This window comes from Lagenorhynchus albirostris, chromosome 7 (genome assembly GCF_949774975.1).
Source record: "Lagenorhynchus albirostris chromosome 7, mLagAlb1.1, whole genome shotgun sequence".
In the NCBI taxonomy this organism is placed as follows: Eukaryota; Metazoa; Chordata; class Mammalia; order Artiodactyla; family Delphinidae; genus Lagenorhynchus; species Lagenorhynchus albirostris.
This window is the reverse complement of record NC_083101.1, coordinates 41911342-42155134: the sequence shown is the minus strand read 5'-3', so window position 1 is coordinate 42155134 and position 243793 is coordinate 41911342. Positions and strand designations below refer to the sequence as shown.

The window sequence follows — 243793 nt, the reverse complement described above, 5'->3', positions numbered from 1 at the left end:
CTCCACAATAAAAATGAAAATACAGATACATGCAACAATAGGAACAAATCTCAAAGCTATTGTGCTAAGTCAACAAAGCCAGACCAGATACAAAACAGTACCCATTGTATGATTCCACTCATAGGAAGTTCTAGACTAGGCAAACTTAACATGTGGCAGAAAAAAAAAATCAGAACAGGGCTTCCCTGGTGGTGCAGTGGTTGAGAGTCCGCCTGCCGATGCAGGGGACACGGGTTCGTGCCCGGGTCCGGGAAGACCCCACATGCCGCGGAGCGGCTGGGCCCATGAGCCACGGCCGCTGAGCCTGCGCGTCTGGAGCCTGTGCTCCGCAACAGGAGAAGCCACAACAGTGAGAGGCCCGCGCACCGCAAAAAAAAAAAAAAAAAAATCAGAACAGTGGTGACTTCAGGGAAGGGAGTTGACAGGGAAGGGGCACAAAGGAAGTTTCTAGATTGTTGGAAACGTTCTATGTTTTGATTGCGGTATAGGTTACATGACTATATTTGTTGAAACTTATCAAACTATACACTTCAGAATTGTGCATTTCACTTTATGAAAATTTTATCTTAAATAGACTTGTGGGGAAAATATTCAACTGAAAAACTAGATATGAGAAAAATTATAAGCAAATATTTTTAAAACTTTATAAGCTCAGAGTAGAAAACAATTTCTTAAACAAGATATAATAAGTTCTACATAGAAAACATTGACAAATACCCTTATCAAAATTAAAAACCTATGTGAAAAGCATACAGAAGAGGCCAATTCAGAAGTGACCAATAAACATTTAAAAGAATGCTTGATCTCAGGAGTAATCGAGTGAGTGCAAATTGTTAAAAAAGAAACCATTGCACACCTATCAGACTGCAATAATTTCAGAGTCTTATGACCTGGTAAGCTGTGGGACTGTCCATCAGCTCAGCCATTTTAGTAAAAAATCACATTCTCGTACCTAGTTGTTGAATTTCTGTCATATATCCTAAAGAAAGTCATACATGGGAATGAGGAGCATATGCAAGGATGGTGATTGTAACAGTGTTTGTACTAGTGAAAAAACGGATTCCAACTTACTGTCCACTAATAAAGAGATGGATAAGTAAAAGGTGGTTTACTAATATGATGTAATATTACATGGCAGTCAAAAAGAATAAACTAGATCAACATGTATCAAGATGGACAGATTTCAAAACACGTTAAAATAAATATATTACTTAGTTTTATAGAGATATATTTGCAACAAATGTGTAAAAACTGGACCTTGATATTGACTACATTTGGGGAGTAAAGAGAGGAAAAGTGAAGTAATGGTCAAAAAGGACTTTATCTTAAAGGTATTATTTAAAAATGCCTGGAAGAAGCATCATTATGGAAATAAATGAATCTTGATTAATTTCTCACACCTTATACAAAGGTTAACCCCAGATGACTCGCAGCCATTTGGGTGTTGATTCTAGTTTGTGACTTAGGGTTAGGCAAATTCGTTCTCAGGTATGACACCTGAAGCACAAGAGATAAAAGAAAAAAAAATGATAAATTGGATTTCATCAGCATGCAAAACTTTTGCTATGTGAAAGACACTACTAAAAGCATGAAAAAACAAGCCACAGACTGGAAGCAAATACTTGCAAATCACATATCTGACCAAAAACTTGTATATGGAATATATGAAGAGCTATCAAAATTCAACAAGAAGAAAATGGACTTTTTTTTTTTAAGGAGCAAATTTTTGAACAGAGACTTCACTAAAAAAGATACTTAGGTAGCTAATAAGCACATGAAATGCCCAACATTGTCAGTCATTAGGGAAATGCAAATTAAAACCATGAAGGGAACACTACAATTAACAGAATAACTTAAAAAAAAAAGAAACCCGGCCATTCCATGCTGATGGGGATGAGGGGCACCTGGCTGGACTCTCAGCTTATGCTGCTCGAAAAGCAGCCACTTTGGAAAGCTTCAGGCAAAGAAATACAGGCGCTGCAGCTGAAATCTGCCAACGGATGAGGAAGTGGTAAGAGCAAAAGAATATGGGTGGGGTACCCGCAGCGTCTGGTTCTCTCCCCATGTAACTGTACTTCAGTTCCCACTCTACCGAGGGCTCTGTCGGGTTTTAAGTAGGCCAATCCAACCATAAAAATTCACTGTCTTGCATATCCTACAATGCTTTTCCCATAACCTTGACTAAGGAACACAAGAGAGGAAAGAAAACAGGGTGTCTGACAGCAACTTGAGACACAATCAAACCAATAGCCTACACACCAGTGTCCTGTGTATTTTGAGGTGAGCCTGCTCTGTCCCTGGAGAATGGCCAGGTTTGCCAGGAGAATGACCGGATTCCACTCTCTCTACATGGAATGTCACTCAACAGATACGAAAAATGCTTTTGTAGGTTGAGGTTCCTGAGTGAGTCTAGTGAAGAAGAAGGGATAGGAAGAGGGGAGGGGAGAAAGAGGGAAGGAAATGGAAAGAACAAAAGCCCCTACATTTGCCTCGTCCAGCTCACTAGGTCCTCTCCCAGGGCAGGGCCGGTTCTCTTCACGTGGAAGGAGGCTCAGACTGAGCTCTTCACACAGTTTAAAGTCCCCCGGGAACTTGTGCCTGCATCTGCATCTTCTCTACCAGCTCGTCTAGATCTGCTGCCCTGTGCCAAATGTTATTTGTATGTCTAGAAGATTTAAATACTGGTCATGATCCTTCTGAATCTTAAAGCCCCGAATCCTGTCCTGCCATCTACTACAGTAGACAGTGATGGGAAAAAAAAAAAAAACCTAGTCAAGGACCCACTTGATTTTCTCTCTTTTCTCTGGCAACTTTATTATGTAACTTTTAAAAATCAACCTCAGTAGATAAAATTTGCATGCAATAAAATGCATGCATTTAAAATTTACAACTTGATGAGTTTTAACAAATGAATATTGCCATATATAAGCACCAGTCTAATTGAGATAACAAATCATTTCTATCATGCCAAAACATGCCTTTTGCAGCCAATCTCTGTTCCAGGAAACCACAGCTCTGCTTTATGTGACTATAGTCTTGCCTTTTCTAGAATTTCATATAAATGGGATTATACATTATCATGCTTTTATATCTGATTTCTTTTGCTTGGTCTAATTTTTGAAATTCGTTCATTTTATTGTGTGTGTTAGTAGTTCACTCCTTTTATACTGAATAATATTCCAGATCATTTTTAATAGAAGAACAACTTTTTCACCTCTGGATTAAGAGCTAGATAGGAGATAGCAAGCTTAAATGCCTAGAGAAGCCAGGCAAGTAATATAAATGAGAGAAAGGGGCCAGTGTGAGAAAATTTATTCTCAAAACACTAGGCTTCCTTGTTATATCTTTGTTTTCCAAAGAAACATTTTTCCTTCATCTTTGAGGAAAATATAAGAATAAGTATGATGATGAATGGCAATTGACACTTGGCCTTGATTTGGGGGGAGGGAACAGAAAGGAATGAAGGGGATGGTGGCAATTTACAGAGCCCAGAGCCTAAGCGAAGCCAGTTCGTCAGGTGGGAATGGGGAACCAGGTTTCAAATCTTCTTATTGTCCTGGAGAAACAGGAAAACTAGGTTTGAATGTGAAATCTCCTGAGTTTTAAATGTTGGAAATAAATTTAAATTTTATTAAAACACTGGACAGTTCCCCCCCAAAATCTGGGGGGCCAGATAAGGACCAGGAGGGACTACATTGTGTCCTCTGATGTGGACACACTAAAAGCTAGCCCAAGCCACCCACCCCAGCGTGCTTTCTGTAGAACCACCCTGGTCCCTTGAGGTCCTCCCAGGCTAGAGGAGGGTTGGCTTTCCTCATTGGCTGTACGGGAGAGACAGGAAAAAAGAGAAGCAAAAGTCATTCCAAGGTCCCAAGAAGAGAGGATGTGAATATTCGCTACAAGTCAGTTATTCTACTCTTTCATTTCTCCCACGCTGCAGCAGTGTGGGGGGAAATACATTGGAATCAGCTGGGGTGGGGAAGATGCAGGTTCCCAGATCCCCTCCCAATTTACCTAATTAGACTCTCTAGTGGCTGGGTTGGCTGTGGATTTCTATCTTCATAAGCCCCTCAGGTAATTCTTATCCACATTGAACTCTGACACCCACTGCATTGGATTTTTCCACCTTAACTACAAACGGCTCAGTTGCCATTAGAAGTCCATTTTGCTCTACACCTAAGTTTGAGGTCTCCTTTGTGGAAACAACACTAATGGGGACAAAGGGAAGGCCTTGCGCGCCCCCTAGGGGATAGCTTGAACAATGTACAGCTTTATAATGATAAGTGCTTTTTCAGAGGTGCCAGGAATAAAAATAATAGGTAGTATTTTTGAGCCTTTACTGGTATCAGGCATACAGATTGGCCATTCACATAAATTATCTCATTTAAGCCTGTGAGGCAGGTGCTCTTATTACCTGCATTTTACAGAGGAACTTCACCTGTAAATCCAGTGGCGTGGTTGATCATGGCCTCATCCTCAGTATAATTTCTTCACTTGGCTTCCAGGATGCCATAGGTTTTCTCATTTGCTTCCCATGTCACTGGTTCTTCCCCTTCAGTCTTCATTTTATTCCCCCATATTCCCCAAGACCTATTCATTTTGGTGCATCCCAGTGACAACTCCCAAATTTCCATCTTGTGACCAACCTCTCTCCTGAACTGTAGACTCATATATGCAACGTCCTACTTGGCATGTCCACTTGATGCCTCACCGACATCTCAAATTTAACATGCCTAAAAGTGATGTTCTCATCTTCTCCCACAAACCTATCCATCAGAGGTTTTCCCCCTTTCAGTTGATGAAACTCCATCCTCCCAACTGCTCACACCCAAAACCTTGGTCTCACTCCCGACTCCACACACTCACACCACTTCCCTGCACTCCCATGGCCACCACCCTGGTTTGAGACATCATCATCTCTCACCTGGATTATCACTAGAGCCTCCTCCTTGGTCCTCTTGTTCCAAAATGTGCCATTTGAGACTATTCCCAACACAGAAACCAGAGTGATCTTTCTAAAATGTAACACAGATGGTATAGTTTCTCTGCCTAAACTCCTCCAAGAGTTTCCCATTTCACCCAGACTAAATGCCGCAATCCTTAAAGTGGCCAATGAGGCCCTCTACCAGCAGGGTTGCCTCTGGGTCTACCTCTGACCTCATTTCCTGTTTGACTCTCTCTTCATGACTCCACACCAGCCATGCTGGTCTCCATGTTATTCCTTGCACGTCCCTGGCTTGCTTCTGCCCTAAGACTTTTGCCCTGGCTCATCCATCTGCCTGAAACATTCTTCCACCAGAAATCCACTTACCTAACCAGTTCACCTGCAAATCTTTCCTCAAGTGTCACACTCTTAATGAGACTGACCTTGTCTCCTCTATTAAAACCTGCAATCTGTCCCTCCTCCTGTAAGCCCAAACCTCTTACCATGTTCTACTTTTCCCTAGCATTTGATGACTTTCCAACATATTATATAATTTAACTATTTATTATGTTTTGTTATTTTTTTCTCCCCTCACTAGAATGTAAGCTCCAAGAAGGCAGAAGGTTTTGCCTGTTTTGTTTACTAACACATCCCAAACACATAGATTAGCCCCTGAAATATAATATAAATATTTGTTGAATGAATAAGACATGGACGGGTTACATACTTAGTCCTAAGTATTTCAATAACCCATTTGAGAAGTAAACCTAAATAATAAACAATTGCTTTCTCCCTGTAGAGAAGCAGAATATAGCTCCATGCAATGTTTGGGCAACTTCTACAGGGATGAATGCTGAGTACCGGCACCTACAGCCTCCATCCTTTAAAGAAGTAACAAACAGCAACATGCTATGTGTATCATTCACCTCTTCCGGAGTAAAGTTTATTTCCTACCATTATGTCACCCACAGAGCTGGGCATTGTCTTCTTTACCCAGTTTTCTTGGGGAATACCATGCTGTTACATGTAGTATTTTTCCTTACATTGAAAAGCAATATACAGTCTGCGGTGTACGTTTTCATATACTATTTGGGGTTTAAAGATGAGTTCCTGGAAGTTGTAACTCACAAAAGGAAGCAATGTAAATTTCTGTGAAATGGATATTCTATAACTAGGTCACTGAGTAAGGGTGACTTGCCATCTGATATACCTTGATAAGAGATGTAGCAAATGGCTCTGCTCGGTGTTTTCTTTATCTTTTTAAATGTACTGTTATATTTTTTTGGCTGTGTTGGGTCTTCTTTGCTACACACAGGCTTTCTCTAGATTCGACAAGCAGGGGCTACTCTTCGTTGTGGTAAGTGTGCTTCTCATTGCAGTGGCTTCTCTTGTTGCGCAGCACGGGCTCTAGACATGCAGGCTTCAGTAGTTGTAGCACGGGGGCTCAGGAGTTGGTGCTCGCGGGCTCTAGAGACCAGGCTCAGTAGTTGTGGTACACAGGCTTTGTTGCCCAGCGGCATGTGGGATCTTCCCGGACCAGGTATGAACCCGTGTCCCCTGCACCGGCAGGTGGCTTCTTAACCACTGCACCACCAGGGAAGTCCCTTGGTGTTTTATGAATTGCCTGCAATCGTAATTCTCACAGAGAGGCAGGTGACAGTTTCCTGTAGTAAGAATTTCAGGGCGCTGACTTGCCCACAGTTGTATCTCACCGGGATGAGTAGCACAGGGCTCTGGCCATGTGTTCCTCATGTCCTCTACTTAGCTAGTCAGACCCAAGCTGACCAATTGCAGCATCCATCCCTCATCCCCGATCGCAGACTGTCCTCCAAAGATTCCGGCTTCTGAAAGAAATCCAGATCCTCTTCTCCCTGCTCTTTGTCAACAACCCCCAATTCTGCCCTGGTCTCACATCTAGTCTTCCCCAGCCCTCCCAGCATTACAACCATATGGCTTCGCCCAACCCGATGCTCTTAGAAAAAGTGAAAGATTAAAGACCAGATTGTGCGAAGCTTGATGAATGAATAATTTGAAGTGTTTGTTTCCACGATTCGTTTTTTTTTTTTTTTCCAATGAAAAGCCAGAAACTTCCAAGACTCAGTGTCAGAAAATAAGGGAGGGGGCAAGAAAAACAGTCTGTACCTCCTGAAACATCTATGAAATTTACTCATACAAATTCCCGGCAGTCTGTCCACACATACAACTACTTAGATTTATAGTTCTACCTCTCAAAATTGGACAATTTGCTGCAAGGACAAGAGTCAGCTAGACAGAACATTTGAAGATGAAAGAAAAGATCCTAGTGTTATGCCAATGATTAAATTGTGTCAATGCAGTATTTTTTGGTTGCAAAAGTAAAATCAGCTCAAATGTATATATAAACAAAATAATACATTTCAATCACAGTAACCATCTTTTCCTGTGGCCATCATTTATCCATGAGGAACCACCCCCAAACTTGGTATATTCTATAGGAGCCAGTATCTTCTCCTTCACATGGGATACCTGGTGGTAACTTATGACAAGGTGGCTTTGTAGCAAATGCACCTGAACTTGTTGAAATACTTGTTTCCCTTGACAGCCAGTCCACCGCACTCTCCAAGTTTTCCTCTCACCTTCCCGGCCAATTCTCAGTCTCATTTCTGGTCCTTCTTATCACCCTGACTTCTAGCCATTGGACTGACTGCCATGAACTCAGTCCTTTAACTTCTTCTCTAGATTCTCTCCAGCAATGATCTCAGCCAGTCTTTATGAAACCATTCTATGAGGCAGGGATCTGCATCTGTTTTGTTTATTGCTGTATTGCCAGAGCCTGGAACAACGTTGGCATATGGTAGAGGCTCCATAAATGTTTGTTGAATAAGTGAATATCTAAATAACGATGGTCAAAGTATTCTTCTGGGGAGATGATACATTTATTCCAATGATATCGCCATTGCTCCGAATATTTTTAGGGCAATAGTGGAAGTAGGAAAACCAGTTAGAAGGAGGCTATTTGCAATAATCCTAGAGAAGGATGATGATGGCTTTAACCCAAACAGGTGGTAGCAGAGGCGATATTGAGACATAATTGGCTTCTGGCTACAATTTGAATATAGATCTAATGGGTTGAGGTTAATTTTCACAGTGCGTATGGAACGAGTCTCAATATTTATGAGACCACCCCATTAAAAAAAGTAAAAAATTGTAGTTGCTCAGCTTAATAGTACATATTATTTACTAGTCCCAGAATCATACGACATTTGGCTATCGCAGAAATCAAATTTCCCCTTGAAAAGTGAAACACAGAACCACTGGAGACATTTATGGGCTTTGAATGCGATTCCCTGTATGATGAAAGAATAATTCTGATTTTTATGAGCACGCTTTTGTATTCGTGTGATTTAATTCTCATAGCAATCTTTTGAGGTTCTTGTTATTAACCCTATTTTTCAGACGAAAGAAAGGAGGCTCAGAGAGGTGAGCTAATTTTCTCAAGAGCTCCCAACTGCAGAGAGGGAGGATTTAAATGCAGGCCGCTTCAAACATGTGCTAGACGAATAAGAGCACCATGTTGGGAACAAACGTACATGCTGCCTAGAAAGAATATTCATTTGGGGCATTTCAGTATGACTTACTTAATGTCTCTCTTTCGACTTCATACTCACATCTCATAAGGACAACTCTGGAGGGTGGAAGCCCTGCAGCAAATACGAGACATCGTAGCTAGGACACTAGGACCAGTTGTGTTTTCCTGTTAGACTGGGAACGAGGGTCCTTTCAATGGCCACAGCCCTGGGTCGGGTGGTTCTTCCAGACGGTGTTTCCAGCGTCCCTGGGAGAAAACGCTGCCATCACCATGGGGATTCGATGCTTTCCAGGGCTATGTAGCCAGCATCGTCTCGAGACAAGGAACTATTGTTCGGATAGAAAGAGAGCACATATTTCTCACTAGGGATTTGGGCTTGAATAAGGATTCAAATTTCAACAATGCCTCCTTTTGTAAAAATGGCTGACTTTTTTTTTTTTTAGGAGTATGTGATTTTTTTTCAGATTCAGATCATGGCTACTAACAACTGTTTCTCCTACAATGTTTCTTAAAAACATAATGTATGTGTTCCTGGGTATTAGGCTCTCACAGAATAAATACCCCATTGCACATTAACATGAAGGCTTCATGCTGTTCTGAGCAGACTCTGGCTTTGCCATGGCAGGAAAGTCGTTTTGGGGGTGGGGTGGAGCCGGAAGCGATGGGTTCCTGGAGGGGAATTGGCACTTATGGAGAATGGCATCTAATGTGCCAGACACTTTAGATAAGTTATTCTAATTAATCCTCACAATCACCTGAACAGATATTATGCAAGTTTTACAAGCAAGGAACGTAACTAGGTGACTGGAGCAAAAATCACAGCTGGTGAGAATGGAATCTGGGATCGGTTCCCAGATTTCACTTCAAACCTGTTCTCTTTCTGCTTCCTGTTACATGCTCCCTTGCTGACCTTTTCAAATTTCATTTTCTCCGACGAGCCACCTGGCAAGGAAGAGTGCACAAAATGGTGCTTGTGAACACCTCTGCCACAGGGCTTGTCACATAATAAGTACTCAATAAAAATCACATTTTCTCCCATCTTCCTCCTGTATCATCTCATCTTACCTTTTGTTTCTCTTTCTCTTTTTCTTCTCTCTCCTTTTCTTTCACCTCCTGCTTTCTTTTTGCTCTCATATGCTTTTCTCTGTAGAAACCCCAAATCTAAAGATCCTGTTCCCAGTGACAACATAAGCTTTAAAAAAATCTCCCAGAAATAAATCAACAAGAACAATGTGAGATCCACACGAGGAAAACTATGAAATTTTAGTAAAGATACAAAAGAAGACCTGAATAGATGGAAAGATATACATATTTCAGGAGGAAAGATTCAATATTTTAAGGATGTCAACTTTGCTAATTAATCCATAAATTCAATGCAATCCCAATACAAATCCTAACGGGAGATTTATTGAAATTGATAAGTTGATTTTAGAGTTCATGTGGAAGAGAAAATGCACGAGAACAACCAAAAAATGTAAAGAAAAAGAAACAAAGAACAATGGGGAAGGACCTGAATTTTTAGTTATCAAAATATGCCAAGTGTATGTTAATTAAAGAATGTTGTACTGGTTCAGAATAAAAACAAGGACAAATTGAATCAAAAAGAACAATTCAGGGACAAAGGGACATTTAGAATATAAAAAGGGAGCATTTCAAATCAGAGCAAAAAGGACAGATTGTTCAAAAATGATATTGAGAGGGTTGGAAATCCTGAAAAAAATAACTTAGATTCCAGTATCACATCATACACACAAAATCCAAGTGGATTAAACTCTATAAACACTAAACTTAAAAATATAACAAATCAGAAAGGAACTTGAGTAAAATACAGCATATCAGTTTTTAGAATTTTCGGGGTGATGAAGGCCTTCCTAGGGAAGATGCAAATTCCAGGAGCCATTAATAAAAATACCTTATTTCAAAAAATTTAAAGTTCTGTGTGAAATAAGACTCTAAGACTAAAGGTCCTAGTGAAAGTCTTTGTAAAATATGTAAAGCAAAGTATAATATACAAAATATATTAAGAGCTCCTAAAATTATTAAAAGACATAAAATGTAAAACTGGGAAAAAGAAATGAAGAGATAACCATAAAAAATTAAAACATTGATAAAATGTAAAAAGATGCTTAATCTCAAAATAAAGGAAATGCAAAATAAACCACAAGATGTACTTTATAAATAATCAGGTTGTTAAAAATTCAATAGATTGATACCAGTATTATCAGGTGGAAATGGACAACTTCACACACAGTTTTTAAGAGTGTAAATTGGTACAATCTCTTTTGATGACAACTTAGAAATAGCTATCAAAATTTAAAATAAGCATTTTCTTGGATTTCTTAATTCCATTTCTAAGACTCGTTCCTCTGAAACATTCACAGATATTCATAAAATAAACATGGCTAGTCATTGAAGGTTTATTTATAATAAAGAAAAATTGGAAAAAGACAGAAATTTTCCTCGGTTAGAGAAGGGTTAGATGAAATATGGTACATTTATATTGTGGAATACTACATGATGACTGAAAAAAATGAGATAGATTTATATTTACTTCATAAAAGAGCTTTAAGACATATGGTCAAGTAAGAAAAAAAAAGTAAGGTACCACATACTGTGGGTAAAGAGGATTTGGTTTTTCATATTATTTGAATTATTTGCAGTTAGCACATTTTGCTTATGTAAATAAGAATAAAAGGAATCTTACTTCATCTTATAATATTTAATTTGAGCCAAGTAACCATAGCAGTACTAGTACTGTTCTCATGTATTCAGTAAATTTCCTGGGCTACACCCTCCCAGGTCAGGGATGAGTTGGTGACACTACGGGCTGGAGACCCAAGAGAACAAAGCTGAGGTGATGCTGAACTAGCACAAGAGAAGAACGCTTCTCCTCAACTCCCAGCTCAGTATTGTAGCTATAAGCGAGAATCACCTACTGAATTCCCTCTTTTGCTTGGACTTCAGTGAAGTCCTTCTGGCCGTGGAACCGTGGTACTTACCACCCAACAGTGTGGTATCCATCTTCTGTTTCTTGGTAAACTCCCTTCTGTCACATGGGAAAAATAGCACCAGGTCTCTCTCCCCTTCCTCCCTTCTCCAAAACCTTCACTCTTGTTTAGCTGAAACATTTAGGAAGAAAAAGAAAAACTTTTTAAAAGTTTTAGTAATATAAACATACATGTATGAAGAGTATATATTAAACTTCACATCAAACATCATTTTTCCTGGAAAAAGTCCTTTAGAATATTAAAAAGAAAACTATCATCATTTATAACAAAGTCATTATTCTCCTACAATATTTCTTTGTGTATATATTTCTTCTAATTATTTTGTATTCTTTTTGTACCATTTTCAAAATATTTCTCTTCCAATTAGATTTTTCACCTTCTAATTATTTTTAGGTGCAAAAAAATACTGTTTTTGGATTTTTTCAGATAAGTATATTGGTTAGCCTAAGTCGCACATGATAGCAAGCTAGAACTAAAACTGTAACTGATCATAAAAATATGAAAACAGGACGAATAATTCTGCACATACTCAAGAGTAACCAAAGTACTTGAGCATTTCGAGCAGAATTGAACTCTGGCCTGAAAATCAAGAGACTTCAGCTCTGTCATTCAGTACAAACTTGGACAAGTGTGTGTCCTCTTAGATATTTTATAGATAGATGAGTTTCTTTACCTGTAAATTAAGTGGGTTGAGTAACAAAATTTTAAAACTCCCGTCCACTGATAAGATTCAAAGATTTCCACCGATGGTTGGGTGTGTAGAACGACTGGCAGACAGAACTTAGAAATAGAAATAGAAATAGAGATTATCATACTAAGTGAAGTAAGTCAAACAGAGAAAGACAAATAGCATACGATATCACTTATATGTGGAATCTAAAATATAATACAAATGAACTTATCTACGAAACAGAAACAGACCCACAGACCTAGAAAACAAACTTACGGTTACCAAAGGGAAAAAGGGATGGGGGAGATAAATTAGGAGTTTGGGATTAGCAGATACAAACTACTATATATACTGATAAAATAGGTAAACAACAAGGACCTACTGTATAGCACAGGGAACTATACTCAATATCGTGTAATAAACTCGAATGGAAAAGAATCTGAAAAAGAATATACATATATGTATAACTGACTCACTTTGCTGTATACCAGAAACTAACACAACATTGTAAATCAACTATACTTCAATCTCAAAAAAAAAAAAATAGAAACAGCAATGGCAATAACGTTAATAGCTACCATTTCATGCGCGCTTATCACGTGCCGAGAACTAGGGTATGTGCTTTATATATATCATCTTGTTTGATTCTTATGCCATTTGAGGTTGAGATTATTTCCTCCATTCTTTAGATGAAGAAATGGAGACTCAGAGAGAGTAAATAACTTTCCCTAGGGCATACAACTAAAAGTGGGAAGTCCTGAAGTCAGGTCTAATTCCAAAGTTTGTGTTCTTAAGCTAAGGGCTAACCACAACCTGCGGTACAGGTCATTTTAAGGCTCCCTCTGCATCATACTGTTAGTGCTGCAGGGGCGGGGGGTGGCGAGGCAGGCGGGGAGAGGGAGAAGGGGAGGCTGGCAAGATAAGACTGTTGCAGGAGAGGGAAATGTCACGTCATGGGACCTGCAGGAGTCTTAGGACCGATTGCCAAGGGAGGGTTTTTGGCAGGAAAGAATTCAAGAGCCAGCCAGAGTAAAGGGAAAACAAATTTATTTAGACATGCACATTCTATAGGCAGAATGTGGACGTCTCAGGAAGTGAGAGTGGCCCCAGGAATGGGGCCATAGGTTTTTATGGGCTAATTTCATAGGCTAATGAGTGGGAGGAATATTCTTGCTATTTTGGGGATTTCCCAGGAATTGGGCCACTGGGAACTTTCTGGCCTTTTTGGTCTTCCTGGGAACTGTCAGGTGTAAGGGGGAGTGATTTTTAGTGTTACAAGGAAGGTATAATGAGCTAAAGGTCAATGCCTGGGCTATTCTCACAGCCACATTGTTTGCAGCTGGTTCCAGCTGGTCTTCATCACATCCCAACCGCTGCGCCCCTTCTTCATTATGTAGCATTTGTGTCCTGCCTCTTTCCTTCCCATCTCAAGACCTTCAAGAGTCCCTTGTTTCAGAGAGTGAATATAACTCAAAGCTTCTTCCATTGCCTAGAATGTTCAGTTGTGGATGGGGCAATGAATTTCCAGATGAGCCTGGAAATTTATAGCTGTGAGGCCATCCTGAAATTTTCCACTAAGATGAGAAATGATTTGCATGGCTGAAGACAGATGAATCTCCCAGTTGAGTCTTAGAAAGGAACTTCCAGGTCAGGTTCCTTGGCTGGCCTGGATGCCTGTAATTCACTTATTGTGTGATTAAGTGACAGGGTTATTTTTCCAGAGCTAATGATTCAAAAGCTTTCTGTGATATTAAACTCAGACATGTGAAAAAACAACAAGCAATTAGAAGCAATCAAAGCATTCTGAAATTAAGATTCAATTTCTGCATTTGCTAAACTCTTCATCAAAGAAATCAGTAATTTTTTTAAAAGCTATGAATATGATACACAGAGAATTAGAACAGCAATCAGTTTTAAAATGTACCCATGCTTCCCAGAATGCTTAGAATATTTAGGACCTAGCATTTTTCACTTGTCTTATTATGTTGCATTTTTTTAGACATGTGCCTTTGAACACTTTCTTGAGAAAGATTTCTCTTTCAGTTTTGACAGATGAATGGGCATGTAACTCCGTGAATGCCAGAAAAACCCTTATAAGCATCAAAGAATAAAAGCCATACTGAGCCATTTATACAAGTACTTCCAGCAAATTGCAGTGGGCAGGCTTCTCTTCTTTGGGTTTTGGTGTATAAGATGTTTGAAGATCCCGGCAGTCATATTCAACCAGGTGGATCTTGAGGTTTGTGAGTGTACCACCATCCTCAGCCTCTAAGAACCTACCAAGGGACAGAAAACAGGATTAGAAATAAATATCCTTCCATCCAAGCAATTCCTTGCCTTCTTTAATTGGCATTTTCGTTTTGCTCAAGGCTGAATTCAATACCTTTTGAATATGAAGTAGAGCATTTTACCTTTCAGTCGTGCATCTCTTTCCCCACAATCCATTAGTCATTCATGTCTTTCTCTTCTCTTAGGTGGCTCAAACACACCTTTTTCAGTTTCTCTAATTTATCAAAGTTTTTCCTGAGTGGAGCCTCTGCACCTGTTGTCACCTCTGTCTGAAACCTCCCTCACCCCCTCTCCCTTTTCCAGCTGCCTCATTCTTTAGGTTTCAGCTCGAATGTCACTCCTTCGGAGAGGTCTTCCTTACTACCCTCTTAAGTGTGCCCCCCTACCCGTCTCCACTTGGTTCTGGTACTTAAAAATAAATCGTATAATATTATTACTTTCTTTTAGAGCAATCACAATTATAATTGTATATGTAAAAAAAATTATGGGGCTTCGCTGGTGGCGCAGTGGTTGAGAGTCCGCCTGCTGATGCAGGGGACACGGGTTCGTGTCCCGGTCCGGGAGGATCCCACATGCCGCGGAGCGGCTGGGCCCGTGAGCCATGGCCGCTGAGCCTGCGCGTCCGGAGCCTGTGCTCCGCAACGGGAGAGGCCACAACAGTGAGAGGCCCGCGTACCGAAAAAAAAAAAAAAAAATGTTCTTTTATTATTTCTGACTTTCCAACAGGACTGTAAACTCCATGAGAGAGTATATCTTAAGGTGCATACATACAATATTGTTTTCAAGTCAAAAAGCAATACAAAAAAAAAAAAGCAATACATATACAAACACATAAAAAGAAAACTACAGGCCAACATTCCTTATGAATATAGATGAAAGAATCCTTAACAAAATATTAGTAAATTGGTCTCAGCACCATATAAAAACAATTATATATCATGACCAAGTGGAGTTTATCCTAGAAATATAAGGTTAGTTAAATGTCTGAAAATCAATTAATGTAATGCACTATATTAATAGAGAGCGATGGACAGAAACCGTATTATCATCTCTATTATCATCTCAATAAATACATAAAAAGTATCTGGCCAAATTCAATAATTATTTATGATAAAAACTCTCAACAAACTTTCTCAACCTGATAAAGGACATCTCTGAAAAACTAACAACACTATACTTAGTGGTGAAAGACTGAATTCTTTACCCCTAATATCAGGAATAAGAAAGGGATACCCATTTTCATCACTTTTATTCAAGACTGTAGTGGAGATTCTAGCCAGTGCAGTAAGGAATAAAGATACTAGAGGTATATAGATTAGAAAAAAATAAATAAAACTGTCTTATTTGTGATGATATGATCTTGTATATAGAAGATCCTAAGGCATGTACCAAAGAAGAACCCTATTAGAACTAATAATCTAGGTTACCAAGGTCCAGAGTATGCAAGATCAATGTACAAAAATCAATTTTATTTCTAGAAGCTAACAATGAACAATCCAAAACTGAAATTAAGGAAACAATTTCATTTGTGATACTATCAAAAAGATTACTTAGGAATATATTTAACAAAAAAGTGCAGGACTTGTATCATGAAAACTATAAATAATTGTTGAGAAAAATTAATAAAGACAAATAAAGACATTTCATATTCATGGACTGGAAAGACTTAATATTGTTAAGTTGGTAATTCCCTCCAAGTTAATCTATCAATTCAATGCAATCCTTTCAAAATCCCAGTAGGCTTTTTTTGTGTGTGTGGAAATTGACAAGAAGATCCTAAAAGTCATAGAGAAATGCAAAGGGCAGCAGCTGAAACCACTTTGAAAAAGAACAAATTCAGAGGACATACATATTTGAGTTAAGACTTGCTATAAAGCTTCGGCATTCAAGACAGCACGGTATTAGCATAAGGATAAGCATAATCAGTGAAACAGAATAGAGTCTGGAAATAAACTTTATACATATGGTACATATATATATATATATATTTTTTTTTAATTTAATTTTTTTGCCATACCTCACTGCTTGTTGGATCTTAGTTCTCCGACCACGGATTGAACCCAGTCCCGGGGCAGTGAAAGCACAGAGTCCTAACCACTGGACTGCTAGGGAATTCCTTTTTTAAATTAATTAATTAATTAATTTTTGCCTGCACCGCGCGGCTTGCGGGATCTTAGTTCCCCAACAAGGGATCGAACCCGTGCTCGCGGCAGTGAAAGCATCGAGTCCTAACCACTGCACTGCCAGGGAATTTATATGGCCAATATATTTTTGATAAAACTTCCAAGGTAATCCAATAGGATAAGGATCATCTTTTTAACAAATGGCACTGAGAAAACTGCATTATCTAAATGCAAAAAAAAAAATAAACCTAGCCCTTTTCCTCATACCATACAAAAAATTTACTCAAGACAAATTATAGACCTAAATATAAAAACTAAAACTATAAATCTAGAAGTAAACAAATATGATAATCTTTGGGTGCTCTTGGGTTAGGCAAAATTTTCTTAGATATGACACCAAAAGCATTCTCCATAAAAGAAAAAATTGACAAACTGGAGTTTATCTTGTGCTCTTGGGTTAGGCAAAATTTTCTTAGATATGACACCAAAAGCATTCTCCATAAAAGAAAAAATTGACAAACTGGAGTTTATCAAAACTGAAAAATTTGTTTTTCAAAGGATATTTTAAAAAATGAACTGACAGGGCTTCCCTGGTGGTGCAGTGGTTGAGAGTCCACCTGCCGATGCAGGGGACGCGGGTTCGTGCCCCGGTCCGGGAAGATCCCACATGCCGCGGAGCAGCTGGGCCCGTGAGCCATGGCTGCTGAGCCTGCGCGTCCGGAGCCTGTGCTCCACAACGGGAGAGGCCACAACAGTGAGAGGTCTGCGTACCGAAAAAAAAAAAAAAAAAAGAATATAGTCTTCTTGGTCACAATAGAATCAAATGATCTACCCTATACAAATGAATCCTTCCCCATTACTGACCATTCAGTAACAGGAGTGGTTAATTATTAATTTCTTTTGGCATCTTTGTTTCTCCTCTGAACTAATTTTACATTTTTTTTCAAATGAAAATAAAATTTCATGCAGTGACCATAAGTAAACAGTGAATCAATACACACAAAAGTTTGAATTTGACATGCCTCAGTATGACGTGAGATACTTCATGAATTATTTAGAGTGTTCTTGGTATCTCGAAAATTTTACTTACCTAGCCACGGTGCATATTCCTATGAGATATCACTAGCTTAACTTTACAGGGAAAATTCAGAGGAAATCAGTATGAAAAATAGATTTCATCAGACAAATGTTTTAATAATTTGGTTTTAGTAATACAACTTGATAATAATTCAGAAAATGTGCTGTCTGATTTAAATTTTGGCAGAACTAGCATCTTCCCATTTTCTCTTTTGATTAGGCTGTTTGATACAGTAGAGCGAACATTCTATTTAAAAGGTTCTTTTATGCCATAAAACTTTATATAATATTGAATTAGTCAAAAGGTAAATGGTTCCACCATCCTACTTGACTAATGTAATGTTAACATTTGATCATCCAGTCACTATCTGTAAAGATCCTATCCAATGAGAGGGAAATTGCTGCTTCACCAGATAAGTATTTTCATTGTTAGATAATACTTTCATTTGCAGGTATACAAATGCTCAATTTATGATTTTTAAATTAAGAAAATCAGGTGTTAATATTGTTTTTCTATTTATGAACACTCTCTGATTTAAAAACAAAATCCAATCCATCGGCAGGTGGACTCTCAACCACTGCGCCACCAGGGAAGCCCAAGAAGACTATATTCTTAAGCAGGATGGTTCAGTGGTTTACTTAGGTTTGTTTTAATTCCCATTTAATTCCTATTTATGATAGTATGATATTTAAACCAGAGAAAAATTCATTATGTGAAGTCATGAACACTAAAAGGAGAAAAAATGCTCACCTGAAGCATAAAATAAGACATAGTAGGACAAATTGAAGAAGTCCAAAGAAAGTAACATATCCGTCTTGCATCTATATGTTTCAACAGGGCCAGTGATCATAAGGAAAAGATCATAAAGGTTACTGAGTCTGATGTAGATGCCACCATATTATGTGATGTCTCTCAAACATTGCTTGAGGCATTAGACGCACCGGACAGGAAGCCACAATCAAGGAAGTTCCTGAGCCTTCTCATTTCTTAGAATATTTGCTAGTAAGTCTTCAAAGACTTAGAAATCATCAAAGAGAAAGCAACAGAAGAGCTGAAGACCAGAGTTCAAAGAACTGCAATTCAAGGGAAGTTGCAGAAGTTTCAAGACAGTGAATAAAGAATCATGAAGACAGACTACTTTCATGATCTTATCCAATGGGAAGAGATGTCATCTGTTCATATCAACACTGGAGACCTTCAGAAGTTTGTTGTCAAAGAAGGCAGCCATAAAGGCTTGTTTGGAAGTGAATGGCCTCTAGCACTTCAATTACACAGGAGAAAAAGAAAACCTCTTTCAATATTTACTTAAACTACAAACATTGAAATATTCCCTGCACATTTTTTTTTTTTGCCAAATCAGTATAGTCCTCGGTATGATGTTTTTTTAGTTGATTCTATTTTTCAAACTTTAGTACATTTATTTAAAACAGAAAAAAATATCTAACTACCACAAATGGAAGTCCAGGAAAGTCACTTTTAAAAGAAGGCAACCATTAAAATAAATATAAATTAAATAAAAATCATTTTTTTCAGTCTTTAGCTAAGTATTATTGCTTACTGAAGGTTCTGGGGAAGAGTTGAAGATATAAAACCCCAAGACTGAGCCTTTCACCTTGACTATTGAGAAGAGTTGAAAGAAAATCAAAAGGGGCAACATCTATACCTCAGGCAGAATCATCTCTTACACTACTGGTTGTGTTATCTAGTACATGTATAGGTTGCTTTCAGTATTTTGAACAAGTTCTATTCAATAATTTTTTAAATTCTTTACTGCTTTCTAAACTTTTATTCCTTAGAGGTAGTCTTCCCTTGTTCTTGGGTTAAAATTTGAGCAGCTCCCATGATTTTGCTGGTCATTCTCTGACAGTTAAAATCCAAAGATCATATCAAGTGACAAACACATTCTCACTTAAAATTGTCTTCTCTCTGCTATTAGAGCTAGCTGTAGCCAAGGTGTGAGAGTCTTATTACATGGTTTCCTTTATTTCAAGCCAAAATCTACTTTCTGGTGTCTCCCATGCCTAGATCCTACCTCTGTTCTCTGGAGACATTCTGAATAAGTCCCATCCTTTTCCTCTGAGTCAGTTCCTCATATAATTGAACACAGAAAATTTGGCTTCTTTCATTCTTCATTTTTTTAAGCCCAAATTGCCTCTTATCTCCATGGTTTCTCAACATAAAATTTCCTCTTTAAAATTTTCAAACCTACAGAAAAATTGAAAGACTAATACAATAGGCACCTATATCCTTCACTTCAATTTTATATATATGTGTAATTCTTATTTTTTCTGGGCCATTTGAAAGAAAGTTGGAAACATCATCCTATTTCACATTTAAGTGTTTTAGCATGACAGCGTGTATCTTCTAAGAGTAACGACATTATCTTCAAAACCATAATATCATTATCTCACTTAACAAAATTAAAGCAATTTAATAAATTTAGTAATGTCATATATAGACCATATAAAATTTCCCTATTATTCAAATAATGCCTTTTCAGCTGTTTTCTTTTTCTTTCAATCTAGGATCAAATAAAGGATCTCACATTGCATTTGGTTTTCATGACTCTTTAGTTTTCCTTTAATCTATAATAGTCCCTCCAACTTTCTGTGAATTTCATGACATTGCTCAAGTTAAAATTGTAATCCAGCTATCTTGGATCAACCTCACCCTGACAAGCCAGAGCCCACAGCCTCCTCCAGATATAGACAGGCAAAAAGAATTTAGAGGGACAGGTACATGTAAAAGTATGAGATTAGAACACTCCCTAACACCAAACACAAAAATAAGCTCAAATGGATTAAAGACCTAAATGTAAGGCCAGAAACTATCAAACTCTTAGAGGAAAACATAGGCAGAACACTCTATGACATAAATCACAACAAGATCTTTTTTGACCCACCTCCTAGAGAAATGGAAATAAAAACAAAAATAAACAAATGGGACCTAATGAAACTTCAAAGCTTTTGCACAGCAAAGGAAACCATAAATAAGACCAAAAGACAACCCTCAGAATGGGAGAAAATACGTGCAAATGAAGCAACTGACAAAGGATTAATCTCCAAAATTTACAAGCAGCTCATGCAGCTCAATAACAAAAAAACAAACAACCCAATCCAAAAATGGGCAGAAGACCTAAATAGACATTTCTCCAAAGAAGATATACAGACTGCCAACAAACACATGAAAGAATGCTCAACATCATTAATCATTAGAGAAATGCAAATCAAAACTACAATGAGATATCATCTCATACCAGTCAGAATGGCCATCATCAAAAAAATCTAGAAACAATAAATGCTGGAGAGGGTGTGGAGAAAAGGGAACACTCTTGCACTGCTGGTGGGAATGTGAATTGGTACAACTACTATGGAGAACAGTATGGAGGTTCCTTAAAAAACTACAAATAGAACTACCATATGACCCAGCAATCCCACTACTGGGCATATACCCTGAGTAAACCATAATTCAAAAAGAGTCATGTACCAAAATGTTAATTGCAGCTCTATTTACAACAGCCAGGAGATGGAAACAACCTAAGTGTCCATCATCGGATGAATGGATAAAGAAGATGTGGCACATATATACAATGGAATATTACTCAGACGTAAAAAGAAACAAAATTGAGTTATTTGTAGTGAGGTGGATGGACCTAGAGTCTGTCATACAGAATGAAGTAAGTCAGAAAGAGAAAGACAAATACCGTATGCTAACACATATATATGGAATCTAAGAAAAAAAAAATGTCATGAAGAACCTAGGGGTAAGACAGGAATAAAAACACAGACCTACTAGAGAATGGACCTGAGGATATGGGGAGGGGGAAGGGTAAGGTGTGACAAAGTGAGAGAGTGGCATGGCCATATATACACTACCAAATGTAAAATAGATAGCTAGTGGGAAGCAGCCGCATAGCTCAGGGAGATCAGCTCGGTGCTTTGTGACCACCTAGACGGGTGGGATAGGGAGGGTGGGAGGGAGGGAGATGCAAGAGGGAAGAGATATGGGAACATATGTATATGTATAACTGATTCACTTTGTTATAAGGCAGAAACTAACACACCATTGTAAAGCAATTATACTACAATAAAGATATAGAAAAAAATTTAGAGGAAGATTAATACCGCCTTTTCTTTGAAAGCTTTTTTAGCAACTGCAATAGACAGTTGGTTCCCGTGGTCAAACAGACCCCACCTCAGGCCCATTTCCTATGAACACCTGTCAGGCTGGATCTTCCCAGTCTTGGAGTCATGTAATTCTTTTTTGAGCTTGCTTACAAAACCTACCTGGTGGAGTCCTTCTTGTTGGTTTGGCTCATTTATGAAAAATAGCTGAGTCAGTTTGAAGGTCTGGTGTCCCTTCATGCATGCCAGCTGCCCCTGCAGTTTGTGATGTGCTCACATGTGGTGAACACAGCTTAGCAGCAGGAGAGGAGAGCTGGGCACAGGACTGCTCACTTGGCGGGACCAGCACAGGGCAGACTGAGTGAATGTAGAAACGATGCAGAGTCTTGGGCTTGCAAGTGAAGAACGGTGATCTAAGTCCCAACAGTCTCTGTTTCACTCCAGACAAAGGGCCAGCAAGGTGGGAGGGAGAAGATTCCAAGTGGTACTGCTATCTTCACAAGTGAGCAGTGACCCTAGAAGCAAATCTGATGTGGAACACTCAGAATCCAGGAGGCAGGCGGACAGCAGAAGGAAAATGTGTGCCTGGGGAAATAGGGCCCTTGCCTCCAAGCAAAATTTCAGGGGCAGATTGCCTGTCCCCAGAAAGGGACTTGCATATAAAGCAAAGTAAGGCTGCAATAGAGAATTTATTTAAATAGGGGCCTAGAACTGGATTTTATAATGGAGACAGAAATAGTATGTGGGTCTGTGGTAGATCTATATTCCAAAGACTAATACAAAACCAACGGTGGTTTCAGGGGGGTATGTGTGCATTTGTCACCCTTTGATCTTTTTCCTCAATTAAGTCAGTTTCATCCTCACTTCACCTTTTGGCTCAGAACCTAACTCAAAAACAATAAGAAAAAAAATAAATAAAATCTCAAAATCCCCTCAAACCCTTTTCATTAAAGTAACCTCTATTTTAACAGATGTCATTGGTCCTTTGTATTTTCAGTTGGAGTAGAAATTAATAATATACTTGCTATTCCAGGGGATTTCTTCTGTTCTGCTCTCTCCAGCTAATTCTTTTTTTTTTTAATATTTATTTATTTATTTGGCTGCACTGGGTCTTTGTTGCGGCACACAGGATCTTTAGTTGTGTCATGTGGGATCTTTAGTTGCGGCATGCAGGATCTAGTTCCCTGACCAGGGATCGAACCTGGGCCCCCTGCATTGGGAGTGTGGGGCCTTAGCCACTGGACCACCAGGGAAGTCCTATCTCCAGCCAATTCTTATGTATATCTTGGATCCTGAGCTTCCGGGGTTTGCCCTGGTTTTTCCCAAAATACTCTTTCACTGCCAATCCCTGAAGCCTGTAGATTCTTCCTGGTGACCAGAAATGCTCTATTCTCATCACCAAAGCTATTGATCTTGCAGGTTGTAAGTCAGGAGAGGCTAGATGCTGCAGTAACAAGTGCTCCTCCCCCCCATCACAATGGCTGGTAACACAAGGATTTCTCATTATACTTCACATTCATTACAAGTCATTACAGCTTTGTTCATATGGCTTTTACCCTGGGAACAGCCTCTATCTGGAACGTTGCCAGTCTCATGGTTGAGCAACAGGAGAAATGACAAGCCACACACTGGGTCCAAAAGTGACTGTCTAGAAATGACACTTTTGCTTACACTTCATTGGCTGGAAGGAATCTCATGGACTGGCCTGACATCAGTGGCACAGGGAAGTATAATCCTCCCCTAGGATGCAAGTATTCAAGAATAATTTACGTAAGTGTTTCAATTTATATAAGTTTTTTTTTTTTGTTTGTTTGTTTGTTTGTTTTTTGCGGTATGCGGGCCTCTCACTGTTGTGGCCTCTCCCGTGGCGGAGCACAGGCTCCAGACGCGCAGGCTCAGCGGCCATGGCTCACGGGCCCAGCCGCTCCGCGGCATGTGGGATCTTCCCGGACCGGGGCACGAACCCGTGTCCCCTGAATCGGCAGGCGGACCCTCAACCACTGTGCCACCAGGGAAGCCCTACATAAGTGTTTTTGCTATCAGGATATATGCTGCTTTCCATCAGGGTTCATGTGCCTATCAGGATATGTCTGCTTCTCTATCAGGATACATGTGCCATTGTTTAGGGACAATAAGCTTCTGGGTCTTAGGCTAGGACTGAGCTGTGGTTTGTGTACTGGCCCCCTAGTTCCTCCCCAGGCCGGGTTTTCAGCATTGCTCTTTCTCCTCATCCTATCCGAGAACCCTTCCATTGCGTGTTTGGGACCTGCCGTAGGACCAGGCTTTGGTCAGGAGTGACAAGCTAAGAATGAGTGTGGGCTGCCCCCTTTTCCCTTCCTACTAGCAGCTGGGTCATAGCTGAGCTTTCTTTCTGACACATGCAGCTTCTTCCCGAAACACTGTTTTTGTTTTATTTTTATTCTTATTTTTTCATTCTGGCCAACCACTTCATAACACACTGCCAGCAGATTCAATTTGTCTTGTGTTTCTTTCTGGAGTGACATTTTTCCTTAGCACTTAAAAAAAAATCCAGTTCATTCTAGGTTTTGGCCTGCCTGGCACTATTGTCAAAGGTTTCTGTCATTCTTTTCAATGTATTTTTCTGGAACTAAAATTTCCTCAGGCCTCTCAAGGCTATGGGTACAAATGAGATCACGTTTCCGGTAATAACTCAAATCTCCTTGACTCATCTTGCCCACTTGCTCATGTAGAGACTTCCTGACCTCACCAAAGGTCTCTCCAGCTTTTTTCTGGGTGTGCCAGGAGTGAGGGCTGGGGTCAGGAGTCCTCTCACATTCTTCTGTCTAGGCCCCCACCCCATGAATGTCCACTGCCGGTGGACTCAACTTGACACGTGGGTTATTCAGGACTCTTTGGTTGCACATCATGGAAACAAACTTGAGCCAACTTAATCAAGTTAGAGGGTTCACAATAGGTACATGAGGCCATTTCTCAGAATATATGGCATACAGCTGGCCCTCAAGAAAATTCTATTAGACTAGAAAAATGAAATGTTTAAGAATCTCCCCTCTTTTACCTGCTCATTTCTGGGCATCTGCTTTATTGGCTTGCCTTTGCAGACTGGATCTTTCTGCATGCACACTGGGGAGATTCCCTAGTTCTCCCTGAATCCCAAATTCAGTTTCTGAGAGGATGCCATTCAGGCCTGGATTTTAAGTAAAAGTTAAGAATGAGGATGAAGGTTACTTAGCAAAATAGGAGTTTGAAGTTTCACCTGGCAGAATCAGGTAGGAATGAGGGCGAGAAAGATTTTTCTTGAGTTTTCCAGAGCTTCCATAACAAAGTATCACAGACTGAGTGGCTTAAACAACAAAAATTTATTTTCTCATAGTTCTGGTGGCTAGCAGTGCAAGAACAGGGTGTTGGCAGTGTTGGTTTCTCCTGAGGCCTCCTTGGCTTGCAGATGGCCACCTTCTCACTGTGTCGTTACATGGTCTTTACTCTGTATCTGAGTGTCTCTGGGGTCTCTCTGTATGCCCTAATCTCCTCTTCTTATGAGGACGCTAGTCAGATTGGATTAGGGCCTACCTAATGGCCTCATTTAAACATAATCATATCTTTAAAGGCCCATCTCCATGGGCTTCCCTGGTGGCGCAGTGGTTGGGAGTCCGCCTGCCGATGCAGGGGACACAGGTTCGTGCCCCGGTCCGGGAGGATCCCACGTGCCACGGAGCGGCTGGGCCCGTGAGCCATGGCCGTTGGGCCTGCGCATCCGGAGCCTGTGCTCCACAACGGGAGAGGCCACAGCGGTGAGAGGCCCGCGTACCACAAAAAAAAAAAAAAAAAAAGGCCCATCTCCAAATATAATAACATTCTGAGGTACTGAGGGTAAATTTATAGGGAACATAATTCAGTCCATAACATCTGTTGCCTATCAAATCACTTGAAAACCTAATGGTGTAAAACAAAATTTTTTACTATGTTCATAGATTTGGTAGGTCAGAAATTCAGAAGAGGTATGGTGGGGATGGCTCTTCCCTGCTCCATGATATCTGGGCTCTCAGCTGGGATGACTTAAATGGCTGGATGCTGACAAATAGCTGGGCTAGGGGACTCACTTCTGAGATGGCTTCTTTACTCACATGTTTCATGCTTGGGTTGAAATGGCTGAAACCTGTGCTCAGATGGTACTGTTGACCACAACAAGTCCATGTGGCTTGGGCTTCCTCATAGCATGGCAGCCTCAGGGAAGATGGACTTTTTACATGGCAGCTCAGGGCTCAAAGAGCGTTCCAGTGACCAAGGGACATAGTTTCACTTCTACTATACTTATTGAAGCAGTCACAGCACAGATAAATGCCAAAGAATTTGTGACCATATTACAGAACTGCCACAACAGTCATATTCAAAATGTCTAAAAAAAAAAATTGGACAAAATGTCTACTACATCCCTGTCCCATATGCCCTCTGTGAGAAGACCAATTCTCTCCCATGACTGTTGGTTCTTGTTGTTCTCCAAAATTTGGTAAGCTTTTTATCCATTTAATAGAAATCAGCCCCAATGTGTCAGTAGCCACACTTGAGTTCTTTTCTAGCCAAGCATCTTAAATTTGCAATATTTCAAAGATTTCTCAGTCTCATACCTCTCGTTCCATTTGTTTATGGGTACTTAAGTCCACCTCTGGTGAGAGAGTCACACTTTTGGTACCTTTTTCCTGTGCCATTAGAGGCATGTTAAAAATTGAGATATAATTGACATAAGACATTATATTAGTTTCATATATACAACATAATGATTCAATATTTCTATATATTGTGAAATGATCACCACAATAATTCTAGTTAACATCTGTCACCATAAATAGTTAAATTTTTTTCTTGTGATGAGAACTTTCAAGATCCACTCTCTTAGCAACTTTCAAATATACAAGTCTACATTATTAACTACAGTCATCATGTTGTATGTTACTTCCCTGTGACTTAATTATTTTATAACTGGAAGTTAGTACCTTTTGACCACCTTCACCTATTTCATCCACCCGCAACACCCTACCTCTGGCAATCTACCAATGTATTCTCTATATCTATGAGCTTGGTTGTTGGTTTGTTGTTGTTGTTGTTAGATTCCACATATAAGTGAGATCATATGGTATTTGTTTTTCTCTGTCTGACTTACTTCACTTAGCATAATGCCCTCAAGGTCCATCCATGTTGTCACAAATGGCAGGATTTCATTCTTTTTTGTGGCTGAACAATATTCCATTATACACACACACACACACACACATACATGCACGCACGCATGCACACACATAGCACATTTTTTTTATCCATTCATCCATTGATGGACCCTTAGCTTGCTTCCATGTCTTGGCTATTGAAAATAATGCTGCAGTGAACATGTGGGTGCAGATATCTTTGTGAGATAGTGTTTTCATTCTCTTTGGATAAATACCTAGAGGTGGAATTGCTGGATCATATGGTAGTTCTATTTTTAATTTTTTGAGGAGGCTTTGTACTGCTTTCCATGGTGCCTGTTACATTCCCACCAACAGTGAACAAGAGCTTCCTTTTCTTCACATCCTCACCAAAACTTGTTATTTCTTTCTTTCTTTTTTTTTAAAAATACATTTATTGGAGTATAATTGCTTTACAATGTTGTGTTAGTTTCTGGTGTACAACAAAGTGACTCAGCTATAAGTATACATATATCGCCGTACCCTCTCCCTCTTGAGCCTCCCTGCCATCCTCACTATCCCACCTCTCTAGGTTGTCACAAAGCATCGAGCTAATCTCCCTGTGCTATGCAGCAGCTTCCCACTAGCCATCCATTTTACATTTGGTAGTGTATATATATCAGTGCTTCTCTCTCTCTTCATCCCAGCTTCCCCTTGCCCCGCTGTGTCCTCAAGTCCGTTCTCTACGTCTGCATCTTTATTCCTGCCCTGCCACTAGGTTCATCAGTACCATTTTTTTAGATTAACGCTATGTGTTGTAGCATATGGTATTTGTTTTTCAATTTTCTGAGTTACTTCACTCTGTATGATAGATTATAGGTCCATCCATCTCATTACAAATAACTCAATTTCATTCCTTTTCTCCAGAAAGTAGGCATAGAGGAAAGTTACCTCAACATACTAAAGGCCATATAGGACAAACCCACAGCCAACATCATTCTCAATGGTGAAAAACTGAAACCATTTCCTCTAAGATCAGGAACAAGACAAGTTTATCCACTCTCACCACTGTTATTCAACATAGTTTTAGAAGTTTTAGCCACAGCAATCAGAGAAGAAAAAGAAATAAAAGGAATCCAAATCAGAAAAGAAGAAGTAAAGCTGTCACTGTTTGCAGATGACATGATACTACACATAGAGAATCCTAAAGATGCTACCAGAAACCTACTAGAGCTAATCAATGAATTTGGTAAAGTAGCAGGATGCGAAATTAATGCACAGAAATCTTGCATTCCTACACACTGATGATGAAAAATCTGAAAGAGAAATCAAGGAAAAACTCCCATTTACCACTGAAACAAAAAGAATAAAATACCTAGCAATAAACCCACCTAAGGAGGCAAAAAACCTGTATGCAGAAAATTATAAGACACTGATGAAAGAAATCAAAGATGATACAAACAGATGGAAAGATATACCATGTTCTTGGATTGGAAGAATCAACATTGTGAAAATGACTAAACTACCCAAAGCAATCTACAGATTCAATGCAATCCTTATCAAACTACCAATGGCATTTTTCACAGAACTACAACAAAAAATATCACAATTTGTATGGAAACACAAAAGACCCCGAATGGCCAAAGCAATCTTCAGAAAGAAAAAACGGAGCTGGAGTAATTAGGCTCCCTGACTTCAGACTATACTATAAAGCTACAGTAATCAATGCAGTATGGTACTGGCACAAAGACAGAAATTTAGACCAATGGAAGAGGATAGAAAGCCCAGAGATAAACCCACGCACATATGGTCACCTTATCTTTGATAAGGGAGGCAAGAATATACAATGGAGAAAAGACAGCCTCTTCAATAAGTGGAGCTGGGAAAACTGGACAGCTACATGTAAAAGAATGAAATTAGAACACTTCCTAACATCATACACAAAAATAAACTCAAAATGAATTAAAGACCTAAATGTAAGACCTGTCACTATAAAACTGTTAGAGGAAAACATAGGCAGGACACTCTATGACATAAATCACAGCAAGATCCTTCTTGACCCACCTCCTAAGAAAATGGAAATAAAAACAAAATTAAACAAATGGGACCTAATGAAATTTAAAAGCTTTTGCAAAGCAAAGGAAAACATGAACAAGACGAAAAGACAACCTTGAGAATGGGAGAAAATATTTGCAAATGAAGCAACTGACAAAGGATTAATCTCAAAAATTTACAAGCAGCTCATGCAGCTCAATAACAAAAAAACAAACAACCCAATCCAAAAATGGGCAGAAGACCTAAATAGACATTTCTCCAAAGAAGATATACAGATTGCCAACAAACACGTGAAAGGATGCTCAACATCACTAATCTTTAGAGAAATGCAAATCAAAACTACAATGAGGTATCACCTCACACCAGTCAAAATGGAAGTTCCTTAAAAAACTAAAAATAGAACTACCATATGACCCAGCAATCCCACTACTGGGCATATAACCTGAGAAAACCATAATTCAAATAGAATCACGTACCACAATGTTCATTGCAGCTCTATTTACAATCGCCAGGACATGGAAGCAACCTAAGTGTCCATTGACATATGAATGGATAAAGAAGATGTGGCACATATATACAATGGAATATTACTCAGCCATAAAAAAAACGAAGTTGAGCTATTTTTAGTGAGGTGGATGGACCTAGAGTCTGTCATATAGAGTGAAGTAAGTCAGAAAGAGAAAAACAAATACTGTATGCTAACACATATATATGGAATCCTAAAAAAAAAAAAAAAATGGTTCTGAAGAACCTATGGGCAGGACAGAAATAAAGATGCTGATGTACAGAAATGACTTGAGGACACGGGGAGGGGGAAGTATAAGCTGGGATGAAGTGAGAGAGTGGCATGGACATATATATGCTGCTTTATAACAAAGTGAATCTGCTTTATAACAAAGTGAATCAGCTATACATATACATATATCCGCATATCTCCTTCCTCTGGCATCTCCCTCCCACTGTCCCTATCCCACTCCTCTATGTGGTCACAAAGCACCGAGCTGATCTCCCTGTGCTGTGTGGCTGCTTCCCACTAGCTATCTATTTTACATTTGGTAGTGTACTTATGTCTGTCCCACTCTCTTCATCACCGCTTCCCCTTCCCACTCCCTGTTTCCTCAAGTCTATTCTCTATGTTGGCATCTTTATTCTTGTCTTGCCCCTAGGTTCTTCAGAACTTTTTTTTTTTAGATTCCACATATATGTGTTAGCATATGGTATTTGTCTTTCTCTTTCTGACTTACTTCACTCTGTATGACAGACTCTAGGTCCATCCACCACACTGCAAATAACTCAATTTCGTTTCCTTTTATGGCTGAGTAATATTCCATTGTATATATGTGCCACATCTTTATCCATTCATCTTTCAGTGGACACATAGGTTGCTTCCATGTCCTGGCGATTGTAAACAGAGCTGCAATGAACATTGTGGTACATGACTCTTCTTGAATTATGGTTTTCTCAGGTTATATGCCCAGTAGTGGGATTGCTGGGTCATAAGGTAGTTCTATTTTTAGTTTTTTAAGGAACCTCCATACTGTTCTCCATAGTGGCTGTATCAATTTACATTCCACCAACAGTGCAAGAGGGTTCCCTTTTCTCCACACCATCTCCAGCATTTGTTTGTAGATTTTTAGATGATGGCCATTCTGACCGGTATGGTTTTGATTTGCATTTCCCTAATGATTAGTGATGCTGAGCATATTTTCATATGTTTGTTGGCAATCTGTCTGTCTTCTTTGGAGAAATGTCTGTTTAGGTCTTCTGCCCATTTTTGGATTGGGTTGTTTGTTTTTTTGTTATTGAGCTGCATGAGCTGCTTGTAAATTTTTGAGATTAATTCTTTGTCAGTTCCTTCATTTGCAAATATTTTTTCCCATTCTGAGGGTTGCTCTTTTCGTCTTGTTTATGATTTCCTTTGCTGTGCAAAAGCTTTTAAGTTTCATTAAGTCCCATTTGTTTAATTTTTATTTTATTTCCGTTACTCTAGCAGGAGAGTCAAAAAGATCTTTCTGTGATTTATGTCAAAGATCGTTCTGCCTATGTTTTCCTCTAAGAGTTTTATAGTGTCAGGCCTTACATTTAGGTCTTTAATCCATTTTGAGTTTATTTTTGTGTACGATGTTAGAAAGTGTTCTAATTTCATTCTTTTACATGTAGCTGTCCAGTTTTCCCAGCTCCACTTATTGAAGAGGCTATCTTTTCTCCATTGTATATTCTTGCCTCTTTTGCCAAAGACAAGGTGTCCATATGTGCATGGGTTTATCTCTGGACTTTCTATCCTCTTCCATTGGTCTAAATTTCTGTCTTTGTGCCAGTACCATACTGCATTGATTACTGTAGCTTTGCAGTATAGTCTGAAGTCAGGGAGCCTAATTACTCCAGCTCCGTTTTTCTTTCTGAAGATTGCTTTGGCCATTCAGGGTCTTTTGTGTTTCCATACAAATTGTGATATTTTTTGTTGTAGTTCTGTGAAAAATGCCATTGGTAGTTTGATAAGGATTGCATTGAATCTGTAGATTGCTTTGGGTAGTTTAGTCATTTTCACAATGTTGATTCTTCCAATCCAAGAACATGGTATATCTTTCCATCTGTTTGTATCATCTTTGATTTCTTTCATCAGTGTCTTATAATTTTCTGCATACAGGTTTTTTGCCTCCTTAGGTGGGTTTATTGCTAGGTATTTTATTCTTTTTGTTTCAGTGGTAAATGGGAGTTTTTCCTTGATTTCTCTTTCAGATTTTTCATCATCAGTGTGTAGGAATGCAAGATTTCTGTGCATTAATTTCGCATCCTGCTACTTTACCAAATTCATTGATTAGCTCTAGCAGGTTTCTGGTGGCATCTTTAGGATTTTCTATGTATAGTATCACAAAATCTGCAAACAGTGATAGTTTTATTTTTCTTTTCCAATTTGGATTCCTTTTATTTCTTTTTCTTCTCTGATTGCCGTGGCTAAAACTTCTGAAACTATGTTGAATAACAGTGGTGAGAGTAGGCAACTTTGTGTGTTCCTGATCTTAGAGGAAATGGTTTCAGTTTTTCACCATTGAGAATGATGTTGGCTGTGGGTTTGTCATATATGGCCTTTATTATGTTGAGATAGGTTCCCTCTATGCCCACTTTCTGGAGAGTTTTCATTATAAATAGGTGTTGATTTTTGTCAAAAGCTTTTTCTGCATCTATTGAGATTATCATACGGTTTTTATCCTTCAGTTTGCTAATATGGTGTATCACATTGATTGATTTGCATATATTGAAGAATCCTTGCATTCCTGGGATAAACCCCACTTGATCATTGTGTATGATCCTTTTAATGTGCTGTTGGCTTCTGTTTGCTAGTATTTTGATAAGGATTTTGCATCTATTTTCATCAGTGGTATTGGCCCGTAATTTTCTTTTTTTGTGATATCTTGTCTGCTTTTGGTGTCAGTGTGATGATGGCCTCATAGAATGAGTTTGGGAGTGTTCCTCCCTCTGCTATATTTTGGAAGAGTTTGAGAAGGATAGGTGTCATCTCTTCTCTAAATGTTTGATAGAATTCACCTGTGAAGCCATCTGGTCCTGGGCTTCTGTTTGTTGGAAGATTTTTAATCACAGTTTCAATTTCAGTGCTTGTGATTGGTGTGTTCATGTTTTCTATTTCTTCCTGGTTCAGTCTTGAAAGGTTGTACTTTTGTAAGAATCTGTCCATTTCTTCCAGGTTGTCCATTTTATTGGCATATATTGCCTGTAGTAGCCTCTCATGATCCTTTGTATTTCTGCGGTGTCAGTTGTTAATTCGCCTTTTCCATTTCTAATTGTATTGATTTGAGTCTTCTCCCTTTTTTTCTTGATGAGTCTGGCTAAAAGTTTATCAATTTTATCTTCTCAAAGAACCAGCTTTTAGTTTTATTGATCTTTGCTATTGTTTCCTTCATTTCTTTATCATTTATTTCTGATCTGATCTTTACGATTTCTTTCCTTCTGCTAACTTTGCGGGTTTTCTTGTTCTTCTTTCTCTAATTGCTTTAGGTGTAATGTTAGGTTGTTTATTTGAGATGTTTCTTGTTTCTTGAGGTAGAATTGTGTTGCTATAAACTTCCCTATTAGAACTGCTTTTGCTGCATCCCATAGGTTTTGGGTTGTCGTGTTTTCATTGTCATTTGTTTCTAGGTATTTTTTGATTTCTTCTTTGATTTCTTCAGTGATCTCTTGGTTGTTTAGTAGCGTATTGTTTAGCCTCCATGTGTTTGTACTTTTTACAGTTTTTTTTCCCTGTAATTGATACCTAGTCTCATAGCATTGTGGTCAGAAAAGATGCTTGATACAATTTCAATTTTCTTAAATTTACCAACGCTTGAATTGTGACCCAAGATGTGATGTATCTGGAAAATATTCCATGTGCACTTGAGAAGAAAGTGTATTCTGTTGTTTTGGGATGGAATGTCCTCTAAATATCAATTAAGTCCATCTGGTCTAATGTTTCCTTATTTATTTTCTGTTTGGAGATCTGTCCATTGGTGTAAGTGCGGTGTTAAAGTCACCTACTATTATCGTGTTACTGTCGACTTCCCCTTTTATGGCTGTTAGTATTTGCCTTATGTATTGAAGTGCTCCTATGTTGGGTACATACATATTTACAATTGTTATACCTTCTTCTTGGATTGATCCCTTGATCATTATATAGTGTCCTTCCTTGTCTCTTGTAATAGTCTTTATTTTAAAGTCTTTTTGTCTGATATGAGTATTGCTATCCCAGCTTTCTTTTGATTTCCATTTGCATGGAATATCTTTTTTCATCCCCTCACTTTCAGTCTGTATGTGTCCCTAGGTCTGAAGTGGGTCTCTTGTAGACAGCATATATATACGGGTCTTGTTTTTGTATCCATTCAGCCAGTGTATGTCTTTTGGTTGGAGCATTTAATCCATTTACATTTAAGGTAATTATCGATATGTATGTTTCTATTACCATTTTCTTAATTATTTTGGGTTTTTTTTTGTAGGTCTTTTCCTTCTCTGTGTTTCCTGCATAGAGAAGTTCCTTTAGCATTTTTTGTAAAGCTGGTTTGGTGGTGCTGAATTCTCTTAGCTTTTGCTTGTCTGTAAAGGTTTTAATTTCTCTGTCGAATCTGAATGAGATCCTTGCTGGGTAGAGTAATATTGGTTGTAGGTTTTTCCCTTTCATCATTTTAAATATGTCCTGTGATTCCCTTCTGGCTTGCAGAGTTTCTGTTGAATGATCAGCTGTTAACCTTATGGGGTGTCCCTTGTATGTTATTTATTGCTCTTCCTTTGCTGCTTTTACTATTTTTTCTTTGTGTTTAATTTTTGAAAGTTTGATTAGTATGTGTCTCAGCATGTTTCCCCTTGGGTTTATCCTGTATGGGACTCTCTGTGCTTCCTGCGCTCGATTAACTATTTCCTTTCCCATGTTGGGGAAGTTTTCAACTATAATCTCTTCAAATATTTTCTCAGACTCTTTCATTTTTTCTTCTTCTGGGATGCCTACAATTCGAATGTTGGTGTGCTTAATGTTGTCCCAGAGGTCTCTGAGACTGTCCTCCATTCTTTTCATTCTTTTTTCTGTATTCTCCTCTGCAGCAGTTATTTCCACCATTCTATATTCCAGCTCACTTCTCTTTTCTTCTGCCTCAGTTATTCTGCTATTGATTCCTTCTAGAATATTTTTAGTTTCAATTATTGGGTTGTTCATTAGTGTTTGTTTGCTCTTTAGTTCTTCTAGGTCCTTGTTAAACGTTCCTTGTATTTTCTCTATTCTATTTCCAGGAGTTTGGATCATCTTTACTATCATTACTCTGAATTCTTTTTCAGGTAGTTTGCCTATTTCCTCTTCATTTATTTGGTCTTGTGAGTTTTTATCTTGCTCCTTTGCCTGTAAGATATTTCTCTGTCTTTTCATTTTGTCTAATTTACTGTATGTGAGGTCTCCTTACCCTAGGCTGGATGGTCATAGTTCCTCTTGCTTCTGTTCTCTGCGCCCATTGGTGGGGTTTTGGTCCAGTGTCTTGTGTAGGCTTCCTGATGGGAGGGACTGGTGCCTGTGTTCTGGTGTGTTGAGCTGAACCTTTTTCCTCTGATGAGCAGGGCCATGTCAGGTGGTGTGTTTTGGGTGTCTGTGAGCTTAGTATAACTTTAGGTAATCTGTGTGCTAACGGGTGGGTTTGTGTTCCTGTCTTCTTTGTTGTTTGGTGTGAGGTGTTCCAGTGCTGGGAACTGCTGGCACTTGGGTGGAGCCGGGTCTTAGATTCAGATAGAGGCCTCCATGAGAGCTCTTGGCGATTAATCTTCCCTGGGGCCAGGAATTCTCTAGTGGTCCAGCATCCTGGACTCGGTGCTCCACTCCAGAGCCTCAGGACTGACTTTTGGTCAAGGGACCAAGATCTCGCAAGTTGTTCATCACAGCAATAAAGGGTATTAAAAAAAAAGACTAACAAAACCCCAGACAAATGGTAAAAAGTAAAATCTAACAAACAGAAAGAGAAACAAGGGAACACCCACACACACAAAAGAAACAAAAACAGAACCAAATAAATCAAATAGCAAGAGAACAACCAGACAAACAGAAGAACCCAAGAACGAAATCAAACAATTAAGAAGAAAGCTGAAAAAAACCCAAAACCAAAACCAAAGCAGAGGGCCATCTGAAGAATAAAGCAAACAAATATATTAAAGAAAACAAAAGACAAACAAAACCCTGGAGAAATGGTAAAAACAAAATCAAAGAAACAAAAATAGAAACAAGGAAACACACACACGTAAAAGAAACAAAAACAGAGGCAGATAAAAAGCAAGAGAACAACCAGAGAAATAGGAGAACTCAAAAATGAAATCAAACATTTAGGATTAAAACTAACAAAAACACATAACCTAAAAACAAAACCAAAGCAGTGTGCCAACTGAAGAATAAAGCAAGGAAACAGAACAAACTGATAAAAATGAATAAAATAATAATAAAATAAAATAAGATAAAAGGGAGAAAACACAGGACAACAGAAAAGCAAAGTAGAAATGGAAATATTAAAAAAAGAGAAAAATATATTAAAGAAAAAGAGGATGAAAAAAATGAGGGAAAAGAATACAGAATGACAGAAAAGCAAAGAAAAAGTAGAAATATGTGAAAAAAAAGTTATAAAACATGGAGATCCCAAAAGACTTAAAAAAAAAAAAAAAAAAGAAACCAGAAAAAAGAAGCTAGAACTAACAACAGAATGAATCAAAACATAATAAAATTAACAGTAATAATTATGTTTCCCTGGGGTCTCTGCTGTAAGTGTCCTCGAACATGCCATGAGCCACAGCCCACCTCCGCCTCCCCAAGAGGCTCTCCTCTGCCTCTGGGCTGGTCTCTGGACCTGCCGTGGGCACTGTGGGGATCACTTAGACTCTGATCTGGCCCAATCCTTGCATGTGCTGCCCCCAGAGTCCACAGCTGCCAGAGCTAGACCGTTTTCATTTGTGGGAACACTCATTGTCTACTCAGATAGTCCATAGACACAGGGTCTACCTAGCTGATTGTGGGGATTTAATCTGCTGCTTCTACAGCTGGTGGAAAGATTTTCGATCTTCTTCCTTAGTCACCCTGTCCTGGGGGTTCAGCTTTGGTTTTATCCCCACCTCTGTGTGTGGTCCACCTAGAGGAGTCTGGTCCTGAGGCTGCCTTGGAGCTCTTGGGTCTGCCCCTGTGAGGACCGGGTGCAGAGGTGGTCTGACTGCTTGGATCGCAGGAGCCCCAGCAGTGGCAAATGCACAGGGAAGCAGGCGGCCATGGGTGCCAGAGATATGGCCCTAGTGAGGCCTTTTCTGACGCCCAGTGTAAGGCATGTGAGGGCCAGCCCTGGCCGGGGTTTTTCTGGCACTCGGCAGCAGGCGTGCGAGGGCCAACCCTGAGATGGCTTTTTTTTTTAATTGCCCTGCAGCCAGCGTGTGAGGGTCAGCTCTGAGGGGGATTTTCTTATTGTTTGGCAGCCAGCACACAAGAGCCAGCCCACAGCAGGCTTCTTTTATTGTCGTTGGCAGGCACCAGTGTATGGGGAGAGAGAGGCTACAATAGTGGCTCCTCCCCCTGCGTGTGACTCAGCAGTAGCGCCTTGCTTCCACGGCAGCCTCATCTTCCTCCATAGGCATTCCCTGCTGCAGATTTCCTCCCTCCCGTCCCCTAAGTCCATCTCCCCAAAGCCAACAGCAGTTCTTGCTCTGGGCCTGTTCTCCAATCCCCATGCACCAGCTCCCAGCCCCCTTGCACACCTGTGAACACATGTCCCAGTCCAAGGCATGTAGGGTCTCGGTATGGACCATCTGTGTATTTCTCACTCTGTCCGTCTGCCATAGATCAGCTGCTTCACCCTCTTTCAACAGCCTCAGATGTTTCTCTTCTGTCCCAGTCAATTTCCCCATCAGAGAGGGGGTTTCCCCATTGGAGAGGGGATTTCCCTGAATTTGGGAATCTCTCCTCTGCTTCAGCTCCCCTGCCCCTGGGTGCAGGTCCCATCCTGCTTCCTCTCCTCCTCCTTCTCCCTTCTTTTTTTCCATCCTACCCAGTTAAGCAGGGATCTTTATAGTCCTTTCTGGTGTCCAAGGTCTTCTGTTAATTTTCAGCCAGTGTTCTGTGAGAACTGTTGCATCTGTAGATGCATTCCTGATGCATCCATGGAGAGAGATGAACTCCATGTCCACCTACTCCTCTGCCATCTTGAATCTCATTTCTTTCTTTTTGATAATAGTCATTCTAACAGGTGTGAGGTGTTAGCCATTGTGGTTTTGACTTGTATTTATTTCCCTGATGATTAGTGATGCTGAGCACTTTTTGTGTACCTGTTGGCCATCTGTATGTCTTCTTTGGAAAAATGTCTACTTAGATCCTCTGCCCATTTTTAAATCATATTGTTTGGGGCTTTCTGCTATTGAGTGTATGAGTTATTTATATATTTTGGATATTAAACTCTTATGAGATATATGACTTGCAAATATTTTCTCCCATTCAGTAGGTTGCCTTTTTATTTTGTTGATGGTTTCCTTTGTTGTAAAGAAGCTTTTAAGTTTGATGTAGTCTCAGTTGTTTACTTTTACTTCTGTTGCCTTTGCTTTTGATGTCAAATCCAAAAAATCTTTGCCAAGATCTATATCAAGAAGCTTATCACCTATGTTTCATTTTAGGAGTTTTATGGTTTCAGGTCTTATGTTCAAGTCTTTAATCCATCTTGGCTTAATTCTTATGTATGGTATAAGATAGTGGTTGAATTTCATTTTTCTGCATGTGGCTATTCAGTTTTTCCAAAACCATTTATTGAAAAAAACTCTCATTTCCCCATTGTATATTCCTGGCTTCTTTGTTGTAAACTAATTGACCACATATGTGTGGGTTTATTTCTGGGCCCTCTGTTCTGTTCCTTTGATCTATGCCTGCTTTTAATGCCAATACCACACTGTTTTGATTATTACAGCTTTGTAATATAATTTGAAGTCAGGGAGCATGATGCCTCCAGCTTTGTTCTTTCTCAAGATTGCTTTGGCTATTTAGGGCCTTTTGTAGTTCCATTCATATTTCAGAATTGTTTTATTTCTGTAAAAAATTCCATTGGAATTTTGATTGGGATTTCATTCAATCTGTAAATTGCTTTGGGTAGTATGGACATTTTAACAATATTAATTATTTCCATTTATGAGCATGGAATATCTTTCAATTTATTTGTGTCTTCTTTAACTTATTTTGTCACTTGTTATAGTTTTCAGTGTACAGGTCTTTCACCTCCTTGGTTAAATTTATTTCTAGGTATTTTATTCTTTTTGATGCAATTGTAAATGAGATGTTTTCTTAATTTCTCTTTTCGATAGTTTGTTATTAGTGTATAAAAATGCAACAGGTTTTTGTATGTCAATTTTGTATTCTGTAACTTTATTGAATTTGTTTATTAGTTATAACAGTTTTTGGTAGAGCCTTTAGGAATTTTTTATATATAATATCATGTCATGCTAATAGTGACAGTTTTACTTCTTCCTTCCCAATTTGGATGAATTTTATTTCTTTTTCTGCCTAGTTGCCCTGTTAAATACTATGTTAAATATAAGCATCCTTGTCTTATTCCTTAGTAATTTTTGAGTGGGTACTGAACATTGTGAATTTTACATTGTTTTGGGCCAAATGTTGTATTCCTTTTTTAAAAATGTTGAACATTTTCTGCTAATAAGTAAGTTACTGGAAGGGTTGATCCTTTTTTAGGTTTTTTTAAAAGCCTTTATAGGGCTTCCCTGGTGGCGCAGTGGTTGAGAGTCCGCCTGTTGATGCAGGGTACACGGGTTCGTGCCCCGGTCCGGGAGGATCCCACATGCCGCGGAGCAGCTGGGCCCGTGAGCCATGCTGCTGAGCCTGCATGTCCGGAGCCTGTGCTCCGCAATGGGAGAGGCCACAACAGTGAGAGGCCGTGTAATGCAAAAAAAAAAAAAAAAAAAAAGTCTTTATAGGGTTGGTCGAGAAGAGCCTTTTTTTTTCTTTTTTTTTGGTAGCTAATTTAGTCCCATTTCTAAGGTGTATCCATCTTGGGCTCTCTACTGAATGCCCTTTGTACTAATTGAAGTCTTGCCAGTTTGGCTGGGAGAAACTCTAATAATTAATGTGTGAGCCTGGGGACTATTCATCTTACAACTCCTCAGTAACTGTTCCTTCCTCAGAAATTGTTCTTTTCTGGCTTCATGGATTCTTGTCATATGCATTTGTAGATTGGTATTTTGTCAAAACATGAAGGAACCCCTATACAAGTTTCTGGAGTTCTTTCTCTGTGTAGCTCTGTTCTCTCTAGTACTTGGTGCTGCAGATTTCTAGTTGCCAGAAATCTAATCTCTGTCTCCTTAATTCAAGAAGATTGCCAAACTCTTCCATGTCACAATCCAAGAATTATCCCGGAAGAGAAACCCTAGGCAATGGGAGGGCTCACATCTTCTATTTCTCTTTTCTCAGGGAGAAAGTCCTCTGTTGCCTTTTGTCTAATGTTGAAGAATAATTATTTCCTATATTTCATCCATTTTTCTAGTTGTTTATGATGGAAAAGTAATTCCAAAATCTTATTCTCTCATAGACGGAAGAAAAAATGGGCAGGATTTTTTTTTTTTTTTTTTTGCGGTACGCGGGCCTCTCACTGTTGTGACCTCTCCCGTTGCGGAACACAGGCTCCAGATGCTCAGGCTCAGCAGCCATGGCTCACGGGCCCAGCCACTCCACGGCATGTGGGATCTTCCTGGACCGGGGCACGAACCCGTGTCCCCTGCATCAGCAGGCGGACTCTCAACCACTATGCCACAAGGGAAGCCCGGGCAGGATATTTTAACAACAAATCAAAACACTTAAGCTAAGGAGTTTAGCTACTTCAATTGTGTACTAATCTATGTCTAAGCTTCCTAGAATTCAAAGACTGATTATAAGGGCAATAACTTCTGTATATAATCTATACAAATCTTACAAACACAATTGGCTTCTTATATCATCAAATACATTTTAAAACTTTTTTTGCATCAGAAACATTCCCGGTTGAAGAGAAAGAATTATATTTATAGAAACCTTTTTTCCCTGGCCATTTGGCTTTTTTTACAGTGTTTTTTTAAAACTGCCTTTCCATAGTCTAAAGTATATGTATAATTATTTCTCAGCTTTCCCTCCTTCTTTCTGATGCTCTCCATGTTGATAATACTCAGATTTCTATCATTTCCACATCATTATAATTTCTTCCTTATTCTTTAGAATTGGTCCAAGTTAGTAGTTCCCTTCATTCCTTCCACCACCCACTTTTAGGCAAAGTGATTATCAGGGCAGAACTTACCAGCGCTCTGTTTTTGGAAGAAGGAGACTTTGAGCAGACATCTATCTGTTCAGGAGAAGTTCCTCATCCTTATTATATCTTGTCTCTAGGTCAATCTTGTAATCTGCATGAGGAAAGCATCTTTGAGGCAGTTTGTAAAACATATTCTCTTATAACATTCACCTGATCTATTCCAATCTTTAATTTTATACAAATGGTCTCTGAATTCATTTTAGTGATGAGGTGGATGTTTGTAATTAGTTTTAGTATAGAATATAGAATTTTCTAGATAACAGTGTCTCATAGTTGAATGATGATTATTTGTTACTTTCCCCAGAACCCTTGCCCTGTGTTATGTTGCATAGCAAGAGTAGGGCAGCAAGATACAGGCAACGATGTCAACAGCCATCAAAACCCCAGATTAGGAAGAAAGAGTCTCAGGCTCGAGGAAAGATGGTTTGATGATATAAATGGAGAAGTGCAGGAGTGGAAGCAGCTGTATCTATTATTTTGAGTGGTCTAATAAGTATAAATACAGCTTGTACCTTTATTATTGATTAGAATTTTGTGAAGTTAGTTGATTTTCAAAAACTACAATATCTTTTTCCATGACCATAATTTAGCAGCATACACATTGGCTCCTTCTAGGAGTGTGCATAAAATTTATGGAAAAGGAATGCACACACTCGAATGAAAAAATAGCTGGCTCTGTGTGCCTGAATATCAAATGTGAAAGGACCAAGTACTGACAAGCTGATTGGAGTGTTGATGTATGCAAAAAGCAGTCAGAGCAGAAAACAGAAGTGGCTTCAAAAATATAGATTTTTTCAAAAGTACCTAAGCCCAACAGTATTTACACCCCTTACCAGACATAATAGATATTAGTATGTAGGCATCCTAGGTGACTAATGTAGTTATTGAAGAGCCCAACAGGGCCTTAAGTTTGTCTTTAGGGGCTTTTTTTTTGCTCAAACCCAGAAACTGAAGCTCAGTATAATGGAAGACTCTCCATTGTGATCAAAATAGTGGAATTAGAAGGTTTTACCACTCCCATATCATTAAAAGCAAGTTCATGGTTCCTTTGAACTACTGAGTGTAGTTTTTTTTTTTAGATAAAAGATCAGTTTTTTCCTAATGTTTAATGATGTTCATTGTCTCCCTCTTCAAGGAACATGAACATTATTTCTATGAAACCATAATATAGATGTAAGATGATTGGTTATGTTGATGATCTGACTACCTTCAAATTGTTTGGTAGCATTTCCCTAAACTCTTTTAATCAAATTTTGTTTAAAAACATAGACACTAGTGGCTGTGGCAGTGGGTAGTGACAGTGGGGGCATGAAGGACAGAGGAGAGAAGCAAAGTGGAATTGGATAAAAGCCCCTCACCTGCTTTTGGACAGGTGGCAGGGACCGGCTGTGGACCAAGGGGAACAGAGGAGCCTAGTGGGGCGGGCCCCCTAGGGGGAGAAGGCGAAGAATGAGGAGGTATTTGCCACATGAAACAGAACTTCCTGGGATCATAGTGGAAAGGTGTGGGAAGATGGAACTCAGCGGGAATCAGGTTGCACAAGAGAAATCACAAAGGAGTATAGAGAAGTATGTATCCCGTCTAAAACTCACATTGTGCATAAATATATGAAAGGCTCTGATGAGTCCTGCAGCAAAGATTTTATGAAACGTATTTATCCACATAGTAGCCCTCCCCCGTTTTTTCCATTAACACCAGAGTCCCAAAGAATACACTCTGGGAAACAATCTTGTTGACAAAGTGAAAGCTGTGAGTTAAAGAAAGTCAACTGTAACATGTTCTATCCATATTTGTAACCACAAAAGTTTGAGAATTGCTTGGGAACAAGGAAATAATCTTGTGGAGAAGTTTTCAAACTTTGTTATTTCAAACCAAATATTACGTAGAACTCTAGTATCTAAAACCCAGAGAAGCAGAGCTGTTCTGGTTTCATCAGGCCTAGGAAGACCAGAGCCCTACCTTTGTAGCCCTCTGTGCCACCCCTCCCACCTGTGCCCCCAAGAAAGCCTCATGGAACTTTAAGGATTGGAGGAACATTGGCTGAAAATCCATAATCAAAACAGTTCCTCATTCTAAGACGGGGACACACCTTAGAGTGTTACTCAACTGGGTCTGGAGTACAGGTCTCCAGCCCCACAAAGCCCAGTGAATTTTTTACTGCATTATGTCGCTTTAAGTCTTTGTTCTAATACCACTTGCGTATATCCTTGTCATTACTCTGTTTCACTGCTGGTTCCTAATATCACAGCATCAGTGAACATAATGAACCCTGTTCTTCTTAAGAATCTCCCTGGGAATAGGCATTACATGGAGAAGCATCTAGCCCATTACTGAGCTAAATAATAGCATCCTAATGGCATGAACAAATTAATGTTTCTACCCAAGTGTCAAACGTACTAATAGAAAGTGACTTGGCCATGGGCTAGATTCTGCCACAAAGATTAATAGCCTTTTAAAAAACTTCCTGAAAAATGGTTTATCCCAACCTCAGAATAAGATAAAATGATTTTGAGGGCAAAATTCTCTGCAGATTCAAATTCTGAAGATCTAGATATGAATTGCTTGAAAGATTTCAGAAACAGTCATATAGGTATTGAAGAAGCACTAATGACATTCAAGCTTGTCCATGTCTCCCTGCTAAGGCTTCGTCTGCTTATCAATGTGCCCTTGGGGAATGGTATTACTATAAAAGCCAGAACTTGTATATTAAATTTTGTAAATAATAGAAAACAAGTAAATGGGATAGCAGTGTCAATACCAGGAAGTGTATTGCTCACAGCCTCCTGAAAGCTCCCATGTCATAATGTAGGAATTTCCTTAATAAATGGACCCAATTAATATCAATCAATGTTTCTCTTTTACACACATTTATAAGGGTTTGCTTGCTGAAAAGGGGCAGGATTATTTAGTTTTTACAAAAATGAGATCATACTATGCTTATTATTCTAAAACAGGCTTTTTTTATCTAAAAATATTATAGACTTATTTCCAAATATAAAGTTATCTCATCCTTTTAATTACTGTATAGTATTTTATAGCATGAATCTATCCCAGTTTATTCAACAATTTCTCTTTGTATATATAGTGAGGTTGTGTTCTTGTTCTGTGACAGCATCAGATGTTTCCAATCTTTGACATTATGAGGAAAAATACCTTGTTTTATTAATAGCATTTCCATGTTCAACAGCAACGCCTGAACTAATTTTGTCTGTTCCTTAGCCATTTAGAATTTTCTGTTCTCTAAATTGATTGTGCAAGTGTTTTTCCATATTTCTATTTCATTGGTTAGTTTTTCTTATCAATGGGTAGGAATAATTTGTATATTAGAGGTTAGTCACAGTCTATCTTAGCTTTTTAATTTGTTTGTATTTTCCTTTATCATTAAAAGTTTAATGTCAAATTTTGAAATCTTTCTCTTTATGATTTTTTTTCTGTGTCTTATTTAGAAATTCTTCTGATCTGGAGACCCTAAGATTTTTTTCCTAAAAGTTTTTGAAATTTTGTTTTATCACATTTATGTTTTTGATCCATCTCACATTTAGATTTATGGATGGTATGAGGTAGGGTGCTGGTGTTATTTTTTCCATGTGGAAAACAATTTTCCTTCATTCTTGATGCTGTTCCATCTCTAAGGGATTTTCCTCAAATGCCTGTCAAAGATGAGTTGCAGGCATGTCCATATTACAACACACTGTAAGAGGAAAAGGGAATAACCAGAGCAAGTGATTCTCTTTTAACTAAGTGACGCCACTGTTGCACACACGACTTTTACTCCCATTCCAGTTGTCCGAACTTAGCCACCAGGTCATATGTAGCAATAAGGGACGCTAGGAAAGCCGCCTTTAGCTAAGCAGCCATGTGCCAAAGAAGAAAGTGAGACTGAACTTGTGTCCACAGCCAGAAGCCTCCACCAATATCCATTTCTCCCATATTCCGTAGTAAAAGAAGGAAATTTTATTTAATAGAGCAACAAGTTCACTAAAAACCAAAAACAAACAAAAAAACAAAAAGCAACTCACTTGCTGCTTGCTATGGTTAGGTGACCATATATAGAGGTTGATGGGTAAGACGTCTGGGACAGGTCATTCAAGTAAGGACAGCTATCTTGGTATACCTTTTAGTCTCTCCTGCCCAGGTGGATACTATTGCTGGAGTTCCAGAAAGCTTCTTGGAAGAAGAAAATCAAGCACTCAAGATGGAAAACATGAAGTCAGAGGGTATCTCAGTGGTTGATGACTTCTCAGAACTGCCCTACCACCCTGGATGGCCCATCTCCCACCGCTGTACCATCCCTGGGAGGTGTTCATCTCACAGCACTCTGGTAGTTATTCTTTCTCTGGTACTAATTCCTTCTGGCCTTATAAAGTCTAACTCTGTTAATGAATAGCTTAGTATTTGTTCAATATTCGAGGGGTCTGCTATGCAGATTTCTGGATCTTCTTCTCTACAGAGTTTTCTTCTCTACATTAGCCTTCCAGGCAGATTCCAGCCACCTCAGGATCCCTGAATTCTGATCCTGTCTCTTCACCTCATTGAGACTGCTCTGCTCTGCTTGGGCTACCCATCCCTGCACCATCATGTAGAAAGTGTGTCCATGCAGAAATCTAAGGTGGTTATGGGTCTCATTTCATTTGTTTCCATTCTCTCAGGGACCACATTCTCAGAGTTGATCACTTCCTCATGTGGCTTGAAATTTTCTTATAATGAGCAAATCTTCTTTAGGGATTTCATTTCCCTGTTGGGAATTTTATAAATACAGAGTTGTAAAAGTGGTCTATGGTTTTATTATTTGTTTGTTTAAATGTTTGCTTCAGCTGTGATTCCCAAGAGTTTTCACTAATATGACATGTATTTTTGTATTAATATTTCAGTGTGGGAAATGCTATATGAAATGTATAATATAAATTTTAATTCCATGCTATGCACGGACCAGGGGAATTCCCTGGTGGTCCAGTGGTTAGAACTCTGTGCTTTCACTGCAGGGGACATGGGTTCCATCCCTGGTGGGGGAGCTAAGATCCCGCATGCCCCACGGCACGGCCAGAAAACAAACAAAAAAACAAAAAAAAGTGCTAATGCAGGGTCCAGATGTGAGACTTTGATGTACAACAGAAGGCATGTTTAAGTTCTACTTTGAAGCTCATAGACTCAAACTTTCTTTTGGCTTCCCAGGGCCAGTGGGCATTATTTTTTCAGTTCTCCCTTTCCAGAAGTGGTAGCCCTTCCGGAGAGCTGGTTTTATCCAGGATTTATTCTTCTCTACCAGTTTGTTTCTGTCTGTATCTTTGACCACATTCTATTGAAAGTGTATGGACCTCTCATAATTACTTATTTCTAATTAATTTGCAATTTCAGCTTTTTAAAATCTCTAACCCAAGACTCACTTTTAAAGCTTTCTTAATTCTTGCTGTAAGTGACTTAAACACATACACATACCTATACCTACCTTTTAATATCAATCTAAAATTTTTATTTAATTATGATCAAAGAATATAACCTAGGATATTTCTCCAGAATTCACTGAGATTTTATTTGTGGGCTAATATTTGCTCCAGAGCTACATAATATTCACAGCTATTAGGAAAAATGTGATTTTCTGTACATTGGGAACACAGTAAACAATATATCTATTAAGTCATTCTTACTGATTGTATACTAAAATTTGCCAAGTTTTGTATTCTTATTTAAATTCTGAGTATTTGAGGGCTTCCCTGGTGGCGCAGTGGTTGACAGTCCGCCTACCGATGAAGGGGACACGGGTTCGTGCCCCGGGAGCCATGGCCGCTGAGCCTGCGCGTCCGGAGCCTGTGCTCCACAGCAGGAGAGGCCACAACGGTGAGAGGCCCGCGTGCCGCAAAAAAAAAAAAAGAATTGAGTCACATAGGGCATTAGATATGAAAGAATATGGTATACTCAACTCATAAAGGATTGGCCTATTATTTCTTTCTGCATTTTTAATTTTATACAGCTGCCCTTCTAAGCTGAAGAAACTGATGGCTCCAGTGTGATTTCATTACTAGGTAGTTCTTTGTCACTCTCACTTACATGGTTATTAAAATTTAAAAAGTTTTCAGCTTTCACTGCTGTGGCCTGGCTTCAATCCCTGGTCAAGGAACGAGATCTCGCAGGCCGCACGGTGTGGCAAAAGAAAAAAAAATTCAGACCTTTTTTCAGAAGACTTTTCAGACTTTTTCAGAGAAAAGACAAAGTTCTCACCACTAGGTGCTAGAACCCCAGACCAAAAGAACCCATTTGAACTTCTAACCAAAAGTAAGACAGACATATAACTTATGGCAGCTCATGTGACTTCTGGCTATGGACAATGGCTGCTTGGTCTCTAGCCAAACCCCTCAAACAGGCTGGGATTGCAGTAGTTAATCTCTGAGACAGTTACGTGGAGAATGATACACCCCTTGTTGTGCCAGGTATAGATCTATTCAAGTAAATTGATACGACAATCCCTCTTTGAGTAATCTATTCCACAGAAGTAAAAGCACTGAGATTTAAGTCCAAAAATGCTTATTGTAGCAATATTTAGAGTGGAAACAAGGCTGGAAACAAACAATGGCCATCATTAGGAATGGTCAAATGAATGTTGGTACCTCAATTCTATGGAATATTATACAGCTATTTAAAAAGGAGTTAGAACCCTATCTATTGATGGCAGGTATAGTATAGCAGCTGGCATTTTTAGAATGCTTACTATGTATGTGTCAGCTCTGTGCTGTACATTTTACAATCTTATAAGATGAGAAATATTATTTCCTCTACTTTATTTTATAGATAAGAAAACTGAACACAAAGATGGTTAAATAATTTTCCAAAGATATCAGAGCTAGTCAGCAAGGAGCCAGGATTCAAGCCTAATCAGTCTGACTCCAGAACCTGTGCTTTTTATCCCTACACTAGCTTACAAGCTGCAGAGAAATGGAAAGTAAGACAACATTTGAATAATAGCAAACAACCCCAAAACCACATAATGTGTTTATGTATTTGTATCAATTTGTATGAACATGAAGAAAAGTGTGGAGAGATACAACCAGATATTAACATGGATTATCTTGCGGAGCCAGGTGTGGGTGGGGATAGATGGAGTGGGAGAGCTTATTAATGCTTTATTTATACATCTTTGCCTTGCGTTCCAGGTTATAGACAGCACATCTAATAGTTGTATCTCTAGTCTAACTGATAAAGTTCTTTGTACACCCACAATACATTCCAGAATTCATTCATTCATCCAAAGAACACTTATTGAATATCTGCTATAAGGCAAACACTAAGCCAGGCATAGGGATACATATATTAAAGGTATCTAGAGACACTTCAAGGAGACAGACAAGTGGAATACATCATAAGTGTTACGACAGCAGTAAAAAAAAAAAAATAGGGACAGTTAGTAGAGGCAGGACCCAGGCATTAGCGTGGTGGTGGAGAGAATGGTAATCCTGAAATGTTTTCCCCAAAAGCGGCACTAGACAGCCTCAGCTTAGCAATCTCCTATGATCTCAACTTCACTATTATTGCCTCCTTTTATTTTATTTTACTTTATTTTATTTTATTTTATTTCAGTTCAGTTTCTGGCTTAGAGATACAACAAGGTAGATTATTTGTTTTTGTTTTTGTTTTTTTGCGGTATGCAGGCCTCTCACTGTTGTGGCCTCTCCCGTTGCGGAGCACAGGCTGCGGACGTGCAGGCTCAGCGGCCATGGCTCACGGGCCCAGCCGCTCCACGGCATGTGGGATCTTCCTGGACCAGGGCACGAACCCGTGTCCCCTGCATCGGCAGGTAGACTCTCAACCACTGCGCCACCAGGGAAGCCCAACAAGGTAGATTAAATAGAGCCTGGGCTTTGGAATCTGGCAGGCCTGGGTTTCAAGTCCTAATCTCTAAGTTACTAGTTGTGAAACCTTGGGTAAGGCATGCTTTTTTTCTCTAAACCTCAGATCCTTCATCTGTTAAAGTCCGATAATAAGAACTACTTTAAGTCCACGGTGAGTGTCCTGCATACCTATTATAGCATTAAAAACCTCCCCAAATTTAGAGGCTTAATACAACTACGTCATATATTTTGCCCATGAATCTGCAATATGGGCTGGGCTTGGTGGGGATAGTTTATTTCTGCTCCACACAGTATGTTAGTTGGGTTGGCTTGACTACAACTGAAGGATCCATTTCCTGGTTCATTCTCATGACTATCAAATTGGTACTGGGTCCTTTCCACACTGGTCTCTCCATGAGGCTCTCTGGGCTTTCTAGTAGCACGGCGTCTAGATTCTAAGAGCAAATGTTCCAAAAGATAGGAAGCGCAAGCTACCAATCCCTTCAGACCTGGGCCCAGATATTATATAGACTCACATCTGCTATATGCTATTGGTCAAAGCAGTCACAGAGCCCACCCAGATTCAAGGAAGGAGTGTATTAAGAAACTGTGGGGAATACAGATCTATACAATTCATGGCCAGAGAAATTCCTGAGGCAAAGAAATGCAGGTTCTGGCAGCAGGATGTTGGACCTTTGTGAACTGAAGGGACGAGATTGAGGGGATATGGCCAATGTGCCTACTGGGCAATACTCCTACCTGATCCAGTCCACGCTGTAAGCTGCTTCAGTTACAGGAATCTTTGTGGAAACAAATAAGTGTTCAATAAGTGATCATAGAATGAATGAATACAAGAAAATTGGCGCTAAATGTAAACAGGGGCGAAGAACCCCGAGAACCTGGCATAACATAAAGCAGGGATCAGCAAACTATAACCAGTGAACCAAATCCAGCCTATGACCTGTTGTTGTAAATAATGTTTTATTGGAAAACAGCCCCACCTGTTCGCTTATGTGTTGTCTGTGGCTGCTTTCATGCAACAATGGCAGAGTAGAGTCATTGTGACAAAGAGCTATAGCCCACTGTGTAAAAAATATTTACTGTCTCTTGACAGAAAAAGTTTGCAGATCTCTGTCATAGAGTATTGAAATCTGAACAGTCTACACCCACACTTCTTATCAGTTCTCCCTTATTTCCTGTTTTCTTTCCTTTATTTTCAAAGGCATTCCCCACTTTTCGAAAGTTCGCTTTACGCCATTTAGTTTTTACGAAAGACCTGTTTTCTCTAACAGAAAGAAATCCAAAGAGGACTCAACAGTGTCAGTGTTTGTCTTGCAGGGAGTCCTTACAGAGGCAGCATGAACCCTGAGCAGTGAGAATGGAACTGCCAACCAAGCTCCTTCCCAGGGAACTACACTGAGCATCCCAGCATCAAGCCACCATAGCCTTGAACTATGTCTGTGAGCATCTGTGCTTTATCTGGATTTGTTTTGTGAATCTATTAGCAAAATGGGTCCTAAGGTAATTGCTTCTTTGTCTTACGTCATTTCAGCCTAGAAAAGATTTCACAGGAACGCTCTGCTTTTGGATCATGGGGAAAACCTGTATTTATCTATTGCTGTGTACCCAGGGCTTAGGTATAACTTACAGGGAGCGAAAGGATTTGATCCTAGAGAAAAACTAAATTGTACCATTCCTACTTTAACAGATGTAGCTACCACAAATAGAGGAAGGCGAGAAGAGGAATGGTTAGAGCAGAGAATCTAATAAAGTATGGTGCGGCTATTAAACAATTCATTTAACTGTCCTTTTGCTTGTGACAGGGACTGACTGTGTCATATTTATATCACATTTGGCTGCCATTTTGCCAAGGAGTCTCAGTTAGATACCAAGCAACAAAAACAAGTTCTGAGTAACTTAATCAGAAAAGAATGAATTAAGAGATACTCGGTAGCTCACTCCATATCCAAGAAGGCTGAAGAACCAGATGTAGAGGCAACATAGCGAGGAACAATATCCAAAATCTATAAAACCGGTCCCATGAAGGCCATACTGCCTCTCCTGATGGACAAGAAAAGTCTCTGTACCACTTTCTTTACACCTTCTGGACCTTGTACCAGCTGTAGGAAATATCACTACTGTCTCTGGAAACTGGAGAGGGCTATCCAGGATGGCCACTTCATAATTGACTACGCAGTCTTTGATTCTTTGTGTCACTAGTAACTGAGCCAAAGTTTGACACAGGGGCAACTGGTTGGGGAGCTATTTGTCACATGCTTGTGTTTTAGTTCAAGTGAGTCAGAGAAAATGAAAATCTGGCTTCCGTGGTTAGAAGTGATTTGTCCCCAACCCAGAGTATCCTGAATTTTCTAAATTTCTTTACTTTCTTCATTGTTCTTGTGTCCAAATTTCAGCAGGAGCTTCGAGAGGTGATTCAACTGTTTAATCTTTTTTTTTCCCATTTACCTGCAACAGTATTTACTAAGGGTAGGCGGCATGAAAGCAATAACTTTGATTGCGCTTGGATTATGGGCACATACCTGGTCTGGGTCTGAGCGTGGGCTTACCTCACTTATCAATGGAACACTCATTGGCTGTGTTAAATTTGCCATTTCTCAGCTCTTTCAAAAAAGCTTCACTATTAAATATAGAACAGGGATGTGGGAGAAAGGAAAAGGGATTTTAAAAATTATTTTGTACTTATTTATCAAACTGTAGGAGGAAATATGAGCATGTTTTCCCACTAACAGGAAGGAGTTTATATAGAGGGAAAGGTTGAAGATACACTGATAGGAGACAACAGATGGAAGAAGGCAAAGTTTTCATGATATTATGATGAAAATGACTACTCAGACAATCCAGAAAGAAGGAATATCTAAATTCCCTACAAAATTCTCAATGGAGGGAACCAAATATAGGAATAATAGGCAAAAGGGAAATACATTATCACTTTTTAAAATAATTAGCAAGATGGACAATGCAAGGCTCTCTCATTAAGTCTATGTTCAAAAACATGGCTAAGATGACCTAAATAATGTGTCCTACTCTCCCACATGTGAGCAACACATTCAATTGTACTTGTAGAGAAAAGGATGGCCTGTACCCTGGTCCACTTACATACATAGCCTCATGGAATAGAAGAAAATGAAGAGCAGTGTTTTACAACCTTGGCACCAGGGTTGAAATTTTGGACCAGATAATTCTTTGTTGGGAAGGGGAGTGTTGACCTGTGCATTGTAGGATGTTTAGCAGCATCCCTGACCTCTACCCATTAAACAACAATAGCACTCCCGGGTGTCACAACCAAAAATGTCTGAAGACATTGATAAATGTTGCTGGGGGGCAAAATCCACCTGGTTGGTAACCACTGGAGAAGAGAATAGCTAGCCTGTCTCTGATTTGTTCTGAGATAGGAAGGCAAGAGAGTAGCCCTACAGGGATGCAGACTTTAAAAATGCAGTAACCCCACCCATAAGTAAACAAGAAAACAAACAAACAAACAAAAACACCCAGTGCACGCCTGGGGCTCTTACTATGCTGATTAACAACTCTGTCCTTCTCAAGGAACCACTAACAGGTGGGCAGAGAAAACTGACATGTCCCCTCCACTTTAATTTTCATTTTTGATTGCCTCTCATTACCTCAGGATGGCACACAGAGATTAAGGTCTACTGATGGCAGACTATCCTCTACTCACACAGGGTGTGATGGTTAATTCTGTGTGTCAACTTGACTGGACTAAGGAATGTCCAGATAGCTGGTAAAACTTTATTTCTGGGTATATCTGTGAAGGCGTCTCTGGAAGAGATAAGCATTTGAAGAGACCAAGTAAAGAAGACTGCCTTCACCAATGCAGGTGGGCATCTACCAATCCATTGAGGGCCTGAATAGAACAAAAAAGTGGAGGAAGGGAAAATTTGCTGTCTTGCTTGAGCTGGGACATCTGTCCTCTCCTGCCCTTGAACATGATGCTCCTAATTCTCAGACCATTAGACTCAGATGGAGATTTACACCATTGGCTCCCCTGGTTCCCAAACCTACTTGTCTCACCGCTCTAGCTTTCAGAAGTTCATAGGGTCAGCAGAACATACAAGAACGTCAATGAATCAGTCTACACCCACAAAGTACGTGTGAATACCAAGTGATGACAGCTGTTTATTTCCAAGGCAAGTTATTTCTCTAGATCCCAGCATATGGTATAATCCAGACCACATTGCTGTTGGCAGTCAAAGAACATAGCAGAGACTTAAGGTTTTCTTAGGGCAAGGTGGGTAGACAAAGAAACAGGAAAGAGAAAATAGAAGACATGTTTCATATTCTTCCTGTTCTGACTATAAGACCAACACCCAGTTCTGTGAGATAATCACACTCCTTTTGGAGTTTTGAAGCAAACCAGAATCCTGGTTTGTGTTTGGGCACGAGCTTTTTTTTTTTTAATACAATATAAACGTACTTTTATTTATTTATTTTTAGTAAACTTATTTATTTATTTATTTTTGGCTGTGTTGGGTCTTCATTGCTGGGCGCAGTCTTTCTCTAGTTGCGGTGAGCAGGGGCTACTCTTTGTTGCAGTGTGCAGGCTTCTCATTGTGGTGGCTTCTCTTGTTGCGGAGCATGGGCTCTAGGCACGTGGTCTTCAGTAGTTGTGGCTCGCAGGCTCAGTAGTTGTGGCTTGTGGGCCCTAGAGCGCAGGCTCAGTAGTTGTGGCACACGGGCTTAGCTGCTCTGTGGCATGTGGGATCTTCCCGGACCGGGACTCGAACCCGTGTCCCCTGCATTGGCAGGCAGATTCTTAACCACTGTGCCACCAGGGAAGTCCTGGGCACAAGCTTTTAAATTTCCTTTTCAGCTCTTAGATTATTAATAATCTCATTGAATTATTTTCTCTATGTCAACCTAATAGGGTTTTCATTTCTCTTTAAATGTCTGTTTGAAACAAAATCACCTTCCATACCAACCCCCAATCCCACCCCACCACAGTTGAACCCACAAGCTTAGCTCACATCTATGACTTGAGCTTATGAAATGAACAAGTTAGAAGCAGTGTGAGGCCATGTGCTGGTGGAGACCATGATGGTGAGGGGCCAGAGTCATGAATGCCAGGACCTAAGGACAGGCCACATAAATCCAAAGCAGAAATCCACGGTGATTTTCTTTTCTTTGCATCCTCTTCAAAATACCATAAAGAGGAGCTAGATTTGGAACTACCATTTTAGTGCCACCTACCCATGCCAAGCACTAAGAATTTAAATTCCAAATGTTTCACACATTAGTGTTCTCTAGTCCTCAGGAATCAAATGGCTTTTACAGTTTAAAATACTGGCCCACAGTCACGACTGAGTAATACAATGAAGAGAAGTACAAGCTCAACAACAACAACAAATTACTCCACTACCAGTACCTAAAACAGCTGTAATATTGAAGCTCTGTTTGTCTTGAGATGAGTATTTTCTGACTCAAAAGTACCTCTTTTCCTAAAAATCTAATATTAAGTCAAGTTACAATGTCAGCTGTTACAGGTGCACCAAGAACCTCAGTCTCCCTACACGGTACTTTGGCCTAAATACCAGTTCTTATGGAGATATCCACATGAGCCCATATTGTATATCAATAAGTACTGGTTTGGGGAAAGTGGGGGTTTGGGATGTTTTTATTATTGCCAATTATCCAACAACCCTGCCCCTATGCTCATCTCTCCTCCTTGTGGGATTTCAGGCCATAAATATGCAAGAAGCAATAACCAAATGGGAAACAACATAGCCCTTTATTAATAGCAAGAACCATATACAACCAAAGACCTACACCTGTGTATTTCAGGCCTGAAGGTGTGCCACCATAATTCAAAAGCCCCTAGGGATTTCTGGAAGATACAAAACAGAGGGAATGGACTGGTGGCAAAACCCAACAGAACTGAACGATTCTCAACCTCATATGAGAAAAAGGGAACTATTATAAGAAGAGCCCTGAAATATGCCCAAGCTCAAAAACATAGTTAAAAAAAGAGTTGCTCACGAAAAATTAATTAATTAATTAACTCAACAAACAGAACTAATCCTCATAGAAGCAGAGTCTATACAGGGAACAGAAGAAGAATATAGTCAGTAACTTGAGAGAGATTCAAAAGGATATTTTATCAAGGGAAAAAATTCGCTGTGAATAACAAGACTTAGGAATTTTGGAATTAAAAATGTAATTCCTGAAATACAAATTTAACTCAGTGGAGGGCTGAATAGTAGAATGCGCCACACTGAAGACAGAGTCAGTGAGCTGGAATATCAGTCACCTTATTCTTGCAGAACATGCAAAAGAAGACACAGAGGTCTTTTACTGGGTCTCTAAGGTCTCAGCTTCAGGAGAAGAATTGGATGAAGATAAAACTGAAGAACAGAATAATTTTCCTGTGTCGGAAAAAGGCTTGAGCATTCAGATTAGAAGGCTCTGTCAACCAGATGATGAGCAAGAAAAATAATTTTTAAAATACCTACCAAAGTCCTAGTAAAACTTCAAGTATAAAATGAATATACTAAATTACCCAGAGAGAATAAAAAAGTATAACAGAGAAAGAATCAGATTGACTTCCAACTTTTCATTTGAAATATAGGACACAAGAGGTTGAAGGAATAATGTCTTTAAGTTTCTGTGGGAAATTTTGACCTAGAGTTCTCCATTATTCTAAACCAGTATTTAAGGGTAATGGCAGAAGAAATGTTTTTCATAAAACTTATATCCATAAGCCTTTTATAAAGATTTAAGAAGAATGTGTTCCAGGAAGAGTAAAATATAACCCAAGAACGGGAATATATGGAATAAAAGAAGCAATAGTGAGTAAAAATACATCATTATATCTAAAAAATTGCTGATACTAAGGTGTATAAGTGAATGTTAAGCTTTGCTTTCAATGAAAATAGAAGCATAATTTAAATAAATTTTAGATTAAAATTTAGACCTAAATTTTAGATTATTTCAGAAAAACATGAAAGATCTCAGAAGCAGTGCTGGAAGATTTGGAGTGCTGTGGGTAGGGTCATATTGGGAAAATCAGAGAGATTATAAAGCCTGAAGAGTTTTGATGTTGATGGAAGAATATAAATTAAAATTTTTATTAGAGATGGATTGTTTAGTACATTTCTAAGAAAAATTCTGAAATCTGAAACACGTCTAACCAAAAATGTTTCAGATAAAGGATTGTGGACCTAGTAGTAATTTAAAAGAAGGTGTGGCAAAGAGCTTTTTCTTTCATAGGATGTAAGTTCTGTGTTCTAGATAATATTAAATTTGCTTATGAGATAGAATTCTTAAACTCAGTAATAAAAAGCTACTCAAAAGGAAAGCAAAGCTCTATTGACCATTAGATCAGTATTTCTCAAAGAGCAGTCTGGGGACCACCTGTATCAGATGCGCTGAAACGCCTCTTATAGATTCCAGGGCCATACTGCAAACTTTCGAAATAAGTTTCTGTGGGTGAGGTCTGGAATCTGAGGTTCATCTTCCTCTGAACTCTCAGAGTTCTTTGCTTATATCTCTCTATGTCATTTACCTCCCTCTGCTTTGTGCTTTGTTTATATACTTATCTCCTCTCCATTATAAGAGTTGAAGGTCATGAAGGCAGAGACTGTCCCTGAAGACCCTGCAGGACACAGCATACTGCCTTTCACAGAGATATGCACTGTCATATGCAGTTGTGTTTATGTTTCTTCACAACATTATTATCTGTCAAAGTGCAAGAGGAGTTAATCTACTCAAACAGAATCCTGTGTAAATAGTTACTTTAATAAATTTTTTAGAATGAAACTCTTTTGTGCTTTTTATTAAAAAAAGAAGATAGATTATGGGAAACACCCCCTCACCATCATCCTTCTCTATTAAACTTCGTGCTGTTTACATTTAAGCATCTATAAACTTAATGCATCATTACAATGAAAATAAATAGTATATAATATCTATAAAGGAGGGTGAAAAAAATATATATAGGAGACCTATAATTTTTAAAAAAAGGACTTCCCTGGTGGTCCAGCAGTTAAGGCTCTGTGCTCCCAGGGCGGGGGGCCCGGGTTCGATCCCTGGTCAGGAGGGAAAGCATTCTCTACAAGAAATGCCACACTTTAGCCATGCTATTATCCTCTATTTTCTTCTAGCAGGTAATGTCAACAGCAGAGAGGGTATCTTTGTAGCTTCCTCTCAGGTTCTAGACCCAAGAAAAGATGAAGGGAATAGTGAGGTAAAGAACATATTTAACTACATGGCATTATATACTAATTTGCCCCAGCATCCTTCCTTTTGTCTCTAGGTATTTCATCAAAGATATTAAATATGATAAGGACTGACCTCATGTCATACCAGGACAAATGGGAGGAAGTTACATAGGACTCACAAAAACATAGGATGAAAATACAATTTTCTTCATTATATAGGGAAGTATTAACAAGCACATAAAAAACACATTTCATTATTTGTTTTGAACGTTAACTTTCACTAGTACCAATGTACGTTTCCTTTGCTGTTATGTCTGATACAATAAGCTTCTGAGATGCCATTCTGGCTTGTGTCTTTCTGAGAAAAGAGCTCAGAAGCAGTGCTGCAGCACATTCCCCAATAAAAATAGCCTTGAAAATGTTTGTGACTAGGCCTCCTTGAATAGATAATTTCCATTTCTATTCTTGACATTTATTCCTAAGATATCAATGGGGGGGGTAGTATATAAACCACTTCTAAGCTTATCCTATTATTGATTTTGGAACTTAGAATATGAGATGTTTCTAAAAGCCACATCTCCACCTGTGATCTGGAGACACAGAGAATAAGCATATTGTACCTGAATTACAATTCCCAATGCTGTGAAAAGGAGAGGCCACATCAACAGGATAGAGCACGGAAAGGAAAACAGTCTCCTAGGAGTGATTCTGAGACTCATTAATGTACCTTATCATTGATTCTGCAATAGAACCAGCAGGAGTCATCCTAGCCTCCCATTGGGAAGCAAATAATTATTTGCTGGGAAAGGTAATTCAGAGGGGTTCTTATAGAAAGCAAATAAGCATATGTAAGTCAGACTATCAGATAAAAAAAAAATCCTTGGAACAAAAGAAACAATGTGTAGAATAAAAGAACGTAGGCTATAACAACATAAAATTTCCCTGTTTTGGGCTTCCCTGGTGGCACAGTGGTTGAGAATCCACCTGCCAATGCAGGGCACATGGGTTTGAGCCCTGGTCCGGGAAGATCCCACATGCCACGGAGCAACTAGGCCTGTGTGCCACAACTACTGAGCCTGCGCTCTAGAGCCCACGAGCCACAACTACTGAGCCCGCGTGCCGCAACTACTGAAGCCAGTGCGCCTAGAGCCCATGCTCCGCAACAAGAGAAGCCACCACAATGAGAAGCCCGCACACCACAATGAAGAGTAGCCGCCACTCACTGCATCTAGAGGAAGCCTGTGCACAGCAACAAAGACCCAACGCAGCTGAAAATAAATAAATTAAATAAATTAATTTTTTAAAAAATCTTTATTAAAAAAAAAAATTTCCGTTTCCCCCTGCTAGTTTTCTCCTCCCAGTTCCTAAAACACCTCTAAACTAAAAAACGGAAGTGACAACATCATGAATCAAATGGATATAAAATTAAGCCCTGTTCATGTTTGCAAGTACATAAAACACAAAGGATAACAAAGAATATCAATAATATTGAAATACAGTTGTCAAAGCACTAAAATAATGTTTATGGTAATATACTGCTGCTTTATTAATAAAAACAATATCTAACAGCTGCTCTAATAACTACCATAATTTTATAGTAAATTATATTACAAGGTATCTGCAACAACTGTAATGTGATGTGCACGTGAGAATCTCCACCCTAAGTCCCCTGACACATTTCTTCCACCGTCAGTATGATGGCTAACATGTCTGTTTCTGATGCGTGACCCCTTGAGAGGAAGTACTGAGAAGGCCCCAGACCATTTCAGTCCCTCCCTCCAGGGTCTCTGAATCTAAGGATGGAGGCAAGTTGTTGTGAATCTGGAGTTCTGTTGGTACAACCAACCATGATATTCCTTGAGACAGCTCATAAGATAAGCCTCAAGACTCTTTCAACCCATTTCTTAATGTTCAGTACCAGCCTAAAGTTGCCACCGAATTTTAAAACTCATGCAACTTGGACTAGTGAATGCTAGAGGGTTGGGTGGCTGGACTTCCGTGGTGACTTCACTTATGAGAAATATCACTACATGCAAAGCAAACTGGAGTCTTCAATGCCAGCCTTGGGAAAGTTTGGGATTGGGGAAGCAGTGAGGATTCCCTTGTGAGGACACCCCCGTCCATGACATATTTGCTTGTTGCAAATAGGATGTCGAGTCACTGGGCATGCCTGTATCACTTCCAGAGACTTGGGTTTGCCTTGGTGCTCAAATCTTAACTCTATTATTAGGTCTTCCTCTTGGAGTGTTGCCATCAATGACTCCTTTTCTTCCTCAGCTCTGATTAGCTCTCACTAATCACAGAATTCAGGCAACTCCAGGTTTGTGGTGAAATTTAATCATTTCCGGCTATAATTTTCTCCCATTCTGACCTAATCTTATTTCTTCAAGCAGGGCTCCCCTATTCTTCATCAGGAATGGCCAATTGTACACATACCTCCAGCATGAACGAGTCATTAGAAGATTTTTCCTTTTGTGTTGATGTACAGGTATGATTCCAATTGATTCCCAACAGGTTCTACAACCCATTCTGCAAGGCCCATATAGAAAGAGCACAGAGAACAAGTCAATGGCAAGTGCATGGAGCAGTGGCTCTCAAACTAAGCTGCATGTTACTATCACCTGTGGAGCCTTTGAAAAATGCTGAGTCCTTCAAAAACTGTATAGAGGTTCCTCAAAAAACTAAAAATAGAACTACCATATGATCCAGCAATTCCACTCCTGGGTATGTATATAAAGAAGATGAAAACACTAATTTGAAAAGAGACATGTACCCCAATGTTCACAGCAGCATTATTTACAATTGTCAAGATATGGAAGCAACCTAAGTATCCATCAACAGACGGATGGATAAAGAAGATGAGTGTATATATATAATGGAATATTGTTTAGTCATTAAAAAAAAGGATGAACTTCTAATATTTGCAGCAACACAGATGGACCTACAGGGTATTATGCTTAGTGAAATAAGTCCGACAGAGAAAGACAAATACTGTATGTTATCATTTATATGTGGAATCTAAAAATTAAAATAAATGAATGAGTATAACAAAACAGAAACAGACTCACAGACACAGAGAACAAACTAGTGGTTACCAGTGGAAAGAGGGAGAGGGAAGGGACAAGGTAGGTGTAGGGGATTAAGAGATACAAACTACTATGTATAAAATAAATAAGCAACAAGGACATATTGTACAGCACAGGGAAATACAGCCATTTTTTGTAATAACTTTAAATAGAGAATAATGTGTAATAATATTGAATCACTATGCTGTATACCTGAAAGTAATATAATATTGTAAATTCACTATACTTCAATTAAAAAAAAAGAAAGTAAGAAAAATGTTGAGTCCAGAACACACCCCTACCAAGTAAATCTGAATATGTGGAGTAGGACCCAGGCATCATGACTTCATTATCCCAGCTATGAAATAAATAAATACATAAATAAAATGATTATCCCTCTCCCTCTTTGGGTGGTACGATTACCCATCCCTCTTTTTCATTTTTAAGTTTCTTTGCAGTTTTAGCTTTCTGTGATACCTATGTATGGCTTTTATGATATGTAAATGATTAATCCACTTTTGAGTTAATAAATAAACATTTAAATAGGAATAGAGAGTTGCAAGGCTTCATATTTTATAGAAAGACAAAAAAAAATCCCCTTGCTGTGAAAAGTGAGGGGAAATATGATGAGCAGAGGGAGTGGGAGAATCTGAAATAACTTGTTTTCCTCACTTTTGTGGAAGACTTGAGCTTTTCAGTCAAACACATGACAACACTACGGTTCTTAACCTGGGGTTTATGGAGTTTATGAACTTTGGTCAATCCTACAACCTCCTGAAATTGTGTGAAAGTACTGAGTTTCTATCATTGTTTTTCTGGTAAAAGACTCGATGAGTTAAGCAGATTCTCAAGGAGACTTACAGCCCTACTGCTTCAGACCCTTGGTGTTTGAAGATGTGATCTTAGAATCACCTGCATGGGAGACACCATGGGTTTTTGTTAAAATGCGGGTTCCAAGTTCTACTCCAGGCCCACTGATTTAGAAACTTTCAGATAAACAACAGATACTTTTTTATTGTAAGTAAGTCTCAATTATTCCATGGGTTATACTTATACTTAAAAAAAATCAACTGCTGTTATCTACAACCACATAGATGAATCTGAAAAGTATTATGTTAAATGAAAGAAGCCAGACACAAAAGGCTATATATTGATATTATATAATTCTACTTATATGACATTGTAGAAGAGGTAAGCGTTTAATGACAAATCTGACCAGTGCTTGTCAGGGGTAGAGGGTGAGTGAGGGACTGACTGAAAAGGGGCATGGAGTAATTCTGGGCTGGTGAAAACATTCTATATCTTGAGTGTGGTAGTAGTTACATGTGTAAACATTTATAGATCTGTTTACCTACAAGGGTGAATTTTATTGTGTGTAAATTATATCTCAATAAACCTAACTTAAAAAAATTAATTGTTCATCTGAAATTCAAATTTAACTGTTCGTCCCATATTTGTATTTACTGTATTTACTGAATCTGGCAACCCTGTCTGATAATGAAGTGAAATAAACTCCCTTTTTAAAAAGAACCTTCAGTAGTTCGTAGGCACACCACATACAGATGTTCTGTGACCTCAATGCTAGAGCTCTTTTGTGAACTTAATACTATACCACCAATCGCTGGACAAACAAGATTATATCACTGGTTTACTAGGGCCTGGGATAACTCTTGTCCCTGCCTAGAGTGGATTTTTATAGTTACTGGAAGCAACCAGGCACTTTATACCACAGACTGCCCAGTTTTGCAATGTACAGTGGCTAGCAGGAAGAAACTTTTGTTTTGATCATTCCAGCCTGGCAGTTTCAGACAGTGCTGATGCCTCTTTGTGGGCTGAAACCAGGAAGTCTGGTTGAAAAGTTGCTAATGAAGAGACAGTAAGGCAGTATTTTCCTTTCTGTTTCAGAAAGGGACCTGTAGGCTCTAATAACCATCATTTTGGTGAGGGAACATTGCCACCTAGCAACAGAATCAAGGCTCCAGACAAAGAATTGACTCCAGCTACACATTTTCAAGTGCACTGAGTTGCAAGTTTGGGTTTTGGTTGCTTTCCACTTAGCATTTAGGGTCTGTATGCTTTCCACAGAATGCAGGGAGAAAAAGGCATTTACCAGTAGAGCCTAGCTTTGTAAAAAGTAAGTGGAAAGGATCTTTAAAAAAAAAGATAGTAATATAAATAAGAATGGATTCCCTTTAGTAAGCACTGGTATGTATGAGAATAAAACAAGCAAAACTTTCTTTTGTTGAAAGAAACTTCTTTCTGCCGAAAGCTATATGGATGAAATTCACATTTTATTTTATAACTCATAAAATGTCCAAGTTTCTGATGTATGCAAAAGGCTGAATAAAAATTACCAGCAATTAATACATAGACTCTCATGTATAAAAAGAGCATGACTTGGAAGCATTAAGCTTGGCTCCCACTTGAGATTCCGGGATCAACTAAGGGCTTCCCCCAAATCTAGCTAATCCTGGAGTCTTCAAACTCACCCCCACAAAATTCACAACGTCTCATGCCCTGTGTGTTTCTAGTATAGGGAACAAATCTTGCCGTCAGGGAAGAGGAGCTAGTTAGAATTTCCCAAGCATTTGATATGGACTTTCCTTTTTCTTGCAACTTAGTCAGTCTTGGCTTAGTACCACCAATGTTAATAAACATGTCCTTGTGAGCTGTAGCAACAAAGATTATGTTGCTGTAATAAATATTTACTGTCCCTTATTTGTTGCTGAAGAATCGTGATTCCAACTGTAGTATAGTCTTACAGTTGGTTACTAAGTATGGATATGTTTTACAAATTTGTATAACCTCCATCAACGAGATTATTTTATACAGAAAAAAATTTTTTAATTGTCAATGAAAACAGTCACCTATTTCTTTTTTTTAAGATTTATTTTATTACTTATTTATTTATTTTTTATTTTTGGCTGCATCGGGTCTTAGTTGTGGCACACGGGGGATCTTCATTGAAGCATGCGGGCTCTTCATTGTGGTGTGTGGGGTTCTCTCTAGTGGCATGTGGGTTTTCTCTTTATAGTTGTGGCCCATCGGTTCCAGAGCGCATGGGCTCTGTAGTTTGCAGCACGTGGGCTCTAGTTGAGGTGTACGAGCTCAGTAGTTGTGGCATGCGGGCTTAGTTGCTCCGCGGCATGTGGTATCTTAGTTCCCTGACCAGGGATTGAACCCGTGTCCCCTGCATTGTAAGGCGGATTCTTTACCACTGGACCACCAGGGAAGTCCCCGGTCACCTATTTCTTATGGAACACTTAAAATGGGACAGATATTGAACTGCAAACTTACATAAAGGAGATGAGTATCATTATGCCGGTTTTAACTAAAGCTTGGAGAGTTGAAGTAATTTGGCTCAGATCCCACAGCTAGTGTCAGAGCTATACTTCAATGCCACCGGTTAGAAGCGCAGAGGGTGGGAGTTCCTCACTAGCAAAGGCAGTAATGAAACACTTTAAATTCTTGGCTACATCTCTATTTAAGCCAGGCTGAAGCAGGTAATGCCTACCTATCTAGTCAAGCTGCTTCCACTGTGTCCTAAGAGAAGGATGGTTGAATCCCAAAGAAACCCACAGCCAGATCCCAAGGCCGCATTTTCATTACAGAGGGTTGTCCTACCACAGAAGACTCCTGATGTCTCAGGTAGGGCAGTGGATACTGGGTAGTGTTCCAGTAATCAAATGCTGTGTAACAAACTATCCTAAAACCCGGTGGATTAAAAGAGCATCCACATTTATTTTGCTCATGAATCTTCAATTTGTACAGGGATCAATGAAAATAGTTCGTCTCAGCACCAGCTAGTACAGCTCAAAGGCTGAGACTGGAGTCACCTGAAGGCCTCTTCATTTACATGACTGGTTATTAATACTAGCCATGGGCTGGAACCTTAGCTGGGGCTGTCAGCCAGAAAATCAGCCTGTGGTCTCTTCATGTGTCCTGGGCTTCCTCACAAAATGGTGGCTGGGTTCCAAAGGTGAGCATCCTTAAAGAAAAAGATTCAGACAGAAGTTGGATTGCCTCTTATGATTTAACCTTAGAAATCACTTAACCTCACTGTTGTGGGTTGAACTGTGTCCTCTCAAAAGATATGTTCAAGTTCTAACCCCCAGGACCTGTGAATGTGATCTTATTTGGAAATTGGGTCTTTGCAGATATAACAAAGTTAAAATGAGCTCATACTAGATTAGGTTAGGCCCTAATCCAATGACTTTTGTCCTTAGAAGAAGAGGGAAATTTGGACACAGGAAACGTAAGGAAGAATGCCAAATGACAACAGAAGCAGAGATTGAAACGATGCATTTACAAACTAAGGAATGCCAAGGATTTCTGGCAACCACCAGAAGCTAAGAAAGAGGCATGGGACAGATTTTCCCTCAGAGCTCTCCAAAAAACTCAACCTTGCTGACATCTTTATTTCAGACTTCCCACCTTAAGAAACTGTAAGAGAATAAATTTCTGTTGTTTAAGACACCCAGACACTTTGTTATGGCAGCCTTAAGAAAGTAATACACTCATATCTGCTGCATTCTATTCACTGAGACAGACATAAAGTCTCACCCAAATTTAAGGGAAAGGTAAATAGACTCCAAATTTTAATAGAGAATAGCAAAGCTCTGGAAGAGATTGTGGGACTTGAAATACTGCTATGTTCATTTTGGGGAAATACAATCTGCCACAAGAAGAAAATCCCAATCCATAGAACTTGAATATCTTTGGACAGCTGCTTTGCTGAACTCTCTATCCTGGGATATCTAAGGTTTTCAGTATTCTTAACTGGACGTTGCAAAGACACTGAAGTTAGAATTCACTTCTTACCAGATTACGTGCTGGTGTTAGTTTCATAAGTGAAGGTTTATCCTGGGAACACATGTATGTATGTATGTATGTATGTAATTTTCCCCAAAGGCAGCAAGAGCTGCAAACATTTTCCATTTTTTTTTATTCCTACAAAGAGAGTCTTGAATGGACTTCAGTATATGATTCGACATAAAACTAGTGACAATCTAGAACATTCATCCACTTGTCCCTGCTAATTTAAAGAACTTTGTGGCCCAAGAAGCTGGGCTCTGAGGATGTTCTGTGTTCTTTACTTCAAGGTGCATCCAATTTATGCATTTTGGCTGCCCTGACATGAAATGTGGGGTGTGAGACTTGGTGGTGTATAAGTCCAGGGAGTCCCATTCCCCTTGTGTTTAATGTCAGTGACACCTGCTAAGGAAGAACTCTTTGTGCTCTCTGTACAACTCTGGGCAAATGGATGATGGCCCCTGGGTTGAACCACCTGTGAGCCCTGGAAGTGGAAACAAAGCACTTGAAAATATTCCCTAGTACCAGTGCCCTCATCTTCCTGCCATTATTCAGCCACTGAGCTTTACTACTTTTATGTGTTGCCATATGGACAGAAGTTGGGGAAGAGGAGGAAAATGTGCTAAAACAAAGCAAAACTGGGGCATCTCTCCTAGACAAATCCCCCCTCTCCATTTGGGACTGTCTCATACTAGCCCTCTTAGTACAGAAATCCTGTCTGACTGTTCCATCACCTGGGTGTGTATAGAGATACCCAAAGATACAGGATCCAGAAATGACTTGCCATGTAAATAAAGGTCAGTCTCTGAGCTCTTTCAAGCCACAAACTCTCCTTTGGTGAGAAGTCCTTGATCCCTAAGTATGTGAAAGAGATCACTGGTATGGGAGGCTCATCCCCCAAGTCTCTAGTCCTGCCTTTTCTACCTAGTGGGTCACTGAGAATCTCTGCACTTTGGAGAGTTGGAAAACTCACACATGGTGATAGACCTGCAGGACTGTTCAACAGATAATCAAAATCAGAAATTCATCTTCTCAGACTCAAGGCTTTGCTTGCTCTCTAAGCTTGCCCTACTCAACAGGAACCAAAGTTGCTTTGCTAGGACCACAATCCAGAAGCTAGGGCAGGGGAGTGGCCTGGGGGAGCTGGGGGAGTCACACTGCCCCTAACTTCTCCACCCCCTGGGAGTAAAGGACAGCATTGGAATGAAAGGTGATGCTAGTGGCTTCTTTTATCACACATTCACAGGCAACCCCCATGCCTCCCTAACCTTGTCCTTTGTGGCCTCACCCTCTTTGAAGTCTTTGAGAGGTGTTGCTCCACTCAGCCCTTCCAGGCTACGTCCAGATAACACAGATGGGGATGAGGGCGAGGAAGCACTGGGTGCCTCTGGACTCTCTGACTTTAGGCTGAGTGGGGATCCAAGGTGAGACCAGGACCCCTGAACCCTCAGCACGAAGGGGAGGGCCCACATCAGCTAAGAGGGTACTGCAGGACACCTATTTCAGCTCCTCCAGGCTCATGAAGACCACAAGGTGGCAACCTAACTGTGATGAGCAAACAGTTTGCATCAAGAACAGTATCTAACAAGTTGTCATCCTACATGGCTGGAAAAAGGCACCAGTATCAGCTTCCCAAGACAGGGAAATGCCTTGCCTGACAACATGCATACATGCCAATACTGCGTTGTGCTCACATACAAAGTCATTCACACCCCTGCCAGGATGGCACCCAAGGGCTGCACAATGACCCGGTCAGCTCTGAATCAGGCACAATGCCTTGAGGCCTGAATCAGGCTTTGGGGCTGGGGGTTGAGGGCAGGAGAAGGCAGGATGAGACCCAGGAATAAGCAGGAAGGGAACATTCCCATTCCGTCCACCTGCTTCTTCCTTCTTCCATCTTTTCATCCTTTCTGACTCAAACACCCATCAAGCTTTCCCTCACTCTCTGTCTCATTTTCCCCCAGGTTCTGTGTGGCTGTACCATGAACACTCCCATCACTACTAGATAGGTGCTCCCTTTGTCCTACATGACGTCACCAACGCAGGTACCATGGAGGGCCTCCAGTCTGAGAAAACACCCAGCCAGCAGAAAACCTCAAGGTTGAGTTCAGATGGGTCCCCAGACAGGTCAACTCTCCAGGCACAACAGTTCCTCCTCTAGGTTTTGCCCTGGCCCTCCCAGCATAGCTGGAGCACATCCCTGCCACAGCACATACCTTCATCTAAGACCCACCAGATCTGTGTCCCCTGGACACTGGCTATGCTTGCTGGAAGACAAAAACAGTGGTAGTTTTCAACAAAATGTTCTTGTCCCTGAGCTGCTTCAGTGCAGCTATTGCATGGTTATACAGGGTGGGCAGTCAAGTGAGCTGGACCAGACCAGAAAGCAAAATTCATGTCTATGGCTTTGAATCCAGCTCTCATCTGGAGCTGGAGAGTGACCAAGTGCCACTTGGCAATATGTAAAGATTTCTTGCCCAACCCTGGAATGTCCTCCTTCCCCTCCCAGCTCTGCCAAGACTTTCTTCTGCCCTCTTCACTCTCTGGCATCCTCCCGCTGGAGGAAGCAAGAGGAGAGAAAGGACACTAAACCCTCACCTCACCTGGGCTACAGTGCCCAGCAGGAGAGAGCTGAGGTTCCTGCACACATTTCACCCACTTGTGTCACTCACTCAGCTGCTCAAGCCTCACTGGGAGTGAGACGGAGGGGAAGCAGGTCACCGATGAGCACCTCTTTGTGGGGGCAGTGCATGAACAAGGCTCAGAGTTGCCTCCCCGATATCTCTGTATCAACTGGCTTCCCCTCATCGCCCTGGAGCTGGGGCTGGGGCTGGGGAGGGGCTGTGATGTTTACAGCGTCATTAAGGTCTTACACTGCTGCAATCAAGCACCATATCATTTCCTCACTTTGATTTCCTCAATTCTCCTCCTAAGTTTAACAAATCAGCCATGCTTAGGACACTCACACCTTTCCCCTCCACATGAAGAAGACTTAAAAGAGTTGAAAGCGCTTTTCTTTGCTGTTTTCTCCCACAAAATCAGCTTCTTTACAGTTTCCATCTTCCAAAGAACTTATGCTTCAAGACTTGCCTTCTCTATTCTCCCTTCACCGTAAGATGACTCTTAGCAAAGTCCCTTACACATGATAGCATCTCTGGTGTTGGCATTTAGAGACTGACTCTGGCCCTAACAAACCCAAAAGGTCCCAGGACTTAATTCCTCAAATGTCCTGCGGAGATTAAACGTAGATAAGCTCAAAAAATAAAATTTCCATATGAGAAGAAAGGGCTATGCAAATGGTCCATCAGCTGTATTCCTTAAATATGTCAATATCCTGAAAGACAAAGAAAGGCTGGGGATATTAAATCTTGAGAGACCACAGAGACATGATATTTATATACCTGTGTGACATTTACTGGATCCAGGACTTGAGAAAAGACAATGCTATAAAGGATATTACTGAGTAAATTGACAGACGTGAAATACAGGCAGTAGACTGAGTAAAATCTATTAATGTTAGATTTCCTGAAGTTGATACATTTAATGTGGGTATGTAAAGAAGTCTCTTGGAAATACGCTCTGAAGGACTCAGGGAAAGGGACAATGATATATGCTCATTGTAGAATATTCAGGAAGGAGATTAATACAGAGCGAGACAGACTAAATGAGATAACATGTTAAAAATACATGAATTCTTGTAACTTTTTTGTAAGTCTGCAATTATTTCCAAATAAAATGTTTTTAAGTATTTCCCACAAAGCACCAGGAGATGGGCCTTGGAGACACCAAATAAGAAATAAGGGAGAGGGTTCCCTGGTGGCGCAGTGGTTGAGAGTCCGCCTGCCAATGCAGGGGACACGGGTTTGTGCCCAGGTCCAGGAAGATCCCACATGCTGCGGAGTGGCTGGGTCCGTAAGCCATGGCTGCTGGGCCTGCGTGTCTGGAGCCTGTGCTCCGCAACGGGACAGGCCACAATAGTGAGAGGCCCGCGTACGGCAAAAAAGAAATAAGGGAGAGTGAGGGAAGCATGGGGCTGAAAACAAGGGATTGGTTATAGATCTGGGTAATTAGATCCCCATCCTTGGTTTCCACCCATCACTGAAGAGCCAAAGAGCTTCCTCCTTCTATGGCATCCCCACCTTGCTCCCTGCCTGAAGGGTTGGTAATTAATCTCTGGAGAAGTGGAACTCAGTAGGCTTTGAGCTCAGGGATCCAAGCAAAGCAGAGGGTGGGGTGAGGTACAGGGATTGCCTGAAAGTGCCTAGTGTTCTGAGAAACATGAATGACCAAGGAAACTACCATACCCTTTCTCACTCTTTTACTTCTCTGTATTAGCCGATTGGTTACACTGAAAATGATGAAACAGAAGGGAAGGGAAAGACAGGTCAACCCACTGTTCCTTTAGCTTTCACTCTTTCTTTACACAACACTAAGCTGAAGGTAGAAATCATGGTAGAAATCACATGTGTTGAGAAATGAAGGTGAAACAGTTGAGTTAGTTTTGTGCGGCATTTCCACAGTATGTGTAAAAAAAAAATACATATGCATGTACAATCTACCAAGTATAAGTTGTGTAATTTTGGTAATTTTGCATACAAGCAAAAAGCTCTTATAGTTGCACTTAAAACTCACATTGTACAATATAAAGATAAATGGTAAAATTCATACTATTAGTGCAAATTTAAAATTTTTCTTTACTTAGAACAATAGTCTATAGCAAATAAAAAACAACCTGACAAGCTGAGGGAGAGAGACTTTCGAAAAGAAGAGGTTTTCTATTTTAACCTGCTAACACCACTTTTTTCCTGCTTTTCAAACAAGGGACCCCACATGTTCATTTTTTCCTAGGCCCCATAAGTTATGGGGCTGTGCCTGGACATTTCTTCTGATCAATTTACAGCCATGGAGGGTGAAAAGTTTGAGGTGAGAAGTTATCCACCTCATCCTCCAATAGGCATCGATTGTTTTTATTGTTTTGAATTACACAAGTGACTTAGATTGGGTCCCCAGAAGCAGACGCTGAGAGGGGGAACTGTTCTAGGACAATCCAGTGGGACCTGAACTGGAAGGAGGCCAGGAAGAAAGTACAATTTCAAGTAAAGACCCTTAAGGTCAACAAAGTCATTTAGGCTGAATTTCAGGGGAGCCACACAGAATCAAAAAATACACCTTTGAGTTGCCCAATCAAGGGCTAGGCTGCAGGAATCTTTATACTCCTCTTGTCAGTTATTTGTTAAAAGCTGGGGCACAGGGAGAGGGACACAAATAACCAGCACTTCTGCTCTCCAGGTCGTCAGCAAAGCTGCTTCTGGTAGCCTGAAGGCACCCTAGCAACAAAGAGACACAGGTGCCAGCTCTTGGGGGGTGCCAAGCCCCTTAGGTGCTAGAAAGCACAAAACATAAACACACTGTAATAAGACTACTTGAAACATCAGAAATGGTAGTGAACGAAAATGCACTCCAATGCTGCTCCTTCAGAGAGGGTAATTCTGATAACAATGTGATGTTTATCCTTCCAGGTTATTTTCTGTGCTCTTACATTCAGTCCACAAATATGTATGAATGTCCACTATGAGTCCACTAGACGCTGATGCTGCAGATAAATCAGATAGACCTTGTCTCTGTTTTCATTATCTTACATTCCAGTCAGCATAGTGCTTGTCTAACTATCCTGTATCTTGCCTGTTTCACTTTACAATATACCATGGATACCTTGTTACATCAACATATGCAAATTCGCTGCATGTTTTATTGGCCACATACCATTCCATAAAAGGAATGTAGCATAATTCATTTAACCAATTTCCTATTGATTACGCACTGATTCCTAAAAGAAAATAGCTGAGGAGAAAATAAAGCAAGTACCTTCTTTACATGGGTGACACATCTTTGCATGGGTGTATTCTCTGAGGCCAACTGAGAGACGGTTACATTTTAGGATGAAGATATGTACGGATAAGTAGAGCAATCTGCCTGAACTTAAACCTAAGAGAAGGTTTCAGAAATATTCTGGGTGAGGATGCACAAAGGTATGAGAGTCAGACCACACTGAGCATGAAGGCCACGTTAACGTGAGGAAGTTGAACAGATGTTACAATTAGAAACCATTACAAGTCTTTGGGGGGAACTTCAAGTCATTTTACAACAGGTATATACTGTATGATTTCCAGTTATTAGTTTGCCATTCAATCCTCTGACGCATACTTATAATACAGATGAGGAAAATGAAGACCACTGTTGCACAACCAATGAGTGGTAAAACCTGGATCTGAACCCTAGTCTGACTCCTCAACCCATATTTTTCCCAAACTTAATGCTGCCTACACTTAGGCTAAACTGTCAGATTTTAAGCAGCAAAGTATAAACTGGGTTTGCATTTTACTGCCTGGCTGAGGAGAGGCGGGGAGATGATGACTAGAGGCAATGAAAGTTGCTTATCAGCAGGATGGGCCTCTAGGGGAGAACATTAACTATTTTTATTTATTTATTTATTTTTATTTATTTATTTTTATTTATTTATTTTTTTGGTACGTGGGCCTCTCACTGTTGTGGCCTCTCCCGTTGCGGAGCACAGGCTCCGGATGCGCAGGCTCAGCGGCCATGGCTCACGAGCCCAGCCGCTCCGCGGCATGTGGGATCTTCCCAGACCGGGGCACGAACCCATGTCCCCTGCATCGGCAGGCGGACTTTCAACCACTGCGCCACCAGGGAAGCCCAACTCTTTATTTTAAAGTAAATTTTTTAATAGAAATGTAACATACACAGAAAAAGTGCACAAATCAGAAGCACCAATGAATTTTTATAAAGTACATCTGTGGGACCAGATCTTCACACTCAAAACTTTAAACGTTATCAGCAACCCAGAGCCCTGTCAGTATTCACCACAATCCTGCTTACTATCACCATGGATTTATTTCACCTGTTTCAGCTCTTCAAAAACGGAATCACATCATGCAGTAGGCAGCTTCTGAATGAGTCCCAATGACCTTTACGCCCTGGTATTAATGTCCTTGCTATACTCCCCTCTGGAACTAGAGACTTGCTTCTAAATGGAATGTGGCAATAGTGATGGGATGGCACTTCCAAGATTAGCTGACGAAAGCCCTACCTTGTTCTCTCACTTGCTCCCTCTGATGGGAGACAGCTGCCCTGTCACGAGCTGACCTAGGGAGAGACGTGTGTGGCAAGGAACTAAAGGAGGTCACCACCCCACAGCCAGTGAGGAGCTGAGGCCCTCAGTCCAGAGCTTATTAGGAGTGAATCCTGTCCACAACCACATAAGTACACTTGGAAGCAGATCCTCCCTCAGCTGAGTTTTCAAATGAGACCACAGCCCCAGCTGACACTTCAATTACAGCCTTGAGGCTGAGGCCCCCAGCTAAGCCACACCTGGACTCCTGACCCACAGAAACTGAGACCATAAATATATGCTACTTTAAGCTGCTAAATTTTGTAGTCATTTGTCATGAAGCAATGTATTATATGTACTCCTTTGTATCTGGCTTTTTTCAGTTGACATTAAATTTGTGAGATTCAGCCATATTTTTGTATATAGCAAGAGTTCATTCACTTTCATCGTATTCTATTGTATTGAAGTTACCACAGTTTATTTATTCTCCTCTTGGAAGACATTTGGGTTATTTCTAGTTCGGGGCTATATGAATAATAGTGCTTCTTTGAACAGTCTTCTGCATGTCTTTTGGGACACATATGTACACACATCTGCTAAGGATGCACTAGGAGTGCAATTGCCAGGTCACAGGTTATGCATCTGTTTAGCTTTCCACAGTACTGTCAGCAGTTTGTAAAGTGCTGATATTAATTTACTGCTCCACCGGAAGTGCGTGGAGTTCCAGTTGCTGCACATCCTCATCAGCTCTCTTTTTTATCTTAGCCATAACGATGGGCATATAGTGGTGTTACATTATGGTTTTAATTTGCATTTCCCTGATTAATTAATGTTTGTTTTAATTTAATTAATTTAATTACTTAACTTTCATTTCTCGCATTAGGATGAGCACCTTCTGAGGTTTTTTGTTTATTTTGGATATTCTTCCTTTTGACATGCCTGTTCAAGCATTGTCCATTTTTCTGTCAAGTTGTCTTTTTCGTTTTTTCTTTTTTTTTTTTTTTTGCAGTACGTGGGCCTCTCACCGTTGTGGCCTCTCCCATTGCGGCGCACAGGCTCCGGACGCACAGGCTCAGCGGCCACGGCTCACGGGCCCAGCCGCTCCGCGGCACATGGGATCCTCCCAGACCGGGGCACGAACCCGTGTCCCCTGCATCGGCAGGCGGACTCTCAACCACTGCGCCACCAGAGAAGCCCTCAAGTTGTCTTTTTCTTATTGGGTTCTGATACAAACTGGAATCAAGGTCTTGTCAGAAATAGATATTGAAAAGAACTGTCATTCTTTGGTTTGTCTTTTCACTCTTCAGTGATTATTTTGTTGATTATTTAGATTGACAATCCATCTGGGATTGATTTTTGTATATGAGTTGACATAAGGGTCAAAATTAATTGTTTCTATATGAAGACTGACACATCACCATTTATTGAAAAAAAATCCTTTATCCATTGTACTTTCACCTTTGTCATAAACAAAGTGACCATATATATGAGTCACAGTCCAAACCTTTCTGTTCTATTGCTCTATTTCTATTGTGTCAACACCACATTGTTTTAGTTATCATAGCTTTAATGAGTCTTGTTATCTGACAGTGTAAGTCCTACAGCTTTGTTCCTGTTTTTCATATCTTACTATTTCTTGGTCCTAAGAATCTCCACATAAATTTTAGACTCAGCTTGTCAGTTTACACACACACACACACACACACACACACACACACACAAGAGATTCTGCTTCTTATTGCATTGAATTTGTAAAAAGTGCGGAGATTACTGATTTTCCTACTGCATTAAATCTGTAGAAAGTGTGGAGATTATTGATTTACAATGCTGAGCCTTGCAATCAATGACTATGATATATCTGTTATATATTTATATATTTATTTAAATATGATTTAATTTCTCTCAATAAAGTTTCTCAGTTTTCTGTGTAGAATTTTTGTAAATTTTTCATTATATTTATTCCTAGGTGTTTGATTTTTTAAAAACACTTTTATTATAAAATAAAAATAGATTCAGGAAACCACATAAGACAAATTTATAGCTTAATATTACAAGGCAAATACCATTTTAACTGACACCCAGGTGAAGAAATAGAACTTTGCCTAAAGCCCCTCCATCTGTCCTGATCCAATTATAATTCCTTTCTTTCCCAAAGTAATCATTTTCCTGACTTTTATAATTGGCTCTTCCTTAAATTTCTTTATAAATGTTATCACCCAAGTTTGCCTCCCTAGACAGCATCGTTTAGTTTTGCCCAGTTTTAAATAATGACTTTTTCTCTTTTAATCTACAGGTTGCTTTTCCATCCTTTTATTGCCCTTCAATTTACCTGCTGACATGTAGAGTTTCCCACATGTAGAGTTGACATGTAGAGTTTCCCACAATATGGGTTTTGCTGAATACATGTCCATGGTGCAGCTCAACACGTTCCTCTGTCCTATTTCCTGCAAAATGGGAAACTGATCAATCCTTTTGGGAAGACTATAGTCTGGTGTATTATTTCATCAGGAAGCAGGCAACATCTAGCTATTCTCCTTTTATGATGTTAGCAGCCACTGATACTTAGTGTCTAGATCTGTTAACTTATCACAGATTGCAAAATTATGATATTCTAAGTTGATCATTTCTTTTTCATTTATTGGCTGGAATACGTCTATGAAGAGATCTATCCCCTCTTCTACGATTTTGTTACATAGTGATACAGTTCATAGTGGAAAGACAGGATAAAGGCTTGTTTCTTCCCCCACCTCACTACATCACTGCCTTTTTAAAAATCAGTTTTCATTATAATGATTTTTCTCCCAATTATACTCACAAGTTGACTTTTTTTTATATCCATAGAAACCCATGGATTTAAACACAGTTGATGAGTTTCAATTCATTGTAATTATTATCCTTATTGATGCTCAAATTGCTCCACTGTCCACTGAAAACCTCTTTACCTTTGGCTAAGTCCTTTTGAAATAACCCTAGTAGTCTTTGATAACTTTCTTGTTATTTGGTATCACAAGATTTTCCAAGTTCGTCTCACACAAATGATCCAGACCTGAAATCAGCTTTCTAGACCACAATCTGGACCCTATGGATGACTTTTGCTATTTTGTTGGTCATTATTTCTAGGCCTAGTCAATGAACAGAGATAGAATGTGTATGTATGTATTTTTGTGTGTGTACATGTGCACGTATACACATATATAGTCATATATAATTATATAGTACAGATATACAGTTAATATGTATCTATAGATAGAAATAGGCCTAACTATCTACATGTCTAATCTAAATATATGTAGAAATATATATATCATTAAAATATCGTATTAGTACAGATAATTCAAATTCAGCACTGCAGAGTTTTTAGTTAACCTCTTCTATATTACTTCTGTGTTCCCTTTCTTCCCACCCTGAGAACCCTAGTTCTCAAGTTCACAAGGGGTGTTATAATTAGACTATTTCATAATTGTTCATTTGCTCTATTCCATATTACAAAACAGACTCAGGACAGAAACTCTAATATTATGTTTGGTAAACAATACGTTTATTGAAAACAGTTTTAACTTCATTTGGCATTTGTTCAATCTTTCTCTCTCACTTAAAGGACTGACATCTCCATTGCCAGAGCATATTGCCATTATATACTATACTCTCTCCGTTTTAACCTTCATTTAGTTCTAATTCTATAAAAACTATATTCTTACTTCTCACCATCGGTTCTTACACTGATTGCTTCTAGTCATTTTGGTTGTATGATGCTTATTCTTTGATAGATTCTTTCAGGGTTTATGTAATTAAGATACGTTGAGTTCTTGTATGTTGATAACAGGCGGCCTGTCTCCAATTATAAGTGAAAGTTAGTTTTGTTGGGATTAAAATTCCAAGCTCACTTCTTTTTTTAAGTCTAAAAATTTCTCTAGAATAACTTTGGTGTTGGTTTTTCAGGCTTAATAGTCTCAGGCATGTGATGTACTCTTTCAATATGCAGTTTCTATTATTACTGTTATTATTAGTTTAGAAAAGTTTCTTGAATCATTTTGTTGGTATTCTGTTTCCTTGCTTTGATTTTCTTCTTTAGGGGCTCCCATCATTTGTATATTTTATTTTATTTTATTTTTTGCCTATGTACAATATTTGTCACATCCTCTTGAATCTTTAACAATTTCTTTTTTTTTTTAATTTTAGATATTCCATAATCTTCACCTACTTTTCATAAGGTGTTATCTGTTATGTTTATTCAGTCTTGTGCTTCTCCTGGTTAAGACTTCTTTTTTTCTTTTTTTCTTTTTCTTTTTTGGGCCCTGCCTCATGGCTTGCAGGATCTTAGTTCCCTGACTGGGGATTGAACCCCAGGCCCCCAGCAGTGAAAGTGCCAAGGCCTAACCACTGGACCACCAGGGAATTCCCAAGACTTCTTTTTTAAATGACTTTTTTTCCCCATTCTAATTCATTCCTGGGATCAGTTTCATGTTTGAACATTAAACCAACCTTACATTACTAGAATAAAGCCAATTTGATTGTGATATATTATTGTTTTACATATCATGGATACAGTTTGTGATTTTGTTTACACATTTTGCATGCATGTTCAAAAGAGAAACTGGCCTGTGATTCTATTCTTGTAATATTCTTTTTAGTTTTGATCTGAAGCTTATGTTGGGCTTATAAAAAATTCTGAGCAATATATTCTTTTCTGTTTCCTGGAAGATTTTTATGTAGGATCACCACTATTTCTTCCTTAAATATTTGGAAGAATTTACTTGGAAAGCCATTTATCCCTGGAAATCATTTTCTGTAAAGGTACTTAATTATACAAACAACTTTTTGAGTAGATATAGATTTTTTAGATATTTTTTCTTTCTTGGGTTAGTCTTGTTAGGTTGCATTTTTTAAGAATTTATAATTTTGGATGAATTTTCAAATTTATAAATAAAAAATTATCATAATTTTAACAGCTTCATTGGGATATAATTTACATACCGTAATCTCAACCCTTTAATGTATACAATTCAGTGGTTCTTAGTGTAACCACTAAAAGACTTGTGTAACAATCACAACAATCCAATTTTAGATTTTTGTCCCCCCACAAAAAAACCCATTACATATTAACAAGGTTTTTTCATTCTCCTCAACCCTCTCAGCCCTAGGCAACCACTAATCTACTTTCTGTCTCTACAGCTTTGCTATTCTGGGCATTTCATATAAATGGGACCATACAATATGTGGTCTTTTGTGAGTGGCTGCTTTTACTTTACATAATGCTTTCATGGTTCATCCATGTTGTAACATGGATCAATATTTCATTCCTTTTTATAGCTGAATGCTATTCTATTGTACGGATATTCCACATTTTGTTTATTCATTTATCAGATTGACATTTGAATTATTTCCACCTTTTGTTTTTATAAATATGCTTCTATGAACATTCATGTACAAGCTTTTATGCAGATAATAAGCTTTTATTTCTCTTAAGTATATATTTAGTAGTGGAACTGCTGGGTCATAGGGTAACTCTATGTTTAACACTTTGAGGAACTGTCCAGCTGTTGTGTAAAATGGCCGCACCATTTTACATTCCCACCAGAAACGTATATGGGTTTCAATCTCTTGTCTTAAGGCCTAGCATGTCATCTATGCTGGAAAAGGTTTCACATGTAGTTGAGAAGGATGTGTATTTTACTGTTCAGTTGAGTGTTCTATAGACATTTATTAGGTCTTGTTAATTCATAGTGTTGTCCAAGTCTTCTATATCCTTGTTGATCTTCTGCCTAATTGTTCTATCCATTATTGACTGTGGAGTACTGAAGCCTCTACCTAATGTTATGGAATTATCTATTTCTTCATTCATCTATTTCTATCTATTTCAAGTCTTCATGTATTTTGGTATCTTCTTCATGTATTTTGGTTTTATCTTATTCAGGGCACATATGTTAATAATTTTTGTATCTTCCCTTTTTTTTAATCATAAAATGTCCCTTTTCATATCTAGTAACTTTTTTTTTTGTTTTAAAGTCTATTTTTTCTGGTATTAGTATAGCTACTTCAGCATTCTTATGGTTGCTATTTGCATGATGTATATTTTTTCATCCTTTTACTTTGTACAATTAGACCTTTGAATCCAAGGAGTGTCTCCTATAGAAAACATTTTTTTAAACCCAGTTTGACAATATCTGCCTTCTTTTGATTGTATTGTTTAATTCATTTTCATTTAGTTTTTATTATTATATGGTAGGATTTATTTATGTCTATCATTTTACCTTTTGTTTTCTACATGTCTGTTTTTGTTTTTTTATTATTGTTGTTGTTCCTCCATTTTCCTTTTATATTAAGTGGATATTTTCTACTGTAACATTTAATTCCTTTAATGATTTTTAACCACATTTTTTGAGTAATGGCTGCTCTAGGGCTTATGTAATACATCTTCCCAAAATCTCTTCAGATTTATACTAACTTCATTCCAGTGAGAAACAGAAACTGTACTTTTATAGAGCTGCATTACTTCTCCTCTTTTTTGTTATTACATTTATATATGTTACATACTTAACAACATATTATTATAATTATTACTTCACACAAGCTTATCTTTTAAAGGAGCTTAGAGAAGAAAGTAGAGCAAATAAATATTTATAGAGTTTGTTGGGTTAATCTATTTATTTACCATTTCTGGTTCTCTTCCTTTCTTCCTGCGGATTCAGGTTATGATCTAGTGTCATTTTTATTCTAATACAGCTTTGTTCTCACTGCCTTCTTTGTACCATATCATCAAATATATGACATTTCTTTATGTTATATACAGAACAATCCAAATATAATCTTATTGTTTATGCACTTACTTTTTAAATTAGTTAAGAGAAGGAGAAGAAATTTGAAATTACATTATCTTTTATAATTCCCTACACAACTGCTCTAGTCAGCATTTTTTGTTTTGTTTTTATGGCTTGAGTTACTGCCTGCTATCATTTGAGGGACTTCCACTAGTATTTCTTGTGAAGCCCGTTTGCTAACAATGAATTCACCCAGTTTCTGTTTCTGTGTCTGGTTATGGTACAGTACTGATGATAAGTTGTGGAGTGGTAGGAAAAACTAAAATGTGATGTACTGTATGATGTATGTTTTACTGAAGTGGCTTTGTCAAATTATAATGATTTATGAGAGAAATCACATAAAGCTAGCATCACAATTCTCCAGGAATGTTCTGCAGAATGCTGATGTTAATGATGAATATGTGAATCCCAAATCTTTCATTTGTATTGACCTTATCATCATTAATTCTTCTCCCAACAATGCCATAACCAGAGTTGAGTTCTAAAGTGTACCTTCCTCTTTTCCCATAGAAATTGTCCCACAATTTCAAAAAGTTCTCAAAGGTGAAAAAGTTCACACGAAGTTTATCACGTTTGCAAATGCCAGTGAAAATGCTAAGGTAACACTGTCCAAAATGCAATATTCTTCTGTGAGAGCACCCAATTTTAAACAAATACACATTTTCTAAATACAACTAAGACCTGTGACATGTTTTGGCCAATGAAGTGTGAGCAGACATGATGGCCTTAAATGAGCAACAGAGGCCTTAAATGGGCTTGTACGGTTGGGCTCACATCTTATGTTTCAGTGAACTTTGTAAGAAGACAGGGCCTGGGAGCTGTGGCCTCACAGTTGGGCTCCAGAGTAAGATGTGTGGGACAGACCTCAAACTGACCCAAAATATGGAGCAAAAGCAGCCATCTAGAGGTCTCAAAGAGAGCCACTGCAGCTAGCCCATAGGCCCAAGAAAAATAAATTCTTGTTTATGTAACTGAGTTTTGGGGCGATTTGTTCCAAAGCATTATCACAGCAAGAGCTGACTAATACAGCATCCTCCAAATCATTGTTATGTAGATGGCTGCCACCATGCCTACATGTAAGGCAATTGTGTACTCAAATTTTGAGAATTCTTGAACTCTTGGTGCCTCTCCAACACAATTTACATGGCTAAAGTTTCCCCAAATAAGTTCACTAATGTACCACAAAGATCTCCCTAAAATTTTATTAAATGTAATTCAAAGTTCTTTCTATTCATTTTCTGCTTCTATGTAGTTAAAATGCTTTTTATGAATCTAAAAGGATGGAAAATTGTAACAAAACATCTTTGTAGATAGCTGTTATTCACAAAGGAAAATTACAAACAAAATAGGCATTTCACTGAGTGTAGAGCACTGATGCCCTGAGTGCCTCTAAATGCCAAGTGAACAAAGGCACTTAATAAATATTGAATTCTGCTCTCTCCACTTGAGAGGGAGAGCAAGCTATTCTAAAGTGGTGGAGGGATGCTCTTAGCAGCTATTTGCAACACTCTGTGAGCTTGGACACTGTGTAGATACGAAGAAACCTTTTGTCTAAGGAAACTAACTAAAAACTTGAAAGTGGAAAAAGAGAGAAAGAATGAGAGATACCCTTCTCATGGTGACTCATTCACTTATTCGTTCATTTACCAAATATTTACTATGTGTATAATACTGTGCCGAGAACTGCACAGAACACAGAGATGTACCTCTGTTCTCAGGGAGGTTAGATACCAGAGAGGGAGATAAGATGTAGATGCCTTATGGCAGTTGCATATATGTCTTGTTAAACTGTTTACAAGTTCAGGGGAGAAAAGGGATCCATATCTTGCTTGGATTCTCAGTGAAGTTTTCCCAGAGAAGGAGGTGTAAAATAGATTGACTAGAAAAAAAAATTAATGTAATAGGTAGGTATGAAAGGGAGCAAAGATGCAGAGACAATTAGATCCAGTTATTTTTTTAAAAGTCTAGAAAGTGAAATTAAAGCCAAATTATGGAGGGTCTTGAATGTCAATCGTAAGAGTTTGGCTGTATTGTGTTGGCAATGGGTGTCATGGACGGTTTGGAACAGGGCAATGGCATAATCCGAGAACCTTAGGAGGTGTAACAGAGGTTGTAGGGAGGAAGATAGGAAGACATGCTATTCTCCGAAGCAATCATCGCAATCCAGGTATAAAATAATAAATGGTAGAACTGTAGTAATGGCAACACAGATGGAAGGGAGGAGTATGAGAGACCCTATAAAGAAAAACTGTCAGGGCTTGGTCATTGATTGGATACATTCATTTATCCATTTAACAAAGGTTATCAGTAACTGTGCTAGTCGCTGGGGATGCAAGAGTAAGCAAAACAGACATAATTTCTTCCTCTCGGACCGTATGGTAAACACCTATCTAAAACTGGATGTGAAATGTGATGAAGGCTATAAGCGAGAGGTACGTGGTGTTATGTGAGCTACGGTAGGGGGATGTGATGAGTTGAGTAGGTAAGGGGATACTTTCTTGACAAAGTAACACATGAGAAAAGATGAGAAGGATGAGGAGGCATCAATCAGTTGCAAACTAAACAGAAGGACTTTTCAGGCAGAGGGGCAGCATGGGCAATGTGCCGTTGTAAGTATGCAGGCCTGAAAGGAGGCCACTGTGGGCTGGATGATTGAGAATGAAAGGAAGGAGGTGCAAGACGAGGCTGCAGAGATCATGCTCCATCCTGCCAAGGGGGTGCCCTGCCCTGCAGACTAGCGCACCCAGAGTGCCAGTGCACAACAAGATGAGAAGCTTGCTCTAGAATGCAAGTCAACACACTGTTTCTGTCATCAAGAAAGTCTTGCCTGTTAAACTAAACAGTATATATCTAGTGGAGGTATGATTTACATTCTGAAGCAAGGGCCTTATCTTACAGAATGGCAACAGTTCTCAACCGGCAGCCAGCCTGTGACTCCACATTTTAGACCACTGTGAGGAGGTCTGTCTTTATCCTAAGAGCAATGGAAAGTCACAGAAGGATTTGAAGAGGAGATGGTGGTGTCTGCGTCATGGAACATGGATTGGAAGGCAGCCAGAGTCAGCAGAAAGAAGATGATGAAGTTTGTGTCTGAAACATTACTTTCTTGGTGAAATAAGAGGTATCCTCTTCAGGTGAGAGAATAAGGACACACAACAGAGTCTAGTGGGACATGAAAAGAGTGGAGAAAGAGTCATTGTTAACAGCCATAAGTAAGGGAGTAGAAAAAAGAAATGGGGACCACATGTCAGTTAAAATAAGACAGCCTGTGTTGTTGACATAGCTCTGTGACTGGATCTAACAAACACATTGCTCTGAAAGCAGGTCCAGAGAAGATGAATGTTAGAGATGAGTAGAATGCATCTGCAGTGAGGTTCCATGGGAAGGTAAAATGGTTTGGCAGTCTGGGTATAATGCTGTCATGATGGACCAGCAGTCAACTACAGGGAATCAGAGGTAAAATGATAAACTGTATTCTAGTCAAACTTACACTCACCAGAGCCCTGAAGGAGGAGAGTCCACATCTTGTACTGCCCAGTAGCCATGTCCCTCCCAGGGCAGGTTCCTGCAGGGAAGCCAAGGCAGCTTGTCTTGGGCCAGGCATGGATCTGGCTTGTCAGAGGATCCCAGAGGTGCTATGGGGAGGCAGCTGTTGCTCACCATGTTCAGGGAAGCTGGAACACACCAGATGCTGAAAGGAAAACCAAAGCCACTATTAAGCCATAACTAAATGTTAAGGAGGGAAGAGATGATCAGGCAAGCCTTGACTGCCAAACAGAAAATAGGGAAGCTCGAGGAAAACACATTTTAAATTAATATGTTAGATGATTAATTAATATGATGAAGCTTCCCTGAAGTTCATCTGTAGGCAGTAGCCACAAGGTGCTAGTAATGACTTATATGGAGAATAGATGAGAAAGTCCCAGGAGTCATTAATCAGCACTTCCTCTGTACCAACACTGTGCTAGGCATAGGGAATATAAGGATGAATGAGACACTTTCCCTGCCTTCAAAGGACTTATAGTCTATGGAAGGAAAACTATCTAAAAAGATGCTTATCATTGGAGACATGATGATGATACAGACATGACATGATACAGGGATGTCAGGCAGCAGAGTAGTGAGGCACTAAACAAGCAGGGGAGGAGAGATGAGGGTCAGGGAAAGAAAGCCTCCCAGGGAAGCTGGCCCCCAACCTGAGGCTGGGAAACAGGCGGGTGTCAGCTTTCTGAAGAGCAAGCAGAAGAGAAGGGTCTTAAGTAAAGAAGCAGCATCTGTAAAGGCCCAGGAAGGAATGATAGAACATCAGAAACTACAAGCTGGTCCACATGTCTAGAGAAGACATTCAGGGAGGAGTGTAGCCAGAAGTAAGACAAAAGAGGTAGTCAAATCGTGAAGGAGCTTATATGCCGAGCTAAGGAACACAGATCTGATGCTGAGGACAATGAGAAATATGCAGCTTTCCAGGAAGGGGACACGGATTCGTGCCCCGGTCCGGGAGGATCCCACATGACGCTAAGCAGCTAGGCTCGTGTGCCATGGCCGCTGAGCCTGCGCGTCCGGAGCCTGTGCTCCGCAACGGGAGAGGCCACAACAGTGAGAGGCCCGCATACCGCAAAAAAAAAAAATAATAAAGACATCACCCTGGAGGGGGAAGTTAAGCCTGAACAGGAAATAAGATCACCCAGAGAAACTGTGAAATGTTCGAAGGGGTGGATGCTGAGGATGGGAACCTAAAGAACACCTACATTGAAACTGGGTAAGCAAGAGACACCCAAGAGTGAGACTGTGAAGAAGGAATTAGAGAGGGATAAAAAAATCAAGTGGCTTGATGGAAAACACAGAAGAGGGAGCTTTAAGAAGACAGGAGACAACTACATTAAATGATGCTGGAGACTAAAAAAAAATGGATGTAGCGACACAGAAATCATACTGACAAGGATTCCCACTCTCACCACTTACATTCAACATAGTTTTGGAAGTCCCAGCCGCAGCAATCAGAGAAGAAAAAGAAATAAAAGGAATCCAAATAGGAAAGGAAGAAGTAAAACTGTCCCTATTTGCAGATGACATGATACTACACAAAGAAAATCCCGAAGAGCCACCAGGAAACTACTACAGCTCATCAATGAATTTGGTAAAGTTGCAGGATACAAAATTAATACTCAGAAATCTGCTGAATTTCTATACACTAACAATGAACTACCAGAAAGAGAAATTAAGGAAACAATCCCACTTACCATTGCATCAAAAAGAACAAAATACCTAGGAATAAACCTACCTAAGGAGGCAAAAGACCTGAACTCCAAAAACTATAAGACACCGATAAAAGAAATTGAAGATAACACAAACAGATGGAAAGATATTCCATGTTCTTGGATTGGAAGAATCAATAATGTTAAAATGACCATACTACGCAAGGCAATCTATAGATTCAATGCAATCCTTATAAAAATGCCAATGGCATTTTTTCACAGAACTAGAACAAAAAAAAATTTTTAATTTGTATGGAAACACCAAAGACCCTGAATAGCCAAAACGATCTTGAGAAAGAACAGAGCTAGAGGAACCATGCTCTTTGACTTCAGACTATACTACAAAGCTACAGTTATCCAAACAGTATGGTCCTGGCACAAAAACAGAAATATAGATCAATGGAACAGGTTAGAAAGCCCAGAAATAAACCCATGCACTTATGCCAATCTACGACAAAGAGGGCAAGATTATGCAATGGAGAAAAGACAGTCTCTTCAATAAGTGGTGCTGGGAAAACTGGACAGCTACATGTAAAAGAATGAAATTAGAACATTCTCTAACACCATATACAAAAATGAACTCAAAATGGATCAAAGAGCTAAACGTAAGACTGGATACTATAAAACTCTTAGCAGATAACATAGGCAGAACACTCTTTGACATAAACACAGCAATATTTTTTTGGATCCATTTCCTAAAGTAAAGGAAATAAAAGCAAAAATAAACAAATGGGACCTAATTAAACTTAAAAGCTTTTGCAAGCAAAGGAAATGATCAACAAAATGAAAAGACTACCTACTGAATGGGAGAAAATATTTGCAATGGATATGCCCATAAGGGATTAATATCTAACATATATAAACAGTTCATAAAACTCAACATCAAAAAAACTAACAACCCGATTAAAAAATGGGCAGAAGAACTGAATCGACATTTTTCCAAAGAGGAAATGCAGATGGCCAACAGGCACATGAAAAGATGCTCAACATTGCTAATCATCAGGTAAATGTAAATCAAAACTACACTGGGGTATCACCTCACTCCTGTCAGAATGGCTAGCATCAAAAAGAGCACAAACAACAAATGTTGGCAAGGATGTAGAGAAAAGGGAACCCTGGTACACTGTTGGTAGGAATGTAAACTGGTGCAGCCACTGTGGAAAACAGTAGGGAGGGTTCTCAAAAAAATAAAAATAGAACTACCATATGACCCTGCAACTCCACTCCTGGGTATATATCCGAAAAAAACAAAAACACTAATTTGAAAAGATACACGTACCCCAGTGTTCATAGCAGCATTATTTACAATTGCCGAGATATGGAAGCAACCTAAGTGTCCATCAAGAGATGAATGGATAAAGAAGACGTGGTACATGTAACCAATGGCATACTACTGAGCCATAAAAAAGAACAAAATTTTGCCATTTGCAGCAACATAGATGGACTTGGAGGGCATTATGCTAAGTGAAATAAGTCAAACAAAAATAAATACTGTATGATATCACCTATATATGAAATCTAAAAAATACAACAAACTAGTGAATATAACAAAAAAGAGGGAGACTCACAGGTATAGAGAACAAACTAATGGTTGCCAGTGCGGAGGGGGAGGAGGGGGCAATACAGGGGTGGGGAAGTGAGAGATATAAACTACTGGGTGTAAGATAGGCTCAAGGTTGTATTGTACAACACAGGGAATATAGCCAATATTTTGTAATAACTGTAATGTAAAGCAACCTTTAAAGATTGTATAAAATTTTTTTAAAAAAGAAATCATACTGAAAATTGGAAACAATTTAAATGTCCATCAACAGGAAAATACACATATAAATTATTCTATTTCCCTACATGGGAATCTTACATAGCGAGGAAAGTACATGAACTAGACAGATCTTTATGTGTCACCATGGATGAACCTAGCAAAGATAACACTAAATAAAGCAAGTAACAAGAGAAAACATAGTAGAATACTATATGCTGTTTAAGAATACCTAAAAATATAGCATAAATCTAAAGACATCCATGGCAGTGATGGAGACCAAGTTCAGAAGAGTGGTTACCCAGGGTCAGCTGGGGAGTGGCTGTGTTTGGGAAAGTGGTCACACCAGACTCTTCAACAGGAATGGTAATGTTTCACTTCACACACTGGCTGGAGGACGGAGGAGTGTCTGCGATGTTATAATGTGAGCACGCTGCATGTGAAAGCCATTGCTGACCACATCTAGGGGATCTGATGCGCGGGAGATGGTAGTGGGTGGAGACATCCAGAAGGTGGTGGTAGAAGAGGAACGTTGTACACGTAACACCTAAGGCCTGACCAGAGGACGACCGCTGTTCTAGACACTGGATACAGTTTGGAGCATCCAACTTCTACGGCCAATGTTAAAAGACAAACTGAGGCATATTTAAAATTTTAAGAGTTTATTTGAGCAAAAATAGATTCATTTCAGGCATCACCAAACTGAAAGTGGTGAGGATCACTCCAGCCACAGGAGCTGCAGAGGTTTTTATTTTAAAAGGGCAGAAGCAAAGCAAGTAAATTACTGACTTGCTATGGCTTTAAAGCCTAGTTGGTGGTTTGTGACTGGTTGTCCTTAGCGGTTTTCGTAATCCTGAGGCATTTACAGGCTTAGATTTTGGTTGGTTTATGCAGGCGGACACATCACTCGTCTAACGGCCTCCTTGCAGGGTTAATTTATTAACACCAATTGTCTGAGTTCTTCCTCTTACTTAGTTACTTCACTTCCTACGCCTCAGTTTCTCTTTTGTAAAGTGGATATTCAGTAGTAAATTCTCTGTGGAGTTGTTAGGAAAACTGAATGATTTCATACTGAAACAGTGCTTAAAATAATGCCTAGGAGACAGAAAGTACTAGTTACCAGAGTTAGCCATCATTATCAGTACAAAACAAAGTGATTATTAGTAACCACGATCATGTCCTGAATGCATGGAACACGTGACCATTTGCCAACCACCTTGTCAAGTCAGCAGAAATTACAGAAATTAAGAGCTCTCCGCAGAAATTTACACACCCGTGCACGAGGTAAGGGACCACAGGCACTCATCTTTTCATGTGTCCCTCACGGAGTGCACGCTTTCTCCTGGGCAGGGCGAGCACAGACACTTATCAGGAGTTTAACTACTTTTAAAATGCATTGAGGGCTTCCCTGGTGGCGCAGTGTTTGAGAGTCCGCCTGCCAATGCAGGGGACACGGATTCGTGCCCCGGTCCGGGAAGATCCCACATGCCGCGGAGCGGCTGGGCCCGTGAGCCATGGCCGCTGAGCCTGCGCGTCCGGAGCCTATGCTCCGCAACGGGAGAGGCCACAACAGTGAGAGGCCCGCGTACCGCAAAAAATAAAAAAAATAAAAAATAAATAAAATGCATTGATACAACCATATCTCACTTTTATTTGGATCAGTCAGTAAACGCCTTCTGGAAACCCCCAACTCTCCAAACCACCTACTTTTCGCGCTGCCCTAGTCTCGATGCTCCCTCCCCTGCTCCTCAGGCCGGGTCCCCATGGGAGGCGGGGCTGCGTGCTGACGCACGACGAGCGCGCTGACGTCCTCTAGCCCCGCCCCACGGCGCCGCCAACCGGCTTGAACCGCAGCCCCGCGGCGCGGAGGGCGATGAGGCTGGCGCCAACTGCCTGCTCTGCGGCGCGGGAAGCGGCGCGGGAGCGCGGCATCGAGGGGCCGGCCTAGCTGGGGCCCGTAGCCCTCCGTCTTCTGGCTGGTACGCAGGTCCTGCGCACGCTGCGTGGCCGCAGCCGCCGGGCAGTGGGCGCCGGAGGGACCGGGAGGCGAGCCGGGGTCCCCAGGCGGGTGTGGGCATCGTGCCCGCAGCCAGCGTCCCCCGAGGCCGCGCTGGGGCCATGATCCACTCGGTGAAGCTGCGCCGCGATAGCGCGGCCGACTTCGTCTCGCACTATGAGTACCTGTGCGCGCTGCAGGACTCGGTGCCTCTGCCCGCCGTGCGCGCTTCTCTGCGGGGGGGCGTGCTGGACTTCAACGCCGACCGCCTCCGCGGGCTGGACTGGGCGCCGCTTCTGAGCACCCTCAAGATTAATAAAGATCTGCCCCTGATCTGTATCAGGAGCTTCTTCCAGCCATGGCTTGGCGAGACAGGTTTGTAGTTCCCGCTTCCAGGGGCTCTGGTGTCGGCGCTGCGAAGCGGGGTTTGATGGTGCAAGGTGGAGGGTGGGCACTAGAACCGGTGCCCAGTGCCCGGGTGTGCGTGCACCAGACGGGGCGTGCGACCTAGGACTCCTGCGGAGTGCCTTAAGGCTTCTAGGTCTCAGTGTTCTCATCTGTAGTATGGGCTTAACAGGACCCACTCTCTGTGGCGGTTACAAGGAGGCACTCTGTTAATGCTTGTAGACTCTACAATGTAGAACACTTAGCACAGTTTGGAGCATCGTTAATTGTTCCACAGATGTTACTTGGTCTGTTGCATGACTTTGTCCCGTACAGACCAAAGCGATTAGGAAATTGATATATCCCAGCTTCATTTCCTTTCCATTAAAACAGGGCTCAGGAAAAAAAAATTTTTTTTCAAAATAGTCGTATCATATAGTGGGAAGAGCACAGGTGTGAAGGCAGCTTAGGGTTTGAATTCTAGGGCTTATGCGCTCTGTGGCCTGGGCAGGTTACTTTTGAACTACATTCCTCACACTTGTAAAATGACATTAAAAACCACTCTTTCTGTGGGTTCTTAGAATTAATGAAGTAGGTTATGTGGGTAAAGTATCCTGGCACTTGAATGAGTTGTCAGAACCAAGGGCTGCTGGAGACGATGCTTCTGCCATAGGTAATCTTCCCTTCTACTGGGCGGCAGGTAAACACAAGCACAGTAGTCAGTGCTCTGGAAGAAGTGAGTTCTGGTGCTAAAGAGCACAGAATCTTTCTTTTTTTTAATTTAATTTTTATTTTATATTGGAGGACAGTTGATTTACAATATTGTGTTAGTTTCAGGTGTACAGCAAAGTGATTCAGTTATACATATATCCATTCTTTTTCAGATTCTTTTCCCATACAGGTTGTTATAGGATATGGAGTAGAGTTCCCTGTGCTATGCAGTAGGTCCTTGTTGATTACCTATTTTATATATAGTCGTGTGTATATGTTAATCCCAAATTCCTAATTTATCCCTCCCCCCCACCTTTCCCCTTTGCAGAACACAGAATCTTGGAAGGGAAAGTTCAGGGTAGGCTTCTTGGAGGAGGTGCCATCCTTTCTAAGGATATGTAGAAGCTCCTGGGGTAGTAGGAGGGAGAAGTGTGTGTCAAAGTTTGAGAAATATAAGAAAAAATGGCAAAACTAAGGTACAGGAGTGGAACTCAGGGTTTGGGAAAGAAATGAGAGTTGATACTGGAAACCTAGTGGGGCCCAACAGAAAGGGGCCTTGTTTGTCCTGTCAGAAGTTTGGATGTTTATCCTGAAGGCTGAGGGAAACACTAAAGAACAGTGAGATGGACTTCTGGTTTAGAGGCTCACTCGGACCTCCGTATGGAAGGCAGTTGATTGGGTGCAGGGTGAATTGTAATCTAAGGGTCCCACTTAAGTTATAAAATGTGGGACTGGATTTTGGAGATCCGAGAGAGATTGGGTGGGGCCTGGTGACCAGTTAGAAAAGGGAGGGCAGCAAGTGTGGGTGACAGTTTACAGCTGCATCTTTTTGTGAGATACACAGCACAGTAGGAAGGGATTGGGGATGGGGAGAGGATCTTACTTCATCTTCAGTGCTTTAGAGGGGCCTGGTAGACGGGTCTGGGCCCAAGGTACAGATCTGGGCTTTTTGGGAGGACAGGTGTTTGAAGGCATGGGAGAGACTTAGGTTACCCACAAGAAGATCCAAAGAATCATAGGTGTGAGAGTTTTTTAGGTGGGTATATTTGAGGATGTTTATAAGCTGAGAAAAAGTAGCCAGCAGAGGAAGGGTGTGAAGATCTAGGAGAGGAAATGATTGTTCCTTTGTTTTCAAAAACCTGAATACTTGTCGTTTGCCTGGCCCTTTTCTAGGATCTGGGGTTCACACCATCTGTTATCTCTTCTTCAAGGACAGTTCAACTCATCCCCTGGTGAAGAGAAGTCAGATTATTCTTTGCATCCCATTCAGGTGTAGGAACTGTTCTGTACCTCTGAAGGGACTTTACTTAACCACAGTACTAACTTAGAAATCAAAAGAAATTATAGCTGGAAGGAACCGTAAAGGCCACTGTACTTAATTTTGCCTAATATTTTACATTGAATGTAAGAAAAATTTATTGCAGAGCCCATTCTCTTCAGAGCTCCTTCACTGAACTTTCTTTATGTCTTGCATCCAGTGGGTCTAGCTTGTAGATTTTGGCCTCCTCCTAAATTTGCTTCTTCATCCATATTACATTTTGCCAGGACTATGGCAGAAGCTCCTAGGTGATTTCGCGGCCCCTGGGCTCAGTTCCTCTAAGTTCATCTGCCTACTTGGGTTGAGTGATCTTCTACAATAGAAAGATACGCTTAAAACAACGCTGCTAATGGCTTGCCCACACAGAGTTAGTGCATACTAGCCACCCAGCGTGTGCTCTGCACAGAGGCGTGTAGTCTGAACTGTGCTCTTCCAAGCCTCATGGGGCTATTTGGCCCTGAGGAAGGGGAGCTTTCTGTGATCACTCCCTTTATCTAATCGGTCCTTCAGCAGCAGGGCGCCTTTTTCTAATTAGTGGAGGCACCCTTACTCAGGCAGTGGTAGCCCCAGGCCTCATCACCTGTGGGATGCAAGCCATGCTCTCTCCCAGGCTTGCTTCGGCCAACATCTCTATTTTAATTTCTGTCTCTTCTCACACTTGGACCCCTGGCCTTTAGTCATCCCCACCTGCAGTATTTACAGTGCCCAGCAGGTGTCAGGCTTGAGTGTCTTTGCACAGGTGCTCTCTCTGCAGTTAATGCACCTCCTACTGCAACTCTGCATAGTCTCATCTTTCTAGATTCTACTTCAGGGTTATCATGAAGCCATCACTTAGATATAACTTTTTGCCTCCAAAAGAATCTCTGTGCATAAAGGTTATGTTTGTTTATCTCATGTGATTGAAATTTTGAGTTTACACATGTCCCTCCTTAATCAAGGCTTTAAGGGCAGGAGTCGTTTCTAATCCTTAGCACAGAGCAGATGCTTTTTTTTTTTTAGGTACTTTTTAATGATGATAAAATGTATGGTTTAAATCACTCATCTTACAATAATTTTGCTTTAGGTTCTGACAGAAATAAAGTTTACAGAAGTCGTGTTCCTGCGATAAGAAATAAAGATGTGACCTTCCAGTTGTGTAAAGCTCTTAAATGCTGTGTAAGTGCGTCGGGTGCGCTAAGGAACCTGGAGCTAAATGGACTAGTTCTGAGAGAGAGAGACTTAACTATGTTAACAAAGGTAAGCCTTCATTGTGTCCTGCCAACATTTGATAGTTGCTTTTGGGGCATACTAAACCAATAAAATTTTAAACTTTTTCTCCCCATTAAAGGGATTGAATAAATCGGCCACTTTGGTGCACCTGTGTCTTGCGAATTGTCCAATTGGAGATGGAGGTTTAGAAAGTGAGTTTCAGTCTTGTTTAAGTCTCTTCCCATCAGACTGGTCTCATGATTTCCTACACACCATGTTACTTCCTGTCCACCTTTTCTTGCTGTTGTTCATGCCTGGATTGTCTCCTGTACCTGCTCAAACCTTGGTCCATTCTCATTTGTACCATGGAAGTTTGTCATGCTGGATACTGTCAGAACTAATTTTACTTAAGTTTGTGTTAAGCCACAAACCACACATTTTGTATATTTTCTGTTTTTTGTGTTTGTTTATATTTTTATGGTTTCTCTTCAAGAAATATTATGGGAAGGGAAATAGCAAGATGTAAAGAGCAAAAAAGTCATCATTATCTTTAAATTGTTAAAACATCTATCTGCAATCATAATTATAATGCACTGTGGTATGTGTTAAAATAGGAAATATATGTAACGTCCCATAGGAGCAGCAAACTCAGTGGTGTTGGCGGGGGTGTGTCATGGAAGTAATCACAAAGCAGGTGACTGTTGGTTGGGGTCCTGAAATATTAGTGTGTGTTCCCTGTGTCCAGTAGTGGTCTGGAGGGGTCAGGAAGCCTGCCTTTCAATTTGAGGGAACAGAGTGTTTGAGGTCCTCTATCTTCTATTGCTCTAGTATATTGCACAGCACCTAATAAAATACTGGCTTTATAGTTGACATTTAAATTGTTGATTGATAATCAAGATTGGGATGTATCATTGGAAATGAAAATCAGAAGAGTCTTATGCTTTTTAGGTTTTTCTTTTTCTTCCTATGTCTCAAAAGGTATGTAGTACTTTAGTGGTTGGGAATAAAGTTTGCAGTATTCAGTGTATTCAGTTTTAGTATCTAAATAGAATTGAACTGTTGCTGTAAACTGGAATAACACTTTGTTACCGACAAAGTTTTAGAATGTATCGGTTCGTCAATTACCTGTTTGGGAAGATTGTAGTTAATGGTTTCAAGAATGTGGCTATAAACCTCCAATTGACTCAAGAAAAGCAAATAAGTCAAGATTGACAAATGTATAGGCTCTTCATCTTATTGTGTTTGTGGTTTTTTTTTTCCCTTTTAGTTATTTGTCAAGGTATAAAGAACTCTATCACTCTTAAGACAGTAAACTTCACGGGGTGTAATCTGACATGGCAGGGAGCAGATCACATGGCCAAGATCTTAAAGGTGATTTTATGTTTAAACTTTCATGGAAACATATGTGATTGAAACACATTAACATATTGATACAGATGGCAGTTCATTTTTGTGTTTTGATACCTGTGAGTGCAGCTTTAGTTTTGTTGAAAGAATATGACCAGGTTTCAGTTTGGGATTCTACCATTTAGTAAAGATAGTCCACTTAATTTTAGAAATCAGACATTTAATATATAATACATAATAATACTTTCATGTATTTTTAGTTACTGAAAACATTGATTGTGATGCTGTGCAGAAACTATGCCATTATAGTCTTCAAGACTTAAATGAATCCAGTGTTTATTAGCTGATGTAGTTTATAAACTAATAAAAATCACTACATCAGCAATTTGTAAATACAGTTTTTAAAATAATGCCTTAACAACTTTACAGTGGTTATAATTACTGTATTTAGGCTTAAAGTTATTTAATAATTTTACGTGAAGCCTTTTTAATAGTTTGCTGGTGCAGATCAGGGATAGGTAAACTATGGCTGGCGGGCCAGATCCAGCCCGTCGCCTGGTTTTGTAAAGAAAGGTTTTTTGGAACATAGTCGCACCCATTGTTTACATGGTAGCTGTGGCTACTTTTACCCTACACCAGTGGGGTTGAGTAGTTGCAACAGAAACTTTATAGCCCACAAAGCTGGAAATTTTTTAATTTAGATTTTAAAAATTGAAAAATTCTTTGAGCCCATACAGGGCAAGTCCATTGACCCCTGGGATAGAAAGCAGTCAAGAACTTGGGTGCCAAAGCCAAATGGCCTAGGTTCAAATTCCCTTTCTCCCATTTCATAGCTAGTGACCATGGACAAATCACTTAACCTCTATGCCTCATTATGAGGTTTAAATGAACTAATTTGTATAAATAGTGCCTGGCACATACTAAGTACTGTGTAAGTGATTGCTGTTATTTCTGCTTGTAGCTTTTATAAGTTATTGTTAATAGAAAAATGACACTAATGATTTTCCTTTTAGAGTGTCAAAGGCACTTTGAGTCTTATTTTTTCAAGAATGTAATAAGACTTTTTCCATTTAAAGTCAGTGTTCCCTGTTACCAAAATTTATTTTATAAATATAAAGAATTGAATGTCTTTAAGACAATACTTGTGGTTAAATGTCAAACCATTATTTTCCCAAGGCACATCAAACTGGCTCTGCATAGTCCAGGCCTCTGAAGTTTGTGTGCATACCCTAGGGAGCATGTGAGATCCATTTTTGTAAATATAGTTTTTAAAATAATGCCTGGGACTTCCCTGGCGGTCCAGCAGTTAAGACTCTGTGCTCCCAATGCAGGAGGCCTGGTTTCGATCCCTGCTCAAGGAACTAGATCCCACATGCATGCTGTAACTAAGAGCCCACATGCCGCAACTAAAAGATCTGGCATGCCGCAACTAAAGACCCGGCACAGCCAAATAAATAAATAAATAAATAAATATTTTAAAAGAAATAAATAAAATAATGCCTTAGGAGTTAGGAAAAGAAAATATTAGAACCTGTTTACCTTTGTATCACTTAAAAAATATCTGTGTAGTTTATAAGGTACATAAATTATATGTATAGAACTTCGTGTATATTATTTGTTAATAAATAAGATGCATATTAAAAGATTTTCTTATGGGTTGCCCAGTCAGGTGTTTGGAGACCGTAGGACAGAATGATGAAGTTTAGAACCTCAGCAATGATAGAATTTAGAACCAGTTTCCTGACTTAGAAGATAAGGAAAATAATTCATGGACTGTAATTGAGTTGTCCAACTTTACGTAAGTGTTCAAGAACAGGTCATCCAGTGGCTGGAATCTAATCACTGACCGACTAGAATCTGGGTCACTGGACTCGCAAAGCAGAACTGACTGTTTAATTTCTCAGGTTGATTCTCCTGGCATATATGCTTGATGTGTGTGTGTGTAAATCTCTGACATAATAAGCCATACTCAGTAGGCACACCGTGTTTCCTTATTCAAGCATCTTAATTTCATCCCATTAAATCTTTGAAGTATCAGACTATCAGAAGGCATGAAGAAACCTGGGCTGAGAGTCTTCGTTACAGGAGACCTGATCTTGACTGTATGGCTGGTTTGAGGCGCATCACTCTGAACTGCAACACGCTTATTGGTGACCTGGGTGCAAGTGCTTTTGCAGAATCTCTTAGTGAGGATTTATGGCTTAGAGGTAAATTCTAAAATTGAAAATATTGAATTTTTAATATTATATGTGCTTAGCTTTTGGCATGATACGTTGTAATAGGATTTTTTTAAAGTCTCATTTCTCTGACAGCTTTTATTTTGCTTTTAAACTTTCTCTAAGAGTTGCATATATCCTTTATAGAAAATACAGAGTAACAAGAGAACAATTACCTATAATCTGAATACCCAGACATAATCACTGTTCATTTTGGTGTATATACTTTCAGTCTTTTTTTTTCTATAAATATATTTGTACACTTAGGGATTACAAAAATAGAATTGTAGTATACTTGCTATTTCATATTCCTGCTTTTTTCACTTAATGATGTATCATGTAGTATTCCATCGTATTGATGTCCCATAGTTTAATCAATTCTTTGCAATTAGATTTAGTTTGCTTTTCCCTGTCAGAAACAATGTGAATACGTTGTATGTACATCTCTGTGTCCATCGGGATTACTTCTGTAGAATAAGTTACTAGAAGTGGAATGACTAAGTGTGACATACTTTTAAGACTTTTGATACACATTGCCAGCTTACCATCCAGAAATGCTATGCCAATTTGTAGTCCACCCCAACAGTGGATGTGAAGCCTCCCTCTCACAAACACTGGCTTGTAGCACTTTTAAAAAACTGTAAAACTACAAAAATGAGTACCTCTCCCTTTTTTATGCAAGTAGGATTACTCCAAATTTTATAACTTGTTTCAGTTAATTTAGTATGAGCATTTTAGCAAGTCAGTAAATTTGCGTTTACTGCATCATTTTTTGTGACTGTTCAGTGTTTCATTATATGAATATGCCACAGTACACATAGCTTATCCATTCTTGTATATAAGCTATGTCCAGTTTTTTAGTTACAAATAGTACTCTGATATATATCCTTACCTATATCTCTGACTATTTATTTTGGTTAAATTCTTAGAAAGAGAGTTGTTGGATCAAAAGGGTATAGACATTTTAAAGGGTTTTCTTACAGAATCTTGGCTTAATCTGATAGGAGAATAACCACATTTTATTTTGTATTCATTTGATTTACTACAGAGGTTTACTGGCTGTTTGTATTAATTTGGCTAGTTGGTTAATTACATCGTGTGTCCATTCTTCTGTAGTGAGAGTTTGTAAGGGTTGTATCATATCCTGTCAGATCCATATGTCTGACTTGCTATTTCTGGGTGTCGTGGGGTGTTGAAAGACTTCAGTTATTTTAATGCGATGGTACACACAGCACTTAAAAAAAAGACTCATGATAGTTTCCTTTCATGTAATATTTTTTAATACCTGTGCTTTTGTGATGATCCCTTTGGTTTAAATGAGTAGGTTGTTCAGCCCCAGAACTACTAGAAGTCATGATCATTTGTTCTGGTTTTTGTCTGACCTTTTACTGAGAAAGTTTTTGACCATGATACTTTCAAGATAGGTTTTTAGTATGTATTCTCTATTCACACATTCTTTGAATTTGTTATTATTTGTATCCTCTTAGACTTGTCTTTTTGTTCTAAAACTAACAGAACAATGGAAAAGTTGTTACATTTCTTCTATTTTGTTTTCCCCTTTTAACTAGTTTCAAGTGTGATTTGGAGCTCAAGATCATGATCAAAAGAATGCAGTGCATTTCTGAGCTCCACCAGTTTTTGCTTGTGAGGTTTACATGCCACTGCCGCCCTTGCTAATTATGAACTGAGATTCATTTTGTGATGTTTTTTGCTCATAGGTTATATACAGTTATTCTTCAGTTCTTTAATTGTAAAATATGTTGGATGATTTATTGGCACTAAAGGCAGGGTTATCATTGCACATCCAAGAAGAGGTTTTTAAATTAGATTATGCATTATGTGTGTGTGTATACGTTTCTGTTTTTTTCCATACCCAAAATTACAAACCTGCCATGACTGGTCTTGTGCAGGACTCTTCCACACGTGAGAAAATGAGAGTTGTCTATATGTCAAATCTGTATAGAGTTAGCAAGTGACCTTTTGTCTCTCATCCAAAGCACTTGACCTGCAGCAGTGTGGCCTCACCAGTGAAGGAGCAAAGGCTTTACTAAAGGCCCTTGAAACCAACAGAACTCTGGTCGTTTTGGATATAAGAAAAAACCCACTTGTCGGTATGTGGTCACTTTTTTTTTTTAATTGATTAACACCTAGCAAAACAAAAAGAATTTGTTCACGTATTGACAGTTTTTAAAACTTCATGTGTTTAACTTTCCTGATCGTATACAGTTGGTCCTTGAACGACGTGGGGGTCAGGAATGCCGCCCCCCAAGCAGTTGAAAATCTGGGTATAAGTTTATAGTCAGTGGTTCCACATCTGTGGATTCAACCAGCCTTGGATCGTGTAGGACGATAGTACATATTTATTGAAAAATATCTGTGTGTCAGTGGACCCACGAGGTTCAAACCCATGTTGTTCAAGCGTCAACTGTACTTTTCTAATGTTGCACTTCCTGTACATTTTTAGCAGATAATTTACCAATTAAAGTGAGTTATATTTGTAAATTTTTCTTATCTCTACTCTGAATAGAGGTGAACCTAGATACTAAGCCTGCTTCCACCAAGAGCATTATTTCCTTCTTGTGCAACCTCTGAATTCTTGCAAGGAGTACTTTATTCATTTGTCAGTTTAACAATATTTTTAATACCTTCTGTGTGCCAGGTACGGGTTTAGGCACTAGGGAAAAAGCAGTGAACCAGACAGACAAAAGCCTTGCCCTCATGGCGCTTACATTCTAGTGACGGAGTTCAGATAGAAATGAGTAAACAGGTAAGTAATATAATTTTAGATAGAAGGAAGTGCAGAAATATCTTAATGTAAGGAGAGTGGCGGGGGGCAGGTAGGACTCCATTGGATAGGTTTGTTAGGGGACAGCTTCACTGGAGAAGTGGCATTTGAACGGAGACCTGAATGAAGAGAGGAGCAAGCCATGGAAGATATGGGGTAAGCACATTCCAGGACAAGGAGGCAATGCGTATGCAGGCAGGTAGGTGGGTGGAATATTTAAGGAAAAGCAAGGAGGCCAACATGGCCAGAGTACTGAGTGAAGAAGAGTGTGGTATGACATGAGGTCAAGGAGCTAGCCAGGGGTCTGCTCTTGTAAAGTCTTCAAGGCCAGAGTAAAGATGTGGATTATTCTAAATGAGTAGATGGTTTTGAACTGGAAAAAGGCATGATCCAAATAGTATCTCAATAAGATGACCTGGTATAGAGAATAGACTTGGGGGGGATAAAGAAGAGAAACAGGGAGACCAGTTAGGAGACTATCACAGTGGTCCAAATAAGAGATGTTTATGGCTTAGGTTAGGCTGGAAGTTTGGAGCAAGTGAAAAGTGGTTGAATTCAGGTTGTGTTTTGAGGGTGTAGCTAACGAGACTTGCAGATAGATTAGATGTGGGGTATGAAGGGAATAGTAACAAGGAGACAAGTCGTTGATGATTATGTGTGCAACTGGGTGGTATCACTTAGAAGAAGGGAGCTGATGGGAGGAGCGGCTTTTGAGGGAATATCAGGACTTTGGTTTGATATCTTAGATGCCCTTTAGGTATCTAAGTGTCTGGACAATGCTCAGACTGTACTTTCTATCCAAAGGTATGCAAAGCCACTTTAGATGCAAAATGTTTAAAGTTGATCTTTGCTGCTGCCAAAATAGTAGCCATTGGGGACAGTCTGCAAGATGGCATCTTAGGTTTTTGAGGAAGAAATTAGAATACACAAAGGGGGAAATAAGTGTATAATTACGTAATGTAGATTTCATATTTAAATTTATGGGAAGAGCAATAATTAGTTGGCTTTTGGTTTTAAATGGAAATAGCTACTCATTGGGAAATAATTATTCTAATTTCAATTTATTTTACTTTAGATCATTCTGTGATGAAATCAGTTATCAAAAAAGTTCTCCAGAATGGAAGGAGTGCCAAGTCAGAGGTATGTAATGTGTTTTAGTTCTCTCGGAATAATTTCTCTTTAATGGTTTGTTTTTTTTTCTTTCTTAAAAGGAAATTATCAAGGTACTTTCTGCCATCTTAAAACTAAGTTTTTAGTCAAATCAAATAGCTTTTCTGTCTTTGAAAATGTTGTGTGATTCTTTAATTTAGGTTCTGAGAAATGCAGATTGAAAACCTTTTATTAACTTAAAATATCTTAATTTCCAGTTAAGATCAAACCCTCATAAATTACCTGGAACTTAAATGGCATATTTATTATTTCTCAGTACCAGTGGATAACTTCTCCATCTGTGAAGGAACCATCCAAAGCTGCTAGACAGAAAAAGAGAACTATAATTTTGGGAAGTGGTCGAAAAGGAAAAGCTACTATTAGAATTGGTAACTTTTTCTTGTTTTTAATGCTACTAGAATTTATACCCCTTATGTTTTCCAGTGTGCTAAAATTAAAACAGCCAATATTAATCACATGCATATTAGGAGGACTATAATTATTTTGATACTTATGAGAATTTATAGAATGTAGATATAATAAATGAATTTAAAGAGATATTAATATTAACCAACATTATTATTTGGATTTCATAAAAAGTGCATTATTTTGAAAATATTTCCTGGTTGATGATTACTTCTAATACTTTGCAATTGAAATTTGGGGTGCACTTTGATGATAATTTTAGTAGTGGTGCTTTTGAGGGATGATTTTTTTTTTTTTAATGCAGAATTACCTTTTGCGCTGTAAGAAACAAAATTTCTTCCCAGTTCCAACCTTCCCATTGTTCCCTTCTTCTTTCTTAGAAATTCTTACCTAAATTTTTGATTCAGGTAATATCCTGTTTCTCTCAATGATAACAAAAACTTGAAATATGTATTATCCTTATAAAAGACTTCTACAGACAAGTTTATTGACCTAGATGGAACATTTTAGAAAAACATTTTCTTAATGTTTACTGTAATGTGTATTTAATTTTCCAAATGATAGTTAACCCATAGATAGTTAACCCATAAAATCTAAAATGATAGATTTTACAACTAAGCCTATAATTTTGTTACCAAATGTAATAAAAAGCTTTTAAAACCCTTTAACAATCAATGGAATAAGTTTCACATTTCTCCTGAATATATAAATGTGGTGTAATTCACTTCTACTGATAACGTTTGTATTGTTTCTAAGAGACCTTAACTTTTTATTTTCTGGAACATATTATCTTTAGTCACAAATAGTCTTTTTTTATTGTTGATAAGAATGAATAGCAGGAGCAGCATTTGTGAAACCAAATCTAATATGAAACTGACTCTTTCTTGTGAGTAAATTTGAATTTTGAAACAGTAAAACAATAAGGTTTAATATAAAGCAAAATAAATTTTTTATGTTTATGATCTGCCAATTTCCCAAAAAAAGTTTTGTGGTGACTTTAGTTATATACCAGATACATTAAAATCACCCATGGACAACAACACATCTTTTATTTAGGTGCCATCTGAAAGTTTTAAAAATTTGTTGAATTAATATCACTGAACTGTCCACTTTAAAATGGTTAAAATGATAAATTTTCTGTTTTGTGTATTTTACCACAATTTTTAAAAAACATGTTGTTTGAAGATTTTTAGGTTTTATAAAGGTATTGTATTAGCATAAGAATGAAAAATTTAAAAGACCACCTCTAGTCTCATTATCCTATCAAGCAATATTTACATTTTTATTTTCTCTTCCTGTTGTCTATAAACATAATTCCACATAGCTTAAATATATTTGCCATTATTATCTTTTCATATTAAATTTCAATTTTACGATTCATAGTTATACTTTTTAACATTGTATTCACAAGTTTTCATTGAGTTGGTCAATTTTTTAAATTGGTGAAAAATTGGAAATAACCTAAAATAAACTATTGTAAACATCTTCATAAATACAGCCTTTTTTTTTTTCTTCTTAAAGATGTATGTTTTTGATTCTCCATTAATCAACTTGCTTGGACAATAGTGTATTAAATAGAAGTTGTTAAGAGTGTTTATTAAATCAAAAAAAAAGCTTATGATTTGTCTGCCAGTTATTTCAAGACAGTGATATTTTAATAATCAAATAGTACATACAAAGAAGATTTGTGATATCACACTAATTAGATATTATTATTAAAAATTTATATCGTATGTAAAGCATTCTTAAAACAGGTAAGTTGACTTTTGCTATAATATTAGAAATAAAAATATATATAAATAAAACATGTATATGTAAAACATATTAGGAATTCTATAATATTAGTACCTGGTGGTACATAATAGGGCATCATGGAATGAGAATAAAACAATTAAATTTTTTTTTTTATTTAGCATGATTAAACAAAGTGGAAATGTAACTGAAGTATACGAGCTCACTGAGCTATTTTAAGAGTAATTTTATTTCTTGGGCTTTTTTTTGTATTTGCCTCAGTTATTTGGAGACATAGAGGTAAGCCAAATCAATGACTGGGTATATAGTTAGATCTAGGTGAGAATAGGGGTGAAATAATGGAGTGAATTGTGTCACATTTATATTGTAATTATATATGCCTAAAAAAAGATGGGAAGTTTTATTAGAAATTTTTTTTAGCTCCTAACAAGAAAAGTGTAATTTTAAAAAATTTTATTACAAATATATTTTCATTAGTTTCTGAAAGTAAAGGAAGGGTATACACATACAAACCACATGCATATAAACATTTTTTTTTGAGGGTAATTAAGTTAGACAAAATAGAATAGCACAAAATGAACTGAGCTCCTATATATTTTTAAGAGACATGTAAGTCACACAGGATCATGTGGTGATTATCAATAAGCTACACTCTGAAATATTTGTCCTATATTACCACATGCACTCTATTTTGCACTCCATCCTAATGCTGCTAAAATATAGTAGAAAGCAGCAGCATAGCACAGGGAGATCAGCTCAGTGCTTTGCGATGACCTAGAGGGATGGGATAGGGAGTGTGGGAGGGAGGCTCAAGAGGGAGGGGATATGGGGACATGTGTATGCATATGGTTGATTTGCTTTGTTGTGCAACAGAAACTAACACAGAATTGTGAAGCAATTATACTCCCAATAAAGATCTATTAAAATAAATAAATAAAATAACATAAAATATAGTAGATTTGAAGGATAAATATAACCATTTTAACCTATGATGTTTGTTTTCAGTAAATACAAATTAAATATTTAAATGTGAATTTTAATATATGGCTTGTTCTAAATAAAATATTAACACGTAGGTCTAGTTTTTGCTACCAAATATTTCATATAAAGATACTTGACTCTCTACTACTGAAATATAGGATGTCTCCACATTCCACTCTTTTATCCAGTGGGTTTCATTTGTTTTTTTGTGTGTTTTCTATATGAAATCAAATGAGCAGTGAATGTTGACAGGCTTATAGGAGGGTAACGTTGACTCACCTACCACTTGTAGTCTTATAACTTTTATTGTTTTTACATAGAAAAATTCATCTTAAATTGAAATTGTGGTCTAATTCTAAAGATTCTGTTTGTCAGAAGTCATGGGTGTGTATCTGTGTTTCTCTATCCTGGAGATTCAGAAATGCCAAAGGTGTTCTAAGAGTCAATAAACTTGAGTGTTTCTGCATGATACATAAAATGTATCATTCTTTGGGATTTTTTAAAAATTTATTTTTGCATTTCTGCACATCTCAGTACTTTTGTTTTAGTTAAAATAACTTGTTACTGTAGAGAACTTATATTTTTTAAAAATGCTGGCTTATGTAAAACCTTTTTACAAAACGATCCTCTTTTTAATGGCCTTGGCACCATTGTCAAGTGCCTGTTTGATTCCTTTCAAAGTGTACACGTGTGACGGTTGCTCTGTAGACCTTTGGTGCATCTTGATTCCTTCTTATCATGCTTTGTCAAACATAGGCTTGGCCACAAAGAAACCTGTAAGTAATGGAAGGAAACACTCTGCTGGTAAAGAATGTTATGCTCCTGAACCTCTACCACCTGGTGTGTCTGGTTTCCTGCCGTGGCGTACTGCAGAACGTGCAAAAAGGAACAGGTAACGTGCTTGCATTCCCTGTCTTTTTCAGTCATTCAGAATTCTTTGTTTTGGAACTTCTATTATGTGGGCAGTCTCTGGTGCTTTCTGTAGAGCAAAAAAGATAACTCACACATGGCTTCGGCCTAATGAGCCCTCTAAGGAAGAAAAACAGAAAATAATTGGGAGTTTCAGCTTGTTTCTCAAGTGTCACAACAGAGGTAACCCGTGGGCGTCACGAGGAGACTAAAATTATCTCCAATTGTGCAGGTGAGAAAAGTTTCACTAAAGGCAGGTGTAGTTGAGCCAAGCCCTACAGCACAGAAGTAGGAATTTGGATATGTACGAATGGGAAAAAAAACATTTTAGGCATGGGAAATAGTTTAATGCAGAATGGATGAGAAATATGGAGTAGATCTATTCTAAACCAACTGGCTTAACTCAGTAAATCAGCTTTAGTGAGTCAAACTAGCTTTAGCTGATTACTTATCCAGGGGATAGCTGTTCATAGTAATTTTTGTCATAGAACTGTAAATAAAATTGTTGAACTATAGCTTTAGGCTTGCTAAGTGAAATAGATGGCTCTAGATTATTTTCAAGTGACTTACCTGGTAGTATTCACGAAATTGGAGGTTAACAATTGCTTAAGAAAACAAAGAGAATTGATTTTAAATAGTACTTGAAGTAGTTACTGTGTAAAATATTTGTTCAGTTGCTCATGTTAAATGGATGTTTATAATCCCCATTGGACAACCGACTGCTTTTTTGCAAATGGTAATGTTAATTGCTGTTGCATAAACTATAGTGTTGAATCCCCAGTCTTTGCCCTTGAGTTTAACAACGCTGTGGTTTCCTGTCTTCTTTCTGAGACACTTCATGTCAGGTCCATCCTTGTCACATGGAGTGGTAAATTAGAGAATGATTAATATCACCAGTTAAAGAAGTGAGCCTGAAATCTCAACCATCCTGAACATAGGAACTGAAGGGGCCTCTCAGCAGTTCAGAGAGTTATTACCAAGCCAGTCGGCTGAATTCTGTTCAGTTTTCTCCATAGCAGAGCCCTCCAGGTCCTTCTTTTGAGCTTATTTTCATACACAATTCTGTATGGATACTGTACATAATACTAAATAGTTGTATTAACTGGGTTTAACTGGTGATGTATTTACATCAAGATATAACTTCATTTTGTTGATATCTTTTTAGGGGTTTTCCATGCATCAAAGCTCGTGATGTATGTAATCGGTTGCAGGTATGTAGCTATCATATTTATAATATATAGGCGGTTGAGTTGGGAAAGGGGGATGGTCATTCTTTTTGTTTTTTAAACTGACAGAGCCTTACAAGAAGCATTTCCCTCTCTGAAATAAATCGATTTAAAACTTGTCTGGTCGCTCTCCCAATGCAACTGTGTAGTTGTGTGGATTTGGCACACAACTGGCAGCCTTGTGGTTATGTCTGTAAACAAGGAAGCCTGTTCTCTGGTCCACAAATCAGCTGTTACCCAGTGAAACGAACTTGACTGCCATTTCTGAGCCCTCACATGGAGCTGTCATACTCAAGCATGTTCATATGTTTTCAAGAAATGTTGTTTGTGGGCTATGTGTACAAATTCCTGATCTTAAAGCCAATATAAAGCAACATATACCAAACCTCTGCTCTCTCACCAAGGCCACACACACTCCCTAGCTTATGGCCTCATGGCAAGCTAATACTGTCAGTATCAGATTCTCCTTCCCAGTGGTCTTGGGAGACTGCATAGTTGCTCTGTGAAAGGCAACACTGCTGAGACTGAGAGAAGAGCACCTTGGGTGTCAGTCCTGCCCTTGCATGCCCAGAGGGAGGGGTGTGTGCCTCATTCTACCTTTGGGATTTTCCTATGCTGCAGGGTTTGCTGCTTGTTGTCAAAATGATGTCCTAGTGACTTGTCTTCCGCGTAGTTATATAATCCCAGTACACTTCTTTATGATCTGTAGACTTTTATGGGGTTGTGACCAGGTCAGTTTTTAAATGTTTGGAAATGTCATATTGAACAACATTGCAGTGGCAGTGAAGCTTGACAGGAGAATTGTATTACTATTACACTACTTTGGGCTTAAGGGTGATGAGAAGATGAAATTTTTGATGGGTCAGTTTTAGTTGTGTATGTGATTTATTTTTTAAAATTCTAATGTTTATTATTCACAGCTTAGATATGTTGACTTTCTGATTATTCTTCTGATTCTTTATCAGTCCCCTTACTGATGAATTCTCCTCCGAAAAACTACATTTTCTTCCAGACTGTTTTTGTCTGATGGTAGAGAATAAATTTTTCATTTGCGGTATAAAGTTGATCTGAGAAAAATGTTTACCTTGGCTCTTCACTTGGCTTCTGCGAAAGAAACTTAATAAAATAATATGGGCAATTCCCATTACTAATCCTAACCATGTACAACAGAGGTCTGTACAGTAACATAGCAAAAATAAGTTCCTTAATTTTACTTAGTCATTGCCTGTTTTAGACTAAGGAGCAGTGAGAGACATTTATAAATAATGATACCTCAGATCACTTTTGTTAAATGTCCTCTAATATTTGGATATTTGGTATCTGCTTGTGTTATCTTTTATACAATCTTGTCTTCTTTCTTCAAGCAGTCAGAATTTCCTGTGACTGTGACAGTAGAGAGTCCTTCCTCCTCAGAAATCGAAGAGGTCGATGATTCCTCAGAAAGTATTCAGGAAGAGCCAGAGAAAATCAATTTGAAACAAGAAGCATTGCAGGTACAAAGTTATCACTTTAAAGCTATAGAGAAGATTATTTTTCAAGTGGAAGCCTGATTGCAACACTGCATAGCTTGTGTGAGGGTTCTGTTTTCCCCTCCCATCTGCATTGTATCCCCTTGAATGGTTCCTTAAGCTTAGACCAAGGTGAATGGTGGACATTTGAACTCTAAGAAATAAAAATCAAAACATGTCATTAGTAATATATTTTTCTTTCCTTAGAACCTTAGGATATTAGCTTTAGGGAGAACCTTAGTGATCATATGATAAAGAAATTAAGTTCTGAATGTAGTCAGCTGATTCAGTGCTCTTGTTTTACAGATGAGAAAATTGGCAGTTCTAGTTGAACTCTCTTTTTATAAGAGGAAAATACGATCTCATTTTAAATAAAAGTAAAGTTGAAAAAAGTTTTAAGGTTGATATTCTCCTTTCCTAAAATAAAAAATATCAAGAAGCTACATTATATTACCTAATAAACCTGATATCTAATGTCATTCCATACTTTTGTTTGTATGGACAGAAAAGAAAAATTGATTTTCATAACAAATTTTTGAACCTCAAAAATAATACATTTATTTTATTTCAACTTTAATGCAGAGCTGAAAATTTCTAGTAAATAAGGGAACACCATTTGGGGGGACCTTGTCTTTGTGCTACAAAGTCCATGTTTAATTTTAAAAAATTACTTAATATGATTTTCTTTTTATATGAAACATGAAACTTGACAGGTTTCAGAACTAATTATCCTATTATTGTAGGACTATGGAAATTATTTGATTTTCAAAAGAGAAAGTTAGATTTTTATTTTTTTAATTAAAATTAATGATAATATAGAGAAATTTTAAGAAAAGAACTTAGAAAATTATGAAATGTTAGAGTAGGAGTAATCTATAGTTCATTTAGAGTTACCCCCTTTTGTTTTATAAATGAGCACCTAAAATTTGTAGCACGTAAGTGGTTTATTAGTAAGTTGCAGAGTACGACAAGACCCTAGAGCATCTAACCCACGTTCCTTGTTATTTTAGATGTGTTCATTTCCTTCACGAGTAGACAAGGAGATTGTATTTCTAAAAGCAGTTATAGACACTGGGGAAGACCAAGAAGTTTAAACACTGGGACCACAGAATAGCAGATTCAGAATATGCACTGAGAACCCTTTCAGCTCTTGTCTGTTTTGACAATACACTAAAATGATGGTATCAAAGTGTTTAAGTATATAAGCCCACAACAATCAAGAGATTTCAACATAGTTTTGAAAGACGGAAGACAAGTGGAAGAGTGTGAAACTGAAGCAGTAGAACAGAGGAAAACCATCACCTAGAATATGCACACGGACCACCTTCAACTGAGGAGGAATCTGACCCCACCTGCAGAAGCAGCTCCGTGCTCAGATGCGCGTGTAGGAGAGAGGGTGGAGTTAGTTAAAAGCGTGACTCAAATAGGGGAGCTCATTGAAGGGTTGTGTTTGGAGGAGTGGACTCCCAGCCCCGCCCTCACGCTCCTGAAATGAGATGATTTCATTTTGAAAACAGTGAAACTGGGGAGAACTAAGGCAGCTAGTGTGAGTTTTTACACCCTAGAAAGGAGTGTTTCGGGGGGATGCTATTACAGTTACTCCCAGGTTCTTCCTGCATAAGAAGCCAATCAGTCGTTGACTTCAGGGAGCTTTCTGCGCTCATTCTTAAATAGAAAATAAATATCATTTGCCTGATAGTTGAGTAAAGCTTACAACATGAGAGAGGGGGAAAAAGAGTGAAAGCATATCCTAGTAGGACCAGGGACAATTTAGGGAACAAAATAATTTAAGAAAAGCCCCTAATTAGTATTCTGAGAGAGGTTTAAAAAGAGCTAGCAACTATAAAATAAGACTAGGGGGTTAATTAAAAAGAGAATGGTCAGAAAGCAAAAGAGGTCTCTTGGAAATGAAAATATGGTTGCTGAAATAAATTCAGTAGGAATTTAAAAAATTTCTCAGTATATAAAAAAGTAAGACATAATGGAAAATGTGATAGAAATATGTTAGAGAGGCTGCATCTAGGAGATCCAACATGTTACTCTTAGAAACTTTAGACCCACAAAAAAAATGGAGGGAAGCTGTCAAAGGGCAAGAAAATTCCCCACAGCTGAAAGTAAACATCAGGCCTCAGATTGAAAATAGCTGCAAGATGAACAAAAATAGACTCATACCTAGACACCCTTCATTGTGAAATTTTAAAATACTGAAAAAATAAAATAGAATAAACTACTGAGGGCATACATCCATTCCAGAGAGAAAAATACTGGTCACCTAAAAAAAAAAATTACAGTCTGACTTTATCATAGTTGTCATCAGCACCATGGATCCTGGAAGGCATTAGAAAGATACCTCCAAAGTTTTTCAGGCACATAATTTTCACCCTAAGGTTTTGTATCCAGCCAAACTATCAGTCATAAGTGGAGGCTGAATAAGATATTTTGTACGTAATTTGAAAAATTTACCTCCTGTGCTACACCTTAAGCTATTTATAGAAATAATCCAGCAAAATGAGGGAATAAACCAAGAAGGAAGGTAATAGGGCATTCAGTGCAGAGAGCAGCTAGTTTAGATTTGAGAGGCTTCTATTGAGATTGTGTGATTAAGAGCTTAGAAACACCTTGAGACATATTGTACTTACTAGGTATTAGGCACTGTTGGAAGGGAGGAGGGAGAGGAAGGGGAGAAGGAACTTGAACTCCAGAGGAGGAAAGGCTATACTGACATAAACATGAAGCAAACTAAACTATGGTTGATTTTTAACCTACCATTGGTGAGCAAGAGAAGAATCCACTTAGACTTGACACTATAGATGTCCCCCTTTTCAGTGACACACAGGGATAATGACCACCTATCTAATTTGTGGTCCAAACCAGAACACTTCAATAGTGTAAGGAGGCGCTCTAATGCTGTAACATCAGGACAACAGGTATAAACTGGAACAGCCCAAGGCAGCTTGGGGTATGTGGTCACCCTACACAAGGGCAGTGACACTGAAACAGTATAGAAGGAGGTATAGTCTATACACAGAGACACAGTACATCTGCAGTGGGCAATATTAATTTAATTGTAATAATGGAAATACTATCTTGGTTTGCAGCTTTTATTGTCAACTTGCATGTAATAACAAATAACTAACCTAAACTATACTTAGTATGTTTTAGTATTAACTTGGTATGTACTGAAATGTATTGTGTACTAGTATGTACTTAGTATATATTATGCTCTAAGTGTTTTTGCATATATTAACTCATTTAATCCTCTGAATAGCCTTATGAGGTTGGTGCTAATATCATTCCCACTTTTCAGAAAAGGAAGCTAAGACAGGGAAGGAACTTGCCCAGACTGTACCTAATTTAGGGCTGAATTGAGGCTTTGAGTTTAGGCGCTCTGCCTGTTCTCTTAAACATTACTCCGTACTGACTCTCAAATAACGGAAGACTTAACTGCACATAGAACAGAATATAAATTTCAACTTTGAGAATGTAAAAGCTAGGTTTGGAAGATAGACAGGAGGTAGAAAAAAGGGAAGATGGTATGAATGTCCTCATTTTACAAAGCATGACGTTGAGAGAGTTTATAGTTGATCAACAATGTAGGTTTTTAAGTATATCACTACAAGTCAAAGAGATCATGAACAGTGGAATAACTAATGATGACATAACTTTACTGAGCAGTGTGGACATAGGAAAGAGTGTAAAGGAACTAAACCCTTACTTAGTAAATTAGAAACTTAACAGATAATGCCTCAAATTTAGTGAGAAAATAGTTATGTAAGAGTATTACTTGGAAATGGAGAAGAATTCAAAATAACGATAGTTGGGCTTCCCTGGTGGCGCAGTAGTTAAGAATCCACCTGCCAATGCAGGGGACATGGGTTTGAGCCCTGGTCCGGGAAGATCCCACATGCCGCAGAGCAACGAAGCCCGTGCGCCACAACTACGGAGCCTGCGAGCCACACCTACTGAAGCCCGCGCGCCTAGAGCGTGTGCTCCACAACAAGAGAAGCCACCGCAATGAGAAGCCCACACACCGCAAGGAAGAGTAGCCCCTGCTCGCCGCAACTAGAGAAAGCCTGCAGGCAGCAATGAAGACCCAACACAACCAAAAATAAATAAATAATAATTTAAAAATTTAAAAATAACAATAGTTGACTTAAACCTCATAAAAAAAGGAAATCCAAACAGCCAGTAAACACGGAAAAGCATACGACTTCATTAAGTAATAAGAGAAAAGTGAGTCAAAACCAGTGAAACTACATGCCAATCAGATTGACAAATACATAAATAAAGTGTGGTAGTATCAGGTATTGTAAACCTGGAGTACTATGGGAATCTTCTACCCTGCTTATACTGGAGTATAAATCAACACAACTACTTTGGAAAGCATTTAGCACTCTCCATCACCTGAAGGTGTATAAATACCCCGTGACCCAGCAGCCCTCACCCCCGCCCTGTATAAATGCACCAGGATAACCGGTACAGCAGGATTCGTGTGCATTATTTGCATTAGCACAAACTGAAAAAAATACAAATGTCCATTAAGAGTCAAAAATTAAATAAGAGCTTCCCTGGTGGCGCAGTGGTTGAGGGTCCGCCTGCCGATGCAGGGGACACGGGTTCGTGCCCCGGTCTGGGAAGATCCCACATGCCGCGGAGCGGCTGGGCCCGTGAGCCATGGCCACTGAGCCTGCGCGTCTGGAGCCTGTGCTCCGCAACAGGAGAGGCCACAACAGTGAGAGGCCTGCATACTGCAAAGAAAAAAAAAAATTAAATAAATTATGTGTATTCGTACAGTGAGAAAACTATCAAGCAATAAAACTGAATGAACTAGAGCTACAGGCAGCAATGTGGGTGAATTTTTTAAACCAATGTTGAGTGAAAGAAATAAGATAGAAAAGACTTCATGTACTATGATCCTCTACATAAAGTTAGATGTTGACAAAACTAAACTATTTTGTTAGGGATTCATGCAGGTTAAGGGAAATGATTGTCAAGAAATGAGGATGGTGTTTAACTGGGAAGAGGGAAGGAGCTTGTGATGAGAAAAGGATATGGGGGGTTTTTGAGATGCTGACAAGTATCAATACTTTCAGATTTGAGTAGTGGTTATGTAAGGATTCTCTTTTTATTTGTCACATTGACAGTTTTTTTCTGTGCGCTTCTCAGTACGCATATCGTATTTTACAGTTAAAAACCTGTTTAAAGAGTCGGTCGCTTCTTGAGTGCTGGATGTGGGAGTGGGATGAGACCATTTCATTTTAAGCCCTTCACTACTGTTTGCGTTCGCATGTTCATTCATTCAGCATTAATTGAACATATTCTATGTACCAAGCACTCTTCTAATTTTATATGTGTTTTAATTCATGTAATCCTCACGAGAGCTCTGTGATATGGGAGCTTATCTCCATTTTATAGATGAGGAAGTTGAGACCTAGAGTTACAGAACTTGTCCAAGGTTATATAGCTAATGGGTAGGGCCAGGCCCATTTGCCTCAGAGAATCTGAATTTTTTAAATATAATCTAAAAGAGAATTTAATTACTAATTATAAGCAAAAAAATTGTACATTAAAGAAGATGACAAGTGTTCATCTGTCCAGTTAGAAAAAAACATACAGTCTATCTTTCACACACATACATCTTGTATTGGCAGGGATTTTCCTTATTAAGCAATTATTTATTGACTGTCTACTTTGTGCTAGGCACAGGTGCTGGGGATAAACACTTAATAAAATACACTCCTTTCTTCAAATAACTTGCACTCTAAGTGAGGAGGTAAGCCAACAGTTATAGTAGAAGTTATATACCAAGTGATACATCACTGATGGCAGTATAAAATCTTAGAAATCTTTTGGAAAGAAGTTTGGAGATAGGTACCTCAGAGCCTTAAAAATGTTCATTTGCTTTGATCTCAAACTCATTTTTATGGATTTATTGCAAGAACGTCATTCTCAATATGGAAAAAGGCTTCATGCATAAAAACGGTTATTTTGTCTTATAATATTGAAAAGTTGGAAAGAATTTAAATGTGTAAAATGGTTAACCAGTAAACCCACTCAGTGGAATATTTTGTAGCCCACAAAAAAAATCAAGGTTATGAATCCCCTGATTATATGAGAAATGATTTATTTCAATGTTAAATGGAAAAAAGTTGAACATAAAATTTAGTATACAATATGATGGGAGCTTTGTCCCAGAAAAATCACCCTAGCCAGTGTACAGAAGGGAGGAAGGAGAGCAGATGACAGGAAGGAAAATTATTCCAAAGCCTTATCATTAGTCTTACTTAAGTAATAGAGTATCAAGCAATTTTACTTTCTAACATTTTTGGTTCCATATTTCCATGTAAGGGACATGAATTATGAATACTTTGTAGGAGGAGGGTACACTTTTTCACAAAAATTTAACTGTGTTCTAATTCCCTCCACTAGAGGGAGAAAATATTTCATGTAATTGCACTTTGATGTGCTATTTAGAACCAGTCAGGAATTTTTAGTCTACTTTCCTCTGACTGTGGTGAGGTTTTTTTGTTTGTTTGCTTATTTGTTTAGAATTTCTTTGAAATCAGTTTTAGAAGATTTATTAAACCATTATATTAAAAGCAGAGGAATTTTGCAATTTTTTTCCCTTTTTCGCCATTGAAAACTTGGCTGGCTTTAGTAATGAAACATTAAAGAATTTGAAGTTATTAGACTGTCAATTTTTAAAATATGTTCTAAATATAAAAATATATGTTCAGGGGCTTCCCTGGTGGTGCAGTGGTTGAGAGTCCGCCTGCCGTTGCAGGGGACACGGGTTCGTGCCCCGGTCTGGGAAGATCCCACATGCCGCGGAGCAGCTAGGCCCGTGAGCCATGGCTGCTGAGCCTGCGCTTCCAGAGCCTGTGCTCCACAATGGGAGAGGCCACAGCAGTGAGAGGCCCATGTACCGCAAAAAAAAAAAAAGAAATGTTCATTGAGCAAATTTTTGAAAGCAATGAACAACTTACTGAGGGAAATGAAAGCCACCTCTGCATGTACACACACCTGATCTGCTCTTTTGTCTTAAAAAATTATGAAAAATACTTTGTCTTATCACTAAATACTCTTCTACATCAGAGAATTGGATTAAGCTTATGCACCATCTCCCAGGAAAAACGCACAGATATATTTTGAATGTAGAACTCCTGAAGCCCATTCATTAACTCTGGTTGAGACCTGTTGTCATTCTTTTCTTAGTGGCTTCATAGCGCATTCCTTCATACGGTGAGCTGTTTTTGTTTAAACCAATCCCAATTTGGAGGCTCTTAGCTTTCTTCTAGGGTTTGGTTATAAACAATCTTATGACATCATGTTGGTACATAAATCTTTGCCCACATCTTTGATTTCCTTAGGGTATACTCCTGATGTAGGATTGTTGTTAGGTACCAAAAGCCACTCTCCAGAAAGTGATACCAGTTCCTCTCCCAATGATGGCATATAATAGAGTTCCTCATTCTTTAAGTGATTGTTCAAAGCAGTTAAAATGTATAAATATACCGTACTGTTTTCATAAGTATAGGTATTCTGATTGTGTATCGCTGCATAAGAAACCATCCCGAAACAGTGGCCTAAAACAATGACAATCATTTATTTTATTCACAAACCTGGAGGTTGAGTAGAATATTAATTCTTTTACTACACTCCTACTGACTGCAAACAGTACCTATTTTACTAGCTCACAGTTCCATAGGTCAGAAGTTCAGGCACAGCGTGACTGGGTTTCCTGTTCAGATACACACGGGAACATGTGGGTTCCTTCCTGAGAGTGTTAAAGCACGTGAAATTTAAGACATTGAGCCCCAAACGATGGATGTTCACCATAGTTTGTGTGGGTCACAGAGCTGAAATCAAGATGTCAGTCTGGCTGTGTTAGCATCCAGAGGCTCTGGGAAAGAATGCCTCCAAGCTTCTTCGGCTTGTTGGCATAATTCAGATTCTGCAGTTGCAGGACGGAGGTCCCCATTTCCTTGCTGGCTGTCAGTCGGGGGACAGTCTCAGCTCCTAGAGGCCTCTCGCTTGCCTTCCCTGCTGCAGCATTGGACTTCTTTAGAGCCAGCAATGGAGAGTCTCCCTCTTGTCCCTTTTGTACTTCAATTTAGGAAGAGTTCAGGTCTTTTTTTTTCTTTTTTTTTTTTTTTGCGGTACGCGGGCCTCTCACTGCTGTGGCCTCTCCCGTTGCGGAGCACAGGCTCCGGACGCGCAGGCTCAGCGGCCATGGCTCACGGACCTAGCCGCTCCGCGGCATGTGGGATCTTCCCGGACCAGGGCATGAACCCGTGTGCCCTGCATCGGCAGGCGGACTCTCAACAACTGCGCTACCAGGGAAGCCCTCAGATCCTTTTTATGGGGTGCCTGATTAGGTCACATCCACCTAGAATAATCTCCCTATCTTAAAAAATCAACTGATTTTGAACCTTAGTTACATCTGCAAAATCCCTTCACCCCAGTACCTAGATTTAGGGTTTGATTGGATGATTGGAAGGTTTGTGTACTTCAGTAAGTAGGAGTCTTAGGGGCTCTTATAGAATTCTGCCTATTGCAAGCAGTGTCCCCACTTCAAGGACCTGAGTGTCTTAGTTCTTAAAACTCATAAGAGAGTTTATCAGTGTTCATTTTATTTCATTGACCTTGGTGATGGGAAGACTACCACCTCCGTGAACAGGAATGGCACCCAGCTTCCTGAGTTCCCAGTGTGGCTCTGCTACTTAGTGGTGTGACCTTGGCTGTTACCCTACTTCTCTGCCTCTGTTTTCCTCATCTGTAAAATAACATGGAGTTAGTGATCATTCTTTCCTCGTAGGGTTTTATTGTTTTTTTTAATATAAATTTATTTTATTTATTTATTTTTGGCTGTGCTGGGTCTTCGTGGCTGTTCGCGGGCTTTCTCTAGTTTCGGTGAGCGGGAGCTACTCTTTGTTGCAGTGCACAGGCTTCTCACTGCGGTGTCTTCTCTTGTTGTGGAGCACGGGCTCTAGGCACACGGGCTCAGTAGTTGTGGCACATGGGCTTTAGGGCGTAGGCTCAGTAGTCATGGCACACAGGCTTAGTTCCTCCGCGGCATGTGGGATCTTCCCGGACCAGGGCTCGAACCCTTGTCCCCTACACTGGCAGGTGGATTCTTAACCACTGTACCACCAGGGAAGCCCCCCTTAGGGTTTTGATGATTAGATTATTTAATGCCCAGAGAACTCCAGGAACAGTGCTTGACTGTAAATTGCTTTAAAAGTGATTACTTTTTTAAAAAAATGCTTTTGAATTTGCAATTATGCAATTCAGTTATGTTAAGCATGTTCATTAATAGGACTTCCTACTATAAAGAGACCCACAAATAAAAATAGAATTTTTCTTTCTTGGTCTTAACTTTTTATTTCTGACTTACCATGTTATACGCATATGACTTTTATGGTGGGCTGCCACAAATTTATGTTGGAAAGAGTGGGATTTAAATAAATCTTTACTATGCTAATCTGATAGATTTTGATAATTCATTTCACTAGCATGGTATGATATTACCAGTAGCAGACTAAAATCTGAGTTCACTTCTGGCTCTGCCCCTAAATCCTGATGAGACCTATAGCTGGAAAGGCTTTTGGATATTATACTACGAATTATCATAATATTTACTCTGTTTGTTTAGGAAAAACTGGAGGAGTGCCTGAAGCAGTTAAAGGAGGAAAGAGTAATAAGACTTAAGGCTGATAAACGAGTCAGTGAGGTAAACAAGTTTCTTCTTACACTTTTGAGAGTGTTTTGGTTTTATTTTGATTAGATTTTAAGCCATATACACATAGTTTGTATGTAATATGTTGTAATATGTATATAAAACTGTAATATGTTGCAAATTGGTTGTATCATATGGACTTTTGCATTTACTGGTATTTAATGATCTATATTCCAGAAAGCATATTTTTTAAAATGTGAAAATTTGGTTTTGTGTGTGTGTGTGTGTGTGTGTGTGTGTGTGTGTGTGTGCTTTTATATGACATTAGCTTATTTTCTGTTCATGGTTCTTTGATTCAAGAAAGCACTTTTTGTGCATATACTGTATATACAGTAACATAAAAGACATGATGAGACTCTCCTGGCAATGAATTAGGAAAGTGAATCATTTAAATAAATTTAAGATATTGGAAAACTTGTAAAAATGCAATGAAAGATAAAACTATATACTATAAGAATTACATTAGGTAATGTGCATGAAAGCAGGGCATAATCTAAAAAGTTCTATATATATATACTTTATCAGAGGTTGAGCGTAGGGAGGAATTTTCCAAAGTGCATCCATTGGATTGGCGGACACTCATTCAATAAATGTTGAGCACCTGCTTATATAAGGCAAAAGGGGCATCATGAACATAATGGCCTTTCTGAGAAATACTAGAGTTGAGCTTACAGGGGGTTTTAAGTGCATAGATGATGAGCGGAAGGGGAAGAGTGCACGAGGGTGAATATTTTCAAGAAGCCAAAGAAAATATTGGTGATCCTACATTTAATAAATTGGGTTGGGTATGATTTAGGACTTTTAAACGTAAGCATTAGATATTTTGCTCACTAAAGTTAATTCTTAACATTCAGCAGAGTTGTAATATGTTTTGTCCAAATCAGATTCTATATTTCATTTTCTAATTTAAGGGAAACTTAAAGCAGGTAATTTTCTAATGTGGAATGAGTCTTCAGTATGATTTTAACCAGTTAGAAATGTGATCTTTTGTGAAAGATCATTAATAAAATGATAACTTTGGTTTATTTATATACCACCTAAGTGTTATATAGGAAACTTAGTTGGGTGCCTTTGGGTTTTGGTTATTATGTGATGCGGTCTCTGTCTTTACTGGTGGAGAGTTAGGTTAGTTACAAATTAATTACATTTTGAGTGTTTTAGTTTTGTTCCTTGAAACTAGACAAGGCTACTTTTGATGACAATGAGAAAAAATCATGTCAGACATTTTCAGTTTTCTTTTATAGCTGGAACATGAAAACGCCCAGTTAAGAAATATAAATTTCTCTTTGTCTGAAGCCCTTCATGCCCACTCATTGACAAGCATGATCCTGGATGATGAAGGTGTTTTGGGCAGCATTGAGAATTCTTTTCAGAAGTTCCACGCTTTCTTGGATCTCCTTAAAGATGCCGGGTTAGTTCATTTCTCTTCATGGCATTCTTCTCTTTGTGACTATAATGGTAGTTTGCTAAGGAACTGGAGCAGTTTTCGTCACTTCCATGGGCATGTTTTGTGTAATTATAGGTAATATAGTTGACTTTTTAAAATGAGGAATTAAATTTTTTAAGAACTGCAGATAGGGGAGCCTGCTTTGGTAGAGTGGGGAGCCCATTATAGAAGAGTAACCTGTAGACAGAGTAATTAGTAGGTATAGTTTTTTGTAAAGACTAAATTGAAGGCAATTTTCATTGAAAATATTTGGGAATGCATAAGAATTTTCCTATCTTTCACTTATTTGCTTGTTTGATAAGTTTAAATTAAAGTTATTTTTGTCTTAGACATAAAAATTAGTATTAATCTGCAGAGAAGATATAGGTTAGTGGTTCTCAACTGGGAGCAATTTTGCTGAAAGAGGGAAGTGGAGATTGATCGTTGATGGAGTGGTGTTTTGTCAGTGAATGAATTGGTGTTGGGACGGAAGGAACAAACACAACTGGAGGAAAGGTGGTAAAGGGGTGTGGGAATGGAGGTGTGACAGGCAGTGGGCGAGGTGCGTAGTAGATGTTGAAGCTGCTAGTGAGACAGTGTTTAAAATGGAGCGGTAATAGGTAAGGAGATGGGATGTGTCCTAGAGGATGAATCTGGAAAGGGCTGAGAATTTGGGGGAGAGAGAGGTTTGTAGTCAGGGGTAGGATGTTGACTTTTAAGATTTTAGAAGTATTTCATGATTGTAGGTCCGGGGAAATCTAAACTGCTCTTATGTGATTATAATAACCTTTGTCTTTTCTCCTTTCCTCCTCTGGTCCAGGCTTGGGCAGCTGGCCACAATGGCTGGTATAGATCAGTCAGATTTTCATTTACTAGGTCGTCCCCAGATGAATTCTACTGTTAGTAGTCCACCTAAAGAAGAAAAGAAGGCACTTGAAGCAGAAAAATCAGAATCAAAACAGGGTGCCCCAGGACAAATGCAAAATATCCAAGTAAGTGGACAGAACAGCACTTAATGATTCTAAGAGTGATTAGCAAAAAGGAAATAACCAGGTCAGGGAGAAAACAATAATGATCAGTCTCTAATAGTTCACATGCTTAGGAACTAGAAGACTCTGGAGTCCTTTCCAAATCTGAGATTAGTAAATATGTGCCCATTTCATGATACTGTATTGTTGTAAATAAAAAAACTGGAAGTTCTTTAGAAAATTTATGAGTTAAAGCAAACTATTCTTAATGAAGAAAGAAAACATTAGAGAACATATTCCAAATTTTAAATTGTATAAATGTCTATTCTATTCATATTTTATCTAGGTTTCTATTTGTATGCAGTCAGCTTACAATGAAGGAACACTAATGAAGGTACATGTACTGATATAGATAATTTTTAAAATAAGTAATCCAGACATACCTAATAGGTAACATATTATAGTGACTCCCCTGGTCATGGGAATGGGAGGGGAAACCTGTCACCTCTTCCTCCAGCCTCACTTGGAGCCCCCTTCTCCCACCTCAGCCAATCTCAGACTGGTCTTGGGAACTGAAAGCTTGAGAACACAGTCTGGTCACAAACTATATACTGTTTACATGTGCCTGGAGGATAGAAAAGAAATTAATTTTCTTACAGAGTAGGGTTTATTTTTAGTGAGGGAAAGGAAATGGGTAATAACTACCCCAATCACCAAAGTCTGAAAATATAGCAGACATAGCCTTGGCTATAGCTAGGTTAAGTTGAGAATCACTTGGCAAGATATAATTAGAAAGAAACTGGCTCTGAAATCCTCTGAATAATCAATTGACTGTCTTAATAATAATATCGCAGAGTAACATTGAAGTTTTGAACTCTTCTTTTTAATGGCTGGCTTTGTTCATCACTGAATTTTTGTCTTGTCTTTTGTTTTTCCTTCCAGTTTCAGAAAATTACAGGTGATACTAGGATTCCTTTGTCTCTTAACTCCTTCCAGGTCCCAGTCTCTACTCAGGAGGCCTTAGAAACTTCCAAAGATAACCTGGGGTTCCCAGTCACAGAGCAGCGGCAGGAGTCTTTTGAAGGTTTCATTGCTAGAACATGTCCTCCTTCAGCAGATGTCATTTCTGGAACTGGAAGTCAAAGAAAAGAAGAGGAGTTATCTAGAAATAGCAGGTCTTCTTCAGAGAAAATGACCAAAGCAGGTGAATATACCAAAAAATACTCTGCTAAGAAACAACCTGGGAAGGACCTGCATTCCTCCTCCGACTCACCTGTAAAGCAGAAAAACAAAGAAATTGGGCAAAATAATTCTTTGGTTAATAAAGCAATTAAAAGTGAGTCTTCGAAAAAACACATTTCTGTTAAGAAAGAGAGTAGAATAGTGACTGTTTCATCAAAGACAACTAAAAGTAAACGCAGTCTACTAGAACATTCTGAAAGTGATACTCTTGGATCTGATTGTGAATTTCCAGAAAGCATCCATACTCTATCACGCCTAACATAGGTCTAAATCTTTTAAAATTATGTTTTTGCCTTCAAATTTTAATAAATTACTTATGTTTTTAGTATAGCATATGGTATTTTAAAATACTTGACTGGAAGCCATTAGAGAAAGATTTATCTCTACTTTTTTATTATAATGAAAGTTTGGGTGTATTTTTCCTTGTGACAGTTTGCACCATTCTTCAGCTAGTGTTTACTGAGGGCTTCATATGTACAGTAATTTTCTGGGTGCTATTGCTTTCAGCAGTGAACAAAAAAAAGCCTTTACTCTCCTGGAACTAAGACTCTGGTGGGAGAAAACATAAACAACAAAGCAGGGTAAGGGGTAAAAAGAGATGGGAATAATAAATGGAATAGTTTTACCATTTGGTTAACTGTCAAGCTATTATAAATCGTATGGCCAGAAGCCATTGACATATTTTAATTCACAATAACCAGAGAGCATCAAACAATTTACCAAGGCACTTAACCGTGGTTATGGATTACAGCAACGCTCTGAGGTAGGGAACTGTTACCATCCCCATTTACAGATGAGGAGTCTGAGGAGACATTATGTGAGTTGCCCAGAATTACACAGCTGTAAGTGGGAAGCTGGGATGTGACCAGAACCCATGCTCTTTTTTTTTTTAATGTATGGGCTTTATTATGTTTCATTTGTTTCTGATTTATGTGATTTTTTTTTAAAAGATTTTTTTTGATGTCGACCATTTTTAAAGTCTTTATCGAATTTGTTACAGTATTGCTTCTGTTTTATGTTTTGGTTTTTTGGCCGCACGGCATGTGGGATCTTAGCTCCCCGACCAGGGATCGAACCCTCACCCCCTGCATTGGAAGGCGAAGTCTTAACCACTGGACCACCAGGGAAGTCCCCCTTATGTGATTATTTTTATGACAATTTTTTAAAATTTTATTTTTTATTGACGTATAGTTGAATTACAGTGTTGTGTTAATTACTGCTGTACAGGAAAGTGACTCAGTTATACATTTATATACATTCTTTTTCATATTCTTTTCCATTACGGTTTATCACAGGATATTAAATATAGTTCCCTGTGCTATACAGTAGGGCCTTTTTGGTTTTTTAAAATACATCCACTTTTTTTTAATAAATGTATTTATTTATTTTTCACTTTTGGCTGCATTGGGTCTTCATTGTTGCGTGTGGGCTTTCTCTAGTTGCAGTGAGCGGGGGCTACTCTTCGTTGCAGTGCACAGGCTTCTCATTGCCGTGGCTTCTATTGTTGTGGAGCACGGGCTCTAGGTGCATGGACTTCAGTAGTTGTGGCACGCGGGCTTCAGTAGTGACTCACGGGCTCTAGAGCACAGTCTCTGTAGTTGTGGCGCACGGGCTTAGTTGCTCTGTGGCATGTGGGGTCTTCCTGGACCAGGGCTCGAACCTGTGTCCCCTGTATTGGCAGGCGTATTCTTAACCACTGCACCACCAGGAAAGTCCCATGTAGGGCCTTTTTGTTTATCCATCCTGTATATACACCAGTTTGCATGTGCTAATCCCAAACTCCCAATCCAACCCTCTCCCACCCCCTCCCCCTTGGCAACCACCAGTCTATTCTCTATGTCCCTGGTTCTGTTTCTGTTTCACAGATAGGCAGAACCCAGGCTCTTAATTACTTTGTTATCCTGTTTCCTTGTTAAGAGAGGAAGGGTTTAAGGAAGGCACCGAGAGAGAAGCCAGTGAGCACTAGAAGTGCAAAACAGTGGGGCTGTCAGAAAGCACACCTGTCTCCTTCCCCCATCGTGAGCAGAATTTTTAAACGGCAGAGTATGTAAGAGTATGTGATGACACATCTCTGGATTAAATTATGTCTCCCTGGTAAACATGCACAGATAAGTCTTTAGTTCAGCCAGACTGAAAGGTGAGATCAGAGAAAAGCTGGAGTGTCAGATTTCTTCTAGAAGGTCCTGCCTGATTGTTACTAAGAGGGCTACTACAGTTTAGTTCATTAGTCATGTATTGAGTGTTAGAGGAGTGAAACAATGAGCAAGATGTACTTTAGCAGTGGAGTGAGAGGGGAAGACGCACAGCAGATGTCTCATCCTGCACGTGACATGCTATGATGGGCATATTCAGGGCGTTTGGTCAGTGTTTGTGGAAGAAGAGGGGGAGCTGTGAGGCAAAGAATAGTCATCGAAAGAGGCAGTCCCTAAGCTAAGTCTTAAAGGACTCGTGAAAAACTGGTGAGTCAGCCAGTGAAGGGAAAGGACACTCAAGGCAGAGAGGACAGCGGAAGTCCAGAGCCGTGAGTGTGCGAGGGGTGTGTTATGGAGCCACAGGCACAGGCTCTGGAGGATCAGTGCAGTGTCACCAGGCAGTGGCAAGTGCCCCTAAAGGAGGCCGCGAGGAGGAGGAGAGCGGGTCTTAACCACCCATGTGCGTGGAGCTGGTTTCCTCAGAAAGTAGCTAAGAATGGAAAGGACAAGTTCAGGTGGCATTTTAGACTACTGACGTCAGTATGGATGAGGAATTTGAAGAAGCCTGGAGATAATTATGCCCCACTCTTCTGAGGAGCAGTGTTTTCTATTTTCAAGTGGGACTTTCACGCTGCCACCTCCTCTCCTGTCCCTACTGAAAGGTTTATAGGCCGGCAGAAGGGAGAACCTGGCTTAAGTAAAGTTAATCAGGTTTCTTTACTGTACAGCTTCTCGGGGCTGCTGTAGGCTTGTGTTCATTCTGGATCATCACAGCAGGCGCATGGTACACAGCCATCCTCAAATATATTTGATTGTAGAGTCCTTTTTTAATAGAAGTGTCTAACAACTGGTTCCACCAAACAGCAGTTTGGTAACTTCTAGACCAGGTAATAGCAAGAAGAAAGGGGTCTGAAATAAGGTATAGATGAAGGGAGGAAATAAGTTCTAATTGTATTTAGAAAATTACAAGCAAGACTTGGTCTTGGGAAGTAAGGAAGAAGTAGGAGGCAGAGGCTGGACCCCCATCTGTGTGACTAAGGTTGGGTGGTGGTATCATTGAGTTTGGAAATAGGGAATAAAGAACTGAATTGGGGAAAAGACTTTACTTCTGGACATGTTGAATTTTAAAGCACCTGTAGAATTCAGGAGATAAACTGGTAGATAACTGGATATGCATGTGAAGACATGGAAAGATAAAAATTTGAATGTCATCAGCACATACAAGCAGTCATTAAAATCATGAAAATGGATGAGATTTCAGAGAATTGTGGGTACTGTCAAAGTTTAGGTAATAAGCAGAGAAAGAATTCTGGGAAGGAGAGAGGTGATAGAGTTTCAGGAAGGAGGAAGTAGATGACAGTGTCATACTTCAGAGACTGTAAGTGTCCATTGGATTTGGGCAGTTAGGTCCCCAGTGACCTTAGAGCAGTTCAGTGAAGTGGTGGACAAGAAAGCCAGATTGCAATAAATTGAGGGTGTAGGGCGGCCAGGCAGGGCTAGTGAAGACAGTGGGAATAGGCTACTCTGAAGGAGTTTGGATGAAAAGAGAAAATAATTAGCAAAAAAGAATTTTTTAGAATGAGAAGGACTTATATTTTATATGTTGAAATGAAGGAACCGATAAAGAAGATCCTGAAGATGTAGATAAGTAACTTAGAGAATTGGGGAAACATGGAAATATGGATAAGAAAAAAACCTTGCACAGTATATAAAAAGCACTTATATCCTTCGAGTTGGATGGATACTGGTAAGTTTGGGAGGAAATAGAGGTAAGAAGAGATAGAAGTTAAATGAGTTTATACTGATAGCCTCAGTTTTCTTTGACACAGATTTTTCAGAGACATATATACACATACATAATTATAGTTTTAAAATTCATATTTACATGTTTTATTGATCATTTAAAGTGATTCCATTAAAAATTATAAATATGGATACTTTGCTGCTTAATATGTACAATTTCAGTGCTTCGTTAAACTTTCAATACTCAACCTAAAGCAATGTCACTTAATTGAAATTAAATATTTTCATTTGGGTTAGAGTTTATGAGCATGTACTTTTACTGAGAAATTACTGTGTACCTTTGCTGAGTGTTTACCAGAGCATACGCAATCTATGCAAACAGGAATTCTGTTTTTTTTTTTAAACAGTGTCAGATGTGATACAGTAGCAAAGAGCTTGTCATCTTGCCCTAAATATGCCATAATTACTTTTGGTCAAAAATTACTGTTGTATGCATACCCAATACTATGGCCAGGAATCAGTCTAATTTCAAATGGATATTTGCAAAATAATCCCTAATCTCAAAACAGTAACACTTGATTTTCAGAAGATCAGCAAGATAGTTAATTTTTTAGAAGATCCTGATTATAAACTACATACGAGAACTTATGGTTTAACATGGATCACTGAACACATTCTTTTACTCTTCCAGAGTCCCATTGAAATGACTGGAGAAATATTAAAACAAAAATAAATTAATAGCAGAGTTGGAAAACCAGAAAATGAACAATGTGGACTTCCTAGAAGATAAAGAGCAGATTATTGAAAGATGAGTTAATTGAAGCGTGGAACAGCTAAGCCATTCCAATCACCTCTTTATGGAGTACCTAATTATGGAGTTTGCCACCAGGCTCAGGCTAAGAAAGCAGCTCTCTGAAGTGGGGGTCCTGACACAGGAAACACTGGGATTGGAGAACAAGGGCATTATCCAAAATGACTCCAAGCAGGAACTGAAGATAAGCTGCCACACTTCTGGTTACGGTGACCTGCCACTCCCTTTATAATCACCAGAGTGCCCATAATCAGAAATTGTATTCATTGAAAGTGAACCAGAATTCTCATTTAGCTGAGGAAAAGCACTTCAAACCTTAGTCTTAGGCCCTCATCTATAAATATGCCAAGAATCATCAAATTTTAAGAAAACCACTAACATAAAAGGAGACACCAAATTAAAACAAAGTAACCTGTTCAAGAAAGTAGTTACTAGAAGAAACAGAAGAAGTTTAAAAATTAGTACAATTAGGATCTTCAAAGAGTCATGGGGATGTTGCATCCATAAAGAATAGGATGCTAGGAAAAAGATATTTAGTTTTTGGAAATTAAAAATACGATTGTGAAAACAGAACATTCAGAAGACGGACTAGATAGCAGAATAGATTCAGTTGAAGCTTGAATTCATGAAATGGAAGATCTGATTGAGAGATCCCCTTAATATGCATTGCAAAGGGATGAAAGATAAAAGTTATGAAAAAGAAAGACTCCTAGAAGAACACGGGAGTTGGGATACAGTAAGTGCACAAATATTTGTTGTATAAGATAGTGCAGATATCAGTATGAGCAGTGAATCCATGGAAGATTTTAAATCAAAGGAACTGATGATGCCATGTGACCTGTTTCCCCTTTATAATCACCATGGATGCCTATAATAAGGAAAAATCTAAGTAAATATTATGCATATATAAAAATGAAGTGAACTAAAATTCTAGGCTTTAACATGAATGGAGGCAGGATATAGAAAGTGGAACAGTGTTCAGGATCTTGTCTTATTCAAGGCAAGAATATAGTGTTTACCTCTAGGTGTTGATAGAAAAATATATTTAAGTATATTTGAAGTGAAAGGCATATCAGTAAGGATAGGTTATGTGACGATAGTTCAGCCACAAGCCTGAAATCTTAGTGACTTAAAGCAACATTGGTTTATTTGTGCTCATTCTGTATGCGTTTGGCAGATTGGCTAGAAGCCCTACTCCATGTCCCCCTCAACCTGGGAGCCAACTGACAAAGCATCACTATTTGGAACATTGCTTGTTACAATACCCAAGCAAAAATAGATTGTGATGCAACATACCCTGACTTAAAGCTTCTGCCTAGATGAACGCATGTCACTTCTCACATTTCATTGGCCAAAGAAAATCACATGGCCACGGCTGAATTCAACTGAGCAGGGAAATGCAGACTTACTGTGTGCCAAGACAAGGAGAGAGAGAAGCAAATATACGTCAACAACTTTAATAGCCCCCAAACCACCAGGAAAGGGGGGATGGAATTTAAAAATCCAAGAAAAGGCAGGAAAGAAGAAAGAAACAAGATAAATAGGAACACACACAAACACACAGACGGTAGCAAGACCAAATGCTTTTCTCACAATAAATGTAAATTAAATTCTGGAATTCCTTAAGCTTGAGTAAAAAAAACAATCCAACTATGTGCTATTTGCAAAAAAAAAATCTAAAAGACTTTCATGGATTATAAAGAAGTAAACGAGCATACCAGGCAGATGCTAACAAAAGTGTATGTGACTATGTTAACCTCAGAATAAACAATAAATAGGACTCAAGATGAAAACCATTAAGAGGGAGAAAATAAAAGCATTTCAGCTGATAAAAAGTATAGTTTTGCAGAAAGATTATTTGAAATCGGATCTGCAATCTAAAAACTCAGTTTCAAAATGTATAGAGCAAAAACAGAAATACAGGAAAAGTGAGCAAACCAATTATGAGAGAGACTTTAACACATCTCTCTTCCAAATCAGTGGATCTACTGCTACTCACTAAATAAGAAAATACTGACAGAACCAAGGGCTGGTGAGGATGCAAAGTAACTGAAATTTTGGTGGAAACACAAAATGATGTAGTCCCTCAAAACAGATTGGCAGTGTCTTTAAACATAAATACACCAGCAGTTTCACAAGTTACGTGAAAACTTATGTTCATGTAAAAACATGTATGTGGTGTTTATAGCAGCTCTTCATAATCATCAAAAAGTCTTCCTAAAGGTGGGTGGATAAACAAATGATGGTGTGTCCACGCAATGGAATACTACTCAGCAATAAAAAAATAAATTATTAATACATATGTCAACTTGGATGAATCGCAAAGTCATATGCTAAGTGAAAGAAGCCAAAAGGTTACATCTTGATGTAATCTCAAAAGGTACATACTTTATGATTCCATTTATGTAATATTCTTTTTTTTTTTTTGGCTGCATCGGGGCTTAGTAGCAAGATGCGGGATCTTCACCAGGGCACGTGGGCTTCAGAGCACGTGGGCTCTGTAGTTTGCGGCACACGGACTCTAGTTTAGTTGTGGTGCATGGGCTTAGTTGCCCCACGGCATGTGAGATCTTAGTTCCCCGACCAGGGATTGAACCTGCGTCCCCTGCACTGGGAGGCGGATTCTTAACCACTGGACCACCAGGGAAGTCCTATTTATATAATACTCTTGAAAAGGCAAAACGATGGTGATAAGAGACTAGATGAGTGGCTGTCAGGGGTTGGGGTGGGAAGGTTTGGTTACAAAGAGGCTGTGCAAGGGAGTTTCAGTGATGAGCTGTTCCTTGTTCTGGTTGTATTGGTGGTAACATGAATCCATACTTAAGTTAATTTAAGGGAACTGTACCCCCCCCAAAAAAAGCATCATTTTTACTGTATAATAATTGTAAAACAGAAATCTCAGGCCCACCCCCCTCCCATCAGTAGGTTAGGAGAGGGAAGATACATAAATATTTTGTATCCATCATGAATTCAAAACATTCTTTATATTTTCTATCCATCAGGAATACAAAATGTTTTCTTGGAAAACTTATGAACTGTTTATAGAAGGGATTCACATAAGGGTAAAAAAGTACAGAATGCAGACCTGTTTGCTTTCATAATACAATAAAACTAATAACAAAAGGCTTGTCCACTTGGAAATTTTTAAATTACCTTTTAAATAACTCATTTTAAATAACTCATTTATAGGGGAATTCAAAACAAATTACAAACTATTTAGAATTAGTAAAAAACTACTTCTCAAAACCTACAGGATTCTGCCAAATCAGGAATTAGAGAAAATTTTATAGATTTTATTTTTCAGGAAGTAAGAAAACTGAAAATAGGTGAAATAACAATTTAACTTTAGAAGCTAGAAAAAATGATGAACTAGAAGAAAGACATGAGGAATTTTAAATGTTAAAAGCAGAAATTAATAAAATAGCAAAAAAATTTTATCAATGAAACTAAAAGGTTTTTAAAATAAAAACCAATAAAAGGCAAACCTTTGGAAAATATGACAAAGAAAAATAGCTAGCATTAGGAATAATTTTTAGAAAGATACCTACAAATAGACTTTTTAATTACAAGGGAGTACTGTTTATAATTTACTCCTGATATGGTTGTATAACTTCATTCCAATAATTTTGGAAGACTAGATGAAATGCGCTAACTTAAAAAAAAATAGAGATTCTAAAAATTGGCAAAAGATAGAAAATGTAAATAGACCAAACATCTTAGAAGAAATTGAAAGAGCAGTATGAAACTTTTTTTTAATATAATTTTATTTTATTTATTTATTTTTCACTTGTTGGGTCTTCGTTGCTGTGCTCAGGCTTTCTCTAGTTGTGGTGAGCAGGGGCTACTCTTCGTTGTGGTGTGTGGGCTTCTCATTGTGGTGGCTTCTCTTGTTGTGGAGCACAGGCTCTAGGCTTGCAGGCTTCAGTAGTTGTGGCTCGCAGGCTCAGTAGTTGTGGCTCACAGGCTTAGTTGCTCCACGGCATGTGGGACCTTCCCGGACTAGGAATTTAACCCGTGTCCCCTGCATTGGCAGGTGGATTCTTAACCACTGTGCCACCAGGGAAGTCCCTGAAACTTCTTTTTAAAAGGCAAATACTATTAGGCACATCTTTAAGGAACACATTTATTTGTAAACCATTGCAGAGGATAGAAAAAAGACATAAAACTTCCTAATTCATTCCATGTGGTTAGCATAATCCTAATACCAAGACTGCACAAATAAAACAAGGAAAAGTATAGGCCAGTCTCAACAGAAGTGCAGAATCACTGTGGCTCACTAAATTAACAGATTAAAGAATACCATATCATCTTCAATGCTAAAAAAAGCATTTGATAAATTCAACATCCTCTGATACTCAACAATCTAGAAGTAGAAGGCAACTTTCTTAGCATCCCATCTTGCTGACTCAGAAAGAAGACAAAAATAGTACTAAAAAGTAAACTCGATGGAAAGTGAGACAACTATGATTGTAAAGTTTTTTTGGACAAAAAGAAACCTTGTAGTTACCTACTGGCATGCTGTTGCAACGAATGAGAAAGCTTGTTAAAGAGGCAGGGCACACCACCAACACCGCAATATCAAAAGCTTCTGTATACACTGGCAGTAACCAATTAGGAAATGCATGGTGGAAAAGAATGCATTCTCTAGAAAAGGTCAGCAGAAATCTAAGGCCTATGTGAATTTTAAAAATCTATACTGAACGGTATAAAAGGAAACCCCCAAAATGGAGAGGCACGCCACATTTCTGTATGAGAAAACCTAACATAAAAAATGCCAGTTCGGGCTTCCCTGGTGGCGCAGTGGTTGAGAGTCCGCCTGCCGATGGAGGGGACACGGGTTCGTGCCCCGGTCCGGGAAGATCCCACATGCCGCAGAGCGGCTGGACCCGTGAGCCATGGCCGCTGAGCCTGCACGTCCGGAGCCTGCATGTCCGGAGCCTGCACGTCCGGAGCCTGTGCTCTGCAACGGGAGAGGTCACAACAGTGAGAGGCCCGCGTACCGCAAAAAAAAAAAAAAAAAAAAAAGTCAGTTCTATCAAATTAACATAAATTCAAAGCAATTTCATATAATCATAGCAAGGTTTTTAAATGGCTATAACAATATAATTATAAAGATCATCTACAAGACAACGCATGAAACAATTTTTGCTATCAAAGCAATCCATGGAGCCAGAGTAAATGAAATAGTGCACTATAAGCACAGGAATAATCAAATAGGTTAAAGGCACAGAACAAGGAATCCAGGAACAGAGCAGTATATATACATATGGGAATTTAATATTTGGAAATGGCATTATAAATAAGTAGGGAAGAGTTGAACTATTCAGTAAATGATGTTGAGATTATTTACTACTTGGAAAACATTTTCTTCTTTCATACCATGGACCAGAAATGAAATCCAGATGAATTAAACATGGAAACATAAAAAAAAGAAGGAAATATTGGAAAAAATCTCTAATAAATGGGTGAGGAAGGCCTTCCTAATCAAGATACAAAGCCCAATATCCATGAAAGAAAAAAAAAAAACTGATAGATTTGATTGCCTTAAAAAAAAACAAAAAACTTCTGTACACAACTATAAATAGGAGACAAAAGATTGGGGGATTATGTAAAATATAACAAAGTTAAAGATCCTTAATATAAAAGCACCTAGAAACCAAACAAAAGATGAACAAAAGATATAAAAATATTTTTATAAAGAAGAAATATAAACAAACATGTATAAACTTCCAACTTCATAAGCAGTCAGAAATTAAAATGAATACCATTTTCCCATCCCTTGAAAAGGCAGCTCTGAAAGGATTTGTAATAACTAGTGCTGGACATAATGAACACTCTGTCATTGTTGGAGAAGGTATACATCCATGTAGCTTTTCAGGTGGACAATTTGTCAGTGTGTATCAATACTTAAAAGGGGTCTAGCCTCTGATTTAACAGCTCTGACTGTAGGCATCCAACCTGAAGAAATCTTCATGCAAGTCCTAGGAGTCAGGTATAAGCATGTGTATTGAAACATTTTTTGAAATAATAAAAAATTTGAAACAACATGATTGTACATAAATGAAGAAATTGTTGAAATAATACATACCAACTTCTACCATGCAATACTCTGCAGCAGATAAAAACAGCTCTATGGTGTGGACATAAAAATATTCCTAAAAAAAAAAATATTCCTAAGACGGTGATATGAAAAACAAGTTGCACAATAATACTGAATCACACAATCCTGTTTACGTTTATATGGTTACGAACCCATTTACATATATATGGCATGTGTGTGTCTGTGTGTGCCTAGAAAAAACGTCTGTAGTAATGTATATCAAGATGTTGACGGTTTCCTCTGCCCAAGGCACTAGGATTGGGAGAGAAGGAATGAAAGGGGCCTTTACGTAATTTACTTCATTTACTTCTAGGTTATTTGGGTTTTTTTAATAAGTATATTTTTATGGATGACAAGTAATTTTCATTATCACAGAAAACTTGGAAAATGCAAATATATAATCTCTGATACCCTATGTCCACTTATTTTTCAAAATGTGTCTTTCCTAATATCTCTGTAGAAAATGAGCTTTACTATGTAACCTCCTCTCAGAGCTTTGGACCCCTGAGGTGTTCCTACGTAATAGTGTATTTGAACTTTTTTTTTAAAGCCACAACCCAGAGTAAAAATGTATTTTATGCAAAAGGAAGGGTAATTGTCCTGGCCCAAACCTACCTGTGAGCACACATAATGAATGGAACATTTCACCAGACAGTTCTTACTGTACTTCTAGTGACTCACTCTGTGTTCTTTTCTATTGCATTCCTTTAAATAGAATTGTGTTTGCAACCTGCTAAGTGGGTTTCACAATCCACTCACTAATGGATCATGTCCTACAGTTTGAAAACACTGGCTAGAGTGCTTCAAACATTTGCTGTGTCTGTTGCTGACAAAACTGCTGCATGGAGAACCCAAGTCTTTCCCCCGTTTGCTTTGTTATTTTATGGCTGAAAGTCCTTCTCCATTTGTGCATGATTACTTCCAAAGCCCAGCTTTTTTGAGCTCTTTAACTCCCAATAGTCTTAAGGTAACTTACATTAGATTCCCCTTTTAAAAGCCCTTTTGTTATACTGAAAGCTTGAGTTTTCAAATTGACACATCTACAGGAGAAGTCTAAAATATAATTTGGTCAAAGAGTTTTAAAAAGCAAGAGGACAAGTGCCCGGTGACTTCAGGCAACCACTTGGTTTGGGTGGCTGGCTGCTCGCCGGCACATCGTGTACTACAGGGTTGAAAGGGCTTGACCTAAGGCCCATGCTCTCTTCGTACAGTTTGTAAGTTTTAAACCGGTGTGAATTCAAAATACAACAACAAAAAACCAAGCAGTTTAGACGTAGGTAAGGATACCTATAGACCAAATAATTATTAACTTTGTTCCTGAGAGATCAGTGAGGATTAGTTGGGTTATTTAATGTCTTAGAAAGATAGTCCTCAAAGTCCTTGAAATGTAGAGGGAGTTTTTCTCTCTTAAAAAAAAAAAAGGAAAACAAAAAGCAAACCTTCACAAAATCTCTTTAAAAAATTTTTATTGATGTATAGTTGATTTACATTGCATTAATTTCTGCTGTACAGCAAAGTGATTCAGTTATACATATATATATTCATTTTCATATTCTTTTCCATTATGGTTTATCACAGGGTATTGAATATAGTTCCCTGTGCTATACAGTAGGACCTTGTTGTTTATCCTCTGGAGGTTAACCTTTAACTTTAGGTTAAAGCGTCAGGCCTAAGACTCTCAGTTTTCCGTGCCTTTTGAGTATTTGCTTTCAAACAGGACAAGGATTGAACTTTCCACAAACCTGAGGTAAATCTCCACAGCTTACAGAAACATTATAGTCATTTAGGGTTTCTTCTCGACTTGAAACCCATAATTCTTTTTTTTTTTTACATCTTTATTGGAGTATAATTGCTTTACAATGGTGTGTTAATTTCTTCTTTATAACAAAGTGAATCAGTTATACATATACATATGTTCCCATATCTCCTCCCTCTTGCGTCTCCCTCCCTCCCACCCCTCCAGGCGGTCACAAAGCACCGAGCTGATCTCCCTGTGCTATGCTGCTGCTTCCCACTAGCTATCTATTTTACGTTTGGTAGTGTATATATGTCCATGCCACTCGCTCACTTTGTCACACCTTGCCCTTCCCCCTCCCCATATCCTCAAGTCCATTCTCTAGTAGGTCTGTGTCTTTATTCCTGTCTTACCCCTAGGTTCTTCATGACATTTTTTTTTCTTAAATTCCATATATATGTGTTAGCATACGGTATTTGTCTTTCTCTTTCTGACTTACTTCACTCTGTATGACAGACTCTAGGTCTATCCACCTCATTACAAATAGCTCAATTTCGTTTCTTTTTATGGCTGAGTAATATTTCATTGTATATATGTGCCACATCTTCTTTATCCATTCATCCAGTGATGGACACTTATGTTGCTTCCGTGTCCTGGCTATTGTAAATAGAGCTGCAATGAACATTTTGGTACATGACTCTTTTTGAATTATGGTTTTCTCAGGGTATATGCCCAGTAGTGGGATTGCTGGGTCATATGGTAGTTCTATTTTTAGTTTTCTAAGGAACCTCCATACTGTTCTCCACAGTGGCTGTATCAATTTACATTCCTACCAACAGTGCAAGAGGGTTCCCTTTTCTTCACACCCTCTCCAGCATTTATTTATTTATTTATTTATTTATTTTTTAAACATCTTTATTGGGGTATAATTGCTTTACAATGGTGTGTTAGTTTCTGCTTTATAACAAAGTGAATCAGTTATACATATACATATGTTCCCATATGTCTTCCCTCTTGCGTCTCCCTCCCTCCCACCCTCCCTATCCCACCCCTCCAGGTTGTCACAAAGCACCGAGCCAATATCCCTGTGCCATGCGGCTGCTTCCCACTAGCTATCTACCTTACTACGTTTGTTAGTGTGTATATGCCCATGACTCTCTCTCGCCCTGTCACAGCTCACCCTTCCCCCTCCCCATAACCTCAAGTCCATTCTCTAGGAGGTCTGCGTCTTTATTCCTGCTTTACCCCTAGGTTCTTCATGCCATTTTTTTTCTTAAATTCCATATATATGTGTTAGCATACGGTATTTGTCTTTTTCTTTCTGACTTACTTCACTCTGTATGACAGACTCTAGGTCTATCCACCTCATTACAAATAGCTCAATTTCGTTTCTTTTTATGGCTGAGTAATATTCCATTGTATATATGTGCCACATCTTCTTTATCCATTCATCCGATGATGGGCACTTAGGTTGTTTCCATCTCTGGGCTATTGTAAATAGAGCTGCAATTAACATTTTGGTACATGACTCTTTTTGAATTTTGGTTTTCTCAGGGTATATGCCCAGTAGTGGGATTGCTGGGTCATATGGTAGTTCTATTTTTAGTTTTTTAAGGAACCTCCATACTGTTCTCCACAGTGGCTGTATCAATTTACATTCCTACCAACAGTGCAAGAGGGTTCCCTTTTCTTCACACCCTCTCCAGCATTTATTGAAACCCATAATTCTTATCTACAATGAAAAGATGCCTCTTACCTATTTCTCCATCTCTCCCATTCTCCCTTGAAGGAGAGTCGAATGCCTTTGGCCTTGGGTTACAGAGCCTTGGTCTTGCAGGTCGTTTGCCTTCTAAGTCTGTGACAGCTTTCATTGCTGCTCCTGTCCTGCAGGCTGCTCTTCATGTCACAGGCCTTGCCAGTGATGTTAGTACCACAGGCCTCCCTTCTTGGAGAAATGAGAAACAGCTTCATTTCTTCAGGGACTGCAGAGTCCCATGTGGAAGAGGCAAGGTGCTTGCTGGAGCTGGGCAAGTCTTACCTCCAAGCAGGCAGAGATGCCTGTTTGCAGTGGTTGATGGTTTTAAGGAGAAGCGTCTTCTCAGGAGAGCTGCCACCGTGGCACACAGGCCTCAGCCTGCCTTGGACTTCTGCCAGACAAGGAGAGGGCCCCATGGCAGCAGGACTGACCCCGTGAGAGTGGGTTTCTCCCAGTTGAGTTTAAGTTCATAAGTTACGGACTCCAGACAACCGGCCAAGGGAGTGACAGCCTGGAGAGCCTGAAGCCAAGATTGTTCTGCAGTGCAAGCAGCTGTGGAAGGAGCCAGACTCTACCTCCATCGCTGAATGAGACCCTCTGACTGACCCTGAACCAGAAAGGAATTGGGCAGGAAATAATTGTGGACTTTAATTTCTCTAGAGCTCAACCTTCAAGAGAAAGGATATTTATTTTGGGGGGACTTTAATTCCTTCCTGAGAATTTAATAATGTGAGGCATTTCATATAGTTCAAATCAGGGCATTTTAATATTGCTGGCATTTGTTATTTGCAGTTGTTTCATGACTTCATCTGAGTTCCTTGCATAATCTCCAGTGAGCTCTATTAAATGTCCTCCCTGGGAGAATGTGAAATGGAAGACAGACTGGGGAGTGAATTTTCAGGCTAGGCCATGGATAGCCTCGAGTAAATTTAATTGGTGTTCTGTGCAGACCCACTTCAGAGCCTTCAGGTCCCATAGCTGACCTCGGGAGGATTCACAAAGAAGTCGTGATGATGTCAGAGAGCAGCCTCACAAGGGGTGAGCAGCCCTGTTCCCATGCACTCGGCATTCTTTCGCAGGAAGAACAGCTGCATTTGTGCAATGCTGAGTCCTACTTGTTAAGAAATCCAAATGTTAAATACCGTATGCTAACACATATATATGGAATCTAAAAAAAAAAAGGTTCCGAAGAACCTAGGGGCAGGACAGGAATAAAGATGCAGATGTAGAGAATGGACTTGAAGACGGGGAGGGGGAAGGGGAAGCTGGGACGAAGTGAGAGAGTGGCATGGACATATATACACTACCAAATGTAAAACAGATAGCTAGTGGGAAGCAGCCGCATAGCACAGGGAGATCAGCTCGGTGCTTTGTGACCACCTAGAGGGGTGGGATAGGGAGGGAGACGCAAGAGGGAGGAGATATGGGGATGTATGTATATGTATAGCTGATTCACTTCGTTATACAGCAGAAACTAACACAACATTGTAAAGCAATTATGCTCCAATAAAGATGTTAAAAACAAGCACAGCCCAATGTTAGAACTGCTGGGGAGGCTGTGGGGGGCGACATTTCCTCCTCCCTTCGTGCGTCTGCCGAAGCCCACAGAGATGAGCGTACGTCTTCTCAGAGCTTCTGGGGGCTACGCTTCCATTCTTCTTTTCAAACCCCCTTTTTGCTTCCAGGATGAAGGAGTGGCTTATTCTGGCTGGTGAGATCGGCAAAGGGGTAGTTACACAAGCATGGCCCCTCCCTCTGGCTCTCTTGCGGACCCTGCCTGTCCCCAGGCAGCATGCAGCGTTTCTGTGCAGTAAACCCACCAGGCCTTCTCTGCCTCTGTCGCAAGGTGGACAGAGCAGGCCTGCCATTGCCGGTAAGTCAATTCCACTTGGTGGGGGAAGAGGAATGGGAAGACTGGCCTGGACTTGGCTTTCAGTCCTCGTCTCCAGTCCTCCTTGAAAAGTATTGGCACTGCTATTTTGATCCTTATTGGAGTCTATTTGGCTTCTGTGAATAGATTTCAGTTGGGTTCCAAACTTTGGAGGGGAAAAGGGTAGGATTAATTAGTGCCCTAAAAACTCAACACAGGCTGTCTGCCTTCACATGTCAAGAAACATGACAATTGAGAATCTCACCTCCATAGCTTCTGTCATGGGAAGAGACTGACTTCCTTAGTTCCAGTTAAAAATCCTGGGGAAACCAAATCACACCCATTAGGATGGCTACTATAAAACAAAGAACAAAAAATGAAAGTAACAGTCATTGGCAAAGATGTGGAGAAATTAGAATCCTTGTGCACTATTGGTGGGAATGTAAAATGCGGTAGGCGCTATGGAAAATAGTATGATGGTTCCTCAAAAAACTTAAAAATAGAATTACCATATGATCCAGCAATTCCAATTCTGTGTACGTACCCAAAAGAATTGAAAGCAGGGTCTCAAGGAGGTATCTGTACACCCATATTCATAGCAGCATTATTCACAATGGCCAAAAGGTGGAAGCAACCCAAGTGTCTCTTGACTGATGAATGGGTAGACAAACTGTGGTATGTACATACGATGGAATATTCTTCAGGCTTCAAGAGAAAGGAAGTTCTGACATAAGCTACAACATATGCTAAAGAAGGGAGTCTGAAAAGGAACCTTGAGGACACTATGCTAAGTGAAATAGCCACAAAAAGACAAATACTGTATTATTGCGCTTATATGAAGCACCTGGAGTAGTCATAGTCAGAAACAGAAAGCAGAAAGGTGGCTGCCAGGGGCTGGAGGAAGGGAGGACTGGGGTGTTGTTCAGTGGGTGTGGAATTTCAGCTCTGTGGGCTGAAGAGAGTTCTGGAGATTGCACAACAACGTGCATGTACTTAACATTATTCATCTGTACATTTAAAAATGGTTAAGATGGTAAAGTTTTTGTTATATGTATCTCACCTTAAAACCCTGGAAGAGATTTCTGATGAACGCCCCTTGGATCTGGGGATAACTCGTACAGCAATCAATTGTGGCCAACGGCAGAGTCAGCTCAGAACATCTGAGCCTCCGCTCACATGGAGGGAAGAGTCTGTTACTCTTGGCCTTCTTATTTTAAACTAGTGAGCCATTGGAAAGCTCTGGAATCCTGTGACTGACAAATATCTGTGGCACAGAAGTTCATACATGGAACTGAAGAGTCTTTGAGATTTTGGCAGAACAAACAATTCTGTAGTTTTTTAAACCAGTCAAAAGGAAAGGGTGAAATTTCTCTTCTTTTTGAGAAGAATGGAGAAGAATAAAACTAATAAATCTCAGAAGTTCAATCTGAAATGACAGGACAGGGAGTGCAGGAAAGACAGATTTTTTTTGCCGAAGCTTTGGGATAAATAAAGTGTCCTTGCCTGTGATAAATATTTTCTAATGATGTATGGTCTTCTGAGTTTAGCCATTTAAGTTCATGTGCAATTTGCAGCAATAAGGACTTAGTGATTTAAAAATAAAAACGTCTTTCTTTTGGAATATGACTTAGAACTTTGGTTCAGAATATAATGTTATTTATTGATTTTCTGTTGAAACGTGGATTTCTGCTGGGCTAGTATCTCACTCTAAGGAGTCTGCCTGCACGGTGATGAACTGGAATGTCTGGAGGACCGGGCACATCAGCAGAACATGTCAGGATTCTGGTCACTGACACGAGTTGGGGTGAGGTCACCAGGCCCAGCTGTGCAAAGGAGGGGAAGCTGAGGAGGAAATGTCATGTTTGCCTTCCCAGCCCTCAGCCTTTTTTCTACCAAGAGCATCCCCTTTTGGGGTTGAACCAGGCCCCTCTCACTTCAGTATTGTGATTGAGTGGATGCTGCCAATCCTATTGCTCTGCACCCCTGAGTGCAGGAGTGGGCGTGAGACCCAAGGGCCCTGTAGTCCTTCCACGATGATTTTCACAGCAGAAGCAAAGGAAGAGAGTCCCAGCACGTGGGTTTCTTGTCTAGGTTGTCCCTGAAGCAAAGCCTTACCCTCCCACCTGCCCTGAGGTTCCAGGTTCAACAAATGGATTCATTTCCCTTCTGATGGTTGGAGTGGGATTTGTGTCAATTGCAATTAGAAGAGTCCAGGGACGTAGCTAAGTGAATTGAGCACAGGCCACCCAGCGTTCCTCTGAATATGGACTAGCGACAGGATTAGGCTACTGCCTTCCCTTCATAAGGAAATGAGGAGTAGCAGGAAATGGTCCCTTGAACAGTGGTCTAAGAGCAAAGGAGAGCATTCTGGTTTCTGCCTCTGCCATTAATGTGCTTTGTGATCTGGGATGAGTTACTTTCTAGTCTGCTATAAGATGGGGGACTAGACACCACCATCTGAAGGGCACTTTCAGCCCTTATAGTCTTTCAAATACCTAACCCTCAATTTGATCCATGCTATAGAGGTAGGAGATAGGTAGGAGAGAGAGAAGCACCAGGCTGAGCAACTGCAGCTGGTCTCCTGCTAACGCTTTGAGATGGGATACCAGTGGGAGCACTGGGCCCTGATGGGGTGCATTTCTGTGGATTTCCCGGCCTGACACGTGTGAAGAGAAGGCCCTCAGTCTACAGGAAGGACAAAAAGGAGGGAGAAGACGCCAGCTGGAATCCACCTTGGCTGAGAGATGTGCGTGCACACCAGTACCAAATATGGAGATGATTGGCCAGAGACAACCTAGAAAACTGCCCCTATATAAGCAACCTAAGCTGCCCCTATGGTGTATAACTCACTCTGAGTCCACCCGTGTGTCCTTTCACACTCATTCTGTTTCTAATAAACACTTGTATTTTCTTCACAATCTTGGTCTCTTTGCTGAACTCCTTCTTCAAAGAAGACAAGAACTGAGGTCCTTCTTCCAGCTTTTCAATGTTTGGATCACTATTGAGTCTTCTCTTGATTTTGACCCCCTTTCAGTTCTTTGCTCAAGTTTTGCTCACTTCTTTTTTTTTAGATTTATTATTTATTTATTTGAATTTTTGAATTTTATTTTATTTATTTTTTTATACAGCAGGTTCTTATTACTCATCAGTTTTATACACATCAGTGTATACATGTCAGTTCCAATCTCCCAATTCATCTCACCCCCACCCCCCACCGCTTTCCCCCCCTTGGTGTCCATACGTTTGTTCTCTACATCTGTCTCAATTTCTGCCCTGAAAACCAGTTCATCTGTACCATTTTTCTAGGTTCCACATATATGCGTTAATATACGATATTTGTTTTTCTCTTGCTGACTTACTTCACTCCGTATGACAGCCTCTAGATCCATCCACATCTCTACAAATGACCCAATTTCGTTCCTTTTTATGGCTGAGTAATATTCCGTTGTATATATGTACCACATCATCTTAACCCATTCGTCTGTTGATGGGAATTTAGGTTGCTTCCATGACCTGTCTATTGTAACTAGTGCTGCAATGAACATTGGGGTGCATGTGTCTTTTTGAATTATAGTTTTCTCTGGGTATATGCCCAGTAGTGGAATTGCTGGGTCATATGGTAATTCTATTTTTAGTTTTTTAAGGAACCTCCATACTGTTCTCCATAGTGGCTGTATCAATTTACATTTCCACCAACAGTGCAAGAGGGTTCCCTTTTCTCCACACCCTCTCCAGCATTTGTTTGTAGATTTTGTGATGATGCCCATTCTAAGTGGTGTGAGGTGATACCTCATTGTAGTTTTGATTTGCATTTCTCTAATAATTAGTGATGTTGAGAAGTTTTCATGTGCTTCTTGGCCATCTGTATGTCTTCTTTGGAGAAATGTCTATTTAGGTCTTCTGCCCAGTTTTGGATTGGGTTGTTTGTTTTTTTAATATTGAGCTGCATGAGCTGTTTATATATTTTTGAGATTAATCCTTTGTCCATTGATTTGTTGGCAAATATTTTCTCCCATTCTGAGGGTTGTCTTTTTGTCTTGTTTATGATTTCCTTTGCTGTGACAAAGCTTCTAAGTTTCATTAGGTCCCATTTGTTTATTTTTGGTTTTATTTCCATTACTCTAGGAGGTGGATCAAAAAAGATCTTGCTATAATTTATGTCAAAGAGTGCTCTTCCTATGTTTTCCTCTAAGAGATTTAGAGTGTCCGGTCTTACATTTAGGTCTCTAATCCATTTTGAGTTTATTTTTGTGTATGGTGTTAGGGAGTGTTCTAATTTCATTCTTTTACATGTACCTGTCCAGTTTTCCCAGCACCACTTATTGAGGAGACTTTTCTCCATTTTATATCCTTGCCTCCTTGGTTATAGATTAGTTGACCATAGGTGCATGGGTTTATCTCTGGGCTTTCTATCCTGTTCCATTGATCTATATTTCTGTTTTTGTGCCAGTACCATATTGTCTTGATTACTGTAGCTTTGTAGTATAGTCTGAAGTCAGGGAGTCTGGTTCCTCCAGCTCCATTTTTTTCCCTCAAGACTGCTTTGGCTATTCAGGGTCTTTTGTGTCTCCATACAAATTTTAAGAGTTTTTGTTCTAGTTCTGTAAAAAATGCCATTGGTAATTTGATAGGGATTGCATTGAATCTGTAGATTGCTTTGGTACTATAGTCATTTTCACAATATTGATTATTCCAATCCAAGAACATGGTGTATCTCTCCATCTGTTGGTATCATCTTTAATTTCTTTCATCAGTGTCTTATAGTTTTCTGTATACAGGTCTTTTGTCTCCTTAGGTAGATTTATTCCTAGATATTTTATTCTTTTCGTTGCAATGGTAAATGGGAGTGTTTCCTTAATTTTTCTTTCAGATTTTTCGTTATTAGTGTATAGGAATGCAAGGGATTTCTGTGCATCAATTTTGTATCCTGCAACTTTACCAAATTCATTGATTAGCTCTAGTAGTTTTCTGGTGGCATCTTTAGGATTCTCTATGTATAGTATCATGTCATCTGCAAACAGTGACAGTTTTACTTCTTCTTTTCCAATTTGTATTCCTTTTATTTCTTTTCTTCTCTGATTGCTGTGTCTACGACTTCCAAAACTATGTTGAATAATAGTGGTGAGAGTGGACATCCTTGTCTTGTTCTTGATCTTAGAGGAAATGCTTTCAGTTTTTCACCATTGAGAATGATGTTTGCTGTGGGTTTGTCATATATGGCCTTTATTATGTTGAGGTAGGTTCCCTCTATGCCCACTTTTTGGAGCGTTTTTATCATAAATGGGTGTTGAATATCGTCAGAAGGATTTTCTGCTTCTATTGAGATGATCATGTGGTTTTTATTCTTCAATTTGTTAATATGGTGTATGACATTGATTGATTTGCGTATATTGAAGAATCCTTGCATTCCTGGGATAAATCCCACTTGATCATGGTGTATGATCTTTTTAATGTGTTGTTGGTTTCTGTTTGCTAGTATTTTGTTGAGGATTTTTGCATCTGTATTCATCAGTGATATTGGTCTGTAATTTTCTTTTTTTGTAATATCTCTGTCTGGTTTTGGTATCATGGTGATGGTGGCCTCATAGAATGAGTTTGGGAGTGTTCCTGCCTCTGAAATATTTTGGAAAAGTTTGAGAAGGATGGGTGTTAGCTCTTCTCTAAATGTTTGATAGAATTCGCCTGTGAAGCCATATGGTCCTGGACTTTTGTTTGTTGGAAGATTTTTAATCACAGTTTCAATTTCATTACTTGTGATTGGTCTGTTCATATTTTCTATTTCTTCCTGGTTCAGTCTTGGAAGGTTATACCTTTGTAAGAATTTGTCCACTTCTTCCAGGTTGTCCATTTTATTGGCATAGAGTTGTTTGTAGTAGTCTCTTAGGATGCTTTGTATTTCTGCGGTATCTGTTGTAACTTCTCCTTTTTCATTTCTAATTTTATTGATTTGAGTCCTCTCCCTCTTTTTCTTGATGAGTCTGGCTAATGGTTTATCAATTTTGTTTATCTTCTCAAAGAACCAGCTTTTAGTTTTATTGATCTTTGCTATTGTTTTCTTTGTTTCTATTTCATTTATTTCTGCTCTGATCTTTATGATTTCTTTCCTTCTGCTAACTTTGGGTTTTGTTTGTTCTTCTTTCTCTAGTTCCTTTAAGTGCAAGGTTAGATTGTTTCTTTGAGATTTTTCTTGTTTCTTGAGGTAGGCTTGTACAGCTATAAACTTCCCTCTTAGAACTGCTTTTGCCACATCCCATGGGTTTTGGATCATCATGTTTTCATTGTCCTTTGTCTCTAGGTATTTTTTGATTTTCTCTTTGGTTTCTTCAGTGATCTCTTGGTTATTTAGTAATGTATTGTTTAGCCTCCATGTGTTTGTATTTTTTATGTTTTTTTCCCTGTAATTGATTTCTAATCTCATAGCATTGTGGTCAGAAAAGATGCTTGATATGATTTCAGTTTTCTTAAATTTGCTGAGGCTTGATTTGTGACCCAAGATGTGATCTATCCTGGAGAATGTTCCATGCACACTTGAGAAGGAAGTGTAATCTGCTGTTTTTGGATGGAATGTCCTATAAATATCAATTAAATCTATCTGGTCTATTGTGTCATTTAAAGGTTGTATTTCCTTATTAATTTTCTGTTTGGATGATCTGTCCATTGGTGTAAGTGAGGTGTTAAAATCCCCCACTATTATTGTGTTACTGTCGATTTCCTCTTTTATAGCTGTTAGCAGTTGCCTTATGTATTGAGGTGTTTCTATGTTGGGTGCATATATATTTATAATTGTTATATCTTCTTCTTGGTTTGATCCGTTGATCATTATGTAGTGTCCTTCCTTGTCTCTTGTAACATTCTTTATTTTAAAGTCTATTTTATCTGATATGAGTATTGCTAGTCCAGCTTTCTTTTCTTTCTTTTTTTTTTTTTTTTTTGTGGTACACGGGCCTCTCACTGTTGTGGCCTCTCCCGTTGTGGAGCACAGGCTCCGGACGCGCAGGCTCAGTGGCCATGGCTCATGGGCCTAGCTGCTCCGCAGCATGTGGGATCTTCCCGGACCGGAGCACGAACCCACGTCCCCTACATCGGCAGGCGGACTCTCAACCACTGTGCCACCAGGGAAGCCCATGGATCTTGTTTTTGTATCCACTCAGCAAGCCTGTGTCTTTTGGTTGGAGCATTTAATCCATTCATGTTTAAAGTAGTTATTGATATGTATGTTCCTATTACCATTTTCTTAATTGTTTTGTGTTTGTTTTTGTAGGCCCTTTTCTTCTTTTGTGCTTCCCACTTAGAGAAGTTCCTTTAGCATTTGTTGTAGAGCTGATTTGGTGGTGCTGAATTCTCTTAGCTTTTGCTTGTCTGTAAAGCTTTTGATTTCTCCATCGAATCTGAATGAGATCCTTGCTGGGTAGAGTAATCTTGGTAGTAGGTTCTTCCCTTCCATCACTTTAAATATATCATGCCACTCCCTCCTGGCTTGTAAAGTTTCTGCTGGAAATCAGCTGTTAACCTTATGGGGGTTCCTTGTATGTTATTTGTTATTTTTCCCTTGTTACTTTCAATAATTTTTCTTTGTCTTTAATTTTTGCCAATTTGATTATTCTGTGTCTCTGCGTGTTTCTCCTTTGGTTTATCCTGTATGGGATTCTCTGTGCGTCCTGGACTTGGGTGGCTATTTCCTTTCCCATGTTAGGGAAGTTTTTGACTATAATCTCTTCAAATATTTTCTGGGGTCCTTTCTCTCTTCTCCTTCTGGGACCCCTATAATGCAAATGTTGTTGCATTTAATGTTGTCCCAGAGGTCTCTTAGGCTGTCTTCATTTCTTTTCATTCTTTTTTCTTTATTCTGTTCCACAGCAGTGAATTCCACCATTCTGTCTTGCAGGTCACTTATCCGTTCTTCTGCCTCAGTTATTCTGCTATTGATTCCTTCTAGTGTATTTTTCATTTCAGTTATTGTATTGTTCATCTCTGTTTGTTTGTTCTTTAATTCTTCTAGGTCTTTGTTAAACTTTTCTTGCATCTTCTCAATCTTTGCCTCCAATCTTTTTCCGAGGTCCTGGATCATCTTCACTATCATTATTCTGAATTCTTTTTCTGGAAGGTTGTCTATCTCCACTTCATTTAGTTGTTTTTCTGGGGTTTTATCTTGTTCCTTCATCTGGTACATAGCACTCTGCCTTTTCATCTTTTCTATCTTTCTGTGAATGTGGTTTTTGTTCCACAGGCTGCAGGATTGTTGTTTTTGTTGCTTCTGCTGTCTGCCCTCTGGTGAATGAGGCTATCTAAGAGTCTTGTGCAAGTTTCCTGATGGGAGGGACTTGTGGTGAGTAGAGCTGGGTGTTGCTGTGTTGGGCAGAGCTCAGTAAAACTGTAATCCACTTGTTCACTAATGCGTGGGGCTGGGTTCCCTCTCTGTTGGTTGTTTGGCCTGAGGCAACCCAACACTGGAGCCTACCAGGGCTCTTTGGTGGGGCTAATGGTGGACTCTGGGAGGGCTCACGCCAAGGAGTACTTCCCAGAACTTCTGCTGCCAGTGTCCTTGTCCTCAGGGTGAGACAGAGCCACCTCCTACCTCTGCAGGAGACCCTCCAACACTAGCAGGTAGGTCTGGTTCAGTCTCCTATGGGGTCACTGCTCCTTCCCCTGGGTCCCGATGCTCACACTACTTTGTGTGTGCCCTCCAAGAGTGGAGTCTCTGTTTCCCCCAGTCGAAGTCCTGCAATCAAATCCCGCTAGGCTTCAAAGTCTGATTCTCTAGGAATTCCTCCTCCCGTTGCCGGACCCCCAGGTTGGGAAGCCTGACGTGGGGCTCAGAACCTTCACTCCAGTGGGTGGACTTTTGTGGTTTAAGTGTTCTCCAGTTTGTGAGTCACCCACCCAGCAGCTTTGGGATTTGATTTGATTGTGATTAAGCCCCTCCTACCGTCTCACTGTGGTTTCTCCATTGTCTTTGGATGTGGGGTATCTTTTTTGGTGAGTTCCAGTGTCTTTCTCTCCGTGATTGTTCAGCAGTTAGTTGTAATCCCGGTGTTCTCGCAAGAGGGAGTGAGAGCATGTCCTTCTACTCCGCCATCTTGAACCAACCTCCCTTTATTTATTTATTTAATTTATTTTTGGCTGTGTTGGGTCTTAGTTGCAGCCCACAGGATCCTCGTTGAGGCATGCGGGGTCTTTTGTTGCAGTGCACGTGCTCTTTGTTGTGGTGGGCGGGCTTTTCTCTAGTTGTGGTGTATGGGTTTTTTCTCTTCCCTAGTTGTGGCATGCAGGCTCCAGGGTGTGCAGGCTCTAGTTGAGGCACGTGGGCTTAGTTGCCCCGTGGCATGCGGGCTCTTAGTTCCCTGACCAGGGATCGAACCTGGGTCCCCTGCATGGTAAGGCAAATTCTTTACCACTGGACCACCAGGGAAGTCCCTTGCTCACTTCTTTAACAGGGTTTAACTTTTGTTCTTCCTGAGTTGGCTAGAGAAAGTAAAACAGAGAAAAATAGCATACGCTCTATCTCCCCTGTTAAATTGACTTAGTAAAGAAAAGCCAGCTATTCATTGACAGTGTAGGGCATAAAGAATGCAAAAGAAAGAAGAATATCAAACTGTCCTCCACATATTCTGGTCCCAAGGTCGGATGCTGTCCCTGGCTGATGTTTTGCTGCAGGGTAGAAATGGCCAAAGCTGGAAAAGATACGTAGCCAGGAGCTGAGTTCTGCTGATTGAAGAGTGGTTTGAGTTGCTATTATGGAAGACTCTTGGGAAAATTCCCTGTGTCGGTCTGAGTTCCCCCAACAGACACATATAAGATGTTTTTAACAGAACTGGGACTATTGTTCTTAAGCAAAATGCACTAGAGCTTTTGTGTTCCTTTCAGGAAATAGCTTGTCTGTGTTGTGAGGAAGGAGAATAATGTGGTGTTTCTTGAAAGGGCTAAGTCCCTCTGGAAAAATAGGCTTGGTTGTTCCTTTGAAATATGTGTGTGTGTGTGTGTGTGTGTGTGTGCGTGTGTGTGTGCATGTGCACACACATCCAAAAGAAGTTAAGGAAGATTGTGATTGGCTGAAACCATGAAATTTTAGTTTTTGTGTTGGGAGAAATAACAAAATGGGAGGATTTCTCAGAACAATTATGTTTTCAGAGGCGTGACTTAATTTCTCAGCATAATCCCTGGTTGGCCACATGCTAAGGAGTGAACTTCACCAGCTCTGGACCCTGGGATGGTTTGGACTGTTGAAAAGTTTCACTCTCAGACAGATGGTGAGTTCTGTAATTGTACTGACATTGTATTTACAGGGAATAAAGAAGCAGCCCATTTCCCAATTTCTGTCTCTCCGTGTGCTGTGATTTCTCTTTCCTGGTGATAAAAAGAATCAAAGGGTAGAGCTGCTCAGAGAGGCATCCCCAGTTTTGGTTGGCCCTAAAAGAGTTGAGTCTCAGTGTCTCTGAATAAGCAAAATATGAACCTGAGCAGTTCTGGCTCGTAGATGGGCTCACCTGCCCCCATCTTCTGCTATTATCTGTCGAACAGGATCTTCTCATCCAAAAGTGTTGCATCAGAAACGGAACATCAGACCTTCTCCTAAGGCCCATAAGGAGGAGCAGGCTGAACAATTACTGGCTCAATTAATTTGTCCTGCTTAGTTATACCAAAAAAAGAAGTGTGTGTATGCACACATGTGTATATGGCCTTTTATTTCTGGTTTCTTTTTTTTTTTTAAATAAATTTATTTATTTATTTATTGGCTGTGTTGGGTCTTCGTTGCTGCGTGCGAGCTTTCTCTGGTTGCGGCGAGTGGGGGCTACTCTTCTTTACGGTGCGCGGGCTTCTCATTGCGGTGGCTTCTCTTGTGGAGCACGGGCTCTAGGCATGCAGACTTCAGTAGTTGTGACACGTGGGCTCAGCAGTTGTGGCTCGTGGGCTCTAGAGTGCAGACTCACTAGTTGTGGTGCACGGGCTTAGTTGATCCGCGGCACGTGGGATCTTCCCGGACCAGGGTTCAAACCCGTGTCCCCTGCATCGGCAGGCGGATTCTTAACCACTATGCTATCAGGGAACCCTCCTTATTTCTGGTTACTTTACATTCTAAACCAAATTTTGCTCTGCTGGAAAATTTAAAAAGCAAGATGCAAAGAAGTGCATGTAGTGTGCTACCTTTTGTGTAAAAGAGAGGGAGGGAATAAGTATATATTTGTATTTGTTTATATTTGCTAAAGAAACTCTGGAAAGATACTAAAGCAACTGATAAAAGTGGCTACGAGTGGAGACGGGGTGGGACCTGGAGGGTTAGAAGACTAGGACATTTTCCCTGTACACCTTTTATATGTTCAACTTTTTTTTTTTTTTTTTTTTTTTTTGTGGTACGTGGGCCTCTCACTGTTGCGGCCTCTCCTGTCGCGGAGCACAGGCTCCGGACGCGCAGGCTCAGTGGCCATGGCTCACGGGCCCAGCCGCTCCGCGGCATGTGGGATCCTCCCGGACCGGGGCACCCGTGTACCCTGCATCGGCAGGCGGACTCAACCACTGCGCCACCAAGGAAGCCCCTATATGTTCAACTTTTGAATCATATGAATATATTATCAATTCAAAATATATACCTAAACTAAAATTGTCTTGAAGTTTGGACATTCTCTGTCTACACTCTGAATTTCTAGAATGCTTGAGTATTTTAAAGCGCTCATATGTTACATTTGTCTCAGGAAAACTGAAAATAAGGAGAAAACCATTTTAGAACAACAAATGCTATTTACATTTTTCATATGTAAGGAGATCTAGGAAAACAAAGGCAAAGTACCATATGTGTCTCCAGGGACCAAAACAGTGTGTAAACAAGTGAAGTTCAAAAAATAGGGAAGGAACTTCCCTAGTGGTCCAGTGGTAAAGAATCTGCCTTCCACTGCAGGGGATGCGGCTTCAGTCCCTGGTTGGGGAACTAAGATCCCACATGCTGCAGGGCAGCTAAGACCCAACGCAGCAGCCAATAAATAAATAAATAAAAACTTTTTTTAAAAATAGGGAAGAAGAGAGAATCTCCCAAATGCTGGGCCTTCTATATAAACGCGTCTCAACATTTATATTGCAAAAAAAATTATATTGCAAACCGGTCAGAAAGCTTCTCCTCCGAGCCATCCCCTTAAGGATGATTTAAAATGTCCCCATGGCACTGAGCAGTTGCAGAAAGATTGAGGACTAGCAAGATGGCAACAGCTAACTTGGAGAAAAACGAATGAAAAGAGGTGAGAAGTAGCTTAGGGTGACAAGGGACCAGAGATCTACAGAGAAAAATGGAAAAGCTTAACCAAGCCTGCTTGAGATATCATGGATCAACTCTGGGGCTGGCAGACTAGGAAGCAGCACCGGTTAAAAGTCACAGGAATGCTGTCTGCAGCCTTGCCTGCTGTCCTGAGAGGATGCAGCCTGTTACTGAGGGAGTGGCCGCATTCCAGGGCGCCGGTGTGGCGGCCTCCTCTGCCCACACACTTCACTTTTTAGATCTTGTCTGCTGCTCAGGTTCAGTTCTAGTTCTCTGAGTTTGCTCTCTCCTGGGAGCATTTAAATGACTTTCCTGACAGCTTTAAATCATTTTAATAAGCGGGGAAGTAGAAGGGTCATACTCTCTGGAATAGAAGGGCGATGGTTTGGTGTCCTCTCCTTGGTCTGATTCACCAGATGCTTGGTGACCCTAGACAGGTCTGTGAGCTGGGTTTCAGCCTTTCCTTCTGTGAAATGGGAGAAGAGATTACAAGCAGGTCACATAGACAGCATCATTTCCACCCCGACAGCATCACTTCACCCCTTGGACCATTTTCCTCATCAGAAAGTGAAGGAGTTGCACTAAGTTCCTGAACTCTACAATTTGAATTTGATTAACAGATACCCAAAAACATGCGTGACACACTGAAAATGCTTCATATTTTGATATAGGTAGACAGCCTTAATATAAAGATGGTGATAATTTCATCCCATTCCCCAGTTATGCAAGCCTCCACCCCAATCTCTGGGCAATCCTCTGGGAATAGCTTTGTGCTGACTTATAGGGGAATGTAATTTTCCTGCCCACCACTCCAGGACAACGCTGGGAGAGACTGGTTCTCAGAATGTGTGAATAGATGATTCTAGATCACATTCCAAGATTCCTTCCAGCTCTGTGAGTTTGAGAAACAGTTGTACACTACCCACCCCCCCCAGCCCTGCTCCTCTAACTACCTCTTCTTCCCCCATAAAACACATCCCTTCAACAGCCTGCAACTCGCCAAGACCCGTCGTAAACTTCAGGTAGTTGTGCAAAGTCAGAGAAGTGGGATTGGATCCAGTGTCAGTTGGATAGAAGGGATTCCATCGTCAGTGAAAACACTGACCTAGAATTTTAACTGCAGGACGACGTGTTCGTACTTGATGCAGCGACCAGCCTTTCAGCCTCAGCAGAAACACCTGGTGGGAGGAAGGGCCTCAGCAGTCACAGGCTCTCAAAAGCTGCAAAGTGGCATCTCAGGGTCGCCAGGGCTTCCTGGTGGTCTCATGCCTCTCCTCACCCCACTATTTAAAAGTTACCAACTTTTTAAAAGTTGATTAAGTTTTGAATATTCACTATGGAACGTTCTAGAAAAATAATAAATATAATCTCTTTCTCCCAGCAACAGAGACTGTCAGTAATGTCATTTCTTCTTTCTTCCTGCCCTTTATAGTCATTCTAGAAGTACCATACCTCATGCTGGGGTATAGCCGTACATAAGGCAGGCGAAGTCTCAGCTCTCAGAGGAAGTGAGTACATTCTAGGGTAGACAATGAATAAGTACATGAGTATTTCAGAGACTGGCAAGTTATGAGAGAAATGGCCCAGGAAATACAATGATGAGGGACTGGAGGTGGGGCTGGGGGTACTTTCGATAAGGAGGTCAGGCAAGACTTGCCAAGATGGAGCCTAAAATGGACAGAGATGGGCAGAGCCAGCCCTGGGGAGGTTAGAGGGAGAGAATGCTGGGGAGGGAAGGAGCCTGAGAGGGTCCTGGGACTGAAGGAGCAGTTTGGAGATTGAGCAAGTCAAGGGCTGAGCCGAGAGGTGACCAAGGACCAGGTCAGGGGGGTTTTGTGGGCCCATTAGGAGTGCGGTTCTAAATGTAATGGCAAGCTGTTACAGGACTTTAGCAGGGCAGTTACATGACATACTCCATGCATGTTTTTATTTATTTATTTTTAATTTTTTTTTTTTTTGCGGTACACGGGCCTCTCACTGTTGTGGCCTCTCCCGTTGCAGAGCACAGGCTCCGGACGTGCAGGCTCAGCGGGCATGGCTCACGGGCCCAGCCGCTCCGCGTCATGTGGGATCTTCCCGGACTGGGGCACGAACCCGTGTCCCCTGCATCGGCAGGTGGACTCTCAACCACTGCGCCACCAGGGAAGCCCCATGCATGTTTTTAAAAGGTGACTTGCTGCTGTTTGGAGAATGGATTCTAAGGGGGGCAAAGTGAATGCAAGGAAACCAGGTCTAGGAATCTAGAAGAGCCCATGGGAGCCTGGACTAGGCAGGTGTTAGAGAGAAGTAGATAGACTGGAGAAAAGTTTGGAGGTAGAACAGACTTGCTAAGAGACTGAATAAGACAATAAGAAAAGATAAAACCTCCTCTGAACCCTTGCAGAATGGGGTGGCGGTAGTTCATTAATTATGGCAAGCGGTTTTCTGTCTCTAGAGGTGAAGACTTCAACTTTGGGACACACCTTTCTTTGCTTTAGGCAATGTATCACAGTAGATCCAGTATTTATAAATTCAGTCTTTCACTCAACAAATCTTTATTGTGAGTTTACCTGGGCTAGGCACTGTTCTAGGTGTATTAGTAAACCAACCAGAAGAAAGCCGTGCCCTCACAGAGCTTACGTGCTACCACACAGACAATACACATAATAAATGAACCAATTATGTAGCATGTTAGAGGAGATTTGTGCTATGGAAAGAAGAGAGATGTTAGCAGGGTAAGAGATCTCAGGAGCACCAGGCATGGAGGGGAAGGCTTTCACATTAGGGTGTCCAGGGCAGGCCTCTTTGGGCAGATGGCCCTGATAAAATATAGAAGAATTCTATATAAACATATCAAACACCAGAAGCTCCCAGGAGGGCAGGGACTGTGCCTGCATTATATGTAATACATGGTAAGAATGCAGTATTTGTTGAATGAATGAATGAGTCTGAATGCATTTGTTAATGTCTTGTTAGGAGCTATAAATTTGTCTACATTTGAGTATTGTGACTCCAAAGAGGTGAGCTTTTTTTTTTTTTTTTTTTTTTAGTATGGGAATCATTGTTATGTTTGGCTGTGTGTGAAGAATAGAGATGGTTAATTGTTCCAGTGGTGGGGGACAGCTTTGTTTTTATTTTAATTTTTCATACTGGAATAGTTCTATGTCATTAAAAAGTCTGTTCGCCATATACATAAACCATGAAACGTTGAACCAGTCTTCCCCTTGTTCCCATTCACTCCCCTCCGGCCACAGTGCCTGCCTTGCTCTCCTTCCATTTCATTTCTGTGATTACAGAAATGGCTCTCACCCATGGCAGCTTTGAATTTGAATTCTTGTTATTTTTGTATTAATCTTTGCTGCCTTCCTGTACCAAACACAAGCCAAAAAATAAATTAAATCACAATCACTGTTTATTTCTGAGGCAGTGTGTGTGGTCCTTCGGAGTTTGGAGTATGAGAAAAAGGGGAGAAGCAGGAAGATCCAAGTCCTGCACTGGCTCCACTCCCCCCCATATCCCTGGCTTTGCTCTGTCTCCTTCCTTTGTCTTAGTATTTGATCAGCCCCCAGAAAGAAAAGGAAAGAACAAAACTACCACCAGATTATTAACACTACAAAAGTCATTTTAAAACTGAGATGATGGGGCTTCCCTGGTGACGCAGTGGTTAAGAATCCTCCTGCCAATGCAGGGGACACGGGTTCGATCCCTGGGCTGGGAAGACCCCACATGCCGCGGAGCAACTAAACCCGTGCGCCACAACTACTGAGCCTGTGTGCCACAACTACTGAAGCCCACACACCTAGAGACTGTGCTCCACAACAAAAGAACCCACCGCAATGAGAAGCCCGTGCACCACAACGAAGAGTAGCCCCAGCTCGCCACAACTAGAGAAAGCGCACGCACAGCAAGGAAGACCCAATGCAGCCAAAGATAGACAGGTAGATAGATGATAGATAGATAGATAAATTTATTAAAAAAAAAACCCTGAGATGATGGTTTCTATTGTAGGTACACATAGACTTTGGACAGGTGATTAAACAAGTGTTCTGTGGTCCATTTTCGTGCGTCCACGTGGGACCCTGGAATGAATGAGATAGCCCAGGTGAGTAATGCTGATCGAAAAAATGCATATGTATATGACCAGGGCCAGCATGCTGGGTGTGATGAATAGTGTGTCTACAGCTAGAGAGATGGTGCCAGGAGTTTTGTTCCTTTCTTTTAAAAAAAAAAAGTAGTGAAATAAATACATTTTCAGGTTAAAAATATCTTGATGCTTTTTCTATATCAGAATCTTTTTAGGATGTCAGGAGATATAACCAGTATTCAGTTCCCTGTGTAATGTTTCCCACTGGTCCATAGACATCACTTCTCTTAAAATGATCCCCTTAGAGATTTTACTTGTGTGAATCTTGTGGTGGAATGCTCTCTATACTGATTATTTAGAAATGAAGCAAAAAGGGGAAATTGAGGGATGAACAGGCAGAGCACAGAGGATTTTTAGGCAGTGAAACTACTCTGTATGATACTATAATGATGGATACATTATACACTTGTCCAAACTTACAGAATGTGCAACACCAAGAGTGAGCCCTAATGCAAGCTGTGGACTTTGGGTGATAATGATGTGTCAATGTAGGTTCATCGGTTGTAACAAATGTACCACTCCAGTAAGGGATATTGATAATGAGGGAGGTTATGTGTGTGTAGGGAGAGGTGGGAGGTAGAGGGAAATCTCTGTACCTTCCTCTCAATTTTGCTGCAAACCTAAAACTGCTCTAAAAAATAGTCTATTAAATAAATGTTTTTAAAAAAGCAAAATGTGTGGGCTTCCCTGGTGGCACAGTGGTTGAGAGTCCGCCTGCCAATGCAGGGGACACGGGTTCGTGCCCTGGTCCGGGAAGATCCCACATGCCGCAGAGCGGCTAGGCCCGTGAGCCATGGCCGCTGAGCCTGCGCATCCGGAGCCTGTGCTCCGCAATGGGAGAGGCCACAACAGTGAGAGGCCTGCGTACCGCAGAAAAAAAAAAAAAAAGCAAAATGTGTGAGCCTTGAAAGCATTGTGCTAAGTGATATAAGCTGGTCACAAAAGACAAATTCTGTATGTTCCACTTATAGGAGATACTTTTATCACTGAACCAAATTTGGGTTCAATCCCCTGACATGCAGCAAAGCTAGTTTACTGGCACCCATCTGTGGTGAAGGAAAGTATAGCATTACTTGCAAAGTGTCAAGCAAGGAGAATAGGCAGCTAATGTTCAAAAGACCTGAACTCCCAGATGGCTTTCAGGGAAGGGTTTTTAAAGGCAACATTAGGGCTGAGGGTTATAGGCGATCAGCTTGCTTGACTGATGGGGTGGTGGGGGGTAACAGGGTGATGTTTCAGGAATGTCAATCATCAACCTTGTGGTGCCAACCAGTCTGGGCTCTATGTGCTGGTGGGCAGCGTGCAGTTAACTTTTCCCACCTGGTGGGGGCTTTAGCACCTGCAAAACAATTCAAGGATATGACTCAGGATATTATCTACAGCCCTTGAGGAGGGGCTGAAGGTCCTTGACTTTGTTTTATGGATAAACTATTTTGTCTTGCTTGACTGCTTTCTTCTGTTTCTGCATTTTCTCACTTCTCTGATATTAAAATTGCCCTTTGGGACTCGGGGAAGGCCTAGGTGCCTAAAGCTTTTCTACAAACAAGAGGCAGGGGACACAGGGGTCTGTCCCCAGGAAGGCCCCATAGGGTCCTGTTCCGTCTCACTTAGAGCAGTCAAATTCAGAGACAGAAAGTTGAATGGTGGTTTGCAGGGGCTGGGAGAGGGGGAATGGGGACATTGTGTAATGGGTACAGACAGAGTTTCAGTTTGGGAAGGTGAAGAAGTTCTGGAGATGGATGGTGGTGATGGCTGCACAACCCTGTGAATGTACGAATGCCTCTGAGCTGTACATTTAAAAATGGTTTAAATGGTATATTTTACGTTATGTGTATTCTATCACAATAAGAAAGTAGGGTGAGGAAATAAACTGAGGTAACACAGTGAGTAGGATAGATATATTTTCCTATCAGTTGGGGTCAGAATGAAGAGTGTAATAGGATTGTGACTTTTAATTTCTTTTGCTACATAAACTGTGATGACTCCCTCGCCCCATTCCCCATTTTCTCTGGAAATAATGATAAGGAAAAAGGATCTTCATCTCCAGCTACCAAAAGGGCAGCAGAAATAACCTCACCTCATTTCAAATAGGTTTCTACCTTCCTCAGAGTTGCCTTCTCTTCTCTTCCTACTCCCCTCTAAACAGGACACCAATCTGACCGGAAATGGCAGCGAAGTCCACCTTTCACACATAGTAAGGGCTCAATAAATAATCCCTGTGAAGACTGATATTTACAAAATATTGCATTTCAGGAGAATCTACTAGGTGAGGAGGGGCCCACGCGAAATGCAGGGGTTCCCTGAGCTATCTTTATACACCTGCACTGCAAAATAGGCGAGGGTGACAGGATAATATTTTAAGATTATATTTTCCGCAGTGTCTTCCCTTTTCCTGTTCCCTTATTCAGGCAGGGCGAGGAGGGTGTTCCGTGTTGAATAAGGGGAAATACATGGCAGAATACTATAAAGCAGTCCTTAGAAGGAGAGCTGGTGGTCAGCAGGCTGAATCAGGCCTGCAGGGAAGCTAGGTCTGACCCCTCACAATATTGATCTGTACAGTGTTGTCTGAAATTTGTAGGTGTTTAAAAGTTGTGAAATTTCACATAAAAATCTGGGTTTCTGGTTTCTCTTTAAATATGGGAAGATAGCTTGAGCAACCTTGGTTGCCTCACCTGGCAACAACCAGCTGGATCTGAGCTGCAGCTGTTGCATTTAGAATGGTGTATTAGTTAGGATAACATAGCCCTTCAGATTTCAGTGGCATAACCCAGGAGAAGTTGATTTCTCACTCATGTACAACGAGTCCGGAGCAGGTAATTCAGAGACTGGGGCTCCTTCCTTTCTGTGTCTCCACCATCCCCAAGGGCCTTGGATTCTTTGATTTCAGCCTGTGGAATGGGAAAAAGGCAGTGGAGAAGCACACTATTCTCAACCACCTTGGTCTGAAAGTGACATCCTCTGTTTCATTCCATTGGTGGGTTCCAGTCACATGACCTGCCTTGATGCAAGGGGAGCTGTGAAATGTGGAGCCTGACAGAGACTCTATTCCATGGAAGGGGAGGCATAAATGTATGGTGGGCTGGTGCAGCTCTGCCACAAATGGGCATGTGCGTTTCAGTTCACCACAATCTTAACCACTGTCTTTCTTTCCCTAAGTGGCCCCGGCTTAAGGTGTCTGTGGACAGAATGTGAGGAAGAAACATACAAAGAGATGGATTCTTCTTAGAATGCAAAACAGATTTCCTTCAGTTGGAAGAGAGAGAGAGACAGAGGTCAGCATGTCCCTGGGCAGAGGGTCTGTGTGCCTTACTTTCCTGTAGTATCATCTAGGAAACTGCAAGGCCCTCAGAGGAATGACTGCATGGCATGTCTTGGCAGATGGGATGATAGCCACCCTGACCCCACCCAAATTTCCCGTGTTCCTCAGTGGGTCATAAAAGTGGTAGAAAGCTAATTTACTGAAGCAGCATATAGACTTCAACAGTGGAGAAAACTCAGCTACATTTTCTGAGTAGGAGGACCAAATGGATGAGTGCTTCCCTCCCTATTCCATACCACAGGACTGTGTAAATCCCTGGGATTAAGGACTCCAGGAAGGAGGAAGGCTAACTCCCCCACTCCCCTGGTAGATTAGCTGCTAGGGGGTCTACACTAAGTCATATACAATAATGGATATGCGACAATTCTTGCACACCTGAGTTTATGGACTGACATTCATACCCTCTACTCAGTTTTGCAATTTTCTAAATGAAGGTGCTGAGGAAGGCGGTGACCTTGTTCATTTCAGCTTTTTCTAGAAACTTTGCCCTCCACCTCCCAAACCTAAAGCAGTACCTCCTATCCCAGCCCCATCCCTCCCACATACCACAAAAAAGCAAACAAAAGTCCTAGCCCTGTCAGTTTACAGATCTTTTCACTGAGGTGGTTGCCGCTGGCTGGTGCGGTGGAAAGCCCCAGGGCAGGCGCTGTGTGTATTTCTGGCACATCACTTTTGCTCAAAGATTTGGGAAAATATTTTTATAAGAAGATGGGTTAAATTAAGGAGTAAAAGGCAAAATTCACATTTCAAAAAAAAGATGAAATTCCAGACTTCAAAGGAACTTTTTTCTTGCAGGAAGGGGACCTCCCTGTTTCAGAACCCCATGTGGATCTCCACTGGAGTTCTTCTGAGAAGAACACTTCTGTGGAAAAGTTTGAGCCGCGCTGGCTCCGCGCCCGGCCTGGCTCTGGACCTCTCCCCTGGCTTGGGCTGAGGCTCCTCAGGGGTATCGCGTTCTTGTTAATATCTGCTCACGTTTCTAAACTCACAGCTTGTCAGCGCCTACACAACCTGAGAGGTATTGCCAGGTTCCAGCTCGCTCTTTTCCCGAGGGGAAATGGAGAATCAGCAGCTTAAAAGGACTTGCCTGGGAAGCATCCAGGCTTCCCAGGCCAAGGCTTCACTCAGTGTCCTTGGCCACCTCCATCCCTTAATCCTGCTTTAACCCTTGGTCCCTTGGTGTTTTGCAGAGAACCTCATCCCCCACCCACCCACCCCCGGCCCATAGTTCACCCTGCAATTCCATCCTTGGCGGCCCTTCCTCCCCACTGGAGTATCTGGCGCCCATGGGGGTGCTTAGGAAAGTTTGGTGAATTAATGACCGCTGGTTCAAACAAATGCAGCAGAGCCCAGTCTAGGGTCTGGTGAAGATGTGGTTGGATGGGGGTGAGGGGTGATTTACTCCGCCATCTCCCAGTGCAGCCCAGAGAGAGGGGCTAGGGTCCGCGTTGGAGGACTGGAAAGCGCCTCATCAAGCGTGCAGAAGTACCAACGCAAGTTGGCAGGGGTAGCCTCCTCTCGCCGCCCAAGGTTCTCCGGCGGGAGCGCAGCCGAGCCGCCTGGATGGTGCAATCCCCCGCGCGCCTTGCATTGATCAAAAAAGGGGTTGAAACAGTAAACGCGAGGAGGAGCAACTGCTCTCGAGTCTCGACTGGGGAGCACGACCAATGGGGATGCGAGCCCCGTTGCACGAACCAATCAGTGCAGGGCCAGCGACAGCGCGGGCCAATGGGGGCGCCGGCTCGGCGCTGGAAGAGAGCACAGAGTCGGCGCCGGCTGCAGACTTGCGCTGCTCACGCTATCGGTCCTTTCCAGTCGACTCCCAGTTCCCGCTTCTGCACCATGGACTCCCTGATGCAGGTGGTCAACTTCGGGCCCGGGCCCGCCAAACTGCCGCGCTCGGTAAGTCCCCTCTAGCGCGCGCCGGCAGTGCGGTCCGGGCGGGAGCAGGCGCGTGGGTGGCTGTGCATCCCCGCACGGGGCTCCCGGATCCCCACTTCCTGCCCAGATTTCCCCGAACGCTCTGCACTGGCGTGCACTCCCAGTTTAGGATCTATCGTGGGTGGGCCTCTAGAAGGATACATTGGGGGAGGAACTCGGCGAGGTTTGCTTGTGCAGCTGTCGCTGGCGCCGGCTACGGGTGCGCCGCATGCAGAACCCTGCCCGCCCGGGAGTGCTGGCTCGCTGCGCTGCGCACCTGCAAACTCCGGCGCTGTGCCTTCAGTCCGGCCGGGCCGGGGGCGCGGCGGAAAACAAAAAGCTCCCAACTCTGCGTTCGCCTCGCCCCGCAGTGCTGCGAACCAGGCAGTGTTGAGTGGATGCGTGAATGGACACTGGGAATGAATAGTGAATGAGGATTGCGTTAACTGGAGGGAACTGCAAACTGGAGGCCCGCGCACGACCCCTCGGAAGCAGTGTTGCCTTTAGCCAGCACTTGGAAACATTGCTTTTCAGAAATGTAAATTTAAAAGCCTTCAGTCCAGCCCAGGCTTTCCCTCTTTGTCTCTCAGATACCCCACCCGTCCCTAAAGCCTTTTTTCTCCCCTCTGTTTCACGCGTAGATTTTTTTTTTTTCCAGCTGGCGTGTCCCCTAAAGGCATTCTAATATTCAAATTCTGGTAGGCCTTGGGCTGCTAGCCCAGTTCGGTTCAGTGCAAGTGGAACTTACTCCCTGCCTTCCCAGCCCCCAGCCGGGTTCCGGCTCCTCCCCTAACCTCCAAAACCCACTCCCTCCACATCCATTCTCCCCTCCCACCGCCCAAGCTGTGAAGGGGGCCAAGTCTCTACTGCGCCTTGGATGCACTGACCCCTGCCGCTGCTGTTATATTTTTATTTTTCTAACCAGGATGACTCTGATGATATGTTGTAGCAACATGGTGCATAGCCAAGTGTTTTACAATTATCTGCTGTTGAACTGAGTAGAATCTCCCTGGGACAGAGACTTCTCTGTGTTGTGATAAGAGCAGAGAATCTTAATTGTAGAAGGGAAAGGACATTTTGCTTTTCTGGGGGCAGCGCTAGTAGGAGCTGAGAGTACAGGGCTTCGTTTTTTCTTAGTTATTGCGGTCTGTTTTAGGTGAGATTCCCTGCCAGAGCTGTGCAAACGTTTCCTCTACCCTCACCGTTTTTTCCCCTCTCTGTGTTTTGGAGTCTTCTGCACATTTGTTTCCTGTGTAATTTGTTCTGCATTTATTATAAAGGCAGTTGTTATCAGTAGTACAATTATTTATTATTTATTTTCCTGGGAGGATTTATGCCCTCCTGTGTGCTCTTCAAGCTGGGAGGGGGGGGGCAGATGTTGCTATTTATGTGTCTTCTTGATTTAATTGAAGTATAAGGATTAGAGAAGCTTTGCAAACTGTTTTTGACTGTAACCACAATGAAAAATATATTTCACAAAATGAGCAAGTACCTGCACATAATTAAAACAAAAGGCTTATGAAATATTTAGCCTAATGACTACAACATGCACAATTTTGTATTCTATTCTGCTTTGGTCTGTTCTAGTTCATTAAAAAATAATGAACTTTTCATTAAAAAATTATGAACTTTTCATAATGAACTTTTCGTTGTGGTGTGTGGACTTCTCATTGCAGTGGCTTCTCTTGTTGCGGAGCACAGGCTCCAGGTGCACGGTCTTCAGTAGTTGTGGCATGCAGGCTCTGTACGTGTGGCTCGCAGGCTCTAGAGCGCAGGCTCAGTAGTTGTGGCGCACAGGCTTAGTTGCTCCGCGGCATGTGGGATCTTCCCAGACCAGGGCTCGAACCCGTGTCCCCTGCATTGACAGGCGGATTCTTAACCACTGCGCCACCAGGGAAGCCCTAGATTATGTTTTATGAGGTCTTTAGCCTGTATCTTTTAAGGGAACCTCCTTTGATGGCAGGATGCTTCTACAGAGGGTTTATCTCACCTATTTTGTGTACATTTTTAGAGCATTTCTTTCTCTTTTTACTTTATGGCAGATTGCTCATACACAAAGGTAGAGAGGGAATAATATAACTAAATTCATGCACCCATCCAAAATTTAACAACTAAGGACATTTTGCCAATCTTGTTTCAGCGCTCCCTGCCCCATACCCTCTTTCTCCCCTTCTGCCCCTGGATAATTTTAAAGCCAATCACAGCTATCGTATCATTTCACTCGTAAACAATGCAGCATGCGTCTCTGATAAGGGCTTTCTATTCTTCTTACTGAAGTGTGTGTGTATATATATACACATATATATATATGTGTGTATATATATACATATATGTATATATACACATAAATCTACGTAGATACATATATGAAATAGGTGTTTTTCTTTCAGTGTGTAGTAATTTACATTTAATTGCCTTTGGGAGAAAAACAATGAGGCACCTCCCTAGAAAGTGAGCTATGTGTTTGGGGGTGGGGGTAGGGAATGAGCCTTGCCCCCCACCCGTTTCCTGGCACTGGAAGATTGGCCATAAGATGGGTCCCACCTGTCCAGTTGTCCTTGTAAGGCAGACTGTGGTTATGGGATTGCAGTGATCTTACAAGATGGGTCAAGGGGCTGGACTGGGGCATACAGCTAAGTACCTTTGGAGCCACAGCTGAGATTCTTCACCTGCAAATTGGGGATGAGAATATCACCTTCAGGGCTGTTGTTGAGGGGAGAGTGCAGTACATCAGTACCCCTGACGAACCTTAATTCACAGCAGGTGCTTCCTAACTCCCGCCCACCCCACCCATCCCAGCAGACCAAAAAGATGGAAAATTGAGTTATCAGTTTAACCTGGGCCTAATTGATTTTTTTGTTGTCCCCCAGAACTTTATGCTTTTTGTGCCTTTGCTGTCAGAGTGCAAATGCAATTGTGGAAGGGACATTTTTCTAGGGAATTAGACTTTTCCCAAAGATCTGAAGTTAACAGTTAAAGAACTGTTATCAGAAAACTTTTATACTTGATCTTTTTTTCAGTCCAAGTGAGTTTTTATCTCTAAATAAATTCATACCTTTGGAAAAACTGTCTTAGCATCAGTCACGTTGCATAATTTCATTCTCAACTTGAGTGTAAGTTGCATCATCGGGGCTCTGTGGGGATAGGGGGAGGAAGGGGATTGGCTGTGGGCAGGGACACAAGCTTCTTCACAGGCCTGGTGGGTGGATCCTCTCCCCTGTCCCTCCCCCACTGAAGTTTGTATGTCCAGAGTTGTGCACAGCATATTGAAATCATCTTAAATTTTCTTTTGTTTTTTTCCTAGGTATTGTTAGAGATACAAAAAGAATTATTAGACTACAAAGGAGTTGGGATTAGTGTTCTTGGTAAGATTTACTTTTTGGATTCTGTGAATGTCCAGGATTCAAAGGGAATCAATTAAAATGCATCATCAAGCCTAGAATTTCTACTGGGTCTTCCTGTAGGCCTTTGTAGATATATTTTTAAATTTTAATAACTTCCATAGCATGTTTGATCGAAGCAATTTTGAAAGCAGCATAAATGCTGGTGAGGGATTTATGTCTCAGCTTACTGTCGCATCATTGGTTTTTGCTATGCATAGGATCTGAGATCGAAAGATCCTGTACGTTTACATTAACAGTGCCCAAACATTTATAAAATTGCTTCACATCCATTTTACAGTTTTTGCTGTTCTTAAACATGAACTCATTAATGTTGAAACGTACACAAGCCTTTTTTGGAAGATCTTGCATGTTAATAATTTCATGAAGTTTCTTTGAGTTCTAAAATTTGCTTTTTTTAAAATTTAATTTTCTTTTTCTTTTTTGATATTTCCAAAGGCTACAGATTATTAAGAGACTGTGGGTTTAGCTGTGTGCTCATTGCTATTAAATTTTGTTCCTGTGGGTCTGGCACATGCACCTAGATTTCTGTGAAGTGAGAGCACAGTGTGGAATTTTGTGCTGATGTCCTAAGGGCAGCATTTGCATACAATTCCTGTTGTTGAGAAAGATGTGAGTGATCAGAGACCAAAGGATAAATTAGTACATGGCTCACTCAGTGAATATTGCCGCTTTTGAAAAATCATTGTGCTGTGACAATAAGGTTAAAATGTTTGCAGTTTGAAAATCAGTTTGGATTTTCCCTTCAAGTAAGTGTGGCCCACAATTTGAATGGAAAATAACTGACATTTCCCTTTGTTATTTGATTTGCAAATTTTGTAGTTACAGCTACAGTTAACTTTTGTTGCTTTGGTTTTGAACTGGAATTTTTTTTCTTGTTTTTCTTTCCACAGAAATGAGCCACAGGTCATCAGATTTCTCTAAGATTATTAACAACACAGAGAACCTTATGCGGGAATTATTGTAAGTTTAAAATTTTAAAGACAAAATTGTGTTACTCTTGTTTGGTAATCCATATACGTGGGTGTCTGTTGCATTATTTTCTAGACTCTGCTGTGTGTTCAGAATATTCCATTCTTACAAATAATCTTGTTAAGATTCTCCCAAATTCACTAGATCAGTACATAATGCTTTTTATTTGTTCCTCATCCTGCGTTTGTATTTTTATTTTATGTGGTTTTTCCAAAGATTTGAAATCATTTTATCTGGGAAAGATTTTTTTTAGCACTGTGGAAGTTAAACTGGCTTAAAAGGGATTTAAATGACAAAGAAGTGGTCATCTTTTTTTTTTTTTTTTTTTTGCGGTACGCGGGCCTCTCACTGTTGTGGCCTCTCCCGTTGCGGAGCACAGGCTCCAGACGCGCAGGCTCAGCGGCCATGGCTCACGGGCCCAGCCGCTCCGCGGCATGTGGGATCTTCCCAGACCGGGGCACAAACCCACGTCCCCTGAATCGGCAGGCGGACTCTCAACCACTGCGCCACCAGGGAAACCCAAGAAGTGGTCATCTTTGTCAGCATAATTAACTATAACTTAGTTCACTGGCTCTTAAAGTATTGCCTCATACAACCTGTCAGAATCAACTCGTGGGGGAAGTATTAAAAAATTCAAGTGCTGGGCCCCATCCAGACCTGTTGAATCAGAGCCTTTGTACAAACTTCATTTTTAACGGGCTCTTTGGGCAATTTTAAGGGTTCTGAACTCTGGGAACTGCTTCTCAAATGAACTTTCCTAGTTATCTGCACTGCTCTTCTTACCCAGAGGAAACTGTGTTCTTAAATAGATTGCTGCTTAAAGGAGAGGTTTTATATATTATATAAATATATTCACATAGAAATATGAATACGGTCATCTTGAAAACAAAACATTGTGGGGTTTTTTTTCTGCTCACAAAACTAGTGCATGTTCATGGTGGAAAGTTTAGGAAAAAAACAAACTCACAAAATCAACCGTAATTATCCATAACCCCACCAGTCAGCGGTAATCACTGTTAACGTTTTAGGGTCCATCCTTGCATTGTTTCATTAATAAAATTGGAATTATACTAATTATTTAATAACTTTCCCTTTAAATTGCATTGATAAAATGCTTCAGATGGGGCGGGCTTGGTGACATTTTTGTGAGGAGCCCTCGAAACCCGTGCTAATGTCCGTGTTTGGAGCCGGTAATCATCTGCTTGGGTTAGCACGCCAGGGCTGCCTGCTGGGTCCCTGTCATGTTCACAGAACAATCGCATCCTTCATGGGGTGGGTGCTTGGAATGTTGGCCCAAGAGATAATGGCATTTGACCCACACGCTTGTGAGCCTTTCCAGCTTGAACTTCGGGTTCAATTTATGGGCCGATTTCTTTGAACCTAGACCTCTGTCTGGTGTCCTTCCATCCAGTTCTTGGCCTTGTTCACTGCCCTGCATCTGAATAACATAAACCAGGAACGCTGCCTTGGGCTGCCATCCTCCCAGCTGCTGACATGGTTAGAGTCTCCGAAGACCTGTCTGCGTGCTTTGCTAGCCTCCTGAGCCCTGGATATAGGCAGGCACGGTTCAAAACCAGATATATGCACGCCATCCCTCGTGTTGGCGAGACCAAGACCCTCTCACATTGCCCTGCCCTTTGGTGCTTTCCTTACACCTCTGTGCTGGAGCTCTGTCCCTTGGCCGTCTGCCTTCTGTGTAACCTGTTCCCAAGCTCTGACATTGCTCAAAGGCTTGGGTCCAGTTTCCCTGGCCTGAGCTGGCCTTACCCACTGCCTGTAGCCATGCCCATCACCATTTTAATTTTCCATGTTGCAATCAAATATTTTTGCTGTTAATCTTGATATATATTGGGTAGGTGATACATGCTTAGGTCTAAAGGATTATCAAAGATCCTCCTCCAGTGTCCACCTGGTTCATAGCATGGACCAGCACATATATACTTTTAGGACTTTTGGTTGCAAGTGACAGAAGCCCAGCTCTTGGCTTACGCAAAAAAAAAAAAAAAAAAAAAAGAAAGGAATGTATTATCTCATATAACAGAAAAGTGCAGGAGTGATTTAGGAACTCACATGATGTCAGGAGGGTCTTTTTCTCCATCTCCTGGCTCTGCCTTTTTATATGTTGGCCACCAGTGGTTGCAGGTTTAGCTCCTACAAGTTCTTTACTTCCCTCAATAGAAACAGCTCCTCTTTTCTAGAAGTTTGGATCCAGGTCTCAGAACCAAACCACACTGGCCAGCTTGGGTCACGTGCTCATCCCCTGGAGCTGGGATTGGCCACCCTTGAACCAGGTGGATCGAGAGTGGCAGCCGATGCTTCCCTAAAGGAACAGCAGGGTGTTAGTAGCTCTGTCCAAAAAGTAACCATAGGCTTCCACCACAGGGCCCAGTAAATATCTGTGCAAGGAATTGAGTAGATAAATGACTGGGTTGGGGAAGGCAGAGATGGGGCTTGACCATCGTTCTTGTAGTGTACCCACCCCAGGGTAAAGTGCTGGAAGAGCATCACTCATTCTCAATTTTTGACCCTGTTTACTGTCACCTCTGCTTCTGCCCAGAGCCATTCCAGACAACTACAAGGTGATTTTTGTACAAGGAGGTGGGTGTGGCCAGTTCAGTGCTGTCCCCTTAAACCTGATTGGCCTGAAAGCAGGAAGGTGTGCCGACTATGTGGTGACGGGATCCTGGTCAGCTAAGGCCGCGGAAGAAGCCAAGAAGTTTGGGACTGTGAATATTGTCCACCCCAAACTTGGGAGTTACACAAGTAAGTGCTGGGAGCTGAGCTGGACAGTGAAATGCTGGCTGGCAGGTGGTCCCTCCTCAGCTAGCAGGTCACCCCTGCCCCGGGCAATTCTTTCGTCCCCTTGTCAGTAGTTAGTCTGATGCCATTTAGATTGGCTGCCTGTTCCTGTTAAGATTACTAACGGGCTGCTGCAGAAAGAGTATGCCTGGGCTGCTGACTTAGCTGCAAAGCCCTGGGGCTGGTTTGGCTTTAGGTATGGCTTGATCAAGGGCCGCCTACAGTGTCTCCCGGTTCTGGTGTCTTCCCGTGTCTCCTCCACAGTCAGGAAAGCTGCCGCCTCCTTTTTAGAAGATGGCTGCAGCTGCTCCTGACCTTGTATTGTCTCACGTTTCAATGCCTTCGCTCATGCATTCCCAGCAACAGTCTCACGTCTCCTGTGTCCCATTCTGTATCAGTCAAGCGGCCTTGCCTGAGTTGCATTGTACCTTCGGGGCTGTGGGTGGAACCGGTTCTACTGGAACTACATGGGCTGAGAGTCGCGGAGGCTGACGCACACAGGAAACTGTCAGTGGACATAGGATGGATGGATACTGGGCAACAAGGAAAAAACCCAGATACTCACCACGCCATTCTTGAAGATTATTGGCCCCCAGTAACAGTCAAAGGGGTGGATGGGTCATCCCTTTAGGATGTTGGTGGTGATTGTAATGTAAGATGGATAGGGTGCTTTCACTTGTGAATGCTCTGGGATCTGTCTTCTCCTGCTAGGGGAGGGGCGTCATTCCTGGTTGCCTCCTATCTCCCTAAGGAAAGAGGGGAGGAAACGTGTGGAGTCCCCAACTTGTCTCCTGTGATAGAAATTCCAGATCCGAGCACCTGGAACCTCAGCCCGGACGCCTCCTATGTGTATTACTGCGCCAATGAGACCGTGCATGGAGTGGAGTTTGACTTTATCCCTGATGTGAAGGGAGCAGTGTTGGTCTGCGACATGTCCTCAAACTTCCTGTCCAAGCCAGTGGATGTTTCCAAGGTAGAGTGTAAAAGAGGCCTGCGTCAGCGGGGGACGGGTCGGGGGGAACCAGCCTCTCGGTTTCTCTAAGGACATTTTAATATATACCAGAATGGGGAAAGGCTGACAGTGTGGGTTGTCAGAATGTTTACGTCCTGACATACCCAGCCCTGTGTTAATCGTCGTCTCCCAGGGGTCACACTTGAGTCCTTGGGGAATTCATCTGCCTCTGAGAGTGGCGCTTAGAAAATTCTTTTGTCAACATCTTGGGAGTTACTTGCTGTCATCAAGGAAAGCTTGGGGGGCTATGAATGAGCCCCACCTTGCTTTGTACCCAGCTCAGCTCCAAGAGCATGGACGTGACATGTAGATTTCTGAGCAGCTCCCCAGGTGCATGCCGTGGGGGGTATGATAGCTGTAAGGAATTTAAAACAAACTAAGAAGTAGCCTGCCTTTTAAAAAGTTGTGGTAAAATATACTTACCATAACTTGACCATTTTAACCAGTTTTAAGCGTACAGTTCAGTGGCATGAAGTACACACACACTGTTGTGCAGCCGTCAGCACCACCCGTCTGCAGAACCTTTTCTTCCCAAACTGAAACTCTGTCCCCATTAAACAATAACCGCGGTCCTTCCTCCCCCCAGCCCCTGGCAACCACCATCCTACTTTTTTTATTGGTCTCTGTGAATTCAACTGTTCTAGATAACCTCACGTAAGTGGAATCATGCAATATTTGTCCTTTTCTGTCTGGCTTTTGTCACTTAGCATAATGTCCTCAGGGTTTGCCCATGTGGTAGCATGTCAGAACTTCATTTCTTTTTAAGGCTGAGTAATATTCTGTTGTATGGATGTACACATTTTGTTTATATCCTGCTTTTTACTTTCACTCACCATGCACTGGCAGTTCTAAACAATGTCAACTATAAAATACTCCCTGTCGAGCCACACTGTCCCCCCTCCTCCCACTTGGGATGCCACTGAATTTTCCTACAGGTTTCATGGGGAGACATGGAAGAGGGTTCTACATCTTACATGAAAAAATTTCCCAAAGTATCTTTAAACATCTCTTTTTTTCTAAAATTTCTTCTGTCTCAGGCAGCTTGTCCCATTATTTCTCAGTGTCTTCTGATTATCCCTTTACACAAATATAAATGGATAAAAAAATGGATTTCTTTAGGTTACCAAGGACAGCAGCCTTATTTTAAAGATGGGCTTGGACGTAGAAAAGAGGTATACTAGAGTGAATACGAATAGATACAAGGCCTCCACAGTGATGGGTTTGGGCTGGCCCCTCCCTGGAGAGAAGGATCAGACAGATTTGTAATCTGCAGGCTCTGAACTCTTGAGTATCGATTTGCTGTCCCGGATAGAGATTCCTTTAGAGAAGGGAATGCACTCCGAACAGGATTAAAATAGAGCCACTTCCTCATAAAAATTGTGCTTTGGAAGGAGATTGGGAAGTTTGAGTACATTTATGAAAAATGACCCAGTGCATCTAGAACAGCAAGCTTTCTCTTTTGCAGTTTGGTGCAATTTTTGCTGGTGCCCAGAAGAACGTTGGCTCTGCAGGGGTCACGGTGGTGATCGTCCGAGATGACCTGCTGGGGTTCGCCCTCAGAGAGTGCCCCTCGGTCCTGGATTACAAAGTGCAGGCCGGAAATAACTCCCTGTATAACACACCTCCCTGCTTCAGGTAACTCCGGGGTATGGCTTGGGGACCAGTGAGGAGGTCTCAGTATTTCCCATCAATACTAGTTGACTTTTTAAAGTAGGGCATGATGCCACGAATCAGTGATCTAATAGCCCAGATATCCTATTAAGATTCTCTGCCCAGGGCTTCCCTGGCGGCGCAGCAGTTGATAGTCCGCCTGCCGATGCAGGGGACACGGGTTCGTGCCCCGGTCCAGGAAGATCCCACATGCTGTGGAGGGGCTGGGCCCGTGAGCCATGGCCGCTGAGCCTGCGCGTCCGGAGCCTGTGCTCCGCAACGGGAGAGGCCACAACAGTGAGAGGCCTGCGTACCGCAAAAAAAAAACCAAAACAAAAGAAGATTCTCTGCCCAGTTCACCTCTCCCTTGTCCCCTCTCTGTGCACTGTTTGATCAGCTTTCCTTGCCTTTCTTTTGGGGTGTTTTTGTTTGATCTTGGTAGCCTTGGTGGTTCACCATTAACCCGAAAGCTTTCTGCACATGAAGTGTCATGCTTGCCTCTCAAACAACCAGTGTAGCTTTGGAGAAGGACTTTCAGAGGCCGGGCTACTGGTCTTTTTCTTTCCTTACTGCGTCTGCTTGAAGCTGGCTGCCTGGCATCTAACACACTGGCTGGAACAAACGCCTCTCTGGTTTTTCACCCAGTCTGCAGAGGTCCTGTTAGCCTGGCTTCCCCTTATCCGAGTGAGAGGCTGCATTACAGCACTTTTGGGGAGAGTAAGGCTACCCCACCGTACAGTCTTTTAACTCCCAGACTCAGGTAGTTTGTGAAAATCTTTGTGACACCTAGGATTTAGCAATTGCCTGAGAGATTTTACTACTAACAAGCTGTGTGACCTCGGGCAAGTTGCTTAGCCTATCTGTGCAGCAGGTGTCTCGAGGAGTAATTGGTTGCTGTGAGGATTGAATGATTAATACATATGTATAAAATGTGCTTGGTGAGTGCCTGGCTATCAGTGACTTATAAATGTGTTAGCTGCTGTATTATTATTGTGGTTTCTGTTTTATCCCCAGCCTTAGCAGCAGGGATAAAAGAGCCAGAGTCTATAGATTATCTTATCTTTCCAGGGCAGCTATGATGTAAAATAGTGATGTGTATGACCCTCTTTATCTCCCAAGCACCCTAGGAGGTGGGTACTCTTATTATTATTCCCATTCTGCAAGTGAAGAAGCCAAAGCCATACTTGAAGAAGTTGCATAGCCGGGGTTTGAACCCAGGCGGTCTGGCTTGAGAGCCCAGGTATGCACACCCTGTATCTTTGTGCTCTTCTCAAGCAAAACTCTCAGTGTGCGTTTGCGTTGGAAAGATCCCATCTCCGGAGAACAGTTGGCTCCTGGGAGTCCAGCTCTCCGAGTCTCCCGGGTTTTCCAGGGATGGTAGAAGTTCTCTTAAAAGAGCGTACGAAGAGGGGCTCGGGCTGGTCCAGGCTGCGGCTCCGTGGGGTTGGGGCTCTGTGAGAGGTCTCCCTCGGAGGCGCTGCCTGCAGGAAATTTCTTCCACGTAATTTACCAGGGGAGGAAAGGAGCTTTTTCCAAAGTTAGAATTCTGATGGAAATTTTTGCTGGTTTTCTGTGCGGCTCGCATGGGCCGGAGCAGCTTCTCGCTTTGTCCCCTGCTTTCCTCGGGGCACGGAGGGCTTCAGTGCTCACTCTCCTGGTCACCTGTCAATCCCACTCTGTTTCACCCCGGTTGAAAGTGCTTCTGAAGTGCCTGGTAGGGATTGGGGGGCAGGGCTGAACCTCTCTCACCTGCCCGTCTTATCTCTGGGGTTTCTGGCAGTGGAAAAAACGGTGACCACCGGCCAACTGGGAAAGGGGCAGTGCCGTGCTGAGCGGTGCAGGACAGTTGGGGAGCCTGAGTGCAGGGCCCCTGGAGAAGGAGCTTCGGCTCCAGGCTGTGAGGTGGCAGGAGGTGGCGGGAGGTGTCTGTCCTGACCTGTTGGAACGTGCAGCCAGGGCCTGGCTTGCAGGCAGGTGAGTCTTTCTGGGGGGGACAGGGGGGCAGAGGCCACCACAGCTCCGCGAGTGCGACGGTGGGAGAAGGCAGGGAGAGCCCTGGCCCTGAAATGGGGCCTGAAATGGGGCTGGCAGTTCTGATCGGAGCAGGGGGAGCTGTCACGCCCTCTGGCACCTTCTCCATGAGTGACCGAGAAGCACGTTTTTAAAAACTCCAATGGATATGTGTTAAGATGCAGTCGGGTAGTATTAGAGTGAAAAATCAGCAGAAACAGTGAGAAAGCAGGTCAGTCTGTCTAGTGGGAGATAAAAAGGTCTGGAGTCAGACCTGGTGGGCACTGAGAGAAAGTCCTCCTGTGAGTGACTCAGAGAGAGTCACTCCCCTACCAGCCCCTGTGCAGGCCTCCACCCCAGGCCCTGACCGGTCGGGTCAGCTGGCCAACCTGGGCACCTGGGGTTGGGGCACAGGCTGGGGGAGGGCAGATACTCCCCGCCCAGAGCCTTCCTGCCCGAAGAGTGGGCTCAGACAGACACTCAGAAACAAGGGTGGAAAAGGGGCGAAGTTTCCTCTCTAGACAGATCAGAAGAGTGAACACTGAGACCATCTTGGGGCAGGATCGTATTTGATCAGAATCATATAAACGTGGAGGACCAAAGAGATTGGGTTAAAGGTATTCTGACCCAAGACACCCCTTGGTGTCTTGCTTTCTTTTACCCCGAAAGAAGAGAAAAGGAGAAAAGTAAGTCTGTATAATTGAGTAGTTACCCTAAATCTATGACTTGAAAAACTTAGATTTCATTTGGGGTACTTCAGCTTTCAAGATGAGAACATTGTTGTTCATGCGGTGAGAACAAGCAGTGAATGGAGAGAGGAAGCTTTGTGCAGAGCACCCTCCCCCGGCCCTGGATGTAAGGGGATAAGGCGCCCAGAACACTGCAACTTTGTATTACATGGAAGCCCTGGAAAATGTCCCAAGTTTGAAAAGAAGCTCTTTTTTTTCTTTTAAACTCGGAGCCAAGTGACCACAGGCCCCGGGCGGTTTGAACTGAGCCTTCCTGTAGTTGCCTGTAGCCCTGAGCAGTGAATTGGGGTGGAATAAAGGACGGCGTGGGCGTTCCTGGGCACTAAGCCCAGTTCATGGACAAGCAAACGGATGCCTAAACTTCCCTTCTAAGCCCACAAGACATTTTTACTTACCACGACTAACTAGCTGTAGTGTGAGGTAAAGTAACTAATAAGAAACAAAATGACCCTACTGACCCAGGCCGCCTTACTTATCAGCATAGGAGTGTGGGCTGCCAAGGGGGCCTAGTACTTCAGAGCAGCCAGGGAGAGTTTCCCGGGGAACTTCCTGGTGTGCTTTTCTAATCCCTAGTGCCCACAGAGTATTTCTTGTTGCCTTAAAAAATTAACACATGGTCTTGGCAAGGATTCCTGAGGCGAGCAGAGCCTGCGGGGTAACCATTGTTAACTGCTTGCTGTGTAGGGCATATGCAAACAGAGCCGTATTTTTAATTATAAAGATGGAACTTTACCATATAGGCTGTTCTGTGAATTCTTTTTTCTATCCAGCAACGTACTGTGAACACTGCCATGTCAGCTCAGACGCCTGCCTTTTTTCCCCCTTTGAATTGCTGAGTGATATTCCAGAGAATGGATCTGCTGTGATTCATGTAGTCATTTAACGCGCAGGCTGAGACAGTGTACCTGCACTGTGTGGGGCGGGGGACATTTTAGAAGTGAAGCCGTACTCAGTTAAAAGTTAACCCTGGTTAGTGGGGACCAAGTTTCAAAGCTGCATAAGCATTTTAGGGCCCCTGTGTTTTGAAGGTTTCGGATTGTATGGGGGTAGAAGCGTGAGTTAATAATGCATCGGCAGCTCCAGTCGACTCACAAGGCCGGACATCCTTTCACTCCAGGGGCATCTGGTCTCCGGGAGAGCCTGCTTCCTCTGAGCCCCGTACCTCACGCTGAGGCTTTGTAGACCAAGGCTAAAGGTGCTGGTTCTGGGCAGCGTGTAAAATGGGTGGGCTATCCGCTGACTGTGCCTGTTTGGATCTTATTAAGATTAGCCAGAGGGCTTCCCTGGTGGCGCAGCGGTTGAGAGTCCACCTGCCGATGCAGGGGACACGAGTTCGTGCCCCAGTCCAGGAAGATCCCACATGCCACGGAGCGGCTGGGCCCGTGAGCCATGGCCGCTGGGCCTGCGCGTGCGAAGCCTGTGCTCCGCAACGGGAGAGGCCACAGCAGTGAGAGGCCCGCGTACCACACACACACACACACACACACAAAAGATTAGCCAGAGGGCGTGGGCAGTGAGTCTGGGCATAGGGGTGAGTCACACAGCAAGAGGGAAGTGTGTTGGTGCTGAGGTCTGGCTGGGACTGTGGACCTGGCCTGAGCCTTTGCTGCAGCCTTGATTTGATGAATCAAATAGCAGCAGCTTGGGAACCCTGGGGTAACAGAGCTGCAGGTAGAAGTGAAGCTCGGCTTCCAGAAAGCGCTGTTGAACCGGCAGCCACCCGCAGGTGGCTCGCTGTGATTGGATCACGTGGCAGGGTGTGTGGCTGTGGTTTGTGGGGGAGTGAGCAGTTTGGGGTTAGATGGAAATTCGAGAGCACCTTACGGAACAGAGAAGTGGGAGGGCAGCACCGTATCTGGAACACATGCCTACACGTCCACACACGCGCACGCGTGCTGTGATGCCCCTGGAGCGGCTGCTCTTGGCAGCTGTGTCTGTGGCTTGGTGCCAGCCTGGCTGCCCCGCTGGCAGGTAAGAGAGTGGGTGAGGGTCCTGGAGCCCCTAGTAAACCAGAGGCCTTTGTTACTGTGGAAAGAGCTGGGGCTTTGGAGTCGGACCATCTGGGGTTGGAATCCTGGCTTTCTCAGCCACTTATTAGATGACTTTAGCCAAGTTAAGCTGTCTGAGCCTGCCTGTTTCCTCATCTGTAAAGCGGGATAATGGCAGTTCTGGCCTCGGATTTTTTTGATCAATATAAGGGAGAGTCCTGGACCGCTGAACAGTCCTTCCCCTCTCTTACTTTCTTCTTTCTCCTTTGCTCCTCTGATTTCTCAGTCCTTATACAGAGAGCTCCAGCCGAGGCTGTAAATTATTCAGAGACTGTTTTCTGCTTTGAGCTTCCTCGCCACTGCCCCTAGCTGCCATTTCTCATTCCTCCCAGGGGTGTCTGGGGAGCCAGGCTGGGGAAGCTTCCACCGGGGCTACCGCATGGTTCTGGGTGCTGCCTGTTCCCTGCCCAGTGCCCGCTGGGCAGCCCAGCATGGGCTCTGCTACCTTCTGGGGTAGAAACACCGGGATTCTCCACGCACCTGGAGGCAGTGAACGAGCCAGTCAGGTATCTTGGGCTTCCCTGGGACAAGCTTCTGGTGTTCGAGCATTTTCCCCTCCCCACCCTGTCATGTTAGTAAGTAAACGAGGAGGCAGCTGTGTCTGGGGGTCCCCACCCCAGATCTTTGCGGGACATTGATGCTCAGCAACTAAGTTTGCACAGATTCTTATGGGGGACCTTTGTCCCACTCATACAGAGGCCATTGCTGAGCACGGACCTTTTCCACGCTCCCAGTTCGAGGAGGATGGTCTCTTTTCCCCGGGAGACCTCTGCTCCTGTCCCGTGGGCTTTCAGTGAGGTGCACAGAGGGCCCTCAGCACCTTTTTATTTTTTATTATTTTTTAATTTTTTGGCTGTGCTGCGTGGCATGTGGGATCATCGTTCACTGACCAGGGATCGAACCTGTGCCCCTTGCAGTGGAAGTGAGGAGTCTTAACCATTGGACCGCCAGGGAAGTCCCCTCAGCACCTTTTAAAGCAGAGGGGCTTTCAGAAGATCACTGGGAAAACCATCCGCTGCTCTTCAACGTCTTGTGTTTTGGGCTTAGTTTTGAGCACTTAACTAGTAAAGATACTACATAGTACACCTGCCATGTGCCAGCCCTGCACTAAGCCCTTCACCCAACCCATTTCCTGCAGTCCCCCCAAGAGCACTGAGGTCTCTAAGTGACAGAGTTGATATTCTGGCTCGGTAAACGATGCCCCCAAGCTCTATGCAGGGCCGAGGTGCGGCGGGTCCTCCTGGAACCGCATCCCACGCCATCTGCACTCCTGTGTCTCAGATGAGCCTCCTTCAAATGTTCCTTGTCGCTCTTACCTAATAACTCACCGTTTCACCAACACACAATTCTGCCTCTTCTCATTCCCAATTCAGAAAAGCCTATGAAGGGCTCTGATTGGTCCAGTTAAGTCCCCTGCTCAACTCTGAAACCAGGGGAGCAAGGGACCCCGCTGGGTCCTCCTGCTGGGTGGAGTTAGGAAGGGCAGGGCAGCTGAAATGCTGGGTGTCCACCATCGGTTGGCAGGCCTCCCTGTTTCCAGGTGGGAAAGTCGAGGTTTGGATCCCTGGGGTGACTGATCCTGGGTAATCTGTCGGGACAGCACTGGTTCTAGAGTCAGGACTAGGACTTGGAGCCTAGGCTTTTGGGCACTCTGCCACCCTGCCTCCGCCCGGTGGTGGGCTGTACGCCGGGGCTTTGCGGGAGGAAAGGTGAACACTGTACTTCCAGCCTTCCAGGACTGCAGGGTCCAAGACACGGGCGCCCAGGAATAGAGAATAAAGAGCCAGTGGTAAAAACTAGGGGAAGTGTGGGCAGCGGGCTCTGGGCGTTCAGAAAGTGAAGAGTTAACTGGTGGGGGTGGGGAGCTAGATGTCTGAGGATGCTTGTGGCAGGGATAAAATGTCAGCAGGGGTGGAGACAGGGAGCTGTGTTCCAGGTGTCATGAAGAGTTTGCGTTCAGGCTTGGGCTGGACTGGTGGGCACCGATGTGACCTCTAGTGAAGAGTCTAATTAACCCTCTTTTCTGAATGGCCCCCAGGGGCCTAGAGTTGGGTTGATCTTCGTTTTTGCTCCATGACACGCTCCTGTCCTTGGTGTACACATGGCCCACTTTCATCTTGTCTCTGTCTAATGGTGTCTTTAAGTCTGTTTTAGTACGACTTCAGACTTTTTGCTTGGGTGTCTTTCCACTTGTGCAAAGCTGAACTCAATGGATATATGTATTTTTTATTTATTTATTTATTTATTTATATGTTAAGATCTTTATTGGAGTATAATTGCTTTACAATGGTGCGTTAGTTTCTGCTTTATAACAAAGTGAATCAGCTATACATATACATATGTTCCCATATCTCTTCCCCCTTGCATCTCCCTCCCTCCCTCCCTCCCTAACCCACCCCTCTAGGTGGTCACAAAGCACCGAGCTGATCTCCCTGTGCTATGCGGCTGCTTCCCACTAGCTATCTGTTTTGCATTTGGGAGTGTATATATGTCCATGCCACTCTCTCACTTTGTCCCAGCTTACCCTTCCCCCTCCCCGTATCCTCAAGTCCATTCTCTACGTGGATATATGTATTTTTTACTCTTTATTTTAGCATCTATGTCATGGGCTTGGTCCTGGAGTGGATTAAGAACAACGGCGGTGCAGCAGCCATGGAGAAGCTTAGCTCCATCAAATCGCAAATGATTTATGAGATTGTTGATAATTCTCAAGGATTCTATGTGTAAGTTGATGGGGTTTTATCTCACATTTTGCCTCTTGTGAATTTAAAAATGTGTATATGCCATGTCCTTTTGGAACCTGGATGCAGCCACCTTTCGCTGAGACACCGTACTCCTCAGGAGCATGAGTTAGGTAAGTCTTCCCTCCTGCATCCCATTCCCAGGAATCCCGGGCTTTGGAACTTGTCTCCCAATGGGTGGTAACGTTTCTCACACCACAGACCCCGGGGCAGACCCCTCTCCCCAGCCTCACCTCCTCTGTATGTCCCCTGGGGACAAAACACGTACTTGCTGGAAGCTCTCAGCTGTACCTCAGGAGTCACTGGAGACCCTTGGTATAAACACCCACTCCTGGCCTCTCCCTTGGGTTATTTACCCTTTTAGGAAAGTTTACTCTTTCACTTATTACAGGACAAACGCTCCCCTCCCAGGCCTGCAGTTGGTGAATGGAATTGGCTCTGGTATGCGTTGACTCCTAGTTAAATGTTTTTGTGACGAATTGACTCATGAACATGTGTTGACCGCTGGACCAACACCAGAGCGCGTATGGGCCTTGTATTGATCTCCTAGGGCTGCCAGAGCAAAGTACCACTAGCTTGGTGGCTTAAAACAAGAGAAATTTATTTTCAGCGTTCTGGAGTGCAGGAGTTCAAAGGCAAGCTGTCAGCAAGGCTTTGCTCCCTTCAGAGACTCCAGGGAAGAATCCATTCCTTGCCTCTTCCAGCTTCCAGGGGCTTCAGGCATTCCTTGGCTTGTGGCTGCCTCACCCCAGTCTCTGCCTCTGAGAGGCCTTCACATGGCCTCCTCCTTTCTTGTGTGTCTTGTCTTCTGTCTCTTACGTTGGATTTAGGGCCCACCCAGATAATCCAGGATGATTGGTCTCATCTAGAGATCTTAGCTTAATTGCATCAGCAGAGACCCTTTTTCTAGGTCACATTCGCAGGTTCTGGAGGTGAACACGTGGGTAAACCTTTGCAGAAGCCACCGTTCAACCCCCTACAACAGACCTGTCACCAAAATGCCAGATATAAAGTACCTAGTACAGTGCCTGGCACACAAGGAGCTTGACAGATGATGTTTTCATTTGTTTTTCCCCTCCTTCAAGGTGGGGACAGCTGTGGGAGGACCAGACTTTCTGCTCTGTAGGCACGTGTGTTTATACACTTACATGCGTAAACACTTACACTCATTTGCCGAGCCAGGACCCCCTTCTTAGCGGCCTTTACTCTTTGGAGTTCAGTGTGTTGTAAGAAAAAATATCCGGCTGACCATAACAAGGGAATTTTCACTCTTTGAAGAATTTAGTGGGCCTTGTAGGACAAAAAAATGGTGCCTCAATCCTGCCTTAGAATTGTACGTTTTACCCAAGATTTGCTGACACATCTCCATAAGCATCGTGGGTGGGGTTGTACTTTTGGGACAGGCCTAACTGCTGCTGTCCCCTCTGCCCTTAAATGCCTGCCTGCTCCTGTGAGTTCTTGGCGTGTGATGACACCCCAGCCACAAGCCCTCAGGGAGTCTGGCTTGGCTGAACGACTTGACCTTTGGGGTCCTCTTCCACATGCCATCTGGGGGAAGGGGTACACACTGTGCATTTCTGCCTGCTCTGTGGTTCTGTGGCTTGGCCCTTGGGAATCTTCCACTTTAGAGCCTGACGTGTGAGAGAGGAGGCCAGGGTACTCCACTAGCGCTGACTGGAGCCGTTGTAACGCGCGTGATCAGCAGTAGACGGTCCAGGGAGTTCATGGCCAAGGGCTAAATAATGAGCCATGAGCTGGGGGCAGGGAGATACTGCTTTGGCTGGAGGCGAAGGGAGGGCTTTTACGTGAGCTTGAGCCTTGGACAGGAGTAAGAATTAGGCAGAGAGGAAGGCGGAAGTACTTTTAGGAATTTTTAGGAAGGCAGGGAATGGCCTCTGCAAAGCACTGAGGGAAGAAAGTAGTGTGTTTGGAGAACAGAGAGTGGGCTCCCTGAAGGGCACGGCTCGTGCTGGGGTTGGAAAGAAAGTCTGGAAAGGTCTGAAGACGTGTTTAATTCACTAGCTCATTTATCCATTCGTCTATCTACCCATCCACCCACCCATCCATCTACCCATCCATCCACCCACCCATTCATCCGTCTACCCATCCATCCATCCATCTATCCGTCCGTCCGTCCGTCCGTCCATCCATCCATCCATCCAATGGCGCCTGAACACTCCTCTGTGCTAGCCTTGTTCCAGGCTCTGGGGATACCCAGAAGAATAAGTCACCTTTCCTGGCTCCATAAGAGTGATCAGGATCTGAACGTGAGTAAGAGCACGTGGCAGCTGTTGTGGAGGGGAGACCAATCTTCTATGAGCTTTTGGCTCCGTATATTTCTCGGGAGATGTGAAGGCACAAAATGGGAGGACAGGAAGCATGGTGATGCCTCCAGAAGAAATCCAGGAAATTAAAAACAAACTAAAGCATAGGAGGAACACCAAGAATCCCCTGAATTCTCTCCCCGCAGTTGAGATCCTTTAACTGCAAGCACCCCACCTGGCGTTTCCCAGAAGGCAGCCTGTCGAAGCCAATGTGGCAGGCAGGTCATCTCCTGAGGAATCTCATCACCTTCCCATGCAAAACTCCTCATTCACTTATGAACAGCCTTGACCCCGAACTTGCATCCTCTTCCGAATAAGCCTCTTTCTGGGAACTTCCGTTCACCCCCTGGGCCACCTGCCCAGAAAAGGTCATCCGGCTCATAGTGTTCCTCTGGGACCTTGTTACCAGGGTCAGTAGCAGGCTTTGCTCCCTCTCTCCTCTATGTTAGCAGTTGGACGCTCACTAGTTGTCTCTGTGTGCACTTGGGTTTTCAGGAAGTTCTTTGCTATGGAAATATGGCCCCGAAGAGGAGGTGAGCAGTTAAATGAGAATGCATGTGGATAAAGAGTATGTAATGTAGACGTTAAGAACATGGGCTCTTGCACTGGGTAATTTGTGTAAAGCACCAGAAACCGTATTTGGCCCTTAGGGAGCATTCCTTAAGGGTTAGCTCTTAATAGTATTTGTGGTTATTATTGAAAGCACCTAGGATGTTCCTGACACATAGTGTTTAATGTGTATTAGATATTAATTTTAATATGATAAAGCTGTTGAAGTGATCAAATCCATATCTACATCTGAGGTCACCTTTTCTCACTTTCATGTGGGGTCCAGACCTTAGGAAAGAGAGGGAAGCATGTGATGTGTCTAGTGTCAACCCCAAGATAAAATAAAGCAGGCAGAGCCCTTGGCGCTTTACAGCTATGAATACATTTTATTGTCATCACAACCCTGTGAACAGACAGTGTTTTACAGCAGCACAGACAGGTTAGGGTCAGGTGCAGCGGGGAAGTGGGATCAGGCAGGATAAGAACATGGGGAGAGTCAAGGGTGCTGGTTCCAGAGCCTTTACTAAGGAAACAACAAAAATCACAAATGATACTGACTTTTTATTTCAAAATGCAGGAATCAGTGGAAAAACTAGAAATGATCATGCTCAGAATTGTGATCAATTATGTCTAAGTATGTAAAAGTCAGTTACTTTCCCATACTTCAGAAATAACAATAAAAAACAAGGAAAGATCCCATTCGCAATAGTCACAAAAATTAGTAAATATCTAGAAGTCAGTTCAGTGTTCACCTGAAAAAGTTAGTGCAAAAGGATAGATGAAACATTTTAAACATACATGTTAACATTAATAAAATGTAATGTTAACATATGATCTATTAACGTATAAAGCCACTGGCAGAGGGAAAGACAGATCAGTGGAAAAGTCCAGAAACTGGTCCATGTTTACTTGAGAATTGCATTTTAAATTAGACAGTTTTAAAGTCTAACGTGACTTTTTGTCTAATTGACTGATTGAAGCATTGATAATTCATTTAAACAGAAATTAGATATTTGCATCACAGCATACACAAATTCTAGTCCATCGAAAAGATGCAAATGCAACTAAATGCAAGTAGCAAATATAAAATACAGGAGCGTACAGAAGGAGTACAGAAGCCTTCCTAAATAAGCCATAAAACTCAGAAGCCATAAAGTAAAAGATATTTAATTACATGAAAATTTAAAACTTTTCTACAGTTCAAGACATAAACAAAACAAAATGACAGACACAAAAGTTTGGTAGCGTATTAACATATAAAGGTTACTGTTGATATAGAGAAGAACCCACAAATAAATGAAAAAGGATAACCAAATTTTAAAAAGGCAGGGGGTGGTTTCTAACTGTATGAGCAAACAACTCAGAAGAAACACAGCTGGTTAATAGATGAATGAAGAGGGGCCAACTTCTTTAGGAAATGCAGATTAAAACCATGGGATTTTCTTCCCCTCTGATCAGCAGAAATTCTAAAGACTGATAACATCTGGTGTAGGCAAGGGAACAAACACACTTTGGGTATGTTAAGTAAAAAAATGTGTTCAATTTTGGAGCGAGGTTTGCAGCGTCCATCAAAGTTCAAAACTCTGCTGCTCTTTGACCAAAGACTTTTACTTCTAGGCACCTGCCCTCTGCCAGTACTCTGCCTTGCACAGAAGTGTGCACAAAATTGGGCACCCGCAAGTCCAATGCGGGATACTCACGTTAACGGGGAAAATCTAGAGACAACCCGGGTGTCCTTCAGGAGGGGTCTGGTGAAGGAAATTAAGATCCATCCGTGGTATGGAGTAACGTGTGCGTGGAGAGCGGGGAAGGTCTGTGAGCAAACTGGGAAGATGACCTGATACGTCATCAGGTCAAAAGGAAAAAGCAGGTGTAGAAAAGGACATATCTATTATCCCACTTAGAAACCCACAATGTTTGTATTTGTAAATACTATATATGTATATATGTACATGTGGAAACACACATATATACATGTATACACATTTGTGTATCTGATCCTGAAAATGTGCAGGAGACTGTTAATGGCAACCACCTCTGTGGAAGGGTAGATCTTCATATTTTTACTCTAGTTTTCCTAATCGTGTGCAAATTTAGAATTAATTTTTTATTTAAAAGTTAGGCAGTCAGGAGAGGCCTAGTGACCCTTTTGTGGGCTTGTCTCACCTCAGGATGCACTCTTCACGCCCGTCTTGTTTCTGGTTTGTCTTTTGGAGCAGACACCGCTGAAATGAGCGTCTGGTCTTCGCTTGCCAACTGCCTGCGGTTTTCTTGCGCCCTCCTAACCCTCGCCACCTTTGTGAGATGCTGTTTCCCACTCAGGCGGTGCCTTTCCCCTCACACATGCCCCTCTGGTACCTTGGGCAGTCCCGGGGTTTCTCAGTGGGCATTCTAGAATACTCATCCCAGAGATGCAGTGGGTTTTTCAGCCATGTGCATTTGGGGCAAACTCTGTTCCTGTATGAATTATCCTCTTGGGAGTTCACGATTCACCGGAGCTCTTGAGACGCTCTAGGAAGTTGAGTCAAGAAACCCGTGTAGCCCTGTTCGTGCAGGATTTCCTAAATTTCTAGGACTGACTGTGACACCGCTTTTCCAGTCACAACCATCCTTATCAGCTTCCGTCATAGGCTCCCTGGGGAGCACTGCTCACACTCTGGCCTGGAAGCTTTGCAGTCCCAGGATGACCCGCTGCTTCCACGCCCACCCGGCCCCCGTGCTAGCGCTCTGTCAGCCTGGCACCTTCCCCCTGCCCCCAACTCATTCAGGCCACAGGCCCTGCCCTCGCTCTGGGATTTAGTGATAACGCCTGGGAGCGGTGGACCAGCACAGACCACGGCAGTGCTCGGCGTGGCTCACAGGGTTTAAAACACACAATTTGAGCCCTTACTGGAACATGTGAAGATTATTTAAATCCAGATGTCTTATTTCATAATCCCCGTGTCTCTGAAAGTGGGAGAAACAGACTGGGGGGGCCGTATGTTTCAAGCAAAAGGGAGACTGTTTCTCTGTGGAAGAACAGGCCCTCACAGTTAACAGGTAACGTAGGGAGTTTGTGCTGAGTCTGTCATGTTGGGCCTGTTATACTCATTTATATGACCGTTGGGTCCCTATTGGCATTTGAATTTGCTGCCCATGCTTGAAACTCCCCAGTGTCCCTGTCTTGGTCATCAGGCCTAATTCTGTTGACCTAGAAAGTTCTTTGTGGGAGCTTTCTAGCAGGGCTCTCCCGCAGTGTCCCCACCCTCCAGCCCCTATGTCGTAGTGCTTTTTCTAAAACACGGAACTGGTTGCGCAGACCTGATTACTCCTCTTTGCTCCAGGATCCGATTGATCCAGTTCCCAGGAGAGCGTGTCTGCAGGGCCCTCCGCGGTCTGCAGTCCTGCCCCCAGCCAGGCACCCAGCACCCCAGGTGCTGCAGAGAACTTGCTGGGGTCCCCTGTGCCTTGGCAGACACAGCTGTCTGCCAGATGCCCTTCCTTCGTCTCTCCCTGTCCTGACCCCTCCCACCTCCCTTCCTCTGAAACCTTCAACCTTCCCTCGGGCAGAGTTACTTGCTCAGCCCTGTGCTTCCACAGCGCTTGTCCTGTGGAATTTGAATTCCCTCCACAGCCATCTTGCTAGGTTGGGAGCCGCTGATTCCCCTTCGTCTTTTTCTTCCTTCCCTCAGCCCCACAGCAGGGACACTCTCGGGCACCGTGCAAATTTAATCTTCAATTTCTAGTTGTTATGACATAGTTGCTGTCATGATACCATCTACGTTCACAATAGGATGAGTAAATGTGTGGGGGATGACTGTAAATACAGATTCTTTGTAAATCCAGGTTCTTAATTCTTCCCCCTTTTTAATATTTTTTCCCCTTAAATCACATGTCCTTTTTGCTGCTCCAGCTCTATAATTGGACTCTCACCTGGGGAGCCTGAGGCAGCAGAATATCAAAGAGGGTAGACACTAAATTTTTAATTTAAATGTCAACCAGGATAACTACTACCTGTGCAAAGGGGGGCCCAGAATTCAGGCTCAAAGCCTATTACCAGATACTTGGTTTCCCTTCTTGTGTCTCTTCTGTCCATCGATGTGCACTTGACTCCTATTAACTTTAACAGGAATTATGTGTGTGCCCTGAGGGGCGAGCATAGCTTTTAATGGGGGCGTCCTCACACTGCTTTTATTTGCTGTTTAATTTTAATGGATCCCACCCTGTAGAAGGGGAAGAATGAAATAGGATGTGCTTGAGAAAATGGAGAGAGTTATTACATATCTTCCTTGTAATCCAGAGTAGCATGTCATCTGTTCTTCTGTTTGTCTCCTTTGGTTGTCAATGGAAGATAATTTTGGCTTGCTTACTTTCCAAATCAGAAACTGAAGTCAAATACTAACGTATCCTAGATGAAATTTGACTCATTCATTTTTGAGAGTCTGTGAGCCCTGTGTAAGGTGCTGAGAATAAAAAGACAAATTTATTGACTTCAATAGTTATTTACATAGCATTGAATGTGTTCCAGACACTGTTCTAAATTCTATCAGTTATCTACTTTTGCATCATAGAACACTTCAAGACAGTGACTGAAAACCACAGCCATTTCTTTTGCTCAGGATTCTTTTCAGTCAGCAGGTGGGGCTGGGCTCAGTGGGGTGGTTTCTTCTGCTGGTCTCATCTGAGATCACTTATTCAACCAAAGTCACCTGGTGATCCACCTAGAGTGTAAATGGCCCCCCTCATCTGTCTGGCAGCTGGTGCTGGCTGGCTGTGGGCTGGGCCTGTTATTTCCAGCAGGCTAGCTCGGGCTTGCTTACATGGCAGTGATGTTTTAAGAGGGCAGGTATAGAAGCCGCATGCCCCTTGAGGCCTCAGCTTGGAAGCTGCACAGCGTCACTCTTGTTACAGTCTCTTGGTCAAAGCAAGTCCACAAGGCCAGCCTAGATTCAAAAGGTGTGGAGCACAAGACCCCACCTCTTGCTGGGAGGGCTGCAGAGAATTTGTGGCCATTTAGTCCTCACATCAGAGAGGCACAACAGAGAGATTTAGTAACTTGTTCAAGGTCGCACAGCTTGGGACAGTACAGTGTTTTAAGTGCTTTGAAAGCTGCTGCTCATTATTTTTAAATCTTACGGCCACTATTTGGACCAACTTATTTTTTTTCTCTGCAGCCTTGTAGAAAAAGGGTCATTCACATTGCTGTGTGGCTGCCATGGGTTGGAAGCTTCATATATGTTGTATCACTGAACTGTCATAACTAGTATGAAATGGAGATATTATTATCATTCCCAATATTCAGATGAGGAAACTGAGGCTCTTGGAAATTAAGGATGAGTCGTATAAGAGAATGGTAACTCACTGTTCCATATGCAAGAGTGATCTCCCTAAGTAAATTATAAATGTCCTGGCGCAGATCTTTTTTTAATCTCTTGTTTGCACCTGGAAAATGGTTTTAAAAAATTTTCTGTTGCTGACAATTAAAACTGGATTAGATAGCAGCTGTGCTTTAGGGCATCCAGTTCACATTTATTACATTTACTTCATAGTCTACTTTCACCCTAACTAGTGGCAATAGAATTGCAAGTTGATGGGAACAATCTTACTCTAATCACCTGTACAGTTCAGTATACTCCATTATGATGTTTAAATATATAACATACTATTAAAAGAACATTAAAGGGAACATAGAATTATCCCACATTCTCACATCCTGAACACAAATATTTTCTGTTTCTCTATGCTTCCTTAGAATCTTTATGTCCACATTTATACTCTAATTAGAGTACCCATAACATCTAAAATTTTTGACTTATTAGATCACAAACCAGTTCCATTTTGCAGCCTAATCTTTATGTTTATCTTTTTATGTGGCATCTTAATATTTAGTTATAAAGAAATGTTATAATTTATTTTATTTCTATGGTGGCTGTAGGTCATTTCTAACTTTACCTGTTGTAATTAATTACAGAATATATGGTGTTCTGGATGGGCTTTAGTTCAGGTATTTGGTTTAATTCTATCTCTAAATGTGTACTCTCATATTTTTTGAAAACATATGTTCTGAATTTGATTCCCAGCTCCTGTCAAGAACCATGTAAATGTGTGTTGTGTGTGTGTGTTGTGTGTTTTGTGTGTGTGTGTGGTGTTTGTGTGTGTGTGTGTGTGTGTGTGTGCGCGCGCACGCCAACAGTTTTACTCTGGGAAGTTGACTTAAGGAAATAGTTCAAACATACAAAAAATGTCCAAGTAATCCAATGTTATGATGTTTCTTCACATGTTAGCATAACTTTATTTTTTGTAACTAATGCTTTACTTTTTTTTTCTTTTTGCTTTTCTGTAACCAAATAACTGACATAGAGTTCATTTGGGGTATAAGTTTTCGATCTGAATCAATTTTCCCTATACAGCACTACAATTATCCCTCTCTGTTTATTAAATAATATTCACTTTCCTGGAATTATGTGATCCTTATTTTACTGAATGCTTAAATATAATATATAAATGGGTTTATTTGGATTTAATAAAAATTTTTTTTTCTGTTGCCTTGTTAATGGCAGTTGCACATTGCAGAAAAATAGCTGGAACAAAAAACATGTTTTTCAGATGTCCAGTGGAGCCCCAGAATAGAAGCAGGATGAATATTCCATTCCGCATTGGCAACACCAAAGGAGATGATGCTTTGGAAAAAAGATTTCTCGACAAAGCTCTTGAACTCAATATGATCTCCCTGAAAGGGCATAGGTGAGTACTTGTCCCATCCAGAAGCTGGTCAGAGAATTGGTTTAGTTTTCAGACGCTGAAGGAGACACATCTAGGAGCCTACCCATCCTGGAGTAGCAGTTATTGTAAGTAGTTGGGAAAGACCATTTGCTACGGAGGTTCTCCTGCCGCTGCTTACAGGCCCCTTAGCGCGATCCCACGGCCGGGAGCATGGCGGGGGCCGCACCTTCTAGGACTTTGGTCAAAATTGCCTTTGACCATCTGCTCTGACAGCACAGAGGTGCGTCCCCGCTCTGGTGCAGCTGGCACAGCCCGTTCGGTGTAAGAACGGCACTGCTGCTCCCCCGAACGTCAGAGACAGTAGTTAGTCCTGTGAGCTCCATGGAAGATGTGTGTTCTCGCGCATGAGAACAGCTGCCCGCTCCCTGCCCCCTGCACGGCAGGCTCATCGAAGAGTTGAGCTAACCTAGGTTGCACATGAGCGTGACGGTTCTCCACCGCGTTGGAAAGGAATTTTTTAATGACTGAGATGTGTGACGCTCCTGGCCACCCGCGGGGGCTTTCAGGTGGGAGGTTGGACACGATAGTCTCAGGTGCTGTGACTCTCTCAGGTGCTGGTGACGGGAAGGAGGGTTGTCTTGATGCTCAACCAGATGCTCCTGTTCTTAACGGCTGCATCTGTGGTTCTTCTAGGTCCGTGGGAGGCATTCGGGCCTCTCTGTATAATGCTGTCACCATCGAAGATGTCCAGAAGCTGGCAGCCTTCATGAAGAATTTTTTGGAGATGCACCAGCTATGAGCACACCCTAACCAATATACACTCTGCCCTTGAACAATGTACAAAATTGAAAGTCACTTGGGCATGGCTAAAAAAACTAAAGAAACACAGTATTTTTCTCGAATGAACATGCTTCTGATAGATTTTCTTCTTTTTTCAGAGAACAGCAAAACATCCACAGCTGTCCCAAGCAGTTGAAACTTAACCTTAGTTCTGACTTGAACTGGAAGCTTTTAAAAAATCTTCTCTTGCTTTTCTACCAAATTCTAACTACTGTTGTCTGTGCTGCTACTTTTTCTGCCTAGATCTCATATTCAAAGCTGTCTATGAGTTTAATTATATGCAAACTGCAGGTTATTATTTTTAGAGACACACAAACACACAGCACGGAGGGTGGGTGGAGCCCTCTCGGTGCTGAATTTTGATCCTTTGCAAGATGACAGCAGTGGGGTCTTCTGAATTCTGCGGCTATTAATTCAGGTCACCACCGACCGTGTTGTGATGTTCCAGACTGAGAGGCAAACCGGAGATCGTTCTTCATACCATTATTCTCATAAAGAGATAAAAGTGGCATACTATATGTTTATATAGCAAGGTCTGTTTTTAATACCAAATAGTTTATATCTCTATGCATTTATATCTCTGTGCATTTATATTTCTAATAATACGTTTCTTGTTGATGTATGTTGACACTTTGAGAAGCTGTTGGGATCCTTGACCTTGTGCATTAGAGTGTTACGTTCTCAACAGCTGTGTGCCTCCCCTTCCCCCTCCCCTCTCCCTTTTTAAGCTGCTTCACAAGATTTGGAAGCTCCCTGATTCACTTTTACTTTCCTTTCAGTGGGTAGAAGAACGGTTGGTTGGTTGGTTGGTTGGTTGGTTCTTTGTTTTTCAGTTATGCTGTTAAACTAAACATCTCTGTTAAACTCCCTTACTGTTTGTTCACGTGACTGTTCTCTTTCTGGTGTTTGACCAGTGATGCCATGAGTTCGGGAAGATCTTTGCTGAAGAGTCTTTTCCCCTCTTGTTTATCCATTGTCAGTGTTTTATGTTGACCGTGCGAAGGACATTAAAGTCCTAAAACATCTAAACCTTTGTCAATGAATTTCTTTACATGCTTTTTAGACAGATTGTTCTTTTAAAAACTTTATGTTGGGAAAACTTGAGTCTAAAAATAGCATCTGTGAAGGGTATTTTCTTCAAAAAGGTGTAAGACTCGAGTCCTGTACATCCACGTCTTTAATGATTCAACACACTGGTACCTTTCCGTTGGCTTTTGGAATGGACAGTATCAACAAACCACGTTACAACACAGCTCACGGTATAAAGTTCTATGAACTTTGTCCCCCTTAGGCTGGAAACATGCCGCTAGGACAGTTCTGAGCTATCTTCGTGTTTTGTTGGATGTGTAATGAGGACTATCCTGATCTTTCGTCCCAGCTCTGCACCAATTAGTTGGGTTAGTTGGGTTTCCTGCTTAGGGCTAAACCTTACCAATCTTGGTTCTCTCATCTGTGAAAAGGAGGATTGAAATAACTCCCCCACTTATCTCAGGGATGTTTGAAGAGCTTAAAACGAGGGCTCAATGCAGGATGTGACTGATAACCACAGTACATTTTTAAATGGCAAAAGCCGGCCAGTGCTTGGACGCCATCCAAGTGTTCACATATAATAGTTCTCAGAGTCTATTTTCCCTCCTTCCTCATCCATTCATGTGATGGTGACAAGTCCCTGTGGTTTGTACCGGCCCCAGATCTCTTGAATCTCCACTTACTTCCATTCCCATTGCCACAGCCAGCTCTGTCAGCCCTCAAAGGATCATTTCAGCAGCCTCATCTGCCCCCACCTGCCCCTACCAGCACAGCCCGTTGGACCATCACTTCCCCTTCATGCTCCTCCTTGGTTCATAAAAAAGCCCAGGCTTCTGAGCCCAGCGGTCACAGCTTTGTGGTATCTGGTCTGGCTGCTTCTTTCTTGTGTTTCTGGTTCTTGGAATGTGGCGAGCGTATATGCCCATGCTACGTCGGGTAAGCCTGGAGTTCCTGCCCCCGCTCAGCAAGACTGACGTTCCTTCAAGACACCTGCCAACCTCCTGACCTTGTTTGTGTCTCCTGCTTTGGAGGGATGCGCTTTTCCTTTGTTCTTAGAAGCGTGACCCTTTTATCCCGTCACAGCACCTCCATTCTGTGTTTTCCTGTGCCGAGGGTGTCTGCTTACATGCCTTCCCCATCAGAGCAAGGAACAAGCCCTGTTTCTCCACCTTCATCACCTGGCATCCTGCCTTGCCCTTAGGAGGAGCTCAACGACTGTCCGTTTAATGAATGGAAAGACAGAGCTTCCTGAATTTCGCAAACAGCCTGCAGTAAAGGCAGAGGTACAATCTCACATACGAGGATGTTTTAACTTTTCAAAAGCTTACTATGTAATTTCATTTTTTACTAAAATGTAGAATCTTGGAGGGCTCCCAGACTCTTCTTTATATATGTGTGAAAGTGTTTGGAAAACGGTGAGCAGCTGCGTTCATACCAGGACAAAGGGTAGTCGCTGCTGTCTGGAGCTCAGGTCGCTGGAAGATACTCACTGAGCGAAAACCTTGACCTTTGAATGTCGCGAGTGAGTGAACGGACGCCAGTCTGCTGACCACGTGGAGAGAGGTGGAAGGGGAGATAAGGATGCAGGCCCCGGGTCAACAGGCTGCGGCAGCCACGACTGGCCAGTCTTTAAGATTAAAAGCAAAGTGGACGGACAGGTGTCTTTCAGGCCTTGGGACATCTGTGTAAGGCTTGGTGGCCTCATCTTCCTTTAGATCTTCCAAAGTGTCCTTCTCCCAAACTGATTCTGACTATTTTTCTCTTTCAAGATTTGACAACACATAATCATGTTAATACCACCTAAGTGAGAAAAAACAGATTTGTTCCCACGTTGCTTATGTTTACCTCCACACACTGCTTCATCCCCAGCACTGCGGCTCTGTTCTTTGCCTGCACAAGAAACAAAATTGGAATTGTTCTGTTCCGTGCTAGTCTGTGTTGATCTAAGTATCTAATGTTGTCTCGTCACAACTTAGCAGATGCTGGAAGGTTTGGCAAGCCCTCAGGTGAACTATGTGATGTAACAAATATTCCCTTTTTTCCCCTTTAGAGCTTAAGCAGCCACTAAGACCCCGTAAAATGGACAAGACCCATTGATAGATGTCCAGCTCTGCCGGAGGCCCTTGCAGGTCTGGCCTTGTATCACTGTGTGATTAATGTTTGTTGTATTGTGTTCTTTGGAAGGAAAATAAAATGAAGAAGAATTTTCTCACACTTGATCAGAATGAACATAATTAAAAAGCGAAATGCTACCCCGTCTGCAAAGAAATCAATCACTTTAATTGGAAAGAAGATTCCTTGCCTCTGTTTGTAATTGGGCTCTTGGTAAGTTAGAATCGGAATCCATGACAGTTTGTGATAAATGGTCTCCTTTGGGGCTAAAGAAGGTAAGAAGTTCTAATTGCCCCTGGATTATTCCAGAGTGGGTGGAAAAGCTTGATCAAAGAGATACTGGGAGAGAGCTAGAAAAGCTAGCAGTGAGCAAAGATTTATTGAATTTCTTTCTAAGAAGCTAAAGAATAAAATAGTTCATTTGTTGTGACAAAAACAAGAGCCTCTGGTATTTGAAATCCCAGAGCAAATTGGATTTTCTAAGAAAATAGGGAACTGGGCATATTAGAAAAAGTTTACTTACACAGAGGTTCTATAGTTAGGTTATAGAAATTGGCTTTGCTTACTTGTTAGCACACGAGAAAATTGACAGCCTTGCGCCTCACTTGGGGAAAAGTATGGAATTCATACTTTGAGTGTTTAAATGTATAAGTAATTGGCACTGAGTTTAAGGAAGTCCAAAATGTTTTATTCAAATGAAAGCGTAATTTAAGTTAGTAGACATGTACTCAGGGTCCTAGTGAATGAATCTACTGACCCAATCCCTGTTGGTATCCTAGCCTTTGTCTCTCTTCAGCTTGCCTAACAATACCTGAAGAATAAGGCGGATTTTAGGTTGATGTATTTATTTTGAATTGTGTGTGTTTATTTTACGTATCTATATAGAGGTAGATATATAGTTATAGATATAATTTCAAACTTAAAGAAAAGTTGCAAGATTAGTACAAAGAACTCTTGTATATGCTTTACCTAGATTCACCAATTATTAATATTTAGCTTTATTTGCTTTGGCATTCACTGTCTCTCCATATATATACATGTTTTTTTCTCCTGAACCCCTTAATGGTAAGGAGACATTGTGCCCTTTCCCCTAGAAATAGTGATTACTTCCTAAGTGAAACAACATTTTCTTACCAAACCACAGCACAGTGGTCTAAGTTAGAAATTTAACATTGATACTGATCTACCGTCCATATTCAAATTTTGCCACTTATTCCAGTAACATCCTTAATGGCTAATTTTTTCAGGCCAGGAACCAGTCTACCATCATGCATTGCACTTAGTTCTCATGTCACTTTGGTCTAAATATGAAATAATTCTCCAGCCTCTTTGTTCTTCATATTATTGAGAGCTTGTGACAAGTATAGGCTGGTTGTGGTGTAGAATGATCCTCGGTCTGGGTTTGTCCTCTGTTTCCTCATGGTTGTTTCATGTTCTGTGCTTTGGATGGGGTTCCACAGAGGGGACGGTGTGTCTGTCTGTGCATCCTTACAGGAGCCCCCTCGTGGTCATCTGTCTCATTAGCATCTTGGTTAAGGTGGTGCCCACGAACTTTCTCCACTGTCAAGTTTTTATTTGTCCCTTTGTAGTTAATAAGTAATTTATGGAGAGATATTTTGAGACTCAGAGTATTCTGTTCTTCATCAAACTTTTGAATTACATACTGGCTCATAGAACCAGTAATTCAGGTGGATTTATTTGATGGAGAAGGTGAAGTGATTCTTAATGCTTATTTTCCACTAGTAGTTTTACAAGCCACTCTTCTCTCTCCCAAAGGAAAAAGAATCCTAAAATATAAGCAGGCGTGTGCAGAACAGTTCATTGAGAAGTCAAAAGGCAACCGTTGGAGGATATATATTCCAGGAGCCCTGAGAGTAACAAACATATTTTGAGAATGTGAGCAGTATGGGCAAGTGTGCTTTTTGGTGAACCAGGGAAGGAGGAAAAGAATCTCCTGATCAGGATATAGGGACCAACTTGTAGACTTTTCCTTCCCCGTCTAGTCTAGTTTGTTTATTTCTCAATAGTTTTAGAAGTACAACCCTTTGGCCACACAGACCTTTAATCTAATAACCAGATCATGAACCACAGAGCCTGATTATGCTTTGAAAGATGTGCTATATATAACAACCTAAAGTTAAAATTGCTTCTAATGACTCTAGCCTAGCAGAATAGCCCCCAAGAGAAATGTAAAATCTTGGCTTCCATCTAGCCAGGTGAAAAGCCATAGGCATCCCGAGAAATGAAACTTGAAGTTGAAACGTAAGAAATGAAGTTGAAACGTAAGAAATGTTACAGGTCATTCTGGGGGAAAAAAAATAATGATCTTATCCAGCAGAGTAAAAAGCGGCTAGAGGCTGAATCATTCTTTCCTGTTCCCTTCCCCCAGTTTAAAACCATAGTTTCTTTAGGTTGAAAGTCCAGAGGTTGAAGCAGAAATCTTTAGGAGTTCTTAGGAAATGACAGGTGAGCAGGTTAATAACCTCAGGTAGCAACTATTCTGCTGTAAAACACACCGGGGAAAACACTCCTGAATTTCTGATGCATTTAAATCGAGGTCAGTCTAACATATTTTCTGAAGAACTATGTTCAAATTGAGGATCCAGCTGATGTTACCCATTCACCTCCCCCATTAAGCCATCTCCAGTTCTCCCAATGGCATATTGTTCAAGATATGGTGTCCTCCATGAGCAAGGTTCTTGTGGATACAGGGGCAAGATATATCAGTTAGGATTTCGTTAGTCACAATAGATAGAAAACTTGGTCCAAACTGGCTAAAGAAAAAAAAAAAAAAAAGAATTATTGGTTGACGTAACTGAAAAGTCCAAAGACGAGGGCCAGCCCAGGTCTAGTTTACTCCAGAGTCCCGTGGTGCGTATTCTTTGGAGCCACCTTTCTGGGACTCTGCGTCTTTGTCCTCCTTCGTGTCACGCTTCATGATAACCACATTGGTGACATTGCCTCTTCAGAACAGGTCCGTAGCTCTGCTTTCCCCGCCAGTGTCCAGGCTCACTCTGCTTGGGCTGCCTTAGGTCAGTTTCTCATTCCTTTGCTAATGAGTAGGACCCCGAAGAAGGGACATGTTAACTGGCTGGAATATAATAGGACCCATCCTTGGAGCTGGGTAGGTGGCCAGTCCCACCTAAACCATATAGAAGCCTGTGCGGTTTGCCAAATAAGTTCTGCTTTTTGTTGCCCTTATGGAGCTTACAGCTTAGTCAGGGAGGCAGGCAAACAAATAAGCAAATGGATACAAGATATGAAGTAAAAGAACAGAGCTGTGAGACTAAGTGTCAGGGGGACACAGTCCAGACGGAGAAGTGGGAAGTGACATTTGAGTTGAGATTTGAATGGTCGAGCAGGAGTCAATCAAGAAAAGAGGTTAGGGAGAGACAAAAGCCACGTGAGCATTTGGGGAGACATTTATCACTTTACTTTCTCTTAAGAGAGTTGGTGTGTGATGCTCAAAATATTGAACAACTAGTGTGGTACCCTAGAGAGGCCAAAGTTACTAGTGGCCAAAGGAGGATGACTACAGGAAAGCACCAGCTCGCCGTAGGTGGCCACAGATGAGTGGCCCACTGCTGGGGTCTGAGGCCCACGGGGCTAGGGATGGGGCAGAGACTGTTAACCAACTAGGATGGAAGTAGTAGATAAGTACGTAAGTAACTGGTATGGCAGCAGAGGCGTGTACCTGCTGGATTTCAAGCCTGACTGTACCGTGTTCTTCTGGGCCTCTTTCCACTGTTTACTGACCACCAAACCTTCCCTATGCGATATTCAATAAACATTGACTAAACATATAGATGACTATATTGATAGCATGGGAAAATTATCTACATTCATGCCTGATTGATATTGATAGAAGATTTCGCCCCAGAGCAAATTAGCAAATGCTTCCTTAGATTCCGCAGGGCATCTTAGACGTTGATTTTCAGCTAGAGGCTTCTGGGGTTTGAATCAGCATCTGCCTGAGGTTTGCAAGTTGAGGGGAATCTCAGCCTGGAGATACACGTTGATTCCACTGTAGAGTGTTGGAAGCCCGCACGGAGAAATAAACTTATAGTTGTGTTTTGTTTGAACCATTTAATACTTACTAACTTAATGGGCACGTTAAAAAAAATCATGAGATGAAGCATTAACATCCTGATTCCTGTCTTTTCTTGAAGGGGGAGCAGATTTGGGCCTGCATTTCAGCATGGAGGTTTGTCTGCAGCCAGCAGAGGCTGCCTCTTTAGATGGTGTGCTCTAATTTGCCTTTCTTCCACCTTTCTCACTGTTTTCATACTTGTTACGTACTGGCCCTTGGGTACTGGGTCTGAAAATAGCAAGATTTAAGCTTTCTATTAGAAAACCATTGCAAGGTAAAAACAGTACGATGATCCTTGGCATCACCCTTCTGGCCTTTTCCACTGTTTTAACCCCAGCAGCAGGAGCACAAACTTTCCAGCTGTGTGGAGGACTCAGAACTGGGCCAGAGCGATGCCCAAACCAGCTGAAGTTAGTCTGTTAGCTTTGTGCAGGCTGAAAGCTTTAAATAATCATTTCCAGTCATACCTTCTGGTCATTTCCCTTTAGTGTACAGTTTCCACCTCCAAGTTCTTCTCTTACACCCTGAGAGCCTGGCCCAGAACTAACCTAGGAGCCTCCACTTGGGTGAGTAATTGTCATTAGCCTCCTTTTAGTCTCTTAAGCATCTCCTGTTTAGGGCTGAAGTCTAGTTCTATACGATTTCAAGTAAAAACTCCCATCCACAAGTCACTGATCCATTCATCCAACTTTACCTATTTATTTAGCAAAATGGGGAATCATATTGACAAGATCATTATCCTTAAGCGATTCGGAGCCTAGAAGGGAAATTAAAATGTCAACATGCAATTGTCATACCCTGGGACAAGTGCCTATCAGGTAGGGTTGCAGATAAAATACAGGACACCCGGTAAAACTTGCATGGTTTATTTGTTAAATCTGATAACCCGTGGCTTCCCTGGTGGCGCAGTGGTTGAGAGTCCGCCTGCCGTTGCAGGGGACACGGGTTCATGCCCCAGTCCCGGAGGATCCCATGTGCCGCGGAGCGGCTGGGCCGGAGCCTGTGCTCCACAACGGGAGAGGCCACAACAGTGAGAGGCCCGTGTACCGCAAAAAAAAAAAACAAAAAACTGATAACCCTACCACCGGGGAGAGTGTTGGGTGCAAGGGAACACAGGTGAGGACGACCAAGGAAGTCTTCCTAGAAGCACTGCCATTGAGGCCAACACGAGAGGGGTTAAGTCATCAGAGGTGCAGGATAGGGGAGGGCTCTGTGAAGACAAGAGAATAGCACATGTGAAGGCCCTGACTTGAGAGCCGCCCCAGGAAATTCAGGGGCCTGAGGTTCAGGATGTGGGAATGTGGAGGGTGGAGGAGTATGTCAGGGGAGGGGAGACTGGAGACGCGATGAAGTCCTGCCATGGAATGTGGATGGGATCCTAAGCACAACGGGCCAGCCATCGTAGGAGTCCAAGCGGCAGAGTGACGTAAGATACGCATTTGAGAAAAATCCTTCTGGCTGGAGTGTCGTGACTGATTCGAAGAGGGAGTCTGGAGACAGGAGAAGGCAGAGCGGTGCTTGCTGCAGTAACGATAGTGCGTGATGGCGGTGGCTGTGAGGAAGAGAGAGGAATGGATGAGCTACTTAGACGATGGGTGGGTAGATGTGGGAGATGAGGGAAGAGAAAGGTCACGCATGAAGATGGTACACTCAGTGGGACAGGAGAGGTAGGGAGAAGTGGGCACTGCGCTGCCATTTGCCTGTTTGCCTCAGACCGGCTCCCTGCCTTTCCACTGCTCTGCTCCGTGTCACAGGGCTGATCCTGCAAACCCCATCGCCCAGATTTCCTCGCCAACTCTTTTCCAGGTAGGTTCAGCCAATGGAAAGCATTGGCCAGAGGTTGGAGGGCAGGGGGATGGGAGAAGAAGCCAACGTATTTTCCCCTCGCCTTCCGCTCTCTGTTCGGGCAGCTGCAGCGGGGCTGGTGGCCGCTTTGCTCTGAGTGGCGGCCCCACCAGGAAGCCACTCCCTCTGTGCCTCCAGCTCCTGCCTGGCAGCTGTGGCCACACCACTTCCTTCTTTGCCCCCTGCCCGGCAGTGGGGTGGGTGTGGTTTCCTCTGCTGTGACGCTGAGATGTCTCACCATCCCATTTGGCCTTTTAGCTTTTTCATCACAATATGAAATTTGTCGTATTGAACTGTCTGTCACGGGCTGTTTTTCTGAGTGGACATTCAGTAATACGGACGTGATGGATTTGAGGTACCTTCTGAGATTTAAATGGAGACGTTTAGTAGGCAGTCATATATAGATTGAAAGGTGCAGGGAGTGGTCTTAGATGGAGACAGACTTAGCTGGTAATTGAAACTAGGGGAGAGGATAAGGTCCTGCAGGGAGGTGGCATAGCAGATGAAGAGCAGAGAGCCTAATACAGAGCCCCGAGAAATACCCCTAGGAAGGTCAGCTCAGAAAGAGACTGGGAGGGTGCCGAGAGAGAGAAAACTGTCAGGAGGGTTGGGTGGCGCGGAAGCCAAGGAAAGAGATTTTCAAGACAGAGACGTAGTTTAAGATATAACTCGGCTTGGCGGTCACATAGATAAGGATTGAGTCGTTCCCTGGACTTGTCAATGGAGAAATCATCGGGGGCTTCAAGGAGATCAGTTTCATGAGAGTAGTGGGGCAGAAACCAGGTCGCCGTGTAGATGGGAGGGGAGCAATGGGGGGGCAAGTCAAGAAATTGATGGCAAAGGGAAAGAAGGAAGGGGTGGATGAAGGACAGGAGAATAGAATGGAGGAGGGCATTTCCTTGTGGCTCTTTAACCTGGCTGGGAGGGGCCCACAGAGAAGGAGAGCGTGAAGATGTAGGAAGAGAGGGTGGCATCCCCAGCCCAAGGAGGACTGGCCCCTGTCTTCAGCTCCCACCAGCTGGAGGTTCCCTTCCTCTAGCTTTCCACGTAGGCTGTGGAAGTTGCCCCTTGCCTCCTTGGATCAGCCGCCCTTGATTCGTTCGTCCTTTTCTTATTTCTCAGCACATCTGGGTCATACATTCTGTGAAGACAAACAAATCACTACTGATGGTTAATTTTCTTGAAAAATCCCCCAGGCAGGTACCATTTTGGAGAACTACATATTGTTTCTCAAAAAGCCAAAGTAGCCCATTCTTCCTCTGTCATCGGGAGAGATTGCTGTTTCTTGGAGAACCCGATGAAGAGGGTGACTCGCACTTAGGAATAATGTTGCTTGAAAAGTGCAAAAGGTGAGGTAGTTTGGCTATGAGGGGCGTCTGAGGCCTGAGACTTCCTGAGAGTTGGCAGACTCACAGCTCCCATTTCCCTCTGACCCTGGGCTATGAGCTCATTAAATGATATAGTAAATAAGATCACTGACATGGTTTAAATGATAATTTTGTTCTCTTTTTCATTCAGAGCAAATTTAATGGAATTTGCATACAACATATGGATGAAATATCCATACGATGGGGCTTGACCATATCCTCATGATTCCCCTTCCCTTTTCTACATCTGGCCCCTTTAGCTCTGCAGACTTGACCCCACACCGTCAATCCACCCAGTCGGTCCGCTGAGCACCTCTTCCTCCTTCGCATCTGGTCGTTGTCGTCACCTTGTTCTCCACTGACGCCTCCTGCAGTAGCTGTTAGGTCCAGAGAGGTTGGTTCACTGTGAGCAAGTAACTGGCAACTCCATGGACAGGTGGAAGTGACTTGGCAGCCTGAATGAGCCCACCCTGAGTTAATTATACCAATGAGGGTATACCAATAATTATACCAATGATAAAAAATGATGTCATAGCTTGACAGTGGTTTATAAATTATAGCATATGCTTATGCTCTTACTTCTTCCTCACAACCCTGCTTATCATGGCTGGAATTGCTGCTACACCTGTGGGGTCAGCGGGGGGCTGGCTGTCAGCCGGGCCGGGGGCCTGACCGGGCCACATGCGTCTTATGCCCCAGCTAGTAACTGGGGCTTGTGCTCATGGGGGTAGCAGGGCTCCGAGAGGGAGGGTAGAAGCATCGTGGGACCTAGCTCTGAGCCGGCACACCATCGTCTCTGCTGCCATCTATCGGCCATGGCAAGTCACCTAACTTCAAGGGGGGGAAATCAACTCTGCCTCTTGATGGGAGAAGTTGGAATGTCACATTGAAAGAGCGAGGACCCAAGGAGTAAACCTGGAGCCCTTTTTGCAATTTGGGATGGGGCTTGGTGCCTTCCTCGAGGAGGTCGTCCAAAACCATTTTTCAAACATCCCAGGTTCCTATAAACCTCCACCTCTGGTTTGGCGGCCCCTAAAAGTTCCCAGTCCGTTTTGGTGAAGGGACACTTGGTGACAGTGTTGTCTTTCGAAATGAGTAGTTCCGTTACGGACATTACATTGCTCCCCATACATTATTTATAAGGTTTCCCTGTTTGTATGTGCAAAATATCTCTGTGTATATTTTGAGAACTAAATTGTACAGGCCTCTTTTTTTCTTTCACATACCCTAGAGATGTTATACAGGCAGTAAAAGTGCCCAAAGTTTTGAGAAATTGGAATAATCAAGAGTTCCCTGTATGGAATGCTGTTAACGATGGCAATTCCCGCTACAGTACCTTTCATCTGAGACGCTTAGGGTCTGTTAACAGATTAAAAGAAGTAAAAGACACGGATCTAGAGAATTTTCATTATCTTGTGCTCTGAAAACTTGGATTTTCATTGGTTTGAATGGGCCTGAAAATGCATTTTTATTACTAGGGGCATAGAAGCCTCCAGCGGTATTCTTAATAAAGCAAGGTGAGTTATAAGCAATCATCTGATGGAGGGTAAATGTATCATACTCCATTTTAAGAAAAATACAATATAAAAGTCTTACCATGGAAGAAAATCTTTATATGATCTTTAAAAAAAAAGACTTCAAGAAAAATAAAGACATGACACTATATTAAATTTAAAGTCAATGACTTCTAAGCAAAGCAAAGCAAAGACAGTCTGATTAAGGCCGTTGCATTGTTCTGGCATTTTTTACGTCTCACCCATTTCTGTGGCCTTGATAGAATGTAAGCTTTTGGGGCAAGAGAACAACTTCATCTTGATGTAGGACTGAGCAAATGCACAGAGCGTTTCTCAATAAATAGGCATTAAATCCTAAGTCCAGAAGGGACCTTGAGATGCCTTCTCTTTACTCCTTAGTAGAACTGTTTTAACCAGCCCAGAAAAACAGATTTTTTTCTTTAAATCTCAAAATTCAGAGATTCCACCATCAGAACTTACTTCTCACATCGCCTTGTGGTCTGCTGTGGGCATCTGTCGAATGGTGTGACCTCTGCGTGGGGAGCCTGGCCGACCCTCCAGGCCCGCAGTTTGGGCTGCTGTGGTGCCACGCGGTGCTAAGGGGCCGCCTTCTTTGGCGGTCTGGGCTCCAGTGAGCCTTGGTCATGTTCTTTTTTTTTTTTTTTAATTTATTTATTTATTCTTTTGGCTGTGTTGGGTCTTCATTTCTGTGCGAGGGCCTTCTCTAGTTGCGGCAAGCGGGGGCCACTCTTCATCGCGGTGCGTGGGCCTCTCACTGTCGTGGCCTCTCTTGCTGCGGAGCACAGGCTCCAGATGCACAGGCTCAGTAGCTGTGACTCACGGGCCCAGTTGCTCCGTGGCACGTGGGATCTTCCCCGACCAGGGCTCGAACCTGTGTCCCCTGCATTGGCAGGCAGGTTCTCAACCACTGCGCCACCAGGGAAGCCCCGGTCATGTTCTTTTATGGACCCTTGGGTGCTTGACCGCTCTGACCCTCAGTCTTATTTGCAGGTTCTGGGGAGGATTAAATGAGCTCATGTGATATCCAAGTGACGGAGGCAGAGTAGGCTCGGGATGAATCTTTGCTTCCTTTTAATTAGAAGAAAGATGACCCTAGGGATGAAGAACATGACCCTAGGGATGAGCTACTAGGACTCCAGCTTAGTGCCTCTCCAACTTTAATGTGGGTATTCCTCTCTTGTGGATCTTGTTAAATGCAGGTTCTTATTCAGTAGTTCTGGGTGGGGCCTGGATTCTGTACTTCTAACAAGCCCCTAGGTGACGGTGACCCTGAGAGCAAGGGTCCAGCTCCTGCCTTTCTCCCTTCTTTCTAGTAGAGCAGGACGTCTGCCTCCCGGGAGGAGAAAACATCTGCACCCTGACTACTGTTAACCAGCTTCCCTCACAGGCAAGGGGCCTGTCCCACTGCTCCCTACCATTTTGTCTGAGGCGCAGCAAGCCAAAACACTGAGATGCTGAGGTTTGCAGCAAAGAGGAGGTTTATTCACGGGGCAGCCAAGTGAGGAAGAGCCGGGAGAATAGGTCTCAAATCCGCCTCCCTGAAGGCAAGGGGCTTGGGGCTTCTGTGGGGTAAAGAATAAAGAAGCAGGGCAGTATGAGGCGTGGGGAGCATGAGGAAAGGTGATTGGAAAAAGGTGGGCTCATCATTGTTCTGAGCTGGCGTAACTAGGCTACGGGGCTCGGCACATTCTCAGGCTGGAGTTTTCGGCCCGCTGGTGGCAGGAGGTCAAAAGGCACTTGCCCAGTTGGAGGGTCGGTGGTCCTCTCCAGTTTTAAGCAGCTCAGCCTAACTAGACACAGCTGACTCCAAGCTCCTGGACAATACTGGGGCAAACATCTTATTGCTTATGCTACATGCTACTTGGAGGACGTGCAAGTCTTCAAGCTACCTTGATGAGTGAAGACAGGATTTGACTAATCATTACACATGGTTTCACCTCCAGGAGAGCAGAAGAGAGTCTGCCCCCTGGGACCTGGCATCAGAGGCAGATGGTTTAAAAACGGGCTCTCCCACCCTCTGTGTGATCTTAGGTAGATTACTGAACCTTCCTGTGCCTCTTTCTCCACCAGCAGCATGGGGACACTCAGAGTCCCTCTCTTGGGGGCTGTTATGGGGGTTCAGTGAGATATAGATGCATGCACAGGCACATGGGAGACACCCAGTGTGTGTTACCTTCGTGCTTATTTTTATTAGGAGACCAGTATTGTTAGAAGATACGGTGCCCACAAGACTAAATAGCCTCTAAAACAAGCTCCTACAAAAATGTCAGCCTCCTTCCCTCCTGCATCTTGAACACACAGGAAAGAAATGGATGGAGTAAACAAGTCCACACTAGGGGCCTCTTGCCTCTAGCAAACAGGGTCAAGGGACTGCCTTGAGGGCCAGTGTGCCGGTCCCTGTCACTCCAGTCTTTTCTTTGATTTCTCCCCCTTATCCTCTGTGGGCGGATTCACCTCTTCTTGCATTAAAACAAACCTATGCATACTTGGAAACTTCAGTACTTTTTAAATTGAAACAACTCCCCACCAAGAGGAAAGAGCCGATTCAGGATTGACTTTAATTGGCCATTAGTGTGCTTACCAGGTGGTGGAAATCGCTTGGCCTTTGGCTTCAGACCATGCCGGGCACCCACGGCAGGCATTAATAGCCCATTAACGCACACCCTGTCATTGCTTTATTTCCTAATTAATACCCCCTGCTTTAGGGATAGGAGAACACAGCTATAAAATTATCTATTGCTTCAGCAATGAGGGAGAAAAAAATGTTATCAGCACCTCGTGCCTGTCACATTAATGGCTGAACGAGAAAATCAGAAGGGTCAGCACAGGTTTCATTTTCTTCATCCTTACCTCAGGGTGGAGAAAGGTCAGTCCCAAAATGAACCCCAAGTTTAGGTCAGGAAGCCCTTGGGTTCCTTATATTATCTCAGAAATATGGGAAACTAGAAAAGAATGATAAAGTGTAGTGCAGATTAGCCTCATTTTCCTGTGAAGCTTGAGGAGAGGGAGGGAGGAGGTGGATGACTATGGGCAGTTGGGCAGGTTGTGCACTGTACAACACCAGAAATGTAGAACGTTTGCACGTATTATTAGGACAACTTTCCGACAGATGGAAATAGTGTCTTGAGGAAGTACCTTTTTCTGTTTCTCTTAGAGAAGTGCTTCTCAGTGGGGGTGATTTTGTCCCCTAAGGGATATTTGGCAATATCTGGAGACATTTTTGGTTGTCACAAGTAGCTGATGTGTTACTGGCATCTAGTGGGTAAGGACAGGGATGCTGCTAAACATCCTACAGCACACATGGCAGTCACACATAAAAAAGAATTAGCTAGCTCAAAATGTCACTAGAGCCGGGGCTGAGAAACCCGGGTCTAGAGGATGAAGGTGAACCTCCCTGTCTCTGGTATCTTTTCCCTGCTTGTTCTGGAGAAATGACTGCTGGAGAGGGAGTGAACCATTTCTGACTCTACCTCCAATATGCTCCAGCAGCCTGTAGTATACCATGTACACATAGGGCCAACGTGCCTGGAGGAACCCAAGGCTACCTGATGGCAGAGCTGTGTCCTGCAGAGCTGTGGATCAGGGTGACAGCCATCATGGGAAAAGCCTTCCTGCCTCCACGCCTTCGGTTCACCAGACCCAGGTGTCTCTTCCTTCCATCCATGGGCCTTTGAGATGAACCAGCTTTCCTTGTCTCTCCTAAGCTTCCCAGATTGTGAGTCCTTGCCTCTCAAGAGTGGGGCACAGTATCCTCAGGTTTGCCTTCCACGCTGCCTCCTGGACCAATTTTGGAAGGTTTGTGGATGATCAATTGGGGGATAACAGGTAGAAAATTGAGACAAGACAGAGAACTCCGAGACTGGTGACTGTGTTCAAATTCCAGCTTTTCCACATGTCAGATGTATGGCCTTAGGCAATTCACTGAACCTCTCTGTGCCTCAGTTTTCTTGTCTGTAAAATGGGGGTGAGAATAATAGTGCCCACTTCATAGGGCTATGGTGAGGATCGAGTTAGTATTTGGCATGTAGCAAACAACATGTAAGTGGTAGGTGTTCCAGGCCTCATTCTGTGTTACTTTTTGGTATCTGTATTAGTTTGCTAGGGCTGTCATAACAAAACACCACAGTGTGGGTAGCTTAAACAACAGAAATTTATTTCTCACAGTTCTGGAGGCTGGAAGTCCAAGGTCAAGGTGTCAGCAGGGTTGGTTTCCTCTGAGGCCCATGAGGGAAGGACCTGTTCCAGGCCTCTCTCCTTGGCTTGCAGAGGGGCTGCCTTCTCCCTGTGTCCTCACATGGCTTTTACCCTCTGGGCAGGTCTGGTGTCTCTCTGCGTGTCTAATCTCCATCCCTTATAAGGACACCAGGCAGTTTGGACTGGGATCCACCCTAGTGGCCTCATGTTAACTTAATTACCTCTTTAAAGGCCCGATCTCCCAATACAGTCACATGCTGAGGTACTGGGGGTTAGGGCTTCATCCTGTGAATTTGGGGGGGGACACAACTCAGCCCATGACACCTGATAAGGACCTGGTAACAACACCAACATGATCCTGAATGTTTAATGGTAATACCAGATGCAAAAAAAGCCAGGGCAGACCTTGAGGCCATTACTCTAAGTGAAATTAGAGAAAGACAAATACTGTATGATCTCACATATATGAAGAATCGAAGAAAACTGAGCTCACAGAAACAGAGAACAGATTAATGGTTGCCAGAGGTGGGAGTGGGGGGTGATGAGAAAGATGGTCAAAAGGTACAAACTTGCAGTTATGAGAGGAACAACTCCTGGGGATGTAATGTACAGCGTGATGACTATAGTTAACAATACTGTTTTTTTTTTTTAACATCTTTATTGGGGTATAATTGCTTTACAATGGTGTGTTAGTTTCTGCTTTATAACAAAGTGAATCAGCTATACATATACATATATCCCCATATCTCCTCCCTCTTGTGTCTCCCTCCCTCCCACCCTCCCTATCCCACCCCTCTAGGTGGACACAAAGCACCGAACAATACTGTTTTTTAATTTGAAAGTTGCCAAGAGCGTAGATCTTAAAAGTTCTCATCACAAGAAAATAATTGTAGCTATGTGAGGCGATAAATGTTAACTAAATTTATTGTGGTAATTATTTTGCAATTTATACACATATCAAATTACTATGTTGTACACCTGAAATTAATATAATGTTATATGACAACTATATCTCAGTAAAATGGGGGGGAAAAAGGAATCCAATACCTCAGGTATAAAGCCTCCCTCCTCCTTCCCTTTCACATTCCCGGGAAGACCTCAGGCCCGGGCCTTACACCTGCCTTGATTATATTCCTATTAACTGTGTCAGTAAATGGTAGCTGCTTCCCTTCCACACCTTCCTTTGCTCGTCATTGGGGAATATGCTAGAGCTACACTGTAAGAGTGATCACATATCTCAGATTTTTCTGAGCAATCGTGGTTTCAAAAATTCTGTCCTCTTGTCCACCTAAGAACGCTGGTATTTTTCATACCACAGGTTCCAAACTGTGGTTCAGAAGTCATGGTCATGGTGCCTGCCATGCCAGGATGGCAACTTGGAGGGATGGGGGGGGCGTGGCCAGAGGCAGGTGGGGAAAGCCAGCAGCCAGAAGGAGGAGAGAACAAAGAAAAAGACCCAGGAAATTCATAACTCTAGAATAAATTCCCAAATAGTAATAGTTTGCTGTAGCAGCAGGTCCTAGCCTCCAGTTTACTGCTAAATCTAGTCCTCAAGTAGCACAGCCGTCAGAACATTTAATACAAAGTTCCCTAGCTGTAAAACGGAAATATTAATACCTACTTGTTGTGTTTGGAAGTTATTTCAAAAAGTAATGCTAATATCAATAAAGTCCTTTATAAATGAGCTAAAGGAACTCGGTAAGTATTACTCTTTTTTGTTTTTCCATCACTCTTCATAGCTACCAAGCAGTAACGGCTCTATTTGTACTGAATCCCAGAAGTGTCTCTGTATCCTGGAAGTATTGCAAAGATCGTCTTCACACCTGCAAAATATTCCTGCACCATGTATACAAATGATTATGGCTCCGCTCTCGGGCCTCATCTAGGAGCTACTGCATGTGAGGATCAAATTGATACACATTAGGGCATCCTCAGCAGTCTTTGGCAAAGGCCTATAGATTACTTCGCTGTCCAATTTGTTAATTGGACAGCAGACCCTGAGTGGAAAGAACAATGCGCTCGTCAGTTGGGAAAAGCTCCTCCAAGTATCAACAGATACAAGCAAGGCAGTCTCAGTGTGAAGGTTGTTTAGAACCGGGTTTGTATTTTGGACAATAAACTCTATTAATGATAGTCTCCCAGTCATTAACTATCTCTGCTGTAAGAGAAAACTGGGGCTATTAACTTCTCCAGATAGAACCAGAGGGAAAAGCAATCATTTCTTTTATAAGCAGAAGGGAAGGTTCTGCTCAATAAAGATCAATTAAACATCTCTGTTGAAAGACTGCTTGGAGCTGGTGCCAAAGGAAATTCCACTGTATTAACCCGTGCTCCCTCCAGCCCTCCCCACCTCTGTAGCTTGCACTGGGGAAAATTTTAAAAGGACACTGACTATTGTAAGATTTATAAGGTGACAGTAGCTCTCACATCCGTGGCTGAATGATCTTTGGTGTTGAGCGACTTTTTATGCATTTAGCAGGAGTATTCCCAGAGGAGGGCAGGCAAATCAAACGCTCCTCTGAATTCAGCTGAGCATCAGTCATCCTCATGAGGGAGTAAAAAAAAGAATATAACAATAGGTACGGTGGTCCGAGCTACTAATTGCCAGGATGCAGGAAGAGTTTTGGGGGCCCTCGAAGATCCATTGCACAAAGAAAACCCTCCACAATCTCCACCAACATCTTATACTTACCACCTCATTCCTGTCCTTTAAAATACAGTGTGCTTCTACTCTCAGGCTTAGACTGCATCCTCTCATGTAAATTCCATCTATTCTTGCTTTCTGAGCTCCCATATGGTTTTCTTACACTTCAATTATAATACCTGCCTGGCAGTTAATTTTCCAAACGTCTGTCCCTCCTCCAAGGTGTAAACTTGTTTATCTTTTCATCCCCTATCGCCCATCCACCCCCCAATATCTGGTTTGATGCTTTGCATATGACAGGCGTGTTGAAATAAGCCTGCAAGTTGGTTTTGGGTAAACATTATTGCAGTTGGTATCTTGATAATCACATTCCTGAAAGGTGGGCTGTGCACACTGGCCTGAGCCACATGGGAATTCAGACAGAATGAATGAATATAGATTTAAAGGGACACATCCATCTATATTTAAACCCAGAAGTTATTGGACTTAAAAGTCCCCAGCAGTTAATTCCGACATCAAAGTCCTGGGCATCTCTGTAATAGTTTTCTATTGCCTTGTAACAAATCAGTACAAGCTTAGTAGTTTGCCATATATAACTTTATTATCTCACAGTCTCCATAGGTCAGAAGTCCAGGCATGGCATGGCCAAATTCTCTGCTGAGCTGGGAGTCTTATCCGCTGATGTCAAGGCCTTGGCCAGGGCTCCAGTACTAATCTGGGGCTCAGTGTCTGCTTCCAAGCTCACACTGGTTGGAAGAACTCAGTTCCTTATGGTTGTAGGACTGAGCACCCCTTTCCTTGCTGGCTGTCAGCAGGGGTGCTCTCAGCTCCTAGAGGTCACCCACTGTCCTTGCCACATGGCCCCTCCCTCTCTAACTCCAGGAATGGAGACGCTTCCTCCATGTTGAATCCTCCTCTCACTTTAATTCTCTCTGACTTCTCTACCTCTGAATTCCAGACTCAGGTTTAAAGGGCTCCCTTGATTTGATCAGGTCCATCAGGGTGATTCCCCTATCTTAAGGTCAACTGATTTGGGACCTTAATTGCATCTGCAAAATCCCTGCAAAGTAGCACTTAAATTAGTGTGATTGGATCATTGGAGGAAGGTGTGTATTCAGCAGGGGATGGCGATCCTAGAGGCCATCTTAGAATTCCACCTACTGCACTCACCAATGCCAAAGTGAAAGCTTTGCTCATCTGCTGGTGCCTGACTTACGTTTTCCCCTATGTGACAGAGGATGTCACAAGCCTGCATCCGACATTAAAAGTGCTGCTCCCTAAAGAGGGAGGGAAGACACAACCTTGACTTTATCCCTTGATGAGAGTGATGTTTCATGGTGTTGGGAAGATTTTCATTGGGTCAATTGCCTGATTGAGACATAGCCTTAGTGAGGTGACAAATAGCAGGCATTAATGTCTCTTTTTTAATGGTATGATGAATGGTCTAAGAGAAGGGTCAGCAAGCTGTAGCCAGCCGCCTGTTTTTGTAAATAAATTATTGGACCACAGCCAGGCCTGTTCATTCATGAATTTTCTCTGGCTCCTTTTGCGTTGAGTAGTTGCCACAGAGACCTAGCGGCCCACAAAGCCAAAAATAACTCCCTGGCCCTGGCCACCCCCCCCCCCCCCCCCCCCGATCTAAGACCGTTCCCATAGTCCTCTGATGATAAGAATCACCTGGATCATTGGTTAAAAAGACAATTTCTGGATCCAGCTTGGAACCCCTGAGTCAGAATCTCCAGGGTAGGGGCTTTGGGAAGGTAGAGTAAACAAGCTTCCCAGGTGATTCTTATCCTCAGGGAACTACTGGTCTCAGGTGTGCCTGCCTACCAGTTAAGGAGGAGGTTTTAAAAGAGGCAGTGGGCGTAGGGTTGGGGGGAGTTTGCCTTGGAGGGCCCAGGCCTTGCGATTTCACTGCTAGGACTGCATCCCAGCTCCGCTTCTCCCTGAACTTCGCCACCTCAGGTAAGTGACTTTTAACTCTGTTTCCTCCGCTGAGAAATGAGGGTAACGGTGCCCGGTTGGCAGTGTGTGTATATATGCTGAGAGCCTAATACAATGCTCGGTAGTGGTCACCCTCGTAAGAAGAGCAGCGCCGTTAAACACAGAAGACCCCACTGTGGAGACATCTCCTAAATAAGACAGGCCCAGCAGGGCTTTTCAGTAGTCCACGGTGTGTGGCTGTTTTCCTCAGAAGGAAAAACTCCCTTAAAGGAATCTCCCATTACGTTCAGGACGGTATAAGACCCTTTAGAAACTCACTTCTCCGCAGAATGCTGAGTATTGCAAGAGGTTATCATTGGCTATTTTAGGATATAGCTGAGTTTGCAAAGGGATATTTAATTTTATGATTGAAAAGTCTGGTACTTAGCAGGAGACATATGTATATATATGTATATTTATATGTATTCTGTTTGTGAGGTTAATGTTTTTAAAAAATCTTTGCCTGACGAGATCAAGCAATTTCAGCCATTCGTGTAGCTGTTGAAACAGTTTTTAGATAAATTGCCCATAAGTCCTTGAAAGATACAGGACCCAATAATACTTCAGGTTACCAGGGAGTTTCATATTTTACTAAAAGGGGGGAAAAATCAGTCTTGAATCTTTTAGTCTGATGACCAAAGAATTGCTCCATTGATTTTGTTCAGCTACTCAGGTGGGTGTGCAATTGATCCTGATTTGATCTTATTTAAAGTTTACTTTTTCTGGGAAGTATTAATTCGAATGTAGTATGGGTAATGCTGGAATACTAGAGCCTCTTTAAAGCCACTTTACACAGCTTATGTAAACATCCTAGGGTAGTTTCCTCTTAACGTTTTCACAAATACAGAACTTGAGTTTGCTGTATGTTTTTCCTCTTTTTAACAGAAGAGGGAGGCAAAGGCTTGGCTAAACAATGTACCTAAAACCCAGGCTAGACGGAAATGGATTCATATTCTTAGAGGAACAGGTAAATAAGAACAGGGTGAATTCTGCTAGGTATGATTTAGGTTTGCGAAGGAAGGAAAACAAGCAAAATTTGCAAATGAGCGTGCTTTGCTGATTTCTTTATTTTTAAACTTACTTTTAAAAGAAAGTACCAGTGGGAACGGAGAAAAACGAATCTGCAGGGGGAGGGGTATTCTTCATTTTTATTAAATGCGGTGTTGGAATCGTGCTGTGCCCTAAAACACAGCTGGATGAACAGGGTAGTTCAGGGTCTGCCTGGATTAACTGCCTAAGCAAATTTCTAGGTTGCCAGGCCGGCTGGTTGAGCTCCAGGCTGGTGGCTAGTGATGAAAGTTATTCCTTTCCGCTCACCTCAAGGGGAAAACCCTGAAGTGCTGACCACCAGTAGCTGCATGCACCCCTTTTGGGATGTCCAATGCTGAGAGATTCTCTTAGGCTCATGTCTCCTGTGCAGATGCCCGCCCTCCCCAAACTCCCAGAGTTCCCATGGCTCACACCTGGTGCCAACCAGCAGCCACGGACCTGCCCGTAGGCCCTCGTGAAGGCCTGCTGCTCATCCTGAAAACCTGCTGCTAATAGAGAATTCAGAGGAGCTGGTCCTAGTGGGGCGCCATCTTGGCTAGAGGCTGCCTATATCTTCTGTGGGCTCTGCCTCCGTGGTTTCCAAGGGGGCAAATGGGAGATGCAGGGCCTTATTTGATGGGGGACATGAATATCTGGGCTAGGTTCACTTCAGAGATTCATTGCTTTCCTGATAGGTATGAGTGATAATTTTTGTTTGCTCTGTTTTGTATGTGGGTGGTATCGTGGAAATACTTGGGGATGGTAATCATTAGAGTCAGCTGAACTGAGTTTGCTGTCACTTAGCAGTGTGATCTCGGACGGGTCTTTTAACCTTTCTGGTCTCCATCTGTAGAATGGGAATTATAATACCAGTCTCATTTTCCTCTGAGATTGTCATGAAGAGCCAGTGAAAGTGCTTTCGGAATGGCAATGTACTCTGTATACAGTGTGTGTGGCAGATAGCATCCCAGTTTGAATTTCAAGGAGATTCAGAACTGTGATTAACAAGGCAAGCAGAGCCAGGACAGGGTGAGGCAAGCAGGGTGGGCAGGGCGCTAAGTGAAGGAGGCGCTCCCTCACAGGGGTGTTTACATGCGGCTCTGAACCAGCAAGACGCTGAGAGTCAGGGACTCCTTAAATTTTGCACTCTAGTCACCCTGCTTGCCTCACCCAAATCCCTGTCCTGAGTGAAAGTAAAATACAAGCCCATGAAAATTACACATGTGATACACTTTTGTTGTAACAAAGTCCACCTGTACCTAATTAACCTTGGCCGAGCTCACCACTGGGACAATTTCTGGGGTGTCTTTCCTGGCGTTTTTCATACATGTACAACCTTAAACTAGCTTTTGTTCTCACCTCATGGGCAACCCAGAAACATGGGGAAGAAACACCAGTCTGATCTCAAAACCTCATGCGTGTCCTAGATCTTTGTCATGGGTGTATCTGTAGACTCTGGAGGGGTCACACAGCACATGACACGGCAAAACATACTGAACCTGCGTCACCCAGCTTTCCCTCCCGTACACCAAGTCTTCAGTAGCTGCTCCAGGACCTCCCCCTCCCCCCTCTTTAAAAACTCCAGGTACTTCTTTTCTTCCATCTCCTGGTTGGCTGGCTGGCTGCCTGCCTCTCTCATCCACTACTTCCTCTTCCATCTCTTCTCAAGAAGACAAATTGGGCCATTTGAGGACTCTTAACGCTTGTATCTGTCTCCCAGATCAGTTCCATAAAGGATCTGAGTGGTAAAAAAAAAAAAAAAAAAAAAAGGCTCCCCTTCAGGAATGGGTGTGAGGGAGAAAGGTTGTCAATAGTTCCATACGTTTTGTTCCTGACACATAATGTCCACATGTACATCTCCCCTGCCCCTCCTCCACATTTTTGAAATGCGGTCACGCTGTCCCTAATGTCTTCTTTTTTTTTTAACATCTTTATCGGGGTATAATTGCTTTACAATGGTGTGTTAGTTTCTGCTTTATAACAAAGTGAATCAGTTATACATATGTTCCCACATCTCTTGCGTCTCCCTCCCACCCACCCTCCCTATCCCACCCCTCCAGGCGGTCACAAAGCACCGGGCCGATGTCCCTGTGCCATGCGGCTGCTTCCCACCAGCTATCTACCTTACGTTTGTTAGTGTGTATATGTCCATGACTCTCTCTCGCCCTGTCACAGCTCACCCTTCCCCCTCCCCATATGGAATTTAAGAAGAGAAAAAAATGTCATGAAGAACCTAGGGGTAAGACAGGAATAAAGACACAGACCTAATGTCTTCTAACTCAGCGGTCCCCAACATTTTCGGCACCAGGGACAGGTTTCGCAGAAGACAGTGGTTCCACGGGGGAGGGGGGTTGGGGGCTCAGGTGGTCATGCAAGCATGGGGAGCGGCAGATGAAGCTTCGCCGGCCTGCCCGTCGCTCACCCTGGTTCCCAACAGGCTGTGGACCCCTGTTCTAACTGGCATTGTGTCACTTAACGATGCATCGCAGAGATCTCCAGTGGTACTAACAAGCTGACATCATTGTTTTTAACAGCTGCCTATATTCTACCCTGTTAGTGTGTCATAATTTAACCCCTTCTGTACTAGGAGATGTGTGTTTCTCCTTTTTCACTCTTGCAAATAATCTGCATTGAAAATCCTCCTACACTTTTCACTTCCTTGTGTGCTTAAAAGTTTAATTTGCTCGGTCAAACGGGATGTGCATTTTGTTTTTTTTTTTTTGGCCGTATGTGGGTCTCTCACTGTTGTGGCCTCTCCCGTTGCAGAGCACAGGCTCAGGACGCGCAGGCTCAGCGGCCATGGCTCACGGGCCCAGCCGCTCCGCGGCATGTGGGATCTTCCCGGACCGGGGCACGAACCCGTGTCCCCTGCATCGGCAGGTGGACTCTCAACCACTGCGCCACCAGGGAAGCCCGGACGTGCATTTTGATAGCACATTATGGGAAGGTTGATTGTGAGCACAGCATGGGCTCTGTCCCTGGTATTTTTCTTCCTGCCCAACCTGCGCTAGATTCACCTTCACATACAGTTTTCATTTACAGCTTGAGGGCTGTAAGTAAAAACTGTAAGAGCTGTTTTTCTAAAATACTCTCGGTAAGTTATCGTGTATGGCACCAGTGTGACTGCTTTGGGAATGGTAGCTCCCAGGAGGAATGAGATGTTTCCCCCTCTCCATATGGACCGTCCTGCAGTTTGGCCTGCGGAGGCCTCAGGGTGCTTGAAGGCGCAGGAGAGGGAGATGTGTGGACCCAGCGCCGCCCAGTGGCCGCTGAGAGGACGACGGCGTTGTTTGCAGGCACAGACAACAAATTCCTGGCTACTCCTAGGAATGCTTAAGGGGCATTTTACTGGACGCTGAAGTGCTGCATGAACAGCAAGGAGATTGGAGCTAGTGACATTTGGGTTATTGTTAAAATGACTCCATGTGTAGCCCTGGTGCCTGGGGCAACTCAGGTGACTGTTGCTTTGGGGTGAATTTGCGTTTTGTGTCTCACACGGTATCTACAGATAGTAGAACGATACAGTGGCAATATACCAGGAGCAAGTCGTTTCTAAGCAGTGCTTATCTGACTTCAGGGACCTCTGCTATAACTCTGTGATCCATAAGTTGGGAACCACTGAGAAGGGATATTGAAAAGCTGAGTGAAAATGAAATCATTAACTCAATGTCAAGGGGAGCGTGCTCTTTAAAGGAATCCTGGGGTGAGTTCTCACCATACGGAAGGAACACCTGGTTACTCCTATTCAGGATCCTAAAATGACTCCCTAATGTAACAAATCAACTTCTCTGGGCAGCTTGTTACCCCTTCATAACGAGTACCCACACTGTAATGAGCCCTGCTTCACGTGGCCCTGATCAGGGCAGGTGCTGTCACTGCTACCGGCAAACAGAAGGCTTATTTTTGCTTCTAAGTCATTGCTTCTACTTTTTGTACCTCCGTGAAATGCCACCTCTGCCCCTTTAGTAATCTAAAGCCTACCATCTCTCCTGCCCTTTTTTTTTTTTTTTTTTTTTTTTTTGCGGTACACGGGCCTCTCACTGTTGTGGTCTCTCCCGTTGCGGAGCACAGGCTCCGAACGCGCAGGCTCAGCGGCCATGGCTCACGGCCCCAGCCGCTCCGCGGCAGGTGGGATCCTCCCAAACCGGGGCACGAACCCGCGTCCCCTGCATCGGCAGGCGGACTCTCAACCACTACGCCACCAGGGAAGCCCTCCTGCCCTTCTTAATGCCCACTGCTCCAAGTCCTCTCAGCAACTTGGGCTTTTAGCGATTTTGGATTTTGTGAACTCCTCAAGCTTTTAGACTTGGTGTCAGACATTTGCTGTGGTCTCTTTTTTGGGTCTGTCACTTGTCTTCTCAGCTAGGCTGTGATTTCTGACATCAGTGATGCTTCATGTTTTCATAGCTCCTTGAAGGGAGATGCTGGACACAAAATAGTGTAACATTTCAGTGACTTGCATGATGAAAAAATGAAAGCCTTTTTGTAAACGGAGATCTTCATATATTAGATCTGCTTTATGTAGGAAAACTTCATTCAATCACGCATGCGCACGCACGCACGCACACATATACGTACACACGCTCACCCAGGGGTGGTCCCAGGTGTAGGCATAGCCTTCAGCTCAGAACCGAGACGTATTCCTGCGAAAAGCGTGCCCACCAATGTGGTCAGTCAAGCTGATGGCTCATAAAAACGGAGCCAGTCGGGCTTCCCTGGTGGCGAAGTGGTTGAGAGTCCGCCTGCCGATGCAGGGCGCACGGGCTCGTGCCCCGGTCCGGGAGGATCCCACATGCCGCGGAGCGGCTGGGCCCGTGAGCCATGGCCGCTGAGCCTGCGCGTCCAGAGCCTGTGCTCCGCAACGGGAGAGGCCACAACAGTGAGAGGCCCGTGTACCGGAAAAAAAAAAAAAAAAAAGGAAAAACGGAGCCAATCTGCGTGGATGGGGACTGGGCATCCAGACCACGTGAATCACGTGTCCACTCTCCCAGGCCTGGCGTGCTGCTCGGGAAACACCTGTTGGGTGAGTCGTGGTCACATCTCTACTGGACTTAGCTCTGCTTCCTCTTGCTCCGCTTTGTGTTGACTTTATGTGAACAATGTATTGCTGGCCTCTGGGTTAAGAGGAGTTATTTAATGCACACAGGCCAATGGACAACCGCTAACTGTTGTGAGTTCAGGGGATTTATACCAATTACTTAACTGCCTGAATACCAACCTTCCTATTAGCTTTATAATAAGATGAGCTTGGGTCTCACGTTTATCCCGAGAAGACAGACTTGTCCAAATCATCTATATTTTAGCAGGCAGTACCAAACTTCAGGCCTCAGAAACACATTTTAAATAATTTTTGCCATGCCATATATTTTAAGTATCATTAAAAAGCCATTTTCTTACTTTTAAAAATATGTGTGCAGTAGATTTTGTGAAGCCTATAACAAGTCTATGAAAAATTGATTATTTTCCCACAGGGATATGTTCCGATTTTCATTCTGCTTGCCAAATGAAAAATCTAGCATGCGTGGGTCCCTTATTTTATTTATGCCGTCTGAGTATAATCACCATGTTCCCAAACAAACAGAAACGGGTTACTCGGTTTGAGTAGCCTAATCCCTTCCTGTGGTGGGCAAAGGAGTTCATGCAGCTGTAAACGAGGAAGCATGGATTTCCCTTTCAAATGCCTCGTTTTCTTACTCTTTGCCTTTCAGTCAGCTCCATGTAAACTGCGTCAGAATATAACATGGGTGCTGAGGTGAGGTTCGGCTGCTGGTGGAATGTATGTGTGATGGAAATAGGTCGCTTTAGGGCCCAAGGATGATGCAGAGAGAGGTTTACAGTCAAAGATAATAATTGTTCTGTCCTTTAGTAAGCATCCCTTTTATTAATTTTTATTTTTAACTGAACAATATGTGCCAATGGCCCCCACGTACTTCCGTCTCAGTTCTCTGGCCCTCATTGCTACAAGCTGGTTATGGCGTTGGCTGCTTTCCCAGAGTTCATTCTCTCCCTGATAGTGAACCATGGCTCAGCACCCTGGTTGAGGGATAGGGAGGGATGGGGTATCGTCATGCTCCCCTGTGCCTAAGTCTCTTCTGAATTACTCCCTCTCCACCCTTCCATCTGAGAGTCCTGGATACTTGTTAAGCCCCCAGAACAGACAAGGTGGGGGAATTGGGCACCTTGTGCAGGTGACAGTGGCATAGATATAGCGCCTCACCCATAACTAAGGTGGGAGTAGAAACAGCCTTCTGAGCTGGGGTGGCGGGTGCGCACACAGCTCTCACTTCACAAACAAGGATGAAATAGGCAACACACAGAGGCTCGAGAGACCGTCGTGATGAGTAACTGAGTACAGGGGGCCACGGCGGTGCTCTGTAAGCTTGGACACTCACACTGGGGCTACATTGTGGATGATCTCAAGGACCATGGTGGTGAGTGTGAACCCATTCGGCCTTGAGGGGCCAGGAGGGTTTTTCAGCTGGAGACTTTTGAGACTGTGATTTGACCCGAGGCTTTTGAAATTGTCTTAAAGAGAATTGAGAAGTCGTCCTGTCTAGTGGTTTTAAACCTTTGCTTTGATGGTCTCCCGGAGGGGCTGTTCTGGTGGGAGGATTTGGGGAGAGAAGCCGAGAGGCTGGGACCTTAGGCTCCTTTTCCCACTGATTTAGCAGTTCCGCCTCTGTTTTACTTCTTGAGCTGCCACGTGAGAGTCCTTTCATCCGTCCATTTCCTCTATCCTTTCCTCCTTTCCTCCCTTCCTGTGGTTAAACACATAAGATGGAAAATTTTGTTAACTGTTTTTAAGTGTACAGCTCAGTAGTGTTAAGTGTACTCAGTGCTAAATAGATCTCCAGACTTTTTCCTCTTGCAAACTGCAACTCTATTCTCTTTAAATAACGACTCCCCCTTTCCCCTGCCTCCAGCCCTTGGTAACCACCATCCTACATTGTTTCTAAGAATTTGACTAGCCAAGCAGCCACATAGCACAGGGAGATCAGCTCGGTGCTTTGTGACCACCTAGGGGGGTGGGATAGGGAGGGTGGGAGGGAGGGAGATGCAGGAGGGAAGAGATATGGGAACATATGTGTATGTATAACTGATTCACTTTGTTATAAAGCAGAAACTAACACACCATTGTAAAGCAATTATACTCCAATAAAGATGTAAAAAAAAAAAACAAGCAGCTGAGAAGGTTTGATAACCTCCTGATGTGTCCATCATTCCTCACTGTCTGCACCCGACCCCCCCAGACAATGAGGAAACTGAAATCCCGGAGGTCCTGGGAGGCCAAGGTGGCCACACAATGCAGGTGTTATTCACACGGATACTTAAGCCGGATTGCTACGTTCGAATTTTGGTTCTGATGCTCTGTATGTGACACTGGGCAAGTGATTTAACTCAGTGCCTCAGTTTGCTCATCCATTAAAGGGACATGATGGTAACAGAATCTGCTTTATCTCCTTGTTGTGAAGATTAAGTGAGGTAATCTATATAAAGCACTGGGAATAGGGCCTGACACTTATATACGTGTCTGCTGTGATTGATAAGTGACTGCCTAGCATGACACAGTTCCTTTTAAGGAGAGCTGTGACTTTGGGCCTACAACCAGCTCCCGTGGTGCATGTCTTTTGAGTTTCCACTTAAGACTGAATAGATAGATAGCTTTGACTGGCAAGATTTCCTCCTACACATCCCTATCTCTCATCTAGGGCATGCCATGGATCTTGAAGTATTCTCCATCAATATCTTAATCCTCAGGGAGAAAGTCATGCAGTTCATATCATACAGCACAAGAAGGACGGTCATCTGATGGCATTAATTCAACAAATATTTATGGAATGCTTTGATGTGAGGACACCTGGGGTAGATGCTGGGGACACTGAGCAAACCAGCCCCAAATCCCTGCTCTCGAGGAGCTTGTGTTCTCTTGGGGCGAACCTTTGTAATGCAGCCCTTTTAATAAATGAAATGTTTTTCCTGAACTCATCTAGCTAAGGAAGACGAAAAGTTCGCTTAAAAATATTCAGGTTTGGAAATGAACGCTCTAGACCTGTTGCTGATGGTGCTTTTGAAAACTGGTTCGTAAAAATAGATACTAAAAATGGTGTAGAAATACTGGTGATTTCAGATTTGAGGCGATTTTTCAGATAAAAGTTTGCAAGTTGGTTGACCTCCAGTTCTTATTCTGGGGTTGTGTGTATAGTACCGTCCCTCATACTTAGAACTCGGTGAGGACAGCGTAAGACTCACTTTACCTGTGCTTCGATCAGATGTCAGCAGGAATGTGGGATTCCTCCTGCCTACGCCTCTCCTGGACTTCCTCCTTTCCTCCTCAGTGTGGGCAGATGACATTCAGACTCAGAGGAAGCAGAAGCAGGCGTAGTGCGGTTGGGACTGATCTTCTAGAGGGAAGAAAACAGGATTTGCCATCACAGGCTGGGGCTTTCCAGCGACAAGGAAAGATCTGCGGTCCAGATACCATGTTGCTTGCTTCCTCCTTGGCTATTGGGGTCATAGCCGGTGCTGTACAGTACAGCTCTTCTTTCCTGGGGTCCTACAAGTACTTCATTGGTAGGTACTTCCCAACACAGCATTTCCAGGGTGCCACTGCTAGTCAGTCAAGGTTGTTGGGTGATAGGCATCCCATGTACTGTTAGAAACTGCTGGGACTGATGTGGTGGCCTTAAAGCTAACAGACACAATCACCAGCAGCCGTGGCCCATTGTTCATTGCCCGCTATCCCCACTTCTTTCCCTTTAAGAGACTGCTCTTTTGTTCAGGTAGGGTGGAGAACCCTTGATCTTAGGGAACAGGGGCCCCTCTTTTAATCCTAAGGGATGAAACATGGAGGTCTGGGCCAGTTATAATAAACCCATTCCCAAACCCAAACCCATCCTCCTTTACAACTCCAAGTGGCAGTGCGGTACTGGCCAACGAGTCTGGTGGTTTCTAGGAAAATTTTTTTTTAAATTTCCCATATAGGACTTCCCTGGTGGCACATTAAGAATCCACCTGCCAGTGCAGGGGACACAGGTTCGATCCCTGGTCCAGGAGGATCCTACATGCTGCAGAGCAACTAAGCCCATGCGCCACAACTACTGAGCCCGTGTGCCACATCTACTAAAGCCTGCGCGCCTAGAGCCCCTGCTCCGCAGCAAGAGAAGCCACTGCAATGAGAAGCCCGCGCACCGCAATGAAGAGCAGCCCCTGCTCGCCGCAAATAGAGAAAGCCCGCGCGCAGCAGCGAAGACCCAACGCAGCCAAAAAAAAAAAAAAAAAAATTTCCCATGTAAAGACAGAATGTAATGAAGTAGCCTTATGCCCCTCCTTCTTCCCAAGGTGGAATGCTATTGTGATGATACAATATCTGGAGCAGTAGCAGCCAATTTACAACGCTAAGTTTAAAAAGCATGAAAATCAGAGAAACCAGATGAAGCCTGACTGGCAGGCTATTACCAAAATGACTACCCACTCCCAGATTTCCTGTTCCATGAGACGATTAGATGTATTTATCACATGTGTTATTCTGGTTCTGTTACTGGAGAATGGAGGGATTCTAACTGATGCAGCATTTTATAGTTTTTTTGTTTTTTGTTTTTGCGGTACGCGGGCCTCTCACTGTTGTGGCATCTCCTGTTGCGGAGCACAGGCTCCGGACGCGCAGGCTCAGCGGCCATGGCTCACGGGCCCAGCCGCTCTGCAGCACGTGGGATCCTCCGGGACCGGGGCACGAACCCATGTCTCCTGCATCGGCAGGTGGACTCCCAACCACTGCGCCACCAGGGAAGCCCTGATGCAGCATTTTAATACTCGTCTTTGAGATTAGATGCCCCCATCACAGATGAGTTTCCATTATTGTGACTATTATGTAACCAAGAGAGCACATGGCCTAAATGTACTGAGTCACCTGACTTTTGACACAGGATCATTGGACTTTAGTGCTGGGGAAACAACTTTAGAGAACTTCGAATCCTGGGTTTCCTGCGTTAGGTTCAGTGAAACTTGTAGGCCTGTAAGTCACTTCCACCTAGAAGGGTTCCATGCCCAATTAAGTTTGGGAATCCCTCCTATGACATCCCCCTCTCAGAGGAACAGTTTGTGTGTCTATAGTTCCATTCCATCTGTCACTGCTTTTGTTCAGGACCCCTTTTCTCGCTTGTTTGGACCTCTGCAGTAGCCTTATTTCTGGTATCCTTATTTCTGGTATAAGGCTATCTGGAATAGCCTTATTCCCCACCGTCTTTGATTCGTCTTACATGTTACCTCCGTTCGCTTGTGGCTAAGCACGTGCTGGATGCTGGCACTGTTCTCCTTGCTGGGGATACAACAGTATCCTGCCCTCATGGAGCTTATATTCTAGTCAAGGGAGCGATGTAGTAGTAAAAAAAAAAAATACAGAGAAAAATATGCAGTATAGGAGAGAATTAGAGCTTTGGAGAAAAAACAAGGAAGGGAGAAGAGGTACAACTTTGAATAGAGTTTCATGGCAGGCGTTTCTGTGAACATAACGTTTAGGTGGAGGCCCAAGGTAAAGCTCTCCAGGGAGAGAGAACAGCATGTAAAAAGGTTCTGAAGTGAGAAGGTTTGTGGAAGAATGAGAAGGAGGGAATCAGTGGAGTGGAGGGAGGAGAGGAAGTAGTGGGGCCTGTGGTCAGCTGAGGAGTGGAGGCCAGTCACGTGATGGCCGCTGGACCCCTGCAGGGACGTGGCTGTGCTGACGGAGGTGGGACGTGTCACGGAAGTTCTGAGCAGGGGAGTGATGTTAACGGACATATATTTTAGAATGAAGTGTCTGCTTGCTGCGGTGAGAGTTGATTACGGAGGTGGTGCTGAAAGGGAAGTAGAGGAGACCCAGTCGTGGGTCACTGCAGCAATCCAGGCAAGAGATGATGGCTTGGACCCCGTGTGGTTGCAGGGGGAGAAGTGAGAATTGACTGGATTTCAGATGTATTTTTTAAAAAATATTTATTTATTTATTTATTGGCTGCATTGGGTCTTAGTTGTGGCACGCAGGCTCATTAGTTGTGACGCGCGGGCTTAGTTGCCCCATAGCATGTGGGATCTCAGTTCCCTGACCAGGGATCAAACCGACGTCCTCTGCATTGCAAGACGGATTCTTAACCACTGGACCACCAGGGAAGTCCCTCCAGTTGTATTTTGATAGTGACAGGATATCATGACAAATTGGACATAGTTATGTGAAAATGTAGGATCAGGGGTGATTGTAAGCTTTTTTTAAACTATGCAACTAGAAGGATGGACTTTCCTTTTATTATGATGGGGAAGACTCTAGGAAGAGCAGGTTGGGGGGGCCGACAGGAGCTCAGTCTTGGACAACCTTGAGATGCTTGTTAGACATGTAAGTGGAGATGTTTAGTAGTCACTTACGTATAACCCCTTGTAATGCACATCTGGAGTTCTTGGTCGACCTACAGGCTGAAGAGGCAGTCAGCAAATCCATCGTACTAAGTGCAATGAGACTGGCTGAGAACACCTAGGAGTTAAGGGTAGGTGGAGAAGAGAAGAGGTACAAGGACTAAGTCCTGGAATGCCCCAGAGTTTACAGATCAGGGGTCAGTAAGAGCCTGCGAAGGAGCAGCTAGAGGGAAGAGGAAGAATAAGACATGGTGGAAGCTGAAGACATTTCCAGGAGGATGGAGTGATCAGCTGGGTCACATGCCACTGAGGACTGAGAAGTGACCCGGGGTTTAGCAAGGAGAGGTCACTTATGGGATTGACAGGGAAGTTTTGGTGGAATGATGAGGGCAAAAGTCAGAGTGGCGCAGAGGAGAGGGACAGTGAGTCTAGACAAGTCCTGGAAGGAGTTTTGCTGTAAAAGGGAAGACAAATGGGGGAGGTAGCTGAAGGGGAAGGTGGGTCCAAGAGAAGATTTTGTCACAGCAAAAATTATACTGAGCAAAATTAAACGGGCAAGGAAGATTTTATTCAAGCTATTGCAATAAGGAAGAGAGGCCAGATCTCAGTCTGAGCCCAACTCAGCTGAAGCAGAGGGTGGTAGGGTTCTAAGGGCTGTAGTGAGCGGGAGCTGTAGGCCATCCATGTTTGCTAATTGGTTTTACCCCAAGGAAAAGTAAACTTCTCATATCTCAGTGATAGGAGGGAGTTTTACAACTTGGAGCAAGGTGCCCACTGAGGTTAGGCTCCTACCCTTTCATAGAAACTGGGTGATGAACGTGCTGTCCCCTTGGATTGTATTTCAAGAGAAGTTTCCCAGGACCTGGAGAAAGACAGTCCTGGGCTGAAAACCAAGAGGCTTTAAAAAAGATGTACGTACTTTTTAAAGGGGGCAGAGAGAATTTACAAGTGTTCTAAAGAAAATGCTTTAAGAAAAGGGAAGTCAGGGACCTAATGTCAGGGAGAATCCTATCTCAAGTTTAGTCAGCTTGAGGGGATTAAGGCCATCTTGGCCAGTTTCTAAAACAGATACATCATCTTCCTATTAAATTTCTGACATCTTCAGGATAATCAAGACTCTTTCCTAGCCTGCTACAGCCTCATCTGTATCCACCCTGCCTCTTCCTGAGGCCTACTGATACCCCCAGCACTCTTGGCTGTGTCTGGACCACTCTAGAAAGTGTTGCACAGCCTTACCTCTTCCTACGTGTTCCTCCTCTCTGCACAGGGCCCTCCCTGTGCAGGGCACAGCTCTTTTCTCATCTTCTCTGTGGGACTCTCCCTGACACTCACACCCAGGAGGATCCATGGTTTCCTCATCTATGGACTCCTAGAGTCTATGCTGCTTTTATGGCATTGCCTCAGCTTGATTGTGAGTTCCTCAAGGGCATAAGCATATTTTATTCATCTTACTGGTTCTGGCTAAAAGATATTGGTTCTTGGTAATCATGTGAGTAAGATATGTATATAAGGTTGTTAGAGACTTGTTCTTTCCTGCTAAAACAGAGATCTCATCAACTAGGGAAAAGGCATAGAGCATTTTATTTATAATACTTGGCATGCTATGCAACTAGTGTTTATTTTGAGTACAGGTCTTCCAGCAGTTTCCACTGCCTAAGAAGTATGTGTGATACAAAGGAAGTAATTGCCTATGTTTCTGCTTAATGGCAAGAATTTGATTCTGAGTCTGTAAGCCCTACTAGGAGTATATTTAATAATTTGGCTACTATGAAATGTGCTGGTTGAGATCTCATGACTTTGAGGCTTCACCCACCATATGGATTCTGAGTAAAGAAGTTCACAGATGATTCCTATTTTAGATTGTATGATGATACACAGAGAGCCGTGCCAGAGCCAGTTTCTATTCCCCAGCTGTGTGAGTTGAGTGTGTGTAACTCCATGAATACAGACTGACGAGTTGGTTTAATATCACCTCGAGAGAGAGCTTCAGCTACGGCATTGTTGGACTGATGACGTAATACAGCTTTGCAGGCTGTAATAGGTCTGGCAGGAGGTTTCATGGGGTATGGGGCTTTAGGGTTCAACTTTGGAGCCTCTGAGAAGGGCTGATGCTTTCACCTGTAACTGCTGGGGGAGCTCCCTATAATTAGAGCTTCAGACCTTTGAATGGGGCTAGAGAGGGAACACAAGGCTTTAGAGTTAGCAGGAGAAAATGAACATGAAGGAAAAAAAAAACCAATAAGTGGTCACGGAGCTGGCAAGAGTGAAGGCAATAATGAGACAGAATTAGTTCTTACTGACAACTTGAAATTGCCTGGAACATTATAAAATCAATCAGCCTGTGAAAAGCAGACTCACAGTGACCACTGGCTGGTGTGATATTTGCAATTTGTCTGGACACAAATTTAGAGAAGCCAGCGGAGATTTAGCCTAATAAACAGCTTTTGGCTGGTACAAAGCTTTTGAAAAGAGGGCTCAAAATTAGCTTCAACCAGGGTTCTCTTTCTCCAGCAATCTTGAAATCAGTAGAACTGAAATTGGTCGATTACCCATTTTTCCCTTCAAACATCTGTTGCTGTTTTGCTGTCCTTACAATGAATTTGCTGTCCTTACAATGAAAAGACACTACGACAAAAAGTCGTAGTGTCTTTTCCTATTGAATATTCCTTTGTGGATTGTTTCTCTGCTTTTTATCCTCTCTAGTGGCATTTAACACTGTTGGAGTGGCCCTCAAATTTCTGATGAACTGCAGGAAACTATTATCCTACTAAAGTTACTCTTCTAACAGTTGCAATGGTTGCTGAGCATATAGGAACTCCTCAAGGAGTTTCAGTCTCTAGAAAGAGGCAGATGATCAGCCCTCAGCTGCAATAGGTTCAGAGAGGTGTTTGATTGTAGTTGGTGGGTAAGACTTGGCAGAGCAGGGATCGTGTAGGGTTCCTAACTTTATCCCCGGAACGTCGCGTAGATAGAGCTTTGTTCAGTGGTTTAAAAAAAAGACTCCCAAGGAGGTGGATGTGTTGAGAAAGGGAATTTCAGACACAGGGGACAGCAAGTACAGAGTCGCAGGAGTATGAACAGATCTCCAGGTTTACGTGATGGCCGGGTGGTGGAGGGCTGCGGGTGGAAGTGCCAGTGGAGGAGGCTTAGGTCGGGAAGGGCGCCCTCTGCAGGCCACGTGGAGCAGCGCAAGTTCGTGCACACAGCAGGTGCTCACAAGTGTTTACCACGTGGCTGAAGGAACGAAAGGAAGGACTTCAAAGTAGGGAGACCCCTGATTAGATTCGTTTTAAATTTCTCCTGCCTGCCACTGTGAGGAATGGTCTGGAAGGGGTGAGTCTGGAACAGAATCCTCATGGGGTGGGGGGATAGTGTCCCCCAAGGGACACTGGATAACGTATGGAAGTGTTGTAGGTTGTTATAACTTGGGGCTTGTTACTGGCATCTAGGTACACATCTTAGAATGAAGAGGACAGCTCCTACCCCGACCCCCCCAAATTATCCAACCCCAAGTGCAGATAGTGGTGAGGCTGGGAAAGCCAGGTCTAGAATGAGAACATCCTTAGCACACAGGTTGTAAATTACTGAAACTACTACTGAAATGTATAGAGAAGATGTTTCTTAGATTTGCTTAGAGCTGGTCTGATATTCCTCAAGAGCCCCATTTACCAGGTTGAAGGAAAAAAATGAACACTATGAAGTCTAATGTGGTTTAGAACTTGGTAGGATCCAGTAATTGTAAAGTCCCTTTTGAGTGTGATCAGTCTTTGGGAGATAATTGCACAGTCTCTTCTGTTGCCATACCCCCTCCTTCATTTTTCCTGATCTTCTCCAATTTAGTATCAGAGTTTATGAGGGGGGCTCATGGGGGCTCACGAGATCTAATGGTGCCTGGAAAATTCTTTGAGGAGCTCAGGGACCACTGCTGGGTAGAACTGCCATCCTATGATTTTCAGCCTAGACTGGCCCAGCAATATATTTTTTTGTTTACATATTTGGGTTCCATGTAACATTTTGAGAAAAGGGCTGTTCTGCTTAAAAAATAAAAACCCGCGGATTCAAAACACCTTTGAGGCCATCTGCACTGGAATGTGAATTAAAGGCTTAGATTGGTGTCCTGTGACACATGAAGGCATTTTTATGGGTATCATGACATTTGTTTCTAGGTTTTGTTCCTGAGAATTGGGCTACCCAAACCTTTTAGTCATGTCCAATTTTGTCATCATCGTGTAGATGTGGATAAAATCTTTTCATCATGGTCAATATGTTCTTTACAAATGTAGCAATTTCTCATTGAAAACTGCCCTCCTAAGGGAACATAATAGATTTCATAGTCCCCCAATGAAGAGGGAAGGTACTAACTAGCCGTGTGGCTCCAAGTACATCATTATAGTAACTGCTTCCCTTTAAGGAATGAAGAGCTGGTATTACAGCCTTAAAATTCCCTTTTAATACCAATTAAAAAACATTTTCACACTTGTTCTGTGAATAAGGTTTCTTCAGTAACTCCTGCATGGCTGAGTCTCTTCTGTTTCACCTGTGAGATTAGAGGACAGTTAGATGAGAGAAGGCTTTTGGAACAGGGCTGCGAAGGGTTTATGATGAGGCATTAATAAGTGTCAATTACCATGAATATAATAGCAGTCCATATTTATTGCTTGCTTACTATGATCTCAGCATTGCTCTGAGCACGTCTCATTTGTTAACTCGAATCCTCACCGCAGCCCTACAAGTAGGTGCTGAGACGGGGAACCGAGATGTGAGGAGGTCAAGGTCACACTTGACTGGACTCTGATTCAAACCCCTGTGGCCTCGTTCCAAGGTCCAAGTGCTGGGTTTTCTGTGTGTACTGATTGTTCTCTCTGCATTAATGCTTTCTGAGTTAGGATCGTCCATCTGCCTGCACTAGGAAAGCAACATCATGTCATCAGTGTCCTTAAGCAAAGATTAGGAACACTTACATCTCCCTGCCTTGCACTTTAAATATCTATGGGGGGGGGTTTGGTGAAAATTATTCTTGTAGATATCGAGTTGTAAGCGCCAGGACTCTTCCCATTTTATGACTGTCCCATTGTCATGGGTCATCTACCCTGGATTTGTGTGGCTCAGGGACGGGGGTCTAGCAGGGCATTGATGATTCATTCATCCATGCATTTAGCAAATACTTCAAGTCCATGATGGACACAGCACGTGCCAGCATTGTAGGGGTTAGAGAGAGAGATGCCTGCTTCTTCCAGAAGGATTTGATGTCAGTGTATTTGGTAAAGAAAGAAGATGCACATTTATTAAGCACCAACTGTGTACCAAGTACTGTGCTAGGCATTTTACGTTCTTATTTGATTCCTCTAACAACCTTGAGAGGTAGGTACTATCTCCGTCTGATGGATGCAAAACAATCTCAGAGACTGAGGCAATTGTTTAAGGTCACACAGCCAAAATAAGGGCAAAGCCAGGAATCAAACCCTGGAGCAGATTAAAAAAGAAAAAGCTTTAATGAGATCTGTTATGTACAGATCTCGCCGCGTCCAAAGAAAAGAAGAACCAGTTAGTTCTGGAGAACAGTGTTTTTTCAAACCACTTTCCATGGAATTCGTTCCAGAAGATGTTTCTTCCAGGGGTGGTGGAGGGGAACCAAATTGTTTGGTAGTCCAGTGTGAGGAGTGCCATTTTCTTCTCAGTGGTCCACAGTGCTCATTAGCATGGCGAGACCCCCAAAAGTACTGCAGAAGGAAGTTTTTTGCCTTTGTTTAATCCATGCAGTGTTTCCAAACTTCAAGGGATCAGCAGAAGACCAGCTTGGGAAATTGTGATTTGAAGGAAGGAACCTTTAGGGGGAGAAGGAAGAATATGGATAAACTACCACTGGATAGTTAAAGCCTCCTTGGGTCACATTAGAGGCTGAGGGAGAGGGGGTCCAAACCGCGCAGCACAAACTCTTCTCTGCCAGGAGTAATTTTATCTGTAAGGTCACGTTTGCTGCCTGTTTTATATATATTTATATATATATATATATATAAAAATATATAAATATATAAAAATATATATATATAAATTTTCAATGAATGTATTTATTGGTTGAGGTACAATTCTCAAAGCATAAAACTCACCTTTTAAAGTATACACTTTGGTGGTGTCAGGATATTCATAAGGTTGATATAAGGATATTCATAAGTACAACCATCACTCTGATTCCAGAACATTTTCATCACCTCCAAAAGCAACACTGTACCCATTATCGTCACTCCCCATCCCCCTCCACCCCACTGCCTGGCAACCGCCAATCTACTTCCTGACTCTGGGTTTGCCTATTCTGGACACATCATATAAATGGAATCACGTGTGGTCTTCTGATGCCTGGCTTCTATTGATTAGCCAAATGTTTCCAGGTTTAGCTGTGTTAAAAATATGTATCAGTACTTCATTCCCTTTTATGGCTGAATAATGTTGCATTGTTGGGTGCACCGTCTTGCATTTGCCATTTGGGAAAGAAAGCTGGTAGCCGGAGAGGACCCTGTCTTCTCTGCGACTGGGGAAGGGTGTGAGGTGGACAGCTATCGTTTTTGCCCCTCTGTTCCTTGCTCAGAAGCCGTATAAAAGCTGATCCTCGGGCCAGGGCAGGGGAACCAGGCCTGGTCCATCAGAAGCTTGGATCTAGTTCAGGTATGTGACCCAAGCCATACCTGGATTGGTTGGAACAGAGGCCTGGCCCTCGGCTGGGGTCGCTGTGGGACAGTGTGCTAACCTTTGTCAGCACTTGTAGAGAATCTTCCTGAGCGTGGGTGTGACATAAAGGAAAGCAGGGGTCTTGTAACCTTACCTGAAACAAGTGGGTCATGTGAAACCCTGAGGTGGTGTTTGACTGGTAATGTTAACCAGCAGAACGTTTGAGGTGGGTAGGGCTGACTGCTCTCTAACCTTGCTTCCTGATGATAAGGAAAACCGGTCTCACACAATTCTATCATGTATACAGACAGCTAATAAGTACATTTAAGTGTGATCAGGAGCCCCGTAGTTTGATTTATTCTATTAGCTTTATGAATTTAAAACTCCTTATTGTTTTAGGTCCGCAGTAAAGAGTCTGACTTCCTTTTTTGATGTTTGCTGCCAACTTTTAAGCCTCTTTCCTTCCTCTTCCCCTCCTGTCCCACACGTGGGTAAGCAGGTCAGAAAGCCTGGGTGCTCCTTCCTTTGGTGAGGGGGCGGGATTCAAACCACGCACCCTTTTCCTTGTGCAAACTCCTTCCCCTTCCCCACTTCCTAATCACAGTAAGAACGCGGGCCAGTCTCCTCTTCTTCAGTCTTGACCTCCGAACCCAGAATTCCACTCTGAATTTCTAGAGTGCTAGAAATTCAGCTGGTATGAATTGGGTTCCTGTCAGTTACTCCTAAAACACTTCTGAACAAAATAGAGTGCTAGAAATTCAGAGTGGAGGGTGGACAGGCCTATATTTGTCCCTCCTACTCTGTTTCTCAGTTTTCTCCAACAATTTCTGAGAAGCACAGGAGTCCCTCCGGTGTCTGCAGAGTGGCCACAGCAAGGTCTTTGCGTGGAAGGTTCGCTTGAGGCAGAGATGATGGTATCCCAGAGGCAAGATTCTTTTCCATTAAGATCAGCATAAGTAACTAGAAATCTTCCAAACCCATGGCTTGGCACATGCCTGGTTAGGGGTGAAGCCCTGGGAGGGGGTCGCCAGGGGCAAAAGCCAGAGGTCTTGCAGAAATGATAAGCAAAGGTTATTCTTGCAAGGTGGAGAATGTCTCAAAGATTTGCCAGTCCATATATCTTGAATATCTTTAACTTGACCGTTAAGAACTTAATCCTAACATTCATCATGTTCATTAATTAGCCGCTATCTTCTTAAGTCTTACTGTTAATTGGCAAAGCCTCCGTGTTGATAGAGATTTGGATAATAGAACTGTGTGTAGTTGTCTCTTGTAGGTTCCCTTTTTTTGTATAATGTTTCTATTAGGGCTACAGATTGTCCCTAGAGTTGAAGCTTAACCAACACAGACATGATTTCATATGTCTGTGCTGAAGCATTTGAAAATTACAGATCTTCTAATACGTGACCTTTGTAGAGATCCTGGGTCCAGTTAAGCCTGATGCTAGATCTTTCTGTGAACTTGACAATTTCATGAGCCACTCAATTCCTTCTATGTTTCAGCTTAAGCTGGTATGAATTGGGTCCCTGTCAGTTACTCCTAAAACACCTCTGAACAAAATAGAGTGCTAGAAATTCAGAGTGGAGGGTGGACAGGCCTATATTTGTCCCTCCTACCCTGTTTCTCAATTTTCTCCAACTAAACAAGTTCTGAAATTTGTGTAGCTGAATTTTTAAGGAAAATAGTAAAACCTTCAGTGTTCTTACCCAGACCCAGTTCTTAGTCGCAGAAAATGCAAATCTCCTTGGCTGCAATGTTAAGTATTGTTCTAAATTTCAAAGCTGTCTTACTGAAATCGTGTTCCAGCTTTATTCCCCTCCAGCCAAGCTTCATGGGTGGGCTCTTTGTTCAACAGTTTTCCTTAGAAGATTGAAGCACTGGGAGGAAAATGGGAAGCTCTCCTCAGCCTCAGAGCACATGTTAACAGCACAGGAGGTACTAGGGTCCTCAGAAATAAAGATCATTACAAAAGAAGGGTACTTGTTTGCTTTTCATGCAAATCAGCATTGCCAGAGGACTCCAACATTTAAAAAACCAACTGAGGTTAAAAAAATGACAGAGTGCTCTCCGGATAAACCCCTGCCTCTGCTCCAGGGTGAAAACAGGGTGTCTTCCATGGGGGTCTCTGCCTTTTTGGGTCTTGGAGTCATTCAGTGTTGATAACAGGAAGAAGAGCCCCAGTGGTTCGGGCAGCACTTCTGATGCCTAAATGCAAGGTGCTGTGTTCTGCGCTGATGCGGTGATGGAGCGAGAGACAGACGTGCCCTCATGACCTTGCCCTCCAGTGGAAAGTGGGCAAGGAGCAAGGGAAGAGACACGTGGATCTCTGTGTTTTTAAATTGAGTGCAGTAGTAGTGCTACAGAGAAAACGAAGCGTGCTGGACCTGTTGGGAGTGACAGGGCTGACGGATGTCGGGGGGCGGGGCGGGAGGACTCCTCTGCCTCTAGAGGTGAGCCAGGGGAGCCTTCACATAAGAAGGGCTAATGATGCATTTGTCTGCGCACCTGAGTTGTTTCTAGTGCTAAGCAGCCTGAGTGACTGAGGTCTTACCGTGGGCTTATTAGACGGGAGAATTGGTAGGCAGACGCAGTCATTTAACAACTGGTCGGTGGAGGTAGTCATTCAAACCTTGTGTACTAAGCGCTGGCAATATGACATAGAGGCTGGGTTTGGGTTTGAAGGTCATTTAGGGCCTGGCTACTGGGAGCGTGGTCCACTGACGGGCAGCAGCGGCATCCCAGGGAGCCTGTTAGAAATGCGGACTCTCAGGCCCCACCGCAGACCTGCTGAATCAGTCTGCTTTTTAAGTAAGATCACTAAGACGCAGGGTTTGGAGGATCCTTAACATTGGAGAAGCACTGGCTTAGGCAGCAGAGTTAGGAATGAGCAGAGCTGGAACCTGCCCGCAACTAGATCTTGAGTTTGTTGATGGAGACAACAGACATGCAAATACATGACTTCCTAGTGTGAAAGCTACAAGCAAGTAACAAGGGGCTGGGAGTACGGAAGAGGGTGTGAGTTCCGCTCACCTGGCCTGGGTGGTGTGGGGAGGGGAGGAAGGTCAGGGGAGGCTCCCCAGAGTGATGACACCACAGCTTGACGGGAAGAACTGGTCAGATGCACACGCGACTTGTAAACGGGGGAAAGGCCACACAGATGGGCGTTGGAGGCACTGCTGGGTTTGTGGGAAGATGGAGTGGGGGAGGGTGAAGCAGAGCTCAGGGGGCCAGTGTTCCAGATCAGGCGAGAAGGGCCTGAATCCTGGTGGTCGGGTTCATCCCGGCTTGGGAGGCCTTGGGAGGCCTTGGGAAGAAGCACCGCTTGAAAGTCTAGGAGAAGACAGCACGGAGCAGGCAGGCCTGGAAGACTTGGAAAGAGCACGGTGTGCCCTCTCGCTGCTTGAGCCGACTGGACTCAGTCTCACCAGAAAACCTGGGCGGTTCCCCGGTTCCGGATTTCCCCCCAGCTGGCCGGCTCCCTCCCTCTGCACAGATCTGCTGCCTTTGCATGTGGAGGTCAGGAGTGCGCTGACCCAGCTCAGAGCTAGTTGGCCTGATATGGGGGCTGGTGGAGACAGTAGGGGAGGGCAGCCTGCTTCAGTGATTGGCAGGTCATCACTCCTCCTTTCCTCTCTGGGTTCCTTGCTCATAAACACACGTAGACTTCCTCAAAGTGTTGGAGAACTTTAGAGGGAAGGAGAAAAAACAGTGCCATTGACTGTTTGCAATTTAGTGATTCTGTATTTAGCAGACGGTGAGAACAGATCTGAGATGGAATGCCTGTTGCCAGGGACCAAGTCTAAATGTCTCCATGACTTCATTTTAGAACAGTGGTTTCCCAAACTCTTTTTTAAACAGAAAAACTTAAAAAAGACCTGTTTCACATACTGAGCTGCTGTGTTAAGCGGTGCTCCTGTTGCTTTTGGGGGTTGGCGAGGGTGGTGATCATGAGACTCCCCCGCAGTGGGCCTCCTACTTACCCAGAAGGACTGTAGAACCACAGGGTTCTTGACACCAGTTGGAAATCAATGTTTTGGTATAAAAAGAAGATAGGCCAACTCAACTCCTATATAGAGTTGCATGCATGCATATAAGCATATATACATATTGCTACAAAGCCATCAATGTTATCCTCACACACTAAGAGTAAAACTAAAAAAACACCCCAAACAGACAAGACAATTGACCGCTATATAAATGCTTAACAACGTGGATTTTAAAAAAGACATAAGCTGTAAATTGAGTGTTAAGTCATGAGGAAGCACAGTGAAAGTTCTTGAGAAGCCGGTGGGATGTCTCCCAGCCCATTTCATTCACCCCTCACTGCGGGGAGGGGAGAGACCCCGGTTTAGTCTCTGCCCGCCTTTTTTCCTGTATGATTAGGTGCTGGCGGGAGCAGGGCAGCCGCAGGAGAGCCCAGGTAAGCTGGCGAGTTTTCCAGCAAACAGCCTTGCGGGGCGAGTCAGTCTGGCCTCCCAGGCGGCAATCTGGAGGCTGCGATGGAATATGCTAACACATATATATGGAATCTAAAAAAAAAAAGGTTCTGAAGAACCTAGGGGCAGGACAGGAATAAAGATGCAGACGTAGAGAATGGATTTGAAGACACGGAGAGGGGGAAGGGTAAGCTGTGATGAAGTGAGAGAGTGGCACTGACATATATACACTCCCAAATGTAAAATAGATAGTGGGAAGCAGCTGCATCGCCTGGGGAGATCAGCTGGGTGCTTTGTGACCACCTAGAGGGGTGGGATAGGGAGGGTGGGAGGGAGGCGCCGGAGGGAGGGGATATGGGGGTATATGTATAACTGATTCACTTTGTTATACAGCAGAAACTAACACACCATTGTAAAGCAATTATACTCCAATAAAGATGTTAAAAAAAAAAGTCTGTTTGCTTCTTCCTTCGTCCAAGCCCCAGCTTCCCCTCATAGACTGAGAATTCGTTAAAAAAAAACAAACAAATCAGGGAAATTCCCCAAAGAGCCCTACGGGAGGGACAACAAAAACATCCACTGTAAACAGCAGGTTTGTCTTCTGACCGGTTTTGTTTGCAAATGATAACAATCACAGGTAATTTTTCATTTCAATTGGAGGAGCTGGTATTAAAAAGGGGGGGGCGAGGGAGGACGAGGGCCAGCGCATCTCCCAAGTGCCTTATTCACTCCCAGGTCTACAACCGAACGCGAGCGCGGAGGGCTAGGCAGTGCCTCTCACTCCATCAAGCGAGATCTAATTGTTGCGGCTCGGCCTGTTGGCAGATGCAGTTTCTACATAACAACAGCCCAGAGACAGGGCTGCGTGATTAATGCCTCCAGCTGTCCTATGCCCCATTATCTGTGCATTTGCATAACTTAATGGTTCAGGACAGGGGAGAGAGGATGCTTAATTTAATGTTTAGCAGGCCCTTGATAGCTGAATAATTTGAGAACTGTCAAGGGGGGTCAGTCGTACAGCGATTCAGCAAGACGGCTGTGATTTCTGCATGTCGTTAAAATTCTTACTTAGGATACATTTTTTTTTTTAAGGAAAAAGAAAACAACAATGCCTGAAAGCAAGCACTGATTCCCGCCCCGGTAACCATTTCCTCCCCGAGGCAAATGGAAATGTTGTTTTTGACAGCAGTTAGATGTCTGAAGACAGCTGGGAGGGTGGGTTCACACTCACCTCCTTCCTTCATCTCTCCTCCCAGGACCCCCAGGAATCTCCCCTCTCCCACTCTGAGTTTGTCTCCTCTTGTTCTTTTTGTTCCCTCAACCGTCTCCCCCTCTGTGCTGTGTTTTATGACCCATTTGCAACCCTTCCCCCTCAAGCCCCCGCCCCGGCCTCTAGCTGAAAGGCGGAGGGGGGGGGGGTGGGAGCAGACTGCTTGAAATCAACTAACAGCCCAAACTGCTTTCAGTAGGAAACACTGTCAGTTTCATTAGTTGCTAATGAATATTATTAAACTAATCTGTCATTTGTTTTCTAATTACGTGTCACCAGGCATCACAGTGGCAGCTGAGGTGACTGCTGGTGAACAATTTTCCTCCTTGAATCCTGTTTTTTAAAGTAAGAAGTGCTAGGAATGATTAGGAATAATTTGAACCTGGTAAGCTTTTCCGCCTTTTCCCAGCCTGTCAGCAAATTTTCTCCCCCACGCTTATAATACCACCAGGATCTTATCACCACCTGGCCTCACCAAGCTGCTCCCAGGGTGAGACCCCAGCCCACTCCAAACTTGGGACAGCCCTACTTCTGAAGTCGTCAGCTCCACTGAGACCCACATCATTTCCCATCTTGGTTTTGTGAGTCTGGAATGTAGGCAGGACCCAGCGTGTTGAACGGCCTGGGTCAGTCAGTGCTCAACTGGTCTGGAGGGTCCTGGTGGGTTTTGCTCGCATGCCTGGTCCCCTGACGGAAGGGGCTAATTGGATGCAGGGCTCAGCTGGCGCCCTGCTCTCTCTGTGTGGTCTCTGCCTCACCACGTGGTCCTCCAGCAAGGTAGTTGAACTTCTGCCAAGGCTCCAAGAGAGTGTTCCACAGACCAGAAGTAGAAGCTGCCCGTGTCTAAAGGCCTGACCTAGAAGCTCACATAGCATCATTTCTACCATATTCTGTTGGACAGTGCAGTCAGGGTCTACCCAAACTCGGTCTACTCCTAACTTGAGCTGTTGAGTGCATCCCAGAAAATTGCACATCCCTACAAAGTGGCCCCTCTGACAGCAAGTGGGTTCAGATCTCAGTTGGGTCATCAAAGCTTCCTGGTCAGCCTTCTCTTGTGTTTGATTTCTCTCCCTTCCTGTGATAGTTATAAGAAACGTTTACCCCCTCCTGGAATGCCCAGTGTAGCTCTTCCTCTCGAAGGACCTCATTTGATCTAATTCTTAGCAGGTGGCCTTGCCTTCTGTTTCTCAGAGGTATGAACATTCTCTGTCACTTGAACACGTCATCTTCAAACCCCTGTCTCAGAGATGTCCTGCCCTCCTTTCAGATTGGCCCGATACTATTTGTACCCTTCATTTCCACACTTTTCCTCAAGGTCTGACCAGTATTAATCATTCTTTCTCTGGGTCCCTTCTCTCAGCCTAAAAACATGCTCAATCTTGTCATTGAAATACTAGTGCTGTCTTTTTTGAAAGAGTTGTCTGTATGTCTAGAACTTGGTCTCACTTGCTTCCTTGCTCATTGCAATCAAATCCTTGGATCTTCCTGACAAAGTTTACCAGGGGCCCCTGATCGCGGTATCCAATGGTGAAACTAATTTTTAGTCCTTACCTTGCTTGGTTTCTCTGCACAGCTCACCACTCCTTTCCTCTCAAACTTCTTTTTTTGGCCGCGCCGCGCAGCTTGCGGAATCCTTAGCACCAAAAGCAGATCACTGGTGGCCTGGGGTGGAGGGAGGGAAAGACTGCAAAGGAGCACAAGGAAATCTGGGGGCTGGGGTGGGAATATTGTGTTTTGATTGTGGTGGGGGTTTTTTATGAGTGGAAGTATCTGTCAGAACTCATCCCGTCGTCTGCTTTGATGGATGCCGTTTCTTGTATGTAAATTATACCTCGATAAGGTTGACGCCTCCCCCCTCCAAATCAGTCGGGGGAGCGGGGCCAACAGGCCTAGATACATTGGTCTGTCACTAGTAGACAAAACTGAGTCATGACCCTGCCTGCCCACCGGACTGTCACTCTGAGCTTGAACCCAAGTCCAGCCCGAGCCCTCCCTCCCAAGCCAGTCTCCTCGGGAAAGAGCAAGAGGGGTGTCCCAGTAATAGGAGTGGGTGGGCAAGGGAGAAAGGGGGAGCGTGCGGGGTGCTGGGCTCCAGTCAGTGGCCATCCAGGGGCTTTTTCTTCTGCTCTTATGTAACCTTCATCAGCGGCCTTTGGGACAGGCATACCAGACCCATTGTCACCGGAGGGTTAGGTGCAGTATGCGGGATCTTAGTTCCCTGACCAGGGATCAAACCCGTGCCCCCTGCAGTGGAAGCACTGAGTCCGAACCACTGGGCGACCAGAGAACTCCCTCCTCTCAAACTTTTGCTGGTTTCAGACTCATTTTACGTTTTTTTTTTCCTTGACTTCTCCCTTCCTCAAATGTTAACATTCCCCTGAAGTCTGTCCTCGGATCTTTGTCATGCTGTCTGCTTTCCCTCCATGTGCAATTCGTGGGCGTGTCAATTGCTGTCTAATCTGAAGACCCTCAAGCAGATCTAGCCCAGATCCCTTTCCTGAGCAACAGGCTTATATATAGAGAATTACCCACTAGACATCTTGGCCTGGATGTCCCACAGACAACTCAAACTTACATATCCAAAGTAGGACCTGTCACCTAAAGAAAAACGCAACCTAAACGACAGACCGATTTCTTAGGCTGCTTCATTTTCCTGTTTCGAGCCTTCAACCTGCAATTCTTGTACTCCTTTTCCTTGCTTTTCACATTCACTTAATCACTAAATTGTATTGATTCCCTCTCTCCTAAGGATCACTCATCTTGCCTTCATATCGATCCTTATCATCTGGCCAGGATGATGACAAATAGGTAACTGGCTTCCTTTCTCTTCATCACCTCTACCGTTATTCTGTTACCCACAGAGCCACCAAAGACATGCTTCCAATCGCAAATTTGAATAAATCATTGCCCTACTCCTGATCCTTCAATGGCTCCCCATCGTCTAGAAATTAAAGCTCAAACTTGTAGCCTGGCATAGTAAACACTTTCTGCCACGCAGCTTCCTCCCTCCATTCCCTTCCTCACACCCTACGCTTCAGCCTCATTCCTGTTTTCTTACCTTTGCATTTGATGTTTTGTTCCTGCCTGAAATCCCTCCCTTGCTCTCTCATTAGGCAATTCCTACATACACTCTAATTCTGCACTTACGTTTCTGTAAGAGATTTTAGATCTTGCTCCCTGAAAACATTTGGCCATGTCTAGAGAAATTCTTAATTGTCACAAGTTGGGCATGATATCAATCAGGGCCGCTGCTAAATGTGCTGTAATATAAAAGACAGCTCCCCACAGCAAAGAATTCCCTGGCCTAAAATGTCAGTAGTGCTGAGGCTGAGAAACTGTTTTGGGTCAGTTTGCATTGTGCTACTATTCCTTGATATTTCTAAGTTTTTCCTGCCTACTGTACTGGCTGTTCTTGGAACTCTTATCAGTCATTTACACTTTAGAGTGAATGAGGCTTGGTTGGTTTCTTGAATAGATTGATTGGTAAAGGAAAGTAGCTTAAGAAAGAGACAGGATGCAAAGGAAGCACTACAGTTCTTGCTTGTCTTGCAAGCTTATCCTCTTCCATTCTCTAGATTTTCAGATTCTCCCTTTTCTTCTTCATAGTCGCAAACAATTCTCAGAACATCCCCAGGCAACCTTTATTTGCCTTAGTTTACTAGGACTTCTGACAGTGAAGCTCAAGAGGAGAAGTGCTACTGAACAGTCTCTTGGCTTCAGGCTCCATTTCCACTCTTCCATGCTCTCCTGTGTATCGTGGCGGGCTAGAAGTCTGACAACTGCATCTCTACAATCCCCCTGCCCAATGGTTTCTAGCTACTTTCTACAAATTGGAGGCACAGGTGGGAGATTGGGAGGCATGAGGAAGGAAACACTATTTTATGTGCTTCTCCAGTGCAGCAGAGATGGTAGTGGTGGTAGACAAGTCTAGACTCGAGGCATCCTGCCCAGGCAGTGGGTATTCCAGCAACAAAACACTAGTAGACTCTGGTTCCAGTAGCAACCATGACTGCTGTGGACAATTTTAGACTCCACTTTCTGCAAAGAAACCCTGGCTGTTGTCCCAGCGACACCAGCATGGAATGTTCTGGCAATGGTGTAGGGATCGTGGATGCTGAGTAACATTTTCCTTTTGTTCCTCCAGTCCTGGGATGGGAACAGCATCTTGCGATTACTGGCCTGTGGCTAAGTTCACCTGTTCTCTTTTCTCTCTGTCAGCTCTTTCCAGACTTTTGTTTCCGGTACTAAATTTCCTGTCTGCAATACCTATAGTGGTTTCCGTTTTCCTGATGAGACATGGAACGGTACAGCACTAGTACGGCACAATCCCATTCCCAGGAATTTTTCATTTTTCTGGATTATTGAGGTTTAGATTAATCACTATAAAATTTTACTTACTGGAGATTAGGGTGTGAATCCTAGTAAATGAGGTGTTTGAACTCCAAAATAAAGAGGAAAATGGTCTCTTGCAGAGGTAAGATTTTAAAAACTTTTCTGATTGAGAAGTGCTTCAAAGCAAGATTCCCCTACCTCACTTCCATAAATCTTTTTTTTAACATCTTTATTGGAGTATAATTGCTTTACAATGTTGTATTAGTTTCTGCTGTATAAGAAAGTGAATCAGCTATACGTATACATATATCCCCATATCCCCTCCCTCTTGCGTCTCCTTCCCACCCTCCCTATCCCACCCCTCTAGGTGGTCACAAAGCACCGAGCTGATCTCCCCATGCCCATAAATCTTTATAGCCTTCTGACACTGAATGAATTGATAGGTTTGATCTAATTGTCTCTTCTCTGAAGTTAAAAGCAAGTCCTGATTTTATTTTATTTTTCTGAGGAAATACATTCCTTGGATACAACCACTCTGAATACCAACCACAGCGGTACCTGCTTTGACAACCTTGCCTGCTGTATTAGCATGAAATAATTATGCAGGAACCAGAACAGCCTCATTTGCTTCATCACATAATCATGTACCAAGCAGGCATCTTTTCTGAGAAAATAACTGAAAACTTCTGATGCCTTCCTTCCTATGATAACTAGAAAACAATTCAAACTACCCTCGCTGTCCGTAGTGAGGTCCTTGGCTCTGCTGTCCCCCACCCCATGCCAAACACTCACATGCTTACCATGCAGGCTGCTTTTCTGTTGTTCAAGTACTAAAAGTTTGTACCCGACTTTGGGTTTTTATATTTGCTTCCCAGAAATCCTCTGCCTCTAGATCTTCTCGTGGTTAGCTCTTTACTGTTCAATTCTCAGAGTTAATACCACTTCTTCAAAGATGATTTCATTAATGTACCTGTACAGAGTTGTTCCTCGCTCCAAGTTATTCTCCACTCCATAATTCTCTTTAATGTTTCATAGTTCATATTGCTCTATCATCATCGGGAATTACGTAATCTGTTTACTTGTTAATTATCTGCCTTCTACCACTATAAACTCTACGAAGACAGGGAGTTTACCTGTTTGCCTTTACGGCTTTATCTCCAGAGTTTAAGGTGTTCTGTGGAAGACAGTAAGTGCCTAACAGACAGTTGCTGAATGACTTGATTACTGTCCTCACTGTGCTTTCTATTCGGTTCAGCAAGTGTTGATGACGTCTGCGCTCTGGGGATGGTACTGTGGTGAGGGGCAGAGGACACGGTGCCTCTCAGCTAGTGTTCAGTGTTGTGAGAATGGGGTCTGTCAATAACCACAACCGCCTCCCCAACAGAAACCAGTGTCTACTCAGCACTCACAATGTGCCGGGTACTTGGCCAAGTGTCTCCAGACTTCATCTCATTCAGTCCTCTCAGCACTTCCTGACGTAGGTATGAATCACCCCATTTTACAGGTGAGAGAACTGAAATCTAGAGGGGTCGCAATTACCCTAAATCACGCAGGGAGTACATGACAAAGCCTCAGACTGCACTTAAGTCGGCCTGAGTCTAAAGCTGTACTTGTGACCACTTTACAACACATGTGTTTTCAAATACTTTGCTTTTCAGGATACTTGTTACATAACAGGTAGGATTTGATTCGTTAAATCACCTTCTCAATTTGAAAGAAGTAGATGAGGGAAAGAGAACTTTCCTGTTGTAAGGCAAGGATGTGTGTTAGCTAAAGAATAAGGATGCCTCCAAATGCTGGGTTCTTGCCCTTGACTTTTGTGCTAACTCAGAGCTCCCTCTTATTCTTGATCTACTAGGAGAAAGTAGTGAGGAAGAAAGAGATGAATGGGGTGCAAGAAGGAGGTAGATGTAGTCTGATAAAGTTGAGAGTTCAGGCTAAAAGGGTGCCTCTTCCCCGCAATGCTTAAGGAGATTCTCTCCCCTTTTGTCTCATATTCTGCATTTCTACCAGCTAGAAATTCATTCCTATTACCTACAGTACACCTGGAAGCAGAGACTAGCTCTAGCTAGACTAGCTCTAGGATGGCTATCAGCCACTCACACCTCGGGTCAATTAGTTTAAGCTTTAGAATGCTTTCCACCTATTTGGTCTCTGTTGATTAGAGGAAATGGGACATCTGATGAAAGAGGATTTGGGGGACCTGCATTGGGAGGGGAGGTGATGTTTTAGGCTGTTGTGGGACTGTCACATAACTCTAGGGTGCTGTCTGGTTTGGGTTCAGAAATGGGGGTGATGCCTAGTGGGAGAGAGGATTAGACACCCAAGGTAAATGGTTTTCTAGCTCAAAGGACCAGAGGTGACTGGATCCTATGGGACATATGGTGATAACTCTGACATCTTGTTTGCCCATGCCACAGCAATAATACCCTCTCTCCGTGTGCCGGTATTGGAAACCCTGCTTTCATCTTCCTTCTCACCCACTTCGATTACACCATTTTTTCAAGGGAGATGAAGGGAGCAGAGCTGGCCTGTTGTCTCGAAAATTTCTATCTAGTTATTTGACAACCTTGGGATTTCCCTGATTAACCTTCTGAAGTCATTCACCGCTAGTCAGAGTTACCCCTCAGGGTGTGGAAAGAAGTAGAAAAAAACAGGAGAGGCCACACATAAGCATTAAGAGCATGGAGTGATGATTCTCTACAATATTCTTTGACTTAGTTCTTTGTCCATGATTCTAGAATGAGCTTTGAGGGGGGTTGGGGATGAGGATAAATCTGCTTTCATTTCAGGGGAAGTGGAAGAGAAGGAAATCCTAGCTTTCACCAACTTTTTGTAGGAAACAGATCTGCTTCAGTCTCCTGGAAACTATCAACTTTAAACAAACAGACTCTAGGAGGCTTCTCCGTAGTGGCAGAAAAAAATCTGTCCTTACATTTCTCTTGAAACAACAAGGAGATGAAATACAAAGAAGAACCCTTGCGTTCGCTAACATAAATCAGTCCCGTTGTTGCGCTCAGCACAGATGGTGTGATAACGTTGCCCACTGCTCGGAGACCCACTGATGGAAGGCCAGATGCGCTTCCACAGGAGCGAAACACAGCGGGCCTGCTTTAAGACTCCGTGGCGGCCTTGACGCTGAACTTCATCGTAGTTGTTGCTCTGTGTCTCTGCTTTAGCCCTGTTCTTACCACCATAGTCTCTCACCTTCCCTCACTCTTCCTTTCCTATCTTTCAGGACTTGAGAGGGCTGGGTAATTTAACAACTTGGGTCTGGACTTTGTAGAGTTCTTTTCGTGGGCAGTGGGCTTGAGGGACAAGTACCAGCGATGGATGGTGCCTTTAGGACAGAGCGAGCTTCCTGCTGGAAGATTTGCCTTCCCCCTTCCCCTAGCTTTATTGAGGTAGAACTGACGTAAGACAATTGTATATATTGAAGGTGTATACCATGGTAATTGGCTATATGTATACATTATGAAATGACTACCACGGTCAAGCTAATGAACATCTGTCACCTCACATAGTTACCTTTTTTTTGTGGTGAGAACACATAAGATCTACTCTTTTTACACATTTCAAGTATATAACACAGTATTAACTATAGTCACCATGCTGTACCTTAGATCCCCGGAAAAAGACTAATTACAGGGAGTTACAGGCTTAGATTTAAACAAGGATGGAAAAGAGGTTTTATTTATCCCCCCGGACCCCGCTTTCTATTTAAATGTAGACTTTGAAAAAAGTGGGAGGGTCCAGTGTTCACTTTCGTACATAAACTTAAAGTACATGCATGAATGAATGAAGCAGGCTACATAGGTGCTTGTGTTACTGCAGGTACGAGCACAAATGAAAACCAGAGAAGTTATCAGCAGGACCAGATGCACAGCATATCTCTTGGGACCTCAAAGAACCTTGTGCACAAAAATGCATTTATCTTTGGAATGACCCTTTGAGAGTGGTATCTGGTTAACATATTACTCTCTGATTTGCAAGGGCTCACACTTAGCTTTTTTTTCTATTCACAGGAGATCCTAGATAGGTCTGAACAAGCCCATGATAAACGCCAGACCTCATGTACACAAAGATTCTAATAGGAGAGAAGTAAACAAACAACAAAGAAAGTGTACTTATCTTTTGAATAAAAAGCAATAGTCTAGTTGTCATATGAATGAAGACCTAATTCAGTTACATTGTTTTCTGGGTCCCTGCCCGTGGCATCCCCACCAGACCAAGGTACCTGCCAGGACCCTGCTGTGCAGACCACGTGGCACCTTGTTGTCCAGCTGAGGGACAAAGGTTTTGTTATGAGGCCCTGCGTATCCACAGAGGGTTTTCCTTGCTAATTCATCCTATGCCATTTCAGGGCTATGGAATCCTATGGTTTCCAAGTTAACACTCACCCTTTAATCCTTGAAACCTTGGAAGTGGCAGCCACCCTGAAAATCATGTGCTATGTTTAGAGACCTTTTCTGGACTTGGGAGACCACTGACGTCCCAGCTCTAAAAGGGCTTGTGGCTACGCCTGCAGCAGCCTGACGCGGTAGGATAAGTGCCGACTGTTTTAGCTGCCTTAGGTAGGGAGAGGGCTGGCAGTGTTCAGGGCAGAAGACTTCCTCCCTGCTTCCACAGGCTGTGGGCTAAGTTAGCCGAGGCTTCCTCAGGGTTGCACTTGTTTCTGTTCCTCATGGTCACGGTGGCACGACTGACAGAGATGAAAAAGGAGTGGCTCCCCACTTGTTTCATGAAACGCTCTTGTATTTTCCTCCTCTGTTCTCATCAGAGGCCCGGTGGAGTGTGATGTAAAGCTCCAAAGACAGGCGAACGTCGGGGCAAACCTGCACCTCCCAAAGCAAAGGGGCTGAACTGCAGGCGAGGGCACATGCTCTTACCATCTCACCAGGATGGGATTGGGGTGGGTGGCATAGCCAGAGACCCAGTCCCTGACACAATACAGAGTAAAACCTAAAACAGCATGCTGCTTGAAAGGTTAAGGAGTTCTCCTAAATGTCTCTAGATGGAGAGAGACTCTGGAACTGAAAGTGCAGTCGTCCTTAGAAGTGTTTCTATAATCTGGGGTAGGTACCCTTTGTTGATCAACGACAGTAGAGCTGTGCCACTTCTTATGATGGAGATTGTCTTCCTCGGTCACAAGGGTTCAAACATTTCGACTCCTCATTAGAGTGAGCCGTACAGGTTGCTGGTGACAACGAGTGTCTTTTATCTCCCCGGAGAAGGGGAGGTCAGGAACTCCGTGTCTGATTTTTCAGGCTTGGCCCACTTGGATGGTTCCAGAAGCCAGGAGTTAACATAAGTCAGTAAGGCAGATGGTGGAAGGCCTGGTTTAAGGGCATGGCTGTTATTCAGCCCCAGTGATGGTGGCTTTTTGGGAAGGTGAACCCAGCGTTGCCAGATCTTTTGAATTTTTCCAACAGCAACTGGAGTTCCAGGTTTTCATGATGGCGGACAACTCCGATTATATATATACACATACCTTAAGTACTTTTGAGGGTACCCTGCTGACCAGTACTAGAGTAGCCCCCTTTCCATGTTTATTGCTCATGTGAAAGAACCCCGTGAGCTTTCGGATGATTAGAAGTAAGCTGAGGTTGCACACACGCAGAATGCCCCACAGGTTCCGTCTGTTCTTCGTGTTTATTGTGATGGAATCCAAATGATAGAAGCTTGAGGTTAAAAAGTAGGGCGTGACATGTGGTCTAGCTAATCCCTCCAAGTTACCGTGTGGGAACTTGGGATCTGAGTGAGATTCAGCAGGACTGCTGCTTATATGGCCTTTCCGTTGAGTAACGCAGTATACAGTGCTCCTTGGAGTTGTGTGGTGGGAACCACACAACTGCACAGTCATCCATGTTGGTTTAGTATCATAGAGGTTCTTTCTGCCAGTGTTGGGTGTTCTATCATGGACATACTTCCTCTTTCCCATACCCAATGGCCCCTAACCTTGGGGCTAGGTCCTTTTTTTTTTTTTTTTGCGGTACACAGGCCTCTCACTGCTGTGGCCTCTCTCGTTGTGGAGCACAGGCTCCGGATGCACAGGCTCAGCGGCCATGGCTCATGGGCCCAGCCGCTCCGCGGCTTGTGGGATCTTCCTGGACCAGGGCACGAACCCGCGTCCCCTGCATTGGCAGGCGGACTCTCAACCACTGCGTCACCAGGGAAGCCCTGGGGCTAGGTCCTTTTAATGCTTTCCCTTCTCCTGAAGTTCCTACCTCCCTTCTCTTCCTAAGCTGTGGCTTTCCCCAGATTCCGCCATACTTTGACCTACAAAGTTGGGTATAAATCATAGCTGTGACCTTCCTCCTACCTATTTTCACTTTTGGGTCGGGGTGAGACTTAGAATGCCGAGAATGGTAGAGGAAGGAAAGGAAGTCATGGTGGCCTTGACACCGGGTGGTGGCTTAAAATTTTTTTCCCCCTCTTTCAGTTTCTATGGAGATCTGAAAAAAATTTAGGTATCTCTACTGTAATATTTAAAACTTGGCCACTAAGTCAACATATGAGACACATTTGCCACATCTGCATAACTTGTAGGTCTTATTTTGCTAAGAGAGCATCTGTATCCTTTGTGATTTCAAGTTGTATTACAAAGTTGCCTGGGCACTACACATCAGTCAGGGTCTTGGAGAAATCAAATGTCATACCCTAAAGGGATTGATAAAAGGATTATTTATGTGTGGAGCAGAATCCCAGGCAGTTGTGCCATCTGCTGGGGCTAGAAACAGTGGGTTGTTTGTGGGGGTCTGTTAGCACTACCCTCAATGGAGATACCAACTTGTGGAGCCAGGTTGTATGGAAGTGGCTAATGACGGGAGACTGCCAGCCTGTGGTGGCCCTGCAGAAGGAAAGCCAGAGGGATAAGTATTCCAGCCTCATTCTCCTGTCTACTGTCTGTTTGCTCCATTGGCCAAACCCAGTTGGAAGCTTGTCAATATAGATTATATGGGTCACAAGGTGGAGAGGGTGGAGAGGGGGCCTGGAGAGGCACATGGAAGCTATCGAGCACAGCATTTTAAAATATCAAGGACTTCCAGATAGGGTAATGAGATGCCAGTGTGATGTGGATTCGGGTGAGTGTAATTCTTAGTTTTAGTTTGAACAGACTAGTATGGAAATGCTATCTCAACAGAAGCATTTGAATAAACACTATTAAAGGAAAGAAATACATGACAGAGGGTTAACCGCATGGTTGTTTATAAAATTCAACAAATATTTATTGACTCCTTACCACGTCCCTAGTATTGCGGTCATCTCATCTATGAACCATATTGGTATCACTGTAATAAAGGGCAGGATTAAATGATATTTATGAGTTTCAGCTGGCGCTATCTTTCCTTTGTAAACTTGTTTGGGTAAGAGATTGTCCATCTGCCCTTCGTGTATTATGTAAAGTGATTCATTCTTCTGTATCAACCAACCTCTATACTGTTGTTATTCCATAGGAGAATGGTTTTAGGAGCACATAAAGTAATCTTTTAACAGTTCAGTTATTAATGTGCAAGTTTTAATTTATGGAACAAACATTAATATTGCACTTACAGTTACCTCCTTGTAAAATGGGGATTAAATGACATAATGCATATATCTGACCCTTTGTAAGCTCCTAATGAAGGTGAACTGATTTGGAATAAAAGAAACAACTGCCAACATCCCTACCCTGAAAATCCAATGTTTTCATGTTTCCTTATTCTCTCTTAAACTTGTTATTGTGCCTATATAATTTGTGCATGTTAGGAGGCTTTTATTAGCAAGTGAAAGAAGCCCAAACTTCAGGTGACATTAGGAGTGAGGTCATCAGGACATTGTTTGCATTTCTTTGTCTCAAGAGGTCTGCCCTTCTTCAGAAGGCTCCATCCTCAGGCTGGCTTTCTTCAGGGGATAGAAAAGGCCCCTCCTGTTTCAGGCTTCACATCTACATACCGTGTGTCCTGGTCAGCTTTGGCTGCCAGAACCAAATACGACAACCACAGGAATTTATTTCTCACCATTCTAGAGACTGCAAGTCCGAGATCAAGGTGCCAGCAGAGTCAATATCTGGTGAGGGCTCTCTCCGTGGGTGCAGACTGCTGCCTCCTCTTTGTTCTCACATGGCCTTTTCTTGCTGCCTGTGGGTGGAGAGAGAGAGGAAGCAAGCTCTTTGGTGTCTGTTCTTATAAGGGCACTAATCCCATTAGGGGCACCCCCACCCTCATGAACTCCTATAAACCTAATTACCAACTTAAGGGCATATCTTCCAATGTAATCCCATTGGAGGTTAGGGCTTCATATGAATTTGGGGGTGGGGGATGCAGTTCAGTCCATAGCACTGGACTTGCCAGACAGGTCTTTTCCCCCAGCTGTCAAACAAAAGCTCTGTCTTCACTTTGATTGGACTAGACGAAACCAGTCATTGTAGCCAGGGAATGCCCCAAACTGATAGGCTGGGTTTTTGCCCACAACTGATAGAATCATTGTAGCAAAGTGTGGGAGGATGAGATGATTTGCACTGGCTTGTATTGGGGGTGGGGGAAGTTCTGCCCAAGCAGCCTGGCTGCCACACAAGGCGGGAAGGGAGGCGTCAGCAGCATACCCTACATTTAACTCATCTGTTCCCCTATTATTGGAGAGTCAGCTTGTTTTCAGTGATTCCTGTTCTATGACATAACTAAATTGAATTTCAAAATTTCACATGAAAGAGCATTAATGTTAGGTTCTCAGAAGTTTTGTCTGACATGCTCAGCAGTGGTTGCTGCTTAATGGACAAAAGCTAGTACTACTGAAACCAAGTTTTCCAAAAAATCAATATTACTACAACTGTGGAGCGCTTGCCTTCCATCTAGTCACGCCATAATGAAATTCAGTCGCAGCATGAGTTTTGAGCTGCCTTTCTCAGGTCACATTGTTCTACAGAATATGTTAGTGGGTTATTGTCAAAGCTCAAGGCTGTAACCTTTTGTTCCCTCCTAGAAGCAAAGGATATTTAAAAATTAATTATTTATGGGTCCTTAAATGATGAATTAGGTCATTGGCGTTGGGTTTGCCACAATTAAGACTGATGTTTACTTATATTGAGGAAACTGGATTGTAATCCTCAAGTCTGACTTTTTGTTATCCCATTTTCAATATTTCATTATTATACGTAGTTATCTAAACAACACATTGAAACTCAGCCTCTGCTATATGATCAATGTCATGCTAGATACTCTGGGGAATAAAAATGTGTGAAGGCTACTGTCTAGGTGGGGGAAGCAGACTAATCACATGGAAATGTTGGCCAAAACAACCCCATCCTGAGTGTGTGATAGAAGAAGATTGGAACAATAGAAATTTAGAAAAGATCGCAGTGGGCTGAACTTTCATGGGGGCT

General features: G+C 42.1%; 2 protein-coding genes and 1 long non-coding RNA gene across 11 annotated transcripts; 2 read left to right on the top strand and 1 right to left on the bottom strand.

The window, feature by feature from the left end:
- Positions 1 to 11501: 11501 nt before the first annotated feature.
- On the bottom strand, positions 11502 to 87412 carry LOC132523577 (uncharacterized). Of its 2 annotated transcripts, XR_009541578.1 has the most exons (5): positions 87297 to 87412; positions 82132 to 82326; positions 14291 to 14446; positions 12174 to 12280; positions 11502 to 11611 (listed from the first exon to the last, which is right to left on the bottom strand). It is a non-coding gene; the product is annotated as an uncharacterized LOC132523577 (long non-coding RNA). The 2 variants fall into 2 exon arrangements; XR_009541579.1 differs by lacking the exons at positions 11502 to 11611; positions 12174 to 12280; positions 14291 to 14446 and adding an exon at positions 63616 to 63864.
- An 84-nt stretch (positions 87413 to 87496) lies between these two features.
- CEP78 (centrosomal protein 78) lies at positions 87497 to 119245 on the top strand. 6 transcript variants are annotated; one of them, XM_060153420.1, is made up of 16 exons: positions 87540 to 88020; positions 91122 to 91294; positions 91386 to 91458; positions 92514 to 92617; positions 94626 to 94800; positions 96807 to 96920; positions 98670 to 98734; positions 99021 to 99132; positions 102659 to 102794; positions 103977 to 104022; positions 105405 to 105530; positions 115201 to 115278; positions 116529 to 116695; positions 117531 to 117702; positions 118025 to 118072; positions 118621 to 119245. In XM_060153420.1, the coding sequence occupies exons 1-16, from the start codon at positions 87768 to 87770 to the stop codon at positions 119182 to 119184; spliced, it is 2406 nt and encodes an 801-aa protein (XP_060009403.1). In that variant the 5' UTR covers positions 87540 to 87767; the 3' UTR covers positions 119185 to 119245. The 6 variants fall into 6 exon arrangements, with proteins under 6 accessions (XP_060009408.1, XP_060009403.1, XP_060009402.1 ...); XM_060153419.1 differs by having other exon boundaries at positions 105402 to 105530; XM_060153425.1 differs by lacking the exon at positions 91386 to 91458 and having other exon boundaries at positions 87497 to 87628; positions 105402 to 105530.
- Positions 119246 to 156546: 37301 nt separating this feature from the next.
- PSAT1 (phosphoserine aminotransferase 1) lies at positions 156547 to 187770 on the top strand. Of its 3 annotated transcripts, none has more exons than XM_060153417.1 (9): positions 156547 to 156712; positions 160035 to 160095; positions 161025 to 161094; positions 163661 to 163866; positions 164703 to 164875; positions 166380 to 166549; positions 173966 to 174094; positions 183571 to 183708; positions 187607 to 187770. In XM_060153417.1, the coding sequence occupies exons 1-9, from the start codon at positions 156653 to 156655 to the stop codon at positions 187611 to 187613; spliced, it is 1014 nt and encodes a 337-aa protein (XP_060009400.1). In that variant the 5' UTR covers positions 156547 to 156652; the 3' UTR covers positions 187614 to 187770. The 3 variants fall into 3 exon arrangements, with proteins under 3 accessions (XP_060009400.1, XP_060009399.1, XP_060009401.1); XM_060153416.1 differs by lacking the exon at positions 187607 to 187770 and adding an exon at positions 184381 to 185556; XM_060153418.1 differs by lacking the exons at positions 173966 to 174094; positions 187607 to 187770 and adding an exon at positions 184381 to 185556.
- Positions 187771 to 243793: the final 56023 nt, after the last annotated feature.

Bases quoted from the DNA above. Each gene is read 5' to 3' on its own strand.
- PSAT1 (XM_060153416.1), top strand. From the start codon at position 156,653: ATGGACTCCCTGATGCAGGTGGTCAACTTCGGGCCCGGGCCCGCCAAA. The intron at 161,095-163,660 runs GTAAGTTTAAAA...GCTTCTGCCCAG, and splicing joins AACCTTATGCGGGAATTATT to AGCCATTCCAGACAACTACA. The intron at 164,876-166,379 runs GTAGAGTGTAAA...TCTCTTTTGCAG, and splicing joins AGCCAGTGGATGTTTCCAAG to TTTGGTGCAATTTTTGCTGG.
- CEP78 (XM_060153419.1), top strand. From the start codon at position 87,768: ATGATCCACTCGGTGAAGCTGCGCCGCGATAGCGCGGCCGACTTCGTC. The intron at 94,801-96,806 runs GTAAATTCTAAA...TCTCATCCAAAG, and splicing joins TGAGGATTTATGGCTTAGAG to CACTTGACCTGCAGCAGTGT. The intron at 118,073-118,620 runs GTACATGTACTG...TTTTCCTTCCAG, and splicing joins ATGAAGGAACACTAATGAAG to TTTCAGAAAATTACAGGTGA.